This window comes from Rhinolophus sinicus, linkage group LG15, assembly GCF_036562045.2.
Source record: "Rhinolophus sinicus isolate RSC01 linkage group LG15, ASM3656204v1, whole genome shotgun sequence".
Taxonomy (NCBI): Eukaryota; Metazoa; Chordata; class Mammalia; order Chiroptera; family Rhinolophidae; genus Rhinolophus; species Rhinolophus sinicus.
Genome location: NC_133764.1, coordinates 1,874,872 through 2,163,229, shown reverse-complemented (window position 1 = coordinate 2,163,229; position 288,358 = coordinate 1,874,872). Strand labels below are relative to the sequence as shown.

The 288,358-nt window shown below is 44.1% G+C and overlaps 4 protein-coding genes across 20 annotated transcripts; 2 read left to right on the top strand and 2 right to left on the bottom strand.

Annotated features, from left to right (window-relative positions):
• Positions 1-9,928: 9,928 nt before the first annotated feature.
• Positions 9,929-22,215, top strand: TMEM11 (transmembrane protein 11). Of its 2 annotated transcripts, XM_019715971.2 has the most exons (3): positions 9,941-10,085; positions 12,948-13,237; positions 21,321-22,215. In XM_019715971.2, coding segments are annotated over exons 2-3 (519 nt in total). In that variant the 5' UTR covers positions 9,941-10,085; positions 12,948-13,235; the 3' UTR covers positions 21,838-22,215. The 2 variants fall into 2 exon arrangements, with proteins under 2 accessions (XP_019571529.1, XP_019571530.1); XM_019715970.2 differs by lacking the exon at positions 12,948-13,237 and having other exon boundaries at positions 9,929-10,085.
• A 3,661-nt stretch (positions 22,216-25,876) lies between these two features.
• Positions 25,877-77,222, bottom strand: DHRS7B (dehydrogenase/reductase 7B). Of its 7 annotated transcripts, none has more exons than XM_019715964.2 (9): positions 77,095-77,128; positions 75,777-75,884; positions 52,474-52,669; positions 49,321-49,499; positions 44,119-44,228; positions 32,394-32,610; positions 31,693-31,785; positions 27,726-27,878; positions 25,877-26,351 (listed from the first exon to the last, which is right to left on the bottom strand). In XM_019715964.2, the coding sequence occupies exons 3-9, from the start codon at positions 52,593-52,595 to the stop codon at positions 26,146-26,148; spliced, it is 1,080 nt and encodes a 359-aa protein (XP_019571523.2). In that variant the 5' UTR covers positions 52,596-52,669; positions 75,777-75,884; positions 77,095-77,128; the 3' UTR covers positions 25,877-26,145. The 7 variants fall into 7 exon arrangements, 6 of the variants coding, with proteins under 6 accessions (XP_019571523.2, XP_019571525.2, XP_074176535.1 ...); XR_012492305.1 differs by lacking the exons at positions 25,877-26,351; positions 77,095-77,128 and adding exons at positions 54,472-54,602; positions 76,684-77,024 and having other exon boundaries at positions 27,833-27,878; positions 32,394-32,567; positions 52,474-52,617; XM_019715966.2 differs by lacking the exon at positions 52,474-52,669 and having other exon boundaries at positions 77,095-77,147.
• Positions 77,223-133,704: 56,482 nt separating this feature from the next.
• USP22 (ubiquitin specific peptidase 22) lies at positions 133,705-183,468 on the top strand. Of its 2 annotated transcripts, XM_074320615.1 has the most exons (13): positions 133,705-134,264; positions 156,105-156,237; positions 162,223-162,336; positions 164,526-164,627; positions 165,341-165,510; positions 166,882-167,029; positions 170,691-170,796; positions 172,269-172,427; positions 176,731-176,857; positions 177,711-177,802; positions 178,604-178,666; positions 179,258-179,407; positions 180,178-183,468. In XM_074320615.1, exons 1-13 carry the CDS (start codon positions 134,094-134,096, stop codon positions 180,218-180,220), a joined length of 1,578 nt encoding a protein of 525 aa, XP_074176716.1. In that variant the 5' UTR covers positions 133,705-134,093; the 3' UTR covers positions 180,221-183,468. The 2 variants fall into 2 exon arrangements, with proteins under 2 accessions (XP_074176716.1, XP_074176717.1); XM_074320616.1 differs by lacking the exon at positions 156,105-156,237 and having other exon boundaries at positions 134,130-134,264.
• Positions 183,469-191,903: 8,435 nt separating this feature from the next.
• Positions 191,904-255,081, bottom strand: TNFRSF13B (TNF receptor superfamily member 13B). Of its 9 annotated transcripts, none has more exons than XM_074319812.1 (6): positions 254,803-255,081; positions 238,519-238,616; positions 213,495-213,599; positions 210,490-210,726; positions 192,670-192,855; positions 191,904-192,169 (listed from the first exon to the last, which is right to left on the bottom strand). In XM_074319812.1, exons 3-6 carry the CDS (start codon positions 213,568-213,570, stop codon positions 191,910-191,912), a joined length of 759 nt encoding a protein of 252 aa, XP_074175913.1. In that variant the 5' UTR covers positions 213,571-213,599; positions 238,519-238,616; positions 254,803-255,081; the 3' UTR covers positions 191,904-191,909. The 9 variants fall into 9 exon arrangements, with proteins under 9 accessions (XP_074175913.1, XP_074175907.1, XP_074175910.1 ...); XM_074319806.1 differs by having other exon boundaries at positions 213,462-213,599; positions 254,803-255,072; XM_074319809.1 differs by having other exon boundaries at positions 213,462-213,599; positions 254,949-255,049.
• Positions 255,082-288,358: the final 33,277 nt, after the last annotated feature.

The following is a 288,358-nucleotide window of genomic DNA, read 5'->3' as shown; positions in this document are numbered from 1 at the left end:
GCCCCTCGATGTCTGGAGCATCAGCTGGGACGTCGTGAAGACTGTGCTAGTGAAGCTGTGGGGAAACAGGCACTGTCCTATGTTGCTGGTGGGAGTGGAGGGCGGTTCGGCAATATTTATCGAAATGACAAATGCCCATGCTCTTTGACCCAGCAAGTTGTCTTCTGGAAATTATCCCACAGTAATACGTGCACATGGGCCCCAGGAAGCTGAGCAAGCATATTTATTGCAGCACTCTTTGAAACAGTAAAAGCTACTGGGAGACTGGCTAATAAACACGGCATATCTAATCATGGGATGCCATGTTCTGTTAAAACAAATCTGATGTGTGCTGACAGTGATCTCCAAGATACAGTAAAGTGGAAAACACCGGACACAGAGCAGTGTGTACAGTGTGTTCCTTTTGGGTAAAAGAAAAGTTGTTTTTTAATATATGTATACACTTGCCTATGTATGGATTGTTTGTAGAGGATACATAGAGAAGTGTAGTGCTAGCTCTGGAAGGCACTGAGGGCTACGTAATGGGAAGACAGGGTAAGAGAAACATATGTTCACCACATATTGTTTTGTAATTTGAATTTCCCAATGTGAATATATTACCCATTCAGAATTAAAATTCTTTTAAAAATGTTTTTTTATTAGTTTCAGCATAGGGGTGCATATATTTTTTCGAACTAGTGTTTTGGATTTCTTTGGATACATACCCAAAAGTGGAATTAATGGGTCATAAAGTAGTTCTATTTTTAATTTTTTAAAAGGAAACTCCATACTATTTTCCACAGTGGCTGCACCAACTTGCAATCCCACCAACAGTGCACAAGGGATCCCCTTTCTTCACATCCTCACCAACACTTATTGTTTGTTGATTTATTGATGATAGCCATTCTAATAGGAGTGAGGGTATCTCATTGTGGTTTTTATTTGCATTTCTCTGATGATTAGTGACATTGAGCATCTTTTCACATGTCTGTTGGCCATCTGTATGTCCTCTTTGGAGAAATGTCTATTCAGGTCCTCTGCCCATTGTTTAATTGCATTGTTTTGTGGTGTGTGTGTGTGTGTGTGTGTGTGTGTGTGTGTTGAGTTGTATGTATATTTTCTTCTCCGAGTTTTATAGTATTGGGTCTTCCATTTAAGAGTTTATTCTTGTATATGGCATAAGTTTTTAGTTTATTCTTGTAAATGGCATAAGAATGTGCCAGTTTTAAATATGGAATTTTTATTCTGAATGGGTAATGTATTCACATTGTGAAATTCAAATTACAAAACAATATGCAGTGAACATAAGCTTCTTATCCAGTCAGCTACCGCATGTCTTTCGATTGGAGTATTTAATCCATTTACATTTAAAGTAATTATTGATAGGTACATAGTCATTACCATTTTATTATTCATATTTTTGATCTTTGTTTGTTTGGATGCCTTTTATGTCTTTTTCTTGTCTGAATACTATGGCTAGGACTTCTAGTACTGTGTTGAATAAAAGTGGGCATCCTTGTCTTGTTCCTGATCTTAATGGGAATGCTTTTAATTTTTCCTCATTAGAGTATGATATTAGCTGTGTGTTTGTCATATATGGCCTTTATTATGTTGAGATGTTTCCTCTATTCCCACTTTGCTGAGAGTTTTTATCATAAATCAATGTTAGATTTTGTCAAATGTTTTTTCTGCATCTATTGATATGATCTTTTTTTTCTATTTTTTCATTTTTTTATGTTGTGTATCACATTAATTATTTGCAGATATTGAACCAACCTTACATACCAGGAATGAATCCCACCTGATAGTATAGTGTATGATCTTTTTAATATATTGCTGAATTCGGTTTGCTAATATTTTGTTGAAGATTTTTGCATCTATGTTTATTAAGGATATTGGCCTATAGTTTTCTTTTTTGTAATGTGTTTGTCTTGTTTGGGGATCAGGGTAATGGTGGCCTCACATAACGAATGTGGGAGTCTTCTCTCCTCCTGGATTTTTTGGAATTGTTTGAGGAGAATAGGTGTTAATTCTTTTTTGAATGTTTGGTAAAAATCACCTATGAACCCAAAAGTCCAGGACTTTTGTTTGTTGGGAGCTTGTTGATTACTGATTCAATTTTGTTGTTAGTAATCAGTTTGTTAAGATTTTTCTGTTTCTTCTTGATTCAGCTTTGGAAGATGGTATGCTTCTAGATTTTTTTCCATTTCTTCCAGATTGTATAATTTGTTGGCGTATAGCTGCTCATAGTATTTTCTTAAATTTTTCTGTATTTCTGTGGTGTCTATTGTCACTTCTCCTCTTGCATTTCTTTTCCTTTCTTTTTTTAAGGAGGGCACAGCTCGCAGATCTCCATGCAGGGATCGAACCGGCAACCTTGGTGTTATTAGCATCATGCTCTAACCACCTGAGCTATCGGCCACCCCTCCTCTTGCATTTCTGATTTTATTTATTTGAGTCCTCTCTCTTTTTTTCTTGATGAGTCTGGGTAAGTATTTGTCAATTTTATTTATCTTTTAAAAAAACCAGCTCATGGTTTCATTGATCTTTTGTATTGTGGGTTTTTTGTTTTTGTCTACTTCATTGATTTCTGCTCTAATCTTTATTATTTCCTTCTTTGTACACACTTTGGCTTATTTTGCTGTTCTTTTTTCAGTTCCCTTAGGTGTAAAGATAGACTGTTGATTTGAGATTTTTCTTATTTCTTTAGGTAGACCTGCATTACTATGAATTTCCCTCTTTGGACTGCTTTCTTTTAGGAGTCCCATAGATTTTGGGTCTTTCATTTTTGTTTGTCTCAAGGTATCTTTTGATTTCTTCCATGAACTCATTGTTGACCCATTCATTATTTAGTAGCATGTTATTTTGTATCCATGTATTTGTGTGTTTTTCAGATTTTTTCTTGTTATTGATTTCTAGTTTCATCGCACTGTGGTCAGAGAAGACGCTTGATATGATTTCAATCTTCTTAAATTTATTGAGACTTGTTTTGGCCTAATATGTGGTCTATCTTGGACAATGTCCCATGTGTACTTGAAAAGAATGTATATTCTGCTGCTTTGGGGTGAAATGCTCTAAAAATATAAATTAAATCCATCTGGTATAGTGCGTCATTTAAGGTTGCGGTTTCTGTGTTGATTGTCTGTCTGCAGGATCTATCCATTGGTGTCAGTGGGGTGTTAAAGTCACCTACTAAGATTGTGTTACTGTTGATATTTGCCTTTATGTTGTTTTATATATTTAGGTGCTCCTATGTTGGTTGTATAAATGTTTACTAGGGTTATGTCCTCTTTTTGGATTGATCCCTTAATTATTATGTAATGTCCTTCTTGGTCTTCTATTATAGTCTTCATTTTAAAGTCTATTTTGTCAGCTATATGTCTTGCAACATCCAGTTTTTTTCTTGTTTTCATTTGCATGAAACATCTTTTTTTTTTATCCCTTTACTTTCACTCTATGTCTGTATTTTGATCTAAGGTGAGTCTCTTGCAGACAGCATATGCATGGCTCTTGTTTTCTTATCCAGTCAGCTACCCTATGTCTTTTGATTGGAGTATTTAATCCATTTACATTTAAAGTAATTATTGATAGGTACATAGTCATTGCCATTTTATTATTCATACTTTTGATCTTCGTTTGTTTGTTTTCTCCTTTCTTCTGCTTAAAGAAGCCCTTCTAACATTTCTTGTAATACTGGCTTGGTGGCCAGTATTGAATTCCTTTAGCTTTTTCTTATCTGGGAAGCTCTTTAGCTCTCCTTCAATTTTAAATGATAGCCTTGCTGGGTATAGTGGTCTTGGTTGTAGGCCCTTGTTTTTCACCACTTTGAATATTTCCTGCCACTCTCTTCTGGCCTACAAAGTTTCTGTTGAGAAATCAGCTGACAATCTTATGGGTGATACTTTGTAAGTAACTAGTTGTCTTTCTCTTGATGATTTTAGGATTCTCTCTTTGTCTTTAACTTTTGTCATGTAAATTATCATGTGTCTTGGTTTGGGCCTGTTTGGAACACTCTGCACTTCCTAGGCTTGTATGTCTGTTTCCCTTGCCAGGTTAGGGAAGTTTTCAGTCATTATTTCTTCAAATAGGTTCTCGTTCCCTTTCTCCCTCTCTTTTCCTTCTGGTACTCCTATGATGCGAATGTTGTTACTTTTTTATGTTGTCCTAAATGTCCCTTAAACTATCTTAATTTTTTTTCATTCTCTTTTCTTTTTGCTGTTCTGATTGGGTTTTCTCAGCTACTTTGTTTTTTAAATCGCTGGCCCGATCCTCTGCTTCATCTAATCTGCTGTTGATTCTTTCTACTGTACTTTTCATTTCTGTTGTTGTATCCTTTATTTCAGACTGGTTCGTTTTATGGTTTCTATGTCCTTTTTATGTTTACTATCTCTTTGTTGAAATTCTCACTAAGTTTCTTAAGCTTCCTTACAACCAGTGTTTTAAACTCTGTATCTGGTAAGTTGGTTGCCTCCATTTTGTTTAGTTCTATTTCTGGAGGTTTCTCTTTTTCTTTTATTTTAGACATGCTACTTTGTTTCTTCATTTTGGCTGCCTCTCTCTGTATTAGGCAGATCTCCTATGTCTCTCAGTCTTTGCTGAGTGGCCTTATGTAGTGTGTGTCCTGTGTGGTCCGTCTTCCTGATCTCCTGTGTGTGTGTTCCAGGAGTGTTGCTTGTGTGTGTTGTAATTCTCCTGTTATAGTTGAGTCTAGATTCCTTTTGGCACGTCAGTGGGTGGGACTGACTCCTAGGCTGACTGACTCTGAGGATTGGCTATGCCCACAGTGTATGACCTTTCAGAGTGCAGTTCACCCCTATGGGATCTTGTGCCTGCTGAGACCACCCTTTGGGTGTGCAGCTTGTGGGGCTAATCAGATAGTGTGCTGGCATCTGAAGCTGGCCTCTGGGTGTATTGTTTGTGGTGTTTCTTAGGAAGGGCTCCTGTTCAGGCCTATTTTAGCCTTTCCTATAACTGGCCTGAGGCTACTCGGTAGGAGCTACAAAGCTATATGTGGTTGGTTGCTGCCACACCTGGAGGACCTGGAGGCCTGTGGAGGTGGCCTTGCTGTGAACTGAGGCCGGTTGCCATCACTATTGGGCCTGGGGCAGCTTAGCAAAAGGCCCAGGGGCCTCTATGGCTGTTGCCACCTGCCAGCTGCCTGTAAATCTCAGCTATTGAAAGAGCCTTTTTAGGTGCATGGGCCGGGCTGGTTGGCCTGGTGTTGAGAGTGACTCTGGCAATGCAAGTGGGCCGGGTGGGGTTCCAGGGAGTTACGGAGTGGGCGGTGGGTTTTACAAAGTAAATGCAGTTTTGGTTCTTGCAGCAATGCTGGGCCCATGATCACTTCCCAAAAACGCCCTGAGTACACCACAGCCAGCCTGCTCATCTCACCTGCAGGTCACCCAAGGGCCACCCAAGAGAGGCTGCGGTGCAGGTTGTGGCTTGCTGCTCACCACCAAAAGTTCCTCTGGCCGCCACAGGCCACTGCTGGTGTAAAAGCCTTCCACAGCCTGTGGGAAGAGGGGCTGGCTGCTCAGTAGGTGAGAGTGCCCCTAATGATGTATCTTTGCAGGGCAGGAACCCAGGGCGTCACCAAAGTGGTGCGCATGTGTGGATTTTACCAGACCAATGTGGTCTCAGATTTAGCTCTTTGGGGGATGGTTCAACATGGAAAAGATGCACCTTCTTGCAGGCTACACGTGAGACAGACTCCACACAGGGACAATGTTTGGTCCCTCCAGCCCTTGCTTCGAAGCCATACAACTCAATCTTCCCTGTATGTCTGTGGCACCTCTTGAGTTGTTGCCCCTCTACTGGAGACCAGGTAAATGTCTGCAAGTAAGTGCTTTTGTGTGCAGTCCCTTTAAGAGGGCATCTGTGTTTCCAGCCCTCTTCTGTCTCACCAGGATGGACAGAGAGAGCCCTCGCTGATTTTCACAGCCAGATGTTGTGGGAACTCCTTTTCCCAGCACAGGACCCCGGGCTGGGAAGCCCAGTGTAGGGTTGGGACCCCTCCCTCTTCCAGGGTTACCTTCACCACGGAGGGTCCCTCCCAGTGTTCAACCACTACCTGTGGGCTTGGGGTCAGCCTGTTTTGCGTCTTCACCCCTCCTACAAGTCTCAATGTGGCCTCTTCCTTAGATGCTTAGTTATAGGGTTCTGTTCCATTCTTTTCAGATGACTTTTGAGGTAGATTGTTCTATAATTTATTTGTAATTTTGGTGTGATCCTGGGAGGGAGTAGGCATAGCATTTATCTAATCCACCATCTTGGACCTTCTGCTTAAATTTCTATTTTTAAAATGCTCGTTTTGATGCTTTTAATCATAAGTTCAAAACTTTATGTAGAAATATTATACCAAAGACATGTTTTTGGAAGACAAGCCTTTTTCTGAGTCCTATTATATGCTGTGAAGCACAAGAATAGGCATAGTTTTTTGAGCACATACTCATTTGTGCTCTTCAAAAGAGCCTTGCAAGGTAGCTGATATGTGAATGGTGTCTGCTGCTTTCATCCCACACTTACCTTTCTAGATTCTTTTCTATAGCAAGTGCTGGAAGCCTGCAAATTTCCCAGACCCACTTGCCAGCTGACTCTGCCAGTGGGAGGCATTGGCAGGGATATGGAAGATGGGAAGGAGAGAAAAGCCATCCCAGTGCTGAGCTTCTGGTGGCATCTCAGGTTGCAATGATGGCAGCAGCTGCCTATCAGTAGTGCCCCAGCAAGTGTGGCTCCTGCTCCTGCTCATGCAGCAGGAATCACAGTTTCTGGGAAATACTATTTTTCTTTTTGTTCCTCTAACTTTAGGGGCCAGAGCTGCTCTCTCCATTTACTGATCTGCGGGTGTCCTTACTGACTCCTTGCTTCTCCTGCCTCCCAACATCTCTACATTAAATTCCTTCTGTTTGAAATACCTAGGGTGGCCTTTTTTTCCCCTAAATCGAAACTGACTAATATAAGTAAAGTTACCCCCATTTTACAGTTGAGGAAATTGAGCAGAGAGAGGAAATGACTTAACCAAAGGCAAACCCATACCTCTCTTCCCTCACTGTGCTCCAGCCACCCTGCTCCCATTCCTGAAACACATCAAACTCACTCACCCTCCAGCGCCTTCACACCTATTCTCTCTGTGCAGAACATTCTGTCTTCAGCTCTTCATGTCCACACTCGTTCTTTTCATTCAGGTTCCATGAAAATGTTACCCCTTGAAAGAGACCTTCTGTAGCCACCCGTAATCTCCAGGTCATTCTGTTACATAATCCTGCTTAATTTCTTCTTAATTGTCATTCTCTGAAAATATTTATGTACTTAGCTTTTTATCCCACTGGGCTAGAAAGTCCATGAAACCAGGAACAGTGTTTGTCTTACTAACTGCTGTGTCTCTTGTGCCTAAGAGGGCCTGGCACTGAGTGTGCACTCAATAATTATTTGCTAGAAGAATGAATGAATGAAAAGGGTAATAAGAAAAAGGGCAGATTGTTTTTGAGGATCAGCCAGGACCTGTCTTCCCACAGGCTGCCTCTTTGCTAGCAGTTTAGGGGTCTTGTCAGGAGTGTCCACTGCATGGTAGCACATGGGAGTCCCAATTTCCACCATTTAGGCTTTGCTCTCCATGGGTGCTCAGTTATTACATGCTGAGTGAATCACCCTGCCTATGAATCTTCCAGAAGATGTCTGTGCAGTAATAGTGATCAAGAGGCAACTTTCTGGAAAGCTCAGCTCAAGTCAGCAGACCGGAAGCAGATGACATGTTAGAAGTTAGCAGATGGGAAGATTATCCTAGGTCCACATTTGACTTGAGCACTTACATTTCCTCTGTGCGCTAGATGTTGGCATGAGATGGACTGTCCTCATTAATGGCGACAATGGCATTTCCGAGCTCTTCCTGAGAGGCACCATAGCATATCATAGTCTCTACTACCAGACAGTTTGGGTTCAAATGCTGGTGCCATTCGTGACTGGCAGTGTGACCTTGGCAAGTCACTCAGGTTCTCTGGAACTTGGTTTCTTCATTTGCAAAATAAGAATGTTGATATTAACAATATCACTGTCACAGGGTTGTTTTGAAGATCAAAAGAGTTAAATTACTTAAAATATTTAGAAAAGGGCTTGGCACAATATGCCCATCAGTTCTCACTGTTACAGTGTGTGCTGTTCTAAGTTCCATGTATGTGTCATTTCAGGCAATACTCACAGCAGTCCTCTAAAAAGAGGTACTGGTATCACCCCCATGTTACAAACAAGGAAGCTGAGAAACAGAGGTTACATATAAGCAGCCCCAGATCAGAGTATGGAGCCAGGCTTCAAACTCAGCTGTTCTAGAATCCCTAGGAACCCTCTTAATCACGACATTGGTCCAGAGAAAACAGACCTATCTATATGCAGTGACAAGGCAACATGGTAATTGTTCAGAGGTCTCTAGCACATGCTACATATTGGCACTTCTGTTACCCAACAGGAAGAGCAAGTACGTACTTCTGAGGGGTCAGACAGGCCCAAGGTCTAAAAGCATAGTTGACTGGGAGAAAAAGGCATTTTAGGCAAAGCATGGAACATCTAGGGACTTACAAACCCCCCACATTGTCTAGCCTGGCAATTTTCAGGCAGGAAAGAGAGGCAGTTGAAGCTGGAGAGGTAAGCAACCTCCAGACTACAGAGGGGCTTCCAGATTGTGCTAAGGAGCTTAAATTTCGTCTTGTAGGTAATGAGGGGCTGAGAATTTCAAACATGTGAAACTATTGTAGAATGTGAGCTGAGGAATCCTCAGTGACGAATCACACCTGCACCTGACAGCCCTCCTGCCCTAGCTTGCCAAATTCCCCCAGATTTGGGTGTTGAGAAGAGTTGCTGTGCTCCTTCTGAATGTGGAACAGATTTTGGCATGAGTTGCTCACATATGTATGGGACCAACTAATGTCTAGCAACATTGCCTGTAGAGAACAGAGAAGAGGTACTGCACTAGAAGTTCAAAAGGTGCAAATGATCCTCCCAAGTGATCCTCAGGTCTGAGGGAGCGGCATCTCGGAATCACGGGGTTCGCTTAGTCCATGCTGACTGATCTACAGCAGCGTCCAGGAAGGAAAACTGCAGATCCTGGACAGGGCTCTCGTCAGGTGGGACGATTCGCCCAACACATGCCTTCAAAGACACCGAAATATAAGATTATGTTCACGTCACTGCGGCCAGGACCTGAGTGTGGTGTGCGGCAGGCACGGAAGGGGTCTCAGCGACCATATCGAAAATGGGCTTTTCTCTCACGCAGAACCCTATTTCTTTCAGGGCAATGATCACGTTATATTTCTTTCTTCGCTTTCAGACTCTCTTCCAACAGCTTGCAAGCAAGGACCTCTCTATGCAGCAGGGACCCCATCTGTCTTGTCTCCAAAGTATCCCTGGAGTCCAGAGACTTTGGGGGAATGGAGTCGGAGCAGCAACTGTCTCCTAGAGGACCCGGGGGCGACTCCCGCCCTTCGGTGACCTTAACGGTCAGAGGCAGCTGTCAAGGGCAGGTCCGGCCGCCTTCGCGGAGGGCGATGCCGAGGGGCAGGGCTGGACGCTCCAGCAACCCGCCGGGCTGGAAAGCGGTGGGATTGCCTCACAGAAAGACCGGCGCCCCCTCGGCGATGGCAGCAGGCGACACCGGAACGCCTCCCGCGCGGCGCTCTGGGAGTTGTAGGCACCTTCCTTTCCACTCTTCTTCAACTCCTTGCTCTCGAAACCCCAGGACGTACAAACAGGTATGCGCCTGTGATTCTCACGCTGTGAACTTTGGGGATTTTAACTTCTAAAACTGAGCCCTCAATAGGACCCTGCCCAGGACTGCCCCTTGCACTCCGCCCGGGGTGAAGACTACATTTTCCAGACAACCTCGAGGAGGCGGGGCTTTCCCGCGCGCGGTGCATTGTGGGCATTGCAGTCCGGGTGGGCTCACGTCCCACCTTCCCCGCTGGCCCTGGATGCGGCCCGAACTACACTTCCCTTCCGCCCGCCTGCTATCCCGAGGCCGCCTTGGCGCGAGACATTTGCGAGCAGAGTGTCTCCAAGATGGCCGCGTGGGGAAGGAGGCGCCTTGGCCCGGGCAGCAGTGGCGGTAGCGCCCGAGAGAGGTGAGATACGGGACCTTGTTGCTTCCCCAGAGCATGTGGCCTAGGAGCCGGTGAGCCAGTGAGGCCTCCCAGGGCTGCAGCGCTCTCCCTGCCTTAGTTCCCGGGCCACCCCTTCTCGCCCACCCTCCCGTCCCCGCGCTGGGCACGCGGGGTTCCAGTCCTGGCCCATCCGGGATCCGGGTGGGAACCGGCGCCCCCTCGAGCCGGGCCGAAGCGGCCTCCGCGGACGGCTCAGGGAAGGAGGCGATGGCGGGGCCGGGCGAGGTGGGCCGCGGCCGTGCACGGTCTGGGCCGAGGCCGGGCCGCGTGGACAGGACTCGGGCCCCGCGCAGGCCCGAGGGACCCGCCGCGCTGCCCGCGGGCCGAGCGGCGTCCGAGGCTCCCTCCCTGCCAAGCCGCACGCGGGCCGTTTCGGCCGCGGCCCCTGACGTGGCGAGGATCGGCCCCGGGAGCGAGAAGGAAGGGGAGCCCTCGCGGAGCGGGCGCTGCGGGAAGGGCAGTGTGGGCTGCACGTTGGTCGGGGGAGGGGCTGTAACCTTCCCCGCTCGTATCGCGGGCCGAGAGGCGTCGCTTCCTCGAGGGGGGATTCTTACGACTTTTCGAGGGTTTTCTGCCAGCGCCCCTGCCCTGGAAGTCCTTTAAAGTGACCTTTCCTAATGAATGGTGTGTGACTAGGGAGCAGGAAGCTTGTGTCTTCCAAGTGGATCTCGATTTGGAGAAATGATTTCTAGAAAATGAGATTGGAGTAGTTTTTCGTGTCGAATTTAGTTTTTGCTTCTGGAAAGCAGTTTCAGCTAGTAGAAGCCACTAGAAGTTTGGGAAAGGATGTGTGTTGGTGGAGTCCCCTGCATTGTTGTCCTGTGGATTCTGTTATGGTATGAGTGGCATAGCAGAGGTCAGCAAGAAAGGAAAGTTTGTTGTTTCCTTTTTTTGTCTTTTTGGTGAAGACTGTTAAACAGAAAAGTTCTCTTTCTCTCTTCATCCCCTTTCTCTCAACTGCTCTACTCTGCATTGTTGCTTTCTTTGACTGATTCTGTCACATATTTATTGCTGTTGCCTGTAGATGGTTTTCCCAGCCCAGAAGATTCTTCGTGTTTGGTAGTTGTTACAGACAGACCCCTTGAACTTGTATTTTATTCTTGAGCTCTGAGTTATCCATCATTGTCCTTTCCGCATTTCCTCTTCCTTGGAAAAGCATTGAATAGCCAGCAGATGTTTTTGTTTTCCAACCACCACCTTGTATTTCTTAGATCAGACCATAGAAATAAAGAAGTGATCTCAATGATTTCCAGATGGCATTAAAAACTAGCAAACATTTTCAAGATCTTTATTGCAAATATTAATCCTTTAGAAATAGGAAATAACCTGTTAGAAAACTTAAAGAGTATCAGAGACAACGGCAATCCTCCTTACTGGATAAAAACAACTCAAAGGGCCAAATGGGGATGCCCCAGACATCATAAAGGGGTCGTTCAGCTTTTACCGATCTAAGAAATTAGATACTGGGGATTTTTTCCTCCTTGGTTTGAGACAATCGTTAATTCAAAACTGAGTTTGTAAACCAGCCCATAGGCTGAGTCCAGTCCTTGACTGTTGACCTAAGTTTTTAAGAGTTTATAAGCGTACTTGCAAATGCATATAATTTGAAAGATTTCACAGAAAACTCCGAAAAGCTGAGTAGTGACCAACTTTTTTGGTCAGAACAAGTGCTTTCTAGTTCATCATTCCTCACATGACAGCTTGACTCACTGCAGTTTCCTGCCTGGTCTTAGGTGTTCAGGTTGCAGCCTTTAGCCTATAACTGAAGGCTCTGCTCACACATGCAGATGTTGTGTGTTAGCCAGGAGCGGGCCATCTGGTTTTGTGGTTTGGGCGACCCCACCTCTCCTCCCAGATAATGCACCATGGAGAGGGGTACCTCTCTGTTTGCACCATCTGTCTCCCCTCAAGGTAACGCTTGGGGATTCCGGATTCCTTTTGCCGTTGCTGTGAGGCCCTAGCTTGGCTCTGTTGGAGAAGCCTGGTTTCCCTAAGAGCTTCCCATGCTGGGCAGGCGATGGAAACATAACCCCGCCAGTCCCCCATCTCCCACAGCTAGCTCACTTCTTCAGTCCTGCTCAGGGGGCGGGAAGACTGGGTGGGGCAGGTTGGATTAATTGATTGGCAGGCACCACAGATTATGAGGCCTGAGCATATTATTGGCTCTTATGACTGAAGTAGGTTGTTTATGGCTCTCTTAAATGACTTTGTTCCATGTCACATTTGTGCTGACTCAGATCTCAGCCCCACATTGTAAAACCACTTTCCTGAGTTGCTGTACACACCTGGTTGGAATCAGCTTTATGCTGAAACTGAAGGAAACATTTTCTGATTTTTGGGCAAGGGCTGGAGCAGAGCAGTGCTTTGGGCAAACTTTCCAGATTTGCCAGTGGCTGTGAACTCCAAAGCATGTCTTGTATTTAAAGGCCCTTCCTGGTGCCAGCCTGTCCACAAGAATTACTGTCGTCAGCTGTGTGGTAATGAGGGTCGAGTTTAGAATACAGTGTGTGGATTCTTTCTTTACTTGGTGCTTGAGTTTAGAGCTGAGTTAATTCAGTAGCCTCTAGTCACGTGTGGCAATTAAATGTAAATTAATTAAAATGAAATAAAATGAAAAATTAAGCTCCTCAGTTACACTAGCCACATTTCAAGCGCTTGGTAACCGCACGTGACTGTGAGTGTTGGAGAGCACAGATACAGAGCATATCCACTGTACAGTAGGGATAGGACTATGCTGCTCTAGACCAGAATAGGAAAGGGGTGGAAATAGCAAAATGAAAGCTGCTTGCATGTTGATTTTTCTCTCCACTCCATTAAATCCAGGGACTCAACAGTGTTTGTAATGAAGAACATCAGACTCTGAGCTGTAACCTGAATTCTTGTCCAAAATTCAGCACACTGGCGTCAAGCACACGAAACAGATTGCCACTTATCCTGTCGGCGTCTTTGAGACACACTTGCCCATCTAGGAAGGCCCAGTGCAGGTATCTGTGTGTTCTGCCACTTGGGTGGCAACCGGACCAGCTCACAGACAGTCCACCTGCCCCTTGGGGTGCTTGTCTGCACTTCCTCAGGGCCCCTGAGCATCCCTGAGTTCTCCGTGTTGTTGGAATGTGAGTATAGCCATGTGCTCTCAGTCCGTTTTTATCATGTGAAGGTGTGTTTGATCTGATTCTGGAAAGGCCTGGGGTGGTCAGAGGGCTTGGCTGCTGAACTGAATGTTCAGGTTTTAGGGTGAAATGATTTTGCTGTGGCCTGACCCTCCCCTGATGTGCGCAGCCATCTGCTCCAGCATTTTCAGGTAGCCAGTTCTGGGGGGTTCTTCCACATCTTTCTGCAGCATGCTTTATTCCTCGGGACTTGATCCTTGACAGCTTTGCTTTAATCTGTGACAGATGTGGTCCTGGGTGGCCGGTGGAGGGTTTCGTTCTCAGTCCAGCTGAACAGATGGTCCATGAGCCATGTGGGCAGGTGGCACACATTCCCCTTGTTCTGATCTAGTCCTTTTATTTGTGAGGACCCCTAAGAGTTTGGGGTATTTTATTTCTTTTGAAAGACTCCCATTCTGCTGTAGTGTGTAGTGGAAATGTTTGTTTCCTCCTGGTCTGGCTGAGCCATGAAGGCACAGCCTCTGCAGCCAAGTCTGTAGGTGTGCAGCCCCAAGGCTTGTGTGTCTGCTTAGCTGGCTGCCAGAAGGTGGAGTTGTGCACGCTTATGATCCCAGACCTTGGATATTGTAGGTTAGGATCCGCTAAGGTTCATCCTTTCTGTGGTGAATTTGTTTTCCTGGATTCACTCAGGCAATCTGGATTTCAGCTTGTGCCTCTGTGGTTTAGTCCTTGAGGCCTCATTCCAGTGCAGGCTCAACTTTGTGATGAAGAGAGGGATGGTCTTATGTCCAGGGAGGTGAGGCGGTGGCAGAGACCAAGCCTGAGTTGGGCTTCCCTGCCTGGGCGTGTGCACGCGTGCGTGTGCGGACGTGCCCCTCAGTGAGGGCCGTGGGAGGAGTGGCCAGTACCATGGAGTGAGTGCGCACAGGAACCCCCAGCTGCCACTGCGTCTGTCTCTGGCACCAGCAGCAAGTTCCTGGGCCAGCGAGGTCTTAGGAAAGCCAATAATCACTTACTAGTCATAACAGTTCTGTCACAGGGCTGTCCACTGGAGTAGCCGTTAGCCACGTGTGGTGAGCACGCATTTGAAATGTGGCTCCTGTGTCTGAGGAACTGCATGTTTAGGTTTTACTTCACTTTAATTAATTTCAACAGCTGCATAGGCCTTACACTGGGTGGTGCTTTGCAGCTGTCACATTGCTTTGCACACCCAGCCCCCATCCTGTCTTCACTGCCGCCCTCCGGGACAGCTAGCGCTTCTGCTCCATTTGACACCAGGGAGGCTGGCTGAGAGCAGCAAGGCGTTTTGCCCTCGGATACAAAGCCAGTGAGTGACTGAGAGGGAACTTGAATCCAGGCCACTTGACTGTTGTTCCCACAGCAGGGGAGGAAAGGGTTCTCTTGCATGTGGTTGTCTCTGAAACATGAAAATGCCAGGCGCCCTGTGCAAGTTCCTTGGCCTGTTTGGAACTGTCCTCAATATTTGGGGCTACATGCTGTGCCTTTTTGTCCTAACTGGCCTTTACATCTGCAGCATAGTATTGTACTGCTCTCTCTGGCTCCCGAGGAAGCAGTTTTTGGTTAGCGCAGACTGGGTTTTCCTGCACCTGGGGTACAGGTAGACTCCAGCACCTCACAGATCACAGGTGATCAAGGGACCACATGCTCACTACCGTTGTTTCCCCAAAATCAGACCTAACCGGAAAATGAGCCCTAGCATGATTTTTCAGGAGGACAGCCCCTGAACATAAGGCCTAATTCAGGGAAACATGGTGAGTGGAATGCAACGTGCATATGGACCCAGTTTAATTTTTCAGCCACTGGTTCTTTTAATTACTGTAATTGTTTTTCTTCTCCTGTCACTCATTTCAAATGTACTTCCACTGATGCGTGTTGGGAACCTGTCACATTCGGGCTGGGTGCTGGGGATACTGTGATGAAAACACATTCTCGCTTTCGAGGAGCTCGGAATCGACATCCTTGTGTAGTTCACACCTCTGTCCGGACTGGGAGCCCCTGGGCCACTCCAGGAAGTGGGCCTGAAGCAAGTGCTTCCACTGAGGGGGGTTTGGTTCTCGTTCCAGTGTGACCAGATAAGGCTGGTGGCTTACAGGGCAGCCTGGCCAGTGCTTGCTGGTGTGCAAGGTGGAGAGGGAATCGTCCTCCTCATCCTCACCGGGAGGACTGCAGGGCTGGGAGGCCAGATGACACTTCACCCATGACAAGCTGCCTGGCTGTGATTGGGGGCTTGCTCCCCGCAAGTGCAGGCGTTTCTGCAGGTGCCCAGAAGCTGCTGGAGTGGAAGTGGGCGCCTCCTGCTCTCCTCGGCTGTGCAGGGCCCATGGCTCTCTGGTCTCTTCACCCCCAGGGATACAGGGCTGTTGAACATGCTAAATGAAAGAAGCCAGTCACAAAAGCCACCGTACTTTGTGGGTACATGTACGTGAAATGTCCAGAATAGGCAAACCCACAGAGCAGGAAGTAGATTGGTGGCTGCCAGCAGCCGGAAGAGCTGGAGAAAATGGGAATTGATAGGGTTTCTTTTGGGGATAAAATGTTCCAAAATTGTGGTGTTTGTTGTATAACTTGATGAAAGTGCTGAGCCATTGAATCATACATTTTAAATGTGTGAATTGTATGGTATGTGAATACTAACTGAATAAAGCTGTTATTAGAAAAAGTACAAATCACAGTGAGACCACCTCACACCTATCAGGATGGCTACTATTAAAAACAACAGTGTTGCTGAGGGTGTGGAGAAATTAGACTGTTGGTAGGAATGTAAAACGGTGCAGCTGCTGTGGAAAACAGTACGGTGGTTCCTCAAAAAAAGGAAAAATAGAACTACCATGTGATCCAACGTTTCCATTTCTAGGTCTATATCCAAAGGAATTGAAGGCAGAGACTTGAACAGATACTTTTACACCTGTGTTGATAGTATTATTCACAATAGCTAGAAGGTAGAAATAACTCAAAAGTGTCTATCAATGGATGAAGGGGTAAAGAAAATGTGGCTTATACATACACTGGAATATTATTCATCTTTAAAAAGGAGGGAAATTCTGACACATGCCTTGTAACATGGATGAACCTTGAAAACATTATGCCAAGTGAAATAAGCCAGTCACAAAAGGACAAGTACTGCACGATTCCTCTTACATGAGGCACCTAAAACAGTCACATGCAGAGATAGAAAGTAGATGATGAGGGTGGAAGTTGTTTGATGGGTGGAGTTCTAGTTTGGCAAGACGAGAACGTTCTGGAGATGGGCTGCTCAACAGGGTAAGTTACTTAGCATTATCGACCTGGACACTTAAAAACGGTTACGACAGTAAACTTTGTTGTATTTTGCCATAATTTAAAAAATTAATAAACTTGTGTCATCGCCACTGAGCTTAAGAAGTAGAAAACTAGCGTTATCTTGGCCCACACAGCCTCCCGCCCCCCGCCAGGCAGACGCCGCCTTGCCCCTGAATTATCATTTCCTTGCTTTTCTTCCTAGTTACCGTACATGGAAACATTCCTAAATACACCCTTTAGTGCCGTGTGCTTTCGAATCGTGTATGTGAAATACCCGTGTGTTCTGCACCTGCGTTCCCCATTCACCTTCCGTGCAGGGATTCAGCTGTGAATTTTTCACTCTGTGGAGGACATCACAGTTTATCTCAGGTCACTCATCATTTTTTGCTCTCACCGGACAGTGCTGCTCTGAACATTTTCGTGCAGCTCTGACTTTTGGGGAGGTGTCTCCAGACTTTGGATCCCATGTTTGAAACTACTTCTGTAATCACAGATTCCTTTGAGACCTTCTTTGCAATGGTTCGGGGTACCAGAGGTGCCCAGATCCCAGGGGAAATGGAGTTTGCCCTGTGATTCCTCATGATGGCCACCTTTTCACTGGAAAGCCGGTGTTTCTAAGGGGAGTCCTTTAATGAGTATTCCCTGAGGCCCACCAGAGCAGATTCAAAGCAGAAGAGGGTTTCAGGCAGAAGAGGAGGCAGGATCAGAGCGCAGCAGCGTGTGCAGCAGTTAACTGGCGCTCAGATGGGTGGGTGCTGTGCTCCACATGCTAGTTACGGGCTCAACGTGCAGAGTGATCTCGGCGCTGGCAGAGGGTGTTCAGGAGAGTAACCTTGTTCCGTAAGTACTACAGGTTCCAAGCATTTGGTAAAAAGGGACCCCCTTTCCTTCCAGAGCCGCTTACTTCCCCAGGGACATCATTCTTAGGTCTTTGTATATATGTCCAGAAGTGTCCTGTACATATAAAAGCCCAAATCTGTGAGCACAAATTTGATTTACTGTCAGCAACAACAAAAACTATATATATAATATACACACACACACACACACACGTACACACTAAAGGTAGCATACCATACACACTGTTCTGAACTTGCCTTGACACTCAACTGTATTTCTTAGAGACTTCCATTATCAGTGCTCTCTTTTTTAAAAAAACACTTTTTATTTTACTGGTCATTTCACACCTGCTGTGAAAGCAAAAATATAGTCCCTTAGGAAGCCTAAAAATATAGTCCCTTAGGATTCCAATTAGCTTTTTTAAAAAATCTCTTGTACCAGGGTTCAAATTGGGGGTTGGCTGGGTTTCCTTAGTTGGGTTTCATTTGACCCAGAAACAAGCAAGCCATATGTGGGTGGGCGCTGGGTAGCAGGGCCGCTGTAGATATGGTGCTCTCCTGGGCAGCCTCGGCCCCCAGGTTCCTGAAGTAACAGCTTTTCTCACCCGTGCAGAACTGCACCTGCTGGTCTGGGCAGCCTGGAAACCTCCATGTGCAGGGGCAGGTGGCGCCCCGGCTGCCACAGCCCAGGTGGAAGGGTGGGTGCTGACAGGCAGGTGGCGCCCCGGCTGCCACAGCCCAGGTGGAAGGGTGGGTGCTGACGGGCAGGTGGCGCCCCGGCTGCCACAGCCCAGGTGGAAGGGGTGGGTGCTGACGGGGGCACGTGGCACCCCGGCTGCCACAGCCCAGGTGGAAGGGGTGGGTGCTGACGGGCAGGTGGCGCCCCGGCTGCCACAGCCCAAGTGGAAGGGGTGGGTGCTGACGGGGGCAGGTGGCGCCCCGGCTGCCACAGCCCAGGTGGAAGGGGTGGGTGCTGACGGGGGCAGGTGGCGCCCCGGCTGCCACAGCCTAGGTGGAAGGGGTGGGTGCTGACAGGGGCAGGTGGCGCCCCAGCTGCCACAGCCTAGGTGGAAGGGTGGGTGCTGATAAAGGGGGCTCCCTATTTGTGCGTCCATGTTCTCAATGTTGCTGTTCCCTTGGACAAGGGAATCCTAGAAATCTCTAGACTTAAGTTTTCAGCCTTTCCCAGTAGAAAGGAAGACTCCCATTCCTGCACTGGGTGTAGCGGGTTTGGCTTTATGTAAGGAGGTGCTTAGCGGACGGCACTGCTGGCTGGGCTGGCAGCTGGGCCTGCCTTGTCTGCAGGTGCCTGGGCAGTTACGTCCGGATGATGCTCTTGTCTTCACACGATGGAGAGTTGGTTTCCAGAGATGGATAGGAGAGGGGTGAGCTGCCCACAGAAGACATGGCGCTCCAGGAAGCATGATGTGCCTGGGGCAGGCGGCCTGTTACCAGTGACTTTCATGTCTTGTGACTTCCTCTTAGGTTTGCTAAAGTGGTTTCTAAAGTGCTGAATTCTGCCTGGGCCTAGTCGCTGAAATGATTGCCCTCTTACCTCTGAATTAAAACCAAATAGAAAACTCCACAAAGGTCTTCCAAGGGGAAACCCGGCGTTTCCCATTTCATAAACTTCAGGTGGGTTCTTACAGAAATGGCTCATGAACTCACCCCGGAAAGGCAGCCTGGTCACTGGCAGCAGAGCAGGTGCGTGGGCAGCGCCCATGTTTAGGCTTCTTGTCCGACCCCTGGGGAATGACTCCCAAGTGCAGTCTCATTAGGGCCTGGGATCTAATTAGGAGGCTTCCCTGAGCAGCCGAATCAGTGCTCTTCTCAGGATAGAATTCCTGCCGCCTGAGCCCAGCCAGTGCCTTTTGTTAAAGTGGCCCCACTTGTGAGTGGAGGCCCTTTCTGGAGGACACTCCTTCCTCTGCACTTGGTGACACTACCAGTCCATTACCAACAACTTCTAATTTGTTTCTAATGTGACCACAGGAGAGCATTAGTCATTTATCCAACAGGAGTGAGAGTGAAACCTTGTGAAACCTTGCTTCCTAGATTTGCTTACTTATTTGCTAAAAGTAGCTTTTACTGTGCTGAATCCTGCCTGGGAATGAATAGTAAGGAGCAGCTCCTGATGGTCTGTCTTTATGGTCTCGCTCTCTGATCCCGTCTTTTCCTTGAAGTTTGCCCCTGACAATCCAGTTTCCACCACCCTTAACATGGAATTGTTTTCATCTTTGACGGAGGGCTGGCACTACCTTAATGCTGAACTCCGAGGTCCTAGGGGGCGACCTTGTTTAAAAGCCTTCACTGGCCTAATGCGTGTACTCACTGACCAGGACGCTCTGAGCCCAGCTCCCCTGGCGTGACTCCGAACAGCACGCCCTGTGGTGTGCACGTGCCGGACCCGCTGAGCACTGAGGGCTGTGCTTCTCCTCGGACGATCGGAGCTCGGGTGGGTGGGCCACGTTCACCCTGGTGGGGCCCAGCACACTGATCCAGGGCCCAAGCTGCAGGCGTATGGACTTGGGGGGGGGGGCAGTGATCACGAGGAGCCAGATGAGGGTCCCTGGGCCTCATCCTTTCTGACGGGGGACCAGGGCTTGCAGAAGGGGAAGGGGCTGCTTTTCACTGAGGCATGAGACAGAAAGAAGATGGTTCTGCACAGTCTGGTAATAATAGGGGTTAAGTTAAGCCACTTGCTGCAGCCTCAAGAGCTGTGTCTATCAGCGTCCCTCAGGGGGTGGGCTACAGGATTATCAGATGAACAGATAACAGAAAACTAGGAGAAACTGTGTGCTGGACGGTAGTATGGAGCTTTAGAAAGACCTGGACAGGCTGAAACAAGCCAAATGAAAATGACAAGGTGTGCACAGGCCCATCGGGGGTGTGGGAAGATTCTGCTCTGGATAAGAAGTTTGCACTGCAGAGGCCTCAGACAGAATCCTGAAACTACCTAGAAGGCCCCTCGGGGCTCCTTGGTCTTGGTCTTGATGCGGAGCTGAGCCTTCCTTAAGGTTCTGCGGTGAGGGTCCTATTAGCCATCCCTAGTCCCGGGGGGAAAGTCAGATCGGCTCAGCCCGTGAAGTGGGCGTTTGTGAATGGTGTTTCTTATGTGAGTGAGAAGCATTTACTGGCAAAACAGAGAGTCCTGGGCCTACAGGATCAGAAAGGGTGGGCACATCTGGGGGCCCTCAAGGGATCCTTATGTCCACTAAATTTCAGAGTCTTTACTGTCTTTAGATGTTGTCTTTTCCTAATTGAAGGGCTTCTTTTTTCTAAGCAGTGGGCTGGGGTTCCTGGGCTTGCTGGCCTTGGGAGGAGCTTTATGCAGCTTGTTCTGCAAGGGTCAGAGGAGTTTGGTTCTCAGTCACTCAAGGCAAAGGTGACCCTATTTACCATGTGTGCTGCAGGCCTAGGATGACTGCTTTCGAAGCATGCAAAGGGCAGGGTGTTTGGCATTACGTCTCCGGGGTCTGCTGGTTTTCATCGAACAATCCTGCTGCAATTGTTCTGACTAACCAAGAGCAGATTTCATCTTGCTGACCTTGGGCTTCTGTTGTGTCCTCATGTGATTCAAGGCTGAACTCGTTTCCTGGGGGCTCGTCTGCTAACTAACTCACAGACCTGTCAGTGCACTCACTGCATTAGGCCCAGTACATGTTGTAGGTTGTCATCTCAGAGATCAGGGTAGTCCTTTACCTGCATCTTTTGTGTTTCATTATTTGATTCTTTCAGAGAAACAATTCTTTACTGATTATCTTGACTGTTGGGTTCTAAGTGAGATAAAACATACGTGGGGTGTGGTACCTTCAAGAGCTCAGGGTCTGCTGAGCCTGAGGCCCAGACTTCCCCTCCCTGGCCTTCCCCCCAGCGTCTCAGCAAAGAAACGTAGTAAGTGCTTCCAACCTGACTATCTCCTCTTTCTCCCGCCCCTTCATCATAAGGGTGAGCTTGTCGGCCACAGACTGTTACATCGTGCACGAGATCTACAATGGGGAGAACGCGCAAGACCAGTTTGAGTACGAGCTGGAGCAGGCCCTGGAAGCCCAGTACAAGTACATCGTGATCGAGCCCACCCGCATTGGTGACGAGACTGCCCGCTGGATCACCGTGGGCAACTGTCTGCACAAGACCACCGTGCTGGCGGGCACCGCCTGCCTCTTCACCCCGTTGGCACTGCCCTTAGAGTACTCCCACTACATCTCCCTGCCTGCTGGTGTGCTGAGCCTGGCCTGCTGCAGCCTGTACGGGATCTCCTGGCAGTTTGACCCTTGCTGCAAGTACCAAGTGGAGTACGACGCCTATAAACTGTCCCGCCTGCCCCTGCACACACTCACTTCCTCCACCCCCGTGGTGCTGGTCCGAAAGGACGACTTGCACAGAAAGAGACTGCACAACACGATAGCACTTGCTGCCCTGGTGTACTGTGTAAAGAAGATTTACGAACTCTACGCTGTATGATTGCAATAGAACGGGGAGAAGCAAACAGCCCAGCCCACAAGAGACAACAGAGTATTCAGATTGCACAGTAACATGTTTGCTCTGTGAGGCAGCGGAGCCCAGGAACCTGTTTGGTTTAATATGTTATTTTTAAAAAAAGTAACACAGATTACAAATGTACCAAGGGTTGTTTCAGCTCATCACACTAAGATGTGGATTTCCGTAACCCACAGGGGCCTGAGCTGTGGAAGTCTGACTGGGCAGTGGAATGTTGGAGGCATTGCTACTGAGGGGTGTGAACAAGCTTGGGGGCGGGGGGGTGTCTTTAAGTATATTGTTTAACTGTACCATCCAGAGCCAACCAGAAGCTATTGACCATTAAAATTATGAGAATTTCAACTCCAGGTGTCTTCTCTTTCCGTGACTGTGTGCAGCTGCTGCTGTACAGTCTGCTCTGGGTGGCCGCTTCACGTGGAAGGAGTGGGCAACGTGGAAGCCAGCCTGCTCCAGCCTGGTGCCACCTCTTGAAGCAAGAACAGGCCTTTGAACAAGGCAGGCTTAGACTCTGGTCCTGGGGCCAGACCCCTCCCAGAGCAGTCTCACCTCCCATAGCCCTGTTTCCAAGGCTGGCTGCAAAATGCTGTTCAGGAACATGGTAGGACAGGGTGACGGGCCTAGAGGTCACTGGGTCTCCATTTGGATTCACGTGGGGAACGGGGGCCAGGAACTTCTTGTCCAGATTCTGATTTAGGAGGACACAGAAACTAACATCTGCATTTTTTTAAAGCACTGAAGCTGTTCCACCCATGGCCCTAGGATGAGGGAAGAGCCCTGAGCGCAGCCTCTGCAGCACCCCCACCCGCCAGCCTGGTGCCCTCATTCCATAGGATCCGGTCCCATGCTCCTCCCTCATGACAAGGAGCGTATTATGCACCGTCTTCCACATTCCCTCTCAGGCTTTGGAGAAATGGAAAATTATCCCTCCACAAAGAAGTTGGGCCCCTGCCTTGGGTGCAGTGTTCCTAAGCCCTCTGTTCTTGGCTGACCTTGAAGAGTCACATAGCATTTCCTTCTGAAGGGCCCATCTTTAAGAGGCCAACAGGTTGATTTTTCACCTTTGAAAGGATCCATCAGGAAGATCTGATACCAGACAATAATGAAGGGGAGCACAGGAAGGCATTCGGGGTGACTGGGCCATTTTTTGTTGGGGGAGATTCAGAACTTTAAAAAGATTTCAAAAGGAAAGAATACTTTCCTTATTGAATTGTCCTGGTATTCCTTGTTGGAAATAGTGGCCATATATATAAGGTCTTATTTACACATATGTAAATAAAATAGAAAAAAAAAAATCAAAGGGTACCCATGGCCCACAGAGTTTGAGAAACTGATTTAATTCCAAGGGCCCTAGAGACACTAGTGACTCAGCTGAGTGCTGGGTGGCCCCAATGGTGTTGGGTAAAAACTCCTGTTGACATGGCAGTCTAGCCATCTGGAACAACAGTAAATTGGTAGTGATCCCAAACAGACATCTCGAACGTGCCTATGACCCCTTCGGATGTCTGACTGCTGGCTCCTGAGCCTGCTAGGCAGGAATGGTAGGTATTTTTGTAATAGCCCAGATTTGGAAAGGGAGCCCTGTGCTCTGCCTGCAGATTTCGTGGGGAGGTGCCTAGAATTAGACACACAGTGGCCATCTCAGGACAGCTGAGCAGAAGCCATCACCAGAAATAGAAGCCAGTTGCATGCAGTGAACAAAGTGGTTCTTGTTTGGTGGACTAGCCCAGACTCTGAAATGCCACGTTAGTACGTTACGTGTCCCATGGCAAGGCGGGGAGGACGTCGTGCTGCTGTAGGCTGCAGGGCAGGGGTGTTGTATCCCAGGGTACTGCTCCACTTGAGCAGTTCCCCCGTCGGCTGGGAAGAATAGCAGCAGAACCAGCCCTGCATCTGGACGGCCTGCCCTCCCATTGGCATTGACTTTCCTATTTCTGTCACCTCTACATAGACGTCACTGACAAGTGGGCAGTGCTTGTCTGGAACCTGCCACAACGCTCTTGAAACAGCATGAAATAACTGCCAACTGAGAGAAAGCAGAGGCCAGGTTAGCTGGGTCCTCTGCAAAGTCCACACACGTGAGTCCTGTGGAGACCGTCAGTGACGGACCATGCAGTTAACCTAGTACCTGGGTCTCAACTGCCAGGCTCACTCCAGCTTCAGAGCAGAGCCGAGCCTTGGTAAAGGCCAAGGTCAGGAAACGTGCAGGAGCCGGTCCTGGCAGACGTGCTATGTCTCTCCTTGTTACAGTCTATCAGTTCCCTCCAAAGTAGTCTTCACATCTGCTGCTGCAGTGGTCGGTCCCTGATGGGAGGCAGGAGGCTCCTTCCTGGGCGCCTGCTGGGAACCAGGCCCCGTGCCCGGGGAGCTGTGCACTCGGTACATCTGACCCTGCATGAGCTGCGGTCACTCAGTGCACAGACGTGCAGTGTTTCTTGAAACCCATGTTTTTCAGACTGATTTTGGCATGAAGCTCAGGACAGCCTGCTTCTGCCCTCAGACCAGTGAAACACAGTCTTGAAGAGTAAAGCGGAAAGTGCCTTTGAACTTTATCTGAAGGCAGAACTAATTCAGAATCATGCTTTTTCAAACCTACCCAGTAGAATTCAAGGATGAAAGAGACAGGAAAACCACCTGAGGGCAGAAGAGAGAAACTGGAACAAAAACTGTAGCAGCAACAACCAGTACCCCTGGTGGCAGACGTTCACATTCAAAGGGGCTTTGAGGCCCCGAAAGTGAAAGGCCTAGGCCAGGCCTGGCCCAGCTCCGCTCTCCAGGGCGCTCTTGTGCAGGGCACTGGCCCTCAGGAAAGAGCTGCTGTCTAAGTCACGACAACTCCAGCAGGCTCTACAAGCCAACTTTACCCAGACATGTTCTCCAGGGAGGGGCGAGTAACTGTAGGGGCACCAAAATGGCTTGAGGCGCACTGTGGACATTGGAGAACCCTGAATCGCGTGTGGGCCCTTTGTGGTTCTCTTCCTGGTCTGAGGCCGTGAGAGCACATGTGCGAGCCCATCTGTAATACCCCGGATGTGGCCATCTCCTCAGGAGCAGCTGGGCCTCAGACGCAGCCTTTGGCAGAGTGGATCCAGCTCGATTTTAATGGTTCTGTTTGTATTATATTAGTTCCTATTTATACAGTAGAATATAGTTTCTAAAGTAGTTTAGAAAGTGAGCTGAGTTTTTAAAAATGTTGGGTAAATATTCAGTGGCATTTGGCTATGGCCTAGTGTCACACCTAGGCTAAAAGATCCTTTGTGTCTGCTCCAAGCGCCACGTCGCAACCCACAGCGGAGTCAGGGCTCGGGAGGCTTCCAGCCACCATCACAGTGGCCCCCAAACTAGCCACCTCAGCAACAGCGTACGCGCTTACTAAACTCGCATTCCTCACAGGGCAGTATATCGCATCAGTCTCGGTTGCTGACCATTTTATTTAATGGAGAGGAAAAGGACAGCACTTGGACATGGGCACCTTTTCTGGCTACACTCCAACTGTCACGTCTAACAAACGGGCTGCTTCTGCCAGGGGCCGGATGCTGCTTTATAAGCCCTGTCCACCTGACTGTTTCTGAGTTGTACTTTCTGGAGGATAAATGGGATCATGCCGGATTTTCCTCTCCCTTTTGGCTGTCTCTTTAGTACATTCATCTGCTTGGAATGGTGCCTGGTCCTACAGGGCTTTGAGTGGGAGTCAGCAGGGAAACTGGGCAATTCTTGTAGGTACTAAAGCCGGGAGGCGTCAAATGATTGATCACATATTAGCCCATCTGCTGTGTTGAATGAGATAGTGTAGGAACCAGGAAAGACAGCCTTCTCTCTTTAGTGCTAGAAGTGGACTCTGCCAAAACAATTAGGTGAGTGGTCTTGGATAAGTCAAATATGAAAACAACTGGGTCAAGGTGATGTCAGGATGTCTTCTGATTTCAAGACTGAAACACTTTCTAGGAGCTGGTGCAGGCTGGCACTCAAAGGAGGCATGGTTCTTCTAGTCCTTGAGGACTACCACTCTTATTATTCCATTCATTTATTTCATATTCTTAGCATTAAAATCCAGCTCCACATTTATTCTTAAGGGTTACCCCTCACCCCCGAGAAGCCTGCTGCCTTTTTCATTTCCCATTCTCTAGCAGGGGTCTAGTCAGGGGTCTGCAGTAGTGTGTCTCTGTCTTTCCTTCCTGTGAGACAAACATCCAATAAAGTCTCCACAAATGCAGCTCTCCCTTGTAGGGCAGCCATTCCCAGGCGGGGGCTGCTTCCTGCCCAGCTGTTGTGGCACTAGGAGTTCTTGGATTTCTGCTCCTTTCTGGCTCGGGAGGCCATGAGGCTGAAGAAGAGCCCAGGAGCCAGAGTTCGCAGATAAATGGCCAAGGAAGGCAGCAGGTCTGCCAGGATCACATCTTTCTTTTTCTTCCCCACAGCAGCCAGAACATCTCGGGCCACCTCCACAGGCCTTCGGCCCTGGGCCGTGGTCTTGTCCATAACTGAAACAAAGGAAACACATGAGCTGGGAAGCCCCTCTCTTGAGGAGCTGAGCTGATGAGGACTGTCGTCAGGTCAGCTGCTGGATTTCCCATCATGAAGCTCCTCCCACAGTCTGTCGGGAGGCAGGTGGGACGCCACCACCCGGCTCCCTTGTGCTTTCAGGAAATGAGCACCCATCAGTGTGTGTGAGTTGAGGTAAGAGACACATGGGTGGCACATGGGACTAAGGTGGATGGCGCCCCAGTCAGTGCTCAGAGCTGGTGGTCTGTGACCAAGGATAAGACCAGACCAGAAGGGGTCTCAAGAGGTAGCCCCTCACACCACAGCTGAGCAGCTTCCTGGCTTGGGGAATTTTTGTCTTTTCAAACAACTACTGACTAAGGATGTTGTATCATCAAATGAATCTTGGGTAACCTGGCTTGAGGTCTGCCAGAGAGGAGGTGGGAGAAGACTACAGCCTCGTATGCACTATGAGCTCACTGGCGTGAAAGTGAAGAAGGGAGTCAGCAGAGCTGTCACAGTTCCCCACGTCACGTGTTAACTGGATAGGGAGCAGGAAGAAACCTTGGTTTGTTTGAGGCATTAGGGATAGCTGCGGGGAGGTTGGGAGGTGTTAGGCTGGTTAACATCCACTGATGTTCCTTCTTCCCCAGTAATCTGACCCTTTTGCCAACAAAGTAGGACCAGTGGCAGGCAGAGGACAGACCATTTGAAACCATTTGTAAGTTGTCCAAACTGCTAAGCATCCTCACCGGTATCTGTTCTCGCTGTGGTTTTGTTAACACAGAAGAATAGGGGGTTTCTTACTGTTGCTGATTTTTAAATGCCACAGAGGAAATTTTTAAAATAAGATTTTTCTAAGTGTAAAGAAGGTAAATATGAATCTCTTTGAGTCTATGCCTCTGTCCGGTTTCTATTGGTTTTCTGAGCTGCCACCCAGGGCACAGGTAGTCTTGGTTCAGACCTGGCTGGGGTGGGGTGTAAGACCAGGTGAACGCCATGGCACAGGCCCAAGAGATCACATCCAGGGAGGTGGTGCATGGAGGCCAGGACTTGGGGCGGGCAGGCCCCTCTCAAACTCAGGAAGGCAGAGCTAGCTCCCACAGCAATAGCACACGTGGGTCAACTAACCTGGGAGGCAAAAGCCAATTAATTGGTTTCTGCTTGGCCTGAGCCTGCGTGCTGGGCCTGAGCCTGCGTGCTGGGCCAGTCTCCTGGGCTCACCAGCGCTGACTGCAGGTCAGCTCAGCACTGTCTTTGGCTAAAGCAAGATGGAGATTCTGAGACTGGTACACCCAGCCTCACCCCAGAAGACTGGCTTCTTTGCTTTGAGTACCCTGAAATCAGTTATTTCTCAAGCACAGAGGCCTCACCTCCATATTTAGAGCCATCAGCAGTGAGGGCATTTAGAGAGAGGTTGGTGTGGATGTAGCCGGGGCTGATAACGGTCACCTCAATCTCATACTGCTCCATCTCGGCGCGCAGACAGTCAAAGAATGCCTGGGTTGCGTGTTTGGAGGCCGCATCTGCAAAGGCGGGTGAGCAAAGGCCGGTGAGTGAGCTGGTGTGGGACATGCCTGGGACAAGCCCACATATTCGCTCCCATTCTTTCTCTTATTTAAAAAACTTGTTTTATAACTCAAGGTTACTACAGCATCACAGCAGTGTTCACCTCCTGATTTAGAGAAGTACATCATATCCTTGTTCTTGGCAAACACCTAATAGGAAAGGAGCACTGTATCTCCAATGTTCTTCAAATGGTTCAGGAAAGGAAAATTATACATTTTATGTACACATGTATGTGCATATATACACTGTCATGCAGGGACTCATGCGGGGTCTCTGGTCGTGCTCCCCAAATAAGAACGCAAGACATGGTGAGGCCAAAAAGGAACACCCACGGAGCCATAGATAGGGGAGTCATACCACTATATTCCCTCTGGCAGCCGGGCAAGACACACACAGTAGGATCCACAGGATCCGCAGTCCGCCATTCACTTCTCTGCCTGCCAACCAACCAACCAACCAATCAACACAGTCCCGGCAGTTACATCAGTAGCCAATTGGATAACCGGTTACAGCTGACGGCCAACCAATCACAGTCGATGGTCATTCACCACCCGCGCCTGCACCTCCCCACGCCAGGCGGAGCCTGGAAACTGCTCTCTGGGACGCTTTCCTCCCCCCACCCCCGCACACACAATATGATAAAGCAAATACAGTAAAATGTTAACAACTGGGGACTCTGCATGAAGAAGTTCTTTGTACCATTCCTGCGACTTTTCTTTAAGTCAGAAATCATTCTACTTTAAAAGTTAAGAAAATAAAGAACAACTTAAAGCCTAATGGGTAAAACATATAATTCAAATAGTACAGAAGGCTATAAAGTAAAAAAGGGAAAATCCTTCTGCCAATTTCCTTCTCCAGAGGTAACCAATGTTAACAGTCTGTCAGGATTTATTTTTTATATACCCTATGTACATATATGTGATTTTACATGTAAGTTATATGTATACAGTAGTACCTCGGTTTTCGAACGTCTCCATTGACGAACATTTCGGTTTACGAAGGCCGTAAACCCAGAAGGAAATGCTTCAGTTTTCGAACACGCCTCGGAAGTCATACATGTCACGTGGCTTCGGCTGAGTACAAGATCCTGAGGCCGAGCTGTCGGCTATTTTCGAACGTTTCAGAACTTGACCGGGCTTCCGGAACGGATTACGTTAGGAAACCGAGGTACCACTGTATGTATTTACAGAAATGAGCTCATACTGTTCATATTATTCCTACAAGTAGTTTTCTTCACCTGGTGACAGACAGGACAGCATCTGCACCAGCCACGCAGACCCACGATGCTCCTCCATGGGTCACCAGATGACAGAACAGGCCCCTTCAGTGAAACTTCAAGGGTTGTTTCCAGGTTTCGTCATTGAAATGGTGCTACTAGTGAGCATCCTTGCATGCATGGGATATAAAATCTGAGACTGGTTCTCCTACATATTTCATTTGGCAAACTTCCATGAAGCCGCTTTTCATCTGGAAGCTACTGAGCTGCGCCACCTCCAAGAAACAGAGCCATCTCTGTTCTTCAGCAACGGTGCCTTAACATGATGAAAGGTACTCTAAGGGGGACGCAGCGACCCTACCATGGCATTCTTAAGAAACACACAGAATCTCCACTGGAAAATCAGTTTCCTCCCATTCAGGATTTTAAATGTTTTGGCCTTAGCAAAGGGGAATCCGTCAGCCAATAAAACAGGAAGGGAAAAACGCAGAAAGTGGTGCAGCAAGTCACCTGAGCAATTCAAGTGTCTGAACTTGCTGCAGTGCCTTCTGGGGCCAGCTCCTTTGGTTCAGGCCAAGTTGCTAGGGGCTGGATGAGTAGTTTGTGGGTATCTGCTGTCAGCTGTGATTCCAGGACTGCTGCCCAGGACCAAGGACTGAGATGAGGGAGTCATACTGGGGGTCCCCAGAATAGAAGGCTCACCCTGACAATCAGTCTCCCAGAGCTCTCAGGCTGGCAGTTCTCAGCCAGGCTGTGTGGTACTCAGTGCCTCTTGTCTGCAAGGCACAGCGTTAAACACACCACCTGGTCCTCAGGACAGCGTGGGAGAAAGATAAAGCTGCGCTCTCATTTTACACACGAGGAGATCTCTGTCAGGATTTACCAGTGTGCCCAGGAGGCATCGCCACACTCAGTCCCGTTACTGTAAAGAGCCCAGATCAACCATGTGTGACCTACTTTAGTCACAGGTCAAGTGGAGAATAAAACTTAGGTTAAATCACAGTAAAGCTTGGAAGTAATTTAGTACAAAGAACATGATATAGCCTTTATCCTGACTTACTTATTATTAACAGTTTACCTCATTTGTTTTATCATTTGTGACCACACACACACACTCATTTATTTGAGCAGCCTTAGATGGCTGTCCTATGCTGTTGGAGTTGAAACAGAAATAATCATAGAAACAAACATAGATACCGCGCTTCTCAATTTACGAAGGACTTTTCATCTCCATTTGTCTCATTTCAACTTAAAACAGCTTTGTGAAGCATGTAAGATGATTGTAAGTCCCATTTTATAAGAAAGGAAAAGGAAGGTCAGACAAGTTAAACAACTGGCCTGAGGACACACAACTAAACCCAAAAGGTAGAGCTGGGTTCAGCGAGGAGTAAGTTTCTGTTATGTTTCCAGTTCAGACAGTTGGCTACCCGTATCATCCAGCTGGATGTCTGTTCCTGTCCTTTCAAAGTGCTGAAGCAGCTCTGCTCTCCCCTCCTGCCAAGTCAGCAGGGCGTGGCTGAGTCCAGCATTTGGAGGTGCTGAGAGCAGATGCCAACGTGCTGATTAAAGGCAGTGTGTGCTTCCAGAGGGTGGAGCAAAGAAAGGAGTTACTAGGACAGTTTGTGAAATTACCTTTAAAATCTTTTAACTAAAGAAAACTAGATTCTGTTTGCTCGCTGGTGCAACATGACAGCAGACAGGTGAAATTATATCTCAAAATTCTGGCATAGTCAATTGCATACATGGAGGTAAGACTGTGAACTGGAAGTCAATTTGGCGCGTTTAATTATACCGCCAATTATTTTCCTTAATTATAGGAAAATACCTAATATTTTCACTTTGAGGAATGTACCTTACTGAAACCCTCCCATGAGTGCCTGGAGATGTAAATATGTAAGGATGTTCTATGTAGCACATCATTGTTAACGGTCAGAGACTGAAGGGAAAAAAAATCTTCAAATGTCCAGGAAAATATCTAAATAAATTATGTTATATATCCATTCAATGAACTACTACATATCCACTTAAAAGCATTAGGTAAATCCATTGTATACTGATGTAGAAAGAAATAGTGTCAAGTGGAATACGCGAGCCACAACTATGCATAATGTAACCCTATTTTTGTATGTTTGATCATATGGAGAAAAAATTTGGAGGCCTATATCCAAAGTGATGAAGTGATGGGACAAGGGTAATTGATAATCGTGACTAACACGTGCATGGCACTTACGCTTGGCACTGCCAGGCACTTCCCTCACAGAGCTAACAGATTTCTCACCTTTCTAGTGGCTTTCCAAGAGTAGGACTGCCTCTGTCTCCATTTTGCAGATGAGGATTGGGGTACAGAGTTGTGGGGACACCTGCACAAGGTCACATATAGGGGCTAAGGAGTAGAGCTGGCATTCTGCTCAGGAAACACATTCTGCTAAAGTTCCTTCACATTCTGCAATGAGTATTTCTCTGATGTCTGAATTCTGGGTAGTAAATGTGGTATTTTTATAATCAGGAAAAAACAAAAAGAAAAGCATCTGAGGGAGGGAGAAGCAGGTACTCACAGGCTGATCGAAAAGGAATGCTGACCTTGCCCTGGATGCTGCTGATGGCAACAACGTGGCCCCGCTGCCGTTTGATCATGGAGGGCAGGAGTGCTAAGGAAAGAGGTCAGAGACTTTAGAAGAGGACTTTTCTTCTCGTTACCGAACCTAACGCTCAGAGGAGGTGGCCTCACATATTGTTGGAACAAGGGAGGTGAACAGTGAAAGCCCTGAAATGGGGAAGATCACGTTTTATTTGAACTCTTAGGCCTCCTGCGTCCAGCAGACTTCCAGCAGGCCGGGGGGGTGGGGTGGGGAGTGGGGGGGGGGTGGACAGAGGGGCAGACAGAAGCCTAATCACAGGTCACAACCAGCTCAGCTCCCTTTCCGAGGGAGAGCCCCTCCCCTGGAGTGAAATCTGAGCCTCGACATGAGAGTATCTCCACTTTGTAGGGGTTTGCAAAGACCACTAAGAGGAAATGGGGGCATGCTGTATAAATGAAGCTGTCAGTGAGGAGAACATCTTGATTTAAAGCTATAAAGCAGATTAAAAAAATGCAAATAAGTCTGGGAAAAGCAAACACCCAAGCTGTAATGACAGCGCCTTTCCAGGGCAAAATAGAGGATGGCGACAGGCAACATTTAGCCAACAAGGAACCAAGTGAAGTAAAAACAACGCCAACATATCAGTGCTCTTTTTTCTTTCAATCCAAGACTGCTACCTTTCGTTAGAGCAACTGGGCCAAAGTAGTTTATCTCCATGACTGTCTTGTCCACGTCCATGGTGGTGTCCATGATGGTGCCGCGGTAGCTGACCCCAGCGTTGTTGATGAGCACATCCACAAAGCCAAAGCACCGCAGGATCTCGGAGGCGGCTGCAGCGATGGCCCCAGGGTCTGCAAGGTCGAAGGTCACCACGTAAGGCTTGTGCATCTGCACCTGGTCAGGTATGACAGAAACCAAATGCACCTTCAGAGTGACAGTCCATGTGAACCAATGGGTTGCTACCATTCAGAGTCCTGGGAGTGGCCATGAGGCATGAGATGACACAGGCTGCAGCACCTACCCTCTGAGGAGGTGCGGCCTGGGGGATGCTCACAGAGCTCACACCTGACCTGGGCAACTCTTCTCTCGAACTGAACATTATTATTCGAGCTAGACAGTCAATTCCACAGGGTCCGTAAGGTATAGGTTATAGATGACCACAGGGGCTAGTCATCACAGCTCCCTTTCCTGCCTGTGCCTGCACCGTGCTATACATGTAACTAATTAAACGGTGGTCTTGTTGAGAGGTGCTGTCCTTCTCAGGTTTAGTCACTTGAATTTTATTTGATCATGAAACATTTTCTATATACCCGCTATGTACCAGACAGTGGGGACAGAGCAGAAAGCAAGACAGACATGGTTCCTGTCCTCCTGAAGTATACAGTCTAGTGGAGAAGACAGATGAACTATAAAGAATGCCATAAAGAAGTATAAGAAGCTACAGAAATGAATAACTGAGCCATCTAATTTAGAGTTTAACAAGAGATCAAAAAGATAAAGGGGTGGGGGTGGGGGGTTGAAATCAGAGAAGATGCCAGAGTAGGAAGTGCCAGGAATCTATCTCCACCTGGACAACTGTACTGGCAGCAACTCTTTGAAATGACTATTTTGGAACTCTGGAATCTATTTGAATGCTTGATGCTTTCAGGATAGTGCTTAGCTGGTAAATCATAGATAATTTTGGTCAATTTCAGCCATCAGCTCAATGGTAGCTAGCTATCCCCAACCCACCCAGCCCTGTGGCAGGCAGCCCACATTTCTGGTGCAGCTTGAGGGAGCTCAGGGAGGCAACGAGACCTTGTCTTTCAAAAATCTGGGTTTTGTTCTGATGGTGGATTGCTGCTCTGATCACCGAGGTGTAGCACTGAGGCAGGCTGGATTTTTTTAACCACCACTGGCTGAAGTGGCTTTCAGTTGATTCAAAGAAGTCACAGAAAACATACCTGAGGAAGCCCAGATGATGGGTTTCTTACTAGACAAAGACTTTAAGACAACTGTCTTAAAGATGCTGAAAGTGCTAAAAGAAAACATGTATTGATGTATAAACAAAATGAAAATATTAATAAATAGAAATTATATTTAAAATTCTGGAACTCAAAAGTATAACAACTGAAATGAAAAATACACTAGAGGGGTTCAAAATAAGATTTGAGCAAGTATTAGGTTGGTATAAAAGTAATTGCGGTTTTTGCAATTGTTAACCTTTTAAACTGCAGTTACATTTGCACCAGCCTAATAGAAGAATCAGTGAACTTGAAGGGAGAACAATTGAAATTATCAAGTCTGAGAACAGAAAGAAAATAAGAATGAAGAAAACTGAACAGAGCCTAAGGGATCTGTGGGACACCATCAAGTGGACCAACATAGGCACTGTGGGAATCTGAGAAGGAGGAGACAGAGGGAAAGGGGTAGAAGGAATATTTGAAGAAATAATTGCTGAAAAATTCAATGAAAAACATGAATCTGCACATCCAAGAAGCTCAATACCAAGTAGGATAAACTCCAGGACCCACACTAAGACACTTTATAATAACACTGTTAAAAGACAAAGAGAATCCTGAAAACAGCAAGAGAAAACCTACTCCTCACATAAAAGAGATCTTCAATAAGATTCATCAGTTGACTTCTCATCAGAAACCCTGAAGGCCAGAAGTGCTGAAAGAAAAAAAGACTGACAACCAAGAATTCTATACCTGCCACAATTCTATACCTTCCACAAAAATGAGAGAGAAATTTAAGATTTGCAGACAAACAAAAGCTGAGAGGGTTTGTTACCACTAGGTCTGCCCTGCAAGACATGCTAAAAGGAGTCTTTTAGGTTTGAAATGAAAGGAAGCTAGGCAGTATAATTTAAAGATACATGAAGAACTAAAGATCTCCAGTAAAGTAAATACATGGGCAATTTTATTTTATTTTTTAAAGATTTTTATTAAAAATATGGCTAACTTACAATATTGTATTAGTTTCAGGGGTACACCATAATTATTCAATATTTATATACCTACAGAAGTATATTATTGACTATATTCCTTATGCTGTATGAGGTGTGAAAATTAAGTTCACGAACTCATCCTAGAAAAAGTGCTACATCCCTCGTTGCTGAATATCCCTACTGTCACCACCCTTGGGAATCTATGCTCTGATGCCAGCGCCTAGTCCACTCTTCAAAGCAATTTTGGAACTTTTTCTGGAATGGCCATCAGAGCTGTCATTGTATTACCCTAGATGTCCTGAATGTCATCAAAATGTCCTTTCAATATTTCCTTTATCTTCAGGTAAAGAAAGAAGTCATTGGGAGCCAGATCAGGTAAGTAGAGCGGGTGTTCCAATGCAGTTATCTGTTTACTGGCTAAAAACTCACAGACAGTGCCGTGTGAGCTGGTGCACTGTTGTGATGCAAGAGAGATGAATTGGAGAAAAGTTCAGGTCGTCTAACTTTTTCACGCAGCCTTTTCAGCACTTCCAAATAGTAAACTTGGTTAACTGTTTGTTCAGTTGGTACAAATTCATAATGAATAATCCCTTTGAGATAAAAAAAGTTAGCAACATCATCGTAACAAGTTCACGGACTTAATTGTCCAAACTTATACATATATTACATCCCCATGATTTATTTGTTTTATACCTGGACATTTGGATCTCTTATTCCTTCACCTTGCCCGATTTTTAATTTTTCAATTACAATTAATATTCAATATTAGTTTATATTAATTTAAGGTGTAAAGCATATGGTTAAATATTTATATGATTTAAGAAGTGATTCCCCCCGACTAGTCTAGTACCCACCTGGCACTATACATAGTTAGGACCACATTATTGACTATATTCCCTGTGCTTTACTTTACATCCTCATGACTATTTTGTAACTACCAACTTGTACTTCTTAATCCCTTCACCTTTTTCACCTGCCCTCCAACCCCTTCCCATCAAATCTAGTGCCCATATGATACCATACACAGTTATTACAGTATTATTGACTGTATTTTTTATGCTGTACCCTACATCCCATAACTACTTTGTGAAAACCAATTTGTACTTCTTAATTCCTTCGCCTTCTTTCACCCACACCGCCAACCCCCCTCCCATCTGGAAACCATCAAAATGTTTTCTGTATCTATCAGTTTTTGTTTATTTTGTTCTTTAAATTCCATAGATATGCAAAATCACATTGTGTCTATCTTTCTCTGTCTGACACTCCACTCAGCACAATACCTTCCAGGTCCATCCGTGCTGCCACAGATGGCAAGAACCCATTCCCTTCCATGGCTGAGCAATATCCCTTTGTATATATCATGTTTCCCTGAAAATAAGACTGGGTCTTATATTAATTTTTGCTCCAAGACGCATTAGGGCATATTTTCAGGGGATGTCTTATTTTTTCATGTACAACAATCTACATTTATTCAAACAAAGTTATGTCAACTTCTGGAACATCGTCATAACGTACTAATTGCATCCGTCTGGATGACGATCTTAACTGGGGCTTATTTTGGGGATAGATCTTATTTTCAGGGAAACACGGTATGTACCACTACTTCTTTATCCATTCATCCATCAAGACACCCAGGCTGCCTCCAAATCTTGGCCATTGTAAACAACGCTGTAATGAACATATAAATACACATGCCCCCCTCAAAGGAGCATTTTGGGTTTCTTCAGATAATTACCCAGAAGTGGGATTACTGGGTCCTTCTTTGTCTCTTGTTATAATCTTTATTTTAAAGTCTACTTTGTCTGGTATTAGTATTCCTACCCCAGCTCTTTTGTTTTGTTTTGTTTCCATTTTCATGAAATATCTTTTTCCATCCCTTTACTTTCTCTGTGTGTCTTTCAATATGAAGTGTCTCTTGTAGGCAGCATAAGTAAGGGTTTTGTTTTCTTATCCATTCAACCCTCCTATATCTTTTGATTGGAACATTTAGTCCATTTACATTGAAAGTAATTGTTGATAGCTATGTAGCTATGGCCATTTTATTATTCATAATTCTGATTTTTTATTTTTTTTTTATCTATTAGAAGTCCCTCTAAGATTCCTTGTAATACTGGTTTGGTGGTGATGAATTCCTTTAGCTTTTTCTTGTCTGGTAAGCTGTTTATCTGTCTTTTGATTTTAAATGATAGCCTTGCTGGGTTGAGTAACCTTGGTTGTAAGTCTTTGCTTTTCACCATGTTGAATATTTCTCACCAATCCTTTCTGGCCTGCAAAGTTTCTGTTGAGAAATCAGCTGACAATATAAGACCGGGTCTTGTATTAAATTTTGCTCTAAAAGACGCATTAGGGCTTATGTTTAAGGGATGTCATCCTGAAAAATCATGCTAGGGCTTATTTTCCGATTAGGTCTTATTTTCAGGGCAACACGGTAATTGCCTTTTTCTCGCTGCTTTCAGGATTCTCTCTTTATCTTGAACCATTGCCATTTTACTTACAATGTGTCTTGGTATCGACCTGTTTGGTTTCATCTTGTTTGGACTCTGTGCTTCCTATACTTGTATGTCTATTTCCTTTGCCAGGTTAGGGAAGTTTTCTGTCATTACTTCTTCAAATAGGTTCTCAATCCTTTGCTTTCTCTCTTATCCTTCTGGTACCCCTATGATGTGAATGTTATGCATGATGTTGTCCCAGAGGTCTCTTAAACTATCCTCATTTTTATTTCTATTCTTTCTGCTGTTGTGATTGGGTGTTTTCTGCTGCCGTGTCTTCCCAATTACTGATTTGATCCTGTTTCATCTAGTTTGCTGGTGATTCCTTCTATGCAGTCTCCATTTCAGTTATTATATTCTTCCCTTCTGACTGGTTCGTTTTTGTGGTTTCCATGTCATTTTTTATGCTTGCTATCTCTTTGTTGAGGTTCTCACCAAGTTCCTTGAGCATCCTTATAACCATTATTTTGAACTCTGTATCTAGTAGATTGCTTGCCTCCATTTTGTTTAGTTCTTTTACAGTATTTTTTTCTTGTTGTCTCATTTGGTACATATATTGTTTTTTTCTTCATTTTGGCTACCTCTGTTTGTTTTTATGTATTAGGTACATCTGCTATGTCTCCTAGTCTTGGCCAGGTGGCCTCATGTAGTAGGTGCCCTTAGGGCCTTGGCACAGTCTCCTTGGTCACCTTATGTGGATGATCCAGGAGTGTCCCTTGTGTGGGTTGTGTGTGCCCTTCTGTTATAACTGAGTCTTGATTGCTATTGGCACATCAGTGGGTAAGACTGACCCTCAGGTTGATTGGCTGTGAGGTTTGGCCACATCCACAGCTTACAGGCTGTTGTGCAGGGTGCTTGCCCCACTGAGTGGGATTTGCCCCATTGGGCTCAACTGCTTGTTGAGACTGCCCTTTGTGTGTACCACTTTTGGGGCTAACTGGGTAGTGCTCTGCTGTAGTCTGAAGCCAACCTCCAAGTATGCTGGTTCTGGGACCTCTAGCGACAGGTTCCAGTGCAGGCGCAGATTACCCACTGCCTGTGACTGGTGGGAAGTATCTGATAGGAGCTACAAAGCGATCTGCAGTTGTTCACTGCCTATGGTAAACTTGGAGGCACATGGGAGAAGCCACACTGTGAAACGAGGACATCTGCCACTAGTACCAGGCCTAGGGTAGCTCCACAAAAAGCCAGGACACCCTGAGGCCTGCTGCCATCTGCCAGCTCCCTTAAGGTTCAGCCACTGATAAAGCCTCATGTGGTATGCAAGTTAGGTGAGGCAGGGTCTCAGGGACTCCCTAGAGTAGGAAGAGTTGTGGTTACCAGGTTAATGTAGATTTTGGCTTGGTGTCAGTGCTGAGCCTGGAGCTACTTAGCAAAAATCTCTGAGCACACAGAGGCCAGTTGCTGCCCACCTGGGGCCTGTGGATTCCGATAGATTTCAAGAAACCAGTGTTGGGGAAATTGGGTGGGGTGGGGGTCCCAGTGGATCTCACCAGGCTAATTCAGATTCAGATTTGACCTTGTGGGGGAGGGCTCAACACAGGAAAGATGGTGCCCGCCTGCCAGCTGCATGGGAGAAGGAGCCCATATAGGGAAAATGGTGACTGTCTTCCAGCCCTCATCTTGCATCCACACACCTCAGTCAGACCGTATGCCTCCGGCACCCCGAGTCATCATCCCCCTGCCAGAACCCAGGGTGAGTACCTGCGAGTGAGTGAGTCTGTGCATGGGCCCTTTAAGAAGATGTCTGGGTTTCCCGCCGCCTTCCATCCCACCTGGATGGTTGGAATCCCCACTGTTTTTCACAGCCAGATGTGGGGGCTCCCTCATTCTTCTGGGGGGAACCTCTGCAGCCAAGGTATGCCTCCTGATTCTCAACCGGCTGATTCTCAGCCGTTCCACATCTCTGCCACCTCTACCAGTCTCTACGTGGCTTCTTTATATCCTTAGTTCTAAAACTTCTATTCATCTAGACTTCAGCTGGTTCTCCAGGTTGACTGTTCTGTAATTTAGTTTTAATTTTAATGTGTTCATGGAAGGAAGCAGGCACAGTGTTTATCTACTCTGCCATCTTGGATCTCAATACATGGGCAATTTTAAAAGCTAATATTATTGTAATTTTGGTTTGTAACTACCTTTTATTTTCTACACAATTTAAAAAACAATTTAAAAAATATTATTAATCTATGTTATTGGATAAGCAATGTATAATGATGAAATCTGTAACATGACTAGCTGATGGGGGGAAGACAGAGCTGTGCAGTAGAGTTTTTGTATGTTATTGAAGTTAAGTTGGAATAAATTCAAATTAGATTGTTATAAATTTAGGATAGTCAATGTAATCCCCATAGCAACCACAAAGAACATAGCTGTAGAACACACACATGAGAAAATGAGAAGGGAATCAAAGCATTTCACTACAGAAAAATCAACTAAACACAAAAGACAACAATGCAGGAAATGAAGGACAAAAAAAGCTATAAAGCAGATAGAAAACAAATAACAAAATGGCAGAAATAAGTCCCTCTTTAACAATAATTACTTTAAATACAAATATTTCAAAACCTCTAATCAAAAGATAGATTGCAGAATGGATAAAAAAAAAAATCCAGCTATATAGAGTCTCTTTAAGAGACTCATTTTAGATCCAAAGACACAAATATGTTGAAAGTGAAAGGACGAAAAAATATAAATAATAACCGAGAGAGCTACAGTGGCAACATTAATATCAGACAAAATAGACTTTAAATCAAAAAAGATTTCAAGAGACAAAGAAGGACATTATATAAGGCATAGTACAGAAAGAAGATATAACAATTATAAACATTTATATACCTAATAACAGACTCTCAAAATATATGAAGCAAAAATCAACAGAATTGAAGGGAGAAATAGAAAGTGCTACAGTAATATTTTTATTTCAACACTCTCTCGATAATGGATGGAACCAGACAAAAGAGCAATAAGGCAACAGATGATCTGATCAACACTATAAATCAATTACAACTAAGAGACATATATAGAATATTCCACCCAACAACAGCACAATACATACTATTCTCAAGCATGCATGAAACATTCTCCACGTAGGCCACAAAACAAGTCTTAATAGATTTTAAAAAACAGATATCATATAAAGAATCATCTCCAACCACAATGTGATGAAGCTAGAAATCAGTAACAAGGCAAATAGGAAATTTAGTGGAAATTAAACAACACACTTTTAAACAACATTGACTCAAAAAAAAAAAAAAGAAAAGAAATCACAAGGAAAATTAGAAATCTCTGCACACAAATGAAAATGAAAACATACCAAAATTTATGAACAGTAGTGAAAGCAATGCTAAGAGGGAAATTTGTAACTGTAAATGCCTACATTAAAAAAGAAAGATTTCAAATCAGTAATGTAACTTTACACCATAGGAAACTAGAAAGGAGCAAACTAAACCCAAAGCTAGCAGAGGAAGGAAATAACAGAGATTAGAGAGGAGATGATCAAAACAGAGAATAGAAAAGCAATAAAGAAAACCAATTAACCAATTAAACCAAAAGTTGTTTTTTGAAAGGATCAATAAAATTGAGAACCCAGTAGCTAGCTTGACAAAGGGGAGAGGGAGGGAGGGAAGGAGAGAGAGAGAGACAGAGAGAGAGAGAGAGAGAATGCAAACAACTAAATATTAGAAATGGAAGTGGGTCCTCACAGAGATAAAAGATTCTAAGAGAATGCCACCAAATTAGATAACCTAGAAGAAATCAACAAATTCCTAAAAACACACAAACTACCTAAACTGATTCAAGAAGAAGCAGAAAATCTCAGCAAGCACATAACAGGTCAAGAGATTGAATCAGTAACCTAAAACCTCCTGGCAAAGAAATATCCTGGACCAGGTGGCTCTGGTCCTGGACCAGCACTACTCTGATACCAAGGCCAGATAAAGACATCACAAGAAAATTACAGACCACTATTCTTTATGAATATAGATGCTAATTAAAATCCTCAACAAAATACTAGCAAATTAAATTCAATGGCATATTAAAAGGTTTAGGGGCGGCCTGTTAGCTCAGTTGGTTAGAATGTGGTGCTCTTAATAACAAGGTTACAGTTCGATCCCCACATGGACCACTGTGAGCTGCGCCCTCCACAACTAGACTGAAACAACTACTTGACGTGGAGCTGGTGGGTCCTGGAAAAACACACTTAAAATAAATAAAAGTTACAAAACAAAAGTAAATCAATAAATAAACAAGGTTTTATCATCATAACCAAGTGGGATTCATCCTAGGAATGCAAGTGTGGTTCAACATAAGAAAATCAATCAATATACTTGTAATACATCATGTTATTAGAACAAAGGATAAAAACCCCATGATCATCTCAATTGATACAGAACAGAGATTTGATAAAATCTAACACCCTTTCATGATAAAAATCTCTCAGAAAAGTAGGAATGGAGGGGGAATTCCTCAATGTGGTAAAGGGTGTTTACGAAAAACCTATAGCTATCATCACGTTCAATGCTGCAAGATTCAAAGTGTTCCCACTATGATCAAGAAAAAAACAAGGATGCCTGCTTTCACTGCAGCTATTCAACATAGTACCAGAAATTCTAATTAGAGCAGTTAGACAAGAAAAATATATAAAAGGCACCCAAATTGGAAAGGAAGAAGTAAAACTACCTCTATTCACAGATGACATGATTCCATTTATAGAAATTTCATCCCAAGGAATCCACAGAAAGTGATCAGAGCTAATAAAGCAGAGTTGCAGAGTTGCAGGATACAAGAGTAACATACAAAATCTGCTGTGTTTCTATACACCAGCAATGAATAATCTGAAAAGAAATTAGGAAAGCAAATCCATTTACAATAGCAGCTAAAAGAATTAAATATTTAGGAATAAATCTAACCAAGGAAGTGAAAGATATGTATGCTGAAGACTACAAAACATTGCTGATAGAAATTAAAAGCCTAAATCCATGGAAAGACACCCCATGCTCATGGATTAAAAGACTTAATATTGTTAAGATGTCAATACTACCCAAAGTGATCTACAGATACTATGCAATCCCTATCAAAATCCGAAGGCATTTTTTGCAGAAACAGAAAAAAAAGTCCTAGAATTCATATGGAATTGCAATGGCTATTCAGGAATAACCAACCATGAAAACTACAAAGTAGAGGACCCACACTTCCTGACTTGGACACTTACTCCAAAGATAGAGTAATTAAAACCATATGTTAGGACATAAGGACAGACATATAAACCAATGCAACAGAATAGAGAGCCCAGAAACATACCCACAAAATATATGATAAATTGACTTTTGACAAGTGTGCCAAGACCATTCAAGGGGGAAAGGACAATCTTTTCAACAACCGGTCCTGGGAAAACTGGATATTCATATGCAAAAGAATGAAGTTGGACCCTTACCTAACACCATATATGAAAATTAAAAATGTATCAAAAGCTTAAATGTAAGAGCTAAAACTATAGAACTCTTAGAATAAAACATTGGAGAAAATCTTCATAACATTGGATTTGGTAACAACCTCATGGATATGATACCAAAAGCCCACGCAACAAAAGAAAAACCAGATAAACTGGGCTTTATCAAAATTAAAAACTTATGCATATGTGCATCAAAGGACACTATCAAGAAAGTGAAAAGACAATCTACTGAATAGGAGAAAATATTTCCCAATCATATATCTGATAAGGCATTAATATTCAGAATATATTGAGAACTCCTAAACTAAACAACAACAAAAACAAACAACCTGATTAACAAATGGGCAAAGGACTTGAACAGACATTCTCCAAAGAAGGTATATGAACAGTTAATAAGCACATGAAAATATGATCAACATCTCTTGTAATTAGGGAAATGCAAATAAAACCACAATGCGATGCTACATCATATCTCTTAGGATGAGTGTAATTTAAAAAACAAACAAAACAGAAAGTAACAAGTATAGGCAAGAATGGGAGAAACTGGAACACTTGTGCACTGATGGTGGGAATATAAAATGGTACAGTTGCTGTGGAAGACAGTTTGGTAGCTCCTCAAAAGATAAACATAAAATGACCATGTGACTCAGCAATTCCACTCCTAGGTGTGTATAACCACAAAAATCAGAAGCAGAGACTCAGATACACGTACATCAATCTTCAGAGCAGCATAATTTACAAAAGCCAAAAGGTGGAAACAACCATGGTCTCCACCAGCAAATGGAGAAACAAAATGGGGCATATACATACAATGGGATATTGTCATAAAAAGGAATGAAATTTTGATACAGGCTACAGTAGAGATGACCCCTGAAGATATTATGCTGAGTGAAGTAGCCAGACACAGAAGGACAGAGATTGGATTTTTTCACTTATATGAGGTATCTAAAATAGGCAGATTCATAGACACAGAAAGTAGAAGAGAGGTTTCAGGGGCTGGGGAGAGGGGGGCAAGAAATAATTATTATTTAATGGGTACAAAATTTTTGTTGGGGATGATGACAAACTTTTGGGTATAGATAGTGGTGGTAATTACACACATTGTGAGTGTACTTAATGCCACTGAGTTGTACACTTATAAATGGTTGAAATGATAAATATTGTGTTATGTCTATCTTTCCACAACTAAAATTTTAAAAGGCATTGCCAACCCGCCCTTTCCCGCTCCCCCCCCCCCCCCCCGACAAAAAAGAGATGAGTAGGTATTAGCCAGGTAAAAAGGGAGAGGGGAGCAGTCACAGAGGGAGCTTACTAAACCTGCAGCGCTATAATAAGTGGTGGAGTCGGAATTTGAACCATATGACAGTGCTTCTTCCGCAGGCCAGCGGCCAGTTGGCTGTGGAGACCTGCTGCCTTCCCGACGGTGTGCCCATGCAGAGGCCCTGCGTGGCCAGCAGCCCAGGAGTGGGCCATTAGCTGAGCAGAGGATGGACTGTACCCCTTCCCCACGGAAAACATGCCCCTGGGCTCACCTTGGTAACCTGAGAAGCAGTGAGTTCTTTGGTGAGCTCCTCTAGGGCCTCCCTGTTCCGGCCACACAGCACCAGCTTAGCCCCTGCAGCATGGAAGACTTTGGCGCATTCTGAAGGAAGAAGAGAGAACTGTGACAGCTGAGGAAATTCACGCTGTTCTTCCCCAAAACAGTTCAAACGTACCCAGTGTTTCAGACTACGTATTGGTTTCTCCATGCACTCAACATATACGCATGAGCCCTGGCTGTGGACCAGTCCAGCGATCAGTGAGCTCTGTTGTGGCCGTACGAGAGCTCACGTGCAGCGGTGCGACTGACATCCACAGGGCAAGCAGGCGGGGACTGTGGACAGCTCGGTTAGGCACTCTGCTCAGAACTCCCCAGTCATCTCTAGCTCTGAACACTCTTGGGAGCAAGGTCCTCATTTTCACAAGGGAGGAAGCTCAGCAAGGTCAAGTGATGTGCGCGTGACTGGGCAGTGTCAGCCACTGTGGGGCTGCATCTGCTGAGGCCCGCGTTCCGGCATAAGCCAGGCTGTCTCCCCAGCCACTTGGATGTGATAGGCACCTACCTACTGGGGTACTAAACACAGTTTTGGGGACCCAGGACTCTGTTGAGAAGGCGTGCGGAGGCCTGGGGGGCTGGCGCAGAAGTGCGGAGTCTACCCGCCTTGCTGGCTGGGCAGCGATACACCTGGAGAACGAGGAGTTGAAGCATGCCGAGTGCCGACAACAGCAAAGGGTGGTGAAGGGCTCCCAGCTCCTGCGTCGGGTGCAAGGGGACTGGGGAAGACCAGGCTGCACTGAGCCCACTGCGCACTCCAGGGGGCAAGGATGAGGACGTCAAGTAAGACCACGGCGAGGGAGAGACCAGAACTAGCTGGGCCCCATTAGTCGCTATCCTGTTGGTGGCAGGAAAAGAGACTCAACTCACATCACAGCAAAGCGAAAAGATTTATCAGGAGGACTTTGGGCTAGTTCAAGAACGAAGAGAAAAAGCTGAATGGCCAAGACTTGGGAAGGACAGGGGTGGGGCGTCCAGAGCCTCTGGTAGCAGGAGCCAGGCTCTACTTCATTCCCCCAGCCTGGCTTCTCCACGCGATGGAACGAGGCTGCAGGCAGCTTTGGGCTCACATCAACACTTCCTGTGTTCGACTCCAACTTTGAACAGTTACTGGTTTGGGGTATGTTATAACCTCTTTGTTTCTCTTTCAGTACCGGAACTGAATGCATTATAGTAGATACAGTAGTTGATACAAAGCATTATAAAGAAAAGTACTACAGTGTAATTTTATATTTCTAAGTTGCCTTTCTAAAATGTTCTAAAAACTGACTGTTGGTGAAGATTGAAATACAATGGTTTAAAGAAGCATTGCCTGTCCTCACCCAATGTCTGGTCCCTCAAATGCCCACGAGCCAGTCTGCACAGACCCCTCAGCCCCAGCTGACTACTGACTGGGTCCCAGGCTGATTCTCAGAGGCTAAGGCCGTCAAGTGGTGTCTCAGTTTCTCCTGGCTCATAGAAAGGACAGACGTGTCCCGGCAGCAGCTCAGGGAGATGAGAGATCGAGGCTGTCACTTCCTCTCCGGGAAGGGAGGTAGTAGGGTCCCAGCAGGGTGTACTGGTCTGACAGCCTTCGTCCCACAGAAGTGTCAAAATTCCTTAAAGCGAGGAAGGGTTCAAAACACGAGAAGAAATTCCACGATCCTCCAGGAAAGCTGTTTGGACACGTTATGCAGCAAAGCCCTCCCTTTTCACTCTGCAGCGCCTCCCCGAGCTTCTCTTACAGCTTTTACTTTGCCATCCCCAGGCCAGCACAGCCCCTGATGGAGTTTTCTAGAAGGAGGTGCTAAGTGTACTAAATCAATACACTTTCAGGCATTGATTTAGTATAGTTAGCACCTCCTTCTAGAAAATCATCTTCCTTGAAGGTCTGGTTGGTTTGTTCACTGACTCATCGGACAAAGGGCACAAACCCAGACAGAGCTGCAGCCCCTCATCCGCCTGTCCCTCGGCGGGGGCTGGAGGAGAGCGGACAGGGCAGTGTCACAGCCGCTGCCCTGCCCACGTCCTGCTGTCCTGAAATGAGCAGCAAAGGCCTCCTGCGGGTGGCGGGGGTGGGGTGGTTGCTCTTAAACCAAGAAGCCAGTACTCCTGAGGCTAGGACGCTCATCCGGTTTACGGAATCATCCCCGAAGATTAGGAATTTCTGGTCCCGTCGGCTTCTCATCCCATTCATCCTGTCCTGACCAGCACGATGGACATTCTGAGGGGCCACCAAATGGTGCAGACACGTAGAACCAAAGGTGAGGCGGCGGCAGGCTGGTGTATAAACAGCTTCTGGAAAATGGTCACCAACATTCTGCTTAAGCTCTGCTTCGTAGCAGAGCCAAAAAGGGAGGAAATGAAAGTTTGTGTAGGAGTGACACAAAAGAAAACAGCAGATTAGAAGGACTGCATTTTCATTTCTTGAAAAAGCTGATACAGGGAGGCAGGAGGACCCAGGGAAAAAGGAAGAGTCCTCAGGTACCACTCAGCGAGGGCGCCAGGTGACTCCTGTGCCGCCGCACTCCTGGCTTCTAAACCAAGATCGCTGTTCATGGGCTTAGGCTGGCTACAGTAGCATCCAGAACAGTCTATTCCTTTGGTCAATGGTCCGACTGTTTTACCAGGACAAGTTCATGTAACTTACATATACAAAGCAGGAGACAAGATAGGAGAAATACAGAAAGCTATCTGAAAACTCGTCACATAACTCAAACTTCGCGAGTGGCAAACACAATGGGCAGAGCCACCAAAGGCGACACAAGGTCTTCCTCCTCTCGGAAGCTAAGGAGCAGCGACTCCCTAGCAGTCACCAACAGCGGGTGTTGGTACCTGAGACAGAGTGGTAACGATCTGTTCCTATTTTATCTGGCTGGACGGGAAAGAGAAATATGGAGTCCTGTCCCTAAGATGTTAAAGGGGGCACAACATGAGCAGAGTGGTGTGGAAATCAGGAAATGGCTGACATAATATATATAAGCAGGTTTTATCTTTTTCCAATTACATTTTCTATTCTTTTCAGTCTTGGTGTCCGGAAGAGGAAATGTAGAATGAGGAAGAGAACAGTGTCCTTCTCAAATGTCCCCAAACCGGAGCACCTGTGACTCCACACCTTTCCATTTCAGCCAACTCTCAACGACTTAAAAAAGTGTTTCTCTCTGAGATTCAGAGAAGCAGCTGCTGACTACCCTATATATAGTATCTGAGTAAGGTCAGAGGACCAACTGTGGCAAAGGGCCTGGAGGCAGCTGTCCCCATGCAGGTCTGGCTATCTACTAACAGACCCAGGGTTCACCTCTGGTGACCTCACCTAAGCATCATGGGGGCATACAGATGAATCCACGCTTCCCGAAGCCTTCCCAGGCCGACTGCAAGCCATGTAGCCTGCAGACAGGGCCCCATCTGCTCCTTTGTGTTCCTGCAACACCCAAGCGCTTACAGGCCCCTGCACATCTGTGCTGCTCCCAGCTGTGGGCCTGTCCGCAATGCCAAGCCGTGCTTTCCCCTGGCCCTTTCCTCCTCAGGTGAGACAAGACTGACTTCTGGTGTCAGAGAGATGTAGGGTTGAAACTTGGCTTTGTACTTTCTGGCTAGAAGTCCTAGGTCAATTCATACCTTCTCTGAATCTTAGCTGTAAGAGTTGAAGGATAGAAAGCGCGAGGCAGCGCATATGAATGTGCCTTCCCTCTACGAGGCCCGGCTGGGAACAACCATGACGGAAATGGCAATGTACTGAGCTGAGTCCTTGTCCCTCTCCATCAGACCGGGAATTCCTGGAGGGACAGGACCCTGTCTTCCATCTGTTTGTCCCAATACATGGGAGATGCTGCAGCAGCACTGCCTGTACTATCACCAACCAAAAGATGCAACAATGGTGGGTTTGCCACGACTCAGGGCCCCTCTCAGCCTCCTTCCATGGACCTGAGCCCGAGCGTGGCTCCCCCTGGTGTGGTGTGGTGTGTGTGCAGGAGCTGAGAGAGAAGGCAGGAGGCTCCATGCCACATCCCTCTGTCCACTCTGCTGGAGGAGAGGAAAACTTCCCTTCTTCCCTTCTAGGCTCTATGGTTGGTCTAATAATTAAATTAATGTAAGACAGGTTAACAGGTGAACAAAAATTAATTTTGTGTGCATGGGAGCCCCCCAAAATAGGAGGCTCTAAGTGACCAAAGGAGGCAGCTTTTACACCTTTTAGAAGAAACAATGAATTTGTGAAGATTTGACAAGACGAAGAGGTTTGGGCTTTGGGTAATAAATTGGTGAAGAAGTAACAGGCTTGTTTATACAGCCTCCCTGACCTTGAATTCCCCATCTCTGATAAGGATGCTTTCTACCTCCTGGTACAAGGAGGGTACCTTTCACAGGGGAGATTTACTTCCTGTTTTCAGGGAGACAAGGAGGGTCAGAATGTCTTCTTACACGGGTTGTTTCTTAAGTAACCTTAATTCAAAATAATTAATATGCCAAAAGGGCATATTTTGGGGTGACATATATTGTTCCCCTTCATTATCAAAGTTAATATACTTGTTTGGAAGGGAAATGATGGCAGTGCTACAAACTCATTTGTAGAAGGCAGTGGGGGAGGGGAGAGAGGGACTGACTGCAGAGCTGTGTGCAGCATACAATTCCTGGGACCTGGAAGCTCAGCATGGTCATTGGATTAGAGTGGAACTACACCGGACACCTGGTTAGCCGAGGCCTCACTTACTCTGTTTCCAGCCCTGCCACAGCTGTGCCCCAGGTACAGGTGGAGGCATGGCCCGGTGAGGGGAAGGCATGGAGAAGGTGACACCAAGGCCATAAACCAAAGATGATGGCTGAATCCAGGAAAAGGCATGCTTTGCTCGGCCCTCACAGAGGTAATCAGTTGTCCATATTTGAAAACTGGGAGCCTTCACATAAAAATCCCCATTTGAACAACCAGCTGGAGCTGAGTAAAGCTGCCCCTCAGATGGAACATGCAGTATCCAGTTTGCCGTGGTCTTCCTCCCTGGCTTTTGCTTCCCAACACTGCATTAAGCTCTTGCTTTTCCCAACTGGGCCAACGACAGCGATGTATCTTGTTCCTAAGTCACCCAGCCTGGTAGCCCCTGTGCGGCTGAACGGCTCCTCCAGCCTGGCCCACATCCCCAGCCCCAACAGCACTGCCGCAAGGACCCACCTCGCCCCAGGCCTGAGGTGGCGCCCGTGATGACCACCACGGCGTTCTGTAGGTAGGCCCTCATGCGCATGCGCTGCAGCAGCTTGAGGAGGCTGAAGATTCCCACGCAGCCGAACAGCAGGGGCAGGGTGGCCGGGGAGGTGAGGAAGTCCATGATCCTCAGCTTCAGCAGACTCTTCCTGGAAGAACCCAAACCAAGTTAGTGACAGAACAGGAGCACTCCAGAAGCTTGCCAACCCTCTGGCCCCCAGATGTCTCTCGTGCAGCCTCCAGCTCTGAGCCCATCAAGTCTCTGCAGGCTCGGTACATCATGCGGAATATTGAGCACTGCGGAACTCACTGCCTCTCACTCTGCACTGACACGCACGGGCAGCAAAGCCACAGGCCTCACGGTGCCTCTCCGAGGGGTCCAGTGACGCAGGGCAAGCTGAGATAGTCGTGTAGCTTAGGACCCAGCTAGCTGGTGAGTGTTACCAGTTAGTTACCTGGCAAGGCACTAGCATAACAGTACTCACCTGATTCTCCTTCAGGGCTCTGTTTTGAGGAACTTAAGTAATACCCATTATCATGTTCAATTCCTGGGTATTTGTGAAACTAGAAAATTTTTTTAAAAAAGGAAAAAAGAAAACCATATCAATCCTTATACTCCTCCCTGAGCAGATGGATGTTTCTGGGTGAGGCAGCCCCTGGATGGTATCCACCACAGCACACAAAGGTACTCCCGGCCACAGGCCTCGCGGACGCCCAAAGGGAATTCAGCACAATGCAGTGCCCTTTGCCAAGCCCGGGGACCAACACCGGCTGTTAAGCGGGTTGCCCTGCAGGGCACTGAAGCATGTTGTCACTCAACAGTCACTGGTGAGCTGCCATCAGCAGGTGAAACCAAGAGGCCCCGTGAGTGTTTATGCAACAGGGTGCAGTCAATTCTTAGGAAACATACCCATTTCTCCCACAACTGCCTCTCACTTCCTTACTCCTCCAAGACTCCCCGTTCCTCATCACTCACCCATGCTCCTATGCCCAGAGCCAACAGCTAGGAGGGGAGGGAGACACAGGGTTAAATAAAGGTCAAGGGCGAGCCAGTGAGGAGCAATGCCATGTCTGTCACTTTGAAAGAAATGCCCTATAAGGCCACTTGACAGTGGGCCGGAGTCTATTACACAAAGGCTCACGTACTGTCCACCTCCAGGACTCAACTAGTTTGGCATTTAGTTTAATGTTTTACGTGCTTTTCCAAATACACCTAAATTCGCATTCACTATAAAAAAAAAATCAACAACATTCTCGGAACAAACATCTGTAAAATTTACTATTTCCCAGCAAGCTCCAACCTCCGGCTGCTCACTGCAGCCCAGCTCCAGGGAGAGCTGTTGTTCACAACCTTAGCTGTAGAGGGTGCAGCTCACGGGCCCATGTGGGAATCGAACCAGCGAATGCCGTGTTAGGAGTGCTGCGCTCCAACCACCTGAGCCACTGGGCTGGCCTTAACTGACTTCTGAAAAAACCCCAGCTACTGTCTGCTAAGTGGATACATTTCCCTCTCTCCCTACATTGTGCAAAGACTACATGTAGTTGAACTGTAATTAAAGTGGTTTCTAAAGTGTCAGGCTCTTCACGCAGGTCCTAATCCTCTCAGGCCAGGTGTTGGCCTACCAGCCAGGCTGAGTCCCAGGGGACACAGCAAGACCCAAGGATCCTTTGTCTGGCACCTAGGAAGTCCTCACAAATTTGGCTTCCAGCAGGTACCAGCACCTGTACCATTGCGTGGGTCTGTGGGTGCTGCCTGGGGGTCTTCACAGGGCCCCCAGCCCCTGAAGAACAGCAGGGTATGCAGGTATTTCCTGGGGCAGGAGGAGTCGCTACTAGAGGAGCAGAAATGATTACCAGTTTGTTGGGGTAACTACACCAGAAAATTATAACAATTACAGAAAACACAGGCAGGCCCCAAGGTAATTCTGGCTCAAACTGTTATGTAACAACTGGGGTTGGGACTGGGCGGGGAGGGGTAAACTCAGCAGGATGGATGCTTACGAAGAGCTTCCCCCCACTGCAACCCAAGATCCTTATACCAGGCAGGTCCCAAAGTGGACCACCCTGCCCAGGCCAGAATCACCTGGGGACCAGCTACTTTCTAGGATGACCACAGTGGCAGGGATACGCTTCACAAAAAGGACAGCAGGGCTCAGCCTTCAGGTGGGGGTTCAGAACTCCATCAGCTCAGCTGGGTGGAAACTCTGCACGTTCCTCCAGACCACAGGCCCGTGGAGTCTGCTGGTTTCAGACCTATCACCTGGGGCTGAGCCAGAACCCCCCGAAGGCAGGGAGACAGGGGAGTCTGGCACCAATACTCAGCCTATTGACTCCTAAAATTCAGAGCTTTCAGAGATGACCTGAAAAATACAAACTAAGTGCAGCAAGGTGACAACATGCAGGGCTTATGAGGACGGACCCTCAGGCCAGTCTCTGTGGGTTCCCACCCAGGTTGAGCCACTTAGCAGCCTGGGTTAAGGGATCTCACCGCTTTGGGCTTCAGTATCCTTATCTGTACAAAGGGCATGTGAATACCCACCTCGCAGGTTTGTTATGAGGTCAGATGAACTAGTACAAGGAATGTGTGCACGGTCCCTGGTGCAGGGCAAGTGCTCAGTGAATGTAGCTGCCATCAGCATCATCACAACCCAACGAACTGAGGCCCAGGACTTGGTTTCATAGTGATTAGATTTCCAAGGCTGTCTGAAAGAGTCCAAGTGTATGAAAACTTGTTTCTTCCAAATAGAGGAAACTCATTCAACACAGTTCACCGTAGTTTTAAATTTGTATACATCCATACTTTTAGTTTAATTAAATTAACAAATGGGGGGGAAACCCCCAACTTTTTCAGAAGAAGTCAGGATCCTATAGCCCAAAGTTGGTATCAGAAAACGTGGCTACCGTAACAGTCACTGAGGCCAACACAGCAAGAAGAGAGCAGACAAATGCCGAAATGTCCCTTCAACCATTTTTCATGCCCAGGGAGGAGTAAGATGAAAATACACCCAGGCAGCAAGGCTCCCCACTGGAAGACAATTAAAGCTCCTAACAAACTGCATTGTCATGCATCTATTTAAAACTCAAGCCACCAATTTATGACATGAAGGCAAGAAAGAAAACTACCGTCTTGTACACTTCTGGGATTCCTTGTGCACCTGACACAACACTGCACGCCAGTCTTGGTCTCCTGGCCCTGGGGACCACGTTGCCCGAGGCAAATATGGCACCAAGTTAATGAGATCCATCCTCCGACCAAGGGCCAGCTTTCTGTGGGGAGAGTGCACATCTGTACTCAGTCCGGAAGTTGTTACAGAAGAATCTGAATGCAAAGGAAATTAGAAATCAGCACCAACTTTCCCTAACTCAGGATGACAATGGTGGGAAAAGACACTCCAGAGCAAACCATGTATTTGAGAATCAGGTTCAATTTCAGGGTAACTTTCTTGACCAAGTGAAGCTGGTCATATTGGCAATCCCAACTCTTCCTGGGAATTTTTTAAATTCTTAAAGACCTCCCAACTTTTATTCCACTCTGAAGTGCTTGTGGCCACACTGATGGGCCTGCTGGCTGCTGGGCCTCCCTGGGCTCTGAGACAGCAGTGTCAACTCCTTCCTGTGTCCCCCTCGGCAGTCAGGATGGCCAGGAGAGCTGGACACAGAGATGACTCAGCCCCATTGCCTTGCTGTGGTGACTGGGGGCCTTCAATCAAAATGGACAGTTCCAAAATAGAAGAAAGGAACTGTGCCCTGGCTGGCCAGTTCAGATTAGGAAATAAATCTCCTACATAAAGCAAGTACAAAGGAGGCCTGTTTTCTCTGAAAATGGCATATAAGAAGGACTTTAATATGTTTGTAAATTTTGTATTTTGTACCAAACCATTAGTTTCCAATATAACTGGGAAGCTAAGATAGATGGTATAAAAATGGAGTAGGGGAATCTTGCTTGTGATTTCCAGCATTTGGAGATCAGCTCGTAATAAGAAGGGACAGAGTCGGCCCAGCACCACTTGGGAGCCACAGTGGGAAGCAGGACAGGTACATGAGGGAGGGAGGGAGGTCAGAAAGGCAGAAGGTGAGATGCTCCCCTAGCATAGGAACCACAGGTTACATATGGCCTAACAGACACACTCACATTCACGGCCACTCTCTCAACTGACAAGGATGTGACCTGACGCGTGACACTATGAGCCACATCAACTGTGAGGAACTTAGAGAGCTCAGGCATTCACAGACTACGCCATCTGCTATGGCGTCATATAGCAAGACTACGGGGCTATAGATCTAAGTTAAAAGAGTATAAAGGAAAAAAGTCCCTTCACAGGTGAATGTTACTGGAGCCTGGGGTAGCCAGAAACTGCATGTTCTTACTGTGACTTGAGAATTCAGCTGCTCCCTTGTTTTTCATGGAGAAGTTCTTTAAAAGGGCTTTCAGAACCTCAAACTAAAAACAAGACTATCACCAAGAAATTAACTGAGCAGAAATATCACCTTTTATGTCATTTTTTCCATTCCTTAGCCGTTAGCCAAATTCTACATTACATTTCACGGATAGAATCTGTTCCTAAGATTCCTTTCTTCTCTCAAGCAATTATAAAAAATTTAAAAATGAACCATCAATAAAAACAGATTGTTGGAATCTACTTAGGAACCACACAGAGATCAAACCACTGACAGCCACAACGGAAAATCAAAGGAGGGGATCTGAAAACCCTCAAAAGTTAAAAACTAATGCTGATTTCAGGTCTGTAAGAAGGATTAGTCATGAAATAATTTGCCATATTACACACAAGAAAATCAGGCTAAAGGGCAGAGAGGGTGTCCAATTGGAAGGCAGGGCACTGAAATCAGACGGCTGGGAGTGGCTCAATTATCACCAAGAACAGATAGGATCCCACCCACACACCTACACCCACTCTTAGATTTCATAACCGGCAGCCAGCTTGAAACAGCTGATCTATTAATGGAGAAATAAGCTATGGGTCAAACTTATGACCCATTTCTGAAAATAAGTATCTATTTTCAGAAAGTAAAAGCAGAGTAAAACTGGTTTTTTTTGGTATGACGCACAAAAGAAGCAGTTGCTAAGGCTGTCTCTGATGGAAAAAAAGAACAATCTCCTACCTCAGGTGGCAGCTACTGTGCCAGTGGCGGGTCCTGGTGCCAGTGTCTTTCTTCTCTGGTCTTTCCCCCTGGGGAGAGTGACTTAGACGAGAGACCAGAGGACTTCCTGTCAGCAGGCCCTCCCTGGAACGCTGGAACAAGCCACAGATGAGTGGCCTATAGGTTGTATTCTGGGATGCCAGCTGTAGGTCCCCCAGTTTAAAGGGATACAGGTTGGCATTAGCAAAACTAAAACCAAAAGGAAGGCTGGAGAATATTTCACGCCAGGCTCCTGAACGTCCAGTCCTGGGAAGAGCAACTGCACTGAAGCAAGTACTGCTCTCTAGTAAGACACTGAGCACACGCTGCACAGCAGCCCCAGCCAAGGAGGGTGGGAAGAGAGCGGCCAAGCACCGCTCTGGATGCTGCCATGCCGGCCACCCACACAGGACAGGGCGCTGGAGGCTAGCCTTCATTATGGGTCAAAGTCTTGGTTCAGTTTTTAAAAACAGCACTTATAATTGGAAACCAGAAGTCTCCTCAAAACCAAACCAAACTAAAACCCAGCACTTATGGTAGCTACCTAGATGCCTTGATTTAAATTCTGAGTTTCTAACGTGCTTTATTAAATGGTTTGGCATTACTGGTGTTACTAGAAGATGCCAGTGTTAATGCCCTCTCCGCTAGATAACACACAGGAGGCCCAGGCCCCTGCGCAGAAACCAGACAAGGTGCTCATTGTGGGGTGAAGCAGGAAAGGCACCACGCTGGCACTGGGGAGCTGTGTTCAAGGCCACCTGCAGTGCACTTGCTGGGTGACGTGGGCAAATTGACTCTCTGTAACTAAGTGGTCTAAATTTCAAAATGGGGATGACTATTCCAACGAGAAACCATACAGGAAAGCCCTTTGTAAACACTAGCATCCTAACAAATGTGCGGCTGACTCAGAAACTGACTGAAAAAACGCAATTTCCAGAAAGGATTTCAGAAATGAACTGAGCAATGGGTGCCAATATAGCATAGACTTTAAGTGAAAGAGGCTCATTTGCTTATTTTAAAGTACCATCCTGAGGGGCAGGGCATCTAACTTAACACACACCTCTAGGAGCCTGCTGGAATACTCTCTGGAGATGGAGACAGGTAGGCACCATTTTTGCATTTTCCCTCTGCCTTGCTCTAGCTGGTGGGGGGCCAAATTTCCCTCTTTATTCAGCAGGCACCATTATTATACTCCCCCTCTTGCCTTGTTACCGTCAGCTGGTGTCACCTTCACACTCACCCTCTGATGGCTTTACAGCACCAGTATGTCCTGGCAAGTAGCCTTTTTACACATCTGGTGCCCCAATTTTTTGCCACTGCTACCTAGGGGACAATGCTTGATTGCCTGGCTCTGGAGACCTGGGGAGTCTGTGTTCCTGGGCCCTGTGCAACAGCAGCAATAGGAGAGACACTCCCCAAGCATTGTACAGAGAGGAGACTGAAACACACCCCCAGTCTTTCTGTGAAAGAGGCCTGTTTGTTGGTCTGGGAGCTTTGCAGTGAAGGGCAGTCTTCTGGTTTGATACAATTTAGTGGCCTATGGAAGTACTCGCAGACAACAGAGGCTGGTGGATGCAGTCTGTGCACTCTCCCTCTGCCTAACTCCAGCTTGCCAATATCGCCCACAAAAGAGCTTATACACTGTCTAGCACCTCGATTTGTGTGGCTGCCATGAGGGGACACCTTTACAAGGCCTGGCTGTGGTGGCCAGCAGGTATAAGTTGTTATATGCAAACTTAATGGAATAACAAAGCAAAATCCTGTAGTAGATACACAGAAGAAACGGAGAAAGGAATCTAAGCAAACCAAACCACTAAAGAAAGTCATCCAACTGCAAGAGAAGAAAAAACAAAGAATTACAAAAATAGCCAGAAATCAATTAAAACATGGCAATAACTATACACCTATCAATAATTACTTTAAATGTAACTGGACTAAATTCTCCAATCAAAAGACAGAATGGCTAAATAGATAAAAAATGAGACCCATCTATATGCTAACCTACAAGACATCCACGTCAGATGTAAGGGCACACACAGACTGAAAGTGAAAGGACAGGAAAAGATATTCCATGTAAATAGAAACAAAACAAAACAAACCTGGGGTAGCTATACTTATATCACACAAACACACTTTAAAATAAAGACTATAAAAAGAGACAGAGGAAGGCATTACATAACGATAAAGGATCCAACAAGCGGATATAACATTTGTAATTATTTATACACCCAACATAAGGCCACCTAAATAAATAAAGCAAATATTAACAAACTAAAGGGAGAAATCGACAGCACTACAATAATAATAATACGGGACCTTAACACCATGCGTACATCAGTAGATAGGTCATGTAGGCAGAAAATCAATAAGGAAACCCTGGCCTTAAATGATACATTAGACTAAATAGACTTAGCAGATGTGTGCAGAACATTCCATCCAAAAGTAAGAGAATATACATTCTTCTCGAGTGCACATGGAACATTCTCCAAGATATATTTGTTAGGCTAAAAAACAAGTGTTAGTAATATTTAAGAAGATGGAAATCAAATCAAGCAAATTTACCTACCACAATGGTAAAAAACTAGAAATCAATTGTAAGAAGAAAACTGGAAAATACACAAATATGTGGAAATTAAACAACATGCCACTGAACAATCAATGGCTCAAAGAAGAAATCAAAAGAGAAATAAAAAAATACCTCGAAATAAAAAAGAATGGAAAAACAACATACCAAAATGTGGAGTACACAGCAAAATCAGTTCTAAGAAGGAAGTTCATAGCGGTAAATGCCTACCTTAAGAAACAAGAAAAGTCTCAAATAAACAAACTAACTTTACTCTGCAAGGGTCTAAAAAAAGAAAGACAGATAAAGCCTAAAGTTAGTAGAAGGAAGAAAATAAAGATCAGAGGAGGCATAAATCTAATATAGACAAAAAGACAACAGAAAAGATCGATGTAACTAAAAGCTGGTTCTTTGATAAGATAAACAAAATTGTTTACATAGACTTGCCAAAGAATAAGAGAGGACTCAGATAAATAATATCAGAAATGAAAGAGGAGACATTACAACTGATATCACAGAAACACAAAGGACAACTATTAACAATTCTATACCAACAAATTTGATAACCTAGAACAAATGGATAAATTCCCAGAAACACAATCTACCAGGATGTGGGGAGCCATGGTTTTTTGTAGCCCTGAACCTTGTAGACTGGCTCGGTTTTTGTCCCCATAACATTGTCTCTGTCTTATCTGAGAAGCGCCTAACGGCTGTTGAGGAATGTGGTGAAAACGGCCAGTTTCCAGACACAGAAAACTAAGGGCTTTTTAGACAATTAGTAGATTTTGTCTCCTTGAGATATTTACTTTTGTGAGTTTTAGTGACCTTGTATCTTTTATGTCAAAGTAAGGTTAAAGCTGGAAAGATTTACTTTCACTGAGATAATGCATATCTTCTTTGTTTAACTGCACGTACTCAAACTGTATATATTGGTTAGAGATAATAAACTCAGGGCTTCAGCATGACTGAAGACCGGCCGCATTAGCATTTGTGTGTGTCTTTTATTTCATTCCCACTCCCCCATTCAGGTACTGATCGACTCGTGGCGGCTGGCCCGTCACACTTGGCGCCCGAACAGGGACCTGAATACGGGGGTAACAGTGAGGAACACCACGTGGCAAGGGCCCAGCTCGTAGAGAGCTTATCAGTGGATGCGTGGTGAGTAAGGCACAATACCCCTCGGTCGAATGAATGTGTGAGTGAGTGATAGTTCCACGACTTCTTGTCACGGAGCTTGATTGGGCCCTAATCTGCGGTTCCGGTTCTGTCATACGGCATAACGGCGACTGGACTTCTGTCTACCTGTCCGGGGAATTATACCGGCGCGCCTCTAGCTAAGACAGATTTGGCTCCGCGAGGGGCACGGCCAGACGGGCATCAGAGTGTTTTCTTTGTTTGAAAGAAGGGCCGAGTTAGGGTGAAGGATGGGTCACGCTAGCAGCAAGGACCTGTATGTTAGAGGACTTAAGAAATTGCTTGCCGCCCGTGGCAGTCGGGTGAGCAGAGAACAGTTAGATAAGTTTTTAGAATTTGTAAAAGAAGTTTGTCCATGGTTTCCAGAAGAAGGCACTGTCAGTCTGGAAACTTGGGAGAAAATGGGAGAGCAGTTACAAGATTATTATGCTGCCCACGGACCTCAGCAGATCCCTGTAGAAACATTCGGGTTGTGGACCTTGATTAGAGATTGTTTAGATCTCAGGCGTAAGAGCTGTAAGCTAGAGAAAGTAAAACAAGCTGGCAATGAAGAAATTCTTTCATCTGCCGCTTCTCTGGCAGAGAGAGAAAAGGGGGAGGAAGCCAAACCCACAGAAGAATTTTTTAAAGATACAGAGCCTATTTATTATGAACCTCCGGTCGAGGACTGGGAAGATTTAGACTCTCAGGATCAGAAAGACTCAGAGGATAAAGCAGCCAAACATAATAGGAACAAATACCCTCCTTTGGTGGCTATGGCTCAAGAAGGCAGACAACCTGCAGGCACTACACTTTCTTTTGCAGATCAGCTAAAAAAGATTCAGGGACAGCTGATTGAACTTAAAGTTGCTGTGGATGAAGAAAATTGTCCTCGGAGTCCCCAGATTCCTTTTAAAAATCAATGGAATCCTCGGGGTAAAGATCCCCCTTGGAAGCAGAGGTGCAAAGATTACAAGCTGCACTCACTTCCCTCTCTGTTCAAATGCAATTAGTCCAGGCTCAACAGACTGGGCCTTTATTAAAATCTCAATCAAAATAGAAGCCTAGGTTACAATTAAGCTCTCCTCCAAGTGTAGTTACAGGGCTGGATCCACAGCCTGAGGCCCCTGTTGTAGCCCCTGTGACAATGAGACAACTACCAGGCGTAAAAGATCAAAGGTCCCCCCTACAAAAGAGTTTAGAAGCTGCTAGTACAGGACCAACTTTAAAAGGGACACATTGCTTCCTCCAATTCTCCCTGAAATTCTCCCATTTTTGTTATTAAAAAAAATCTGGTAGATAAAGATTATGACAAGATTTAAAAAAAAGTTAATAAAACCATAAAATTAATGGGAGCCTTACAGCCAGGCTTGCCCTGTCCTGCAGCCATACCAAAAAAACACATATAAAATTGTTTTGGACTTAAAAGATTGTTTTTATACTATACCTTTAAATCCTGATGACTGCCCTAGATTTGCTTTCAGTGTTCCTTCTGTTAATTTACAAAAACCTTTTAAGAGATATCATTGGCTAGTGCTACCTCAAAAAATGGCTAGTAGCCCTACATTATGTCAAAAATTTGTATCAGCTGCTATAAAACCTACCTAAAGGACATTTTCAGATATTTACATCATCCACTACATGGATGACATACTTCTTGCCCACTCTTGTGAACCAAAGTTGCTTGCTGCTTTTGCTCATTTACAAAAAAAGCTCCACAATTATGGGCTAGTTATAGCCCCAAAAAAAAATTCAGCAAGTGCCTCCTTACTCTTATCTGGGATATTGTTTAATGCCTCAGGCCATTGTGCCTCAAAAAATACAAATCCGGCGAGATTGTTTAAAAACATTAAATGATTTCCAAAAGCTACTGGGAGACATTAATTGGATTAGACCTCAGTTGCGGTTGACAACCGGTGAATTACAACCTTTGTTTAAAATATTACGTGGGAAAGCTGATCCTACTTCTCCCCGCGAGATAACACGGAAAAGAGGCTTTGCTTGTATTTCTCCAGGTCCAAAAGAAAAACCTTTGTAAATTCCTGGTCGCTGTTAAACCATACCATGAACAACAGCCCACAAAAAAAGAGACATCTATAGATACCCATCCACGCCCCTAGGGTGTGGAAAAGCTCTCACTTTCCACAGCTACAAAAAAACTTTCCACTTCAGACCCTGTTAAATGGATAAAGACTTTGGGTAGAGGGTTTGCTGGAGATATTGCTATTCTGTTTATTGTTCTGTTTATTTTACATAGTCCTCAGATGTGGACAAATAGCCCTCCGACAGGCTGTAAATGAAATAACTACACGTTCTGTGTTTCTCATACTTCAAAAACAAAAAAGGGGGAGATGTAGTCACACAACAGCCTAGCCGACTGTCCCCCCCATGTCTTTCCTTAAGGAAAGAAGAGCCTGTAAGACTGTGCCTTTTTAGGAACTTTGCTTATCTCTATATTTTACACCTTATGTCTCTCTGTCTGGTCCCCAAAAGATGGTTTGCAGCCAAAGACGGGTAAGATATCTCACGGGAGATACAACCTAAGCCAGGCAAAACCGAGTGGGGACCCCCAATGAGCTGCCTTAAAAGATCCAAAAAGGAGCCTTGCCTCCCCTTCCCCCTGCCTGGGAAAAGCCACTGCTGTCTCTGGCTTTCCTCAAAGGAGATCGGTAGCCAATGACGGGTAATGATCAGTAAGCGTTTTTACAACCTAAGACAGGAGTCGATCGCTTTGATGATTGATATCCAATGACGGGTAAGTAAAAATGTCTGTACTGACCACCTAAGCCAGACACGATCTCAAAAATAAAAAATAAAAAAGGGGATATGTAGGGAATTGGAGCATTAAGGGTTAAGAAAATGTAACTTCAAGCAGAGTTTGGGAGGATCGCTAAGGGAAACTCCGATAAGCATAAAAAACAGACACCTGCTGCCCTGGGAATGGGACAATATCAAAAGGTCTAAAGACAGTCAGGGTCAAACTTTGAGAAAACGTAACTAATCTGTACTTGCTGCCTCAGCCGCTTTATGTAACCTTCTTGTTTCTGTGTGTATAAAAGAAAGCTGGCTTCATGATGAAATTCAAAGTATGAGAGAAGCTAAACCCTTAAAATTTGATGCAGCTCAGGCTGCCTCTGAGTTTGTTGATGTTCTTAGGAGTGTTTTGCCCTCTATGCCTTATATTACCCATTCTGTTATAATATTTCTTACATTGGGCATCTGTGTCTGCTTGGTTCTGTGCCTACTCCCTATCCTCATCAGATGTTTCATCAGCAGGATGTTAGACTTACGAGCTGACATCCATCAGCTTGAGCTCAAGGCAAAGCCTTAAGTCTTTCTCCCCCATGCATTTAAAGGGGCGGATTAGCCAAAGACGGGTAAGTACTTGGGAGCCGCTTCAACACCTAAGACAGGGCTTGTATTAATAAAATATGAGTACCAATGACGGGTAAGTTGAGGCAGGCGTCCTGGGATGCCTAAGTCAGGCACCGTCACCTCGCCATCCTGGCTGGATGGACTTTGCTTTTATAAAATAAAAAAGGGGGAGATGTGGGGAGCCATGGTTTCTTGCAACCCTGAACCTTGCAGACTGGCTCGGTTTCTGCCCCCATAACATTGTCTCTGCCTTATCTGAGAAGCGCCTAACGGCTGCTGAGGAATGTGGTGAAAACGGCCAGTTCCCAGACACAGAAAACTAAGGGCTTTCTAGACAATTAGTAGATTCTGTCTCCTTGAGATATTTACTTTTGTGAGTTTCAGTGACCTTGTATCTTCTATGTCAAAGTAAGGTTGAAGCTGGAAAGATTTACTTTCACTGAGATAATGCATATCTTCTTCGTTTAACTGCACGTACTCAAACTGTATATATTGGTTAGAGATAATAAACTCAGGGCTTCAGCATGACTGAAGACCGGCCGCATTAGCATTTGTGTGTGTCTTTTATTTCATTCCCACTCCCCCATTCAGGTACTGATCGACTCGTGGCGGCTGGCCCGTCACACCAGGACTGAAACTTGAATAGAAAATCTGAACAGACCAAATGCTACTAAAAAGATTGAGTCTAATCAAAAATCTCCCAACAAACAAAAGTCCAGGACTGGACAGCTTCACTGGTGAATTCTACCAAGATAGTCAAAGAAGATTTAAGACCAAACTTTCTCAAACTCTTCCAAAAAATAGAAAAGGAGGGAATGCTTCCAAACTCATTTTACAAGGGCAGCATTACCCTAACACCAAAACCAGGCAAGATTGCCACAAGAAAAGAAAATCACAGGCCAATATCCCTGATGAACACAGATGCAAAAATCCTGAACAAATATTAGCAAACCAAATTCATTAACATGTTATAAGAATCATACACCATGATCAGGTGACATTTATCCTAGGGATGCAAGGATGATTCAACATCTGCAAATCAATTTGATATACTATGCTAAGAAAATTAAGGATAAAAATCACATCATCATCTTAATAGATGCAGAGACAGCATTTGACAAAATTTAACAACCATTTATGATAAAAACTCTTAACATATTGGATATGGAGGGAACATACATCAACATAATAAAGGTCATACATGACAAGCCCACAGCTAACATCATACTTAATGGTGAACAGCTGAAACCTTTTCTCCTACGATCAGGAACAAGGCAAGGTTGCCCACTCTCACCGCTTTCATTCAATATAGTGTTGGAAGTCTTAGCCAGAGCAATTAGGCAAGAAAAAGAAATAAAAGGCCCCAAATTGGAAAGGAAGAAGTAAAACTGTCACTATTTGCAGATGACATATTATATATAGAAAACCCTAAAGATTCCACCAAAAAACTGTTAAAATAAGTGAATTCAGTAAAGTTGCAGGACAGAAAAACAGTAAATCTGTTGCCTTTCCATATACTAATAACGAATTATCAGAAAGAGAAATAAAACAATCCCATTTACAATTGCATCAAAAAAGAATAAAATACTTAAGAATAAATTTAACCAAGGTGAAAGATCTGAACACAAATTGGAAGAATAAATATTGATAAGATGTTCATGCTACCCAAAGCAATCTACAGATTCAATGCCAACCCTATCAAAATGTCAATGGCATTTTTTCACTGAACTACAACAAACAATCCTAAAATATGTATGGAACCAAAAAAGACCCTGAGCAGCCAAAGCAATCTTGGGAGAGAAGAACAAAGCTGGAGGCATCACACTCCCTGATTTCAAACTGTATTACAAAGCTATAGTTATCAAAACAGTATGGCATTGGCATAAAACAAACATAGACCAATGGAACAGAATAGAGAGCCCAAAAATAAGTCCATGGTCAATTAATGTACAACAAAGGAGGTAAGAATATTTAATCAGGAAACGACAGTCTCTTCAATGGCTTTGGGAAAACTGCAAAAAAATGAAACTGGATCACTACCTTACACCATATACAAAAAGGCAGTAAGCTACTTGACATAGGTCAAGGTGATGATTTTTTTGGATTTGACACCAAAAGCAAAAGCAATAAAAACAAAAATAAGTTAAGTGGGACTACATCAAACTAAAAGCTTCTGCACAGCAAAGGAAATCACCAACAAAATGAAAGATAACCTACTGAATGGGAGAAAATATTTGCAAATCATGTATCTGATAAAGGATTAGTATCCAAAAAATATAAGGAACTTACACAATTCATTAACAAAATACCTCAAACAACCAGATTTAAAAATGGGGAGGGGAACGAAATAGACTTTTTTCCAAGGAAGACACAGAGATGGCTAACAGGTACATGAAAAGATTCTCAACATCACTCATTATCAGGGATATGCACATTAAAACGACAATGAGATATCATACCTGTTAAATGGCTGTTAGAATAGCTGTTACCTGTTAGAACTGCCATTATCAAAAAGACAAAAAATAACAAGTGTTGGACAGGATGTGGAGAAAAAAGAACATTTGTGCACTCTTGGTGGGAATATAAATTGGTGCAGCCAGTACGGAAATCAGTATGAAGGTTTCTCAAAAAATTAAAAATAGAACCAGCATATGATCCAGCAATTCCACTTCTGGGTAGTTATCCAAAGAAAACAAAAACACTAACTCAAAAAGCTATTTGCACCCCCATGTTCACTGCTGCATTATTTACAACAGCCAAGACATGGCAGCAGCCTAGGTTTAATTGATAGGTGAAGAAAGAAAATGTGGCGTGTATATATACAATGGAGTATTACTCAGCAATAAAAAAAGAATAAAATTTGCCATTTGTGACAACATGGATGGACCTCAAGAGCATTATGTAAGCGAAATAAGTTAGAGAAAGACAAATAGTGTATGACGTCATTTAAACAGAGGGTGCCAAAAAAATGGATACACATTTTAAGAAAAGAAAATTGTATTAAAATTGTAATACTCAATATGTACCGATAACAAAAGATGAATACAAGTCACGTCTGACTTCTGCAATTACAAGAGGTGCTCAAAGTGGTTACCATCAGCGTCCAGACACTTCTGATCATGGCAACTACTGCTTGAGCAAAGTGTCCACTTGTATACATTTTTTTGGTACCCCCAATATGTGGAATCTAAAAACAAACAAAACAAAAGCAAGGTTGCCAGAGGTAGGCAGTGAGTGGTGGGCAAAATGGGTGAAGGCAGTCAAAAGGTACCAACTTCCAGTTATAAAATAAGTAAGTTCTGAGGATGTAATGTACAACATGGTGACTACAGTTAATACTGTATTGCATAATTAAAATTTGCTAGGAGAGTAAGTCTTAAAAGTTTTCTTTTCGAGAAAAAATATTTCATAACTACATATGATGACAGATGTTAACTAGACTTATTGTGGTATCATTTTGCAGTGTATACAAATATCAAATCATTATGTTGTATACCTGAAATTAATATATTATGTCAGCTATACCTCAATAAAAGAGGTGGGAGAGAAATGAAGACATTCCCAGATAAACAAGAGCTGTGAGGCTGTATTATCACTAGACCTACCCTGCAAAAAATGCTCATGGGAGTCCTTAAGGGTGAAATGAAATGACATTAAACAGTTTCCTCTTAAAAAGGAAGGAAATTCTGCAACATGCTACAATGTGGATGAAACCTGAAGACATGCTATGGGAAATAAGTCACAAAAGTACCAATGCTGTAGGAAGCCACTTATATGAGGTATGTAGAGTAGCAAATCCAAACAGAGATAGAAAGCAGAATGGGGTTGCCAGGCATTGGGGCAGGGGTCGAGGGGAACGGGGACTTATTTCTTAATGGGTATAGAGTTCACATTCTGAAAGATGAAGAGTTCTGGAGCCAGACAGTGATGGTGGCACAGCATTATGAATGTATTTAACACCACTAAACTGTACACTTAAAAATGGTTAAGATGATAGTTTTTGTTATGTGTATTTTATCACAATGAAAAAAATGTATGTCATTCACACAAAGAATTAAATACTGTCTAATTAAATACTGTCTAATTAAAATACTGTCTAATTTTAAGTAGGGTCATGGTTGAAATCAGATAATTTTGAATTCTAACAAATTGCTATTTGGTTGCCTCATGAATTTGGATAAATCACCTGCCTCTATCCACTGTCTCTCTCTTACAGTGGATATTGTCTAAATTACAGCCTTACTATAATTTATTTGGGATGATGGGTCAGCCTGAATTCCAAGTTATTTTTAGACCTGAAAAACATTATTGTGAAATTTAACTAGGAAATGGCACGTACTGTGAAACAGTTTTTTAAACGCTCCTACTTAAAACTTGTAGCGCACTGACTTTAATGCCAGAAAACACGCAGGAAGGAATTTCAGGCTGGAAGGACTAAAGGAGAAAGAAAGCATAATAACCTGAGAGGGTTTTTCCATTGCCAACTTCTAAGCTTTCATTTAAAAATAGCACAGTAAGTGCCCAATCAGTTTATTTTCCCAGTGTCCTAGCAAGTATCTCCCTGAGGACACAGCGATGTCTTGTGAGGACAGGCCCACAGCAGCAGCCGATCCATCTATCTCACCCAGCGTTAGCAGATTTCCCACTTTTCTCCATACATCATTTCCCCCCATTTCTCTCTGAGCCTTTTCAGTTTTATTTTTGAAAAAGATTTACCAAATTCCAGAGTCTATATAAAAAGAAAAAAATACAATAAATTGAAAATGTCTTTTATACATTCACTATATTCATTGTCAGAGTGTAATAGCCTAAGAGCTATCTTTTAAAACTGCATTTAAACTAGAAAGGCAACACACACTGTTACATAACAAAGCTTTGTTGCCAGTCATACAAGCATTAATAAGCTTAGCCACAGAAGGAGGTGAAAGGATACCAATTTTAAAATCAAATATATAAGTCATAAATTTATAAATGAAAGCTTTAAGTTCCTTTTCTCCAGTATGGCAAAATGCTAATGACTGTTGACACCGGGTAATGGGCATATGGGGGCTCGCTGTACTATTCTACTTTGTGCATCTTTAAGAATTTGTATAATTTCACCTTCATGCTCAACTTTGCTAAAATTAGGTTGGGAAAGTAAATAATTCGCTATACTAGAAGTATCAACATTGTAAAAGAAAATTAGCTCACAAATGCCCTAACTAGAACACCTAGAGAAACAAACTGACCAATGCCAAGTTATAGTGGCATCTACATGGGGCAGCACGGTGGGTTTGATCTGCACCCTTCATGGGACCTGAGGCCAGGTGACCGCACAGTAAGTCACCGGCCTTTCCAGGCCTGGCTTCCTGATATATTTTATACACAGGCTGACTCAGAGCCATGTTACTCTTTGTAGTCCAGTCACCACCTGCATTAGAAAAAGCACCTGTTAAACCTTAGATCAAGGGCCTCAAGTGCAGGCCTTTGAAATTGACAATACCACAAAGGGTGAGACTTCAGAATATGGACTCTTAATACCCTTCTCTGCTGATTTTAATGGGTGCTAAAGTTTGAAGACCCCGAAGATCTCTACAGTCTACCCAGAGAGAATGAGCCACCCTGGGGGTGACAAGGCCACCTGCCAACCTGCATCCACAGTCAGAAGTAACCACCTTTCCTCCAGCCTCTGTCAGCGGGAGTCCAGTGGAAGCTCCCAGCAAGGCCCTCCATCCCCACCCCTACCCCAGTGCCCAACCTCCCACCCCATCAGCCTGGTCCCAATCTCATCACGCACTTGATCTCTGTCAGTCACCACAGGAAGTCCAGCTCTCCTGAGACCTCCCCTGGCTCCCAAACCTCAAACCACCCCGTACACTCCCTTTTCAGACCCCGTCTCCCACCCCCCCTTTATTCTGAAACCCTGTAATCCTCTTGGTCTGTCATCAGCAAAATCCCCTTCCTCTTCACCGTCTGCTCTGAATGGCTCCTTGCCTCCCTGCTCCAACAATGTCCGGCTCCTCCTGAAGCCCCGGATTTGACTCTCCTGTCAGACGTCGCCCATGGCGCCTCCTTATAACCATCTGCTTTCCTCTTTGCCCTTTTTGATTTTCTTTCTGCCTGCTAGACCTGTCCATTTGTGACAGAGAAGTGTTGAAGTCTCCAATTATATGGATTCATCTATTTCTCTCTGCAGTTCTATTAGTTTTTGCCTCATGTATCTCGACACTGTTATTATGTCTTCTTGGTGTATTGACCCCTTTATCATTATGTAATAACGCCCCTCTTTATTCCTGATCACTCTCCTTACTCTGAAGTCTGCTCTGTCTAAAATGAATATAGCTCCTACTGCTTTCCTTTGATCAGTGTTAACATGATGTATCTTTCTCCATCCCTTTCATCTACATGTCTTTACATTTAAAGGGGATTTGTTATAGACAAACATATAGTTGGATCTTTTTGTGTGTGTGTCAAAAATATTTTTCAACTGTTTAAAAAATTACAATAGTCATTTTGGGTCTCTGCAACCACAGCCAGACGTGGGTTGCATCTACCCAATCAATTGTTATAGTTCATATATATCTGTGTTGACTTAAATTAAAAATGTTGAGAGAAAAAAAGCAATTATCCTTTATTTCAAGTTGGGAGGGGGGAGATTGTAATCATTGCAAAACTTTCTTCTTCTTGGAAGAATCACATATTCTAACTTTATCCAGTACCCTTGGCCTGGGAGCAGTTGCTACAGTTGTCTAACCACATCTTCCGTCTGACACAATACAGAACCACCAAATTTTGTTTCTTACAATTCAGTGTTTTTTCCACTAAGTAATATCTCTTTAAATTTAAGTGTCTTGCTTTTTGACTAAGATCAAGTTGCCAGCTACCATTTTTTCTATTGAGATATAAATGACAGGTGTGAATGATAATTTCAACTGTTTATTGATACAGCAAACTGCAGAGCCAGGCAGACCTTGGTTCAAATACCAATAACCACACTGTCGACTGGCAAAAATAGCTCTCCTGAAAATTCACCAAAAGAACGGTTTATTCCGGAAAAGGAAACGAACGCACAGCTCCAACCCGAGGATCCAGCCGGCTGCCCACATGAAGAATAATAACCTCGATTCCAAGACGGCTACTCTATTTATTAGCATCCCTCCCCCGGAAGTTACCACAAAGTTTCACAAGAAGTCAGGACTAGAGAGTCAACAAGGGGACCCAGCTCCACCCATAGTCCTCCCAACTCCATGGTCAAGCATCCTAAGATGCCAGTTTACTTTTATCAACACTAGGTGAGTGTTTTTGGACAAGTTGCTTAATATTTCAACCAGTTTCCTCATCTGTAAAATATGTCTAATATCTGCCTTACACAGTTGCAGGAAGAATCAGATGACTTATGTACGTTGAGAAGCCTTGTATATGGCCCAGATAAATGACAGCAATCATCACTACAACTGCTGGGTTATCTATCTAAAAACACGGTAGGTAATGTCAGAAAGAGTAAAGGGAAGAAATAAAGAAAACGAATACATCACTCTTCTTCCTCAATGTGCCCAGCACTAATGGATGGACAAATTAACTAGTTTAACTTTCTTTCTCTCCTTATCCACCAATGAATAAAGTGACCTTCTCTCTTTTTTTCCTTTTTCATTCATTGAGATGCTTCAACACAGTACAATATTCTACCACAAGATCAAGGAGAAAGCCCAACATTGTCTAGTGCCTCCTGCCAGAGCTCCCAGAATACTTTGTTGCCCTTGATCTGTTACAAGTTGTCTCTCTCTGGTGGCCTAAGAAAAGCTGCTTGATTCATCTCTACATTTGCTGTGCAGGGCACAAAGTGATGTTCAATACATGTTGAATGAATGATGAACAAAGAGCATGAGAAATGAACAAACTGAACACCTTTAACACCTTTGGGTCCCTCACAGTCCATCTATCTCCTAGTTTTCAGGAACTGGGACTTCAGGGCCTCAACTGCTACGCCAAAGTGTCAGCAGCCAGCAAAAACTGCAAATCTTTTGTGGCAGTGTGGATCGGGCCCTTGGGAGGTGCACACACAGGTCTGTAAGAACGACTATTTGTCAGCATTTGTAAATCTCCAGGTTGAGATGGGACAAAAACCTCATTCTCTGTAAAGACCTGACAACTGATAGGAAAAGAGGGAATGTGCTGCTTTCAGGTGCTTTTTATATATTACAGAATGCTATGAGATCTAATGTCACAATCCTTCATTCCTTTGAATGTAGCAAAAAGTACTATTTATATGCCAACTCCTCAAAACAGAAGTACATTTTTATGTCTACTATTAATATTAAAAACTAATCTTTTGCCTGTATTGTAACTTTTTCTCACATACATGACAATTGAGTGAAACATCATTACACAGATTTGAAAGCATACTAAAAAAAGTAATATTTAGCCTGTTACCATATATGGCTAGTATGGAAAGAAAAATATTAGTAACAATTACTACCTTTTTTAGTGTTTGCGACGTGCCAAGACACTGGGCTACGTACTGCATACCCATGATCGCATGTCACCCTCATAGCAATGCTGTGAGGCAGCTATGATAGTCATCTCCACTTGCTCGCTGAGAAAAGCGCCTGGCCACATAGCTAACAAATGGCAAAACAGAGATATGAACCAGGTATTCATCAGACTCTGAAGCCCACGTTCTTAACTCTTTAGTGCATCAAATAGGGGGTAATGTAAAAAAGAAATTAGTTGGAGCCTTAAACAGGAATGGTTCTAATTCCAATCACCCAAACAGAAATAACTGAATGTAAACAAGCTAACTGCTTAACAGGAACTCAGTATAATTTCCTTGACTTAGTTTAGCTAATATCTTAAGCCAATCTGGAGAATAATACCATACTAAAAGAGAATCGTGAAATAACAGTTTACTAATATAATTTCTAATTTAATGACTGCTAAGTACTATGCACATAAACCTGCAAAAATTTACATTTCCCTTCAAAACTTAGTGTTCCTAGTACAAACATGTCCTTACTTAATAAACTAAGAGCTAACTGCAGCAAGTAAGCTCAAACTACTGGTAAGCAGTGTTCAGTTAATCAGCTGCCATCAGCAGACCGCTCCCTCCACGGAGCAGTTTAGTGCCCACGTCTCAGGTTCCTGTGAACTTAAGCAGGTGGGTGGGAAGGAGAGACCAGATAGAATCCAAAGGAATTTGTTGAACTTCTTACCTTGGGGTGTGGCAAGAAGCTTCCAACCTAAATTTACATGCCATTCAATCTCAGTTTTCACCCCCATGCACACGGCCTTCCAGAATAGATTAATGGAGAGTTCATTTCTCCATTCAAGTCAGAAAATCAGCGACCAAAGAAAGGTCTCATATGCGTGTAACTGGGTGAGTGTGGGAAATGACATCACTGACATTCAGGAGGACAAGACAAGTCCCGAACAGGTTAACTATCCCAGACAAGAGTTTTGGGTGGAAACCAACAGGATCTACAACTACTGGTAACATTTTTCTTTAAATCAATGTACAAGAAATTATGGGCTAGATCTGACCACTTGAGGGCATCCGAAACATGCACAACTATGGGGAACTGACTTAAAAATCACCTCCAGAATAATCCCCATGTTTTGCACGCTCCAGTCCAACACTTTATTGCACTATAAGTAAATTTTAAAAATTGAATTTTCCCTGTTGCCAATGGAAAAAAGATCTTTTTTTCCTCCCTCCTTTTTCTTAGAGCACTTCTTTGAAAAACCTAGTATTTGTCATTCCTTCCTCTGTCCCTTTGGTACATATGCAAATCTTTTTAAAGGCTAAATAAACTAGCTCTAGCCATTGATAAAACCCAGGAATTTTTTTTTTCCGGAAGGGCCTCGAGCCATCTCTTTTAAACGTAAACAGCAAGGAAGACAGCACCCTAAGTCCCTCTCACCCTGGGAGGTTAGCCTAGCACCCCAACTACCAACTACCTGCTCATAGAGATGAGATATATTCTATTTTTATTTCAGATAAAGGCAATTAACTAGCACAGATGGCCACCCCAATTACCAGGTCAATTTAGGGTGAACTATGAAAGCACATATAGCAGATGGTGCTGTCAAGTGTTCTTACAAAGAGCACAAATTACCATTAATCTGGAGACTATGTATGTAATAGATTGCAAATGGTGGGATTTCTTTTTTGGTTTTGTAACCTCATTAGCAGACTGCCTGTAATGCATCCCAGATTGGGTTAATGTTTATTCAATAATAGGACTATTTTCTGTCTTTCCACATTTGTAGAAACCATTTTCTAGATTGGCAGATTTTTTAAAACTTTCCCCCCACATAAATGTGGAGAACATTCTACACTTTCTACTAGGCCATCATCTCCTGCCACTTTTTTGCCATGATGGCTCCCTCAATAACAGGAAAAATATTCCTCCCTGACAAGAGATTTTTAGAGACTTAGCCCATTCTTGCCTGAGTGTCAGATCCTTCTACACAAGGTGTGATAAAAAACAAACAAACAAAAAAACAGTGAATGTTTAAATTTTAAAAATTTATTACAGTAAAAGACACATTGCCATTACTCCCCTTCAAAATACTCCCCCTTTGCTTAGCACACACTTATTCCATCGTTCTTTCCACTTTCTGAAGCAGTTCTGGACGTCCTCTTTCATGAGTGTCTTTAGTTGTGCTGTCAGGGCTGCTTCCATGTCCTGAATCAATTCAAAACGTTTACCTTTCATGGTCATTTGACTTTGGGGAAGAGCCAGAAGTCACACAGTGCCGCATCCGGTGAAGAAGGCAGATGAGGACACATGGTAATGTTTCTATTTAACAGAAATTGCTGTACCAGAAGCAATGTGTGACATAGATCCTTTCCATGGTGATCACAAAATACAGTGAATGCTGCTGCTGAGTGCCATCCGATGGAAAGGCAGGGATCTTCAATACGGGAAGCAGCGCGTCGAACCTTCGTAACAGTATGTGACAAGTTTCAACTTGCTTGGTCCAGTCAGGTGTGAGCTATGGTTGAGAGAAGGTGTGCTGTAAATCATCCTCCATCATGACAACGCTCAGTGTCACACATCGCTTCTGGTATGGCAATTTCTGTCAAATAAAAACATTACAGTGTGTCCTCATCCACATTATTCATCAGACCTGGCACCATGCGACTTCTGGCTCTTCCCCAAAGTCAAAATGGTTCAGGATATTGAGGCAGCCACGACAGCACAACTAAAGACACTCACGAAAGAGGACTTCCAGAACTGCTTCGGAAAGTGGCAAGAACGATGGGATAAGTGTGTTAGAAGCGAAGGGGAGTATTTTGAGGGGGATTAATGGCAATGTGTCTTTTACTGTAATAATTTTTTTAAAAACATTAACTGTATATTTTGATCACACCTCGTATCACTGTCTTTGTGACATCTCTACTTGGATTATTTCAAGGACATTTTATTCAAAACTGAACTCATGCTCTTCCTCCCGAGTTTCCAGAAAAGAAAGAAATAGCCCTGACACCTCCCTCTCCCTTTTCACTCTCTAGTGAACCTATTACCAACCCCCATGGCCCCCGATCCTGACTCCTAAATAGTCCTCAAATTTATCAACTTCGGTTCCACTGAGGAGTCAGCATGAATTGTTATACACTCAAACCTGTTGGTACTATTCCCGACTGAAAATCAATGATTTTCCACCATTCTTAGGATTAAGTCCCAAATCCTTGGCATGACCTATGAGGCCTGCATGATCTGCCTCCTGCCTACCTCTCCAACTTCATCTGCCTGACTTTCTCCCTCCCTCTCTGTCCTCTAGCCCCAAATGGAGCTTAAGCTCCATAAGGACAGAGACCATGTCTATCTGCTGATGTTATATTCCCGGAACAGTGTGTAGCACCTAGTAGGTGCTGAATAAATATATGTTGAAGAATAATATTGATTAAAAAAATTGTAGCATCTTAAGTGGAAGGTCAACTAAAACATTAACTATAACAAATTACGCACGGTGCAAGGAAAGTGTCTTTATACAAGTTTCTGTCCTAGGTGGCTAACAGGGGCTTGGACCATAAAGGGGCTAAAAAATGTTTGTTAAATCATTTTTCAAACCAGACACAAATATGAAATGCAATATGGGCACTCCGTGTCTATTAACTTTGCAACGCAAATTACCAATGCTGATTAAGTCTCATATTCAGGTATTTATCCCTCCTCTAATCCCCAATCCCCGTCCTGTGAGCAACCAGAGTTCTAACCACATGTTTGAAGGAAGAGGCTGGACTCCAATACAGAGCTGGAAAACAGATATGGTTTGTGGAGTTGATTATATGCTTTGAGAAGCAAATAAACCAAGATGGGGGAGCAGTATTGCTCTCCGGATAAGATCCCTACCTATACTTTGTGTGTGACTTTGCGACATTCTCCATCCTTTAGACAGACCTATGTAACAAAGACAGAAGCTCTTCCTATTCTCGAAGTTTCACACTCGTCCTTCCTTCTCCCTTGTAGCTCTTCACCCTTTGCCCAATTTAACTCCAACTCTGTTCTTATGGTCTCAGTTAAATACGTTTTCCTCAGGAAAGCCTTTCCTGTCTCTCCCCACTTCCTCCCCCTGCCAATGACCCCATTATATATTCTCATAGCATTCTCTACCATCCTTTATAGCATGTACCACAATAGTAATTAATACTTAGTTTGAGATTTTCTATTTACTGTCTATCTATCTTGCTATACTTATATGCAACTTGAGGTCAGGAGCTGTGTCTGTTTTGGCCATCACTGTATCCCCAACACCTAGCACATTGCTAGTACAGAGCAGGTGTTCAATAAATATCTTAAGTGAAGGAATTAATGAAATAAACAGATAAACACTAGTTTTTGGAGTGACATGAAATTGGCTCTGCCCTTACTAGCTCTATGTCTTTGGAAAAATTTCTTACCATCTCTGAGCCCATTTCTTCCTCTATAAATGAAGGTAATTGTTCCTATTTTACAGGACTATTATGAGGACTGAATAATCCAATAAAATACTTAGAGTAGTGAGTAGCACATAACAAATCTGTGAATATTAGCTATTATTATTGTTCTTAAAGAATGGACAAAAAGAGGAGTGTATAAGGTAGGGAAGGTACTTTTCATGCTCTTGACAAAGGCCCAAACAGAGCTCTTTTATGCAAACAGTTACAAACCTGAATAAAACAAACATTTTAAGTGTACTATAGGAGTGCATTATGTAAAAGAACCCTGAAACACATCTGTCTATAAAACAAAGAATCTTTTTGGATGTGAAGTGACCATGCATGTATATGGTTTGCAAGCTCTTGTGTACAGTGTCAGGTTCTTTTAAAGCAAAGCACGTCAGGAATCCATTATTTCAGGGCAGCAGGGTTCCAAATCTGGCTTCAAAACCTATAGAACCTCAGTTCAGCTGTGCTGACTTTAGCCCAGGACATGTAGATAAAACACGCTTTTGCCTTTAAGACAACTGCCCTTCCCTCCCAGTAGGAAAATCCATGCCTTAATGAGAAAATAACTCTTCACTCAGCATCCCAGGGTCACCTCCCTCCCCCTTCCTGGTGCATTCCACATACCCCAATACACCCCTTTAACTTTGTTTTTGATCCTCTTAGATTTTCCAACTTTGGACACATCATTTAACTTCTCCAAGCCTCAATTTTTTCACCTGTAAAAATGGAACTAAAACAGTGCTTCCTTCTTGTCTAAGTGATACAGTATATGCTATACATTAGCACATGGTTCTTCTTGTTCTAGTGTTTCTACCAGATCCCTAATCAATCTGTAATACAACCCAGAAAAAGATTACAACAAAGACCCTACCAAAAACACAAATGTTTTTTTCTCAGAGTCTGTGTTTTCTACAATAAAAGATCCCCTCACTACTCCATTAGCCAAGGTACTGGGATAAAATATATGATCCCAACGAGGTCCCAAATGTTGCAAAGGAAAATAATTTAATGAATTAGTTGCTCCTCTGTTTCCTAAAAAAGATTAATTCAACAAAACACATTTTTATAATGCCTCCTTTAAAGTAAGCCCTGTTAGGACTACAGAAACGTCAGTCAACTGGAAACCCCACCACGTTGCTTTGGGAATCCCAGCAGGGAGGAGCACTCAGTCTTGGCAGTCACCCCTGACCAAGGCCCAGTCATGACCCTACCCTTCAATATCCACTCCCTCCCATCATAAGCTTCAGGAGAAATAAAAAGCATTACCTTGGGAAAAAGTTGGAGGACTTCTATATGTTGATAAGCTACGTTATGGCAAGGCTCCGGATTACCTTTTAAATATAACTTCAACAAGAACCTCTTCAAAGGCAACCCCTGTAACAGAGTAAGGCAGTTTTACACAGAGGCCTACTTCTAAAAGCCTGCCTCCCCCACTTCTTTGCTGTGGGTAATCTCAGCTTCCATAACTCTGCTGAAAACATATGGTGCTATCACCCACTTCACTGTGTTGTGTTGAGGAGTAAGAGAGACATCTCAAACAGCCATTCTGGTGGGTACTCAAAAAAGCTAGTTCCTCTCCCTGCCCTTCTGAAGAATTACGTCAGTTTTGCTAATTCTATCTCTGTATCACCAAGCTAAGAATCCCTTTTTCCATCTGCCAGTTTTCTAGAAACTGACTTCCTCTTTTTTTCACCCCATACAGGTTCGGAAAATGTGAAAAGCACTTCCTGGCAATTCCACTAAGAGAAGCAAGTATTATGCTCACTAACTATATACGTTATGAAGCCCAGAAGTACTTCAAAAGTAACTTCTCAACAGTGAGAATTCTACGGGTACCATTTGTTGAGTAACTACTACTACGTACCAGACACTGAGTACCCCCCACGTGCAATCTCATTCACGCTTCACAACCACCTTACGAGCAGGCGTACTATCGCCAAAGTTACAGCTGAGGACACAGGCGATAGGAGTGGAAGACATGTACCCACAGTCGCACAGCCAGAAAGCGGCAGAACGAGGAGGCGGAGTAAGGCATCTAAAACAGCCATTCCCGTGGGTGCTCGAGTCAGCACTCCCCGCCTCTGAAAAACGGGCTCACCCTGGCTAGTCCTAACTCTCCAAAACCAAGCTGAAGTGCAACCAGCCTCCAGTGCTTGGACTTTGGTCACGCCACCTGCATACGCTTTGGGGGTCCCGCCCGTTGGTCCAGAATGGACAGGCTCGCGCCGGGAGCACACATCTCGCCCCCTTCGATGCGTGGGCGGCCCGCTGCCTCACCACGCCCACTACGCGCCGCGCAAATCGAGGCTCCGAAGGTTAACGACGGCGCAGGCTCCCCAAAGACAAAACGCCAGAGCCAGACTCGAGTGTTAAGTGCCTGAGCCGAGTCCTCCTGCAGTTGGGGGCCCGGCCCCGGGACGCAGCGCGCCACCCAGGGCCCGCAGTCCCGCTCCGCCGCTACACCCGCTTCTCTCCCTTCGCGCCGGCCGAGAACGCACGGAGTCGGAATACGCCCACGCGCCTCGAGCTCTGGGCGGGACCCCGTGCCCCCAGCCACCCAGGTTCCTTCCTCCCCTGCCCCTACCTGGTTGACGCCGACATCGTGGTCAATCAACTTCATCCTCCCGCCTCGGAAGTGACGTAAACCCCTTCGCCCGGCTCCGTCCAATCCCAGCCTTTAGGTCGCGCGTGCGCATTGGATGTGCTGCCGTCAAGGTGTGGGTAGGCTAAGCAGGACGGTGAGGTCTGAAGGGCGTCCTCCTGCCTGAGTGTCTTCCCTCTATCTTCCGGAGGGAAATCGGGAAGATCACGGTTTGCGTTCCGCGCACTTGGCGCTAGGCAGGGGTAGGGGGAACAAAGTTGGAGAATGTGTGCTGAAGACTTACTAACTAGAAAGCCATAGTTATTAAAACAGTATGATACTGGCGCACAGATAAATAAAAAGAACAATGGTATCAGAATACAAAATTAAATGAGTAAATTTGAAGATCTGATTAGATTTATTGATTATTAAGTGATTCATAAATGGGGGAAGAATCCCACCTAGCAAGTAGAGAGGAGCTCCAAAAGGCTACAGAAAGGGAAAGGTTTTTAAAGGCAAGACAAGGAAGTCATAAAAAAGATTCTTTCAGCCTTAGGTAACCTATCAGTTGGGGAACGAAAAGGGATTACCTCATCTTTCTTTGGGGGATGGAAAGGATTACCTAACTGGTGATGACCAGAAAATTCCAACTGAATGGTTAAGATTACGTTCCTGGGGGAAGTGGTAACTGCAGTAAGGTTAAGTATTAAGTCTTGGTTTGCATAGTACAAGTGACTCCATTTGGAACTTGTTTTTTAAACAATGGAAGAAAGAGGCCAAAAACACCAACAGGTATATGATCACATTTCCCCCCCACGAAGGAGCCCCTGTAATTTAATAGGAAAGTTCTTTTCAATAAATAGTGCTAGATCAATAGGATGTTGTGGGGGCAGAGCCCCAGAAAGTAGTTTACAGGCTCTCGGCCTCACGTGGAGGGGTGCTGGCTCGGGTAGTAGATGGCCATCAGCTGGGGCTGGTTGGCCGTCAGCTGTAGCCATTGAGCCATTGGCCACTAATATAACTGCTGCGGCTACGAAGGAGAGCCGAGGAGAGTGGAGGAGAGTAAAAGAGAGTCGTCGGTGGGTTGCAGACAAAACGAACAGCAGGTCACACGTCCAGTGAACCCAGCCTCCAGTGAGACCGCAGTGGTATGACTCCCCTACCTATGGCTCCGTGGGTGTTCCTTTTTGGCCTCACCATATCCTGCGTTCTTATGGGGGGAGCAGGAGCAGAGACCCCGCAGGCCGCTCCGCACGACAGATGTCAATTGGGGTGGGTGGGGTGATGAAACTTCACTCCTACCTCAGACCAGAAAAAAACAAAAAAATCAATTCAAGATGTACCTAAATATGAAAGGTACAACTCTAGAAAATAACAGCAGGGTATTGTGACCATGGAATAGGAAAATATTCTTATCAGGACACAAAAAGTACCAAAGGGAAAGGCTGATAGATTGGGTGTCATTAAATTTAAGACGTGGAAAGACATCATTAAGAGCGTAAAAGGCAAGCAACAGAGTGGAAAACATTATATATATATATATATATATATATATATATATATATATATATATATATGTGTGTGTGTGTATCACATATATATATATATATGTGGCTTTTATTTTAAAATGAAATAACTTTTATTCAGAATATATAAGTAATTCTTGGAAACAATTTTTTAAAAACCTGCAGTGGTAGAAGAGGAAGCATGGGACAGGATGTTGAGAGAGAAACTGAGGGGGATTCTCATAGTTCGAAATTCAAGAGATGGCAAAAGTGTGTAAGTTGAAAAATCTCCCTTCCTGTTCTCCAGACACCCAATTCTCCTCCCCATAGGTAACAACACTATTAGCTATGTGTGTCTTTTCGAAACTATCTTATGCATAAACAAGCAGTTACTCAGCATTATCCCCACCATCCATTGTTATACAAACAGCATACTGCAACACTGCTCTATATTTTGCTTTTATTCACTTTAGTCACTTAATATATCATGGAAATCCTCACAGGTATCCACAAAATCTAGTAACACCGGAAATTTTATTTTTAATTGTTGGCCACCTTTTAAAATAATGTGTTCAACATGTTTTTTCTGAATTTTTCAGAGGAGTTTGTATACCCTCCTGGCTTCTTTCCATTACTCTGGAAACTCCAAACAGGAGTTCACTGTGCTTGCCAGTTCACAAAGTGTGAATATCTCAGTAACAAACCCAATATGATCCTAAGCCAATTTCCTAGGGTTTATTTTCCAGGCATACCATCCCTCCCATTAGCCACCCCACACTTCAGTCTTTCTTGGAGTCATTCTAGAAGCAATACAATAAATTCCAATGTGTTTGTAGCCAATTTGAGTTGGATCTTCTGTCAAATCCAAGTGTAAGAAGTCTAACTTCCCAGCCAGGATATTATACAAATAGACCTCACTGGTTAGCACGGTACCATGGACTTCAATAAAAATGGAACAGGGAACTTCTGTTCCCAGGAAGATGGAATAGACATACTGTGGGGGCAGAGCCCCAGAAAGTAGTTTCCAGGCTCTCGGCCTCACATAGACAGGTGCTGGCTCAGGTAGTAAATGGCCATCAATGTGATTGGATGGCCATCAGCTGTGGCTAGTTGGCCGTCAGCTGTAACCAGTGAGCCATTGGCCACTAATATAATTGCTATGGCTATGCTAGCAAAAAGAAAAAAATGGGGGCTAGCAAGAAGATGGTGGCTGAGCTAGCAAGCGGCAGAGTGAGGCTTGTGGATCGTGTGGCTCCTGTTTCCTGTTTCTCCAACCCAGCCGCCAGCTAGAATATAGTAGTATGACTCCCCTACCTATGGCCCTGTGGGTGTTCCTTTTTGGCCACACCATGTCCTGCGTTCTTGTGTGGGGAGCGGGAGCAGAGACCCCGCAGGCCTCCCCGCATGACACATACTTTCCCCTATTCCTCTTGCTAAGTACAAAGAAAAACCCTGGACAGACATGATATTTAAAACAAGCATAAGAAGACTCTGAAACATGGAGAGAAGGTAGATTAGCTAATAATCTCGGGACCCAAGGACAAATATGGTGGGAGTTCCCTGGGTTTTCTTTTTACCTCATGATCCCAGATAATACTGGAGGAGCAGGCAATCTGGGAATGCCAACAGGAACAAAACCCCAAGAAAATCCTGCTCTCTAGCTAGAGGACAAGGAAAAGGGCAACCTTGGAAAACAGAAAACTTAGGCAATAACAGCTCTACTCCATCCCAAACCACAGAGAAACTTCAGCCCCACACCCACCCCTGCCAGCTAAGGCAAAGTGGAAAACCTAGACTTCCTCCAAGTTAGGCTATAAAGAGACACCAGTAACCCTTTTCCTTCTCCACTGGTATGGTGTCAGAGAAGGCCAAGTGAGGAACTGGGACTTTCATTCCCATTGGGCAGTAAGGAGGCTCTTGCCCAACATGGTGTTAGTAGAAACTATGAGAGGTATCTGTACTTCCAACCCCACTTGATGGTAAGAAGGCACCCCATTCTCCTCCTCTCTGGGGTGGTGTCAGAAGAAGCCAAGTGGAGAGTCAGGACCTTCACCACCTCTAAGGGGCAACAAGGCCACCTCCAATCCTACATGTCAATGGAAACCATGTAGGAAGCAATAACTAGGCACTCCACCCCTTCCCAGCCAGGTGGTCTCGGTGGAAGCCTATTGGCGAGCTTGAACTCCCACTTGCACCCAAAAGTAAAAAGGACTCCCTCCAAGTGTCAATGAAGGCCAAGCGGAAAACCTGGACTTCCACTCCCACCTGGCAATAATGAAGAGAAACCTTTCACATAACAAAGTGGCGTGAGAGGAAAGCTGCTAAACCACAAGATTTAAGTAAGATCCAGAGTTTTGTGATACCCAAAAATCCAGGTTTCCATCAAAAACATTTATTATACACAGAACAAATTGATAGTTGCCAGATTCGGGGGGAACTAGGGGGTGGGTAGAAAAAGTGAAGGGATTAAGATGCGCAAATTGTCAGTCATAAAAATAGTTACGAGATGTAAAGTACAGCATAGAGAATATACTCAATAATATAATAACTATGTATGGTGTCAGATGGGTACTAGACTTATTGGGGTGATCACTTCGCAAGTTATATAAATGTCTAATCACTATGTTGTACACCTGTAACTCATATAATATTGTAAGTCAACTGTAATTGAAAAATTTAAAAAAAAATTTTTTTAAGCCAAAATGTTCATGCCAACATTATTCACAATAGCCAAAAGGTGGAAACAACCGAAGTGTCCACCATAACAGATGAATGGATAAACAAAATGTGGTATATCCATATAATGAAATATTATTGAGCCATTAAAAGGATTGAAGTTCTGATACATGCTATAACATGGATGAACTTCAAAAACATTATGCTAAATGAAGAAAGCCAGACACAAAAGGCCACGTATATGATTTCATTGATGTTAAATGTCCAGAATAGATAAACCTATAGAGGCAGAAACTGCATTAGTGGTTGTTTAGAGCTAGGATGGGGAGGGGTAATGAGAATATGTGGTGGCAATAGCTAAAGGGTATGGGTTTCTTTATGAGTTGATTAAAATGTTCTAAAATCGACTAATTCTAATATGTGATGATTGCACATATCTGTGAATATGCTAAACGCCATTGAATTGTAAACTTTAAATGGGGTGAACAGTATGACATCAATTATAGCTCAATAAAGCTGTTCTAAAAAGCATTCACTATACCAAGAAATAGGAAGATCTAAGCTTGAATGAGAAAACACAATCAACAAATGGCAACACAAAGATAACACAGATGTTAGAATTAACTGATAAGGATTTTAAAGCAGTCATCATAAAAAATGTTTCAGTAAGAAATTACAAACATGTTTGAAACAGATGAAAAAAAATAGAAAGTCTTATCAAAGAAATTGAAGGACAAGGAAGAACCAAATGAAAATTTTAGAACTAAAAAATACAATAGCTGCGCCGGCCCGGTGGCTCAGGCCGTTGGAGCTCCATGCTCCTAACTCCAAAGGCTGCCGGTTCGGTTCCCACATGGGCCGGTGGGCTCTCAACCACAAGGTTGCCGGTTCGATTCCTGCAAGGGATGGTGGGCTGCGCCCCCTGCAACTAGCAGCGGCAGCTGGACCTGGAGCTGAGCTGCGCCCTCCACAACTAAGATCGAAAGGACAACAACTTGACTCGGGAAATAAAAGTCCTGGAAGTGCACACTGTTCCCCAATAAAGTCCTGTTCCCCTTCCCCAATAAAATCTTTAAAAAAAAAAAAAATACAATAGCCAAAAGAAAAACCTTAATGAAGGATTCAACAGCAGAATGAAGAAGACAGAGGAAAGAGTGAGAACTTGAGGATAGAATAATAGAAACTACACAATCTGAACAGAGATGAAATAGATTAAATAAAATGACTAGACAGTCAGGCATATCTGGGACTATAACAAAATATCTAACATTTGTGTCTTTAGAGTGCCAGAAGGATAGGAGACAGAGAGTGGGGCTGAAAATGTATGGAAAGAAATAATGTCTAAAAATTCCCCAAATTTGGCAATATACATAATCCTAGAGATTTAAGAAGCTGAGCAAATCCAAAAGAGATAAACCAAAGAAAGCCATGCCAAGACACATCATAGTCAACTTATGAAAACTAAAGACAAAGAAAAAAATCTTGAAAGCATCCAAAGAGAAACTATTTCTTATGGGAGAAAAACAATTCCAATAACAGCAGAATTCTCATCAGAAGTTCAGAAGAAAGGTTCACAACATTTCTCAAGTGCTGAAAAATACTGTTAACCCAGAGACCTATATCTAGCAAAAATGTCCTTCAGGAATGAAAGGGATATAAAGACATTCTCATATGAATGAAAACTAAGATAATTTGTTGCCAATAGACCTACTCTGCAAAAATGGCTAAAGGAAGTGCTATAAACAGAAAGGAAATGATAAAAGAAGGAATCTTAGAACATCACATTTTAAGATGCAGAAGGAACACTGTAAGAGTAAATTAAACAGACTTTATTTCCCTTAAATTTTCTAGATTATGTTGACTTGTTGAGGCAAAAAGTATAACACTTTCTAATATGGTTCTCAATGAATGCAAAGGAAATATTTATGACATTTATAAATGGGAGAGGATAGAGAGACATAAAGGGAGCTTTCTACACTTCACCCAAACTGGTAGACACCAGTAGGCTGTGATAAGTTATGTATGTATAGTGAAGTCCCTAGAGCAACCACACTAAAAATTACACAAAGATGTATACTCAAAAATACTATTGATAAGTGAAATGAAATTTTAAAAATGTTCAAATAACCCACAGGAAGACAGGAATAGGAAAACATATAAAAAATACAGAACAAACAGAAAACAAAATTAAAATGATAGACTTAAATCTTAACATTTCAATAATTACATTAAATGAAAGAGGTCTAAATAAAAAAAGACAGATTGGTAGAGTGGATAAATAACATAATACAACACTGTGCTATCTACAAGAAACTCACTTGTAAAGGTGGGTTGAAAGTAAAAGGATGGAAAGAGATAAACCATGCAAACAATAATCAAAAGAAAGCAGGAGGTACTATATTAATATCTGGTAAAATAGACTTCAGAGCAAAGAAAATTATCTGGGATAGAGGGGTATATGACATAATGTTTGAAGAATCAACCCACCAAGAAAACATAGCAATCCTAAATCTGTATGACCCAAACAACAGAAGTGCAAAATATGCAAAGCAAAAACTAATAGAACTGAAAGAGAAATATTCCTTCCTCAACACTCGATAGAACAAATAAAAAGTCAGCAAAGATATGGAAGAGGTCAACAATAACCATCAGCCAACAGGATCTAACTGATATTTGTAGAACATCCCAGAAAATCTCCAAATACTTGTAAGCTAGATAACACTTTTAAATAATCAAAAAGTTAGTCTAAAGGTAAATTTTAAAAAAGTACACTGAACTGGATGAAAACAAAAGTACAATATATCAAAACTTGTGGGACACAACTATAGTGTTTACTGAGAGGGAACTTTATAGCATTATGCTTACATTATAAAAGAGAATAGTCTCAGAACAAATGAGCTAAAAATAAATTATTTTAAAAAGAGCAAAATAAACCCAAAGCATGTAGAAGGAAGGAAAACATAAAGATAATAGAAATCAGTGAAGTTTAAAACAAAATAGAGAAAATTAATAAAACAAAAAGATAAATAAAATTGATAAACCTCTAAAAAGACTGACAAAAAAGAAGACACAAATTGTTACTATCAGTAGTGAAAGAGGGGCTATCACTACAGACCCACAGACATCAGAAGGATAATAATGGGATACTACAAACAACTTATACATAAGATTTGATGACTTAGATGAAATGGACCAATTCCTCAAAAAGTACAAACTACCGCAACTCATCCAATATGAGAGAAACTGAATAGGCTTAAGGCTATTACAGAAATAATTAAAAGCCTCCCCACAATAAAGATAGTTTCATTGAAAGTTCTACCAAACTTTAGAAAAGAATTAACACCAATTTTTCAAAATTCTTCCAGAAAAATAGAAGAGGGAGCACTTCCCAACTTATTCTATGAAGTCAGTATTACCCTGACAACAAGACTAGACAAAGACACTGCCCCAAAAAAGAAATTAAAAAAAATAAAAACTATAGACCAGCATCCTTACAAATATAGAGGCAAACATTCTTAAAACATTAGCAATTAGAATTCAGTAATATATAAAAAGAATTATACACCATGACTAAGTAAAGTGTATCCTAGGGAGGAAGAAAGGCTGATTCAATATTTGAAAATCAATCAGTGTAATCTATGATATTAAGAGGCTAATGAAGGAAAATCACATGATCGTATGAATTGGTGCAGAAATACATTTTGACAAAATCCAACACTGATTCATAATAAAAGCACTCAACAACCTAGCAATATAAAGGAACTTCCTCAACCTGATAAACAGCATCTACATAAACCAAACAGCTATCCTTGTACCTAATGGTGAAAAATCAAAAGTTTTCCCCCTTAGACTAGACAAGGCAAGGATATCCACTTTCACTGATGCTATTCAGTATAGTCCTAGATGTTCTAGTCAGTGCAATAAGGCAAGGCAAGGAAATAGAGGGCATACAGATTAGAAATAAATAAATTAAACTCTCCCTATTTCAGGTGACATGACTGTCTGCATAGGAAACTCTAAGGAATCAACAACACCCAAAAAAATCCTCCTAGATTTTTTCTTTAATGTCCCAGATATCATCAACATACAAAAATCAATTATTTTCCACATACATTCAACAAACATGTGAAAACCAAAATTAAAAATACAATACCATCTACAATTACTTAAAAAAAGGAAATACTTAGGTGTAAATATAACAAAACATGTACAGGACTTCTGTGTTGAATACTACAAAACATTGATGAAAGAAATCAAAGCTCTAACTAAATGGGGAGATATACCAAGTTCATAGATTGGAAGAATCAACATAGCAAACACAATTGCTTATAGAACCTGTATTTGTAATAGACAAAAACTGGAACCAATGAAAATGTCCTTCATGGTTAAACAAACTGTGGTTCATCCATACCATAGAATACTACTCAGCAAGGAAAGAGAATGTATTATACTATTGATACATGCAATAATTTGAATGAATCTCAGGGGCATTATGCTGAATGAAAAAAAGCCAATCTCTAAAGGTCTCATGCTTATGATTCCATTTATGTAACATTGTTGAAGTGACAGGTTAATGGTTGTCAGGGGTTAAGAATAGGGGGAGGGGAGTGAGTGCAATTAAAAAGGGTTGGCAGGAGGGAGATCTCTGTGGTAATAGAATAGTTCTGGGGCCGGCCCGGTGGCTCAGGCTGTTGGAGCTCCATCCTCCTAATTCCAAAGGCTCCCGGTTTGTTTCCCACATGGGCCAGTCCAGTGGGCTCTCCTCAACCACAAGGTTGCCAGTTCAATTCCTCTACTCCCGCAAAGGATGGTGGGCAGCGCCCCCTGCAACTAAAATTGAACACGGCACCTTGAGCTGAGCTGCCGCTGAGCTCCTGGATGGCTCAGTTGGTTGGAGTGCGTCCTCTCAACCACAAGGTTGCCGGTTCGACTCCTGCAAGGGATGGTGGGCAATGCCCCCTGCAACTAGCAACAGCAACTGGACCTGGAGCTGAGCTGTGCCCTCCACAACTAAGATTGAAAGGACAACAACTTGACTTGGAAAAAAAGTCCTGGAAGTACACACTGTTCCCCAATAAAGTCCTGTTCCCCTTCCCCAATAAAATAATAAAAAAAAAGAATAGTTCTGTACCTTGATTGCGCTGGTGGTTACAGGAATCTACATGGATCTACATGTGCACGCTGATGTGTGTGTGTGCACACCCCCCACCCCCCACCGGGGCGCACGCGCACACGCATACACACACACACACACACACACACACACACACACAGGCAAATTCCTGGTTTTGATACTGTCTATAATTATGCTCTACAGTGCTCTATACTACCTTTGAACTTCCTACAAATCTATAATTCATATAAAATGGAGTTCAAATTTTTTAAAAAACACAGGTGTTTTGAATTTCATAACTCCTCCAAACCTCAGCCTTCTCATCCTTAAAACGAAGATAATAAAATGTGAGCTCAAAGGCAATAACGCTTGTAAAGTGCCACATAAATTAGTGCTCAATAAATTATAGCTGTTTTTTTTACTGCAGTTGGTGGTGGAATTGTTGCAAGAATACTAGAATACATAACCATACTTTCCTCTGATGAGGGCAGAAAAGGAAATAAATGTTTCATGGTAACTATAATATGAAGTTTTTTTATAGCTCTAAAAAGAAGTTTTCTATTAGTGACAGAAGCTCTAACATGCTCCCATCCCCACCCCAGGGATCTTTAAATAAAATCTGTTTCCTTCTAATGTGTGCTTTGTATGATGCTGCTTGGAGGCTGGGGGATGATACAAAGGACCCCTCAACACCTCCTCCACTGAATTGGTTTTACTGAGATGCCTGATATCACTGAGCTGCAAGGAAAGACTGCCACCTTCCTCAGGTGCCTGTATTTTTGCATATCATCTCTTCCTCTCAGAGATGTATTGGTGAGTATAAGTGCTATGCAGAAGCTACTAAATGATCAAAAGTACAACTGGGAAGTGACAACAGAAGAAAATTAATGCCATTTTTAGTACATTACAAGTGTAAAACCAGAGAACACAAAGCTGACACACAGACATGTTCTGTTATATGTGGTTCCTGGAAAAGGTTCAGCTTTCTGGTAGGAAGAGAAGTTTTATTTATACTCACTGAAACTTAAAAGCAAGTGCTGGTGGTTGCTGGACAGAATTTGTGACTCTCAGAAATAAGAAAGGCTATACTTCTTCCCTTGGAATAAGGATTGATAAAAAATTTTATAAAATTTTTCTTTAGGGTCCTATTGCCAATTCTAACAAGCAGTATCTAAACTATAGTTGTTTCAATCCTTAATCAGATATTATTTTCAAGAGGACTATCCATAAAGGTTAACAGTGACAGCCCTGCTTACACTCTATTTTCACCAATATTACTACCTCTGTGGAAGGCCTCAGTTTGTCAGACACAGCTGATGTCAAATAGGAAAAAATCAGCTCTCAAACACTGAGATTCGAACCTGGGGGATCTGGCTCCGGAGCGCACCCTTGGAAACAGTTTCACACCCAGCCTTTCCAGCAAGCAGGGTGACTCAGTGGCTCTCAGCGGCAGGATGTGCTGGTCTCCACGCCCACTCCAGCCAGAAGTTCTGTGACTCGGGGTCCAGTGGACACAAAAGCGCCCCTGAACACACACACACCGTGCCTCAAATATGTGCAAAAAGTGTAGGAGACCTCCTAAGAAACCAATTCCATTATATGTTCACCAAGAACTGTTGAGTTTTGTTTGAATCAGAATATGTCGATTTAATGGTTGCTACATCTTAATCCTATATTCAGTATCAGTGCTTCCACTTTCTGAGGCGCCTGGTGTATTTAATAAACTTTAAAAATGTCCCAAATGGGATTACAATAACTATGGAATCTTTTAAAGCTTCCATGTAACAAGTCAATAATTTTAACACGCAAATACAATATGACGTATTTGTGTCGTTTACAAGACAATCCAGGATTCATGGGAAAATCTACTGACAGCTGCCCCAGAGGTGGTGCCAGGACAGGAGTGTAGCTATTAATAGTATAAGGAACAACATTGTTTTCTTTCCCGTCAAGGCAATAAAGCAGAAGTCTAAACGTGAGGACCTGTTTGAATAGGAAGCCAGGACAAGCGCCTGGCCTACAGGCCGCGGTTCCCCGCCTTCCACGTGGAGAAAGCGGCGCTCGCAGAAGGGTGTGTTCCACGCTCTCCCAGCAGGTGGCGCCAGGCCGGCGCGCTGGCTCCGAGGAGACATCTTGAGCTGCCCGCCCAGCTTCCATTTTCTCCGGTTTAGCAGGAGGCGTCTGTGCTGGTACTAACGAGAAGAGGGACTTAACCGCGGTCCCTTGCTTCCCTGCTTGCCAGCCAGCCTACCTATTAAGTTACTCTTTTTAGAAATGTGTATAAATAATTGTGGCTAAGTGGAATAAATTTCTCCCATTCTTTATATTCCTTTAAAGAAACAGCTTCATAAAGCAATTTCATTTTCCTTTCACTGTTAATAACAGGACATTCAAGGGAGGCTAAAGAAAAAGAGAGCTGGTCAGTTCCTTATTTATTTATTTATTTATTTATTTATTTATTTATTTTTTAGCACAGATGTATCTGAAAAAGAGAGTGTGGATTTCTGAGTATGTTTGTGTTCCAGAGGTGGTCACATCCCTCCTCTTCGAGGCAGGGAGGTTCTACCTCTGAGACAAGCTTTGATCGCAAGGTTTCTCCCAGGAAATTGTTGCGTTGTCAGGCCTCAAAAGCTACAGCATCTGCCATTTAGCTGCTTAGAGACTTTTCTGTAATCAAGAACACATTTTGAATTTTTGAAAATATATGTTGTGGGGACAGAGCCAGGAGTGCAGTTTCCAGGCTCTCGGCCTCATGTGGAAAGGTGGTGGCTTAGGTAGTAAATGGCCATCAACTGTGATTGGATGGCCATCAGCTGTGGCTAGTTGGCCGTCAGCTGTAATCAGTGAGCCATTGGCCACTAATATAATTGCCGTGACTACGCTAGCAGAAAAATGGGGGCTAGCAAGAAGATGGTGGCTGAGCAAGCAAGAGCGGCTTGCGGTTAGCACGGATTGCAGCTAGCAGGGGTTGGTTGGTTGGCAGAAAGAGACATGGATGGCAGGTTGCAGATAGTGTGGCTCCTGCTTCTTGTGTCTCCAATCCAGTTGCCAGCGAGACTGTAGTGGTATGACTCCCCTGTCTATGGCTCCGTGGGTGTTCCTTTTTGGCCTCACCATGTCTTGCGTTCTTGTGTGGGGAGTGGGAGCAAAGATCCCTGCATGACACCCTGCATGACAATGTGCTTCTCAAACATTCTGTTTAAGGATCTATAAAAATCTATTTGTACCTCTACTGCTCACATACAGCCATGACTCAGCAGGGTCTGTGATATTTCTGTGTTAACGTAACCTTTCTGATCTATAAGATGACATGAGAAGTGAGGGATCCCACGATTGCCATGATTGCCAGGAGGGTGCTTGAAAATCATACAATGAGAGCCCAGGAGCCTGCGGGTTAAGTACTTGGGGCCCAGAACTTCAGGCTTGGGCTTAGTACTATATTGTAAGTGCTCAGGAAAGTACTGATAAGGCATTCTCCTGGATCCCAGTGTCATTTGTGGAAAAATGCACATCATTTTTTTCACCTCCCGTTTCCTTTGTATTCATTCAACAGATGCTTATGGAATATTCATTATGTGCAGGGTACTGTGGAAGTACAAGGATAAAGCAGGAACAGCCCCAGCCCACAGAAACTCACCATCTGGGAGAGAGAGAGAAGACATGTATACACTTAGCTGTAACAGGAGACATGGCATGCAGTATAGAAAAATTTCATCACACTGCTGTGGAAATTTAGGAGGAGATGGAATAAGGATGGGCATCCAGCAAAGCTTCATGAAAGAGTAGATATTTGCATGGGACTTTGAAGGCTGGGGAATATTTGGGCCTGTCCATTTCACCCTTAGTGACAATAGCAAAGGCACAGAGGAACACACAGAGAATGGTTAGTCATTTGATTTGGCTGCTGTGCAGGAGAGGTGAGGATGAGAATTGGGAAAACAGATAGGGTTAAGTAGGACTCTGTTCGGTGGGCGGTGGGGAGCCATGATTGGCTTTGTAGCAAGGACCTGGCCGAAGGATCAATGTAATTATTCTTGGTATAATTCCTAAGTAGGGCAATTGAGCAATGTCTTTTCATATTACACGTTTCATATTCCCTCCATCCCAACAATTCAATGATTCTGTAGATATATTTCCACATATGTACAAGGCTATTCATTGCGTCTTTATTTGTGATAGCAAAATTTGGACCAACACAAGCATCCATTAATGGAAGGTTGGTTAAATACATTGGCACACCGCCATACCCTGGAATATCATAAAACTCAAAGAAATTCTATGTATCAATATTGGAAGTCATTATATATCTCAGTGACAAAAAAAGTAAAGTGAGACTAGATTTTTGTGACCATAATACTCACTAACAAATATCCCCACCATCTCCGAAAATCTAACAACACTACACTTTTATTTATTTATTTATTTTTGCTGCTCATGGATCTGTAGGTCAGACTGCTTCAGGCTGCCAGTCAGGTTCAGGTGTATTTCTTGTGTTTTTTATTCTGTCACCCAATCTGAAGGTATAGATGTTCCCTGGGGCAAGCAGATGGCAGGAACGCAAGAGTCCCGGGGTAACTTGCCACACATTCCTAAAGCCTCCACTTATAATAGTGCACTTTCATTTCTGCCCAACTCCCATTAGCCAAAGGAAGTCTATGACCAAGTCCAAAGTCATTGGAAAGGAAGTAAACCCTACCATAACGGGGCGAGATGAGGATAGTGAACATTTGCTGGGAAACAGCCCAATCAAAGCACAGACGCACATGAAGCTAAGCTCAGAGGGGAATAAAAGGACAGGAGTGCAGAAACCGGAGCAGGTGGGGACAAGGGTGAGAGAAAACACTCTCACTGAGTGACTTTCTGTACTTTGTTTGTTGAGCCCTGTGGGGGCAGAGCCCCAGAAAGTAGTTTACAGGCTCTCGGCCTCACGTGGAGGAGTGCTGGCTCGGGTAGTAGATGGCCGTCAGCTGTGGCTAGTTGGCCGTCAGCTGTAACCAGTGAGCCATTGGCCACTAATATAACTGCTGTGGCTACGCTAGGAGGAGAGAGAGAAAAAATGGGGGCTAGCAAGAAGATGGCGGCTGGGCTGGCAAGCATGGATGGCGGTTTGCGGACAGTGTGGATCCAGCCTCCAGTGAGAGTATAGTGCCGCCAGAGAGAATATAGTGGTATGACTCCCCTACCTATGGCTCCGTGGGTGTTCCTTTTTGGCCTCACCATATCCTGCGTTCTTGTGTGGCGAGCGGGAGCAGAGACCCTGCAGGCCTCCCCACACGACAAGCCCTTTTAAGTATGAAGTTAATGTTTTGAATACAATTTAAATAACAAAAAAATCCACGTTGTGCCAAAAAAATGTATATACATTTCAAGAAAGGAAAAACCTGTATTAAAATTATAATACTCAATATACGAGTATACCGATAACAAAATATGAATACAAGTCATATATATACATTTTTGGGCACCCCCGGTACTTTGATTGTGAACTTCTAGAAGGCGAGAGCTGTGTTGTTCCGCAAAGCTATGTGCTATTCATACTGGAATTTAACATATGCAATATATGAATGCCGACTATATCATGATGTTTCCTCATATGCCACTTCTCCCATGAAGCCTTCCCCAACCTTACCCCCGTCTGAGAACTTTTTGCTGTTCTCATAGCTCTAATCACATGGAGCCTTGGGGAAAGAATGAGCCACATATTTGTCTTAATTACCCAAATCACCCTTGGTCCTCCCCCTACTTCAACTGGTAGGTTCTTGAGGACAGGAATTGTATTTCTCTATCTCACCCTTTTGGCACAGATTAAGTGTTAATAGCCTTTTTAAAGACTATTTTTAAAAGAGTTTAGGTTTACAACAAAATTAAGAGGAAGGTAAAGAGATTTCCCACATGCCTTCTGCTTTCCGCATGCGTAGCCTCCCCCATTGCCAACATCACTCACCAGAATGGTACCTTTTTTTTAAACTAAGGATGAACCTACAATGACACATCATAATCATCCAAATTCTGCAGTTGACCCCACGGTTCACTTTTGGTGTTGCACATTCTATTGGTTTAGACAAAAGTATAATGACACATATCCATCATTATACAAAGTATTTGCACTGCTCTAAAACTCCTCTGTGCTCTGCTTATTTATCCCTTTTGCTCTCCACCCTTATTAATAACCTTTTGTAGAGGAAAAGTTAACATGAAACTGTAAAGCATCTTACTTCCATTTTGTGTTTATACGTAGTTAATCTACCCCTTGTAATTGAGATGTGATGTATGAAGTTTTAGGTTATGCTAGAAAGAAACAACAGGCCTAAAGTAGGACTCACTCGTGCTAAACACCACCATGACTTAATACCTAGCAGGACTGCAGTTTCACCTCTACCAGGAGTGGAATTTTAAACCAATCACTCTGGAATGTCCTGATCAGTACTAGTGAGGTAATGGCCTTGATGAGACCCATGACTTCCCCAAGGAAAAATAGCTTTGTCTGAAATAATCCTGTGGGGACAGAGCCAGGAGTGCAGTTTCCAGGCTCTCGGCCTCACGTGGAAAGGTGCTGGCTCAGGTGGTAAATGGCCATCAACTGTGATTGGATGGCCATCAGCTGTGGCTAGTTGGCCGTCAGCTGTAACCAGTGAGCCATTGGCTGTAGATATAACTGCCGTGGCTATGCTAGCAGAGAATGGGGGCTAGCAAGAAAATGGTGCTGGCAAGCACAGATTGCAGTTAGCAGAGAGAAGTGGACAGCAGGTTGCGGATCGTGTGGCTCCTGCTTCCTGTGTCTCCAACCCAGCCGCTAGCGAGAATGTATGACTCCCCTATCTATGGCTCCGTAGGTGTTCTTTTTTGGCCTCACCATGTCCTGTGTTCTTATGTTGGGAGCGGGAGCTGAGACCCCACAGACTGCCCCGCACGGCAAATCCACACTTTTAACTTACCTTGTCCCACCCTTGTTCTGCCTACAAAAACCTTCCATTTGTACAACTCCTTGTAGCACCTTTATATTTACTAGGTGGGATGCTGCCTGATACATGACTTGTTCCACAACGTCAATTAGATCTTTAAATTTACTTGGTTGAATTTTTGTTCTTGAACAGGTTTGGTGGCAGCAGTGGGATCTGAAGTGGACTTCTGACAGCATTTGGGGACAAGAAGAAATACAGGCATGGTACCCACAACCCCCTGTTTGTGTTCATTGTCTTCCTCACCATCACCAAGGGTCACTGGTGAGTTCCTCTCCGTTCTGAGCTTCACTTTTCAGTGAGCTCCTACGCTGATTGTCTTCCAGACTGCAATTCCCCGTATGTTTAGAATCAGTCAGAGTTCCCATTCTTTGGGGTCTGCAGGTGTCCCAAATTCCACATTGGGAATTGTTGATGTTACCATCCAGGATAGGAGTGATTCCAACTTAAATACTGGACAGGGTCCAGGATTGGACTGAGTCTGATTTGATTGGACTGGGTCCTATGGGAGGCCTCACATGAATGAAATTTTGTTTTAAATAAAGGCTAGTTGCTAATGGGAATCTTGGAAGTTAAAAAAGCCACAAATATTGGTAGACATGGGTTGAGCATTTAAAGACTGTTCAAGCGCTTGTCACCTCAAGGAGACTCCCATGATAGGATAAGTTGGTACCTCAAGAAAACCTCTTAGGTATTAGTTTAGCTCTGAGAAACTTGAAGTCCTAGCTAATAGAAATAGGATCTTTAAAATCTAAAGAGTTACCATAAGTGTGCTGCCTTTTGGCCCACCTGCTTATTTCATGTCTAAGTGCCGTATTCCTGGAAGCTACAAACATCTAGCAAAATGGCAAAAATTTAAAAACAACTTAGAAGTTTAAGTTTAAAAACAACTTAGAATTACAATGGCCATTATGGAGAATCTACCAATTAGACAAGATTATTTGTTTAGGAAGTGTCCTTGAAAGCAACTGATCCTAAATTGAACAAACAGAACGGCATGACTGTTTTAATTAGTAAGCAGAAGCTTTCAAAACATTTCAAGATTCCAAAACACTTAGCTTCACTAAAAGACCTGTTACAAAAGGCTAATAAAAATTAAAGACACAAGAGGTACCTAAAACAAAAGACGACAAGACTAATGTAACTCCTACTGCTCCCCTTCATCCTTTATTTAAGTCCTCATTCTAGTAATCATCTGTCGGAAGTGCCTTTCCAATCTGAAGAGAGTATTGACCAGTTATCTTTGAAAATGAGAACACGTAACGCTACAGGTGAACCTTCAGGTATCTTTCACTCCCTTGGCAAAGGCCAAACTAAGGGCCATATTTGGAGATTTTTTAAACCCAGGGAAGATTCTCAGAAGTTTTTGTAAATGGATTATTTCCTGAGCCCAGTTGACAGAGGGAAATACAATTTCACATTCTCCCTTTCTTTTAAATCCAGGCCAATTAATTATTAATCTTTTCTCTCCTAGGGATAGCTATTGCCTTCTTGCTTGTCTCCTTTTAAATTGGCTTTGCTTTCTGCCCGTTTGGGATTTGCAGGTTGTCAGGGTCTTTCTTTTGACTGTTTTTGGAAGTGACTCTAGAGCTTGTGAAGATAATATCTTTTGTACCCTCTTTGAGCAAGCCTCTTGAGTCCATGGAGTTGTTTAATACTGCCAGAAATATTTACTGTTTGTTTCAGCTGAAACCTGACAAGGATTTAATATTTGAAAGGATTTAATAAATTTATGATTAAAAATGGCCAAATTGGAATCTGATATTCAGGAATCCTTTTTAAGCCCTCTCTTCTAAGTCAAAAGTACCTACAGGGAAAGAAAAATATTCCAACATAAGCAGATGGGTGTGTCAATTCTTTGATATCATTTAGATGCCAATCTACTTTTTCAAGGAATTAAAAACAGCTGTCCTTGTTTTACAGAACTAGTCTTGACAGGACCAGAGGTCTGGATCAGAAACAATTCGAGAGCTACCAACCCTCTTTACCAATCATCATACCTCCACTATCCATCTCAAAAGGCTTATAAATATTGGCCTTCGGAAACCAAAGTCCCTCTTGGAGGAACTTGCATTCTTTCCCTGTGTCTTTGAGATGTAAATTTTTACTCTTATCTAGATCATCTCTTTAAAATACAAACTTCATGGAGGTAATTCTCATCAGAAGGAGAATAAAAGGGGGAAAGGTCATTTGAATAGATCCCACTTCTTTTATAAATTAGTGAGTTTTGAATGATTGTACCATCTCATGGTTACATCTTTAAAATGGAAGCTATGAGGTCTCTGCATTTGTCTGCATTTCTGCATATACATATACACATATATATGTATATATATGTGTATATGTGTATATATATATATATATATATATATATATATATATATATATATATTCTGACAATTAAGTTCGTGAACTTGTTGCTACCATGTTGCTAACCTTTTTATTTTATATTGGAGGGATTATTCAGTATGAATTTTTATCAACTGGACAAACAGCTAACAAAATTTACTATTTGGAAGTAGTTGAAAAGGATGTATGACAAAGTTAGACAAAAACGATCTGAGCTTTTTAGCCACAATTCATGGCTCTTGCATCACGATAATGCACCAGCTCACATGGTACTGTCTGTGAGGGACTTTTTAGCCAGTAAACAAATAACTGTATTGGAACACCCTCCCTACTCACCTGATCTGGCTCCCAATGACTTCTTTCTTTACCTGAAGATAAATTAAATGTTGAAAGGAAGACATTTTGATGACATTCAGGACATCAAGGATAATACGACAACAGCTCTGATGGCCATTCCAGAAAAACAATTCCAAAATTGCTTTGAAGGGTGGACTAGGCACTGCTATTGGTTCATAGTTTCCCAAGGGGAGGACTTCGAAGGTGACCATAGTGATATTCAGCAATGAGGTATGGAGCACTTTTTCTAGGATGAGTTCATGAATCTAATTGGCTGACCTTGTATATACTACAATATATAGTAGATGTGTCGTATCTTCTTCTAACTCCAGATAGTATTGTTGCAGAATCCAAGACCGGAAAGAACCCAAGTAGCACTCAGAGAGTTAGGAGAGTCAGCTTTATTATACCGGCGGGCTCAGCGGGATCCTTCCCAAAAGACTGAGCCCCTAGCAAGGTTTTGAGCAGGTTTTTATGGGTTGGGGACTTTCTTGAGTTGGGGAAGGGGTAGGTGTCGTCTGGTGAGTGGCTCAAGGTGTGGCGTGGAGGGGGTTATGTGGAAGTGAGCTGGGGCTTAGGCTGGGGACCTCTCTCTCCACTCGGGCCACCATTTTAGGTCGGTTCCACGTGGCAGGGAACCATTCTAAGGTCAGTTTCCCCATCACTATTGCCAAAATTAATTTGTGAAAGCTATATTTAACGTCACAGAAATGGCGGCATGAGGAGTGCTTTTTGAAATCTCCCCTGGAAGATACAACAAATTGAACAGCTATAATTCAACAAAGGATTCTCTGCGCGGCACACAGGAACAGCTAAGAGACCCACAAATCGAGTCACCTGAAGGTGGACAAATTGGGCGAGTGGGGGAGCAGGGAGGAGGGAAGTGCAGAGACACAGGCTGCAGGCCGTAGGACACAGACCAGAGCTGTTGCAGTCTGGACTAGTTGCAGGAGGGGGGGTGCAGGTGAGTGCACTCCCTATGCCCACAGGCCTGCCTGAGGAATCAGCATACAATACTGCTGAACCCAGCACTGATGGCAGAGACTTCGGAGCAAAGACTGAATACAGGAGGGTGAGAACAGTGGTTTAAGCCCTCACTACCAGGCAGAAAACAGGCAGAAACTGAGCCTAGTTGTGTCCCCCACACCCTCCCAGAGTTTGCCCCACCGTGACCCTTCCAGGGTTAGAAGCTGGCTACAGAAGAAAGAGTAGCAGTGTCAGATTAAAGAACAGAATATCTACAATGCTGGGAACTGCAGGCCTGCAGCCACAGACTCACAGCACAATTAATTCCAGTGAAAGGGAAGGAATTGTGGGGCAAGACAGCTATGAACTGGTAGTCACCATTGCTCAGAGACACTGCTCACAGGCCACCTTGCCCCGACCTTTCTGGGTGGATCCCTGCAAGAGCAACCAGAGCGCTGAGACACACAGGCTCTGCATTGGGCTGCAGGGGGAGAATTGGAACTTCAGAAGATCAGATGTCTATCACCTTCTGCACCACCCACACACACGAAGACAGTGCCTTGAGACCCAGGTGACCTGCTCACAGAGGAGAAGCCCACCTTCTAAGGAACCACCCCATCATGTGAGAAGCCAGAACAGTGAAAGAGAAAATACAATACTACAGTGTGAGAGAGAATAAAAGGCTGCAGCAAGAGAGAAACTAAAACATTTCATCAACACCTACTGGAAAGCAAAAGAAAGACGTCTTCATATCAACCTGCTGTAGAACCCATTCCTGTAGATGCCCAGGAAGAGTAATAATAATTCATTAATTTCCATGAATAACCAAGGTAACAAGGCAGCTCAGAAAGAAAATGAAAAGTCTCCAGAAAATGAACTTAAAGACATGGAAATATGTGAACTAAATGACAGAGAATTCAAGATTGCAGTTCTGAAAAAACTCAATGAGATGCGAAAAAAACACAGTTAGGCAGTTTAATGAACTCAGAAACACAATCAAAGAATAACATGAACATTTTACCAAAGAGATTGAAATTTAAGAAAGGAACCAAATAGAACTTCTGAACATAAAGAACTCAATAGAAGAAATGAAGAATGAAATAGCCAGCTTAGGTAGTAGAACTGACCAGATAGAGGAAGAAATCAGTGACATTGAAGATATAAATCTGGAAATGACACAGATGGAAGAAGAGAGAGACTTGAGAGTTAAAAGAAATGAAAGAACTCTGTAAAGACTTTCTGACTCAATCAGACAGAGCAACATAAGAATAATGGGCATACCAGAAGGAGAAGAAAGGGAGAAGGGAACAGAGAGTATATTCAAACAAATAGTCAATGAGAACTTCCCAAACTTGTGGAAAGAACTGGATACTCGAATCCAAGAAGCAAATAGAACACCTAATTACCTCAATCCCAACAGGCTTTCTCCAAGGCACATTTTCTGAATGCTGTCAAAAATTAATGACAAAGAATCCTCAAGGCAGCCAGGGAAAAGAAAATGGTAACCTACAAGGAGAGCCCATTAGATTATCATCAGATTTTCAGCATAAACTCTACAATCCAGGAGGGAGTGGAATCAAGTATTCAAACTTTTGAAATAGAGAAATTATGGGCCAAGAATAATATACCCAGCAAAGATATCCTTCAGATATGAAGGAGGAATAAAGACCTTTCCAGACATACAGAAGCTGAGGAAATTTTCTAACACATGACCTGCATTACAAGAAATACTGAAGGAAGCTATTCAACCTGAAACAAACAAACAAACAAAAAAATATAAAACCATAAGTAGTATTATGAACAGACAGGCAGAAGAAGAAAATGGAAACCCCTATAAAAAATATGGCACTGTGCACTTAAGCATAACATACAGGGTAAAGAAGAAAAAGCACATTTTTCTAAAAAGAGAAAAAGAAGAAAAGTACAACTTGCTACTGCAACTCAGAAATCAACTCACAGCATAAATAGCGATAACTTGTGACAACGAAAAAATAAGGGGAGAGAGTAAAGGTCTAAACCTGCAAAGGGGAATGGATATAAGAAGCATGATCAAGAAAAACTACCATTGTAAATATGATTTACATACACTTAATGATAGCCATTCAAAAAAAAATCCAGAACTGAAATATATAACATAAAAAAAGAAGAAACAGAGGGAAAAATCATAGAATACCAGCACACTGAAATAACAGACAGCAACAAAAAGGCTAAGAATGGAGACACTGAGCCACCAGAAAACAAGATGGAATGACAGGAAATCCTCATTTATCAATAACCACCCTAAATGTAAATGGACTGAACTCACCAATAAAAAGGCACAGAGTAGCAGACTGGATCAAAAAACAAAACCCAACCATATGCTGCCTCCAACAGACACATCTCAGCTACAAGGACAAATACAGACTCAAAGGGAAATTGACACTCCAAGCAAATGGTATTCAGAGACATACAGGTGTAGCCATAGTTAGATGAAACAGATTTCAGGATAACAAAAGGTAACAAGAGACAAAGATGGACATTTCATAATGGTAAAGGGGACTACAAAACAAGAAGACAAAACAGTCATCAATATTTATGCCCCCAATCAGGGAGGACCGAAACATAAAAAGCAACTACTAACAGATCTAAAGGAAGAAATTGACCAAAACCAATTCTTTTTGCCATTGCCACAAGAATAATAAAATACTTAGGAATAAACTTAACCAAGGATGTGAAGGACCTATACACTGAAAACCTTTAAGACATTTTAAAAAGAAATTGAAGAAGACACAAAGAAATGGAAAGACATTCCCTGTTCATGGATTGGAAGAATCAACATAGTTAAAATGGCCATATTACCTAAAGCAATATACAGATTTAATGCAATCCCCATCGAAATCCCAATGGCGGGGGGCGGCTGGATGGCTGAGTTGGTTAGAGCGTGAGCTCTCAACAACAAGGTTGCTGGTTAAATTCCCACATGGGATGGTGGGCTGTACACCCTGCAACTAAAGATTGAAAACAGCAACTGGACATGGAGCTGAGCTGCGCCCTCCACAACTAGATTGAAGGACAACTACTTGGAACCGATGGGCCCTGGAGAAACACATTGTTCCCCAATGTTCCCCAATAAAATAAAATAAATCTCAACGGCATGTTTTAAAGAAATAGAACAAAAAATCATCAGATTTGTATGGAACAACAAAAGACCCCGTGTGGGGGCGGAGCCCCAGAGAGTAGTTTCCAGGCTCTCGGCCTCACATAGACAGGTGCTGGCTCAGGTAGTAAATGGCCAACTGTGATTGCATGGCCATCAGCTGTGGCTAGTTGGCCGTCAGCTGTAACCAGTGAGCCATTGGCCACAATATAACTGCTGTGGCTACGAGGAGGAGAAGAGAAGAGAGAAAGAATGGGGGCTAGCAAGAAGATGGCGGCTGGGCTGGCAAGTGTGGATGGCGGTTTGCGGACAGTGTGGATCCAGCCTCCAGTGAGAGTATAGTGCTGCCAGAGAGAATATAGTGGTGTGACTCCCCTACCTATGGCTCTGTGGGTGTTCCTTTTTGGCCTCACCATATCCTGCGTTCTTGTATGGGGAGCGGGAGTGGAGACCCCGCAGGCCGTCCCGCACGACAAATGGCGCAGCGAGCAGGGTCTCCCGAACGACAAATGGCGCAGCGAGCAGGGTATGGTGCCGGCCAAAGCTCTCCAAAGGACGGTGGAGCAGTTTGTGCATGTGAACACCCAGTCTGAGGAAGACCAGAAGGAGCAGTTGCCGGAGAGCTGGACCGCCGTGGAGGGGTGGGAGGATGTGGACGGTTCTCCCACCAGCACAGGAAAAGCCATGCAGCTGCTGCAGAGATGGAGCCCCGTGGAGAGGTGGAAAGATGTGGACGGTTCCCCAACCAGCACAGGCCGGAGAAAGCGAAGGTCGTTGCAGCCCTGTGGGCCGGGAAGTTCCTGCTCAGGCAGCCTGGATGCAGGACTTATAGTCCTAGGAAGTAACGCTTGCTGAGTCCTCCGTGGGAGATGAGGGTGAGGTCAAGGTCGTCCCTCACCCCCAGGACAGCCCTGGTGAATGACTATGGACTATGGGGAATTGCCTTCCATCCCTAATTTAATGGACTGCTTGACTGTTTGTTTGGGAACTGTTGTTAGTGGAACTGGGGGATATTTGCTTTTGTCTCTTGACTGGCCGCCATTGAGAATATGTAAGCACCTTGATTGTGAGTCGCTGTTGTTCCAGCAGGGTACCCTGAGAGGCACAGAGAGAGTGGCAGTGCGCTGAGAGGTCTGGCTGAGCCCTGAAGATACCCTGGCTGTGCCCAGGAAGTCGGGCTGTTCCCAGAGAGAGTGGCAGTGCCCTGAGAGCCCTGGCTGTGTCCAGGAAGTTTGGCTGAGCCCTGAAGATACCCTGGCTGTGCCCAGGAAGTCGGGCTGTTCCCAGAGAGAGTGGAAGTGCCCTGAGAGCCCTGGCTGAGTCCAGCAAGTCTGGCTGAGCCCTGAGATGCCCTGGCTGTACCCATGAAGTCGGGCTGTTCCCAGAAAGAGAGGCAGTGCCCTGAGAGCCCTGGCTGAGTCCAGCAAGTCTGGCTGTGCCCAGAGAGCCTGGCTGTGTCCAGGAAGTCTGGCTGTGCACAGAGAGAGAGTGGCAGTGCCCTGAGAAACCCTGGCTGTCCAGGAAGTTTGGCTGAGCCCTGAAGATACCCTGGCTGTGCCCAGGAAGTCGGGCTGTTCCCAGAGAGAGTGGCAGTGCCCTGAGAGCCCTGGCTGAGTCCAGGAAGTCTGGCTGAGCCCTGAAGGTACCCTGGCTGTGCCCAGGAAGTCGGGCTGTTCCCAGAGAGAGTGGCAGTGCCCTGAGAGCCCTGGCTGTGTCCAGGAAGTGTGGCTGTGCCCACAGAGAGTGGCAGTGCCCTGAAAGCCCTGGCTGTGTCCAGGAAGTGTGGCTGTTCCCAGAGAAAGTGGCAGTGCCCTGAGAAATCCTAGCTGTGCCCAGGGAAACTAGTGGTACCCTAAGAAGTCCAGGAAGTCTGGCTGTGCCCAGGAGTACTGGTGGTGCCCTGAGAAACCCTGGCTGTGTCCGGGAAGACAGGTGGCACCCTAAGAAGTCCAGGAAGTCTGGCAGTGCCCAGGAGTACTGGTGGTGCCCTGAGAAACCCTGGCTGTGTCCGGGAAGACAGGTGGTACCCTAAGAAGTCCAGGAAGTCTGGCAGTGCCCAGAAGCACTGGTGGTGCCCTGAGAAACCCTGGCTGTGCCCAGAGAGCCTGGCTGTGTCCAGGATATTGCATTCACCCCCAGGCTCCTCGCACAGGTCCCCTCGCGGAAGACGCTTGTCGTGTAGATTGTGAGGCGAGAGCCTGTAGGGGTGGAGTGTGGGGGCGGAGCCCCAGAGAGTAGTTTCCAGGCTCTCGGCCTCACATAGACAGGTGCTGGCTCAGGTAGTAAATGGCCAACTGTGATTGCATGGCCATCAGCTGTGGCTAGTTGGCTGTCAGCTGTAACCAGTGAGCCATTGGCCACAATATAACTGCTGTGGCTACGAGGAGGAGAAGAGAAGAGAGAAAGAATGGGGGCTAGCAAGAAGATGGTGGCTGGGCTGGCAAGCGTGGATGGCGGTTTGTGGACAGTGTGGATCCAGCCTCCAGTGAGAGTATAGTGCTGCCAGAGAGAATATAGTGGTATGACTCCCCTACCTATGGCTCCGTGGGTGTTCCTTTTTGGCCTCACCATGTCCTGCGTTCTTGTATGGGGAGCGGGAGCAGAGACCGAGCAGGGTCTCCCGCATGACAAATGGCGCAGCGAGCAGGGTCCCCCGCACGACACCCCGAATAGCCAAAGCAATCCTAAGAACAAAGAATAATGCTGAAAGTGTTACACTCCCTGACATCAGCTTGTACTGCTGGGCAACAATAATCAAAACAGTATGGTATTGGCAGAAAAACAGACACACAGTCCATTGGAATAGAATTGAGAACTGGAAAGCCATGTGCAAAAGAATGAAACTGGACTGCTATCTGTCACCCTGTACCAAAATTAACTCAAAATGGATCAAAGACCTAAACATAAGACCTGAAACAATAAACTGCATAGAAGAAAACATAGGTACTAAACTTATGGACCTTGGGTTCAAAGAGGATTTTACGAATTTGACCTCAAAGGCAAGGGGAATAAAAGCTAAAATAAACGAATGGGACTATATCAAACTAAAAAGCTTCTGCACAGCAAAAGAAACCATCGACAAAATAAAGAGGCAACCAACCGAATGGGAGAAGATTTTACCAAACGATGCCTCCGATAAGGGGCTAATATCCAAAATATATAAGGAACTCATACAACTCAACAACAAAAAAACAAACAATGCAATTAAAAAATGGGCAGAGGACCTGAAGAGACATTTCTCCAAAGAGGACATACAAATGGCAAATAAACATATGGAAAGATGCTCAATATCACTAATCATCAGAGAAATGCAAATCAAAACCACAATGAGATATCACCTCACCCCAGTCAGAATGGCTATCATCAACAAGACAAATAGTAACAAGTGTTGGAGAGGCTGTGGCGAAAAAGGAACCCTCATACACTGTTGGTGGGAATGCAGACTGGTGTAGCCGTTATGGAAGGCAGTGTGGAGGTTCCTCAAAAAATTATGAATAGAATTATCATATGACCCAGCAATCCCTCTCCTGGGTATCTACCCAAAAAATCTGAAAACATTTATCCATAAGGATGAGTGTGGCCAAATGTGCATTGCAGCTTTATTGACAGTAGCCAAGACATGGAAACATAGACGAATGGATAAAGAAGTTGTGGTATATATACAGGATGGAATACTATTCAGCAGTAAGAAAAGATGAAATAGGACCATTTGTGACATCATGGATGGATCTTGAGATTATAATGCTAAGCGTAATACGTCAGACAGAAAAAGTAGAGAACCATATGATTTCACTGATATGTGGTGTATAAACCAAAAACAACAAAAGAACAAGACAAACAAATGAGAAACAAAAACTCATAGGCACGGACAATAAGTTAGTGGTTACCAGAAGGTAAGGAGAGGGATGGTAGGTGAGGGTAAAGGGGATCAAATATATGGTGATAGAAGGACAACTGACTCTGGGTGGTGGACACACAATGGGATTTATAGATGATGTAATACAGAATTGTACACCTGAAATCTATGTAACTTTACTAACAATTGTCACCCCAATAAACTTTAATTAAAAAAAGCACACAAAAAACACACATAAGTGTTCCAGGAATTATATGAAATTCCTAGAAATCTGATCTGTAATGGTTTGTTATCCTTTGTAATTCTAGTATCTTGAAGTGTTGTGTGTCACAGAAGTAACATTTCCTTGTTAATTGCATTATTGTGAACTCTATTCAGATCTTTAACCATGTTCATTTTTTAAAGTTTTTGGTCATTTACAGACAATTATTGTTTTACTCAGATGCTTTTACAAGATTGTTCCTGCAAAAGTGCTCCATCTTCAAGGACGTTCATGAACATGACTGTCAAACATGGGTTTCTGATAGCTTTAAGACCATAAAATAAACTGGAACAAAAACTGCCCTTGAATCTCCTTTGAAGGGACTATATCTGGTCCTCTTCACTGCCTCACTCCCTCCTGACCACTGACACTGCTGTGAAACAGGTGGACATTAAGCCTTGGGTACACATCTCACGGCTGAAGAAAGATTCACCTCACATCTGATCCTACAAACCAGCTGGAGACCTTCAAATGCAATTGACTAGGAAGAGAAGTAGCTGACATCAATTTGGACTGCGTCCACGCGTGGCGTTAGATCAAGATTTCCTACGTTAGCTAAATATGAAACCTTTCTGTTTTCCTTCCTTCCTTCCTTCCTTCCTTCCTTCCTTCCTTCCTTCCTTCCTTCCTTCCTTCCTTCCTCTCTGACATTGGCCTGGAAAGTTTACACCATCACTTGTATCTCCTAGGCCATTGCTAAAGGAGGGGTAGCTTCTGGGATTTAGAACAACTTTTATTTCAGGCTAGGAGAACACTTAACTGACCCCTGGCTTGAATGATAAATGCAAAATTCCCTGCAAATGAACCCATTCACAGGGCCACCTTAGTAGAAGTGGTTTGTACCCAACAGAACTTATCTTTGTCTATGGTGATTATCATTCTCCTTGGGCCTATGAATACCTAGATGGCTAGTGCATAACCAGACAATACCTTTAGGTTATCTAACTATGTCCCAAATTGTTCTAGGAAGGACCTGTCAGGTGGTATTCCCTATTTTCCTAGTCAGGAATGAGTACAAATGAGGCTTTAATCAGGAACCTGTCCTTAGTTCTTGAAAAAAATCACAATAATCTGCTGTTAAAGCAATGGCTGCCCAACAAAAATCCATCGACTCTGGCCAAAGTAGTTCTTGAGAATACGATAACCATAGATCATCCTTTAGCTGAGCAAGGAGGTGTCTGTGCTGTGGTCAGCACCACCTGCTGCACCTGGTTTATCACTTTTGGGGAAGCTGAACTCAGTTACAGGAGTTCACTGAGAAAGCCAATTGGCTTAAAAGGGTGGCTCCTTCAACAGGGTCTTTCTTTGATTAGTTTGGGCCTCAGGAACTATAGCTCCAAATTTCACTCCAAACATTGGGAAATTTTCCACTTATAGTTAACGTCATATCTCCCTGGTATGTTGAATTCTCTCAACAGTTTTAAATGCATGTTCACAGCTGATAACCACCAAGTAAATGATCTCCGTAAGACTGGAACATCAGAAAAGGAATAAAGAGAATGACTGACTTAAAGATTATGATCCTGAAGCTATGACCTGTGAGTATCACAGTAATTAAACAAAAACATCATGCCCTTTGAATATTACGCAGAGAACCAATGAAAGCTGCAGAAACTGCAGAGCAGTAGCTGAGAGTGGCACTAATGCCTTAAATTTTGATCATATCTCACAGTAAGGCTGAGGGCTTGACCAAAAGGAGGGAATAATTATTAAAAAGAAACAAATGGAGTCACTTGTGCTAAGCCTCACCAAGACTTACTACCTAACTTGACTGGGGTTTCAGCCTCATGCACGAGTGGAATTTTAAAGCCAATCAGTCTGGAATTTCCCGAGTCAGTACTTAGCGATGTAATCTGCTTCATAAACCCATCTGCTTCTCCGAAAGAAGGCAGCCTTGCCAAATACAATCCATTCTTTTAAGTTCCTTGCCCCACCCTCTCTCTGCCTATAAAAACCTTCCATTTTGTACAACTCCTCAGAGCAACATTCTATGTACTAGATGGCATGTTGCCTAATTCATGAATCGTTTAATAAAGGCAATTAGATCTTTAAACTTACTTGGTTGAATGTTTGTTCTTTAACAGGTACTTATCTATAAAGTGAATCTGGATGATACTTCAGGGTTATTTTGAGGTTGTTAGGTGCTATGGGGCCCAAATGTCAACTAGTGCATGATTGAATGCAGGCAGATTGTGGCAGCCTCTTAACCGGGGACAGGATAATTCTTGCTGCTTGAAATTCATTAACATTTTTATTTTCTTTCCTCTCTCTAGGTTTCTGGCTCTGTGTGAAATGGAACAGGAGAATCTGATGTCAAATTTCGATCCTGATAAGTTACTCACTTTCTCCTCTCCACCTAAAATTGAAAGAGGAGCGATGCCAATTCTGCTTCCATTATGGGTGGCAACTCCTCCTGCCAGCCAGCTGGTCCCGAATCAGTGACTCTAAAATTGCCTCAGGGAGCTTTAGGAAGTGCATTGCAGGAGACACATGGGTGGTTTTGATTTGGGTCTGGGTGGTGTTTTCCCATCCACTCCCTAGGAATTGCTGTCTCCTTCCCTTCCCCATCATGTGTGCATGCAGGCATCAGTCCACCCTTTAGTTGGCGAGTCCTTCAGTCCAGACATTGGTAAGGCTGTCAATCAAGGGGTGGGCATAGGTGTTGCATCTGGGTCAGTTAGTCTCCGTCACTAGGTCTTTCGCCAGAAGACAAAAGGAAAAACAGAAAGAAAGTGGGGGTGGGGGGGAGTGGTGGCTCACTTTTGCAATCCAGCTGCGGCATATGAAGAGGCAACATGAGGAGTTCCAACAGCCCCAACTGAGGCTCCAGCCAGCAGCCAGCATCAACTGTCAGACATTTCAATGAGCGAGCCCTCACGACGAATGTAGTGCAGTCATCCCTATAACCACATGAGAGATTCTGAGAGAGAACCAACTCCCATAACCATGAGAGAATGTAAGGAAATGATTCTTTTTTTTTTTTAAAGATTTTATTGGGGAAGGGGAGCAGGACTTTATTGGGGAACAGTGTGCACTTCCAGGACTTTTTTCCAAGTCAAGTTGTTGTCCTTTCAATGTTAGTTGTGGAGGGTGCCGTTCAGCTTCAAGTTGTTGTCCTTCCAGTCTTAGTTGTGGAGGGTGCAGCTCGGCTCCAGGTCCAGTTGCCGTTTTCTAGTTGCCGTTTTCTAGTTGTTTTCTAGCTGCAGGGGGCACAGCCCACCATCCCTTGTGGGACTCGAGGAATTGAACTGGCAACCTTGTGGTTGAGAGGACGCGCTCCAACCAACTGAGCCATCCGGGAGGCAGCTCAGCTCAAGGTGCCGTGATTCTTGTTGTTTGAAGCCACAAAGTTTTGGAGTGATTCATTATACTCGTACAGCAGTGTATAACTGGGACAGTTTAGCAGGTCAATCCTTCCTCCTTCCCTTTCCCCATCTGGATAATTCTACTTCTTTTTCAAGACTTGGCTCCAGTATCCCACCTCTGGGAAGCCTTCTCTGACTTCTAAGGCCAGGTGAGGTGCCGTCACCTGGACTTCCACAGTCTACTGTGCACCCCTCTATTATGTGCCTACCCTATCACTAGCTAATTGTCCAATTCTCCCACTTAGAACTTCAAACTCGCATGGGCAGTGCTGCATTTTTCATCTTCTGTATTGTTCCTAGCTAGGACAGAGCTAGAAAAAAGTATGGTCTAGTAAATTATGTGGAACCAACAATTTCTTCTGCCAAGCGAGGGCTCAAAAGTCATGTGCTGACTGGGATATAGCAGGGATTAGGGGACAGACTGTCTGGCTCCCTGTCCCAGATGGGTTACCTCAGGCAAGTCCAAATTTCCGGAATATGGCGATGGTGATTATACTATCAAAGAGAAAGTCTCACGGACAAGCTTTGAGCACTGAGTGAAAGTTGTTACTTTCTGTGTAAAACATAGAGAAGCCTGGCTTTCAGGACAACTGCCTAGCATATGAAAAGAAAGGGTCCTTTTTGTTCAGATTATTATATGCAAGTTATCAATTCTGACTGGAGAATGTATTCTTTTTGATGAAAAACAGAAATTTCTGTCTTTTACTAATGAAAAAAAATGACATGGTTTATCTAATGATAACAAGTTTTAGTATTTGTACTTCAGGTCTTCCTGGAAGCTTCTATACCTGTGGCCTGTCTCAGAATGTAAGGTTTTTAGAAACATAAACCTTTTTACTTTTTGAAGTGTAAACACTTTCTGGGCTGAAAGGTCTGATGCATCAGTGTGAGGTAGAGCTAGACTCAGTAAGTACATCATTGGACTGTTAGGAGGATTAAACTATACTGATCACAGACAAGTGCTTGGTACATAGTAAGTGCTCAATAAATACTAGTGGCTGTTATTGCTACTGATATCACCACCATCATCTAAGCCTTAGAAAGCCAGGCTTCCGATCCTCACTCTGTCACTGAAACTGTGTGAGTTTGGGCTTCTGAGCCTCAGGTCCTTGATGTGCAAAACAGAAATTAATGCCTGCTTTACAGGGCTGTTGTGACAATTACACAAAAGTATAGATGGGAAAGTGGTTGTTTTAAGAAGTATAAGAGGCTATTAATATCTTGAATGTTTTCCCAAAGAAAGCTAATTACAGGATAGCCTAATTAGTTTCTGAGAAGAAAAATTTCATACCTTTTTCATTTTAATTTCTTTGTTATTATGTAAAATTTGTATTCAGTCTGTGCTCTATTTCTGCAAGCAAAAAGGCACTCTGTGGGTCTGTTCTCTGCATAGGATGCTGCGTAGTGGTGTTTCAGAGCCAGGCCTTAAACACCAAAAGGCTTAAGAATTAACAAAGGGAGTCTCAGAAAACACTGAAGATGTAAAAGTTAGAGAGAATGTTCTGCATCATAAATTATTTAAAATAGCTTACTTTCAATAAACTAGTTAAATAATATATTATAATAAACAATTAAAAATAATCTGATTTGATAAGAAAGTAAGTTGAGAGTGGCCACAAGATCCCACCCTGTGCTGCAAACTTGAGAGGGCAGTGACTAGTTATAATACTCACCAACTTGTTATGTTTGTGAATAAAACAATATTTTCCTTGCAAGTGTTATTTGAACACAGAAGCTTTAGAAATTGCTGCCCTGTTCTGCAAAACAGCCGACAAAAAGGACATTATTTCTACATGGTTATCTTAGTTGATAGTTTGTTGCTCTGGAGGATAGTCTTGTAATTAATGTCTCCATGTTCTTAATAGATGCTTTTAAGATTTATATGCTAAATCTTATGGATGCTGAGAAAGATGATACCTCCCGAGAAGGACACTTGGTAGCTACCTGGGCTCAAATTTAAAAGCAGAGACTAACAGCCATTTCTACATAGGGGCCTCTCCCGCAAACCACATTTCAGGGAGAAGCATGCTCTGAGCACCTGCTTCTGGCACTGAACTGCCTGCCTGCACTGTGTTCCTACCATATGAGCCAGCCCTCATAAAGGAGCTCCTGGGATTGCATTCCAACTGATAGAACTGAGATTTTCCCCATCCAAGAGAGCTGCACAGTTATATCCCCATTAGCATCTTTACCAACCAATCAGAGCAGCTCCATTCTGATCAATCAGGACAGTGCTTTTTGGACCAATCAAACTGCAATGATTTGGAGCCCTCATTTGCATGAGGATGGACCAATCAGGGACCAGGGGCAGGGACTTCTGTCTATATAAGTAAGCTCCCCTCTGACTCCCAGAGTGCACTTTCCCTTTCCACTGAAAACTAAAGAATGCATTTCCCAGGCGGGAGCTGAAACATCAAAGATGTCTCACCAGGAGCAAAGAGGAGCAGACTGGAGCAGGTGGAGCAGACTGGAGCAGAGTAGAGCTGTCCAACCAGAAAGGGGCCTCCTGCAGGGTTGCCTCCCCATCCAGGACATCCTCACAGCTATAATGTTTCATAGCTGTGCTGCTTCATAATTGATCAGTAACACTACTGAGTTGTTCCACAGCCGTGATGTATCACTATTGACATGTTTGCACTGAATGAAGATTCCTTCTTCACCATACCCCAAATTGGGGATTCCTGTTGGCATTGAATTGGCACCACTGACATTCCAAAGAGGATCATTGGCCCCTTTCTCTTTTCCTACGTGCACAATGAAAAATATCCCCTGCTCCTAGGTTTATTACTTAACAATGAGTTTGAGAGTTTAAGATTTCAAATTTTGCTGATTAAGCAATTGTGATTATTCAATCTGCTCAGGACAGAAGTTGACTCTTGTTCCATCTAAAACACTGTTTTTAAAGACATCAGATTTTTAGTGTTTGAATATGGTGGGCATTACTAATTTCAGACTGGTATCAAATATTACATTTGGAATTACTTTGATAGCAATTCTTGTTAGAAAGTCATAACATGATTTTGTGAAATTTTAACATTTTCATAAATTCAAACAAGCCTTTTCCCTACTTCAAAGGAATCAATGGATTCTGCTGTGGACTTTTCAGAGAAAGGCAGGAGAAAGGAAAGAGTAAGAATGAGAGGAAAGAAAGACGAGCTGTTTCAATAAGAAACATGAACACCTGAAGTCATCAAGAAAATAGCTTAGAGAACCAAGATGGCACAGTAGGTAAACGCTGTGTCTACCTTCTCTCACAACTACATTAAAATTACAACTAATCTACAAAACAACCATTATTGAGAATCGCCTAAAATCAAGCTGAACCGAAGCCTTTCAACTAAGGACATGCAGAAGAAGCCACCTCCAGACTGGTAGGTAGGTCAGAGATGCGGAATGAGCTGGTCCCACACTATGTGTGACCATTAAAGATTGGGAGGGCTATTTCCACTGTGGGGTCCCCCATCCCCTAAAAGAGGGAGCGATCCCAGCCCCAACCCAACCCAGGGTTCCAATGCTGGGGAGAGAAATCCCCATAATTTTTGGTTGTGAAAATTAGCGGAGATTGTGACTGAGTGAGACTGAGTGCTGCTGCACTCACAGGCACTCCTTTTAAAGGGACTTGCGCACAGACTTAGCCTCCAACGGAATCACTCACTCTGAGCTCCAGCGCTGGGGCAGCAACTGGAAAGGCAGCAGGGGCAAATGATGGGGAATTGAGTTGTCTGGCTTGGGATGGGGCTAGAGAGGTGGCTTTCTCCTGGACGGGGGAGCTAGCGAAGACCACTGTATTTTTGTTGAGCCCTCCCCTTTCCCATTGTATGAACACAGGCGGCTGCCATTTCTGAGTCTCTGCCATTAGTTCGCCCTGCCCTGGCAATTCGAGACCTAGCCCCACCCAACTTTCGGTCACATCCAGGTTGCTTTCAGTGCCTTTTCATGCAGATTGCTTGCCTTTCCTAGGGTTTCAAGCTGCACTTTCCTAGGGTCTCTCAAAGGTTCGAGGAACCCAGACAAGCAGTATCTGGCTTGAGCGTGTCCTGTACCTCAGGCTGAGCAGCCCTAAGCCATCACTGGTGGCAGCCAGCCTTGGTTCATGGCTTGACCTCTCAAGGTGCTTCCAAGCACAGCACAGGTGGCAGCCATCTGTGGATTTCTTTCTGGCTCCTGCTGGGTGGCCATGGGTGGGGCATGGTCTGTGGCTGAACTTGACCTACAGCAGAACCCCTCCAAGGTGGTCCTGGGGCTGGTACCCACAGTGGCCAGCTTCAAAACAAGCTGGAGCATCACCCAGCTTCCTTCAAGTACAACACACACAAGGGGAGGATTGAGCAGCCACCAGAGTCCTGCTGAGGCAGATCCTGCTCAGTAGGATCAGCCCCTCCACAATTCTTTCACTGTAGTCAAGGCCAGGCCTCACAACCAGTGAGCCCAAGGGTTAGTCTCTCGCATTGATGTGCAATTATCAACCAAGGCTCAACTACAAGAAGAGGGCACACACAACCCACACAAGGGACGCACCTGGAGCGTGTGGTTCAGGTGACCACTGTACCACTGAACCCCACAGCACACCTACTACATAAGGCCACTTTACTGAGACTGGAAGACATAGAAACAAATACATAGAAACAGACACAAGGAGGCAGTCAAAATGGGGAAACAAAGAAACATGTCCCAAATAAAAGAACAGAACAAAGCTCCAGAAAAAGAACTAACCAAAACAGAGATAAGCAATCTGTCAGACGCAGAGTTCCAAACACTGGTTATAAGAATCCTCAATGATCTTAGGGAGAACATCAACAGAGAGGTAGGAAGCATACAAATGGAGATGGAAACCATAAAAAAGAACGAGTCAGAAATAAAGGATACAATAATGGAAATGAAGACTATATTACAGGGAATCAACAGAAGATTAGATGAAGCAAAGGATCCAACCTGTGATCAGAAGATAAGGTAGCAAAAAACACCCAACCAGAACAGCAAAAAGAAAAAAGAATCCAAAAAATTGAGGAGAGTTTAAGGAGCTTCTGGGACAATATGAAGCGCACCAACATTCGCATTACAGGGATACCAGAAAGAGAAGAGCAAGAGCAAGGAATTGAAAACCTATTTGAAGAAACAATGACAGAAAAATTCCCTAACCTGGTGAAGGAAATGGACATACAAGTCCAGGGAGCACAGAGAGTCCCAAACAAGATAAACCCAAAGAGGCCAACACCAAGACACATCATAATTAAAATGCCAAAGGTTAAATATAAGGGGAGAATCCTAAAAACAGCAAGAGAAAAGCAGTTAGTTACTTACAAGGGAGCCCCCATAAGACTGTCAGCTGATTTCTCAACAGAAACTTTGCAAGCAAGAAGGAAGTAGCAGGAAATATTTCAAGTGATGAAAAGCAACTACATACAGCCAAGATTGCTCTACCTAGCAAGGCTGTCATTTAGAATTAAAGGACAGATAAAAAGCTTACCAGACAAGAAAAAGCTGAAGGAGTTCATCACCACCAAACCAGTATTACAAGGAATCTTAGAAGGACTTCTTTAAGATGGGAAGTGGGTTAAGGATTGGTGAAAGGGGAAGGGATTACAAATTGGTTGTTATACAATAGTCAAGGGGATGTTGGGTGTACCATAAGGAATATAGTCAACAATATTGTAATAACTAGGCATGGTGCCAGATAGGTACTAGATCTATCAGGGCGATAGATGGGAGTGGGGCTGGGGGCAGGGTGAAAAAGGTGAAGGCATTAAGAAATACAAATTGACAGTTAATACAGTATGGGGAATATAATCAACAATGTTGTAAAGATCATGTAAGGTGCCACATGGGCACTGGACTTATCAGGGGGATCATGTCATAGACTGTGTAGATGCCTGACCAATGCACTATACACCTAAAGAACTGAAGTAGAATAATACTATAACTATAACTAAATATACAGGTATATATAGTCACGGGATGTGGAGTGCAACATAGGGAAGACAGTCGATGGTACTGTAACAGCTATATACGATGTCAGAGGGGTAGTAGCTTGGGGGGTGGGTTATCACTTTACGAGGGGTTTAAATGTCTAACTATTATGTTGCTTTGTACACCTGAGACTAATAAAAAATAAATTAAAAAAAGAAAATCGCTTAGCAGTTTTTAGTGGACACCTTTATTTAACTTTCTAAATGACAATAACAACATTATGCTTCTGTCCAACACATGTAACTCTGCTTCATACAAGTTTTCATCCTGTTCCCTATAAGGGCAGACAAAAAAATCCCAATCAATCACTGTATATAATTCTGCATGATGTTAATTCCTCTTATCTTTCAGTCACAGTTCTGGATAGTCTAGTCTGTACCTAAAGGCGATGAGGTTAATCACCGTACTTTCCTTATCTAATGTATCTAGGGGAAAGAGTGACTAAGAAAACAAAAATTTATTAATATACAAAAAGACAAGCAAAAACAAAAGATTGTATATTTACTACATAGTTTACTATCACTGGTCAGAAGCCATAATCGATACTTGTAACTACTTCTTTCACTACCAATTCTACATTATTTCTATCCTCTGCCATCATCTCAGCTGATTAGGGCTCTGTATCCTCAGAAGGATCTAAGCCCTTAGCCCTTAGTACTCATTTTTATTGGGTTGTAATCTTCCATTGACTTTTACTACTGGACATAGAAGCACCAAGAGCCCCACTTCCATCCCCAATCTCCTAGGATGCAGACTTGGTCTTCCCGGCCCACCTGATCCAATAGCAACATTATTTCCTTTGGTAATCAGGATTCCCCCCCACCGCCCCCCGCCCAAGCCAGTATACTAACTCCCTTAATTTCCTGTTGGTTCATTGGAAGAGCTGAAAATAGCTAGGAGACATCTCAACTTCCAGTTAAATGCAATAATTGTGTCTCCTGTGGAAGCATTCCTCCATTAGAAGTAAGACCTCTAACCTAACTGAGCCCAATGTTATGTGGATGAGAAGCAAAATTTTTGTACATTGAGACTTTTGGTCAAAATTGTGGGATAGGTAAAGTGTGTGCTCATCACCTCCCATGACAACATCAAAATTACAACTAAATTATCGAACAATCATCACTGAGAATTGTCTGAAGACTAGATGAACAGAATTCCTATAACTAAGGCTACGAAGAAGATGCCAAGTTGAGACTGGTAGGAGAGGCACTAACATGGAGGACAGGTCCCATAGTGTGGCAATTAAGAATCAGGTGGGATATTTCAGATGCAGAGGTCTTCCCTGAGGAGAGAGGGGTCCCAGCCCCACACCAGGCTCCAGCCCAAGGCATCGGTGCCGGGGAGATAACATCTGGCTGTAAAAACAGCAAGGACTGTGTCTGAGTGAGACAGAGGACTGCTGCAGTCCCAGGCATTCTTCTTCAGGGGTTCGTGCCTTCACAAACTTACTTTGGACCCCAGCTCAAAAACACCAGGGGCAAATAGGGAGGAACTGAATTGACTGCCTTCATGGAGAGTGCTGAATGGGCAGGGATTAGGGAAGCTCTCTCTGGGGATGGAAGCACTAACAGGAGCCATTGTTCCTTTGTTGTGCACTCCCCTAACCCATTTGGTGCAGGCAGCATGAAATCTGTGTTCTCCATTAACCTGTCTAACACTGTTAGCCCCACCCTGATGATTCCCCGAGACTCCACCCCTAGTCAACTTTGGTGCCCGGCCGCAGCTTTTTCACACAAGCAGGCTGCCTTGACTTGTTATGCTATGAACTTTCGTAAAATCTCTCAAAGGTCCCCAAACCGCAAACAAGAGGTGGCTGGACTCAGCGTGCTCTGTACCTCTTGCTAAGTGACACCAAACCCAGACTAAGCGGTGACCAGACTCAATTTACATTGTAAATCCCATCACGTGGCCCAAAACCTGGGGTACACTGGGGCAACTATTGGCTTGGAACACAGATTCAAGCACGCAGCCACAAGCTTGGCACAGCAGGTGCTTGGCCTCAGCTCACCTCATTATGCCCAACAAAGTGTCCCAAGCCTAGCACTAGTGGCAACCATCCTCAGTTCCCAGATTAGCCTCTCCAAATACCTCCGAGCCTAGAACAAGTGGCAGCCAACTGCAGATCACCTTGTAGCTCTCACCAGGTGGTCCCAAGCTAGGCACAAACACTGGCCAATCTTGGCCTGCACTGGAACCGCTCCCGAGTCTCCAGAACCAATATACCCAGTGCCCATCTTCAGATGACACCAGAGCACCACCCAACCAGGCCCATAAATCGCACACCCGAAGGACACACTTGATAAGCAACTCTCCCTCTGTGGGGTCAGCATCTGCACAACATCTTGTCCACTATAGTAACATCCAGCTTTACAGCCAGTGAACATGAGGGACAATCCCACCCACTCACATGCCAACAGCAATCCAGACTAAACTACAACAGGAGGAAAAATATAACCCACACAAGGCACACCCATTAAGGACCCAGCACAGGGTGAACAGAGAGACTATGCCATTGGACCTTACGGGACACCTACTACATAAGGCCACTCTGCCAAGATTGGGATACATAGCAGATTTATCTAATACATAGAAACAAACACAGGGTGTCAGCCAAAATGAGAAGTCAAAGAAACATGTCTGAAATGAAAGAACAGCACAAATCTCCAGAAAAAGAACTAAATGAAACGGAGACAAGCAATCTACCAGATGTAGAATTCAAAACACAGGTTGTAAGAATGATCAATGAGCTTAGGGGAAGAATAGATGAGCTCAGGGAGAACCTCAAAAGAGAGATAAAACCATAAAACAGAACCAGTCAGAAATGAAGAATACAATAACTGAAATAAAGAAAAATTAGAGGAAATCGACAGCAGATTAGATCAAGCAGAGGACTGAATCAGTGATTTAGATGATAAGCTCGCAGGAAACGTCGAAAGAGAACAGCAAAAAGAAAAAGAATCCAAAAATTGAGGGTAGGGACAACATTAAGCATTCCCATCATAGGGGTACCAGAAGGAGAAGAGAGAGAGAGCAGGGGTTTGAAAACCTATTTGAGGAAATAATGATAGAAAACATTCCTAACCTGTCAAAGGAAATAGACATACAAGTCCAGAAAGCGCAGAGTCCCAAACAAGATGAACCCAAAGAGGCCCACACCAAGACACATCATAATTAAAATGCCAAAGGTTAAAGACAAAGAAAAAATTTTAAAAGCTGCAAGAGAAAACCTGTTAGTTACTTATAAGAGAGCTCCCATTATATTATCAGCTGATTTCTCAAAAGAAACTTTGCAGGCCAGAAGGGATGGGCACAAAGTATTTAAGGAGATGAAAAGCAAATACCTACAATCAAGATTATTCTAACCAGCAAGGCTCATTTAGAATCAAGGGAGAGATAAAGAATTTCCCAGAAAAAAAAAAAGGCTACACAAATTCATCACCACGAAAATAGTATTACATGAAGTATTAAAGGGTCTTCTTTAAATAGAAAGAAACGATAAAAAATATGAATGAGAAAATATATGAAAGGAATAAAATACTCACTGACGAAGGCAAACAATAAAAGCAGTGGATCAACTAACTATAAAGGCAGTAAAAAGATTAAAAGACAAAAGTAGGAAGATCATGTATAATTACAGTAAATTAAGGGATAAACACAAACACACATATGAGGTCTGACTATGAAGTTCGCGAACTCATCCTAGCAAAAGTGCTACATGCCTCGTTGCTGAATATCACTATGGTCACCTTTGAAGTACTCCCCTTGGGAAGCTATGCACTGATGCCAGCACCTAGTCCACCCTGCAAAGCAGTTTTGGAACTCTTTTTGTGGAATGGCCATCAGAGCTGTCATCATATGCTGTTTACAAGAGATCCACTTCAGATCAAAAGACACATACAGGCTGAAAGTAAAGGGATGAAAAAAGACATTTCATGCAAATGGAGGGGAAAAAAATTGGGGTATCAATACTTATATCAGATAAAATACTCTTTAAAACAAGGGCTGAAAGAAGAGACCAAGAGGACATTTAATAATAATAAAGGGATCATTCTAACAAGAGAATATAACTCTTGTAAACATCTATACACCCAATGTAAGAGGGCCCAAATCTATAAAGCAAATATTGAGGGACATAAAGGGAGAGATACTAGTAATACAGTAATGGTAGGGGACTTTAACACTCCATTGACATCCATGGATACATCCTCTAGACAGAAAATCAACAAGAAAGCAGTGGCCTTAAATGACACATTAGACTATATGGATTTAATTGATATTTTTAGAACATTTTAGCCAAAGCAGCATAATATACACTTTATTCAAGTGCACATGGAATATTTTGCAGAATAGACCACATGTTAGGCCACAAAACAAGTCTCAATAAATTTAAGAAGATGCAAATCATATCAAGCATCTTTTCTGATCACAATGGCAATGAAGTCAATTACTAGAAGGAAACTGAAAGAAACACAAGCACGTGGAGGCTAAATAACATGTTGCTAAATCATGAATGGGTTAAGAAAGAGATCGAGGAAGAAATAAAAATGTAGGGGACACAGCCAAAGTATTTCTAAAAGGGCAATTTTTGATTGAATGCCAAACATTGTGAATTTTACCTTGTTTGTTACTTTTTCCCTTCTTTTCTTCCCTTTTTTTCTTTCTTATTTTTGTATTCCTTAAATATTTTTTGCCTTTGGATCATGGCGAAGTTACTGGAAGCAGTTTGATCCTCTCAAGTTTTTATATTCTATAAGGAATGACCAGACAGGCTTACTCTAGGGCTCCCCCCCTGCCCCATGGTAGAGGTGACACCTTTCTGAGGACTCTCCCTGATGCCCCATGTATTATAAGATGTCTCTGCTCTGGCTGTTGGGAATGTGAATTATTTTTAGCCATAGGTGAACTCTAGGAATGATTTTACCTGCTGCTTTCTGGCGGTTATTTTCCCTGCCTCAGGTTTACTGACATGGTAAACCTACACTGGCCGGTAAGTTGAAAACTCAAGGGGACCATCTGCAAATTTCTGGAATGCTCTCTCGGCAGCTCTCCCTTTCACTGGTGGTCTGTCCTGTGAAGCCTAGCCACCTTTACTCCCTACCTCCCTAACTCACAGAGGTTACTGCTCTCTGATTGGTAGAGTGGCCAACCTTCCCAGTGTACTCAGGGCTGAGGGGATTTCTAGGACCCTGACTTTCAGTGCTAACACCGGGAAGATCCCAGGTTCCCTACTCTGGGTTCCCTTTCCTTGTGCTGGAGCCTCAGATGCTTTCCAGGCGGGAAGGTTTGGCAGTCAGAGCTCATCGCGTTTGTTTCCTTTCTGTCAGAGATCACCATTCTATGCTTCCTGTTTTCCATGGTTTGAAAACCATCGTTTCTTATATTTTGCCTGGTTTTTGTTGTTTACAAGAGGAGGCAAAGCTGTTCCTGGATCACCATCATGGGTGGAATGTGAGAAATGTATTTCTCATAGTTCTAGAGGCTGGGCAGTCCAAGATCAAGGCAGCAGCAGATTCAGTGCCTGGTGAAAGCCCACTTTCTGATTCAGACGCAGACTTCTCACTGGGTCCTCAGATGGCAGAAAGTGGGAGGGGGCTTTCTGGGATCTTTTTAGAAGGACACTAATTTCATTTATGAGGGCTTTGCTCCAATGTCCTAAAAGCCCCACTTCCAAATTCCATCACATTGGGGATTAGGTTTCAACATATGAATTTGGAGTGGGGGACACAAACATTCAGTCAATGTTATAATTTTTGGTTTAAATAGCCATATGTATTTTTAAATAAATTAAGAGAAGAAAATCTTTTATCTTTAAGCAGAAAATTGCCATTTCTCATGCTCATCACTTCTTTCTGAATATCCAAGTTTCCATTTGGTACATTTTACCTTTGACCCACAGAGCTTCTTTATCATTTTTTTAAAGTGTAGTTGGTATACAATATTATATTAGTGTCAGGAATACAACGTACTGAGTCAACATTTTTATACCTTACAATGTGATCACCACACTAAGTCTAGTAATCGTCTGTCATCATGCAACTTATCACAATCTTATTGGCTATATTTCCCTCACTTTTTCCACCCATTTCTCCCCACCCCCACCCCTCTGGCAACCATCAGTTTGATCTCTATTTCTATGAGTCTGGTTTTGTTTTGTCTGTTTTTTTTAGATTCCACATATAAGTGAAATCATATGGTATTTGTCTTTCTCTGTCTGACTTATTTCACTTGGTATAATACCCTCTAGGTCTGTCCATGTCACAAATGGCAAGGTTTCATTATTTTTTTTATTGCTGAGTAATATACTATTGAATATATACACACCATCTTCTTTATCCATTCATCTATTGATGAACATTTCGGCTGTTTCCATATCTTGGCTATTGTAAATAATTCTGCAATGAACACAGAGGTGCATATATCTTTTATTTTTCTGGCAAAATATTTATTTTTTCCTGCATAATACAATTATAAAAGTAAACTTTGTTTCACGCATGCCTGCTGCCTAATATCGATTTTGGTTTCCATGCTCAAAATCAGAATTCACTCTTTCTTTAAGCCATTAGTTTCAAAGTCAAGTAACCGTTTTTATAGTCTGAGTGTCATTTGACATTTAAAATACAATGATTTGCCTTTCTAGGAAGAAGCCGCGACATGGTGGTAAAATTATTCCAGCATTGAAACATGCTAAAAAAGCCAACATACCAGACTTATTCCAGCAATACCTTTCTCAATAATATAAGTGGAGAGATACATTAATTCTTTTTCACAAGCACATCTGGTTACCTTGAGGGAATCTGGAAATTATACCACTACTTTACGCAACATTTGAGATTATTCCTATGTCGCATCAATGGGGCAATGCTAATTTATAGGCATCTTCTTTGCAATAAATAAAAGTCTGACAATTAGCAAAAGATTTTCAAAGGAAAATTTGTAATTGATAATCCTAAAGTTATTTATTTGTAAAAAATGATATAATGGTGAAGCAGCAACTGAATATAAGTTAGCCTTAAAAGAAGACTGAGCTATTCAGTTTCTGTGACCCATGAATAATATTTAAATTACAACTTCTTATAAAGTGTAAATACGATAAAATGCATTGAAGTTAAACTCTGAGACTACACCTAAGTAGCATTAGCCTACAAAAACTTTACAGGTTACAGTACAATATCTAAAACCAGAAAATAATTTGGTTATATTTTGATGAAAAAGAATGATTCTTCTCCTTTCTTTTTGTTTTCCTTCCCCCATGACAGGTATTATTATTATTATTATTATTATTATTATTATTATTTTAGTTTCAAGTGTACAAAATAATGTAATAGACATTTATACCCCTCACAAAATGATAACCCCCTCCCCCAATCTACTACCCCTCTGACATCGTATACAGCTGTTACAGTTCCACTGACTCTATTCTTTCCGCTGTGCTCCACATCCTGGGACTATATAGCATACATCTTTTTGAATTAGTGTTTTTTGTTATATTTGGATAAATGAAAGTGGGATTGCTGGATTATATGGTAGTTCTATTTTTAGTTATTTGAGGAATCTCCGAACTGTTTTCCACAGTGACTGCACCAATTTGCAGAACCACCAACAGTACACAAGGGTTCTGTTTTCTCCACATCCTCACCAGCACGTTATTTGCTGAATTTTTGATAATAGCTATTCTGACAGATGTAAGGTGATATCTCATTGTGGTTTTGATTTGCATTTCCTTGATGATTAGTGATGTTGAGCATCTTTTCATATGTCTGTTGGCCATCTGTATGTCTTCTTTGGAGAAATGTCTCTTCAGGTCCTCTACCCATTTGTTCTTTATCATATTGATTACTCTTTTGTTACTAAGTTGTATAAGTTCCTTATATATTTTGGATAACAACACTTATTGGATATATCATATGTGAATATATTCTCCCATTCAGTAGGTTGCCTTTTTTTTGTTTATGGTTTCTTTCATTGTGCAGAAGCTTTTTAGTTTGATGAAGTCCCACCTATATATTTTTGCTTTTGTTTCCCTTGCTTGAGGCGACATACCCATAAAATACTAAGACTGATGTCAAATTATTTACTACCTATGTTTATTTCTAGGAGTTTTATGGTTTCAAGTCTTATGTTTAAGTCTTGAATCCATTTTGAGTTTATTTTTGTATATGGCACGAGGGAGTGGTCCAGTTTCTTTCTTTTTCTTTTTTTTTTTTTGGCATATAGCTGTCCAGTTTTCACAACACCACTTGTTGAAGAGTGTCATTTTTCCATTGTATATCCTTGCTTCCTTTGTTTTACTTAATTGAGCATATAAATGAGGGTTTATTTCTGGGCTCTGTGTTCTATTCCACTGATTTATGTGTCTGTTTTTGTGCCAGTACCATGCTATTTTGATTACTATAGCTTTGTAATACAGTTTGAAACCAAGGCGTGTGATACCTCCAACTTTGTTCTTCTTTCTCAAGATTGTTGGTTATACATGGTCTTTTGTGAACCCATATACATTTTAGGATTATTTGTTCTAGTTATGAGAAGACTGCTATCGATATTTTGATAGGGATTCCATTGAATCTGTATACTGCCTTGGGTAGTATGGTCTTTTTAATAATATTAAATCCTTTCAATCCATGAGCAGAGTACATTCTTCTGTGTCTTATAGTTTTCTTTCTTCCATGTCTTGTAGTTTTCAGAGTACAGGTCTTTCACCTCCTTGGCTAAATGTATTCCTATGTATTTTATTCTTTTGGATGCAGTTGTAAATGGGATTGTTTTCTTAATTACTCCTATTCATTTATTATCAGTGCATAGAAACATGATTTCTATATATTAATTTTGTATCTTGTTACTGTACTGAATTCATTTATTAATTATATTAATTTTTGGTGGATTCTCTAGGGTTTTCTATATATAGTATCAAGTCATCTGCGAATAGTGACAGTTTTACTTCTTCTTTTACATTTCGGCTGCCTTTCTGTGGGGAGCCATGGTTACAGGAAACTCTGAGCTTTACAGAATGGCTCGGTTTATGCTACCTGTTTCCTCCCCCTGAGGCAATTGTCTCTGCCTGCACCTGGGGGGAGCTTGAGCTTGTAAGCTGCTGAGGAATTTGGTGGGAGCAGCCAGTTCCCGGACACAGAAGGCTGATGCCTATCAGGGCAATTGATAAGATAATTACTTGTGAGAGTTTCGGTGAATGTTGTATCCTCTATGTGAAAGTTAAAGAATTTACATTTGTTATGTTAATACATACTTGCACGTGCTCAAACTGCTTATATGGGAGCAGTAAAATAAACTTAGGGTCTTCAGGATCACTGAAGTCCGCGATCGCCATCATATGTGAGAGTGTCTTTTATTCATTCCCACTCCCCCATTCGGGAACCCATCGACTCGTGGCGGCTGGCCCGTCACACCTTTCATTTATTTTTTTCTTGTCTGATTGCTGTGGTTAGGACCTCCAATATTACACTGAATACTAGTGGCGAGAGCTGTCATTATTATCTTGTTCCTGATCTTAGAGGAAAAGCTTTCAGCTTTTCACCACTGAGTATGATGTTAGCTGTGGGCCATTATCATATTGAGGTACGTTTCTTACATCCCCACTTTGTTGAGAGTTTTTATCATAAATGGATGTTGAATTCTGTCAATTGCTTTTGCTACATCTGTTGACATGATCATATGATTTTTATGCTTGATTTGGTTTATGTGATGATTCACATTGATTGTTTTGTGGATGTTGAACCACCCTTGCATCCCTGATGTAAAACCTGCTTCACCATGGTGTATAATCTTTTTAATGTATTGTTGAATTCGTTTTGCTAGTATTTTGTTAAGAACGTCTGCATCTATGTTAAGAACCTTTGCATCTATGTTTATGAGGGATATTGGCCTGTAATTCTCTCTCTCTCTCTCTCTCTCTCTCTCTCTCTCTCTCTCGTTTTGCTAGTATTTTGTTAAGAACTTTTGCATCTATGTTTATGAGGGATATTGGCCCATAATTCTCTCTCTCTCTCTCTCTCTCTCTCTCTCTCTCTCTCTCTCTGTGTGTGTGTGTGTGTGTGTGTGTGTGTGTGTGTGTGTCTTTGTCTGGTTTTGGTATCAGGGTAATACTGTCCTTGTAGAATGAGTTTGGAAGAATCCCTTCCTCTTCAATTTTTTGGAATAGTTTGAGATGTATAGGTATTATTTCTTCTGTAAATGTCTGGTAGAATTCAGCTGTGAAACCACCTGGTCCTGGGCTTTTGCTTGTTGGGTGATTTTTGATTACTAGTTTGATTTTACTGCTATTAATCAGTCTGTTCAGATTTTTTCCCCCTGGTTTAGTCTCAGAAGGTTGTTTCTAGAAATTTATCCATTTCTTTTAGATTGTAGAATTTGTTGGCATATAACTGTTCATAGCATTCTTTAATGATCCTATGTATTTCTGTGGTATCAGTTGTAATCTCTCCTTTTTTCATTTCTGATTTTATTTATTTGACTCTCTCTCTCTTTTCTTGGTGAGTCTTGCTAGAAGTTTGTCAATTTTATTTATTCTTTCAAAGAACTAGCTCTTGGTTTCACTGGTATTTTATGTTATTTTTCTAGTCTCTATTTCATTTGTTTCTGCTCTGATCTTTATTATTTCCTTCCTTCTACTTACTTTGGGTTTTGTTTGTTCTTCCTTTTCTAATTTGCTTATGTGTAAAGTTAGATTGCTTATTTGGGATTTTTCCTGCTTCTTGAGGTAGGCCTGTATATGTATAAACTTTCCTCTTATTACTGCATTTGCTGCATCTCATAAATTTTGTGAAGTTGTGTTTTCAGTTTCATTTGTCTCAAAGTAGTTTTTGAATTCCTGTTTGATTTTTTTCTTTGATCTTTGATCCATTGGTTGTTTAGTATCATGTTCTTTACTCTCAATGTATTTGTATTTTTTCCAGTTTTCTTCTTGTAATTGATTTCTGGTTTCATGCCATTATAGTCAGAAAATATGCTTGATATAATTTCAATCATCTTTAATTTATTGAGGCTTCTTTTGTGACCTAATATGTGGTCTATCCTGAAAAATGTCCCGTGCGCTCTTGAGAAAAATGTGTAATCTGCAGTTTTGGGATGATGTGTTCTAAAAATATCTATTAAGTTGATCTGGTCTAATGTAACATTTTAGGTTATCAATTCCTTATTAATTTTCTGTCTGGATGATCTATCCATTGTGGTAAGAGGAGCATTAAAGTCCCCAACTATTATTGTATTACTGTTAATTTCTGCCTTTATATCCATTAATATTTACTGTATATACTTGGGGGATCCTATATTGGGTGTGCAGATCCTTACAATTGTTATATCCTCTTCTTGAATCAACCGTTTTATCATTATGTGATGTACTTCTTTGTTTTTTCTTACACACTTTGTTTTAAAGACAAATTTTGTCTGATATGAGTATTGGTATATCAACTTTCTCATTTATATTTGCACGGAATATCTTTTTCTATCCCTTCACTTTGAGTCTGTATCTTTCGATGTAAAATTAGTGTCTTGTATGCAGCATATAGATGGGTCTTGTTTTTTTATCCATTGTGCCCCCCTACCTCTTTTGATTAGAGCATTTAGTCCACTTACATTTAAAGTAATTATTGATAAGTATGTGTTTATTGCTATTTTGCTGATTGTTTTTGTTGTTCTTCTCTCTTTCTTTCTTCTTCTCTTGATCTCTCTCCTTTTGATTTGTTCTTTTTCTTTAGTGTTTTTTATTGGGTTCCTTTCTTTTTGTTTTTTGAATATTTTTGTAGATTTTTGATTTGTGGTTACCATGAGGTTCACATATATCCATCTATATCTATAGCAGTCTATTGTAAGCTGATGCACATTTAAGTTCAAATATATTTTAAAAGCACAACATTTTTACTACACCCTCAACTCTTTGTGTTTTTGACACCTTATTTTACACCTTTTGGTTTTGTGTGTCTCCTGTCTGTTGTAGTTATAGTTAATTTTCTGCTTTTGTCTTTTAACCTTAATATTAGTTTTTTAAGTGGTTGATTCACTGTGTTTATTATATATTTGCCTTTACCAGTAAGCTTTCTTCTTTCCTGTAGTTTCTTATTCCTAGTTATGACCTTTTCTTTTCTGCATAAGGAAGTCCCTTTAATACTTCTCATAAAGGCAGTTTAGTGGTGCTGAACTCCTTTACTTTTTGCTTGCCTGGGAAAGTCCTTATCTCTCTTTGAATTCTGAATGATAGCGTTGTGGATTATAGTGTTCTAAGCTTTAGGTTCCTTTCTTTCAGCACTTTAAATATATCCTGCCATTCCCTTCTGGCCTCTAAATTTGCTTCTGAAAAATCAGCTGATAGCCTTATGGTGTTGCCATGTATGTGACTTGTTGCTTTTTTTTTTTTTTTTTTTTGGCTGCCTTTAATATTGTCTCTTTACCCTTAACTTTTGCCATTTTAACTACAATATGTCTTGGTGTGGGCCTCTTTGGGTTCTTCTTGTTTGGAACTCTCTGTCCTTCCAGGACCTGGATGTCTGTTTCCTTCCTCAGATTAAGAACGTTTTTAGTATTATTTCTTCAAATATACTTTCTGTCTCTTTCTTTCTTTCATCTTCTCCTGGAATCCCTATAAAGCAAATGTTAGAGTGCCTGATGTTATCCCAAAGGTCTCCTATTCTATCCTCATTAAAAAAAAATTTTTTTTCATTTTGCTGTGCTGATTGGGTGTTTTCCACTATTCTGTCTTCCAGATTACTCATCTGTTCTTCTGTCTTAATTACTGTGCTGTAGATTCCTTCTAGTGTATTTTCATTTCAGTTATTATATTCTTCACCTCTAATTGGTTCTTTTTTTACATTTTCTAAATCTTTGTTGAAGTGCTTTCTGAGCTCCTATATTCTATTCTCAAGTTTGTTGAGCACCCTTATGAACATTACTTTCAATTTTTTTACCAGACAAATTACTTAGCTCCATTTCATTAGTTTTTCTGTTTTTTTTTCTTTGTTTCTGCATTTGGGATAATTCTTCTGTCTCCCCATTTTGTTTGACTTTCTGTGTGTGCTCCTATGAGTTAGATGAAATATCTATCTATACCAATCTTGAAAAAAATGGCATCTGTGTACCAGATAGTTTTGGCACATCAGTTGTCATCAGGGCAGATGCATGCATTGCCTGGTGCACTGCATGGCCAGAAGGAGTGGATTCTGGTGAGTCAGCCTAGTGTGTCCTTGCCATTCTGATCCAGGTGAGGCTGCCTGGTGTGGGTAGGGCTGCCCCGTGTGTGTGCATGCTCTGCTTGCCCTGTTACTTTAATTGCATATTGCCCAAACTGGTCTGGGAAGGGCTGTTTTATGTGCTTGTGTGGCAAGACCCTAATAGCTCCACCCTTTCTTCAGTTGGGACAGCCCTGTGTGCACATAACCCCGCACTTTGCTAGTTCCACAGCCTTTCCAGGTGAGGCAGCCCCATATAAGCACGAAATAACACCCTACTCATTCCACAGTGGGCAGCCTTGCCTGTGGGTACCTCAATTCTTTGCTAGCTCTGTGCTTTCTCCAGCTGGGGGAGGCCCCACATGCATGAATATCACCCTTCCATACCCGCTGGATCAATCTCCGGGTGGAAGGGCCCCTTGTAAGTGTGCTATGGTGCCCTCCTGCTCCTGCTGGATCTAGTTTAGGAAGGGATGGCTGGAAACATACTATAGAAGCCCCGAAGATTGGCCAGAGAACCTGGATAGAGCTCCTGCCTGCTGTCCAAGTGCATTGGAGATGTAAACAAGGTACTCACCAGTTTCTTCGTTCCTGTATAATTCCTACAGCTCCCAGAGAGCTCTCGTCTTCCCCGACCTTCTCTATGCAGTCTCTCTCTTGTTTGTTGGGCAGAAGCTGTTCAACTGTCTTTCAGTTGTCTCTCAGGAGGAATTGCTCTGAATATCGCTGTACATTCAATGTGTTCTGGGGAGGGGCCAACCTCAGTGTCCCCCTATGCTGCCATCTTGGACCTACCTCTCCTTATCATTTCTCATAGTACAGATTTGCTGGAGAAAAATCTTTTAGATTTCTTTTATATGAGATTTATTTATTTAGCTTGTATTACTGATAGACATTTTCACTGTATATAGAAATCGGGATTAGCAACTTCTGTCTTTCAGCATTTTCAAGATATTGTTCCACTGTTTTTTGGTTTCCATGGTTTGTGATATAAATTTATATATATAATTTCCAGTATATGATGTCTTGTTTTTCTCTAGCTGCTATCAAGATTTGCTCAGTCCAATGGTGGGGCAAAGGTGTAATGGCTGCCATAACGAGAAGATATCTTCAGACCGAAAGACATAGCAGACAACTCAATAAAATAGAACAGAATTTATTATAGGGTAAGTTACTTAGTTGAAGATTGGGCCAGAGTGAACAGACAGCCCAGCAGTTTTGCACGAATTATTCTCTGCTACCAGACCTCTGTTACAGTACTGTTTTAGTAGTATAATTTGGGACTAATAATTTCAAAACAATAGGAAAAAGAATTCAGTAGTGCCAGGGCCCTTCTGGTGGCCTTCTGATAACTGATTGCTTATAATCAATATTATCACCAGTTTGATATTTATCTTGGTTGTTATGCCATTCTGGCTGTTGCTAATGAAAATATTTATGGCTACATTTTAAGGAACACAGGTAATGATAAATTAGAAAGCTTTGATATGCTTGCTAAGAACAGTGAAGTTGGTCAAAAATCACAGTATGAAACTTACGAATGAAATGAACTCTGGGACACAGAGATGGAGTTGGTCTTGTTCACACCTTCATCTATATATGCCCTTTATTATTTGTCTTTAGTAGTTAAACTATGCTGTGTTTAGGCATGTTTGCTTCATAGTTATCCTACTTGAGATTTACCATTATTTCTTCAAATATATTTTTCTCTCTCATATTCTGTCACCTCTTCTTCTGGGACTTTGATTACACATATATTAGGACTTTTGATGTTGTCACACAGGTCTCTGAACCTCTGTTCACTTTTTTCCAAAATATTTTCTCTATTTTGCTGATTTGATAATTTCAACTGATCTACAAATTTACTGACTCTTTCCTGTGTCATTTCTATTCTACTCTTAAGCTCACTTGGTGATCTTTTTATAGCAGATATTGCATAATTCAATTCCAGGACTTCTATTTGTTTCTTTTATATGTTTCTATTTCACTTCTATTTCCTATCTTTTCATTCATTTCAAGTATATTTTCCGTTACATTACTGAGCACAGTGGTCTTAATTGCTTTGAAGTCTTCCTATGCTACTTCCAAATATTTTAGGGTTTCATCTAAAACTGTTTTATCTCTTGAAAATGGACTATGTTTTCCTGTTTATTCTTCATATATCATAATGTTGGATTTGATAACCTAAAAATAAAAGGCTTTTCAAAGTAAGAGGCAACAAGCAATTATTTGAGATTAGAAAAAAGAACACTTATTCATGAAGCACTGATTCAGGCAGAAACCCAAGCAGTGTTTCAACTAGGAGATAGAGGCAAAGGGTATTTATGAGAACGGGAAGGGGAACAATTGTATTAATAGAAGGAAGGCACTTCTATTGGCGTAGATAAGCTAACACAGAGATGCTAATACTCAACAGTGTTTTTAATTTTTCAGTCCAGTAGTCAGCAGTGTGGTAGTCATAACATCTGCTTTCTTGTTATTTTTGCAAACAGTTCTCTAGGACATAATGATGCTTTAGACCCAGTCCAAAGGTTATTTTGTTGTGTGTTAACATTCCAAAGGTTTGAGGCATAAGAGGTGCAAGACAGTTCTGGCATGGCAGCTGCAACTCCATTTATATTATTTTATTTTACTTTTTACAGATTGCACCCTGAATGTTATATTGTTGAAAATAGGGGTTTTGTTATGTATCTCCAAAGAGAGTCGATATTTTTCTTTTAGCAAGCAGTTGACTTCAAATGTAACTATTTCTTGGGTAGAAGCTTAAGTCTCTGCTCACTTCTTTCTTCTAATTGGACTACTTGAAATTTCCCCTACAGTGGTTCAGTGGTCAACTAGATACTTGGACACAGTTTATACACTGCCCCTGGGATTCCCCTTCTCTGACTCTCCTCACTTCTCAGTGGCTTTAATTGTTCTGTTTTCTGTTCTTTGCTTTTTCAGTTCAGAAAGACAGTTGATTTTTTGTTTTATTTATTTATTTATTTATTTATTTATTTATTTTTTATCAGCATTTCAGCCTACCACCTGATCTCCTCCTTGTAGCCTATCTTACAAGCCATAAAAAAACCCCAGAAAGATTACTTGTTCTGGGCAGATCCCATCTTCCAAGTGTCTACTCCCTCCCAGGTCTGCCTGCTTTGTTTCAATCTCCAGTGCATTCTGGGATTTGTTGTTTGTATTCTGTTCAGAGTTGTTGTCTGAAGGAGGATTGGTCTAGAATATTACAGCGCTATCTTGGAAGCATAGTTTTATCAGTGTTTAAAAATTTTTTATTTGAAAACAAAAAAATTAACAGATAAATATAGAGAATACATTTTAGACCATGTTAGTGCCATGGATGGTTTCAAATGCCTTTTGAGGCAAATCCCTCCTCATGTCACTCATTTTTAAAAATTGGCAAACTCCTACCCATCCTTCTACACTTAGGCAAGACATAGAAACATTTCTGGATTTCCTCCACTGTTACTACCTCGTGAGGTTAGGGTTAGAAGTGTCATGGAGTGTTTTGAAATTACCTGGACTTTCCTTTATCACTGCAATTTCATATAACTATAACTGACTGTTAACATTGCTGTTTATTCCACTACAGGGACATAGGATTCTTAAAGTGGGATGTTGTCTTAATCATCTCAATGCTCTGCAAGTTACCAGATCAATAATTGCTGATGTTTCATGAGTCTTTAATAAATGACAGGCATGTGCTACACGCTTTACTCTTACCTCATTTCTTTCTTTCTACAACCCTTTAATATGAGCACTGAGCTGATATTGCCCCAATTTTAACAGATAAGTAAACAGGCTTAGAAAATTAAGGAATCTGCCCTAGGTTACACAGACAGTAAGTGGTGGAGCCAGGACTCTAATTTAGCAGTCTAACTTGTTTCCTGGATAGATGAATAAATAAAATTTTTGGACCCCTGACTGTTTTCTACATGTTGTAGAATAGTATGAATGTATGCATTTGAGCAAGTTCCCTTTTATCTGGGCCTGAGCTTCTTTATGCTCCCCTTGTATCTTGACATTTTGTAATTTCTTTTTAAGTTTTCAAGTAAGAAAATGTTTTTTCTAGTCAAAGATAATATGATTTGTAATGTAAAAAATTCAAACGTTATAGACTACGTTATCCCTTACCAAAAGTTAACTATGAGTGATGGATTTGTTTGTTTCTTCCAGCCCTTTAATATACACCTACATATAGTATTATTTTCCTGTAAATGTTAGCATATTGTCTGTATATATATGCAATCTGTTTTATTCACTTATGTCTTACAGACTTTCCATATTAGTATTTATATATCTGTTTCATTTTTTAAAACAGCTGCATAATATTCCCTAGAATGGCTATCCCATAGTTTATTCAAGCATTCTCCTTATTCATGGCCATTTAAGGTGTTTTCAGCGCAGTCCCCTCCCACCCCCAGTGCTATACTAAATAGCTTTGTCCACACCTCTTTTGGAAATTGCTTCTGAAGGATATATTCTGTGTGTTGTTTTTTTTTTTTAAATAAAGACTTTATTGGGGAGGGGGAACAGGACTTTATTGGGGAACAGTGTGTACTTCCAGGACTTTTTTCCAAGTCAAGTTGTTGTCCCTTCAATCTTAGTTGTGGAGGGTGCCATTCAGCTTCAAGTTATTGTCCTTTCAGTCTTAGTTGTGGCGGGCGCAGCTCAGCTCCAGGTCCAGTTGCCATTTCTAGTTGCAGGGGGCGCAGCCCACCATCCCTTGCGGGAGTCAAACCAGCAACCTTGTGGTTGAGAGCCCACTGGTCCACGTGGGAATCGAACTGGCAGCCTTTGGAGTTAGGAGCATGGAGCTCCAACCACCTGAGCCACCGGGCCAGCCCCCAATATATTCTGTTTTAATTTATTTATGTGTAAGGCTATCTGATTACAGAACATTTCAAATAATAATTTATAATTCAAGTAGAGAGCATAGGAACTCTTCCATGGTCATATGACGTACTGTAAAAACGTTATTATAGATATTAGGGGCCTGAACTAAGCACAAATTCTTTTTTTTTAAATTACAGTTGACATTCAATATTATTTTATATTAGTTTCAAGTGTGCAGCATAGTGCTTAGACATTTATATAATTTATGAAGTGATTCCCCTGATAAGTCTAGTACACATCTGGTATTACATATAGTTATTCCTATATTATTGACTATATTCCCTATGCTGTACTTTACATCCCCATGGCTATTTTGTAACTACCAATTTCTAAGCAAACAATTCTTGAAATCAAATCATATGTGTAAGCCCAGTAATATTGGAATACTCCTTACATATATTTATAGAGGTGAATCACATAATTTGTAATTCCTAACTTATTGACTATTTATGATTTTACTGTTTAATAAAGTGATATTCCTTTCTCTAATATATCCATAGGGTGCCTTACTTAACCGGTGCTTTATTCTGAGAATGATCTTGTTAGATTCTCCTATAAAAGTTTATGTTAATTAATTAAATTCAACAGGTAATTTTGAGAACCTGCATGCAACCAATACTGTTCTGGGCACTGGCGGGTATATAAGTAAATAAAACACACAAAATCGTTACCCTCATGGGTGTTTATACTACTGAGGGAATACATAACAAACAAGTAAAAAAGTTTTTTGGGGAAAAACAAAGCAGGGTAAGGGGATGGAGAATTTTGGGGGGGTTATAATTTTTAGTAGGGTGGTAGTGGAAGGCCTCACTGAGAAGGCAGTGCCTGACAAAGCCCAGCAGGAGGTTAGGGCGCATAAGCCATGGAATATGCGGGTGGGACACATTGTAGGTAGAGGGGACCAAGGACCAAGGTAAAAGTGTGCTTGGCAATTTGTTCTAACCACAAATGCTTTATTCCTGTCCCCAGTCCATTTAACCCTGCAGTCTTAATTGCTACGCCATTATTATCTTTACTCACTTATTTATTTTTTGAAATCTTGTGATTGCTTTGGACTGACCTGGACAGCAATTGCTGCTTTCTTAACCTGTCCAAGAATGTAGCAAAGCAGTTAGCAGTGGGGTTAGTATAAGTTAGTAGCACCACACGGCCTCCAAGTTTTCCCAGATCCTTTGGACCTTTACTCCCGGAAGACACTGTTTGCATTTGTCTTTAAAGATCTTTTCACAGTCTGCCCTGGTTCAGTCATTTGTGCGCTGATCAGACCTGTGCCGTCCAATACGGTAACCGTGAGCACTTGAAATATGGCTAGTATAAATTGGATATACTGTAAGTATAAAATACCAGATCTTGAAGAATTCATCCCAAAACTAAAATATTTAATAATTTTGCAATATTGTTTACATGTTGAGATGACATATTGGCTATATTGGATTAAAGTTTATTACATAATTTCACTTATCATTTTTTTAAAATGTGGCTATTAGAAAATTTAAAATTAGATATGCAGCTCGCATCCTATTTCTTTGGATAGTGCTGGATTCCTGGTGGGAAGGGACCCCAGTCTGCTTCAAGGAAGCAGAACCAAGCAGGTAGTGGCAGTTCCAATCCACGGTGACAGCACTGTAATGTCTGGGCTAGCTTCGAAGATGGAGAACCCTGCAGAACGTCCAGATGAAGGACTTCTGTTGTCAACGGAACAGACAGTGAAACACGGAAGTACTGCCTTAGCTGGCAAAGTGCGGTTGGAGATCAAGGCCCAGCGACACTGCAAGGATTTGGACAGCTCAGCTCGTCGCTCCGCCCCTCTGCAGCAGAGCTCAGGCCGGTGCAAACCGGTCCAGTGCCCTGACGGACACCCCCCGTCACCCAATCATCTGCATGGCCCCACCTCCCCACTTCTCGGTGGGAAACCGGGAATGTCAATTAGCCCCAGTCCCGGGAGGTGGTTCTGAACCAGATGGACTACACTGACAGCTAACGAAAAGGCTGCTGGTGCCACTGGACATTCGGCGACCAATCGCATAAGTGCGGGGGCGGGCCCTCGTTAACTCCAACCTCCTGCGGCCCTCTGCGGTGCGGTTTGTCCAGGAGCCTGCGGGCACCGGAGGAGGAGGGAGAAGGGGGTGGGGCGGGGCCTGAGGGGGCTGGAGCATGCGCAGTGTGGCGCCCGCGACCGGCCCGGGATGACGTAGTCCCAGCCCGCGGCGTCCGCGCCCCGCCCCGCCCTCCGCGAACCCGGGGAGCGCTGCGCGGGCGGCGTCTGGCAAGCCGTCACCTCCCCCTCCGCGGCCGTGCAGCACCATCTTTGTCCGCCGCCCGTGCTTTGTGCGCGCGCCAGACCCTTGGCCTGCCGGGGTCCGCCGCCGAGCAGCCCCCGCGCCGCGCTGGCGTCGTCCTCGTCCCCCTCGCCGCCCCCCGCGCGCGGCCGGGCCTTGCCCCCCATGGTTTCCCGGCCCGAGCCGGAGAGCGAGGCCATGGACGCGGAGCTGGTGGTGACGCCGCCGGGCTGTTCGCACCTGAGCAGCTTCAAGGTGGACAACTGGAAGCAGAACCTGCGGGCCATCTACCAGTGCTTCGTGTGGAGCGGCACGGCGGAGGCCCGCAAGCGCAAGGTGAGCCCCTCCCCGCCTCCCCACGTCCCGACCTGCGGGCTGGGCCGGGGGCCGGAGGAGACCCCTCGCTGCAGCGCTGCCTGGCACGCGCGGGAGGGGGTGGGGGGCGAGGGAGAGGTAGGGATGGCTCGTTAGCCTGCCGCGTACCCACCCCGGGCCGCGCACGCCGGGAGTGGGGTGGGCTCGAGCGTATTCTTCTCTTTTTTCATTCCCCTCCCCCACCCTCGCCCCCACCCCCTCCCCTCCTTCCCCCGCCGCCTCTCCCTTCCCCCGAGTTCCTCCGCTTCTGGCCGCGGGGCTGGGAACTGAGCAGGGGCGGGGTCTCGGGAGCGTGTCCAATTTCGGGGATGGGCGCGTGCAGGTCTGGAAGGGGCGGCTTTCTCTCCCCAGGGTTGCGTTGGAATCGTGGTACCGAGGAGTCAGGGGCCCGACGTTCCAGCGCGAGGCCCCTCGGAGGAATCCTCTAGGCTGGGAGGGTTCGGGGTCGGGATGCGTGCACTGAGAAAAAATAAGACGAAAACCTAGTAGGGGACGAAGGTTATCTGGGGCCAGTGTGGTGGTCTGTGACGGGTCAGTTCCCTGCCACCATCTTGAGTTTGCGTTACATACCGGAGTGTCCCCTTGGATTACCTGCGCCGAGGGAACGGAACCGTGTGTCAGGGCTGGGGCTGTTAGGGTGTGGTTACCACTGTGCTTGACTGAAACGCCCCACCGGGTCCAGGGTCTACAAGAATATAGGGAGATGGCTTTTTTGTGTGTGTGCCATTTCAGGTTTGGGCGTGGCAGTTAGAAATGTAGCGAGTCAGGGCCCTTGAGAGCCGTATCTAGGAAAGCCGCATCCTTCTGAGCACAACCGTATAGTTGGTGGAAGCGCTTGTACCCGGCGATGAAGGAGTGGGTTTAAAAGAAAAGGTTGGTCTGAGGGGAGGGTGGGACTTGGCGTGCTTTCTACCGCGTGAGAGTCTTAGCAAGAACCTGATCGCTTCCGTGAGACACCGAAGAAATAATGTTTAGTGTTAAGTTATTTTTCAGGTATACATCCCATCCAAGCGATTAGATTTATCAGTCATTTGGAAATAAGGAAATAATGGTATTCTTTCCCCTTAATCTGAATAAACCTTGGTTTTACAACTAAACGCGGTTTTGCAATTTACCATCTGAGTTTGGGAGTCCTTAGGCAATTTCCACTCGAGTAGCATGTTTTTTAATGGGAAAAGTAACATTTGCTGATTTGGAGGTAATGTTAAACTTAACTTTTTTTTTATCAGTCGTGGTGTTGGGAAGCAGTCAATACCTCTTAGAATGAACTAAAATCAGAGATGAAACAGATTTACATTAGGATCGAAGTGGAATTCTTGCGAATGAAATTGTGTGTCCTTAAAGAGAAAATCTATCCCACTGAAACCGGTGCTCTCCAGGTGATGATCTTGTTACTGTGCTGCAGCTTGGTCAACATTTATGTGATACAAGATTCAGCTCTACTGTTTTAAGTAGGGAATCCCCTGCTCTCTTCCTTCTTCACTCCCCCGCCCCTTCCCCTGTAATTTTTAACAAAGTTGGGAGTCAGGTTTAACCCATCCTTTGTCTAATTTTCTAAAGAAAGGAACAACTTTTTTTTGATGTCTATGGCTTGGATTAGTCTTTTAATGTCAGTTGCTTAGTTTGAAAGCTGTTGAAGAAACAACTTGAGCTATAGACAGACAAGAGGTGGTGATAAATATCTCTTTGAAAATTCAGGTCAGTATTGCAGTACCTTTTTGGTAGTATACCAACCGTGAACCAAAACATCCTTCATCTGTTCTCGGAATTTTAGGGGGATCTTTTTCCTGTATCATTGTGGGTCTGGTGTAACTGCATTTCTAGCACTCTAGTGGAAGAGTTGGTTTGAAAAATAGTTTAACCCTGATGATTAATAGTGAATAATCTGTTTTATTTAAAGTTTGCACAGGATTCTCAGCAGATCTATAAGCTTAATACATTTTTGTTTTTAACCATAAGTTTCCTACAAAGATATGTCAACTTAAGTTACAATCTTTGTAAACAAATGCTCTGTGTGAGATTGACACTGCTACAGTGTAACTACAGAAATGAATTCCTGGGTGAACGGGAAAATTTTTTTAAGTTTTCTTATCTAAGTACAGGTGGTTATAGTTTTTGTATCCAAACTTTGATTCTTCTTTTCACAGGCAGAGAGTGAGAAGAACAGGGTCAGATTTTATAACTTTCTGCCTGCTTTAGGCTTGAATTGCACTACTGACTGTAAAAATGTTTCTATGATTCAGGACTGAGTGCTACCACCGTGGCCTGTCCTGTGCATTTCTGACATGTGGTAAATATAACAAGTGTCTTGCCACATAAGGGTTTGTATGTGAAGGTAGAAATTAGCAATAAAAATATCAATGATTTTCAGTTCTGTTGGCTGTTATGACTTAACATAGTCTGCTATATTTTGAACATACACTTCGGAGTACAGGTAATGTTTTTTACATAATTTCTTTCTTTGAACCATTTCTGTGATTAAAATTTTACAGCAACTTAATTCTCAAAACACAGAGCCTTATTTGTAGCTATAGCTATACTTTTACCAAGTACCTGTATGTTTTACCACAAGTGAAGAAGAGCTGTCAAACATACTGCTAGTAATTTTGGACCATTGAGTCTGGTTTAATTTGGGCAGTAATCTGGAGGACAGAAAACTGCTTTTGAGTTTTTTAAAGCACAGTTTAGGGCTTAAAGCAACTCTTTGGGTAGAAATTCTTAGGAAAATTTTTTTTGTTTGGGAAAGGGGCTAGAAAGAAGGATATCTATCAGGGAAGTGATAGGTAAGAGGCCAGAGGGCTCTAAGATCCAGAAGTAATACCTTACTCTAGCATGCTTTTTCTTTCTTTGCTTTTTTTTTAATTTTAAGGCATAACACCAAAAAATGATTGAATTATTTTGCCCTTTTTTGACATTCAATATTTTATATTAATTTCAGGTGTACAGCATTAGTGGTTAGACATTTATACAATTTAAGAAGTGATCTCCCTGACTAGTCTAGTACCAACCTGGCACTATACATAGTTACCACCATATTATTGACTATATTCCCTATGCTTTACTTTACACCCCCAGGGCTGTGTTGTAACCACCAGTTTGTACTTCTTAATTCTTTTATGTTTTTAATGCTGCGCCCCAAACCCTCTCCCATCGATCACCCAGATAAATATAGTACCCATCTGACACTGTATATAGTTATTACAATACTGAGCATTTTCCTTATGCTGTACCCTACATCCCCATGACTACTGTGTAACAACCTATTTGTACTTCTTAATCCCTTCCCTATTTTCACTTACCCCCCCAGTCCCCCCTCCCATCTGGCAACCATCAAAATGTTCTCTGTATCTATGAGTTTGTTTCTGTTTTGTTTATTTTGTTACTTAGATTCCACATATAAGCCAAATCACATTGCATCTGTCTCTCTCTGTCTGGCATACTCCACTGAGCACAGTACCTTTCAGGTCCATTCATGCTGCTGCAGATGGCAAGGACCCATTCCCTTCCCTGGCAGAACAATATTCCACTGTATACAGAGGGTGCCAAAAAATGTATACACATTTTAAGAAAGGGAAAAACTATTAAAATTGTAATATTCAATATATACCGATAACAAAAGATGAATACGAGTCATGAGTATACAATTTTTTGGCATCCCCAGTACATGTACCATCTCCTCTTTATCCTTCTTCTATTAATGGACACCCAGGCTGCCCCCACATCGTGGCCATTGTAAACAATGCTGCAATGAACATATGGGTGCGCATGTCCCCTCAAAGTAGTGTGTTGGGTTTCTTTGGATAAATACCCAGAAGTGGGATTACTGATTACTGGGTCCTTCTTGGTTTCTTGTTATAGGCCTTGTTTTAATGTCTATTTTGCTACCCGAGATTTTTGGCTGTTTCCATTTTCATGAAATATCTCTTTTCCATCTCTTTCAGTCTGTGTGTGTCTTTTGATCTGAAATGAGTCTCTTGTAGGAAGCATATGTGAGGGTCTCGTTTTCTTATCCATTTAGCCACCTTATTTTGATTGGAGCATTTAATCCATTTACATTTAAAGTAATTGTTGATAGATATATAGTTATTGCCATCTTATTCATATTTTTGATCTATTTTCTTTTTGTCGTCTTAAAGAAGTCCCTCTAACATTCCTTGTAAAACTGGTTTGGTGTTGATGAACTCCTTTAGGTTTTTCTTGTCTGGGAAGCTCTTTGTCTTTTGATTCTAAATGATAGCTTTGCTGGGTAGAGTAGTCTTGATTGTAGATCCTTGCTTTTCATCACTTTCAATATTTTGTGCCAATCCCTCTGGCCTGCAAAGCTTCCGTTGAGAAATCAGCTGATAGTCTCATGGGAGCTCCCTTGTATGTAACTAACCACTTTTCTCTTGCTGCTTTTAAGATTCCTTCTTTGTCTTTAACCCGTGGCACTTTAATTATGTTGTACCTTGGTATGGGCCTCTTTGGGTTCATCTTGTTGGGGACTCTGAACTTCCTGGGCTTCTGTGTTTATTTCCTTTGCCAGGTTAGGAAAGTTTTCGGTCATTATTTCTTCAAATAGGTTTTTAATTCCTTGTGCTCTCTCTCGTTCTCCTTCTGGTACCCCTATAATGCGTATGTTCATATGCTTGATGTTGTCCCAGAGGACCCTTAAACTGTCCTCATTTTTTTGAATTTTTTTTTTGCTGTTCTGATTTGGGTGTTTTATGCGACCTTATCTTCTAAATTGATGATTTGATCCTCTGTTTCCTCTATTGATTTCCTCTAATGTATTCTTCATTTCAGTTGTTGTATTCTTTATTTCTGACTGGTTCTGTTTTGTTTTCCATCTCCATTTTTAGGTTTCCTATCTCTTTGTTGAAGATCTCCCTGAGATCACTGAGCATCCTTATAACCAGTGTTTGGAACTCTGCGTCTGGTAGAGTTCTTGTCTCCATTTTGTTCAGTTCTTTGGACCTTTGTTTTGTTTTATCATTTGGGACGTGTTTCTTTGTCTCCCCATTTTGGCTGCCTCCCTATGTTTATTTCTATGCATTAGGTAGAGCCTTTATGTCTTCTGGCCTTAGTAGAGTGGCCTTATGTAGCAGGTGTCCTCTGGGACCCAGTGGCACAGTCTCCCTGGTCACCTGAGCTGGGTGCTCCAGGTGTGTCCCTTGTGTGGGTTGTGTGTTCCCTTCTGTTGTAGTTGAGCCTTGGTTGGTGTTTGCACATCAATGGGAGGGATTGACCCTCAGACTGATTGGTTGTGAAGACTGGCTGTGACCACAGTGGAGGAGCTGTAGTGCAGGGGCTGACCCTAAAGCGCAGGATTTGCTTTAGCGGGGTTCTGGTTCCTGCCCAGTCTGCCGTTTGGGTGTGTTGTCCTTGGAGGCAGCCAGTTGATGCTATGGCTCGGTCTGAAGCTGACCATTGGGAGTGCCATCCCCTGGGCCTCCTGAAAGGGGCCCACCCACAGGCCAAGTTCAGCTGCAGCCTGTGCCCTGTCCAGGGCCATCTGGCATGAACTAGAAAGCAGTCCACAGATGGCTGCCCACCTGCGCTGGGTTTGGAGGTGCTTGGAGAAGCCAAGCAGGGATCTGAGCTGGCTGCTGCTAGTGCCAGGCTTGGGGCTGCTCAGCAAGAGGTATGGAACTCACTGAAGCCAGAGGCAGCTTGTTTGGGTTTTGTGAGCCTTTGAGAGATTTTAGGAAAGTCCATACAGCACGAGTCAAGATTGGCTGTTTGTATGGAAAAGCCACTGGAACCGGCGTGGTTGAGTCTGCAAGTTGGGTGTGGCGGGGTCTTGGAATCACCAGGGCGGAGTCTCGGAATCACTGGGGCAGGGTGCATGAATGGTGTTAGCTAGGTTGATGGAGATTCAGATATGGCAGCTGCCTGGGTATGCACACTGTTAGTAGGGAGGGCTCAACAAAGAAACAATGCATTCTACCAGCACTTCTGCTGGGAGAAAGCTCTTGCCCTGAAGCCAAACAACTCAGTTACCCACCACATGTCCTTGGTGCCTTTCAAGCTGCTGCCCTAGCCCTGGAGCTCAGAGTGAGTGAGTCCATCAGTGAGTAAGACTGTGTGTGGGACCTTTAAGAGGAGCTCCTGGGACTCTAGCTGTCCTCTGCCTCACTCAACCATAATCTCTGCTGGTTTTCACAGCCAGAAATTGTGCGAACTTCTCTTCCCAGCATTGGAAGCTGGGGAGCTTGGTGTGGGGTTTGGGACCCCTCACTCGTCAGGGGAGACCTTCACAGCCGAAATAGCCTTCCAGGTTTTTAATGGTCATACATGGGTGTGGGACCAGCTCATTCTGCGTCTCTGCCCATCCTGCCAGTCTGAAGGTGGCTTCTTCTGTATGTTCTTAGTTGTAGGGCTTTGGTTCAATTAGGCTTCAGGTGCTCCTCAACGATGGTTGTTCTGTACTTTGTGATTTCCATGTGGTCATGAGAGGAGGCAAACAGGATTTACCTACTCTGCCATCTTGACTGAAACTATTTTCTTTTTCTACGTTTGTGGTTTTTAACACCACTATTTGAAGAAATGTGGCATGGGCACCCTTTGAAAGACAGTGGGATGATTCCTTTTATTTTTTAACTTCCCATTCTCTCTGTAGACCAGAGTCAACACTTGCCCTTGGGTTTCTGTTTTGAGGAATTGAAATCATAATTGTTAAAAGGCCATTTAAGCAGGAGGTGTCACATAGAAAGATAATATCTGCCTTAAATTTAGAGTATTTGTAGCTGTCCAATGAAAATTCCTAAACATAGGACAATTTTAGCCTATACATAGATAATGCCAGATGCTCAGATGCGGGTAAGTTTTACTGAGGAAGCTTAAAATTTATGAATCCATGTCTTTTTAAAAAAATAATTATCAGAAATGATAATATGAATGTACTCTCAATGTGTAAAAAGAAACTACCTTAGAGACTTATAGAATATACAAGGTGAGTGTTCCCTGGCCCCAGATAACCATTATTAAGATCTGTTTGCTGGCTGCATCTTCAAGACTTATTAAAAAATTGCCTATATGTGTGTACATATATAGCAAAGTTACATGTTTTTGTTTTTATTTAAACGTACATGCTGGGTATATTGTTTCCTTTTTTCACTTGTTGCCTATGTATATAGATCTCACTCTTTTTAGCTGTGAAATCAGTAGTCCATTGAATGATAACAGCATTGGATATTTTCCTTTTTTTAAAAAAATGCAAGCTTTCAATTTGAGGAATTTAAGAATTTGTAAAACGTAATCTTGGTAATCAGTTTAGGGAAGGAATTGTCTTAGGCAAGACGTTTTGAACTATATATGTTTTGGTTTGCCGAGGGATTCAAATGTGATTGTCTACTTGACGTCAGACCTGAGATGAATTTAAAAGTGCAGTTTTATATAGGAAAAAGCGGGGAGCAAGGGAGGTAGCTAAAAGGGGAGAAATAAAAAACTAAATGTAAAACACGAAAAGACAGTATAGGTTCATCGAGTATAAGTAATGTCCTAACTTCCGTTTTGTACCTTTACAAAGTGACTATAGGTTACGGACACTTACCTAAGAAGAGAGTAGCTAGAGAGGTGGTGTCAGGATTGTGCTGGGAAAGGGAGATCATTTCAGTTGAAACTTGCTCTTGTATTATTTATCTCGAGTCAGTGGTACTTTGCCCTGTGTTTTAGAAAAGGATTTACTCTAGGGCTCTGTACTGGTCATCTTTTTATCAGCGCTGTCTCAGGTCTGGAGTCTGAGATGCGTCTATTGAGACATGAATGAATCTCGGTTGATCTTTTGAGTAGAAATCGCCGTTGGGAACAGTTTTGCAATTACTGGCTTAGACACAATACCTGGTCGGTAGTAGACCAAGAGCCGGGAATGGACCTGTCACTGGCTCCACGAATGACTAAATGAGTCTTTGTTGGAAACGAGTCAGGTACTTAGAGACGATGGTGAGAATGCTGCTGGGAGCTCTCTCCTGGCTTTTTTTTTCTTTTTCTTTTTCTATTCATTTTTTTGAACATACCTTTTTTTTTTTTTTTTTAAGCAAACTTTTTTCTTTTCTAACTGTTTTGCTTTGAGGAGTTAACTTTTTGCTTTATTAATTTACTGGATCTTTCAAATCATTACAACAAAACATTAAACCATTCATACTGAGTGGGGGACACGCCATTCCAACTAAAAAAGTCTAAATGGGAAAAAGGTTTTATTTTTTTAATTAAAGTTTTTATTTTGGGATGATTGTAGATTAACATGCTGTTGTAAAAAAATAATACAGAGAGGTCCCATGTACTTTTTACTTAGTTTCCCCCAGTGGTAAGATCTTGCAAACCTGTGGTACAGTGTTACAACCAGGAAGTCTCCATCTTTAATACAGTCTGCCCATCTCGCTCGGATTTCTCCAGTTTCCATTTGTGTGTGTATTTGGTTGTATGCAAATTAATAACAGTTATAGATTTACAGAAAAGTTACAAATATAATACAGAGCGTTCCCGTATCTGACACACACTCCTGGTTTTCCTGGTTATCATCTTACTTTACCATGGTCCGTCTCTCACAGCCAGTGACTGAGCTTGATACATTATTATTAAACTTCACATTCTATTCAGATTTTATTTTCTCCTAAATTCTAGATGCTCAGATGTTGATAAGTTTTACGGAGGAAGATTAAAATTCATGCATCTATATATTTAAAAAAAAAATTACAGAAATTTTATCCCCGGGACCCCATGCAGGGTCCCACATCACGTTTAGTCGGCATGTCTCAGGCTTCTCTAGATGGTGACAATTTCGCAAACCTTCCTTATGTTTGATGACCTTAACAGTTTGGAGGAGTATTGATCATTTGTTTTGTAGGATGTCCCTCGATTTGGGTTTGTCTGTTTTTCTCATGGTTACAGATTAGGGGAGGAAGACCACAGAGCCGAAGCGCCCTTCTCAGGTTCCGTCAAGGGTGACGCAGTCCACACGACTTAATCACCGTTGATGGGAAGCTTGACCACGTGGCTGTTAGATCGCTCCACTGTTGGGAAGTGATTTTTTCCCTTCCTTTCCATACTGTCCTCTTGGGAGGGAAGTCACCTCTACACAGGTACTTAGGGAGTGGGCAGTTACCCTCCGTCTCCCTGAGGGCAAAGTGTCTATACATAAATTATTTGGAATTTTTCTCTATGGAAGAGCTGTCCTTTCTCTCCCGTTCATGCATGTATTCAGTCATTTATGTCAGTGTGGACTTGTGGATATTTATTTTATACTATAGGTTAGAATACAGTACTGTGTTATTTAGTTTTTTGCTCAAATTGTTCCAGCTTTAGCCACTGGGAGCTCTTCCATTTGGCTTCTGTGTCCCTTTGGCATACCTTCGTCATTTGTTTTTGGTGTTGAGCACTTCTTTACTTTCTGGTATTGTGAGATGTTCTAGGCTCCCATTGTATATGTTCTCCCCCGACTTTATAATCTGCCATTTCTCCAAGGAGTCCTGGTTCTTTTTATTGGAGAAGGAATGAGAAAATATGGTCTGGGCCCAGGCTCTGCTGCTTGTTAATCCTGAAGTTCAGGGACAGAGCTAGGAAACAGGTGTGTGTACATACACGTCTGTACAGCATTCCTCACTGACTCACTGTTGTCGGTAGGTTCTTGGAAACTACGACTTCAAGTGAAACGCTTATTGAAATCAATTTTACCATAGGTCGATTGATCTAAATGAGTTGAGTTCCTGTGCCATATTTCTGGTCACAAAAACATCACCAAACTTCCAAATAAAGATCCAAAACACTTCTAATACTAGACAATGTAATAAATGTGAGCTATACGTACGTACACGTGAGAAAGGTTAATAAAAACAAGTGAGAATTATTTGCTAGGCCACCAGTCCAGTGCTGGCAGGGAGTCAGAGCTTATCATAGTCAGCAGCTCGGTGCAGGGCAGAACCCACCCAGACAGGAGGCCCTTCGTTGCAGTGCACTCACACCCACCATCACTCTTCCTGGGACGACTTAGACACGCCAGTTCACCTCACATGCACCGCTTTGGGATGTGGGACGAATCCAGAGTCCCCGGAGAAAACGCACACAGACACGAGAGAACGTGCAAACTCTGTACAGGCAGTAGTCCTGGCTGGGAATCAGGGTTTTTCCCTCAAACGTAATGAAATGACCATTGAACGAAACGATATTATTCAAGGACCTACTGTAATTCAATATAGTTATATATATACACATATACATACATACATATATATATATCCATCGCCACCCATCTTAAACTGTACCTGAGCTCATGCTGAAGTCTCCAGCTCTTAACTCAGTACTATGTGGGTCATTCCGGCCTCCCCCTCTTGCTTATCTATAGTAACTGTGTCCACCAGGGAAATCTGGCTCTCATCTGTCATCCATGCACTTACCTGTTTAATCTCAATGTGTACATGTAGCAGTCTCCGAATTGTTAACCCCTTGGGAAACAACTGTCACCTAGAGCATGTATGATTCCTTTTGTGTTTGGTTTTACACTCCACCCGTTTCCAAGTTACTTAGGTAACTTTCTCTCCACCCTTTTCAGTAAGGTTTTGTCATATATTTATAATACAGTCAGGTTCTATATTCTTAGCACACATTCCATCCGGGCATCTGACTGCTGAACCAGTTATTTAAGAAATTGCATATTGCATATTAAGGTTTGCTCTTACGCTGTCAAGTTCAGTGGGTTTTGACAGACGTGCTGTGTGGGGTCATGCATGTACCACTACAGTGCCATACAAAACACTTCTGTTGACCTAAAATCCCCGTGCTTTACCTACTCGTCCCTCTAAATCCCCTGGAACCCCTGTGCTCTGTGGTTTTGCCATTTCCAGAATGTCAGATAGATGGGGTCACACAGCATGTAGCCTTTTCAGACTGACATCTTTCCTTTAGCGGTGTGCATGTAACGTGTGGATGCTGGCTCATTCCTCCTGATCATTCGGTAGAGTTTCATTGTATGACCGTAGTCATGTCTTTTAAATCAATGTACACGTTCTTCTTTCATACCTTTCTTTCCCTTACAGTTTATCTGTTGAAGAACTTGGGCCTTAGCTTGTTGACTTTCTTACAGTCCAGTTTTGCTGACTGCATGCTCATGGTGCAAGTTCAACTTGTTCTTCTGTTCTCTGTAGTTCCTGCAAATTAGTAGCGGATGCAGAGGCTACCTCAGACCTGAGCTGAGTATTCTTTTGTGAAGACTCTGCTGTCTTAGCGCACAGACCCTCTGAGACAGCTGGAGAGTAGACATTTAGAAGATTAGGTAGAAAGTAAGTAAACTTAGTTTTCAGGAACTGGAATGACCGATATTTGAGGTCTTTCATGCCTCTTACGTTGGCCAGCACTTGCGGCAGAGAGGACGAACATAAAACAGAATCAAGTCAGTAACTTTTATTATTGCTTCTTAGCAGCTCTGGTAAAACATTTGGGGGAGTAAAGTGGGAACAACAGGTTAAAATGATGTTTTAGGAAATTTGATTGCTCTCTCTATACATGTATAACTGCCATTTGGGAGGTGATAACAAAATTTAAATTATTAATAAATAGCCCAGGGTGGTCAGTACCATGGGGATTTTGCCTGAGGTGTGACCTTGGGCAGATCCCCAAATCCCACAGGAGCTTCACTCATTTCTCGTTTATGGTAACAGTACTTTATATAGCATTTTACATTTTATAAAGCATTTTTCATATGTAATTTCATTTTGGTACTCCTGATACACTTTTTAGGTAGCGTTGGCAGGTAAGTCTTCTAACCTGTTTAGGGGACACTGATTGTAAATGGCATGTGTGGGCCTTGAAATTAGATTAATCTGACTCTGCAGTTCATTCTCCCATTACATTATTCTGGAATGTTTTTCCAACACCACCAAGTAACATTGTTGACCCCGAAGTAGAGTCTTTTTGTCCGGCATCTAGACAGCCAAATAAACTGACACTGGGTTGTAGTGAAAGGAAAGAACATATATCTCAAAGGTACCAGTGAAAGGAAAACAGGCAGCTGATGCTCAAAGACCTGAACTCCCTGATGGTTTTCAAATGGCCTCTTTTTAAGGACAAAAATCATGAGTAAGGGGTTTAGGGTTGTGGGCTGTGTTGATTGGTCGGTTTTGATTTTAGCTTGCATGATCTTCTTAATGATTTATTTTTCCCTTGGCGTCATCCTGTCCTTTGTTACTGGGGTTGAGAGGTCTTCTTCTTTCCAAACAAACCAGAATTCTGGAACACACCGTGGGATTGTGAGTCAGTGATGTGACCTTAAGAGCTGAAAGACAAGATAATTCACCTTGGGCTTAACAGGCTACATTTTTTTGTCTCAAGCAGTATAGTTCCTGAAACCTGTTTTGGGTCTCCAGGCTCCCGGACGTGCCTAGCCTCGTTTTTAAATCTGAAGCTATAGTTTGCTTTGTGACAGGCCACGGCTTTTAAAATAGCTAACTTAATAATTTTAAGTAAAAGCTAAATTTTCGTTTTCTGTGATGTGCTGTCACTTTTAGTAATTCTCCAATCTTGGCGGACACTGATGGGGTGTCCTACTAATTTGACTCAATTCTGAACTACCTGGAGAGAGAAGGAGATCGCACAGATGCAGGGCTCAGCCCCACAGACTGCACGCAGTTCAGACTCCAGTCGCAAGTCTAGGTTGTCAGCTGTGCTTCCAACTGACCGTGAGTGATCCCCTCCTCGGGTTTGGTAACTTGCTAGAATGACTCATCTCTCGGGGAAACATTTCCTTACATTTACCAGTTTATTTTAAAGGCTATTATAAAGGATACAGATGAAGAGCCAGATGAAGAGGTAGGTACAGTGAATGTGAGGTCTGGGGGCGGGGGTCCAGAGCAGAGGAGCTTTGTCCCTGTGGAGTTGGGGTGTGTGTGTCCCTCTCCTGGCACGTGGATGCAACCCAGAAGTGAGTAAAACCAAAATACCTAGTTCTTACACAATTATGTTGCCACTTTTGTAAATTGAAGGTGATGGTCTAGATAGGTCCTAAGATCTATTTTAGCTCTGAGATGCAAAGGTCCGAGTCTGGGGAATTTATTTATGGAGATTGTCCAGTTTTGGCCAAGTCTTTTGCTTCTTAGTGTCACAGTTTATGTAGATGATGGAATGTTTATACTTGTCTCTTTGCTTGTATCAAAATTCATGATGGTAGAAAAGTATTTTGAGCCCTTGAAAAATTCATGGAAGAGAATGCACAAGAATTGCACTTCCCTTTACAGTGGTCAGGCTTCCCCAGATCAGTCGTCGTGGGAAGCTCTGGGTAATGTGTGACATGTGCATCAGCTCTCCCGTGCTGTCTCAGGTTTGCACTTCCCTTTGCGCTGAGCTCAGAATTCACTACAACTGAGTCGAGACCCTTGTGTGAGCCGCAAAGTGTTTATTTCAAGGGCCTATGCCATATAAATTATACTTCTGTTTCGGGTTTTCCTTGCAAGTTACTGAATCTTCTTGAATTAATGTATAGGAAAAAGGGATTTAATACAGACATCATTTCAAGGGCTTTAGGAGCAATAGGTTCTAGGTTTAGTTTCCAAGAATTTCCTCTAGCCTTCAGATTTCTCCTGCATCGTAGAACCAGGAAGGTTGCGCGCTGCCTCCCCTGCAGGAAGCTGTGCCGCCCCCCAGCGGGGAAGCTGCAGCAGCCACCTGCTCCAGAAAGCAGCACACACCCCACCTCCCCCGTTCCCGGACCAACTCTGAGCTGCAGCGTCAGGCTGTCTGGGGAATTCGCTTTCTAACCTTTTCAGTGTCATTAGGAAGGAGTTAGAATACTAATAGCTAAAGCTAACCTGAACCTTGTATTAGTTTCCTGTGGGCTGTAACGAAGGACTACAAACCGGGTGGTTTAGAACAAGTTCTGGAGGCCAGAGCCCCAGGTAAGGTGTTGGCAGGGCCGCGCCCCTCTCCAGGGGCCCCGCGGGAGGACCGGTTCCCGGCCTCTTCCTGCCCCTGGAGGACTTGTGGCCCGTCCGTCACTCCATTCATTCTCTGCCTCCGTCTCACGTGGCCTTCACTCAGCTGTCTCGCCTGCCCCTCTCTGAGGACAGTTGTGATGGCATTTCGGGCCCACCCAGATAATCGAGTATAATCTCATCTCAAGACCCTTAACTTAATAACATATGCAAAAATAGTTTTTCAAATAATGTTTACAGGTCCTGAAGATCAGGACGAGGACATACTGGGGGGGGGGACACTATCAGCCCACCATAGATCCTGATGTGTGCAGGCAACGTCCCAGTACCTGAAAAGTGGCAATTCATTTCATCTTCGCTGTAGCTCTGGGAGGCAGAAACATACCTATTTTAAAAGTGAGGAAACCAAGGCAAAGAGAAATTATGTAACTTACTCAGTGTTGCACAGCCAGAAAGTGGCAGGAGCAGAAAGTGAACTGTCTTAGGTGTCCTGTAACTGATGTTGAGTGATTCCCAGTAGCTGCTGCTCTGCGGCATGACTGAATGCAGGGTTTCTAAACAGTTAAACTAGAAGCCAACGGTCATTCACATCAGTACCTATTTTCATTAGTATTTGGTACTTATCACTTGCCTTGGTATGAATATCTTGAGTTTTGTTTTCAAACCTACAAATGTTAATCCTGTATTACTTATGGTATCCAAGGTTTAATTCCAGCTGCTCTAGTTTCTGTGCTTTAGAAAATTCTGTGGTAAATGAACTCAGGAGATAATTATCAAACGAATTCTCTCTAGTTCAGTAATTGCTTATTTTAGGATTTTGAACTGTGCTGTAAGTGCTGTTTAAATTTTAATTAAAATGAAATAAAATTTAAAATCCAGTTTCTTGGTGGCACTACCCACATTTCAAGTTCGATAGCCACCTGTAGCCAGTGGCTGCTGTTACTGTAACGGACAGCACAGATGCGGAACGTTTCCACCATGATGGAGCATTCTGCTGATGCAGAGAAATAATTTTTAGTGCTTATTGCCTATTGGTGGGTACCTGATTATTAGAGAAGCACTGTCACACATTCAGCTGCTCAGTCCGTCAGCTCAGTAAACTCGCTTCACTGCTGAGTGCTAATCCACTATCTCTGCGCGTCCTAAGTTTGTACACATGTCACCCAGAGGAAGAAATTACACGCTGAATGAGCACTTTTTTCCTCCTCGATAGCAGGGCTTTCTGCTTTGCTTTAATTCTCTTTACTCCCTATGAATTGAGATCATACCCCTTATAAGAAGCATTCCATAGAATTCCATAGAATTTTGAGCTCTCTGCTCAAATTCCACCTCTTGTTTACAAACTTTCCTGATTTCCCCCAATACTCTCTAGATATGATTGTTCTTTTAATTTTGATAGTATTTCCGTTTATCTCCCGTAGCGTGCCCATGTGTAGTACCTCTGTATGTTTATTATTTTGCATTATGGCTTCTTATCCCTCCTAAAGAAAGCGTACACCTTGGTGAATTTTCAAAAAGGAACAGGCTTGTGTGTCTGGCGTGCAGAGGTGAGTGGGCAGCACCCAGCACGCCAGAAGTCCCCTCGCGCCATTCCCTGGGCCCCACCCTCCGCCCTCAGGATTGTCCGCTGTCTGGCCTTATGTGCCCGCCAGTCACCCTTTCCTGCTTTCATACTTTCCATGCCTGGGGTGTGCAGGATGTGTCTGTGGCCAGCTTCCCCCCCCCCGCTGCTTGTTCATGGTGAGGTGCACTGTGGTCCTGCGTGTGCCGTGAGCGCTCTTCATCGCTGTGCTGTTTCATTGAATGACTATGCGACAGTTTATTCTTTTTATTACTAATGAACATTTTTGTTTTTAGGTTTGAGGTATTACAAAGAATATTACTATGTCATTCTTCTACGTGTCTTTTGGTGTCCTGAATATATGCATTTCTGTTGCATATGCGGTACCTGTGTCTGTTAATGTATAAAGCGAGGAGTGGGATTACTGAGTTGTAGGGCATGTACTTTAATCATTGTTTTCCCTTAGTTTATTTTTGAAAACATGGAACCTACAAAAATAGCAAGAATACTAAAATGAATTCACATCTCTCTCTACCTCTTTTTGTGAATCATCTGAGAGTTGGTTGTAGATATCATGACAATTTACCCCTAAGACCTAGACCATTCTCCTGCATAACCACAACACAGTCACCACGTTCAGAAAGTTTAATGTTGGTGAAATAGTATTATCTAATAATGTATGGTTCATATTTAAAAACCCCACTTACTCCAGTAATGTCCTTTATGCCTTAAGAAAAATATATGGATTGGGACTCAATCCAGGATCATGCATTGCATTTATTTTCATGTTTGTTTAGATTCTGTTCATCTAGAAGAGTTCCCAACCTGTTCTCTTTCATTGCATAGATATTTTTAAAGAGCTCAGGTCAGTTGCTTTGTGCACAGTCCCTCAGTTTGGACTGGTCTCCGTGTTCTTCACGATTAGACTCAGGGTAAGCCTTGTTGGTAGGAGGAAGACAGTTCCTTTCGGTTAACAAAAGTAGTCTCTGGGTCAGCACTTTGTAACTGGAAATATCCAGGCCCCTAATACACATATGTGTGTGTATATAAATAACAATGTATTTTTGTATTGAGGTGAAATTACTTTAAAGTGAACAATTCACTGTATTCACAAATGTACAATCACCACCCCATCTCTATCAAGTTTCAAAACATTTCATCCGCTCCCCATTTTCTCTGTGGCTCCTGGCAACCTCCAATGTCCATTCTGTCTCTATGGATTTACCTCTTCTGAATATTTCATATAAATGGAATTATACAGTCTGTGACCTTTTGTGTCCAGCGTCTCACATGGCATAATGCTTTCAAGGTTCACCCATGTTGTAGCATGTAGCAGAACTTCATCTCTTTTTTCCTTTTTCCTTTTTTATTGTTAGTTTCAGGTGTACAAAACAACATAGTGATTAGACATTTACACCCCTCACAAAATGATAACCCCAGAAATCTGCCACCCATCTGACACCATACATAGCTATTAAAGTACCATTGACTGTATTCCCTGTGCTGTACTTGACATTCCATGACTATGTAATTTTTAAAATAATAGTTGACATTCAATATTATTTTATATTAATGTCAAGTAGTGGTTAGACATTTGCATAATTTATGAAGTGATCCCCCTGATAAGTCTTGTACTCACCCAGCACTATACATAGTTTGTACAGTATTATTGACTGTACACCCCATCCTGTATTTCACATCCCTGTGACGATTTTGTAACTACCAATTTGTACTTCCTGACCCCTTCACCCTTCTTATCCATCCCCCAACCCCTTCTCATCCAGCAACCATCAGTCTGTTCTCTGTATCTATGAGTCTATTTCTGTTTTGTTCATCTATTCTGTTCTTTAGATTTCACATATAAGTGAGATCATATGGTCTTTGTCTTTCTCAGTCTGATTTATTTCACTTAGGATAATATTCTCTAGAACCATCCATGTCATTGCGAATGGTAAGATTTTATTCTTTTTTATGGCAGAGTAATGAATACTCCAGTTTCTTTATCCAATCGTCTGTTGATGGGCATTTCAGTTGTTACCATATCTTGGCTATAATAAATATGCTGCAGTGAACACGGGAGCATATATTTTTTTCAAGTTAGTGTTTTGGATTTCTTTGGATAAATACTCAGGAGTGGAGTTGCTGGGTCATAAGGTAGTTCTATTTTTAATTTTTTGAGGACCTTCCATACTGTTTTCCACAGTGGCTGCATCAATCTGCAATCCCACCAACAGTGCACGAGGGTTCCCTTTTCTCCACATCCTCGCCAGCACTTGTTTGTTGATTTATTGATGATAGCCATTCTGACACCTGTAAGGTAATATTTCACTGTGGTTTTTATTTGCATTTCTCTGATGATTAGTGACTGCAGAGCATTTTTTCATGTGTCTGTTGGCCATCTGTATGTCCTCATTGGAGAAATGTCTATTCAGGTCCTCTGTCCATTGTTTTAGTTGGATTGTTTGTTTTTTTGGTGTTGAGTTGTATGAGTTTTTTTACAAATTTTGATATTAATCCCTTATCAGATGTGTCATTGGCTAATATTGTCTCCCATTCAGTAGGATGTCTTTTCATTTTGGTGGTGGTTCCCTTTGCTGTGCAAAAACTTTTTAGTTTGATGCATTTTGTGAGGGGTGTAAATGTTTAATCCCATTTGTTTATATTTTTTCTGTTGTTGTTTCCCTTGCCTAAGAAGATATGAGTGTAGCAGTGAAAATATTACTAAGGGTGATGTCTGAGAGTCTGCTTCCTGTATTTTCTTCTAGGCGTTTTGTGGTTTTGGGATTTACATTTAAGTCTTTAATCCATTTTGAGTTTATTTAATACGGTGTACAAAGGTGGGCCAGTTTCATTTTTTTGCATGTATCAATCCAGTTTTCCCAACACCATTTATTGCATAGACTGTCTTTACCCCATCTATATTCTTCCTTTTTTTGTCATAGTTTAAATGACCATATAGGCATGGGTTTACTTCTGGGCTCTCTATTCCAGAATTTTATCTCTTTTTGTGGCTGAATAATATTCCATTGTATGAATATAACACGTTTTGTGTATCCATTCATCCACTGATAGATGTTTAGGCAGTTTCCACCTTTCATCTATTGTAAGTGACCTGATGTTTTTTTGCTGCTTGGTTTTAGCAATCATTGATGATTCTTGCCTGAATTAGTTACTATACTGTGATGATTATGAGATGAAGAGTTGTAATTTTGTCTTTCATACTGTATTAGGTAGAATTCTCTTGTGAAGAAGACTGGTAACATAAGTGTGTGTGTGAGTGTGTGTGTGTGTGTGTGTGTGTGTGTGTGTGTTAGTATAGTATTAATTTCAGCATGGACTTAACACGGATTTTCATTTGGTGTATAGTAATCTATTCTTGTTATTATTCATTTTTATACTCAAGTTGTGCTAGAATTACCGGACGGACGCCCATTTCTTATACTCCCCCATCAGTGTTGGAGTCAGTGGCTTATAGGAAGTGTCCATTTATGTTTATTCTTATTTAGGAAGCACCAAATAATTCAGGAATTGTTTATGTGTGGCATATGAGGCAAATAATTGGTGTTTATGATAATAGATTTGTGACACGTCACTGGTGTGCTTGGGACCTCATAGCATGGAGCCCCAGTTATGAAATCTGATTCCCTGGCCTTCAAATGAGTATGGAACATGGGCTTTATTTTAAAGAAAAAAAGAAATCTAGTTGAATGGTGACTGTGTGGGCATTTATTTATATTTGAGGCTTTCTTTCTCTGACCTGATAGTATCGGGACATGATCAATTTCTGTGTTTCTAGTTGTACCTGACCTGCCTTTGTTTAATTACTACAGTTCCTTTTTGTGCAGCTAAAATTCTTGAAGCACTTTTTTTTTTAAGGCAGATTTTTCTTTCATGAAGTTCTGCAAAAGAATAGGTGAAAAAGCTTAAAATTCAGGGCTTAATTTGTGTCTATATTTAAAACATTTTGTGTTTTAAGGGAAAATAATGGTGGTAAGTATTAAAATTATATACTTTGCTAAGAATCATGAGTTTGTTTATATTTTCAAGGTAATGCTAGCCTTTAATTTCTTTTTTTCATATATCTATATACGGGGGGTGGTTTTATTTGTTTATTAAGCTCAGAGAGGAATTTTTTTGAAAGTCATGGTCATGCCTTTAAAATAGTGATTAAAATGGAAAAGAAAGAGTTTTTAACAATAAAGTGATACAAATAAAAAACACCACTTAATCTTTCTGTTTCTTTACAGCTGCAGTTTTTGAATAGTAAATAAATTCTAGTTGGTGGTTATAACTAAGAATCTCCAGGGTTCTGTTCCCAACAGTTTTTATAACTAAAGGAATGAAATTTCCCATGGTTCTTGGAAACATCATTTGTTGTACACCTAGTATAACAGTATTTGTAATTCTAAAATTTCCCGTGTTACTGAAAACAATTATAGTTAGTTAATTCCTTTGGTCTATCACTGGAAGAGTAAATAGATGATACAATTACTATTTCCACTTCTACTGCATTTTAGAAGTTCTTTAAAATAAGTCTCAGCCTCCTGTGGCCTTGCGTTAGAGCATTGGTGCTCACCTGGCACGAGGGCACCTCTGTGATCTAGTGGGTAGAGGCGAGGGATGCTCCCAAACACCCTCCAGTGCACGGTGCGCCCCCTTCACCCTCCCCCTCTACACACACAGAATTGCCGGGCCCCCAATATCCATTGTACTGCTGTTGAGAAGCCCTGCATTGGGGCTAAACCTTATGGTGTTTGCAGAGATAACCTCTTCAGATTGTTTGAAAAAAATAAGTATTTGAATTTGTGTTTCGAGATAGAAAATTGTACATGCAGTTGAAAGATGAGGACCCGGGCATGCCGGCATTCTTGCAAGGCTGTGGTTCTAGAATGAGCATCAGAATCGTGTGTGGGGCTTGTTAGACTCTCGGTGGCCAGGGGGACTGGCGCGTCTTATGAGCTCCAGGTTGGCCGTGTGTTCTGCGGAGCCGATGCAAAGGTGCCTCTGGGATTGGATGCAGCGTGTGCGCGGTTCTACTTTGTCTAGTTTGTCTCCTGACCTAGTGCTGCAGCTCTGGGCTCTCGCCCCTTCTGGAGTGGACCTCCACACGCCCTCCCCGCACATCTCCTCCCGTCCGGTTCTGCTGCTTCTGGAGGCCTCAGAAGTTACTGGTGTCCCTGTGCGTTCTGTGAATACAGGTTTGAGACTGCGCCCAGGCCCTGCCCTGCATGACAGGCGCATGCTCCGCCTGTCACCGCCACACTTGGCACTTGCCTTGGTCTTGTGTGCGCAGAGTGAAGCTCAGGGGCAGCCTCTGACTGAGTGGGAGAGGGGGCTCTTGGAGTCAGGCGGGTTCTAGCTGTGTCACAAGCATGTACTCTGTGAGTTTCTTCGTGTGTCAGAAGGGCTTAAAACCTTCGTGGGGCGTTTGTAAGGACTGAGGGGGATACATTGAAAGACCCCGGCACCAGTGTTGAGCAAGTGTTCAGCAGGTAGTATGTAATGTTTGTGTTGCCAGCGGTTGTTTCCAGAGGCCCTTTCAGTTTAACCTTCCCTTCCCCACACCCTGTTTTATACCTTCCTTCATCTCTGCCCCTCACCCCCCGTTAAGACAGAAGTGAATTACATACTGTGGGTGGTATCATCTCGGGTTAGAAATTCAATCCAATAGCCTGCAGGGGATTTACAGTTAAAATAAGTGTGATTGTCACACTGTGCTAGAAAACGGGCATTTTTGTGGTGCGGGTACAAGACTTGTTTACTACTGTGCTCAAAATTTCGGTTTCTGTGATCTAGTTCTTGGCTGTATAAACTGTGCCTTTTACTTGTTCCTGTATTTTGTTCTAATTCATGTCCTTATCTGTCCATTTGTTCATTTATTGCTTCTAAATTTGCTGTGGTTAGGGAACCTGGTTATCAAATTTAAAATTATGTCCAGGTTCAGGGCGAGTAGGTTGTGAGTTGCTGGCCTGGAATGGGGCTGGGGGCTGGGGTTGGGGCGCTTGTCAGGATGGGGGGAAAACAGAATGCAGACTTCGCTTCTAAAGCTGCATGTGGTGACCATCCAGGTAGCTCACGGGTTTTGGTAATTGTGATTGTGGGCCGATTTGTCTTACATGGAGCTAGTGTTGAGCTAAATGAACTCAGTACCTTTTGGGCCAATTGAAAGGATTAAATTGAAAGAAAGATCATTTGGCGTAGTAAGACTGAGAGGAAGTTCCCTGCTTTCCTTCCCTCCCATAGCTGTGCCCCTTGTGGATGGATCACCTTGCTCGAATGTTTCTCTCTGGGAACTTCTGTCATACCACGTGCTGGTTTTTAATGCTCTTCTCTGAATTTCAGGCCAAGTCGTGCGTCTGTCACGTTTGTGGTATCCACCTGAACAGGCTTCACTCTTGCCTCCACTGTGTCTTCTTCGGCTGTTTCACAAAGAAACATATTCACGAACATGCGAAGTCGAAACGGCACAACCTGGGTAAGGCTCGCTCTCTTGAGAGGTCCCGCTGGGCGTCGGGAGTGGTCAGAGCCCCTGACTCAGCGTCCTTTGAATGTAGCTGTGCAGTTCCACTCTTCCAAAAGGCCACTTCTTTGACCTAAAATAATTTGTGGCCTCCTTGTGAAACTGTGCAGGGGAAATGAAAGCGATAAAGTGAACTCAGATGGATTATTGTACCCCCCTTGCCTTACGGCATTTAAGTTGGTGTCAATATTTTGTGCAGTCTTAAATGATAAATTCTGGTGGCTTACTCCTTATATTCAGCTAACTTTCTTTGAAAAGTGCCTTTTCTTTAGTGGAATATCAGAGCCTCAATTTCCCTGTGGAAAAAAATAGTTAGAAATAGATTAGGCAAAAATTTGCAAAGGAATCTCTTAAATGCAGTATTAGGTTATGGATGTCAAAATGGGGTTGCGTGTGCGGAGGTGATCGTTATTGCTTTCAGTAATGGAGTTCGTTATTTTCAATAATGCAGGTTCATGAAAAAGCTAACAACACTGTGTGGCATCAAGATAAATTTGCCTTTCATATACTTACAAATTTAAACTCATACATTCTGGAAGTTACCATAAAGCAAAGTTCTGCTCTTGGTTTTATTTTCTGAGTGTTAAGTGTTTGTCTCCTTTAGAATAGTGTTTGCTGTTAAATGATTGTGAGGTTGTTACGATATCCTTAAGAAAATCACTTTCAAAAGGTAGTAAGCCAGAGAACCTATTCTAGAAAACACTTCACGTGGTCCTATCAATTCCAGTTAAAGATATTTTTAGGCCTTTTAAAAAAAAAGTTCTGTAATCTGGTGCTTTCTTGAAAACATTAGCCTAAAAAGCCCTAATTGAAAATGGTATTCCACAAGGTTACATAATAAAATCAGTGCGTTAATCCATGTCCCTTAAAGCTCCGTGTAAGCCATGCACATAGTGAAAGATAAAGCTGAGATTGACAGTAAGTCTATTTTTTTCTTAATCTTTTTTTTATTTAAGGCAAAACAAATCTCTGTCTTATATGATGTGTTGATGCGCCAGTTATTTTATTATAGACGCAGGCAGTCGGTCAGCTCAGTATTGTGCTGTTTGCAATAGCTACAATTACAATGGGAACAGGAATGTCTAGGTGACTTGTGCTAGTTCATAGTAAAGAAAGCATGAAAATTTATACAACAAATTCTGTTCCTCACTTCGTTACCTCAAATTTTAGGGTTTTTTGTTTGTTTGTTTGTTTGTTTGTTTGTTTTTAAGGTAGTAGAGATGGACTGTGTCCAGTTGAACACAACTTATTTGGAACTGATGACTTATAGCATTTGCACAATGGCTGCTTGGGATTTGGGGCTCAGACTGTGACAGTGAGCTAACTGGCCTTTTTGGAGGGAGAGCTAATGGCCCCGATAGGGCTCACAGCTGTGGATGAGCAGACAGCCGGTCCTGGGGGGGGCGGGGGGGGGGAGACAGAGCAGCAAATGACTGCTTCTTACACTGAGGAACCAGAGGGAAAAGACGCTGAAGGGGACAGTGTGGATGCGACAGAATTCTGACGTAGCTACTTAACGTAGATCTGTGCTTTTAATAATATAAACGAAGGGTACTTCTGCCACATCTGATTCTCAGAACTGACCTGTTTAGGCCGCTATTGCAGCTGGGCTGTGATTCAGGGTGGTTAAAGGGTTATGGGAAACTGGGAAAACTGGAAATAGATTTCCATCTAAGAAAGTTGTCTGAAGAATCTTGTTACCCTGCGTCATCTATAAAAAAACTCACTTCAGAAATTTGTGGTGTTAATTCATTTTGTCAACCTGATTTACACACTCTGCCTCTACTTTTGCTAGAAAGAGTGTTTATAAAGTTTGCTTTAAGAAACAACACCATGAGCTGGGAGGGAGATCTACTAGCTCTTTGCTGAGTCCAACATACTGAAGGTTTCATACGTTTGTGTTAACAAAGCTAGAAATTAGTTTTATGTGTCCAGGTGGGACAGAGGAGAGGGAGCAGGAGAGAGCAGCCGAAGTATAAACTTGTGACTGCTAGAGAAGAAAAAGGGGGGTCGACAGCCCTGACCCCGACCTCGGGTGCATCTTGGTCTTTCCTGACTGGCCAGGGGCAGATCCATGCCCCCACCTGGGCATCTCACTCTGCTGCTGCGACCCATTGCACACCCACCTCATAGGCTGTTATATTTGGGTGGTCATTTTATGAAGGGTGCTTTGCAGAATGTTCAGTGGCCATTTAATGGAGCAGTTGAATGGAGGAGATGCAAGGAGCCTTGATTTCCTGGTGGTCAAGTTCTTGTACCACCCCCCCCACCCCCCGGGAATATCCACTAATACAGTATAATGGGACCTGAAGTGGATTGTTAGGAAATTTCTCATTGGGCGTCTGGTTTTTAACTAGAGTAGTTGAGAGGCCTAAGGTGAGTCTTTGTCATGCGGGGAGTCATCAGGTGGGGTCTGTGCTCCCACTCCCCACATAAGAACGCAGGATATGGCGAGGCCAAAAGGGAACACCCACGGAGCCATAGGTAGGGGAGTCATACTAGTATATTCTAGCTGGCGGCACTATAGTCTCACTGGAGGCTGGATCCACACTGTCCGCAACCCGCCATCCTAACTGCAATCCGTGCTTGCTAGCTCAGCCACCATCTTCTTGCCAGCCCCCATTTGCTGCTAGCGTAGCCACAGCAGCTATATTAGTGCCCAATGGCTCACTGGTTACAGCTGACGGCCAACTAGCCACAGCTGATGGCCATCCAACCACAGTTGATGGCCATTTACTACCTGAGCCAGCACCTTTCCACGTGAAGCCAAGAGCCTGGAAACTGCTTTCTGGGGCTCTGTCCCCACAGTCTTGCCTGAATGTTGGGGATGATGCACTTACAAATAGAAGGTAAGAAGCAGTAGGGTCCTGTGGAAGGACAGAGGAACAAGTATGGCATGAAACAAGGAGGGTCTGCATTCTGATGAAAGATTCTACTTCCTTTGTCCATCCTGCCCTATAAAATTGCCTTCATGCGATAAAGTACACACGTCTGAAAAAAGAACTTACTCTAATTTGGTGTAGTCGGTCACATTTGCTGATCAGCTTCATCTGTACCTGTAGGTGCGCTAAACTGAATGCTGGAATCCCAGGTAACTGAGGTTTTTGCTCTAGAGAAAGAAATTTGGAGCTGTTTGATTTCCTACTTTTTAGTTTCGTATAAGTTTTTGTTTTATGTTGAGTCACAAAGGTGCTTGGATTTTGCCTGTATGAGCTACAAACAGTGTAAAAGGAATGCTTCTAGCTTTGTTCCATGCATCTTAGAAGAATGATTTCAGTTGCACAAAAGAGTGTGAGTGGGGGGGTGGTGCAGGATATCAGTTAACTCACCTCTGAGTTGGTGGGGTTCTCCTTCCATTCTCAAGGCCATCCTGTGACCAAAGGGAGAAAGATGTGCTCATGCATGTGTGGTGCCTGTGTCAGCTGATGGCTTGGGAATTGCCAGTATAAAAACAAAACCAATAGGAGAGCCCGTCTCCACATTGATTTCGCTCTTATCCAGACAGCTGGCTTATTGTACTTCACCACTTGGTCTTGGTGCAGTCAGGCTTTGTCCTTGGACTAGTGATTTTGACTATGAAATCATTTTCCAAATGAACTACCTTGATGGTAGGTGTTGCTTTGCGTTTTTAAACTGTATATTGAGGTGAAACTTGCAGAACATACAGTTAACCATTTTAAAGTGTACACGTCCGTGACATTCAGTCATTGACGATGTTGTGCAACCACCTTCTCTACCTTCAAAACGTCATCACTTCAGAGAACCCCATATCCGTTAACGCCCCGTTCTTCCCGCACCCAGTCCCGCAACCATTAATCTGCTTTTTGTCTCTATGAACATATTCTGAATATTTCATGTAAAAGGAATCACACAGTCTGTGACCTTTGTGTGGCTTCTTCCTCTTAGCATGTCGTCAACATTCATCCCTGCCGTTGCGTGTCAGTATTTCATTCCTTCATACGGCTGAATAATACTGTTTGGAGATTGACCACATTTTATTTATTCATCCGGTGATAGACATTGGGTTGTTTCTACTTTTGGGTTCTTATAAATAATGCTGTTATAAACGTTCGTGTATAAGTTTCTGTGTGGACATGTTTTTTTGTATTTTGGATATATACCTGGCAATTAAATGGCGTATTCTAGATAGTAAATCCTTATCAGATACATGATTTGCAGATATTTTATCCCATTCTGTAGGTTGTGTTTTCACTTTCTTAATAATATCTTTTGTTTTTAAATTTTGGTGAAGTCCAGTTTACCTTTTTTTCCTTTTGATGCTTGTGCTTTTCGTGTTAAATATAAGAATCCATTGTCAAATCCACGGTTGTGAACATTTACTCATATTTTCTTCTAAGAGTTTTATACCTTTAGCTCTTCGATTTAGGTCGCTGATCCATTTTGAGTTAATTTTTGTAGATAGTGTAAGGTAAGGGTCCAGCTTCATTCTTTCGTGTCTGGTTATCCACTTGTCCGAGTACCACTGGTTGAAAAGACTGTCCTTTCCCCACTTTTGACACCCCTTTGTGATGAAGTGTTGCTGTGGAAAGTGCCCCGAAGAAGGATTCACCTTGAACACGCACTGAACAAGCGCACACCTTTCCCAGGCTGGTAGTTTTGCTATTGGCTGTATGCCTGGCGCCGTTTCCATGAACGCCTGCGCTTCTCAGAAATTGTCTTCATCCTCATTACGGGCTTGTCTCTGACTGGATTTCTCTTTGATGTCCCCGTGCCATGGCTGTGCCGTTAAGGAGTATGTGCTGCCAAAGGGCAGCTGGCAGAGCTCGTGGGGACACTGACGGGGGCTTGCACAGAGCATTTGGGAGTCTTGTCAGTTTTTTGAGAGGGGAAGGGGTAGACATGGGATCCTTAAATCACTATTTGAGTCTTAATAGACTTGTTTTAGAGGACTTGACAGACCCACCACAGTATTACTGATCTGTGTCGTCATGGTAACAAGACATGCAATATGATAAAAGCTGTGATTTATTAAGACATTACTGTTTACCACGTTGTGTACTGTAGTTATATATATTCATATAATCATCCCACAAAACTGTGAGGTATTAGGGCTGTTATTGTCACTGTTATACCAAAAGGGAAACTGAGGCTCAGAGGAAGTAATTTATCAAAGGTACATAACTACCAAGTGGCAGAGCTAGGATTAATATCACTTATTCTAAGTTCGTGCTGTTTCCTTTGTGCTGCGTTGCCTCTCAAACATCTGATAATGCTTGGTGATTTCTGAGCGCAAAAAATTACTTTTAATTATTGGATTGAGATAGTGCCTTTCTTCCATTGCTCAAAGGACTTTATCTTATTTATCTTTATAATGAAGTAATTAGGAGCCAGCTGTCAGCCCTATTTTATAGATGATGCAGCTGAGAAAGTAGGTAAGACCCACTCACAGGTGGACAGCAGGCAGTCTGGATCAAGAAGTCAAGGGTATCTGGTGAGACGATAATTTCCTGCTGTTCTTACAGGAAGAGTAGGCAAGTAACTACTGCATTCCTTTCTGGTAACAGTCCCAGGAATTGTAGACGTGGTAAACATAGTTAACTGTACGTCAGGGCACGATGGACGGATCTGACTCAATGAAAGTTTCCGCTTGTTTTAAGTGTCGCTCTTTCAAAGGCCGAGCATCCCTGGTACTTGTTTGGTCTTTTGTAAAATAGGGGTGCGGCACCTCGTTCTCACTCAGATTCCTCAGCCTTTGGTGTGAGCTTCCAGAGAAAAGATACATACCTCTTCTGTTTAGGATACACTGTCTGAAGAGGGAGGAAAGTCTTTTGTAGTAACAGGGTTCTATAATTTGAGAGTAGAGAAATGGTACAAACAGTCCAACGTCTTAAAAACTTACGTGTCTAATTTGTGTTCTTTAGCATTAACCTTTTCGATTTTAATTACATTTTGTCTCTCTTCCCTCCTTTGTCTCTTTAGCCATAGAGCTTATGTATGGAGGTATCTACTGCTTTTTGTGTCAGGACTACATATACGACAGAGACATGGAAATCATTGCCAAAGAGGAACAACGGAAAGCTTGGAAAATGCAAGGTTTGGTTTTGCCTAGATTGACGCGCCTGATTTGTTTCTTAGTCCTGCGTTTCCTCATGTTTGTCAAGCGCAAAACTCACCGAAAGAAAGATCAATATTAAGGGAGAGAGTCAGTGTAGGGAGGTAGGGGAAGGTAGGAAGAGCCCCCCACAGTCCTGCTGGCTCCCTCCTGTAGGCTCCCAGTGGAGCCAGCCTAGGCTCCAGGACAGGCAGGTTAGAGGACTAGCCGGGCAGGTGCAAAGGCCCGTTGCTTCCCGCAGCTTCCCGGAGCTGCCTCTGCTGCACGTCTCCCACAGGCCATGGCTGCTGTGGGGGGCTCTGCTGGGGTAGAGACGATGCACCAGCACTTAATGTCCTCCCGTTTAATGGCTTATTCGTAGGTACCGCAGCAGCAAGGCCACGTCCCCATCTAGTCCCTGAAGAATAGTTTGCCCTGAGCTCTCCAGCGTTCCAGAAAACTGTCTCTCCTCAGTAATATTAAAAATGTTAAATATTTAAAAATTAAATATAAAAAAAATATTTAAAATGCACCTGGTTCCTTCCAGGAAGGCAGACTTTTCTGATTACATTATTGTAGAATCTCTTATAAAGCTCTTAACTGCTTGGGTTGTGTTTGATCTGTGTCAACAGAACGAAGTACCCCTTCAGCACCCTAGTTCAGCACTTTCCCTGTGACGTTCGTGTGTAGTCGAATGAGATTCCCATGCCGCTGACTGCGGCGTTCACCTTGACCCCACGAGCTCAGTGGTCCACAAAGGAAGTTTCGGAAAGCAGTGTACATTTTTCTATATGTTTGTGTTTTTCAAGAATGAAGAACAATAGGAAATTTTTATACTTTAATCATTTATTTTAATAAAATGTAGCACCTTAACTGTATTTACTGAAAAATAGAGAAACTGTAATTATTTTTGACACATTTTGGAGAACTAATTTGAAATCAGTTAATGCAGTGAAGAGGTTAGGCTTTCCCTCTCCTGTGTGTGTAGCGCCCCGTGGCCGTGGGACCATTGTGGCTCCTTATTTGTTGTCATCTCCACACACATGCTGCCACCATCGGCACATGGTCAGGGGTGTACACAGACATTGTGCAACCCCTTTCCTGAGCGTTCACGTAGTTCTGTTTGGCTTCCCTGATTTGTTTTCCTTTTTTTTTTAGTTCATTTCCACATGTGCTCATGCTGTTACGACAGTGATAGGTGTAGTTTCTCCCATGTGACCGCTGAGCATTTCTCAACTAGCAGAACCGGCGCTGTTTACAAAGAGAACATATAACCAAGCATCTGTTTTACACATTTTTGCCTTAATTGTTCTGCTTTAAAAACAATGCCTTTTTTTTTTTTTTTTTGAGAAAGGAAGAATAGAAACAGTTACTCTCGGTGATGAGAACTGTTTGTGTTTAACAAATCTTTTCTGGAAAACAACCACTTGGACTTCAGCTTCATATTCTTTTTCCCTCAAAAATTTAGTAACATTGATCTGAGTGTACTGTTTCTTTGTGCAGAACACTACGCCACAAGGCTAAGATACGTGTGTGCCAGAGTCAAGTAGAATTCTTCTAAAATCCTTCCGCAGTTCCACCTGTCAGTGAGATGCTAGTCTATTAAAGTTGATTGAAAGGTGCAGAAATGTTAGGTAACATGGAACGAGCACTTCAGAGTGAATAGAGTGTGTATTAGGATGAAATGTGGTACTAATTAGCATTTATAGCCTTATTGTCTCTGGTTTACATCTCTTATGGGGACAACTGCTCAACAAGATACATTTTTCAAAATATATTTCAAAAACAATGCGTTTTCTATCTGTCAGCTTGACTCATTCACCAGAGAATGCGTCGTCTAAGTCGCCAAGTACTTCCCATTGGTGCTGATGCCACAGTCTCTCTCTCCTCAAGGATCAAAGGCTGTGAGAAAACAGCCATCTTGGCGTTAATGTCAGGGTAGCTTTAATTGGAGGTACTGCTTTCCTTATTGCAGGAAACAGCTTATTCACAGCACATTCTCTAAAGGAAATTCCTGTAAGTGTTCTGTTAGCCTGTCATAGCATAGTAGGGTTTTAGAAAGACCTTGTGTTACAGATGTCCCTCTTTGAAATACAACCTGATAAATAGTGTATCACCACCATTTTCATTTATAAACTCACTTGTTGAAAATTTAGCTAACAGCACCTGGAATTGTCTTTCATCTTCTTAGGTGTTGGAGAGAAGTTTTCAACTTGGGAACCAACCAAACGGGAGCTTGAACTGCTGAAACACAACCCCAAAAGACGAAAGATCACCTCGAACTGCACCATAGGTAGGTGGGTGGCAGTGCTCGGAGTTGTGGGCTGGTTCCTGGTCGGTTTATTTCTCAGGATTTAAAATGAGTAGATGTCAAAATGTAGGTTTCCTAACATAGTCCTCTAAGCCCCTGAATAGCTCATTCATCCGTTTGCTTACCAGCCACTTCTCGAGCTCCTGTTCTCTGTGGGGACCTGCGATAGGCTTGGGGTGCAGTGATGGGTGGAAATAGTCCCTGTCCCTTAGAGTCCAGTTGTGTAAAAAGGCTCAAGTTTATTCTCACCAGGTTGAGGCAGCGTACAGTAATTTTTAGGGAGCGAAATATATGTGTGAGCCTGTTCTCTGGGTTTCCCAAGACTTGAAGAAAGACATTTTAAAAACTTTTTTAAAGATATTTTTGTTTGTTAGAGATGCTGCATTCTGACCTGTCCTGTTGCCTGTTGTTAAAGAATATCTTTGGGTCATTTTATCAAAACTTAACAATGGCTGAAGTTTTGAATGGTGGGACCAGGGGGGAGGGGTGGTGATGAACATTCCTCAGTGCAGTTTATGGAAAAGTGGCGTAAAAATCAGGACGGCATTATATTTCTTCTTTTTTCTTCTTGAATGAATGAATAAAAACAAAATGGACTCATAAATGTAGAGGAACCACTGTGATTCCATTGGGGTTCAGTGGTACCCCCGCTCGGGGTCGGGTCACCCCCGCTCTCCTGTCTGCCTCCTTCCCAGGTCTGCGAGGGCTCATCAACCTTGGAAACACGTGCTTCATGAACTGCATCGTCCAGGCGCTCACCCACACGCCGCTCCTGCGAGACTTCTTCCTCTCTGATAGGCACAGGTGTGAAATGCAGAGCCCCAGCTCCTGTCTGGTCTGTGAGATGTCATCCCTTTTTCAGGAGGTGAGCACTGTTGCCTTCTGCAGTGTAACATTTCTGGAACTATGTTTGCTTCTCCCCCCTTCGTAAAAAAATAAGTTGACTACAACATAATAAAGGGGCAAATTTCTAAAATCTTACATAGTGAGTAAATATGTATTATGTACATTTATTATGGAAGAAACACATTTTTTCCAAAAGGAACCGTTAGAAGACTATTGGCATTACTTTTCGAGGCACACAAGTGACTTGGAGGATGAGACAGCGCCCTTAGAGAGTGGCATAGCTGGTGGGCAGTGTTCGTGAATACTGTGGGGTTCGGCCTTGCCTGTTGTCCGCTGTCTGCAGTCACTGGGTGTGTGGATGCGCATGGGCCACTTCCCTGTGTGTCCCAAGGAGCGTGGATCTTCCTTTCTGTTGCTGGACCGCTGAGTGCTGCACACATGTGTCTCTGTTACCATCTGTCCTGAGCATCAGGTTCTGCTCCCCTGGATGGGCTGTAGGCTACACTCGTGTCTGTCCTGTCCGTGGCTGTCCTAACCAGCGCTGACAGCTCAGGCAGCCTTGGGCTGGACTCTCTGCACTCAGCTCGGTGACCTCAGAAAAGCCTCTCAGAGCTGAAGCAGCTCAGCCATCCCTACCACAAAATGGGGCTGCTACCTGCCCTACCTGCCCCGTAGGTTGCTGAGAGGTCCTGGGCATATGTGAGGTGTCAGTACAGGAGCCTGCAGACTCGGCCTGGTCTGTCCTAGTGATAACCTTTGCTGGCAGTCTACGCACGCCCATTGGCCCACACGTTGGGCACAGGCTGTTTTCGCATTGATGTGGAGGAGGTGAGGCCTGGTTGAGCAACTGCGACAGAGCCCACCTGGCCTGCAGAGCCAGAATCGCTGACTACCTGGTCCTTTTCAGAAAAAGTATGCCGACCTCTAGTCTAGCCTGACCCATTTCCTTCATACCCACAGCATGCCAGGAACTACTGGGGTTGCAGCAGTGAGCAAGCTCAATAAAATCATTGGGCCTAAAGGAGAAAGGCAGGTGCAATTGAAAAACCAATGGGTGGATGTGTCACTTCCATGCATGGATTTCAGCCATTTTCACTGGGCACTATTGGGTGATAAATTCAAATAGGTTTGGGTCTATTAACGTATAGCTTACAAAGAGTAGACTTCACCTTGTAGCGTAGAGATCCATTTCTCTTGACAGACGCATGTCATGATTCATGCTGTAAGCCTAGCGTAGAAAACTAGACAGTGGGAAGGGAGAGAGGACCTGCAGACTCAGCCCAGTGAGTCCAAATTCGAGGCAGCTGGTAAACTTCCTCGTGTGTCTTTGTGTTCAGTGGGTAGCATTTCGTCTTGACAAGTGATTTTTGTTTGCCTTCCCTCTGAGCAGTTTTACTCTGGGCACCGGTCCCCCCACATCCCGTACAAGTTGCTGCACCTGGTGTGGACTCACGCCCGGCACCTCGCAGGCTATGAGCAGCAGGATGCCCACGAGTTCCTCATTGCAGCCCTGGACGTCCTGCACCGGCACTGCAAAGGTGTGCGCCTGCACCCCCAGCGTGCATGTCGGGACGGCGGTGGGGGGGGGGGAGGGAGGGGGACAAGGGGGGGCCAGGTGTGCGCACGCCTGACAGCTACACTGGGGCTGTGTTATAATCGTAGGTTTTCCCTGGTAAGATAAACACTGCAATTATCTCGGGTTCTTCGTGGTTTGTTCTTACGAGTGGGAAACAGTTTCTAGTGTTGTTCTCTGACCATTCCCGGAATGGAGCAGGGTAGCAGTTGGTGTTGTACAGCGTAATAGTGAACAGTGAGCTCTCTGTCCTTGATGGGCCTCTGCCTTGAGTCCTCTGCTGCCAGCTTCCTCTTGGCCTGAGATGTGAGGGCCTCACATGCAGCTCCTCCTGGTTGTCACGGCTGTGTCAGGCCAGAAGCTTCTGAATGTGCTCTGCACACAGCCTAACCATCTCCCTTCCCTGGGGAATCTCCAAAAGACCATCGTTGCTCTAGAGCAGCCAGAGCGACTAGGATCGCAGAGCTGAGCCTGCATTTTTGCCAGTACTTCCCTGGCCCTAAGGCAGGTTCACTGTCCAACCAAGGGCCTTTTATTTTCAAGTCTCTCTCACGATCTCCCTGGAACTCGACTCCTCCCGTTGCATAGGCTTCTCTGACGTGTGTGGGTTTCGATGGTCTAGCGGAGGGGCCGCGGGCAGCAGCTCCTAGGACTTGGAGGCAGGAGCTGAGGACTGAGCAACAGGCACGGTGGGCTCCTCCCCCGCCCTGCCCCTTGTGGGGCTCGCAGTCTGAAGGCCCTGTGCTGAAGTATAACTGACAGGTATCAGCTGAGGGCTGAGTGTGGCTCAGAATCACCTGGACGGCTCCTTAAAGCACTCAGTTGGCCTTTCTGTTGGGTGGCTCTGAAGTGAGTTCAGAATTTGTCGTTCCTAATGAGTTCCTAGGCGATGCCGCTGGTTCGGCAAGCACACTCTTCAAGTGTAGGTGAAGCATGCTCAGGTAACAAGTTACCTGCTTACCTGTGGCCTCTAGGCTGGTGCAGCTAGTCAAGGGTGATTTCCTCCTGGCCGCTTTCCCCTTACATGGGGGTCCTTCAAGAACAAAGTCCTGTTTTTCCAGGTCACTTTGTTGAACGGCCTTCATGCTGCTGCCTTTCAGTGTCCCGGGTCATTGAGCTGCTCTCACAAATGCCCTGTGGAATCTGAGATTACAGCTCAGAGACAAGCCAAACGTGAGATAAATCAGCTTGTTCTGATCAACTGTCATGGCTTTGGGGTCTAGCTTTTTTTGTACCTAAATTTCTTTCTCATGAAAACGTACACATGATCCTTTCAATATTTGCCCTGGGAATCAAATAAAAGTTGCCTAACACCTTAGGTAAGGTTTAATTTCCTAGTATAAAGTATAACATACAAACAGAAAAGAGCCATGTTAGAGATTATTAAGTTATTACTCCAAGCACTTGAGAATAATTAAGAGACCTCTGTTTGAAAATGCATTGCTGTTAAAATGTTCATATGACAGAAAAAATGAAGAAACCGTTGTGATCTATTCTCTGACATAATTCCTTTTGAAATGTCTGGGAAGAAATGTAAGGCTCTTCTTAAAAACACAGTCAGTCACCAGCATTTTTCTGAATCCTGAGTTCATCAGGGTCGCTAGTTCACAGCATATGGGGGAGGCCATTCAGCCAAGCCCACTGTGCACGTGCATACGTGTTCTTGTATGTGAACGTCAAAGATACGTACCCTCAGGTATCTCGCGGCTTATTTTTCTTTGTGTCTTCCTGTATGTATTTTCCTGTATCCTAACATTCTTGTCCCATAAATGAATTTGAGATCCTTCTGGGTGGCATTTTCTCCCTAATCTCTCTAAGCAACTGCTGTCAGAAGACTGTAGCCACCCTTTATTCCTGTGTCATAATTTAACTTTTTTGATATATAATTTATATACAGGTGGGCACACACATTCTATTCCCATGTCTACTTGAATGACAGTTTTATGGAATGTATATAGGATACATGCGAATATATTATATTAATTTCACCATATAAGTTTTATATTCACGTATGTACACCCAAATTATTTATACAGTTGACCCTGGAATAACTTGGGGGCACCGACCACCTTCACAGTCAAAATTCTGGGTATGACTCAAGTCGGCCCTCCATATACTGGGGTTCCTAACCGTCAGTTACAGTTGACCCTTGAACAGTGTGGGTTTGAACTGCGAGGTCAATTGAAAAAAATCTGCGTATAAGTGGATCTGCACAGTTCTAACCCACCTTGTTCAAGGGTCAACTGTAAACCATACGTGTGTTGAACTACGAAGGATGGGAACTATACTTATCTAGATACAACTGACTGGAAAACAGCAGTTCCTGAAGTTCCAGAATGTGGGAACTGATGAGAAAAACAGACAAGCGGGAGTCCTGCAGGGATGCTCTCTGCAGTAAGGACACATTTAGTCCAGGGAGTGCGAGTAGAGGCTTCCCTGGAAGTATTCCACCCATAGTATGAGGTGTGGTCAAACATTGATGAATGTTTAAGTAAAACAAAATTTATTACAGTAAAAGGCACATTGCATTAATTCCCTCAAAATACTCCCTGTCACTTCTAACACACTTTGACTTTGGGGAAGAGCCAGAAGTCGCACGGGCCAGATCTGTGAATAAGGTGGATGAGGACACACCATCATGTTTTTATTTGACCGAAATTGCCGCACCAGAAGCGATGTGTGACACGGAGCATTGTCATGATGGAAGATGATTTACGACACACTTTAAAACACACCTTCTGTCAACCGTAGTTCACACCCAAACGACTGCACTGAACAAGCTAAAACTTGTCACACACTGTTACTAATGTTCAATGCACCACTTCCTGTATTGAAGATCCCTGCCTTTCCGTTGGATGACACTCAGCAGCATTCACTGTATTTTGTGATCACAATGGAACGGCTCTGTGTCACACATCGCTTCTGGTACGGCAATTTCTGTCAAATAAAAACATTACAGTGTTTCCTCACCCACCTTATCCCCCAGATCTGGCACCGTGTGACTTCTGGTTCTCTCCCAAAGTCAAAATGGCCTTGAAAGGTAAACGTTTTGAATTGATTCAGGACATCGAGGCAGCCACGACAGCGCAACTAAACACACGAAAGAGGACGTCCAGAACTGCTTCAGAAAGTGGCAAGAATGATGGGATAAGTGTGTTCAAAGCGAGGGGGAGTGTTTTGAGGAGAATTGATGGCAATGTATCTTTTACTGTAATGATTTTTTTATTTATTTAAACATTCACCATATCGTTTGATCACACCTCATATGTCGGGCCACCTCACTAGAAAATAGTTATTCTGTAAATGCAAAAGGAATCAGTAACTTTTCCCATTTACTGAGCATTTGATACCTTTTGGTGCCAAGATAGAAGCTAAGGATTTCTTAGGGCGTGGAGAAGAAGAAAATAGAAAATAAGGCAAATTGGCTGGGTCATCCTCACTTTCCCCGCCAAGTGTGTTGTTTGAATGATTAGTGTTGTCTTAGTGCGAGTGTCGACATCTCAGCTTCCATGATGCCTCTGTGGGTGAATGGCCTCAGGCCTTGGGTCTGTGGCTCTTGGAAACTTGCTGACATTGGAGGGTGAGGGTGGGTGCAGTTGGGCATCATAGAGCTCTGGTCTCCCCAGGTGATGATAACGGGAAGAAGGCCAACAACCCCAACCACTGCAACTGCATCATCGACCAGATCTTCACAGGCGGGCTGCAGTCGGACGTCACCTGCCAGGTCTGCCAGTAAGTAGGGGCTTCCGGTGGACACTGAGTGCCTTCTGGGCCACGCTAGCTAGACCATAATGAGGGACCCCGGGTTCTGTCAGAGAGATGGACTCCCTGGGTGCGGCCTGTCAGCAGACTGCTGTGTTCTGAGAAGATTTTAGAATTTTTAGATGCTGGCAACATGACATTTAGTCACGCCTTTTTCCTGACGTGTCAGTAGAGTGAGTCTTACAGTGGGGCATCGGCAGCACAGCCAGATGGGAAGCAGTTCTGTTTAAACAGCTGCTGGCATGCGTTGGGATAAAATAGCTCCAATGGAAAAAACAAGAAAAAAGAACAGGTCACCCTGATGTGAAGGTCACTGGGGCAGTGTCCCCACGGGTTGTGAGGCATCTGTCACTGCCCACACCCAGCAGTGTTTTGAAGCCCCTGCCATGTGCTTGCTTTCCTGAGAGCCCCGGCCACCAGGCGCCAAAGAATGAGCCCCCTTCAGATACTGGACAGACGTACCCCAAAGTGTGTCAGTTTGAGTTATTTCACAGATTCCTTTCCATTTTCTTCAAAGTAGTGTCCCTGAATTCTTCACAGGTTTGTTCTCTGCGTAGAGCCCAAAGCTTTCATTACCAGGAAGAGAGTATATTGGTGGTGAGGTTAGAGGAACCATTTCATTCACCCTCAGTGCACTCCCTTGGTTTTTATTTCACTACAACTTTTTAAAAAAACCCTGGTCACTGTCCACTGACATTTCAGAACCTATAATAGATTACCATTTGTCATTTTTGTAGAATAAACCAGATATTGGAAAAGAGTCAGTTTGCCTGTGTCGTAAATGAGTTTTCTGTTAAGTAGCACGTATCGTCATGGGCCATCACTCTAAGCGGTTTAGACCACGGCTTTAAATAACTGCCTTGTTGGCCCTGGACTGCTGAACTCCCTCAGCGGGAGATTGTCTCAGGTTTACATCCTGTGGAAATTTCTGTAGTAAATGTCCCAATCTGGGAATTTCCTGTTTGTATATTTTAGAATAAATCTCCCAGACAGAACTGGCTTCGTTAGCTGCAGAATGCTGCTGTTCAGCGCGGGCTCTGCCCCGATGGGGTGCAGTCAGTATGTGAAATATGCTTAGAGGTCTAGGTGATCACCTAGGCTCAGCAGTTCCCGGTTCCCAGGTGCTGCTGAGGTAAATCCATTGATTCAGAACCTCTGGACATGGGGCCCCGAAAAAAGGCCCGAAATGATGGTGCTGACCTTCCGGGTGTGTAATCCATTGCTTTAGGAGCAGCCTTTGCCTGAGGTGGTTTACACGGCCCCTCTGTGGGGCCTTGAGAGCCCAGGATGTGTTGGGTGTGAGCGTATATTTTTCTGAGCTGGGATGTCATTTGGATAAAAGGGCAGAGCTGTGAAAGAAGGTTGAGATACACTCACAAGGTGGTACCTCAGAAGCTGTGTGTGGTTGTCAATTCTCCTGTGTTTCTGTCTTTTGCTTCTAGTGGAGTCTCCACCACAATAGACCCCTTCTGGGACATCAGTTTAGATCTGCCTGGCTCTTCCACCCCGTTCTGGCCCCTGAGCCCAGGGAGTGAGGGCAGCGTGGTGAACGGGGAAAGCCACGTATCAGGAACCACTACGCTTACGGACTGCTTGAGAAGGTGAGAAACCTGCCAGCACTTTTGTAGTAAAGTAAACGTCTTTTCTTGTCAGCGACCGTGGCCTCTCCTTGCCTTAGGCTGTTCAGAGCAGTGATTGATCAGAGTGAAGCCCTAATAAATTCAGGACCACCCAGGGTCCCAGTAGGTCCAGTGTAGGACATGAGAAAAGATACGACAGTCTACTGATAGCTACAGTGGTGGCCAGTGGCTCATGCTAGTTTGTCACATTTTTGCAAGGTGACTAGCTATTCTGTTCCCCAGCTCTGCGCTGAAGGATGTCTGTATCACAGCTACTGTTCCACCCCACCCCCCATGTAAATTAACAGAGAGCAAAACTTGGAAGCTCCCTCACCTTTTGTGGCGAATAACATATGCCAGAGACGGCACTAAAACAGCTGGCCTCTCCTGCTGCAGGTGATGAAAACATCTCTGTGATGTGCTGGGTGCACTTACACTTGTGTTTACATTCGTGCATTTGCTACAACATTGATTTGGAGAAGTGATTAGGTTTAGGATGCAGTTGTTATAAAGTGTATTTACATAGCTGTTACATACAGTTGTGGTGGGGGCCGGAAACCCTTCCTAAACTGTATTTTGAGTGTAGTGTTTTACGACCTTTATTTTCTTTTACTTTCATGAATTCAAGGCCGCTGCAGACAAGTCCTTGTTTGGTGGAAATATTCCTTATGGAGATGGATACGCTTCTTGATTTTTACCTTGTTGCATAGTCAGCAGGCCCAGAAGTACATGTTTAAGGTTTTAAAAAGAATTTACTTTGTTACACTGATAGATCCAGTTGTAAATGAGGTATCAGATTTTTAATTTGGAAGACAAGCATATAAATAATCAAAACCAAAAAAAAAAGAGTTTTTTCAAGAGAATATTGACAACAAAATTAAATTTCATGTTTGCCCACAAAGCAGGTAACGAGGGACATTAAAATGCTTGGGAAGCTGTCTGTGTCAGGGTGGAACTGGCTGAGAAAAGGTGGGGTTTGTTTGTGTCTAGTTTTTATCAACAGCAAAGGGTCCCTTTCAAGTTATATTGAGGGTAGATCCCAGAGCTGGTGGAGGGAGCATACGGTACGTGTGATCTGTAGCTCTGGAACCTCCAGGTGTTGGGGTATCTCAGGGTGAGGACGGCAGGGCTGGTGGGCGCTGTCACTGTTGGCAGCGCCTGGAGCGCTTTGTGGAGGAGACGGACTCGGCAGCACTGAGAACGCTGCCCTAGTAACAGGGCAAAGCTCCTCGAGGCGTTGCCTCCCTCAGGGTTCCGTGCTCCCACCTCTTTGTATGGGCCCCGTGGTGTACCCTTCGAGCTTTGTTGCCTCATTGCTGTTTCAACTCTTTTATTTTTGTGTGTTGTATTTTCTCAATCGGGACTGAAATACAACGCATTCAGAGGAGGAGACTGCCTCAAACTGTCCCCACGGCACTAACCGGCTATCGGGACCTGCCTTTACCTTGTCAGAATTGTTGCAAGGTTGCAAATGGCAGGCGCTGCCCTGGTGAACTCAAGCAGGTGGGGACATCGGGTAGCTCAGAGAATCCGCGGGGAAGCTACCACAACCCAGCTCAGCGAGTTGGTGGTGACCATGGGCGGCCTGGGACCCACACCCAGCAACACGCAGCCCCCGCTACCTGGCTGCCCCAGTGCAGTCAGCGTGCCACTCCTGAAAAATCTTCCCACATCTGCTTCTTCAGAAAAGTTATTCCAGGGACAAAGTCCCCATAAGGAGTGTGCAGCTGGCCGAGCCTGGGTCGGTGCCTGCATGGCTGGGGTGGGAGGAGCAAATACTGGCTCTTGTGGTCACCTTCCCGGATGGAAGGTGGGCCCTGCTCCCGCTGGCTTGGAAACCCCGCACGGGGCCAGGGAGGCGTGGCTAGGTACCCGAGAAGGTATGTGAGTTGGGCTCCATTTTCCTCCCCTAGTTCCTGTATATATAACTACATGAATTTGAAGTCAAATTCTCTTCATGTCTGACGTTGTAGGACTTGTTCGGCATGTTTTTGGGGTACTGAAGCAGCTTTCGTGGCAGGAAGTTAGTTTGGCTGAGATGACAGTGATTTGGGGGCGGGCACTGCACATGGAAAGAAAAATGACAAATTATCAGGAACTTTGGGATGAATAAAAGGTTAGAAAACATCCAGAGATGACTTGACTGCTGAGCACTTTGCACTGCATTGGTGTACATTTTTTTAAATGTGTATCATCATGAGAAGTAGTCTGCTTATTGACCAGATGCTTCATTGATAATAGTCAGCAATGCAGATATAATTGGCTGAAGCGTGTGAATCACAATTCGAGGGTAAGTAGAATATCGGCAGCCCCAGTCTGACTTGTCAAGCCCCAGAACGGACTTCAGGAAGCTCAAACCTGTTGGGAAGGCGGTCCTGAAGCAGGTCTCAGGGCCCTGCCGTCTGCTCACTGGAGGAAGGCCCTTGGGCTCCTTGAGGGAAGTGTTCCTTTTAGCTTGGAAGTTCGTTGCCTCAGGCACCTGCATTCTACCCTCTGTCCCCTGCTCAGAACTCGGAATGCTTGAGGGACGTAGGAGTTCTAGGCCCCATTTTAGCTGCGGTTGGCTTGGACTTCAGTTAAAATGAAGTGTTTTTCCTCTGTGCACAGTCCTCTGCCTGCTAGGGACACCGAGCTGAGGGCTTGTTCCTGCTGCTGCTGTTGCCACAGACCGGAAGGAAGCTTGCTGAGACCTTAGGGAAGCCATCGCGGCCGCTGGCCCCTGAGCAGTACGCTTGGGGTGGAACAGAACTGTGTTTTGAATTGGAGAGTTGGGTGATGGAGTAATGTGGCAGCGCCGGTGTGTACCCCAGTCTTCACTGGTACCTGGGTACATTCTTCCCAGTGCTGTCGAGGATCCAGCCCTTGCCAAACTGCCCTGATGGTTTTTTCTTTTAATGTTTTTTACAGTTTATTCAAATCAGGATCCAGAGTAGGTGTACACATGACATTTGGTTGAATGACCTCCTAAGTCTCTATAAATCCAGGCTTCAGCTCCCCCCCTTTCTTCCCTTGGTCATTTGTGCACAGAATTTCCCGCACTCTGGACCTTGCCGATCGCGTGTGGGCTGGTTCTTGCAGGTTGCCGTGAATATGCTAGGAGGCCTGCTGCACCCTCCCTCCTGCATGAGATGTAACTGTTCTCACAGTTCATTCCTGGCTGCCTTGTGAGCAAGTACACGGCCAGCTCTGCACAGGGGGCCTCGTGTTTCCCGGGGCGAGATGGCAGAAATTCCAAGGGATAAACAAGGATTTCCAGACCCGGTTGTGAAAAGGTCGAATTTTCTGGTTGTTTTTCAGCTTTAAACTTTAAAAGTTGGGCATAAACTATATTGAAACGTGTGTTTCATGGATTTTTATCTTTGGTAGCTACCACCTGTGCCAGAAATGCTTGCCGACCTCTCTGGTGCAGCCTTTCTCTCTCATGACCTATTTTCATCGTTAGAAAGTTACCATTTCCCCAAATGTCTCATTTTTTTAATTAAACTTTTTAACTTTGAGATGATTGTAGCTTCCCACGCAGTGTAAGAAGTGATCCATGGCGAGCCCGTGTATCGTCACCCAGGTTCCCTCAGTGGTAACTTCTTGTAAAATGACACCCAGTGTCACAGCCAGGACAGTGACATCGGTGCAGACAAGCTGCGGACCCCTCCATCATGGCAGGAGCCCTCCCTCCGCTCCTGCCGCCTCACCCCTGGCAGCCCCCCATCTGTTCCCCATTTCTATGGATTCCACCTCTCAGGAATGAATCGTACGACGTGTAACCTTTGGGGACTGGCTTCCTGCCCTCATCACAGCCCGTTGGTGGTTCATCCAGGTTGGGTTATCAATGGTCTGTTCCTTTTGATTGAGGACAAGTATCCCGTGGTGTCACGTACCAGTTGGTGTCACCACTCACCCCTTGAAGGACAGCTGCGTTGCTTCCAGGTTTGGGCTCTTACAATAAAGCTGCTGTAACCATTTGTGTACAGTTTTGTGTGAATGTAAACTTTCATTTTTCTGGGACAAATTTGTTTGTTGGGTCTTAATAGTACTTAGAAAATTATTAGCATTTCATCAGACGTCGCATTTAAAAAAATTTAAGATAAATATTTTTTTAAGTGATTAGGAGAGAACGTAGAGGAAGTAGTTTTAGGTTTTCTTCCTTTGTGAAATTACAAAGACCCCTAACTGTATGTATATTTTCAGTAAGGAAATTAATCTATTGAAAGTGATGAAGTAACTCTTTTCCCTCTCTTAGCCTCTCCCATCTTTTTTTCTTAAAAAAATATATTTTAAATGCCTGTAGATTTACCAGACCAGAGCACCTGGGAAGCAGTGCCAAGATCAAATGCAGTGGTTGCCATAGCTACCAGGAGTCTACTAAACAGCTCACCATGAAGAAACTGCCCATTGTAGCCTGTTTTCATCTCAAAGTAAGTCTCCCAGGAAACAAAACTCTGCGGCAGGCTCAATTTTTAGTTCCTAGTACAGCTGTACAGCCTGTGGGTTTGGTGTACAGAGTACATTTTATAATTGCAGTGATTCTGTAAGGAACGCTAAAGAAACAAGGGGGAAATAGGCTGTAACTCCCTGTCTTCTGTTGCTGAGAAGTCTGCTGTGGTGATCAAGTAGTGATGACTGCATAATGAAAACAGGATGGGACTTGCTCTTCTGGGGGTGGAGGTAGTTACGGTTCCACTACTCCTGCCTAAATTCTTCCGTCCTCCCTCAAAATTTCAGTTTTTCTTTTATTTAACAGCAAACAGAGATGCCTAGTATTGTGATCTAGTCCAGGGGTCAGCAAGCTCTTTCTTGTAAAAGAGTCAGGTAGTAAATATTGGAGGGTTAGCAGCGATATGATCTGTTTCATATTCTTGTTTGTTTTATTTTATGACCCTTTAAAAATGTTAAAAGAAAAAAAAAGAAAACATTTCTAACTGCTTACTGGATTTGGTGGCCCCTGATCTAGTCAGAGGAATGTCTCGTACCTAATGAAAGAGACAGTATGTTTTTTTGCTTTCAGAGGTTATGGGTGTTTGTCTCTACTTTTATATCTTGTACTTTGCTGGGTTTGTTTTCTTTTTTGTACACTTATGACATCATTTCAAGACTTGACTTGAACCCCATAAATTAGGTTCCTAGGGATTGTTACTGTGTTATTGAATCTGTAAGCTCCAGACATGGCCAGGAGGTGATCAGAACAGGAATGAAAAACCCACTTTGGGGTGTGCACAGAGAAGCCCGTGGCAGCTTCATTCCTCTGCCTTCTCTCCCCCGTTTGTGCAGCGATTTGAACACTCAGCCAAGCTGCGGCGGAAGATTACCACGTATGTGTCCTTCCCCCTGGAGCTGGACATGACCCCCTTCATGGCGTCCAGGTGCGGAAGGGTTTGTCCCCGTGTCTGTTGTCTGGAGGGTGTGGCTTTGTGAGGTCTATGATTGGCACCAGCTCCCCGATGAGCAGTTGACAGAACATGGATGTAACTGCACCTGCTTAAACTGAATTATTACCTGACCTTAACCCAAGACACATTTTAGTTTAATGAGTTGTTTTTCCTCAGATGTCCTGTTTCAGCTTTGGCTTTTCCCAAGCAATCCTTTATCACCACCTTTCAGACCTGGATATTCATCAAGATAGGATCACAGCGAGAAGACAGCATTTTAGCTGATCAAACTGATTTTGGGATACAGATAAACATAGTTGATTTTGCAGTTGTACAGTCCATAAAATTTATCCTCCCCTCCAAAAACATGACACTTGCTAATATATTGGACACATGTTAGTTTCCGGGGGGCACTGTAACAAATTACCACAAACTTGGTGGCTTCAAGCCACCAAAGAAGGTGTTGGCAGGTCTGTTTCCTTGGAAGGACCCAGGGTGGTTCCATTCCCTGCTGGAAGGTGTGCCAGGCAGGTCTGGGCTGGCTCCACGCTGTGCAGCACTTGTGCTCTGAGCAGCTCGTTCCAGCAGCCTGGGCCTCAGTTTCCTCACCTTGGGGTGGGGCTGGGGAGTCTCTGCCTGACAAGGATGGTTGGAGGAACTGGGAAGCGTCTGCAGCACAGGTCCAGACTGTGTCTGGCGTACAGGCCCCAGCAGTGTCCGTGTTGTCATCCGAGCCGTGCGTCTGTTTGGTTCTTTATTTTAAATGATGCTGAGCTTTGCCTTTGTTTGTCACAGCAAGGAAAGCAGGATGAATGGGCAGTACCAGCAGCCAGCGGATAGTCTCAATAATGATAACAAGTAAGTGGTGCCCTGGGGGTGCCCCGGGCACCTCAGGCTGGTCAGGAGCCTGGGGCTCTTGGTGGCACTTGCAGGGAGGGCCCCGCCTGCATTCCTGGGGAGACGACTGCATTTATGAGGGGCAGGGCCTGCTTTCTGCCCACTAATCTCTGTTGAGAATACGTAGGCCTTCTGTTAGGAAAGGATTTTTCACACCTTTATTATAAATACTCCCTCCTGTTGTAGGAGACTGACCCTTCTCTCCTGGCGTCTGTGTAACTGAGGGTCCGGCAGCCCGGCATCTGCCTTCACTGGCATTGGAAAGGCCTGTGCTCTTTTTTTTGCCGTCCTTCTTACCATTGATGTGGCAGAGAGAATGGTTACGATGTCTCCCAACACCAGTTGCTCTCACCGCTTCCACTAAATGTGGTTCCAGCGAAGGAGCTTGAGAGCTGAGAGGAGACCTCACGGGCGCTTTCCTCGCTGCCTTCTATGCACCAGCTTTGGTTCCTGGGCTCAGTGAGCTACGCCTCACTACGCAGGCTTCTGACTGCTAGTGGCAAAGTGGAGTCACCAGCTGTGTTTCTCCCCACTCCTTTCCTCCCACACCAGGTACTCCTTGTTTGCAGTTGTTAACCACCAAGGGACCCTGGAGAGCGGCCACTACACCAGCTTCATCCGGCAGCACAAGGACCAGTGGTTCAAGTGTGATGACGCCATCATCACCAAGGCCAGCATTGAGGACGTGCTAGACAGCGAAGGGTATGTCGGGGTGCAGGTTGTTTCCCCGATTCGATTACATGGAATCCAAAGCCGCGTCTGCGCTTGGTTCCGTTCAAGGAGGTTCACTTGCGGTGGCGGGAGTAAGGCGGCTTATTCTGGACGGGATGCCAGCGCCGAGATAGCACCTGGCAGGACAGTCCTGATGCCAGGGAATGTGGTGTGGTGTGGTGTGGTGTGGTGTGTTTCAGTTGCGTCGTGAGCTGACACATACGTTCTTTGGTGGCTCCTCTTTTCTTTCCCATTTTTTTCTTTTGTGGCACATTATCATCCACCTTTAATTCTGCCAAATCCTTAGTCTTCAGACTGAGTCAGTAGGTTCCTAGCCCCAGGGACGAGCTACCCGCCATGAGTCTGTGAGGCGCGTCTGGACGGTGCATTCTGAGCTGTGGGGGAGCCCCCTTGGGAGAGTGTGGAGAGGAGTTTGTGTTGGGGAGGACGGCCTTGTGGCTGAGGAGGCCAGAGCAGAGGGGTTCGCCGGGATCTGTTACCAGCGAACCTCGCTGTCTTACCAGCGGGCCCCGGCACAGGCAGTGGCAGTCGCAGGAGACGCCGGACTGGCAGGATTCACGCTGTCCTGGCGGATGGGCTCGGCCTTGGGCGTTTGGTAGGGCACTGCCACTACCTCACTAAGCACCCATCCAACCAAGAAAGCAGACGGCTATGGTGCCAGGGTTCTGGCGAGGGAGCGGCAGTTTTGCCTGACCTCTTGTGACATCAAACGCAACCATGCTTCTTCTTTGCCCACTCAGATACCTGCTGTTCTACCACAAACAGTTCCTGGAATATGAGTAGCCTTACCCTCAGCTGGTCTGGAAAATGAAGGCCATGAGTTGGCAGCCCCACAGAATGAACCCCGACCTCCCCGACATCGTGAGCCCACCACCCACACAGAAGTGCCCCGAAAGCATCAGATTCTTCTGCGGCCTGGGCCCAGGACCGGGCTCTGAACGGACACGCGCTGCGGTGGGAGGTGGCTCCAGGAACTGCACAATCAAAATATCACATGAGGGGTGTATTCTGCATGGAAGGGGCCAAGTAGATATTTCATGAGTGTATCTCCTTTGCTCCTCAAGCAGATATGTGGGCAGTTGGGGTGGGGGTACCCCCCACAGCATGGAGCAGCCTTGCCCTGGTGCTTCAGTTCCGTTGCATGACAGTTAAAAGGCGCCAGCCTGTTTTACAATTATGGGTCCATTAAAGCAGTAGAGAGGTCAAAGATTCTGTGCAAGGAGGACTTTGCGAGTATCTTTGTGAGGTAAAGTATTGAGTATGTGTAGTGTGGGACTCTTAGCTTCTCTTTTGTCTGCAGATATCAAGACCCCCCACCCCCACCCCCAACCCCCACCCCCAGAGCCTGTGGAACTGAAGACACTAACTGGGGTTTCCAAGCACGTCTGTTCTGCAGATAACGTAGCATCAAACTGCATGTGGAAATATCAGCCTGGGTGTTCTCCCTCAGTTTTCTAGGAATAGGCATTTTCTCATCCCCCTCCCTTTTCCTCTCTGTCCACAATGGTGAATTTCATAAATGTAATGATAGTAACGTGAATGAATTATTGAGTTCGTACTGAAATCTAGGTAGTTTTTCCTTTATTCTTGAGAGTGACTCTTGCTTTTGGTGCTGTTTGGTTGCGTGCGCACCGCTGCAGCCCCACCCCACCCCAGCCCACCCCCGGAAGCGTGCGTGTCCTGGTGAAAGCTGCCAGACCAGCAAAGGAGAATCAGGCTGCAGCTCACTGTCTCTGTGACGTTAATCGTTTGAGTACGTGAAGCATTTCTCGGTGGTTTCATTGCTTCCCTTCCTGTTTTCTTCTTGGCCTCCTGTCCCACCTGCCGTCCCTGTCGCTGGGCTTGAAGCTGAAGTAGCTTCCAGTGGAGACTGTGTTACGTTGCTGAGTGCTCTGCTTTGCATTCAGTGTGGTTGAAATTGTAGCAGGAAAAAGTGCCTGTGAGGAGCTTGTAGGAAGAGCTGACTGAGGAGCTAGAACAGTATGCATTGTTGTTTGTAAGATATCTTGCATGTATCTAGCTATCGAAACCCAAACTTACATGGTTTGTCCATTTCTGAGAAATTGCAACCCGGAGACACAGGGGAGAGAAAGTTGCTTTAGTATAGTTGTGAAACAAGCTGTGCTCGTCCTGGGTGCCCAGTCTGCCTGAACTGATGAATATTCATTCCTGGAGAAGAGTAGAATCATCTATTTCAGGGTTAGCAGACTTTTTTCATCAAGAGCCAGATGGTAAATATTTTAGGCTTTGTAGGCCAGATGGTCTTGCCAGCGCTAATACGTAACCAAAGGAGCCTGGCCGTGTTCCGATACAACTTGATTAATGGACACTGAAATTTGAATTTCATATCATTTTCACATATCATGAAAGAAAATTTTTTTCACTATTTAAAAATGTGTAAACTATTCCTGGCTGACAGGCCATACAAAATCAGGCAGTGGACCAGATCTAGCTCATTAGCTAAGTTAGGAGGTAGGGTAGTCACAGCAGGTAGTTGAGTAGTTACTACTCAGTATGGAAAATGCTAGATTATGCAAAGAAACAGTCATACTGTAGAATCATCATATATGGAAAAATCCCAGTGATAGGGGTTCTGATTTTTTTTTCCAACTTCAGTTGACATTCAGTATTATTTTATATTAATTTCAAGTGTGCAGCAGTGATGGTGTTTTAGGCACTTGCTCATTTGCTCAGTTCATTCTTATGTTTCTGCATTTAAGGAGCATAGGTTTTAAAACAGCAGGCGTTACCAGAGAAATATAGATGGGCTCAGATTTTCAGAAATGGCCCCATGTGTCCCAGGGTGTGTGTGTGTGTGTGTGTGTGTGTCTTTCTGCTATGAAGATTTCTTCTAGAAAGAGGTGTTGACTTTCATAAGGAAAGACTAATGGAAAGGAGAGTGACTGAAGTTGGCCTGCAGAGTTCTTAGCCACGGAGTGTCTTCCTGTGCTTTGCCACCTGTGACCCCCTGGCTTTCCTGGAGTGTCCTAAATGCAGTGTGGGGACAAAGCAGCTGTAATGGCCTTGGAGTTTCTGGCAGATTACCTGTGGTATGGCCAGCCTGCTTCTCAAAGAAGTCTGCCAGGAGGACCGGGAAACACAGTGGGGCCATGTGTATCTTTTGTAGATGTTATTTTAAACTTTTGTATCCAAAGTAGTTCTCTTTATTCCCTTTGGCATTGGCGTTCTAAGCACGTACCTCTCTCTGTCTGCTGCTGAGAAACTCCCCTCCGACTGAAAGAACTAGTGTGGAGGGGGTTTCTGCCACCGTGGTGTTTGCCCAGTCCCTGCGCTGCCAGCTCAGCCATAGGCCCTGCTGTTGCTGTGCTCATTTGAATTTGTCTCATTAGGAACAAATTGGTACATAATAGGTTTGGGAATTTCTTTTTTTTTTAAGCTCCTGATCCAGGAAAATGGTTTTCTTGTTTGCTGACAAACACCCTAGGTAGGTGTTCAGATCATTACCTAGTGTGTCTGACCACCAAGGAGTCACTGAGTGAGCCCACCCCCACCAGTGTGCGGAACATTACCTGTATTTCTCAGATGCTGACCGTCGCTTGAGCGCTTCACAGTGAAACGGTGGCCCTCCGCTCTTCAGATATCAGAAGTGGGTTCCGAGCAGTGTAGTGAGCGGTGGCTCAGGGCCCGAGCCCGGTAAGCAGCCTGAGGGCTGCATGCCGTGCCCTCCTCGGGCCCACGCGGCCCCTCTCTGGTCGGGTGCTAGAACGTGCCAGGACTCACCTTCTGCAGCGGCCCCTGTACCATATAAACTCGAGCATTTGTGGTTCGGCTTGGTGTGTATGCTTCCCTTGTGTAACTGCCCCCTTTTTGACCTTTGAAGTGACTGTTTCATTTGCTGTAACTGAAAACAAAAATTGTAAGAAGATTCCAGTGATCGTGCTGTGGATTAATTATCGAGATGTTTACACCTCTTTTACCTGTCATTTTGAGGAACTGTTTGACTCTTCGCCCTCCCTTAATGGCTTGTAGTCTTTCCTATGTCATAATAAAGCTACATTTTATTCTGAAAACTGGCCGTCTCTGCCCTTCCTATACCAGCAGCCAGAGGGGCGGCAGGGGCGAGAGGCGGCAGGCTGCGGCATCTAAGATAAAGGAGCGAGAAGATAGGCAGTTGATTCTGTAACTGGCCACAGGGCTGCAGCTGACATCTGTGACAGCCTTCTCCTCCCACTTGCACACTTCCCTTGCTCCCAAAACCTTAGCTGCTCTTCACCTGGTTGAGCCAAACCTTCATTTCTGAAGTGGCCTTTTCTGGATGCCACTGGTGCAAGTTCGTTTGCTTCTCTTACATAGCAACACCAAGGGACGCCAGAGCATTTCTTGGGGGTTCCGGCCTTCGTCCTCCTGGCCCCTTTGTGCAGCAGTCTTTTCAAATTAAATGGAACCAGGGTTGTCTTCCCCAGGGGAAGCACCCCCTTTGGTGTCTAAGACCTTCACGTCAGCAAAGCCCAAGTTTTCCAGAACAGGAATAAGAAAAATGTGTAATGGGGTTATTAAGTGTAATAATGCTGCAAAGTGCCATCTCACTCCCACCCCTTGATCTTCGGACCAGTATGTCCTGGCTGTGGGGGAGTGCGCACCATTAACGGTCTCTGGTTAAAAACATAAGTCATCCCAGGAGAGAAGAGCCCCAGCCCTTCACCAGAACAGTCTTCAGGAAGCGCAGCTGCTTCCGGGTGGTGGGTGGTAACAGGAAGAACAGTTCCATAGACACAAGCCCCGTGCTGCATGGCCTTTGCTGCGAGTTGGGTTCCCTGATCAGAAGCGATACTACATGGAATGTTGAACTAGTGGATGGTGGCGCTGACACGGTCGGCAAATCCATAGCCAGAATATTGGTTTATCCCAGTGAAGACAGATTGACCCCTCCATGATGGAAGAGGCCCAGAAGCAGGTGGCTTCCTGGGCCCCCTAGGAAATGCCATTCCAGGGAGTCAGTGCTACTGGTCTCTTGTTAGCCGGTTAGGCACGCTGCCCGTCGTCAGCCTGGCGATTCTTGGGCAGGGCACGTCTGTGACGTTGAGCCTGTCTTGACTCCACTGAGCAAGCCTGGTGGCTGGGGCAGGAAGCTGAGGCCATCCACTTGGCATGCCTTTTGTCTCCCAGTCATTAAGAGCACCCTCGGGGGGGATTCTCATGGGCATACAGCCTGTGCCCATTTTGAGAGATCTGTACCCATCCAGATATTGTCACTGAATCTTCCAGCCGTATTCCAAGTCTGACCATCCAGCCAAGCTGTTAGCAACTCCCCATAAATGGATGTAGCTCAGCATGTTTGCTCCCATCTCGCTCCAGACAAGGTGGGTAAGCAGATGTCTGCCTCCAAGTTCCACTCAGGATTTCCTCACCACGGTCTTGTAGGACCATCCTCAGTCATCTGGCCACAAGGAACGCTTGGTGCCATGCAACCAGTGTCTGGGGAAAGCGCGAGCCACCGCTCATGTCATTTCCTGTTCCTTGGACATGTCCAAACTGAGTCTCTTCGTACATGCCATCTGCACTATGGCTGCTGCACACACCCACCCTTAAGGCTAAGCAGGTCAGACAATACTCATTTATTCTGTTAGATGGGACGAGAGAGAGGTTAACATGGGTGGTCTGGAAAGTCTCTTTCCAACCCCGCCATGGATGAATGTAAAGCTATTTCCTCTGTGCTGCTTCTGCTGGTCATGCCAGTGAGCCATGAATGGATTCAAGTGTTAGTAGCCAGGAGAGGAGGACTAAATGTAAGTAAGTTTCTGCACAATGTTAAAACTAGAAGAGACTGAGAATGATCAGCCAGGCTCCTGAGTCGTTCCTTCAGCAATATTGGCAGCCCCATAGCGTGCAGGTGCGGCGCTGGACCCCGGGAGGTGAGAGACCCACGTCCTGTTCTCATAGGGTAGAGCCTGGTGGGGGACAAGTATGCATCAGATTGTGGTAAGTCTGTGTCGAAGGGACAAGGGAGCCCCAGCGCACAGCCACGGTGCCAGGCTTCGCACGCAGGGCGGTCAGAGGAGGCTGTCCAGTCGGACACCTTCGACCTGAATGAGGACAGACCCAGCGTGAGCTATCAGAGCTGGAGCGTTCCAGGTGTAAGGGACAGCGAGCGTGTCTGCCCTTGAAACTTGAGGCTGAGAGGGCGCCAGAGCGTGCTCACGCCAACCTACTGTGGAGTCTAGCCCACACTGGTCGTTTCCCTTGTAAGATGTTGGATTATTTTGTATCAAGAACACACCAGAAGGTTTTAAGCAGTGAAAAGACATGATGTGATCAATGTTTTGAAAAGATCACTCTGGCTTCCAACTGCCAGCTAGGAGTAGAAAGCTTGACAGGCCACTGCTCCCCTAGAAATAAAAAGCTGGGTAGTCTACGGAATCATGTCTTCTGCTGAATACATCCGCGTGGTGAAGGTGCAGGGCAGCCAGTGAGCCTGAAGTCTCAGGAAGGCACGTGCCTCCGAGGAGAGGTGATGTGCACCCGGCCCTGTGGCTGAGCGGCCATGCGAGGGGATGAGAGCAGTTCCGCAGATGCTTCCCAGAATTGCTAACGGCCGGGTGTCGGTTAGCATGAGAGCGTAGAGCTGGAAACTGCAGACAGGGGGGGTTGACACCATAGCAGGTTCTTCACAGACTTCCCTTGGACCCTCATAAAAACAACAAATATCAGGCAAAGAGTGGGAGACCAAAGGGTGCCTCCCCCAGGGATGCAGGCCTGGGGCAGGGGAGCAGCCATGGTGGCAGAGGAACACACAACCCCACTCAGACTGTTTCCCTAACGAAAGCCACAAGCTACTGGGGAAAGGGCAGCAAAAACCTGTAGGCCTCAGAATACAGGTGGAAACGCAGTGAAGGTGGGAGGAAGGAAAACCCTTCCGTGCAGTGGAAGGCAGGAAGCTGTCCTGGGCCTGAGCCATGAGCCAGCTCCAACTCCCGGGAAAGGACCACTGCAAAAGCCGCCTGCAGCCCAGGAGCACAGAGCCTGTCCGAGGCTGAGATGGAGGCTGCCAGCCTCCCCACCTAGGTCAGCAAGCTGAAGGTGTAGCAGGAATATTGGGAACCCAGCCCCCACCTAAGAACATGGCCACACTCCAGGAATTTGAACCCTGAGGTGATCACAGCAACAAAATCCAAACCAAGCACTGCTCACCACCCAGTTGACTCCACCCCTCACACAGCCTGGCAGGAAAAAGGTGTGCCCACTTCCAGGCATAAATACTTCCTACTTCAATCTCTACTCAGATCTGGCATTCAATAAAAAATGTCAAGACACTCAAAAGAGCAAGTAAAACAACCCGCTGCCAAGAGACCTATTAACAGAGCCAGCTTCAGAGATGACTCGCATGGTGAAACTATTAGGCAGGAAATTTTAAATACTTCAGGTTAATATGTTGAAGGCTGTCATGAAAAATGTGGACCACTGCATGGATAGATGGGGGACTTCAGCAGAGAGAGGGAAGTTGTAAGGAAGAGTCAAACCATGAGGCTAGAGGAAACACCCACGATAACAGATGAAGAATGCCTTTTCACAGGCCCATCAGTGAACTAACACAACTGAGGAAAGAAGCAGTGAACTTGAAGGTCAATGGAACTTACCCAAACTGAAACACAAAGAAAAGAAAGAATGGGGAAAATCCCCAAAATAACAGGGCATCAGAGCTGCGGGACAATATCAAACAGTTTGAAGAGATGGCCTGTGTGTGTGTGTGTGTGTGTGTGTGTGTGTGTGTGTGTGTGTGTGTGTATTAAGTTTATTGGGGTGACAATGGTTAGTAAAGTTACATAGATTTCAGGTGTACAATTCTGTAATACATCATCTATATATATCACATTGTGTGTTCACCACCCAGAGTCAGTTCTCCTTCCATCACCCTATATTTGCAATATATTCTTTTAATAATGAAAAACATCAAGCTACAGATCCAGAAATCTCAAAGAATGCCAAGCAAGATAAATCACAAAACACATGTTGGTGGGATTGCAGATTGGTGCAGCCACTGTGGAAAACAGTATGGAGGTATCTCAAAAATCTGAAAATGGAACTACCTTATGACCCAGGAATTCCACTCCTAGGTATCTATCTGGAGAAATCCAAAACACTAATTCAAAAAAATTTATGCACCCCAATGTTTATTGCAGCACTATACACAATAGCCCAGACATGGAAACAACCAAAATGCCCATCGGTAGACGACTGGATTAAGAAACTGGGTACATTTATACAATGGAGTATTACGCAGCCATAAAGAAGAAGGAAATCTTAACCATTTGCAATGATATGGATGGACTAGAGAACATTATGCCAAGTGAAATAAGTCAGACAGAGAAAGACAAATACCATATGATCTCACTTATATATGGAACCTAAAGAAAAGAATGAATGAAATAATCAGAAGCAGTCTCAGAGACATAGAGGAAAAACTGAGGGTTGCTAGATGGGAGGAGGGTGGGGATGAGGGAAAAGGTGAGGGAATTAGAAAGCACAGTCGGTAACCACAAGATGGCCACGGGGATATGAAAGCCAATTTGGGGAGTGTAATCAATAATGTAAAGATTTTGTAGGGTATCCGATGGACACTTGTCTCATTAGGGAGACCACCTCAGGGATGATGTAGATGTCTGATCACTGCACTGTACACCTGAAACTGAAGCTGAACAATAATGAATGTCAACTACAATTTTTATATATATATAATAGTTACAAGAAGTGGAGTGCAGCAATAGGAATAGAGACAGTGGAAATGTAATGGCTGTGTGCAATGTCAGAGGGGTAGTAGATTGGGGGGAGGGGGGTTATCACTGTGTGAGGGATATAAATGATAAATGTCTATTACATTGTTTTGTGCACCTGAAACTAATAAAATATTAAAAACAAACAGATAAATCACAAACCTAACCAAAATAAAAACTCCTAGACACAACATATTCAAACTGCTAAAAAGATAAAGAGAAAATTTTGAAGGCACAGGTTATAGAGGAACAAAGATAGGAATTATAGCAGATGTGTTGTCAGAAATTACACAAGCCATTTAAAATGCTGAAAGGGAAAAAACTGGCAACCCCAAAGTCTATACCCAGAAAAAAATCTTTCAAAAATGAAAGACTTTTCAAATACAAACTGGGAATTCAGATCCTGCAGACTTGCACTATAAGAGATGTTAAAAACAAACAAACAAAAAAACCCCACAAAAACAGGTGGAAGCAATATTATACCAGACAGAGACTTGGATCTACACAAAAAAAATGAGGATTTCCAGAAATGAAGATAAATATAAAAGACGTTATTTTTTCTTACTTTAAATCACTCTAAAAGGTATTGAATTTCTGAAGCAAAAATAGTAGCAATATATTGTGAGTTTATAGAATGTGAAAAGTGAAATGTATAACAGTGGCACAAAAGATGGGGGGAATTGGGAATATATTGTAAGTTTATTATACTCTGTGAAATGTTATGTTATTTGAGGGTTGACTGCGATTAAAGATGTATATTATAAATAACCATTAAAAACTTGAAAGAGGCATAAATAAAAGGTAAGTTTTAGGAGAAACAAGAGTACAGTGGTGGTTCCAGGGACTGGGGGTGGGGGTGGGGGAAATGGGGAGCTGTTGGTCAAAGAGTAGAAACTCCGTTAGAAGATTAACAAATTCTGGGGATGTAACGTACAGCATGGTGATGATAGCTGTTTATACTGTAGTATATACTTGAAAGTTGCTAAGTGAAAAGATCTTGAATGTTCTCACCACAAAAGACGGTAATCATGTGAGAGGACGGAGGTGGTAGTTACTGGCCTGGCGCTGATCATGTCCCTCAGAAATGTATCCAATCAGCAGCGTAACCTTCCACAATGTTGTATGTGAATTTTGTCTCAACGAAGCTCAGAAAAACAAGATCAGTGTTGCCATGAAGCAGGGTGGGTTGGCAAGCTACGGCCCATGGTCCACATTCGGCCTGCCACCGGTTTTCCTAAGCCGTTTGGCCCAGAGCACGGTTGTCCTGCTTGTGTACTTGTCATCAAAGGCTGGTGTGCCACAGCCGACTCGAGGTGTGTGGCCATCGCCACAGGCACTGTGTGGTCACCAGAGACCAAGACACTTCCTATCTGGTTCTTTTCAGAACAGCCTGCTGAGCCCTGGGCTAGGGGACAGGGTGGCAACAGGAAGGCTGCCGGGGGCTGGTGCAGTCACCCAAGTGAGACGTGACTGGAGCTCAGCCTCAAGAGGCTGTGAGTGGCAGAAATCAGAATATATTTAGGAGAGAGAACCAACAGACAGCATAGATGAAGTGGACAGTATTTAGAGTCTCAGATGGTCTTTCTAGCAAGGGATCCCTGTTTTAAACAGAAAAACATAAACAAAAGAGCAATTGAAAGACTGACAAAAACCCAGATTACTTTTATCTGACGGAAGCTGGAGTTGGGGAGTCGGCCCCTGACCCCTCCCACACTGCCAGAAACACCCAGCTCAGCCCCTGGCGTCCAGTGAGCAGAATTTGAGCTCTAGAGAGGAATGGAAGACTGCACGCCTTTGAGACAAGCCTTAGCATTCAAGGGGCACTGTGGCAGTACCTAAATGTGCTATTATGTTGTCAGCGCCTAGCTGCTGTCTGTGGTTACGGGGTTTTAGTGCCAGTCCTGCAGTAAGACCAGAAGCTTCTTGCACTAGGCATGGCGGTGGGAAACTACAGCCAACACGTCCCCATTGGCCTGTTAGGCTGACGGTGAGCGGCTCAGACACACGTCTTGCTTGGGCTTGCTTGGGATCCAGCTTACCCGCAGACAGATGAAGCAGGGGTGGGTTCGGGACAGCCTGTGTTAGGGGCTGAACTGTGTCCCCCAACATTCACATGAAGTCCGAACCCCAGCACCTCAGAATGTGACCTTATTTAGAAAGTCTTTACAGAGGTGATCAGGTTAAAATGAGGTCATTAGGCTGGGGCCTCATCCAGTATGACTGGTGTCCTTATAGAAAATCAGCTGGGCGCAGAGGCACTGGGAGCAGACAGGCCGAGGACACGGTCAGAACGGGTCCTTCCCTCAGTCCCTCAGGGAACTAGTCCTGCCCTCACCTTGGTTTCAGATAGCTCACCTCCAGAACTGTGAGACGCGAAGATTCTGTTGTTTAAACCACACAGGTCGTGGTACTTTCTTACAGCAGCCCCAGGAAGCAGGTACAGCCTGGCAGCCGTGGATTGTGGTCAGAGCATCCTCAGGCTTCCTGTCTGTACCGCCCAGTGTGTACCGTGTTTCCCCGAAAATAAGCCCCAGTTAAGATTGTCAGCCAGATGGATGCATTTAGTACGTTATGACGATGTTCCAGAAGAAGATGACATGACTGTATTTGAATAAATGTAGATTGTTTTACATGAAAAAATAAGACATCCCCTGAAAAGAAGCCCTAATGCGTCTTTTGGAGCAAAAATTAATATACAACCCGGTCTTATTTTCAGGGAAATATGGTATAAGACTCAGTCTTATTTTCGGGGAAACACGTAAAAGACTTGGTCTCATTTTCAGGGAAATACGGTATGTGAACCTCTGTGCCTGTAGGTGTGCGCTAGGTAATTGGATAGCATGGGAAGAATCATTTTAATTTACATAACCATGTGTTTACCTTACTGCAACAACGCTTCTAAGAACCATGCATTTTAAGGTTTAAATGCTATTTAAAAATAAATCTCAATGCTAATAAAAATGTACAGTATAGGTAACATCTAAAACTGAATTGCTTAGTGTTGTCACTCAGAGTCCATAAAATTCAGCATGAGGTTAAAATAGGAATAGAAGAAAAGGAGAATTAAGGGAAAGAAAAATACTGTGCAACTGCTAGTGCAGGTTGGTGGCTAGATGGGACCAAAGGGGTGCAAATAAGAACATCCCTGGGCTCAGCCTGCCTGCCCCCTCCTGCCCACTCCACATGCACACGCACACACACACACAATGTGCTTTGTGCCCTCCCTGAGGAGGCATGGTGAGGAATTACTTCCTAGATGAAATGTAAGGAAGCCCAGCTCTAGTTCAGGTGTGGCCACACGCACGCACTTCTACGGGCCATGCTTTAGCTTTCCCTCTTGGCAGTCCCAGTGGGGACCCCTGCTTCTGACACCACAGGTCAACAAGCTCTCTCCCAAGCCTGCTGGACAGTCAGCATGTAAGTCCTGGGAAACCAGGGGGCTGCGGCTGCTGTGTTGGAGCCTTCAGCCGAGGGAGGCAGCGTGACAGTGGAACTATCCAGAATCATCACGTGATCCAAACCAGTGACAGAAAGGAGCAGACAACCACGGAAGGTTTTATTTCCATAGAAGGGCTCTTGGGGACTGAGTCCCGCAAATGCAGACGACTTTATTCTGATGTTTAGGTGATGATGACCCAGACCTGGGATAAGGGCAGTGCTGGCCTGCTGCCCTGGCACCTCTCCCCTCCCAGGTTTCTCCCCCCCCATTCCCTGCCCCCGCACCCCCCACCCCCACCCCCGTTTCATGTGGCCGGGCCCCCCTCCTGGGCAGATGCGCACACGATCTCAAGGCTGCTGTCTGGGTGGACCGCGCAGAGCTGTCCGGCTACTGTCGGGTCGGGGCACCCCCACCTCCCAGCGCACGCAGGGCCGGGGGTCCCCGGCGCGCCCGTGCTCTCCTGGGTGGGCACCCTGCACTCGGGGAAGCAGAAGCTGCAGGTCTCCACTGGCTCCGGCGGCCCGTCTGCCACGTCCGCCGCGCTCCCAGCTTCCATCCAGTGATCTGCACGGAAAGGGGAGAGGGCGCTGGCCTTGGTCCCGACCCTCCTCCGCCCTGCACCCAGGAACCGCCGGCTGGGTTGTGGACTGTAGGGAGAATGAGGTGCTTCTCGCAGACGTAAACCTCTGCACCCTGCCGTGCCCTCCTCCACCCAGCCTGCTGCCCATGCCAGCTCCCCTTCCGCCTGGGGGAACCTGTGCAGGAGCAGGCTGTCACACCTTGGCTGACACTCGTCCTGTGCCCCCCCAAACCCGGAGAGACCGCCTCCGATTTTAGCCCGGCACACTCCAGTTACCCTACACCTGCCCTTACTCAGGTGCCCCATCTCTTCTTATGTTTGAACCTCGTCTCACCAACATGGAAAAAGACTGCAGGGATTTGCCTCCAGCCTCTCCCAGGAAGCAGCTCTTCATTTAGAAGCAGCAGCAGTGCGGCGACAGAGGGAAGGCTGGCGGCTTGTCCCACAAGCAGTGGGAGGGTGAGGACCCCCGTTTCATGCTCACCCTTGGAGGACTTGGCCCGGGTCTGACATGGCCCTGGGGGGAGCTGGCAGGAGAACTGGTCCCCTCTCCTCTTGAGGAAGCAGGCCACGGCCAGGAGAAAGCAGCAGATGACGGTGCCAAGACACAGCCCCAGCGTACTGTAGACCAGGGCCAGCTGATCAGCGCTCAGCTTCAGCCCTGGAGGGGCTATAAGACAGCAGTGAGGCCCTGAGTTCAGGAGGGGCCCATCGCTGCCCAGGACCCTTCTCTGAAGTGCTCCCACCCCTTAGTCCAGCAGCCCGCTGCCCTATAGCCTTTGTGTCCCCTCCTTAGGCCCCAGCAAGCTGCATGGCCGTCCCCACACCCTCCCAGAGGGCCGAGCCCCAGCTGCCACGTGCTGTGGGCCTGACTCCAGGAGAGGCTGGTCCCTTCCTCATCCTGAGGCCTGGCTGGCATGCTCTCTGCACCCTGGAGGAAACCAGGTCCCGCTATCTGAGGCTGGTAGCAAGTTTTTCCAGGACCTCAGAGTGGGACACTTCTCAAGCTGGTCCTCTTTGCTGTCTCTGCTTGCTCTGGGGATGTAGAAGGGGACAGTGCCAAAGGTGGGTGGACAAATGAATGGACAATAGTCCAGGGTGGGTGTGTCCGTCTGTCCTGACCTGGGCCTTCCCCCAGGGAGAAGCCTTCCTGAGGAAGCACACACTTTGACAGTGAGTCAGGTGTGGCCACTAATGAGTCTGGGACAGCAGGTGTAAACCGGGAGGGCCTTGGGAAATGGGGCCCCAGTCACTGTACATCTCGGGGCCTCGAGCCTCTGGGTTGGGTGCCAGAGGAAGACTCAGCCCAGGGCCAAAGCCCTCCCCTGGAAACTTCTCCCCATTCCAAGCTTTTCCTGGGTCCTGGAGTTTTCCCTTAGGCCCCGGGGTAGAAGAACAGAGGAACCCACTTGCATGTGTATGTAATATACTCGTGCCGTGGACCACCTACTGAGCCCTTTCTGTGTGCAGGCGCTTCCTATAGCGTGTCCTTTAATTCTCCTGCTCCTAGGAAGGACTGATCACCTCCTTTAAAAAATGGACATAATCCATATGCCATCAATTCACCATTTTAAAGTATACAACTCAGTGGCTTTTAGTACTTTCATGAGGTTGTGTGGCCACCACCACTACCTGATTTGAGACATTTCCATCCCCTGGATACCCACTAGCAGTCACTCGCCACCCCCCGCCCCAGGTCTTGGCAATGACTACTCTCTGTCTCTGTGGATTTGCCTATTCTGGACATTTCATATGACTGGAATCAGATTACAGGTGACCTTGGGAGTCTGGCTTCTTTTACTTAGCATGTCTTCAAGGCTCATCCATGCAGCATGGGTCAGGACTTCACTCCTTTTTACGGTCAGATAATACTTCATTGTAAATATACTTCATTTGTTTATCCATTTGTTTGTCCATCTATCGATGGACATTTGGGTTGTTTCCACCTTTTGCTATTATGAACAATGCTGCTATGGACATTTGTGTACAAGTTCTTGTGTGATGTATATATACCTAGGAGTAGAATTACTGAGTCATAAGTTAACCCTATGTTTAACTTTCTGAGGAACTGCCAGACTGTTTTCCACAGGGGCTACACCATTTTACACTGCATTTTACAGATGACAAAGCCAAGTGTCAAAGTCCCACGTTCCCAGTCACAGAGCTGCACCTGGGAACTGGTCTGACGTACTCCCGGCCAGTGCTCTGGGCCTGCCACACAGAGGCAGCGAGGGTGGGCACTGCCCTTCTTCCTTACACAAGCTTCCTAGGGTCAGGAGTTTCATAAAGTGACAGAATTGGCAGGTGTCACCCTGAGGTTTCATGGGGAGGACAGGAGCTCTGGGTGGGCTGATATCACCACCCCCAGGCCTGCAGAGCTGACCTTCATGCCCCACGCCCAGAGCTCCGAGGGCCATGGGGAGGGGGAAGCACCCCCCCCCCCCCCCAGGGAGCACATGGAATGCTGGTGCTACAGATCTGGAGACTGAGACCCTAAGAGGTGAGAGGATCCCCATAGTGCAGAGCAAAGTGACATCCACGTTTCCCTACTCCCAGGTTTCTCCATCTCTTCACCTCGTACTTGCCTCTGGAATAAAATGAAAACATCGCCTTGGCTAGATCAACAGGGAGAGGCCAGCAGTCTTCACACCAGAGACGGGATGCCTAGCTACCAGCTTGTTGCGAAGTACAAATGAACTGTCATGTCTATTCAAGGAGACAGACTAAAGTAAACATTTGGATATTTCAAATGTTTTCAGCATGATTTCTAGCATCCAGACCAGCTCTTAGACTGTGGCAGTGAGTGTTCAGAGATGGCCCCAAAGAACCACTTCCCCATTTCCTGCCCTTCAAATCCAGGCTGGGTTGGGCCTCACCACAACCAGTAGAATGAGGTGGAGGTGACACTGTGCCAGTCCTGGCCCATGTCCTCAGAAGGCCTGGCAGCCTCTGCTTTTGCTCCCCTGAGAGCCCTGAGCCACCAAATGAGAAGTTCAGCTGGAGAGTTCACATGGAGAGGCCACGTGGAGAGGCCCATGGAGCGGGGTCAGCCCTGAGACTAGAGGGGAAAACAGTGAGGCTTGCCATCTCACCATCCAAGCCAAGCCACCAGGCGATGTGTCCCCAGCACTGTCTGCCTTCAACTACACGGAGGCTGCAAGCAACACCAGCAGGAGACCTACCCAGCTGAGCCCAGTCACCCACAGAACCGTGCGAGACAATAAAATGGTTGTTATTCTTTCACAGGCCACTAAGTTTGGGCGGCTTTCAGGTGCCCTGGTAGACAAGCAGAGCAGAGACTCTCTGTTCCTGAAGGCGTGAAGGGCTTGTCCCAGCTTCTCTCCATCCCTCTGCCCAGACTAGTGATTTGAGATTTCCTGTGGGAAATGAAACTAGTTTCTGCCTGGTGACCAGCCCCTAAACATGCATTTCAAAACCTTTGGAATAAGAGAAAAGCAAATTAAAATTACAAGATGTCACTTTCCACGTATCTCACAAAGGCATGGGAAAACAGGGGCCTCACTCCTTGGTGGGGGGTGAGGGATTGCCTCCTTCGAGGGCCATTTGGACCCATCTACCAACACTGAAAATGCACCTTCCTGACTCCTGTGGACTCACTAACTTCAATTCCAGGGACATGACCCCCTCACAGACACAGGCTTTCGTTGGAGCTCTGCTTGCAACAGCAAAAGCCAGGGATGGCCTAGCCACCCATCGTTAGTGGAATGTGCACAGCATGGTCACTAGAATGAGTGCGGCACGTCCGTGCACCTAAGATGGACCCATCCCCTAGAGATACGGAGTAACAACGGAGAGGTGGGCATTTCAATGCTGCCATTGGTATAAAACACATACGAATGCAAATATGCCTTAGATAAGAACATGTGTGAAAGGACAAAAAACTGCTAGTAGTCATGCTTCTGGGGAGAGAAACTGGGTGGCTGGAGGTGGGATGGAGACTCTTTTCCAAAACCTTCTTAAAAATACCTTCTTTTAGAAATGGTCTCTGTGTATCACATATTCAAAACAGAAAAACACCTCAAAGCTGCTGTGGTAGTTCACACTTGCAAAGGCTCGGGTTGCGGCTGATCAGAGGATGAGGAAGTCAAAGGCCCAGTGGTCGTGGGAACACTAACAGGAAAGCTGACCCCATGTTTCTTTCTACACGCCCTGGAGGGGCCCATTCGCTAGCTCTGGCAGCAATGAGTGCCAAGACTCTCCTAGGGGAGGGGGGTCAACTCTGTGACCAGGCCCCCACGGGACAGAGGTCTTGTCACTTGCTTCACAGTCTGCTGACCCCAAGAGCAAAGGAGCACAGTCACAAGTTTTGTCAGAAAAGGAAGGAGGCATTCTCTGCCCTTGTCTGAAAATTAAGTCCTGGGGAGACAGCACCTGGACTGCGGGTGCAATTCCCGATCACCACCACCAGGGGGCATCACGCACAGCTTCTCACTGCTTGGGAGCCAGCCGGCAGTTTATTTCCCAGCTATTTTTTTGTTTTTGTTTTGTTTTGTTTCTTTACTGTTTTCAAAGCCCTCTCTCACCTAAAAATAGAGCCAGCCCCAGCCGACAGTTTATTTCCAAGCTGTTTTTTTATTTTGTTTTGTTTCTGTACTGTTTTCGAAGCCCTGTCTCACCTAAAAATAGAATTGCCCTGGACTACTGCTGCCCCAGCTCAGGCTTGGGCTGGCCAGCTGGGCAGCATTATAACTTGCATTTAGGGGCAGAGTAAAGCGGACTTTGTGGTCTTGGACAGGGCTGGGCCAAGAATCAGAGGCATCCCAGCCTCAGCTGTGTGTAACCCAGGGCAGGGAGGCAGAATTTTAATCCTGGGCCCTGCAGCCACACTGCTTGGGTTGAATGTGGCTTTGGACATTTTACTCAACTTCTTCAGGCCTCAGTTTCTTCTCTATAAAATGGCACAGGATATTCCTACCTCTCAGCAGGTGCTTGACATCTGGGAGGAATACTGTGAATTGCATGAGGCAGCTAGGCCCAGGTGGAACCTTCTGGCCAATGGCCAGGCATCCCCAGGCCCCCACAGCTCAGCTAGCTGTCCATGGGGGCGTGGTGAGGCCGCAGGGGTGGCTCCCAGCACGCAAGGCTTTCTTCTTCTCCTCCCACACAGATTTCCACATATGGCTTGTGGGCCACCTCCACACGGAGGTGGACTTGAGTTCCACACACGACAGTGCTGTTCAGTCAAATGTTCACACTTGAGAGGGGTGTTCCTGCAGTGAGTGCAAACCTCACTATCAGGTCATCAGGGGGCCTCCAAATGTCGGTATCTGTGGGCCTTTCCCCATAGAGGACCCCTCCCCAATCTCCTGTGTGTGTGTGAGAGAGAGAGAGAGAGAGAGAGAGAGAAACTTGCCTGCATAGTTCTTAGAGGTAAGTTCAGGAAAGGAGGAGAAGGCTGTTTCCAGAATGCCCCACCCCCCACTCTACTCACCACCCAATCGAGGCCAAGTTCCCATTCTTTCTGGTGCCACCTCTCCTGGGAGCTGCACTCAGGGCTGCAGCAGGACAGGGAAGGAGGAGACATGGCCCCTACACAGCTGTGGCTGCTTCAGCCCTCTCCCTGGCCTTGGCTCAGTCCCATGGGAACTTGGCTCGGTCCCATGAGCCTTTGCACGTGCTTGTCTCTCCAGTTAACAAAGGAAGTGCCCTCAGCCCCAAGTCTTCCAGCTCCGGCCGGTGCCTCTCCTCCCCTCAAAGCCTTCTTTCCCCAGAGAGTTGCCTCCTTTACTTCACCTCCACTCATGCACTTTCTCCTCTGTCTTCTGCCCCCAATATGTTATCAGGCGGTCTCACTGGGGGCCTGGGCCCAGAGACTTTGGCTTCAGCCCTGGGAGGCAGAGGGGCATGGGGCTGCCTCCACTGTGACATCGCACACTGAAGTCACGTGGGGGTCTAAGAGGATAGGGGGCAAGAGAGACAACACTGCACACCCAGCGATAAATAAGCAAAAATCCAACAATTACGGCCAACAGCAGGGATGCCTGCTCAGCTCCAGCTCCCAGAAGAAAGGAAACCACAAGCACTTCAGGGACAAAAGCAGCGTTATCCCAACCTGCAGTGCTGATCCCTGACTTTTATGGACACGACCTTGGCAAGAAAGCAGCTGTTTCCCACCCTGCACAGACGACTTGCAAACCGATTAACCTTGGACATTGTGTTTCTTTTCCTCAAAGGCCCGTTGTGCTTCCTGTCTGGAGAGCTGGTCCTCCAGCTCTGACCGCCTTGCACCCTCTCTGCTCGGTGTGGGCACTCTGCCTCAGTGCTCTCCTGCCGCACGGGACACTGCCAGCTCCCGGCTCCTCCACGTGCCCTCCTCTGGCCTCAGTCGCACCATCTGAGATCTTCCCATGGGGCTCTGGGCCCAGGCTGGGCACCCTGAGCTGTTTGGGGGACAAGTGGGGCCTGACGGGCCTTGCCCTGCACATTCCTGTCTGGTGGAAATCAGTTAAAATGGACCTGAGTCTGTTATGGGACTGATGACAGGTGACGAGGCTAAATGGGGAAGTGAGAGAAAGAGGCCTGGCTTGCTGGCCTCAAGGACGGTAAGAGACGGGTGGGAGAGCCTGCAGCCCCTGCCCATTTCCTCTGGTCAAGGGCCACCTCTACCTGGGGATGCCTGAAAGTGGCCCTTCATAGGGTCCCCGGCCTCCTTATGGCCAGAGCTAGTGGACATTTGCACCCTTCTCTGTCGTGTGACCACCTCCTTCTAGAACTTTCCTCCTTGTTTGTCTTCATGAACACACAGCCCTTCAAGCTCTGCTCCTTCCCAGCATCGCTGTGGACACTCTACTGACCCCTTGGATGCAGATTCCCCCAAGTAGTGTTTCCACCTCAGTCCTTTCTCCCCTCATACCTGCTGGGTGCCTGGGTAACCTTTCCCGTTCCTGTGATCACAACTGCCATCTTCTAGGCCAATGAAACCCAGGTTCTCTGGGTGAGATGCTCCCCTGAGCTCCCATCCATGTGGTGGTCCCACGTGTCCCCAAGGTTGGCATCACCATAGAGGGACCCAACTCAGAGCTCTTGGGTTCCCTCCTCCTTACCCCGTGTAAAGGGCTGAATGGTGCCCCCCTGCCCCAAAGATATGTCCCCTCGTAACCTGCAAATACAGCCTTTTTTGAAAAAAAGAGCCTTTGTGGGTGTAATTAAGTTAATGGTGTGGAGATGAACTCATCCTGGATTAGGGTGGGCCCTAATTTCAATGACAACTGTCCTTAGAAGAGAGGGAAAGAAGACAGATGCAGACACAGGAGAAGCCCTGTGAAGAGCAGCAGAGACTGGAGGGGTGCGACCACAGGCCAAGGAACTCCGGGAGCCCCCAGGAGCTGGAAGAGGCAGGAAGAACCCTCCCCTGGAGCTTCAGTGGGAGCACAGCTCTGCTGATACCCTGAGAGCAGACTTCCGGCCTCTAAAACCGCGAGATATGTTAGTGCTGTTTCAAGTCCCCCAGTTTGTGGCGTATTACAGCAGTGGCGGGAAGCTGACAGTCTCGTTCCGCTCTTCCCAGCCACAGAAGCCACCGTCCCATAAATGCCAGGTGCAGTCCTATGTCTCAGAACCCAGCGTGATTGGGGCCCCGTGAGAGCCCTGTGGGGATGGTTAGGCACGAGTGGGCCGGAAACTTCCAGGTCCCCCGGGGAGGAGGCGCTGGAGTCCAGGTGCAGGCAGGCTGGCGAGGATGGCTTGCAACACCCCCAGAGCTCATAAACTGGGACTCCAGGGCGCCATGGACAGAGTGTGGGGGCTCCGTGGACTTGGGTAAGAAAAGCAAATCTTTATTTTCACTGAAATTTAGCCTTCGCTTCCACTGTACGCAGAGGCCACCATCCCCAGTATATGAGCAGCGACGGTGGCTTTGTCGAGAGCAGAATCACAGGCATTTCCATACCTAAGTGCAGTGATGTCACACAGCCCCAAGTGTCGTCTGTGCTCACGGGAGTCACTGCCGCCACCCAGCCCACCATCCACCTTGCTATTTAATGCACTGATAGAGAGGCATGCAGAATCATTCTGGCGTCACCATTTGTGCAATGTTTGGGTAACATTTATTTAATATTTAATTTGGTTTAATATTTTGAGATCCTATTTTGACAATCTCTCCACATCATTGGTTTCTTTGTAACCATGTGCTGTGTTTAATGCACTTTAAAACACTCTTCCAAGAAGGGGTTCATGGGCTCCTGGGGCCAAGGCGTAATGGGGCTGGGTGACCCTGCTGTGTGTGATGCCTCCATAGCTGACCCAACATGAGGGCCTTTCCACCCCATCAATTTTGTGCCAATGTACCACCCCTCTGCCTCCATCCCAGGTGCTTGTCATTGGTGGCTTCCGTTATTGCCAGAAACAGCCTCTGGCAGGGTCCCTGCTGCCATAGCCACTATCTGTGCCCCGGGGGCCGTGGAGAACCTCCCTACAGCTCAGGCTGGCCCTGCCTGCAGAAGCCGTCACTCTCCCCAGTATGGCAGACAGGTCCCTCTGTCACCTGCTGTCTGATCCCTCCCAGGGCCCTCTCCAACCGCTCCTGTGAGCTTGCTGTCCCATCTTAGGCCTTCGACCTTGCCCACAAGGATGCCTACCGGCCTGCCCACGGCACTCCTCCTGCTGTGGGGTGCGGCCATGCAGCCCCTCCCTGTGCAGTCTCCTTAGGGAGAGGCAGAGGCTTTCCCCACTGTGCCCCTGACCCTGGCAGGGAGCTCATCTCGTGGGCCTGGAGTCTTCTACCTGTTTGCCTCCCTGGAGTAAACAGTCAGACTCCATATTCTGATGTTTGAGGCTTCCCTCCTTCCCACATCGGGGCAAGCTGGCAAGAAAGCCTAAGTGTTCCCTCCTTTGGTGCCAGTGGGAGAGCCCGACTATGCAAATCCCTCCCACATGTGAGAACACTCACCCACCCAACTCCCAACCACAATAACACCCAGACTGGGTTCCTTCCTCGCTCTCGCAGCCATTTTCAGACAAGCTTGGGAGACTGCCCTGCTCTCACTCCTGAAAGCCTCATCATGTGGGTCCCAAGCCTTTCCACAGCCTCTTGGCCAGTGTGTGGCATCATCAGTCTCAACATCCAAAACCTCCAACAGTTTAGGTGGGGGTCCCCCTGACTCTGCAGAGTGGCCACCACACTGGCCCAGCCTGGAGCTCCCTGGTGTCCAGCCTAGGGGGTTTCCTCAGGTCACCTGTCGCTAGCACAAAGCTCCTCCCAGCCCCTCCACAGTTCCCTTACACTTCACAGCATTTGCACGTACTATTCCCTCTGCCTGGAACAGCCTTCCTCCACCTTGTCTCTTAAACATGTATTTTCTTTATAAATGAGCAGTTACTATATGCGTATGTTGAGTGGGTTCTCATTGATCCTCACTGACTGATCTCTTATAATCTTCACAAGTCCATGAAGTCATATGATTTCAGTCTTACAGAACCAAGGCTCAGAGAGGTTAAGTAACTTGCTCAAGATCACACAGCTAGTGAGGGATGGAACCTGGGTCTGAGTCCAAAGTCTACACCGTCACCCTAGTTGCCTTAAAGGCCTCTCCTCAGATAAGCCTTCCTTGCTCCCCATAGCACCCCTAGCTGGGTTATGTTGCCACCATGCACTGGGATTCATTTGTCATTTGCATGAGTCTCTTCCCTCCCATCAGACTGTGACTTCCATGGGGTCAAGATAGGATCTGCCTTGCTCATGCTGCCTCCCCCATGCACAGCTATGCATCAAATAGAGAAATGACAGTCCGAGAGGGATGAATGAGAGACCTGAAGTGGGGTTAAGCTGGGGCCTGGACAGAATGGGGAGTTAGTGGGGGGATGGCAGGATCTGGCGAGCCCACATTGGGGACAGGGGATAGATAAGCTCCACCACTATGTGCAGCTGGATGCGGCCTGGTCACATGGTGTCCTCCAGCCCCTGCCTTCAAACAGGTCCACACCTGGCCCCTGCCCTAGGCATGTGACCCCTGTACTTCCTGTTTACGATTCACACCAAGCCCAGCGCCTGCCCTGCCAGCACACACAGGTGTCAGAGAAGACAGCAGAACTGACCTAAACCCCAGACCACTGGGGACACACAGGGCAGGGGTAGGGCACAGTGAGCCACTGAGGCCCTGAGAAGGCCTGTGGTGGCCCTTAGCCGTGCCACGGTACGAATGCAACAGCTAATGCAGAACCAGGCGTGCTCATGCTGACCTGGCTGGCTCCCTGACATGTCCTTGCACACCCTCATCCACTCATCCTGAGGGATCCATCCCTGAAGCCATGGTGAGGCTCCCAGCTTCTCCCCAAAGCACTCCAAGGATGGGGCTTGGCTGGTGGTCACAAACAGGAAAGGCTGAGTGTGTCCCACAGGCAGCAGGTTACCCTCAGGGAGTGACAATCCCATGGGCGCCGCTCGAGGACTTTTGCTCTTGCGGCGTAAAGAAATTTGAGAACCCACAGACTGAGCCTGAATCTGAGCTCAGCCATGCACTCGCTGTGCAACTCTCAGCGAGTCACTCCAAATTTTGAGACTTAGGTTCTTGATCTGGGTAGGATTGATCTGAAGGGGAATCTATTGCAACAGAAGTGGGAAAGGATCCGGGTTGGCTGGAAGAATCACATATGTCACCAACGGCAGGGCAGACGTACAAGCCACCAGACACTGGAGGAGCAGGTGTGGCCCCCATCTTTACGGTTCGGTTCGTCCTCCCCTCTGTAGCCATGCCCTCTGCATGTGAGTCTGCAGTTCTCCTCACGAGAGAGAGGCAGCCACAAACTCACCATGGCCACAAATTATTTGCCTCTCCTCCCACCAAGAGGTGGCATCTGTTTGCCCTTCCTTGAATATGGCTGGCTTTGCAACTTGAGTAATAGAATGCAGAAGCAATGATGTAATAATGCGAGTTCCCAACGTAGGCATCAAGAGGCCTTGTATTTTCTGGCTCTTATACTCCTGCCATCATCATTAGAAGGATAAGCCTTGCCAGTCTGCTGGTCCCAGGAGGAGGAGGAGAAACATGGAGCAGAGCCACCTCCAGCTGAGAGAGCCGGACACAGCTACCCCCAGCCAAATCCTAGACTCATGAGGAATAGTAAGCCACTGAGTTTTGGTGCTGTTTGTTACATGGCAACAGCTCACTAAAAGAGAGCATAAGAGTAAGAGACAACAGTCTAACCGCATAGAACTTGGAACTGGGCAACTTCCATTATCAGAGCACATAAGGCCTGCCCTCCGGAATCTTGGTACTAGGGCCTGGCCTCACAGAATTGATGTTATCACGAGGAAAGTCACAGTAAAGGAAAGAAACCAATCAGCACCCTGGGAGCTTCAGGCCTATTGTCTCTCCACTGACCAACCAAGAGCAGAGTAAACACCAAGTGCTTATGGATCCATAAGACATACCCCTCCCATCCTTTCTGACACCACAGAGTATGGTAGGTGAGCCAAGAGGTGTTTTCTGGGCGGATAACTAAATCCTTTCAATGTATGGCACTTGGTAGATGCCCTTCCCAAAGGACTATCCTCACCATGTCCAAAGTGGCTAAACCCAACAATAAGCTTTTTTGCAATACTTTTCCCTTCTCATTCTTAGGAAGTCCCCATTGCCTCTGAATGGAATTAGAGATCTTGCTCACAAAGTCAGCTCTGCTGGTAACTTGCTGCCTGTGTTTTAAGAACTCAGTCAACCTCCATTACAAGGCTCTCAATGAATTATGGTCAAGATGGTGGAGTAGGTAAACACTATCCTTACCTCCTCCCACAATCGCATCAAAATTATTATAGAACAAACATCATTGACAAGCACCTGGAGACTAGATGAACAGAAGTCCTACAACTAAGGATATAAAGAAGAAGCCACAACGAGACTGGTAGGAGGGGCAGAGACATGGAATGTGCAGGTCCCATACCACAGAGTGTAAATTAAGATTTAGAAGGGCTATCTTGGCTGTGGAGGTCCCCCCTGAGGAGTCACAGTCCCAGACTAGGCTCCCCAGCCTGGGCCACCAGTGCCAAGAAGAGGAGTCCCCATCACATCTGGCTGTGAAAACCAGTGAGATTGCATCTGAGTGAGACAGAGGGCTGCTAGAGTCCCAGGTATTCCTCTAGAGGGGTCCTTACAAAGACTCGCTTGCTCACAAACTCACTTGCTCTGGGCTCCAGCAGGGGCAGCAGCTCAAAAAGACTGAGGGACATACAGGTCACCATGTAGCTCCCACCAGGTAGGCCCAAGCCTGGCACAAAAGGAAGCTGAACGTGGCCTGAACCAAAGCCCCTTTCAAGAGGCTCCAGAACGAACACAGCTGGTGGCCAGCTTCAGACCACACCAGAAGACCATCTAACCAGCTCCACAAATGGCACACCAGAAGGGTGAACTCAACTAGCCCCAGAACCCTGCTAAAGTCACTCCTGCTCTGTGGGATCAGTCCCTGGACAACAGCTTGTCTGCTGTAGTCACAGCCAGCTCTCACAGCCACTCAGCCTGAGGGTCACTCCCACACACTGACATGCCAACAGCAATCAAGGCCCAGCTACAACAGGAGGGCACACACAACCCACACAGGGGACACCCCTGGAGTTCCTGGCTCAGGTGACAAGGGAGACTGTGACACAGACCTCACAGGACACCTACTACATAAGGCCACTCAGTCAAGACCAAGAGATGTAGCAGATCTACCTAATACATAGAAATAAACAGGGAGACAGTCAAAATGAGGAGACAAAGAAACATTTCCCAAATGACAGAACATGAGAAAACTCCAGAAAAAGAACTAAATGAATGGTGACAATTAATATATGGGATACAGAGTTCAAAACACTGGTTATAAGGATGCTCAAAGAACTTAAAGGAAGAATAGACAGACTCAGTGAGAACTTCAACAAAGTGACAGGAAACATAAAAAAGAATCAGAACTGAAAAATACCAATAACTGAAATGAAGAAGACAGTAGAAAGAATCAACATCAGATTAGATAAAGCAGAGAATCAAAGCAGTGATTGGGAAGACAAGGTAGCAGAAAGCATCCAATCAGGACAGAAAAAAGAAAACAAAACTCAATGAGGACAGTTTAAGGGACCTCTGGGACAACTTTAAGCATACCAACATTCACATCATAGGGTTACCAGAAGGAGAAGAGAGAGATCAAGAAATTGAAAACCTAGTTGAAGCTATAATGACTGGAAATTTCCTTAACCTGGCAAAGGAAATAGACATACAAGTCCAGAAAGTGCAGGGAGTCCCAAACAACATGAATTCAAAGAGGCCCACACTAGAACACATCATAATTAAAATCCCAACGGTTAAAGAAAAAGAAAGAATCTAAAAAGCAGTTATGTACAAGGGAGCTCCCATAAGATTATATCAGCTGATTTCTCAACAGAAACTTTGCAGGCCAGAGGGGATTGTCAGGAAACATTCAAAATGACAAAAGACAAAGACAGACAACCAAGATTACTGTACCCAGCAAGACTATCATTTGGAATCAAAAGAGAGATAAAGAGTTTCCCAGACAAGAAAAAACTACAGGAGTTCATTACCATTTAACCAGTATTATAAGAAATGATAAAGGGACTTCTTTAGGGAAAAAAAAACACATCAAAAATATGAATAAGAAAACAGGAAAGAAAAAATTCTCATTGACAAAGAGAAACACTTAGTAAAAGCAGTGGATCAACCAACTATAAAGCTAGTACAAATATTAAAAGGCAAAAGTAGGAAGAGCATGTGTAATTACAACAATAAATTAAGGGATACACCCATGAACAAAAATTTAAAAATAACGATCAAAATGTATACATGGAGGCAGGGAGTAAAAATTGTAATGATTTTAGAATGTGTTTGAACTTAAGTGATGATCACCTTAAAATAAACCTACCATGAAACACATGGTAACCACAAAACAAAAATCTACAAGAAAAAAAAAAAGAAAGACGTCCCAACATAACACTATAGAAAGTCATCAACATACAAGAGAAGAGAGAAAAGAATAAGAAAGGAATAAATAAGAACTACAAGAACAATCAGAAAACAACAAAATGGCAATAACTACATACCTATCAATAATTTATTTAACTGTAAATGGACTGAATGCTCCAATCAAAAGACACAGAGTGGCTGATTTGATTTTTAAGAAATGCAAGACCTGTACATATTTTAAGAAATGCAAGACCCACTTCAGATCGAAAGATACACACAGGTTGAAAGTAAAGGGATAGAAAAATATTTTTCATGAAAATAAAAGTGAAAAGAAAGCTGGGGTAACAATAATTTTATCAGACAAAATAGGCTTTAAAACAAAGGCTGTAAGAAGGGCATTTCATAATGATAAAGGGTTCAATCCAAAGAGACAATATAACTCTTGCAGACATCTATGCACCCAACTTAGGAACACCTAAATATATAAAGCAAATATTGATGGACATAAAGGGAGAGATTAACAGTAATGAAGCAATAGTAGAGGACTTTAAAATCCTATTGACATCGATGGATAGATCATTCAGACAGAAAATCAGCAAGGAAACAGGGGCCTTAAATGACACATTAGAGCAGATGGACTTAATTGATATTTTTAGAACATTTCACCTCAAAGCAGCGAATGTACATTCTTTTCAAGTGCATATGGAACATTTTCCAGGATAGTCAACACATTAGGCCAAAAAGCAAGTCTTAATAAATTTAAGAAGACTGAAATCATATCAAGCATCTTCTCTGACCACAATGGTATGAAACTAAAAATCAATTACAAGAAAAAAATGAAGAACACCCAAACACATGGAGGCTAAATAACATGCCACTATACAATGAATGGCTTAACAATGAGATCAAGGAATAAATCAAAAGATACCTTGAGACAAATGTAAGTGAAAAACACAACATCTCAAAAATCCACAGGACACAGTCAAAGCAGTTCTAAGGGGGAAATTCACAGCAATACAGGCCTACCTCAAGAAACAAGAAAAACCTCAAATAAACAATCTAACCTCACACCTAAAGGGACTAGAAGAGAAGAACAAACAAGACCGAAAGTGAATAATAATAAGAAGGAAATAATACAGATCAGAGAGGAAATAAATGAAATAGAGTCTAAGACAACAATAGAAAAGATCGGTGAAACCAAGAGATGGTTCTTTGAAAAGATAAAATTTATAAACCATTAGCCAGACCCATAAAAAAAAAAAAGAGGGACCAAATAAATAAAATCAGAAATGAAAGAGAAGTGACAACCGGCACCACAGAAATACAATGGATTACTATGATCAATAATATGCCAACAAATTGGACACCATGGAAGAAGTGGATAAATTCCTAGGAACATACAATTTTCCAACGCTGACTCAGACCAATAAGTACTAACAAAATTGAATCAGTAATCAAAAAACTCCCAACAAACAGAAGCCCTGGACCAGACAGCTTCACAGATGAATTTTACCAATTCAAAGAATTAATACCTATCCTTCTCAAACTATTCCAAACAGTTGAAGAAGAGAGATGGCTCCTAAATTCATTTTACAAGGCTAGCCTTACCCTGATTCCAAAACCAGACAAAGAAACCACCACCAAAAAAAAATAAATAAATAAAAAATTCTTGACCAATTTCCCTGATGAACATAGATGCCAAAACCCTCAACAAAATATTAGCAAACCAAATTCAGCAATACATTAAAAGGTCATACATCATGATCAAATGGGATTTATTTCTGAGATGCAATGTTGGTTCAATATCCATAAATCAATGAATGTGATACAACAAAGTGAAGGATAAAAATCATATGATCATATCAATAGATGCAGGAAAAGCATTTGACAAAATACAACATCCATTTATAATAAAAAACTCTCAGCAAAGTGGAGATACAGAAAATATACCTAAACATAATAAAGACCACATATGAGCTAAGATCTTACTCAAAGCTGAAAGGGATTTCCTTAAGATCAGGAACAAGAAAAGGATGTCTACTTTCACACTCTTATTCAACATAGTATTGCAAGTACTAGCCACAGCAATCAGACAAGAAAAAGAAATAAAAGGAATCCAAATTGGAAAGGAAGATGTAAAACTGTCATTATTTGTAGACCACATTATACTATATATAGAGAGAACCATAAAGATTTCACCAGAAAACTATTAGAACTAATAAATGAATTCAGTAAAGTATCAGGATATAAAATCAATAGTCAGAAATTGGTTGCATTTTTATACACTAATAACAAACTATCAGAAAGAGAAATTAGGAAAACAATTTATAATTGCATTAAAAAGAATAAAATATACCTAGGAATAAATTTAACCAAGTTGGTAAAAGACGTGTACTTGGAAAACTATAAGAAATTGAAAAAAGAAATTGAAGAAGATACAAATAAATGGAAGGCTATAGCATATTCATGAATAGGAAGAATTAATATAGTTAAAATGTCCATACCACCCAAAGCAATCTACATATTCAATGCAATCCTTATCAAAAAAACCAATGGCATTTTTCACAGAACTAGAACAAATAATCTTAATATTTATATGGAATCACAAAAGACCCCAAATAGCCAAAGCAATCTTGAGAAACAACAAAGTTGGAGGTATCATGCTATTTGATATCAAAGTATACCAGGTCTATAGTAATGAAAACAACATGGTGCTGGCATAAAAACACACACTGATCAATGGAACAGAATAGAGTACCCCAAAATAAACCTATGGCTATACGGTCAATTAATCTATGACAAAGGAGGCAAGAACATATAATGGGATAAAGACAGTCTCTTCAATAAATGGTGTTGGGAAAACTGGACAGATATACACAAAAGAATTAAAATGGATCACTTTCTTACACCATACACATGAATAAACTCAAAATGGGTTAAAGACTTAGATGTAAGACCCAAAATCATAAAACTCCTAGAAGAAACCACAGGCAGTATACTCTTTGACACTGCTCTTAGTAATACTTTTTTGGATATGTCTCATTGAGCAAGGGAAACAGAAGCAAAAATAAACATATGGGACTACATCAAAACAAAAAGTATTTTGCACAGCAAAGGAAACCATCAACAAACTGAAAAAATCAACCTACTGAATGGGAGAAGATATTCACAATGATACACTCGATAAGGAGTTAATATTCAAAATATATAAGAAACATACACAACTTAACACCAAAGAAAACAATCAAATTAAAAAATGGGCGGAGGATCTGAGTACACATTTCTCCAAAGAGGACATACAGAAGGCCAGTATTTGTACACATATGAAAAGATGCTCAATATCACTAATCATCAGGGAAATACAGATCAAAATCACAATGAGGTATCACCTCACACCTGTCAGAATGGCCATCATCAATAAATCAACAGGTAAGTGTTGGCGAGGATGTGGAGAAAGGGAACCCTGTGAGCTGTTCATGGGATTGTTCATTGGTGCAGCCACTATGGAAAACAGCATGGATATTCCTCAAAAAATTAAAAATAGAGCTATCATATGACTCAGCAATTCCACTTCTGGATATTTATCCAAAGACACCCAAAGCACTAATTTGCAATTATATATGCACCCTGTGTTTATTGCAAGCATTATTTACACTAGCCAAGATATGGAAGCAACCTAAGTGTCCATTGATGGATGAATGGATAAAGCAAATATGGTATATATATATACAATGGAATATTACTTAGCCATAAAAATGAATGAAATCTTGCCATTTGAGACAATATAGATGGACCTATAGGGTATTATGCTAAGTGAAATAAGTCACACAGAGAAAAACATGTGATTTTACTTCTCTGTGGAATCTAAAAAACAAAATAAATGAACAAAACAGAAACAAACTCATAGATATAGAAAACATTTTTATGGTTGCCAGATGGGAGAGTGTTTGGGGGATGGATGAAAAGGGGGCAGGTATTAAGATGTGCAAATTGCCAGTTATAAAAACAGTCATGGGGATGTAAAGTACAGAACAAAGAACATCAATAATATTGTAATAACTGCGTGTTGTGTCAGACTTATTGGAGAGAGCACGTCATAAGTTATATAAATGTCTAATCACTATGTTGCATATAGGAAACTAATATAATATTGTATGTCACTGTAATTGAAAAAAGATTTTAATTTAGAAAAAGCCTCTCAACAATCAAGTCTTTTCTTTTCCTGCTTTCTTTCTGCCCACAGGTTTCTGGATATTTTGCCCGGATCTTTTCCTATCCTGTGATGAACTCCCTGACTCTTCTGGCTATTTGCCTGGACCCTGGACTTTCCTCTTTGCAGACCCTCCTTATTTAGCTCTGGTGCTTGGCCTTCCACTCACTCAGAAACCACACAGGTGGCTTACCTGGACCTGCCTCCGAGCCTCTCTGCTCTGATCCTTGGTACCTTCCAAAGATGTCTGACCTGGTTTCTATCTGTTGTCTTCTAAGCTCTGGCTGGAGGTTCACTTGGCTCCTGAACTTGTTCTCACAGAAGTATGTGCATTGCTTGGGGTGACGTCCACAGATGGAGGCGCAGCTGATGCAGTCCCTCAGGAGCAAGTCATAGTACCTGCCTTGCTCCTTGCGGCAACTGAGTGACTCTGGGAGACAGAAATGATTGATGCTACTGGGTGAAAGAGACCTGTAGGAGTGGTGTGTCTAACCTCAAAGAGCATCAAAGTTTTTAAAAAAATCAATCTACTTCCCCCAAATCAATTCCAGGGTAATCCAAGTCCTTTTCCAATATGCGATGGTAAGGCTATACATTGTCCTCTAAGTATTGGTTTAGCCACATCACACACACTTTGATATGTAGTCTTTTTTCTATATCTAGTTTAAAACGTTTTTACTTTTCATTATTTCTTCCTCACAGATTATTTAAAAGTACATTCTTTAGTTTCTACACATATAAGCATTTTTCTTGTTATCTTTTAAAATTGATATCTAGGTGATTACATTGTCACTAAATTTCTTTACTTGCATTTTTCAAGCCTCAGAAAGAAGAAACATATTTCATGTCAACATAAGGATTGGAGGGGAAAGCCAAAATCTTCCTTGGAAAGTTGGGAGAGGAGGCTGTAAAAAAGGTGGCAAAGTTCAAATTATTTTCTTCTGTCTTAATAATAAATGAGAATTACCAGAGGTTAAACAGGTATCAGTGCCAAAGAGCAGAAGCAAGCAAAATAAAGTCTAACCACACTTGCCTTAAGAGAGCAACTTTGAGCACATAACAGAAATCTATACTTTTACAGGGCAGCTTCTCTTGTCTTTAAAATAAGATTCGATTTACATGAAAATGTGACTCACATAGGGTATTCTAAGAGCACATTTCAGAGGCGGTGCCAAGACACAGGTTAACACCACAGACTTCAAAGCCAAATGGGGTTGGGGTACCCCTAGCTCTACTACTTGCAGGTTGTGGGGTCTTAACCTCTCTGTGTCTCGGTTTCCTCATTTCAAAGAGAGGAGCAATAATATTTACTTCTTAAGGTTGTTTTGAGGATTTGAAGTACCCAGCACAGTGCCTGGCACATAATAAATAAATGATCAGTTAATGGAAGGTTTAAGTACTGTGTTTCCCCGAAAATAAGACCTCACCGGAAAATAAGCCCTAGCATGATTTTTCAGGATGACACCCCCTGAACATAAGCCCTAATGCGTGTTTTGGAGCAAACCTTAATATAAGATCCAGTCTTATTTTGGGGGAAACACAGTAGGATATTCACTTGTGCCTCTTTGCAACAGCAGCACACCAATCCTTATGTCCTCGACAGAATAAAGAAAAAGGCCAGAAAGATGGTGGAACTGAAGCCTTAGGGAAGACTCAGATGGCCCTTATAAAACCAACTACCGCCCGCTGTCCTGGCCCTGCCCTGGCCCCAGGGCTCCGCTGAGTTGCTCAGGACCACTGGACTGCCACTCACGAGGCAGAGGTAACCTAATGGCAGTGGTGCTCCTGGGGCTTTGTGTGATCTCCTCCCCTCCTCAGGGACCACAGTGTGGCTGTCGCAGCTGGTTCCTGACCGCCCCTGGCCACCGGCCCTTACTGCCTGACCTCACAAACCTTCCTCTGGGCCTTGCTTTTGATCACACTGGTCCCGTTCCTAGGAGTGCCGTCCTCCTCAGCTGACTTCCTCACCTACCAACTCTTAACACTTCATCTCAGGGGGCACTTCCTCCAAGAACACTTCCCTGTTCCCCAACCCAAGAGCTGGATGTAGTCTTTCCCAACTGTGGCATTTTATGGTACTTTACCTTTCTACTTTGAAATGTAGAGAAATCTCCCATTAGATGATAATTTCCTTAAGGGTCATGTGAGATTCTTATTTCCAAAGGGCTAGAGAGTTCCATGAATACTTGCAGAATGACACAATAAATGCCATGGTTTTGGAATCAAAGAGTTCTGGTTCCTAAGCTTTCCACTATTATGCTGTGTGATCTTGGGCAAGTCACTCAGTCTCTCTGAGCTCCACTTGACCAGTATTTATGAAGCACTTACTATGTGACAGGCACTGTGCTAAACTCAGGTAAGGAAAGGAGCTCACAATCTGGTGGTTGAGACACACATGAAACAACAAAAAACCCCCACAAAAGAACATAATACAAATTGGGATAAGTTCCATTAAGGACAAGAACAAGTTATGAAAAAGAATAGCAAGCAAAATGTATTTTTCAGGACAATCAGAGAAAATTGGGGGCCTGAGTAGAGATGATGTTAAGGGATTATTGCTGGGGGTGATAAGATATTGAGGTTACATATTAAAGGTCCTTGTGTGTTAGGGATTCATGATCTAGTATTTACAGGTAAAGTGATACGAGTTCTTGAATTTGCTTTAAAATACACAAGAAAAAAATTGGTGGGGGAATAAAACGGCAGAAATTTAAAGCCAATGATGAGTCGGCAGGGGTTTATTATACTATCCTGTCTATGTTTAATAACTTATATGATAAAAAGTTTTAATAGAAAGTAAGAACAGAGGATAAAAGAAGGCCTAATTTTGATTGGGCAGTCAGAGAAGACATCTGACATTTGGGCTAAGACCTTAAGGTTGGGTAGGAGGGAGTCAAGGGAAGAAGAATGAGGAAGTGTTTTCCATCCAGAGGGTACAACAAGTGCAAAGGCCCTGAGGCAGGAAAGAATACAACATATTCAAGAAACTTCAAGGAGGCCAGTGTGGCTAGAGCAGAAGATCGAGGGGTGAAGGGGTATCACATTGTAACTCTCCTTCTACCACCCCCTCCTCAGGCACCCAAGTGCGGTGGGGCCAGAGGGACCTCTGGGAGGAAAGGAGGGAGGTGACCCAGTCATCCCCTGGGCTCAGGTCCCAGAACTCACTGCAGAAGTCTGCACAGGTTTGTGGAATCTTACGGCTGCAGATGGATTTGCAGGATAGGCAGTCGTTCAGGAGATGATCCCAGTATTGCTCTTCCGGGCATGGCTTCATGGTCACCCTCGTGTGCAGGCCCTGCGGAGCTGAGAGGCAGGGAGTGTGAGGGCAGCTGGCACCCGCTGGAGGTTGGAACCCAGGCAGCTCTCCTGCTCATATTCCCACTCTGTCTCGGTGAGCAGAGGGGGAACCAGACAAAAGTGGCTTTCAACCGCAGCTGTAGCCGCTGAGTGACCTGGGGCAGCCACCTCACCTCCCTGAGCCCGAGTTTCCCCATCTGTGAAAACGCCTATCTGAGGCCCCTCCCTCACATCAGCCACTCCCTGCTTGGCACTTTCCCTGCCACGCCTCTTCTCACCACAGGATCTTTGCACATCCTTTCCCTTTGCAGAAAATGCCCTCTTCCCACCTTCTCAGCTGGTTATTTCCTCCTCATCCTTTAGATCTCTGTTTCAACTTCATTTCCTTGGGGAAGCCTTTCTGACTCTCCCCACAGACAAGGAGACACCCTGTTTTCTGCACGCTTATATGCCCTTTAGTTGTCACTTTACTCTCATGAGTGTGATTATTTGATGTTGTCTCCCCCATTAACTATAAACATCATGTGGGCAGGGCTCTGTCTAATTTGGTTTGTTTGCTGCTGTGTCCTGAGAACCTAGAGAGTGCCTAGGACACAGTAGTTGCTCTTTAAATGAATAAAAAGAAAAGCAGATCTAGCCAGTGCCTAGCATATTGCAAGCACTCAATAATTGGCAATTTCCTTCTGTTTTTCCTTGTTTACTGAGGTATGAGACACATGCAATGTCATGTGTAGTGTACACAGATGCTAAGTGTATAGCTTGATGAATTTTTCCATATGTATACAGTGGTCCCCCTTTATCCACAGGGAATATGTTCAAGACCCCCAGTGGATGCCTGAAACTGCGGAGAGCACCGAACCCTGTATATACTATTTTTTCTTATACACACATAGCTATGATAAACTCTAATTTATAAATTAGGCACAGTAAGAGATTAACAGCAGCTAATAATAAAATAGAACAATTATAACAATATGCCGTAATAAAAGTTATGTGAATGTTTCTCTGTCTCGCAAAACGTCTTATGCACAGTACCCACCTTTTCACCTAACGCGAGCACTTCTTGGCTTCTCTTTGGCATGTCCAAATTGGCAGGATCGCTACCCTTGTGCTTTGCAGCCATTATTAAGTGAAATAAAGGTGACTTGAGCACAAGCACTGAGATGCCAAAACAGTTGCTCTGATAACTGAGACGCTACTAAGATGGGCGAGGAGTGTGCACAGCGTGGAGTCACTGAACAAAGGGACTCACGTCTGGGCAGGATGGAGAGGGACAGTGTGAGATTGCATCACGCCACTCAGAATGGTGCACAATTTAAAACTTAGGAATTGTTTCTGGAATTTTTCATTTAATATTCTCGGACCTTGGTTGATGGGGGGCTAGCTGAAACCACAAGAAGTGAAGCCATGTAAGGGGCACTGCTGTGCTATGCGTCACTACCACCCACATCAGGATACAGAACATTTCTTGCACCCCAAAGACTCTCTCGGGGCCCCTCCCACCCAACGCCCACTCGCACAGGTAACTTCTATTCTGACTTTTATCACTGTAGGTTGTTCATATTGCCCATTCTTGAACTTTTGCATCTGGTTTCATTGGCTCCCCGAGACGCTTCCCTGCTAAGGTCTGTCAGCAGTTTGTTTTTTATTGGTGAGTTTTCCACTGTATGAATGCATCTCATCGCCCATATTTTTCTGTCTGATCTCATGACATTTGCTTCCTCCGACAACTTCTCCCTTAAAACGTCCTGCAAGGCATTCATTTATTCTTTAATGAAAGCAAGCTTAGAAAAGAACAGTGGCTCCCAGTTTAACATCACAGCTTAAATACATGGATTTATCTTCCTTCCTTCTTGAAACCCTACTAAGAGAACAGGAAAAGATATTTGTCCTCAAAGATAAGAGAATGGAAGAAGTTACTGTAACAGGGGACAGACGTCAGCAACATTTTGGAAGATGAAAGGCAGGTGGACCAGAGTGAGTGACTTCAGTTTAAGACCTCTCTACTTTGAAACCCATTGGGGTAAGGAAACTGATTTGAGCCACAGAATCCCAGTAAGTTTCCAGGACTGGAGACACCAGGTATCTCTAACAGTTGTGGATGGGAGGGTAAAGCAATGAAAAAAAGAACTTGTTGGAACTTATACAAAGAGGGCTTAACTCCAGCCAGAATTTCATACTCTGACAGGTGACAATCCCTTGTCCACCCAGGCAGAAAACTAGGAGTCTCCTCAGACACAGCTGAGGGTAGCATTAAAATCCACTCTCCTCCAGCCACTACCTAAAAAGTGTGGTGGCCAGGTTTTAAAAAATGTCTCCTTTCTCTTCCTGCAACTGGCAGGAAATTAGAAGACTCTGCTCTAGGAAAATTGACCCAAAGGAAAAGACCTGGAGGCACTGACTGGGAGATTCTCTCAAGAAAATGACCACGTTGCTGCCTGACCATCCCAGAGCAAAGCTTCTACATTAGCAACCCCATTCATTTACCCAGAACTTCCAATAAGCTGTTAGAGTCTCAGTCTGAATTGTGAACCAACAGCCAAGGATCATTTAATATTGAAGCACCACCTCTACATGCCAGAGAGTCCAACACGGCAAGCAGAAGAAACACGATGGGAGTCAATATAAACAGTGCAGGGAACAGAAGAAAATAAAAAGACAAAAACAGTGACAACTGATATCCTCAGGAACATATGAGAATTCCTACATTCAGGAAAAAGAATGGTGTACTATTTTTAAGAAAATAATAGGCATAAAATAAAAATTACTAGAAATTAAAAATATAATACTCAAAGTAAGAACATCAGTAGGAGGATTGTAAGATGTAACTGAAGAAATTTCCCAGAAAATAGGGAGAAAAAAGATATGAAAATTATGGAATCATTTTAGGAAGTCCAAAAGTTGACTAAGAGGAATTCTGAGAAAACAGATTTGAAAAACATTAGCTTCTGGATTCAAAGAGCCAATCTGGTGTCTGGCACAAACCAACACCCTCATCATGAAATGATGTGGAGCACTAGAGAGTACGAGCAAATTCTAAAATCTTCTTGAGAACAAGCAGGTTACCCACAGAGCTTTGTTAGTTAGGAAGTCAGCGTAAATATCACATCAAAACCAGGATATGAGAACGACATCAGGGAAGACGGCTTCCGCTCCAGTAATCTGCCCGTTCACTTTCTGAACTGGTAGCCACTCTCTGAAGTAATTATTTTTGGAACTCTGGAGCTGTACAGGGGAGGGCTGGTTGAAGAGGTTGATAAATTTTGGTGCATTTCAGCCTATTGAACATAGTTGCTACCACTCCCCAGTCCCCAGCCCCCTGTAGACAGCAGTGTGGACAGTGGCTCATGTTGCTGGTGCAATTTGCTGGAACTTGGATGGGCAATGAGGACCTTGCCCACCATCTATTGGGATTGTGGGTTCTGATTGCCAATTGCTGCTTTTGATCACTAAGGGGCCAGCATAAAAGTTGGTGGCCATTGTTGGTGGTCCAAGGGCTGATGTCGTGTCCAAGGGATTTAAAGCAATAGTACTCTCTGCCCACACATACCTTTTGGGAACCAGACATTTAAGGAAATTTTTGTCAGGTCACTGGCTGACTGCAAAGATAAAGGAACAGAAACTTCAGTGGCCACACAAAAGGAATACATACTTTGTAAAATTAGTTTGGAAAAGTCACAAATGGACTTCAGCCCTCAAAAGCAACATTCGGCAACCCCTGAGGAGTGGGAGAACCAGATTTCCCAAGTTTCTACAACATAATACTCAAAATGCCCAGTTCCCAAAAAACCTACAAAACATACAAAAAACTGAAAAACATGCCACATTCACAGAAAAGCTATCTCCAAGGAAACCTATACACTGGAAATATTAGTCAAAGAGGTTGTATCGACTGTCTTAAATATGTTTGATGAGCTAAAGGAAACCATGGACAAAGAACTAAAAGAAATCAGGAAAATAATGAACAAAATGAGAATATGAATAGAGAGATACAAGTTGTATGAAAGGAACCAAAGCTTGGAAGTAACCAAGGTTTCCTTCAGTAGGTGAATGGATAAGCAAACTGTGGTAAATCCAAACAATGGAATTTATTCTGACTAAAAAGAAATGAGTTATTAAGCTATAAAAAGAAATGGAAGAGCCTTAAATGCATATAATTAACTGAAAGAAGCCAAGCTGAAAAGGCTACTGTATGATTCCAGACATATAACATTCTGGAAAAGGCAAAACTAGGGAAACAGTAGAAAGATCAGTGGTTGTCAGGGTTTGAGGGGAGGAGACATAAAGGCAGAGCACAAGGGATTTCATAGGGCAGTAAAACTGTTCTATATGATACTACCATGGTAGATACATGTCATTACACACTTGTCAAATCCCATAGAAGGTACAGCACCGACTGAACTTTAATGTAAGCTATGGACTATGGGCGATATGAAGTATTAATGTAGGTTCATTGATTGTAACAAATGTACCAGAAGGTGCAGCACATTGATCGTGAAGGAGGCTGTGCACGTGAGGGTGTAGGGGAGTATATGGGAATCTCTGTACTTTCCACTCAACTTTTCTGTGAACCCCAAACTGCTCTAAAAATAGTCTATTAAAAATGAAAACAAACATAAATTCTGGAATTTAAAAGTCCAATAACTGAAATGAAAAACTCATTGAAGGGGTTGAACAGTAGATTTGAGCAGGCAGAGGAAAGGATTATTGAACCTAAAGATAAGACTATTGAAATTATTTAGTCTGAGAATCAGAAATAAAAAAGAACAAGGAAAATGAACAGAACTTTAGGGACTTGTGGGACCCCAGTAATCATATCACTATATGCTTAGAGGAGTTCCAGAAGGAAAAGAGAGAGAGAAAGGGGCAAAAATTAATAATAAGAAGAAATAATGGATGAAATCTTAGGAAAGTCAGGAATATACAATTTCAAGTATCTCAACAAACTCCAAATAGGATAAGCTCAAAGAGACCCACACTGAGATACATTGTAATAAAATTGTCAAAACCCAAAGACAAAGAGAGAATTATGAAAGCAGCAACTTGCCATATACAAGGGATCCTCAATAAAATTAACAGCTGATTTCTCATCATAAACCATGGAGGCCAGAAAGCGATAGGATGATATATTTAAAGTCCTAAAAGAAAAAAGAAAAAACCTGTCAACCAAGAACTGTATATCCATTATTGAAAGCGTTGATTGATAAGGGGAACTCACACAATACAACAACAAAAAAACAAACAACTGAATTGAAAAATGGGCAGAAGACCTGAAGAGACATTTCTCCAAGGAGGACATACAAATGGCCAGTAGACACATGAAAAAATGCTCAACATCACTAATCATCAGAGAAATGCAAATAAAAACCACAATGAGATATCACCTCACCCCAGTCAGAATGGCTATCATCAACAAGACAAATAATAGCACGTGTTAGAGAGGCTGTGGAGAAAAAGTAACCCTCATATAATGTTAGTGGGAATGCAGATTGGTGCAGCAGCTATGGAAGGCAGTTTGGAGGTTCCTCAAAAAGTTAAGAATAGAATTACCATATGACCCAACAATCCCTCTCTATCCAAAAAATCTGAAAACATTTATCTGTAAACATATATGTGCTTCTATGTTCATTGCAGCGTTATTTACAGTAGCCAAGACATGGAAATAATCAAAGTGCCCTTTGATAGATGATTGGATAAAGAAGATGTGGTATATATATCTACAATGGAGTACTATTCTGCCATAAGAAAAGATGAAATAATGCCATTTGCAACAACATTGATGGATCTTGAGCTTATTATGCTAAGTGAAATAAGTCAAACAGAAAAAGCCAAGAACCATATGGTTTCACTGATATGAGGGATATAAAATTGAAAACAACAAAGGAACAAGACAAACAAATGAAGAAACAAAAACTCATAGACACAGACAATAGTTTAGTGGTTACCAGAGGGTAAGTGGGGAGGGGGTTGGTAGATGAGGGTAAAAGTGATCAAATATATGATGGAAGGAGAACTGACTTTGGGTGGTGAACACACAATGTGATATATAGATGATGTATTACAGAATTGTACACCTGAAACTGATGTAACTTTACTAACAATTGTCACCCCAATAAACTTTAATAAAAAAAATTGTATATCCAGCAAAACTAGTTTTCAAAAATTGAGAAATTAAGACATTTCTAGATAACCAAAAGCTAAGAGAGTTCATTACCAGTAGACCTACCCTACAAGAAATGCTAAAGGGAGTCCTTCATGCTTAAATGAAAGTACAGTAGACAATAACTTGAAGCCATAAGAAAAAATAAGGAACACTGGTAAAGGTAACTACATAGGTAAATATAAAAGCTAGTATTATTGTACTTTTTAGGTGGTTTGTAACTCTTCTTTTTTCCTATATGACTTAATGGGCCTGTACATAAAACAATGATTATAAACCTATGCAACCGGGCATAAAATGTATAAAGAGGCAATCTGTGACAACAATATAAATGGGAAGGGACAGAGATATAAGAGGAGAGTGTTTGTATACTACTCAAACTAAGTTAGTATTATTCAAAATTTTTAAATGTTAATTGTAATCCCCAAGGTAACCACTAAGAAAATAACAACAAACAAACAAACAAACAAACAAAAACAGAAAACAGAAAAGGAAAGAAAAAGGGAATCAAAATGGTGCACTAAAAGTAATCAACTAAATAGAAGAAAGGGTAGTAATGGAGAAATTGAGGAATAAAAAAAAATATAAGATATACAGAAAACAAATAGATAAATGACAGAAGTAAATCCTTCTTTATCAGTAATCACATTATTGTAAATGAACTAAGCTCCCCTTTTAAAAAGCAGAAATTGTCAGATTGGATTTAAAAAGAAAACAGTACCCCTCTAATATGCTGTCTACAAGAGTCTTACTTTAGATAAAAGGACATGAAGAGGTTGAAAATAAAACAGTGAACAAATATATTCCATGCAAATAATAACCAAAAGAGCTGAAGTGGCTATATTATTGTCAACAAAATAGACTTTAAATCAAAAGGTGTTACAAGAGTCAAAGAAGAACAATATATATTGATAAAAGGTTTGATACAGTAAGAAGATATAACAATTATAAACATATATGCACACAACAACACAGCCCCAAAACATGAAAGTAAAATGACAGAATTGAAGGGAAAAATACAATAATATCTACAATCATATTGGGATATTTCAATACACCACTTTCAGTAATAGATAGCAGAACCAGACAAAAAATCAATAAGAAAAGAGGGGACTTGAACAACACTATAACCCAATTACATATAACAACACTATAAGCCAATTACATATAACAGACATATGGACAACACTACACTCAACAGCAGAATACAAATTCTTCTCAAGTGTACACAGAACATTCTCCAGGATAGATAACATACCAGGTCACAAAACAAGTCTTAATAGTTTTGAAAAGATTGAAACCATTCAAAGTATCTTTTCTGATCAAAATGGAATGGAACTGAAAGTCAGTAACAGAAGAAAAACTGGAAAATTCACAAATATGTTGAAATTAAACACCACACTGTTAAATAACCAATGGGTCAAAGAACAAATCACAAAGAAAATTAGAAAATACCTTGAGATAAATGAAAACAAAAACACAACATACCAGAAGTAATGGGATACAGTGAAAGTAATGCTAAGAGGCACATTTGTAGCTGTGAATGCATACACTAAGAAAGAAGAAATTTTCAAATCATAACCTAACTGTATACCATGAGGAACTAGAAAAAGAAGAGAGCAAATTAAACCCAAAGTAGCATAGGAAAGAACTAATAAATATTAGAGAAGAGATAAATGAAATCGATAATATAAAAACTAAAAGAGAAAATCAATAAAACCAAAAGTTGGTTCTTTAAATAGTTTAATAAAATTAACAAACCTTTTTCTAGACTGACTAAGTAAAAGAGAGGAGCATAAAATTACTAAAATCAGAATTGAAAGTGAGGGTATAGATTATGAGAAAGTACTATGAACAATTATACACCAACAAGTTGAATAATGCAAATAAATGGACAAATTCCCAGAAACATACAATCTACAAAAACTGACACATGAAGAAAGAATATCTGAATACACCTATAACAAGTAAGGAGATTGAATCAGTAATCAGAAACCTCCTAACAAAAAGCCCAGGAACAGATGGCTTCACTGGTGAATTCTGCCAAACATATAAGGAAGAGTTAGCATTAATCCTTCTCAGACTCTTCAAAAAAAAAGTTGAAGAGAAGAAAGATACTTCCTACCTCATTCTATGAGGTCAGCTAATTACACTAATACCAAAGCCTAACAATGACATCAAAAGAAAAAAAATCACAGACCAATATGCCTTATGAATATATATGTATGAATCCTCAACAAAATATTAGCAAATTAAATCCAACAGCATATTAAAAGGGTTATACACCATAACCAAGTGGGATTTATTCCCATAATTGTATGATGGTTCAAAATATGAAAATTAATCAGTGTAATACACCATATTAAAGAATGAATTAAAAACTAAGTAATTATCTCAATTGATTCAGAAAAAGCATTTCACAAAATTTAACACCTTTTCATGATAAAAACACTCAGTAAAATAGAAATAGAAGAGAACTTCCTCAACATGAAAAAAGCCATATACGTATGAAAAACCCACAGTTGACATTATACTTAATGGTGAAAGACTGAAAGCTTCTCCCGTAAGATGAGCAACAAGACAAGAGTGCCTGCTTTTACTACTTTAATTCAACATAGCATTGGAAATTCTAGCCAAAGTAATTAGACAAGAAATAAAGGTATCCAAATTGGAAAGAAAAAAATAAAATGATCTCTGTTCACAGATAACATGATCGTATATGTAAACTCTCTAAAACCTACACACACAAAAAAACCTGTTAGAACTAATAAAAGAATTCAGCAATGCTGCAGGATACAAAATCAACACACAAAGATCAGTTGCATTTATGTAAGCATTTGCAATGAACAATACTAAAAGGAAATTAAGAAACAATTCCATTTACAAAAGCATAAAAAAGAATAAAGTACTTAGGTGTGAATTTAAGCAAAGTGATGAAAGAAGTATACCCTGAAAACTACAAAACATTGCTGAAATTAAAGAAAACTTAAATAAAAGACATCCCATGTGCATGGATCGGAAGATGATAATAACAATATTGTGATGATGTTAATACTACCCAAAGTGATCCATAGGATAAATGTAATCCCTAACAAAATCCCAATGATTTTTTTACACAGAAAAACCAATTCTCAATATTCATATGGAATTGTGAGAGACCCCAAACATGCCAAAAAGTATTGACGAATAACAAGAACAAAGTTGGTGGACTTACGCTTCTTGATTTCAAAACTTACTATAAAGTTAAAGTAAACAGTGTGATACTGGACTAAAGACAGACACACAGACCAGTGAAATAGAATAAAAACCAAGAATAAATTCTCACATATACAGTCAAGTGATTTTCAGCAGGGGTGCCAAAACTAAATGGTGCTGAGAAAACAGTATATCCACATGCAAAAGAATGAAGTTGGACTCTTAGCTGAAAACATATACAAAAATTATCTTAAAATGTATGGAAGATCTAAACGTGGGGGTTAAAACAATAAAACTTTTGGGAGAAGGCAAGGGGAAATCTTCATGCATTGAATTTGGCAATAACATTTTGGATATGACACCTAGACTTCATCAAAGTAAAAAACCTTTGTGCATCAAAGGATACTATCAAGAAAGTGAAAAGTCAACTCACAGAATGGGAGCAAATATTTACAAATCGTATCTTTGATAAGGGATTAATATCCACCGTATATGAAGAACTCAAAACTCAATGATAAAAAACAACTAAAATCAAAACTGCACAAAAGATTTGAATCAACATTACTCAATAGAAGATATACAAATGGCCAATAAGCATACAAAAAAAGTGCTCAAGCAAAACCATAATGAGATACCACATCCATTAGGATGACTATTATTTATAAAGGGAGGGGAATAACAAGGGTTGGAGAGGATGTGGGGAAATTCAAATCCTCATGTATTGATCATGGGAATGTAAAATGGTGCAGCCGCTACAGAAAACAATTTGGCAGTTCCTTAAAACTTTAAACATAGAACTACCATATGACTCAGCAATTCCAAATCCAAAAGAACTGAAAGCAGTGATTCAAACAGATACTTGTACACCAATATTCATAGTAGTTATTATTCACAATAGCCAAATGGTGGGAAACCCAGGTGTTCATCAACAGATGAAAGGATAAATAAAATGTGATATATATGAATATTATTCAGTTATTAAGATGAGTTAAGTACTGATACATGCTATAACATGGGTGAAATTTAAATACATTATGCTAAGTGAAATAAGCCAGACAGAAAGGGCCAAATATTGTATAATTCCACTCAGATGAGGTAACTAGAATAGTCAAAATAATGAAGTTAGAAAGTAGATTAGAAGTTACCAGGAGCTACGGGTTGGGGGATTTTGGGAGGTATTGCTTAATGGTTACAGAATTTCTGTTTGGGATAATGAAAAAGTTTTGGGTATAGACAGTGGTGATGGTAGCACAAGATAGGGCATGTACACTTAAAAATGACTAAAATGGTAAATTTTGTGGAAGTCCCTCCTGAGGAATACGGGGTCACAGCCCCACGCCAGGCTCTCCAGCCCAGGGTTCCAATACCAGGGAGAGAAGTCCCCATAATTTCTGGCTGTGAAAACCAGTGGAGATTGTGGCTGAGTGAGACAAGCCTGCTGGAGTCCCAAACATTCCTCTTAAAGGGCTCTGCACAGACTTATATGCTGATGGACTCACTTGCTCTGAGCTCCAAGGTGGGGCAGCAGCTTGAAACGTGTCAGGGACATATGAGGAGGAACTGAATTATCTGACATCAGGGAGAGGGCTAGAGGGGCAGTTTTCTCCCAGACAAAAGTCCTAACAGAAGCCATTGTTCCTTTTTAGAACCCTCCCCTCCAACCAGTGTGCAGATGCAGGCAGGTGCCATATCTGAGTCTCCATCAACCTGACTAATCACCATTAGCCCCACCCTGGTGATTCCCTAAGACCCCAGACCCGCCCAACTTGCAGGCCCACCCAAGCTGCTTCCAGTGGCTTTTATGTTCAAACAGCCTGTCTTGGCTTGCACTGGGGACTTTCCCAAAAATGTCTCAAAGGTTCACAAACCCCAAACAGATAGCATCCGTCCTTGGCATACCCTGTACCTCTTGCTAAGTGGCCCCAAACCCAGCACTAGTGACAGCCAGCCTCAGTTCACAGCTTAGCCCCTCTCAGGCACTTCGAAGCCCAGCACAAGTGGCAACCATCTATAGATTACTTTGTAGCTCATACCAGAGGACCAGATAATCACCTCCATAAATGACACACCAAAAGGGTGGACTCGACAGGCACCAGAGCCCCACTAAAATGAATCCTGTTCCGTGGGGTCAGCCCCAGCACATAGCTCCTCTGTTGTAGTCACAGCCAGTCCTCACAGCCAGTCAGCCTGAGGGTCAATCCCTCCCATTGACATGCCAATAACAATCAAGACTCAACTACAACAGGAGGGCACACACAACCAACACAAGGGACACACCTGGAGCACCTGGTTCAGGTGACCAGAGATACTGCACTACAGGGCCCCACAGGACACCTGCTACATAAGGCCACTCTACCAAGACCAGGAGATACAGCAGCTTTACCTAATACATAGAAACAAACAGGGAGGCAGCCAAAGTGAGAAGACAAAGAAATATGTCTCAAATGAATGAACAGAACAAGACTCCAGAAGAACTAAACAAAATGGAGACAAGCAATCTACCTGATGCAGAGTTCAGAACACTGGTTATAAGGATGCTCAATGAACTTAGAAGAAGAGTAGATGAACTCAGGGAGAACTTTAACAAAGAGATAGGAAACATAAAAATAGAGACAGGAAACATTTTTTTAAAAGACGGAAATTAAGAATACAATAACCAAAATGAAGAATAGATTAGAGGGAATCAATAGTAGATTAAATAAAGCAGAGGATCGAATCAGCAATTTGGAGGATAAGGTGGCAGAAAAAGCCCAACCAGAATATAAAAGAGAATAAAAAAAATTAGGACAAAATTCAAAAACTGAGGGGCCTCTGGGACAACATCAAGCATACCAAGATTCACATCATATAGGCATCCAAAGGAATATACAGAGAGCAAGGAATTGAAAAGCTATTTGAAGAAATAATGACAGAAAACTTTCCTAACCTGGCAAAGGAAATAGACATACAAGTCCAGGAAGTGCAGAGAGTCCCAAACAAGGTGAACCCGAAGAGGCCCACACCAAGACACATCAAAATTAAAATGCCAAAGCTTAAAGACAAAGAAAGAACCTTAAAAACAGCAAGAGAAAAGCAGTTAGTTACCTATAAGGAAGCGCCCATTAGATTATCAGCTGGTTTCTCAAAAGAAACTTCGCAGGCCAGAAGGGATTAGCAGGAAATATTCAAATTGATGAAAAGTCAGGACCTACAACCAAGATTATTCTACCCAGCAAAGCTATCATTTATAATGGAAGGACAGATAAAGAGCTTCCCAGACAAGAAACAGTTAAAGGAGTTCATCACTATTAAACCAGTATTACAAGAAATATTAAAGGGACTTCTTTAAGAAGAAGAAAAAAGATAGAAAATATGAATAATAAAATAACAATGACTACTTACCTATCAATAATTACTTTAAAGGTAAATGGATTAAAAGCTGCAATCAAAAGCCATAGAGTGTCTTAATGCATAAGAAAACCCATATGTATGCTGCCTACAAAAGACCCACTTCAGATTGGAAGACACACAGACTGAAAGTAAAGAGATGGAAAATGATACTTCATGAAAATGGAACTGGAAAAAAAAACCTGGAGTAGCAAGAGTTCTATCAGATAAAATAGACTTTAAAACAAAGGCTATAACAAGAGGCAAAGAAGGACTCAGTAATTCCACTTCTGGGTGTTTAGCTGAAGAAACCCAAAACACTAATTTGAAAAGACATCCGAGGTGTGATAAAAAAAATACGGTGAATGTTTAAGTTTTAGAAATTTATTACAGTAAAAGACACGTTACCATTAATTTCCCTCAAAATACTCCCCCTTGCTTCAAACACACTATCCCATTGTTCTTGCCACTTTCTGAAGCAGCTCTGGAAGTCCTCTTTCATGAGTGTCTTTAGTTGTGCTGTCATGGCTGCCTTGATGTCCTGAATCATTTTGACTATGGGGAAGAGCCAGAAGTCGCATGGTGCCAGATTCGGTGAATAAGGTGAATGAGGACATTCCGTAACGCTTTTATTTGACAGAAATTGCCATATACCAGAAGCGATGTGTGACATGGAGCATTGTCATGATGGAGGATGATTTACAGCACATTTTAAAACATTCTTCTCTCAACTGTAGCTCACACCGAACTGACTGCACCGAACAAGTTGAAACTTGTCACACATTGTTACTAAGGTTCTACGTGTCGCTTCCCATATTGAAGATCCTTGCCTTTCCATTGGATGGCAGCAGTATTCACTATATTTTGTGATCATACCTCATATGCATCTCTATGTTCACTGCAGCATTACTTACACTAGCCAAGATATGGATATAAACGAAATGTCCATCAATACACGACTGGATAAAGAAGAAGTGGTACATGTATATAATGGAATATTAGCCATAACAACAAAAGAATATGAAATCTTGCCATCTGCAACAACATGGATGAAACTAGAGGGTATTATGCTAAACTAAAGTGAAATAAGTCAGACAGAAAAAGACAAATACTATATGATTTCACGTCTATGTGGAATGTAAAAAGCAAATTAAATGACCAAACAAAATGGAAACAAACTCATAGATACAGAGAACATTTTGATGGTTGCCAGAAGGGAGGGGTGGGGATTGAAGGGGTGGGCAAAAAAGGGGAAGGGATTAAGATATGCAAATTGCCAGTTATAAAAACAGTCACAGGGAATGTAAAGTGCAGCATAGGGACTATAATCAATAATATTGGAAGAACTCTGTATGGTGTCAGATGGATGCTGAACTTATCAGGGTCACCACTTCATAAGGTATATAAATGTCTAATCACTATGTTGTACACCTGAAACTAATATAATATTATATGTCAACTATTATTTAAAAATAAAAACTTATTTTAGAAAGACAAAAAAAAAAAAAAATGGATTTGCCACAGTTCAGTGACATAATGTGAGAGCAAAGGTGCCTGTGGTGGGGAGAGCACACCTGAGCCACCACCGAATCGCCTTGGGAAAAGGCCTGTAAAATGGGGATTACAGGCTCTCCTTTGCAGAGAAAGTTTTTTCAAGGACATGACAAGTACATAACTGGCCCAAGACATGATCGCCAAATGGTAGTTATTGTACTGATATAAGTGGTATAAAATATAATGGATTATTTATAATCATTTATATTACATCAAATTAGTAGTACTCCAGGCCTGAGAACTGCTTCCAGAACCTCACCTTGTAGCTCAAGCATCATAATTTTCCAAAGACATTTGTCCCCATAGCTGCCTTGTCACCTTGCCTCTCCTCTGAGCCTTCCAGTATGATTATGTGGCCTGAGCACCCCTACCTGCTGATGTTCCTTGTTTTAAAATTTGACATTGGAGGGTGTAGCCATTCTGCCTCCTTATACGGTCTCATTCATCTCTGAATCCACTGACTTCCATAATACCAGGCACATGGTAGGTCCTTGACAAATGCTCAAAACTGACCAAATATCTTATACATAGTTGCCCTCAGTAAAGACTTGTAGAATGAAAAGCAGTCTTAGTTCTTGCACTGTGTTACACACAGTTAGGCTGAGATAATATCTGAGTTTTATTCTGCTCCCTCCACTGCTTGCATTTCCTCTATTCAAGTAGGACTCCGGGGAGAGGTGCCCCGGTTGGGGGGTGGGGAGAGAGGAAAGTAGAAATCCTGGCTTTTGCTTTCATAACTTAGGGGAAAGGATTCTTGGTACAAAGTGACTGGGCCAGAAACGAGCACAGAAAAGAATTTCTCCTAGATTGAAAAACATAGCCTAAAGATTTAAATGTGAAAAATGAATAAAATTATTAAAAGCTCTAAAGAAGAAACCATCTGATAATTTCTTTATAACTTTGGAGTATGAAAGACCTTTCTAACTATGACCCCAAAACCAAAATCTATAAAAGATTGATAAATAGACTACACAAAACACCCAAACAAAAAACTTCCGCGTGATAAAATCACCTTAAGGAAAGTCCAAAGACAAATGAAAAATGGGAACAAAACATTTGCAACTCATATCTAAAGAGTAAACAGAACGGAAAAGAGTAGATACCAACAGAGAACTGGGAAAAGGCAACAAACAGACAATTCACAGACAGTATAAAGATGCCTGGTCCTTTTCCTAAGAGACATGCAAATTCAAACCACGCTGATGTCATCTCCCACCTAATAAATTGTTAAAAATCCAGAGCTTAATAACACCTACCGTGTTTCCCCGAAAATAAGACCTAGCAAGACCATCAGCTCTAATGCGTCTTGTGGAGCAAATATTAATATAAGACCCAGTATTATATTATATTATACCATACTATATTATATAAGACCTAGTATTATATCACATTACATTACATTACATTGTATTATATTATATTACATTACATTACATTATATTATACTATACTATATTATATAAGACCCGGTCTTATATTATATTAAAATAAGACCAGGTCTTATATTAATTTTTGCTCCAAAAGATGCATTAGAGCTAATGGTATGGCTAGGTCTTATTTCCGGGGAAACACGGTATTGGCAGTCATGAGGAAAGTGGCATTCTCATTTATTATGGGAGGAAAGGAAGAGTAACCCTCATGGAAAGCAATTTGGCAACACTTGTCAATATTGCTGATGTATTTACCCATTAATACAGTGACTAAACTGGGATTTATCCCAGAGTGCCAAATAATAAATTCATTGCAGCAATGTTTGTAATAGCAGAAGACTGGAAATAACCCAAATATTCATCAATAGGGGACTGACTGACTAAATTATAGTATGCTTATGCACAGGACTATTACGCAGCTATTAAAAAAAGAAATGAGGAAGCTCTTTATATATTGCTATGGAAAGAACTCCAAGATATATTAAGTGGAAAAAGAAAAATACAAAACAAGGTATATAACAGCATGGCTCATAGGCTCCCTTCCTTCCTTTTTTTTTTTCTTTCTTCCTTCCTTCTTGCAAAAGGGAAAGTTCTAATCTGTGAATGCATAAGTGTTGGTGTTTACATAAAGAAACACTGTAAAGAAACAAAAACCAAAAAAAAACACCAGTGTTTTGAATAAATTACTTAGGAATAAATTTAACAAAAGAATTAAAAACTTGTACATTGGAAACTATAAAACATTGTTGAAAGACATAAAAGCAGACCTAATTTAAAGAATATGGCTAAGATGGTAATACTTCTCAAATTGTTCTACAGCTTTAATGCAATTCCAATAAAAATCCCAGCTGACTTTTCTGCAGAATTTGACAAGCTGATCCTAAAATTATATGGAAATGCAAGAGACCCAGAAGAGCCAAAACAATCTTGAAAAAGAAAAAATAAAGTTGGAGGACTCACACTTGCCAATTTCAAAACTAACTACAAAACAACAGTGAATAAGACAGTGTGGCACTGGCATAACGATAGACATAGAACAACAGAATAAAATTGAGAGTCCAAAAATAAAGCCTAACATTTATGGTCAATTGATTTTCAACAAAGGTACCAAGACAATTCAGTGGGAGATAGGATAGTCTTTACAACAAATAGTGCTGAGACAAGTGGATAGCCAAGCGCAAAAGAACGAATTTGGACCCGTCTCACACCATACACAAAAACTAACTCACAGTAGACCATAGACCTAAATGTAAGAGCTAAAACTAGACAACGCTTTTTAAAAAGGGGGGCAGAAATCTCATGGGTTAGGGAATGACATCAAATGCACAAATGATTAAAGAGAAGATTGAGCAATTGGACTTCATCAAAATTAAAATTTTTATGTTGTACAGAACACCAGCAAGAAAATAAAAGGACAATCCACAGACTTGGAGGAAATGTTTGCAAATCATGTATGTGATAAGGGATTTGTATCAGAACATGTAAAGAACTCGTATAACTGAATAATGAAAGGACAAGTAATCCAATTTAAAACAGGGTTAAGGAGTTAAATAGACATTTTCTCCAAAAAAATACATGAATGGCTAAGAAGCACAAGAAAAGATACTCAACATCATTTGTCATTAGAGAAATGCAAATCAAAACCGCACGGAGATACCTACTAGGATGGCTATAATGAAAAAGGCAGACAAAGACAAGTGTTGACGAGGATGTTGAGAAACTGGAACCCTCAGGCAGTAAGTAGATTATAAAACAGTGCAGCCACTTTGGAAAACAGGTTGGCAGTTCCTCAAAATGTTAAACACAGACTTACCACATGACCCAACAATTCCACTCCCAAGAGAATGAAAACATATCCACCCAAATACTTGTCCAGGAACGTTCATAGCAGCATTATTCATAATAACAAAAAAGTACAAACAACCCAAATGTCCTCAGCTGACGAGTGAATAAATAAAATGAGGCATATCCATTAAAATAGAATATTTGGCCATAAAAAGGAATGAAGTACTGCTACACACTACAACACGGATGAATCTCAAAAACATTATGCTAAGTAGAAGAAGCCGGTCACAAGACACCACATTCCATTTTTATAACTTGTCCAAAATACCTACATCTATGGAGACAGGAAGCAGATTAGTGGTAGCCTAGGGCTGGGGGTGGGGAGGCACGAGGAGTGACCAGGTTTCTTCTGGGGATGACTGAAATGTTCTAAAATTAGATTATAGTGATGGTTACACCACTCTGCCAATCTTCTTAAAGAAATGGAATTGTATACTTTAAACAGGTGAACTTTATGACATGTAAATTATATCTAAATAAAGCTGTGTATTCTACGGGAGGCAGGAACTGGGCAGACAGAAGACAAGGCGGGAAGGCTTTCTATTATATAACTTTTTATATTTTCTGGTCTTCCAACATGTAACGACTATATATTCAACAAGCAAATTTTAAAAATAAGAGGATCAAACAAAATTAAAAAGAAACCCGACCGCTCCCCTCATTTGGGGGGAGGAGAAGGAGAAAGCTGCCACCCACCCCAACCAACTGGGAAGCGATGGGTGGGTAGACAGTGGGTTAGCTCGGACAAGGGAAGCCTTAGAGAGCTTTCAAAACCTGTTCGTCATCGGGAAGCAACCAAGCCACTGGCCCTAAAGGGGACATCTGTACCAACTGGCCAGATCGCAGACACCTCGCTGACCAGTGGGTACTGTCCCTGCTCCCCCTTCTTCCACCACCACCTGGACCTACATAAAATCCCAGAACCATCATCCAGCCTCAACGAGGGGCAGGAACACCCCCAAATTGACACCTGCCAGGCAGAACAGAAGCTTAAGAAAGAAGCTCCATTAACATATGGGGAAGAACTGCTGTGTGGGCCCGGCTCACACCCTGGGCTCTCCTGCACGCTGAGGCCAGACAGCAGCCAGGAGAGACGGCTTGGAGCCTCCGGCCTGTATTTCCTCACGTATTTGGCCCCTTAATAGGTGCTATATCAAGAAAGACCTCTGTGGTCAAATCAATTTGAAAATCATTGGGTTAAAGGTCAAAGCACTATAACTGCAGCCCCTCTGAGACCCTTTGCTTGTGAATCTTTAAATGGGGCTCCGGTAGGTTCAAGACGCTTTTATGTTTTTGAGGAACATCTAGTGTGACAGAGGCCCTTCTTCATTTTACAGCTGAGGAAACAGAGCCCAGAGAGGTAAAGGGGATCACCCCAGGTCATGCAGCAAATCTGTGAACAGCGGGAGCTGGAACTCCTGACTCCCAGCCAGGGCTGATTCTACTGCACCAGGTCACAGCTTCCTGACTCACGGTCCCGGGCAATCTCTGTAAACTGCCTGGTCCAACTCTCAGATATTTTGTATATTTGAGCCCTTAGTTTGGGGACATGTCTGGGGTTCTGTGGTCGCTGGAAATACGAGGGAATCAGAGAAAAGATACCCTCCCTGCCTAAGGTGCAGGGGGCAAAGCAGCAGGGAGCAGCATACAGATCCAGGCCATGCCACTCATGGCCACGACACATCCTCAAATCCGGCCTTGGGTCCCCTCTGCAAGATGACGGACTTGAACCTGCTCATCTGCTTTAGCAACCTATGTGCTGAACAAACCTTTAAAACCTGCCCTGATCAAAATTCCTCAAGATAAATGATCCAGTTTCTTCAAGAAATAAGGAGCAAGGAAACGAACAGTGAGACAGAATGGTAATTGTTATAGATTAAAACATATAACAGAATGTATAGTGTGGGCTGTCTTTGGATCCTAATTTGAACAAATCACTTGGAAAGACATTGATAAGACAACTGAGACAGTCTGACCACTGGCTATTTGGTGACACTAAGGAATCATTCTTTTCAGAAGTGGTCATGGTATGATGGACGGTTAGTTTTTTTGGTTTTGTTTTTTTAAATAGTTTTTGTTTTTAAGAGATAAATCCTGAGGTATCTACAAATCAAACAACGTGGTGTTTGGAATTTGCTTTGAAATGATGCCCCCCCGCCCCCCAGTAGGGACGAAGGCGGTAAATGAGGGACATGGATATTATAAGGTTGACCATATATTGATAATTGTTGAAGCTGGTTGATGTATGCAAGAGGGTATGTTAGTCTCTCCTCTCTACTTTTGCTTAAGTGTCAACTTCAAAAGAAAATACTTTTAAAATGTCCTGATCAATTTGGCTCTGGGTTCTGGGACCAGCTTGGAGTGGGGTGGGGGTCACGGAGGGAATTCCTGTCTGCGTGGCTCACCCTCCTGCCTCACCACTCCTTTCCTGGAATACAAGGCGCAGACCCCCAAAGGCCCAGACTCGGGGTTCTGCACATGCGGGGGCGTGGGGAGGCCCGTGGACCGCCTGAGGTTGCTCACCTCCTGTGGGCGCCACGCCCACCAAACCCCACTGAACCCACACCCGGCCCCCAGGCCAAGCCCTCCTCGCGCCCACTCGCCTGCCTCCGCAGTTACTCACATGGCTCCTCCTGGCCTGCCCCGCTCCAGCCACCTCGCCTGCTCCGGCCCAGGCCACTCATTACTCAGGATGTTATTATTAGGCTTAGATTTGATTAGTGCCTAGCCTGCACTTCCTGGGTTTTCCCCACAACCTGTAAAATGTAAATCAGCAGAACCTACTCCCACCCCCACGCCTGCGCAGTCTGTCTCAGGGGCTGAGGTGGGTGGACTTGACGCTCCAGAACTTGGGTCTGGTGCTGTTTGCTGAAGCCGCACTGCACTCACGGTGCCCACAAGGACGCAAAGAGCCGGGGAAGAGCTGGCTTGGCCTTAGGATGGGGTCGAAACTCTAGTTTGGCCCAGATCTGGCCTTGGCCCATCATTTGGGCCGGGTCTCCTGCTCCAGTGTACGCACCCCACGCTGCAGCCAGGGTGAACCAGTTCTGCAGCCTCCAAGCGTTGCTCAGGCACCTTCCCGCTTCCTGGACAACCTTTTCATATTTTATTGCCTGATACTCTCCTGTTTCTTCTTCAGGTGCCAACTCCTCCAGGAAGACATCCCTGACTGCTCCAGGCCAGGTTAGGAGCCCATTCTGTGCTTCCTAAGGCCTGTTCTTACCCCTATCAAAGAACTCAAGAGGCTGACACTAGAGCCAGACAGCCTGGGTTTGAATCTTGGCTCTGCCACTTACCAGTCTCGGTGGCAATATACTTAACTTCTCTGTGCCTCCATTTTCTCTTCTGTAAAATGGGTATAATAACGGTACCTGTCTCACAGGTTGTTATGAGAATGAAATTAGCTAACAGTTAAATTCTTAGAGCAAGTTCTTGGCACATAGTAAGTTCTCAATAAACAACATTAGCACTGTAAGGCTTATTACACTGTTGTAACTTTATTTCTATTCTATTTTCCCCGACTCCTCTGAAACCTCTGCAGGGATAGGAAGCCCAGTAGCTTAACGCTGGAGTGAGATGAATTTAGAAGTCATAGACAGCATGTGGAGTTTAGGAAGTAAACTTTGAGGAATGGGAAGAAGGATTCAGGCAGGTGGAGAAAAAGAGGGAAGGTTTTGGGACAGGTGAGAGGGCAGGACGGAGGAAAGCTGAAGGCTGATTTGGATGACAATGAGCCCAGGAGGAAAGGAAACACAAATGGTTGATAAACCTGAAAATCACTCATCAATACTCAGAAAAATACAATTTAAACAACAATGAAAAACTAATTTTCATCCAGTAGGTTTGCAAAGTCTTACAATTTGATAATGTTAAGTGCCGGAGGTAATCTAGGGAAATGTGAACTCACACCCTGCTGGGGGGAGGAGTTGGTACCGCCATTTTGGAGGGCAATCTGCCAGGGTCACTTAAACTGTGAACATACCCCTAACCCATGACCCAGAAATTCTTCTCCATACGCCACAGATGCACACAAATGTTCACCGAAGCACAGTTAACAATACCGAGCAACCCGAACAATGTAAATGCCCATCCAGCGGAGGATGGCTGAATAAGCAAGGTACAGAGATCATACCCCGGAGTCCTATGCAACAGGTAAGAAGAATGAGATAGATCTATAAAATTGTTGAGATGGGAAAGATTGTCAAGACAGATTGTTGAGTTGAAAAAACTAGTTTCCAGCATGATACTTACAGTAAGATGCCTTTAAGTAAAACAAACACACACACAAAGGGATACACACAAAGCTGCTCTGGATAGTCTGTGATCGCTTACCATGTTCCCCCAAAAATAAAACCGGGTCTCATATTAATTTTTGCTCCATTAGGGCTTATTTTCAGGGATGTCTTATTTTTTCATGTACAACAATCTACGTTTATTCAAATACAGTCATGTCTTCTTCTTCTGGAACATTGTCACAACGTACTAAATGCGTCCGTCTGGCTGATGATCTTAACTGGGGCTTATTTTTGGAGACACACGGTACCTGTGCAGGTGGTGCAGAGGTCTGAAAGGATAGGTATGACGACACCGACTGCCTCCAGGTTGGGCAAAAGGGGCCCAGGCTTAGGGTTGACGGTAGAGGGGACCTTAGCCCTATTTGTAATGTTTTAATGTTTCACACGGAGAACATAATCAGGTATTACTTGTGTGAATGAAAAGTAATGAAACCACAGCTGGGCTGGTGAGGTAGATTTGGGAGCCAGAGGCAGGCAATCATAGATTCTGTTGCCTGTTGAAACAGGGCAAGCCCAGAGTCACTGTTGAATCCCTCCTTACCTTCTGCTTGCATACCCCTTTTAGGACCACCATACAAAGCAGCTGGCTTCCGGAGGTTTAGCTCTGACCGTTAGAAAGCTCATCTCCATCTTTTGAGCAGACTGTGCTGTCCTTAAACGGACCCACTAGGCTGAATGCTGCTCTGTGAAGCCACATGCATTATCTTGGCCAATGAGGTAGCCCTTTGGAGTCTGAAGCCAGCGTAGGTTGGGTGTGAAATGGAAAACAAACTGCAACCTGACTTTTGGGGTGGCTGAGAATTGAATGGTAGGATTCCCTAACATCTCATTGCTGACCATTGCTTGTTAATGCTTTTACTCAAACACCATTTACAGATAATAGATTTTACTTGCTTTCTGTTTTCTTTAATTAAAGGTGTCATTTACCTGCGGTGAAATGCACGTATTTTAAGTGAGCCGGTCACTGAATGTTTATATATGTGCATACCCAGGCCACACTATCCAGATCTAGGCTTAGAACATGTGCAGCCCCTCATCCTTTCCTCCAGGTGGGACATCCCTCCCCAGATTAGTCACTATTCTGACTTCTGTCGCCATAGATTCCTTTTGCCTGTTTCTGAACGTTGTATAAATGGGAACACACAAATGGGATCATCTACTTTCTTCTGGCTTCTTTTGATTGACATTAGGTTTTATTAAACCAGGCAGAACAAAACTGTGGAGCACTTCAGGGGAAAGCTGTGTAGTCTCGTGGGCCTCATTTTCTCCCCAAATGGATGGACAGGAAGATCAAACAAGACAGCACAGGTGAAAGCACTGTGACCCTGTTCCCGCGCTGCCCGGCTGCAAGCAGAACAGGCGATGGAGTTTCTGAACCTCATTGAAACAGCACTTTCTGAGCTGTCTCCAGGGGAACACAGGATTTTCATTTTAAGTTCCACAATCAAAGTGACAGAATTACTTTGGAACCCAGAATAGAGATACCTTGTATACCTCAAGGTTTTTGAACTGGTTCATTCACATATGTATGCTTAAACAGTTACAATGAGCACATGCTAAAGACAAATTCCAGCAGCGTGAAAGGGAATAGAGCAAAGTACTTTTCTCTCCCATCTGGATACCCTAGACCGCTGTCTCCATACTCAAAGACAGCTGATCCTGTCCACACAGCCCTCCAGCAAAGCCCAGCATGTGTGTGTCATTGAATGATAGATACTGCTTCATCCCCCTCCCCCGTTTTTCGTTTTTCTTTTTACACACTTGCTGGCTTATATAGATTAAACACACTGTTGCCATGCTGCTTTTTTCACTTAAAAAGCCTATCAATGAGTCCTTCTCTCTCTTTATTTTTTATTTTTATAAGAGTTTATTTGAATCAAATTGACAGCACATGCTGGGGAGCAAGATATCAAATGCTCCCTAGTCCTTCTCTTTGTAAATGAGCTCTTTAAATGCTCATTAGGAATAATAACAGCAGGCACTTACGAGTGTTCCAGGTACTGTTCTAAACACTCCACACACATCGTTTCACATATATTCTGTCTTCATGTCTCGTCAGATGGCTTACGTTCCTTAAGTGGAATTACTTGGTCAAAAGGAACAGTGTTATCTTGATCCATATTTTCCAATGAGACTATTCCAGTCTACACAAGAGCGTCTGTGACATTTTGGCCCCAAGGCTCCTGCCCACGCTAGGTGTTGTGGTCTCTCTGAGGCAGGGAGTGCTTGATTCCTTCACGGGCTGTCTGCCACCCTACTGTGGCCCACTTGAGGTCATGCCATTGAACCTTCTCTGAGAGCCTGTTGTGCGGGGCGGCCTGCGGGGTCTCTGCTCCCGCTCCCCAAATAAGAACGCAGGATATGGCTAGACACCCACGGAGCCATAGGTAGGGGAGTCATACCACTATGGTCTCACTGGAGGCTGGGTTCACACCACGTGTGACCTGCTGTCTGCTTTGCTGCCAACCAACCGACTCTCCTCGACTCTCCTCCGTAGCCGCGGCAGTTATATTAGTGGCCAATGGCTCAATGGTTACACCTGATGGCCAACTAGCCACAGCTGATGGCCATCTACTACCCTAGCCAGCACCTTTCCACGTGAGGCCGAGAGCCTGGAAACTGCTCTCTGGGGCTTTGTCCCCACAGACTCTAAGATGTAAAACAAAACCAATCACGTTCAAAAAGGACATTTCTTAGAACTGCAGTGAAAGCCCTGATTTTCATGATTGTAATTTACATATACCACTCAGATCTGCTGAATTTCCTACATTGCTCACACACCCGTTCCCTCAGCTTGTACTCATTTCTCATAAATGCTAGATAGCATTACTTTAGCAAAACCCACTTGAAAGATGCAAAGAGTAGTTTCTTTACAGTAAGAGCTCCCAACCTTTTGTAGGAAGACCTAGTTTCTTTTTCCATTTAAATTTTTTCCCTCAAAACTTATTATTGCGAAAATTTCAAAACACATAGAAAGGTTAAAAGTAAAGTAAAATGAATACCCACAGCCCCTCCACCAAGACTCAACAACTATCCACAAGGGCGTCAACAGCTCCCGATCCACCTTTCTGCTGAGATACCTGCAGGTGCTCACAGACATCAGGACTCTTCACTCCGAAAGGCGGCAGCGGACATCTTCTAAGATGCATATTCTCTCACATGGACTTCCAACTCACATCTATGAAAATCAATAACAATTCAGAAACATCACCTAATGTCTAGTCCATATTTCAATTTCCCCAGTTGTCCTAAGAAGTTTTTCATGGCTGCAGCTTTTGAATCAGAATCCAGCCACAGGTTACATATTACATTTGATATTATTATGTCTCTGTAGTCATTTTTCCTTTAGAATAGTCCCCTCCCTGCTCTGTTTTTCTTTTCTCTTCTTTTCCTTTCTTTTGTTTGACATGGACTCAGCCTCTGGCTTATAGAATATCCCACATATGCATCTCTGACCATTTCCTCCTTGTGTGGTTTATGACTTGTTCCTCTGGCCTCATGATTCCTAGAACCAAATGCTGGGTCTACACACAGACTCACGTTACACACTTTGGGGGGACCACCGAGGTGCTGGGGTGGACTTCCTATTGAACCTCATCAAGTGGTATCTGATGTCAGCTCATCCCAACACAGTGATGCCAAATCGGATCACCTGTGACGGTGGTCACACCCATGTCCCCATGAAAAGGCACCCTGCCCCTCTGCAGTTAGTGTCACCTGCAGGTGCTACGTGGCACCTTGCGTATCCTGGTCCCCAATCACCTTTGGGTAGATAGCTGTCACATTCACTGAGGGTTCTCAGCTGAAATAAGCATAACACTTGCAAGATGGTGACTTTCTAAATGTATCTTTCCTTCTACATTTCTTAGCCAGTGTTTTCTGTAAAGGAGAACTTTTTTATTTCCTTTTTTTGTAAAAATATACAGAAAATAACCACAAATAATATAACAAAACTCTTATTTTCATCACTGAGTTAAAAGGTTGGCATATTCACCTTCAAATTGTTCTTTTAAGAAAGAAAACATGACAGTGAAATCTCTGAAAACCCCCGCCCTTTCCTCTCCTTACTGTAAGGAACCACCATCATGAAATAGCTCTGTCTTCCAGGCTTATTTTTATACCTTTATAAGTATGTGTTTATCTATGAACAACACAGTAATTAGCACTAATTTGCATGAGTTATTTTAAACTCTGTGTATAAATAGTGTATTGTATGTTATCATTATGCGTCTTCCTGTTTTCACCAAGCATTGTTGAGATCAACGCAGATTAATTCCTTTATAGCTGGTCCACTCCTTTGACCTGCTGTGTGGTATTCCACAGCCCCTCTTCCTTCCCTCCTCGGCTGAGAAACATTGTTTCTGATTCCTTGCTGTCATGAGTGATGCTGCTCTGGGCAGAGCTGTGCCTCTTTGTGCAAACATTTGAGAGTCTCTCTTGGCTGGATGTCCTCACATGGGACTCTGAATTGTGGGGACTGCACTTCCCCAGTTTCAGTAGCTATTGCTAAACTGGCCAGACCAATATTCACTCCTACTAACAACGTGTGATTATCCCCATTCCCCCATATTTTTAGGACAGCATTAGACTCTTTCAGTTAGTATCAGGTTTGGGGCAATCTCATAGATGAGGAATGGTATCGTGTTGCTTTAATTTACATGTCACTAATGCTAGCGAAGCTGTGAACAGATGTTTATTGGCCACTGGGAAAAGGAGGTGCTTCTTGAAGGCTTACAGTCACTCACCAGGAAGGAATGTGTGTGACAACAAGAGACATGAGGGGTTGTACTGCTCTGAGAATCTTCTCTAGAGATGTCTGGTGTCCCTAACCTAAAGCCCACCCTACACCAGTAGAGGCGTTACATTAGCTGGCCTCAGGTGGATATCATGGAGGGAACGTAATTATTCCCAATTTATAATGTTCCTACTTTTCTATTAATAATAATATTTGCCACCTATTTGCTGGCTTACCATGTGCCAGGCACTGTACAGATCTTATGTAATCCTTCCAGGAATTCATGTATTATTGCTATTTTGCTGAAGAGGAGACTGAGGGTCAGAGAGGTACACTGACTTGCTTAAGGTCATAGAGTTGGTAAGTGATGTGCCTCCAGTGCCCAAACCCTTCCCTCTGTACAGCATTGCCTCTCCACACTCCTCCCACGTGCGCAGATAGTTCCCAGAGAGAATGAAAAATGGCTCCTACTGAAAGAAGAAGTCAGGTTCTGGTTTTTCTGCCCCACCCCTCTGGCTATGAGCACAGAAATTACTAATCAAAAGGGCAACCTTGCAAATAACTCCCAGCGCACTGGCCCAAATTTCTGCATCAGGAGACAGAGAAGGCCATTGAAAGTATTTCTCTCTTACTGCTTCTCAGGAAGGACAGATGGGTTAGTGATCTCTTAATATATTACAGTTTTTGGATTGGTTGTAGCCAGGGTGGGTAGGGAATAGAGCTATAAGACTTAACAACTAGTTATATCTTAAATTTGGGTTAAAAAGAATCTCTCTCTCTCTCCTTCTCTCTCTCTCCTTCTCTCTCTCTCCTTCTCTCTCTCTCCTTCTCTCTCTCTCCTTTCTCTGTCTCTTTCTCTCCCTCTCTCTCTTTCACCTCCAAGCCCTCTTTTGTACATGTAATGTTGAGCAGACATATTCACAGACTTCTCCATTGCCAAAAGACTCTAGAAGAGCAGTATCTTACAGACTTCAGGTCCAGCCTGCCCGTTTTACAGATGGGAAAGCTGAGGCATTGAAACCTCTAGGCTCTGGGAGGCTCGAGGGCATCAAAATGTCTGACTTCTCCTCAGAGCCCAGTGAAGTATTGAGTGGACAATATACATTTTAAAACACTTGTTGAATGAATAAATGAATGGATGAGAAAGTCAAAAATTAAAAATAAGCAAAACCCTTAAGCTTTTGGTTCCTTTGGATTCTACTGGGTTGAGGTGACCAATTGAGGAAGGAGAATCAATGAACCAGGTCCTTCATGAGAAGATGGGGCCAGCCCCGCAGTGAAGCGATCAGTGACTCAGCGAGCATTCACACCCACCGCCCACTGACTCACAGACCTCCTGTGCAGAAAGAAGTACCAAGCCAGCAACAAAATCTGGACAAGGCCCCGCGTGGCCTGGCTCCACTGCCTCCCGGCTCTCCTTTCCCACCTCTCTCCTGTTTACTCTGTGCCAGACATGGTCCCACCTCAGGGCCTCTCCCCCTGCTGTTGCCCTGGCCAGAAACACTCAGCCGGAGGCTCTTTGCATGACTGAGTCTCAGCTCTAGCAGCACCTTCTCAGAGAGGGCTTCCCATCCACCGCGGCCAGGTGCCCCCCTAACCGCTCCCTACCACTTTGATCTGGTTTCTTTCCTCTGAGCACTTGTGCTTAGAATGGGCGAGCTTCTCTGTGTGCTTACTGCTAGGTCAGCTGCTTCCTCACTCGAACATAAGCTCTAGGAGGCCAAGGGCTTCATCTTCATGTCACCATGTCCTTGGCCCCTGGAGCTGTGCCTGGCACGTGAAAGGCACCTCACAGATTGCCGCATGAATGAAAGAAAGAAGGGGGTTAGGGACTGGTTTCTGTGCTGAGGCCTCTGGCATTCGTATCTGCAAGCAATAGGAGCCCAAGCTGGAAAAGGGGCTGGGGCCTCACAGTGAAGGTCATGGTGTGTGTGTGTGTGTGTGGGGGGAGAGCCCCAGAAAGTAGTTTCCAGGCTCTCGGCCTCACATAGACAGGTGCTGGCTCAGGTAGTAAATGGCCATCAACTGTGATTGCATGGCCATCAGCTGTGGCTAGTTGGCCGTCAGCTGTAACCAGTGAGCCATTGGCCACTAATATAACTGCTGTGGCTACGCTAGGAGGAGAGTCAAAGAGAAAAAATGGGGGCTAGCAAGAAGATGGCGGCTGGGCTGGCAAGTGTGGATGGCGGTTTGTGGACAGTGTGGATCCAGCCTCCAGTGAGAGTATAGTGCCGCCAGAGAGAATATAGTGGTATGACTCCCCTACCTATGGCTCCGTGGGTGTTCCTTTTTGGCCTCACCATATCCTGCGTTATGTGGGGAGCGGGACCAGAGACCCTGCAGGCCTCCCCGCACGACAAATGGCGCAGCGAGCAGGGTCTCCCGCATGACTGTGTGTGTGTGTGTGTGTGTGTGTATGTCGTGCGGGGCGGCCTGCAGGATCTCTGCTCCTGCTCCCCACACAAGAACGCAGGATATGGTGAGGCCAAAAAGGCACACCCACGGAGCCATAGGTAAGGGAGTCATACCACTATAGTCTCGCTGGAGGCTGGGTTCACACAACGTGCGACCTGCTGTCTGCTTTGCTGCCAACCAACCGACTCTCCTCGACTCTCCTCGGCAGCCGCAGCAGTTATATTAGTGGCCAATGACTCAATGGTTACAGCTGACGGCCAACTAGCCACAGCTGATGGCCATCTACTACCGGAGCCAGCACCTTTCCACGTGAGGCCGAGAGCCTGGAAACTGCTCTCTGGGGCTCTGTCCCCACAGTGCACGTGTGTGTGTTGAGTGAGCATTAGGTGGTTAATAAGTGACCACAGTTAGTTGACTCTTTTAAAGCACTTCAACCTCAGAATAAGGTAGATGCTGTCACGACCCCCTCATTACAGATCAGATAGTACAGGAAGGAGCATGAGCACTAGTTTCACAGAAGGAACTAGGAGGGGATTCCAAGCCTGCTGCCTGCGAGCTGCCAGACACCAACTTGGGCAGACGTTAATCAATCACACAGAACAGATTAGCCGAAGCCTGTTGAGCAAAGAGATTCCATTATGGCCATTCCCATAACGAAAACTATTACAAACTAGCTGATACAGGAGAGCCCCCCACTATAGAAATTTTAAGTCTCCTTTCCCCTAGTTTCTTAGTTCCCTAATCTCTAGTTTTAATCACTTTCTTAATCTTAAATTAAATCAGTTTCTTAATCTTAAAGATTGCTCCCAGCCTGAATCGTAGAATGTCTCTCACCCCCTGCTTCAAATAACTACCCAGAAGGCTGTGATTTAAGCTTGTTGATTGTAATCACTGTAGCCCCGCATTCTCTCCAGGCCTTTCTGGACCCAACTCCTGGGTAAAGGACACCACCCGAGTAACTAGTTAAAGTCCCGTGCAGCTAAAATGGACTCCACCCTGCGTCAGGAGCTCTGAGTCCTGCTCCTCGGGCCAGCGCTTTTAATCTATTGACCAAACTTGATCTCTCCTCATTTAGGGGCCATCGGGATACAAGTGATGACCCAGCAAGGCTCCTAGTGCACCCCAACCAAGGAGGCCAAAGATGCCAAGACCCCTTCCTCTCATCTAAGATCAGATAGGGTGAGAGTCCCAGGGATCCCCAATAGGCAGGGACAATGGCCACATTCAGCAGGAAGCAGATACAGAAGAGATCTCCTGTCCCTCAATTTTGCATAGAGATTTAGGGGGTTAATGCCTCTCAGGGGACATGAGGCAGGAGTTGGAGATAGTAATGGGGTCTCCAGACATTCCTGCATGTTCAACATGGCCTATGGAGAGCGAACACCCAGAGACCTCCCCAAAACTCCCCTCTACACCCACATTTTTCTCTTATCTGCCATATTAGGGTTAGGGTTAGGGTTAGGGTTTAACCATTAACCACTGTGAAGACACTACCTAACTAGATTAGACTGGTCAGTCACACATGCGCAGTGAAGTTTACAACTACCCTCATTTCACCTTAGCCTCATTATACCATCATTATAATATCATGCATATGCCTGGAAGTTCATTAATATCATTATAACAGACTGAATTCTGGGAAGGAACATGCACAGTCTAAAAAGATGAGGTAATAGCCTCTTGTCAATCACAGGAGCCAATCAAGTGGCCCCATACCTGGAGAAGAGTAACCCATTCTTGAGAAAAGAAAAGAAAACCAAGTCCCCATTAGTCGGGGCCCTTGAGCCACTTCTTTGTGCTCAGTCCCAATCCCACCTCTTTGGAGTGTACGTTCGCTTCTAATAAGCTGCTCATTCACCACTATTTCTGTGTCTCATTCAGTTCTTTGCTGGAGGTGCCAAGAACCTGGACACCCTGTGGAGAAGGGCTGCTCTCAGGTAACACGGTCACAGGCTGTAGGGTTTCCAGGTGGGAATTCCCGCCTGTTCTCAGGAATGTTTTTTGCTTTTGCGTTCCCGAATCCCAAGAAAAGTTGGTCAGGAAATTGGGAAAATCTGCTCCTAAACCCAGTAATACCCACAATGGGAAATAAACGTACTACTCACAGTGTGTCTCTTAGACATTTTTCCTATTTATCTCTAGGGTTTCCGGGTGGGAATTCCCGCCTATTCACAGGAATTTTTTTCACTTTTCCATTCCCAAATCCCGAGAAAAGTTGGTCAGGAAATCGGGAAAATCAGCTCCTTGAACCCAGGTGGTTGGTAGTATCGGCCGTCACTTTGTGGAAACGATTCATTGTGGAGAACAGAAAACAGTTTGTATCTCGGGATTTGGGAACGAGAAAGCGAAAACAAGTCCTGAGAACGGGCGGGAATTCCCGCCTGGAAACCCTAGGCTATACCTTACAAAAGTTAAAGGTAAACCCGCCCCTATTCTTCTGTGCCTTGCAGAAGTTCCCCACTCCAAGAAGTCTTCCCTGGAAACAAGAAACACATATAAACCCTAGCCCAGCAGATGGACGGGGGTCTCTCTTCCACTAGCGATTAGAGACCGCCACTCTGTCTGTGAGGTAGCCTTTCCTTTCTTTCCTTACCTACTCTCTGCTAAATGAACTTACTTTCACTGTAAACTATGTACCAGCTCACACTCAAATTTCTTCTTACATGAAGCCAAGGGCCCTCTTTTCCTGTAACAAAGGGAGTCAAGGCTTAGAGAGACCGAGCATTTTGCCTGTAGTTTAGTATGTGACAGAGCCGAGATTTTCTCCCACAATGTCTGACCCCAGAACCATGTTCTTGCTAGTGGGTGCTGAAACAGCTGGGGCTGTTACAAATTTTCATCAAGTCCCAAATCTGAGCCCAAGCTCCTGTCTGACCCTGATATTCTCCTGCCCAGTGACCCCCAACCCTCTCAGAGAGGACGTGTGGGCCCAGAAGCAGAGTTATTCTCTCATTCAGTCCACAAGCATTAATTGAGCCCTTACTGTGTGTGTTGGTGGGGTGGGTGCTGGGGATACAGCAGTGCATAAGTCAAAGTTCCTGCACTCCTGGGGCTCACCGTCCAGGTTTAGGGGAGAGGAAGGACAACAACATACCCGTAAATTGATAACAGAAGATCAGACACTAGTCTGAGCTGGGGTAACATGGGGTGACAGGATCAGGAGTGTCTGGGAGTGGCAGTTTGGGGCAGCCTGGATGGGTCGACAGGCAGCTCGCACAGGCCTGGGTGAAGGGCAGTGCAGGCAGTTGGTGCACTTAGAAGTGAGCGAATTCATCATATCAACAAAATGGGAAAAAGGCCCATGGTGGTGGCCATGGGGGGCAAGGGAGAAATGTTTACTGAACCAATGAATGATTGACTTCTCATTTGGGGCTCCCTCAGTGCCAGGCACAGAGAAGACCCTCCAGGAATATCTGAATTGAATTGAATCGAATCGAACGGAATCTAATCGAATCAGATCAATGCTCTGTTTGGAAAAAACAAAAAACAGTTTCTGGTGCAACCTGTGTCACAGAAAAATTCCCTCCAGGAAGAATGAGAGTGAATGCTAATCTCTTAGTGCTTAGCAAACCAATACAATATTCACAGATGGAGTAAGGCAGATTAGCAAGTCTCAAATTGCAGAAGCAGAATTTAAAAGTTCTGGGTAAAGGAGAAAAAAGTGCTTAAGACCTTTCGTGTAGCAGGATTTGAGCTTAATCTCCTGCTACTATTGAAGGCTAATTCATTTCCCCGGTTTTTGCTGATAAGTGAGAAGTTGGCTCTGACACAGGAGGCTAAACCAGCTCTGGGGCCCCTAAGCCACACAGCAGGGCTGGCCTGGTTGTTTCGGCTCTGGATCCAAAGTGGCCAGGGACACCGAGGCTGCAGAGTAGAAATTGTACGATCCTGCTTCCAGCTGCTTGATCTGAACTGTTTACTTGACATTTCAACTTGAATGTCTATAATAATAATAATAATAGCCGATAAAGCTATGAGGTGGGTTCATTTTAGAGATGAGGAAAATGAGGCTCAGTGAAAATAAATCACCTAAACATAACATTCAAAACCACTTCCTCTCCCAGTCTTTCCCATTTCAGTAAATGACACCACCATTACCAAATTCCTCAAACCAGAAGCCTGGAGATAACTCTTGATTCTTTCCTCTACTCACTCTCACATCCTACCCTTTACCCAAAATATAGACCATCCTCAACATGACTGTTTCTTCCCCGTCCCCACTTGTTGTTGCTATTACCCTCCTTGTCCCCACCATCATCTCTCTGCTGAGCCACTCACCTGTACCACCCATCCTCCTCCAGCAGGTGCACATGATTTTTTCAAAACATAAATCATATATCCCAACAGTCCCTCATGGAAACTCTCTAATGGCTTCCCATTTACCTTATTTTCTTTCTGCCTACTTCTAAGATTTTTCTCTTTGATTTCCAGTAATATTATGTGCCTAGATGTGTTTTTCTTTATATTTATTCTGCTAAGGATTCATAGTCCTTCTCAAGTCCAGTGCTTGATGTCTTTTATTCATTTCAAAATATTCTTAGTCATTATCTCTGAAACTATTACCACTGCCTAATACTTTCTCCTCTTCTTCTGGGACTCCATTTATACGTATGTTGGACCTGTTGCACCATGATCCATACATTTCTTGTGCTCTTTTGTCTCTTCAGTCTGGACAGCTTCCTCTGACCTATCCTTTCATCCCTTACATCTCTCTTCACACATATCTAATCAGCTATTAAAGTTATATTTTGAGTTCTTAATTTCAGTTACTGAAATTTGCAGGTCCACAATCTCCATTTGACTCCCCCATTTCTTCTTTATTTCTTTATGGTTTATTTTCTTCCAATCTTCTTTTTTCAATAATAGATTTTATTTTTTAGAACAGGGCTAGGTTCAAAGCAAAACTGAGCAGAAAGTAGAGAGATTTCCCACATATCCCCTGTCCCCCCGACACACACATAGCCTATCCCCCTATCAACATCCCACATCAGGGGCCGGCCCGGTGGCTCAGGCTGTTGGAGCTCTGTGCTCCTAACTCCGAAGGCTGCCGGTTTGATTCCCACATGGGCCAGTGGGCTCTCAACCACAAGGTTGCCGGTTCAACAACTCGAGTCCTGCAAGGGATGGTGGGCTGTGCCCCTTGCAACTAGCAACGGCAACTGGACCTGGAGCTGAGCTGCGCCCTCCACAACTAAGACTGAAAGGACAACAACTTGACTTGGAAAAGTCCTGGAAGTACACACTGTTCCCCCTCCCCAATAAAATCTTAAAAAAAAAAAAAAAAATCCCACATCAAAGTAATACATTTGTTACAATTGATGGACCTACATTGACACATCATCATCACCTAAAATCCATTGTTTCCACTATGGCTCACTCCTGGTGTTGCATATTCTCTGGGATTTGATAAATGTCTAATGACATGTATCCCCCATGATGGTATCGTACAGAATAGTTTCACTGCCCTAAAAATCCTCTGGCTTTGCTTGTTCATCCCTCCCTGAACCCTAACTCCTGGCAACCACTGGCATTTTTACTGTTTTGATGACTTTGCCTTTTCCAGAGAATGTCGTATAGTTGGAATCATACAGTATGTAGGCTTTTCAGATTGTCTCTTTCACATAGTAATATGAATTTAAGGTTCCTCCATGTCTTTCCATTGCTTGATAACTCTTCTTAGCACTGAATAACATTCCATTGTCTGGATGTTCATTCATTTATCCATCACCTACCTAGGGACATCTTAGTTACTTCCAAGTTTTTGGTGATTATGAATAAGGCTGCTATGCACATCCACCTGCAGGTTTTGTGTGGACATAAGTTTTTGCCACATTTGGGTGAATACCAAGGAACACGATTGCTGGATCATATAGTAAGAATATGTTTAGTTTTATGATTCCCTTTTCTATAGTCCCATTCATTATCAAAATTCTCCATCTTGTCTTTTAATTCATTGAATATTTACTCACAGTTATTTTAAATTTCATGTTAGATAATTCCATTATCCGTATTCCGTTGAGTCTGTTTTTATTGTTTGTCTGTGTGTTTTTCATCTGATATTTGGCTGAGTCTTATTTTCTTGTAAACCTGGACACTGAGTATGAAAATGTGTAGAGATAATTTGATGTCATCTTCCTTCCGTCCCAAATCACCTTAATCCAGTGAGGAATTGAAATGGCTTGAATCTCAGAGTCAGTCCCTGTGAGGGCTGTTTTATTTCTTGTTCATCTTTATTCTTAATATCAGCCCTTAAGGGTCCCAAACCAAAGCCTTAGATATTTAATAAACCCTTCTTCCTTGGCAGGTTCTAAACTCCAAGCTCCATGAGTCTGATGAAAGCTCTACTCAGTTTCGGGCCTCTCAGATGTTGCTTTCAAGTCAGTCATCACCACGAGGGGAAAAGTGGTGTCCACCACCAGCTCCACCTCTCTGGACCCCCATTCTCTCCTAGATCTTGGCCCCATAATTCCCATAAATTCTCACTGCCCCGATGACATTTTCAAATAGATGTATTTCTCTTTATGATTTTGTCCAATTTTCTAGTGTTCTCAGCAGCAGAAACAATCTAGTCCACCATTGCTGGAGGCCCCTCCCTCCATTATCTTCAGAGAAAAGGAAACACTTCTTGTGCTGCCCGCCAGGCAATACGTGGCTTAGATGCTGCGTAGCCCTCCGACTTCCTGCCATACCATCCCCCTCGCTCACTGTACTGTAGGGAGGTGTTGGGCTTTCTCATGTAACTCGAATATGACAAGCTCCTTCATGCCCCAGGACCATTTTACGTGCTCTCCCCTCTGTCTAGAACGTTTCCTTTACCTCACTCTCCAGGTCCCTGTTTAAAAGTCAGTTCCAAACAAACAAACAAATAAATAAATGTCAGTTCCTCTGAGAGGCTTTTCCTGACTTTGCGTTCTATCGCATTCAAGCCATACACTCATATCTCTCTACCTGATGTACCGAGGGTGCCAAAAAATGTATACATTTTAAGAGAAGTTATCTATGTATTACTTTTTGAACTTGAATTATGGTAACAATGTGTAGTACGATGTTCACTCAAAAGATGGTGTTAGTCAAATGAATGCTAGCATCATTCATCATATTACAAATTTAATACAGTTTTTTCTTTTCTTAAAATGTGTGTACATTTTTTTGTATCTATCTATCTATCTATCTATCTATCTATCTATCTATCTATCTATCCATCCTGTTCTTTCCTTTACACCTCTTCCTGTAATTTTAAGTTATATATTGATTTGTGATTACTTGCTGACTCTCTGCCTTCCCACTGGGTGGAAGTCCTGCAAGGGCTTGAGCTTATCATAGTTTGGGCTCCTCCATAAGCAGACCCTGAAGATTACACGCTGGTTGTTTGTTTGGGAATTGCAGGTAATAGGAAAGGGAGGCAGCCAAGAAAGGGTATGTTATTATGCCGGCTACCACTGTGGACAATTGCAGCTTGGACCCATGGGGAAAATTCTGGAAAATGGTGTGAAAGATTTTCAAGGGGCCTGGGTCATTAACATACCAATTCCCAACAGTTGTATTGGCCGAGGGATTCTTCTAGTGATATTTATTCCCTGGCACGTCTGCTGTGCCCTGCAGCAGGCATAGCAGCCCCCACAACTAGAACTATGTACCCCCAGCAGTTGGAAGCTATCTGGGCCACAATAAAGCAGTAAGGCCTGAGAGGGATTTGCCAGGGACACTGACAGGATTGTGTTTGCTTTGGGGACATTTTATTCACAGCCCCAAGCACAGAGCCTGACATGGAGGAGGAAGTCAATAAATACTGTTGAATGAGAACTTTTAGAACTCTGGCCAGTGTGGGACTTAGATCTCCTAATGGGCTCACCGTGTTATTAAAGACAGTTGTTGCGAGACCGCACAGAGGGTGGAAAGGGGCTTTCCATAATGTGTGTAAGCAGAGAAGGGCACCCAACAGCCTGGAGCCTGTACTCGTGAAAAACCAGACTGTTATCCAATGGAGAACAGAAGGTGCAGTGACAGCCTTCACATACCCCAGGGCCACCCTGGGGGTCATCCTGCAGACTCCATGGGGCAAGAAGTCTTCAGCACAACTGGGAGGAGAGCTCCTTCAGTCAGCACCATTCAAAGGTTGCCCCAGCTAAGGAGTGAGCTCCCCGTCACTGCTCTTCACGAAGAAAACATGGGCCTTGCCCTCACAGCTTCCCCTGTCCATTTGAGAGGACAAGATATCATTCTGCATAGAGCTGGATAAAAAAAGAACAGGTCTAAGTAGAAATAGTCAGGACAAAAATACATAAATTCAACTCCTGGTTGCAAGAGCGCACAGTGGGCCATCAAGTTGGAGGAGGGTTTCAGGCAGAGAAGGTAATTCAGTTTGATTTTTCTGTACAGTCTTACAGTGTTGTATTTCAAAGGGCTCCACTTGATCCAGTGTTTGGGTCTTGTTGTATGAGAGGCCCTGGTCGGATTTCGAAGTGTCTAATACCTGTATTGAGATCCTGATAAGCCCAGGAAAGAACCAAAAGAAAAGTGGGCCTGTTCCTGGGACGCATCACCTGCCTCTCTGACACCTCTGTCCTGCCAATCTGCCCACTTTGGTGGGTCATTTTACACGTCAACTTGGCTGGACCACGGTACTCAGGTATTTGGTTAAACACTAGTCCCGGTGTTGCTGTGTGAAGGTATTTTTAGATGAGACTAACAATTAAATCAGCAGACTTTGAGTAAAGCAGATGACCCTCCACAATGTGGATGGGCCTCATCCAATCAGTGGAAGGCTTTGAGAGAAAAAGACACAGGTACCCTGACAGCCTTTGGACTCAAGCTGCAATACCAGCTCTGCCTTGGGTCTCCAGCCTGCTGGCTACCCTGCAGATTTGGGACTTCCAGCCTCACAATTGCATGAATCAATTCCTTAAAACAAATCTCTCACTGTCTCTATCTCCCTCTCCCCCACCCTTCACTCCCAAATATTGGTTCTATTTCTCTAGAGAACTCTGACTAATACACTTGGTTTGTATTCAATGCATGTAATAATAATGACAGCACCCAAATCCACATCTGCAGCCAGCCTCCCCTCTAGACCCAGACTTGGGTACCTGTTGGCCTCCTCTGTGCCTCTTCTTCGCTTCCTAACAGGCCTCTCAGACGTACCTCAGCCCTACCTCCTTGGCCTGCCCCAGCTGGCTGCCCCATCTCAGTAACCAGTAGTTCTGAACTTCTGGTTGCTCAGGCCCCAAACCCTTGCAGTCATCCTTGACTTCTCTTTCTCTGTTTCTCCATCCCTTCAACCAATCTAGGAAGAAACCCTATTGGCTTTGCTCTCAAAATATGCCCAGAATCACCTGACCTCTTCTCGCCACCTGCTCTGTGCTTGCTTCAAGCCACTCTCATCTCACCCCTGCATCATGTCAGTTGGATTCTCACTGGTCTTCCCAGCTCCCCACTTGCCCTTCACCCCTCCTGCCACAGCTGCTCTCAGCTCAGCACTTGGTAGGGCAGCATCTTGTAAAGATTGTCAGATCTTGCCCCTCTGGTGTTGAAACCCACCCCACGTTGCTCACCTTGCGTGGGGCAAAGCCTGGTGCTCGCAAAGCACACAGACCCTCCATAAGCTTGACTGCTCCACTCACTTCCCCTCACTCTCTCTTTTCCACCCAGACCGTCTTCTTTGCTGCTTCCGAACCAGGCCAGCCACTCTCCTGCCCGGGCCTTGATGTTGGCCTGTCCCTCTACCCAGAATGCCCTTCGTCCAACACCTGTCTCAGTTCCCTTTCTTGCCCTTTGCTCAAATGTTCCCTTCTCGGTGATTCTTCCTTGGCCTCCTATTTAAAACGGCACCCCCCACCCAAGCCCGTTCCACAGTTCCTGATGTCCCCACGGCCCTTGACTCTGGGCTAATGCTCTCCCTGTCGAGGCCCATGTTTTCAGAGCTGCTGTGGGCAGCCCCAGGCCAGGACTTATAGCTGCAAAAGTCTTGAGGCCCACAGTCAAAACAGACTCTTTCCAAGCAGGTTTTTCGTTAATTAAAATGGTGAAAGTTCATTAAGCTATGATTTAATACATTGTAAGTGTACAGCTCAGAGGACTCCCACAGACTCTCACAGAGTATGCCCAGCCCTCCCAGCCTCAGCCCTCCCCGAGGGCAGCCACTGTTCTGACTTCCAAACCATAGGCGGGCCTGGTGTGGCACGGCACATAAACACGATGGTAACCGCCTCTGCTTTTAAACAAAAGTTCCATTTTGGAATGATTTTAGATTTACAGAAAAGATACCACGGAGAGTTCTCACCCAGATCCATGCAACGTCCCCTAACACTGACATTTCACAGAACCATGGTACAATTGTCAGAACTAAGGTGTCAACATTGGTGTAGCGCCGCTGGTAAAATAATAAGTTAACTGTTAACTAGCGAAACTGTTATTAACGAAATAGTAAAGACTGCCATCTTTATGTGATTTCACCAGTTTATCCTTAAATGTCTATCTCTGGATCCTATCCAGAATTCCACACACTGAGTTTAATTGTCCTGTCTCCTCTGATCTGTGACAGTTCTCTGTCTTTCCTTGTTTCTCCTGTACAGTTTTGGGGAGCAGCACAGAGTCACCAACAGGAAAGATTTCAGAGGGGGGCTGTGAGCATATTGACAAAGGAAATGGCCGCACAGCCTCTCAGAGAGCCAAGGACCTACCGCCAGTGGGGGCTGAGAGAGGGCAGGTGAGAAAGGGCCCAGACAAGGTGGGAGGACACTTCTGCAGAAAGCTGTGCCATATAACCTGGCTTCTGCCTCCTCCCCACGCCAGCTGGAAGGTGCCTGGCCCCTCACCTGTTCCTCAAAAGGGGTTTCCTGGGAGCCTGGTCGGGGTTTTCTTTGAGTGTGTGGACACCATGTCCCGCCTATGGGGCTGATGAGCAGGCCAAGAGGAAAGTCAGGGAGAGGGTGGAGAGGTGAAGATCCCGGTGTCCCCCTGGAGGTATCCTGCAGAAAGAGGCCGTGATGGACCACCCAAGTCGAGTCAGGCCCTGAGCTGTGACCACTGCTTGGAGTTAAGCATGTTAATTACTGAGGCGGGACTTTTCCTAACTAAAGTATCCGGAGGACTTTCCATGATCAAAAAGTGACCAGAAAGCCATATGTGGCTCAAGTCTTCATCCAGGAACAGAAGAAGGGTTCGCTACTAAATACAGTCAAGTGACAGAGGGGAACACAATTGAAAGTTGCATCAGGCTGGTTCTGCACCCCTGAGGTGGGTTTTCTGGAAAGTTCCAGACACTCAGCTCTTCGAATTCCTTCCCCAAGCACCCCTCCTCTCCTGCAGCCGCATGTTAGCCCTGTGGTCCCTGGTTACCACCTCGGGTCTCCCCATTGGCACACTGGGTATGTGCTGGGAGGAGCTGGGGAGCGGTAGAGGATCTTTAGAGAGTCAGCAACTCACCTTGGGCCCGGGATTCATTTTCCTATGATGTGTGTGAGTCCCAGCCCAACTGGGACAATGGGAGAGAGTGGTCAGGAGTACAGATGTTTCCTTTTTTATTGAGGATGATTGAAATACAGTGGAGAGCACACATCATAAGTGTTCTGCTCGATGACATGTTACATATGAATATACCCATGTAACCAGCACCCACATGAACACGCATTCCAGCCCACAGAAAGCTCAATGCCCTGCCCTTCCTGCCATGTAACCTCTATCACTAAAGATTAGTTTTGCCCGATCTTCTACTTCATATAAATGGAATCACACGGTGTCTAATTTTGTGGGTCTAACTCCTTTCACTTAACATTATGTCTGAGATTCATTTGTGTTGTGATATGTAGCTGTAATTCATCCATTTTCATTGCCGCATAATATTGCATTCCATAAATATACCACAGTTCTCTTGTTGATGGATAGTTGGGAAGTTTCTAGTTTGGGGCTATTACAAATAGTGCTGCTGTGAACATTCTTTTACCTGAGAGAACTGACACATCTGTGTCGGGCATATACCCAGGAGTAAAGTTGCTAGCTCCTGGGAGTTCTATGTCTAGCTTTAGTGAATGCTGCCAAATCATTTAACTACTTCCCAAAGGCCTATGCCACTAACTGTGCATGCATGTTCCAACACATCTTGGGCTGTATCAGACAGGCCCCTGCCACTTAGTAACTATGACACTTTGAGCAAGCCATGTAATTTTTCCAACCCTCAGTTTTCTCATCTGCAAAATGGGATGACGATGGTCCTTACCTCATAAGGCTGTTGTAAGGACTGGATGAGACGAAGCACATCCGGCTCTTCAGCCAGTGCTGATCACCACAAGTGACAGACTCCGCCTTTCCTCAGAATCACCCAGAAAGGAGACCCTGGGAAGGACTCGGGGTGGCAGGTCTCACCTGTCTCAGGATGATAAACCTTGAATCTTTGTTCCAGAAACAACCACCTCTAGGATCAGGACAGTCCCGAGCTGCCCAGAGCTCATGTTCCCTCCCCACCCGTGGACTTCTCCAGATGCAGAGAAGGGGCTGTGTTTGCCAGACGTACACGTCTTCCCACGTGACTGGGAGCCCAGCTAGTCCCACATGAGAGTGGCACAGGGCCCTGCCCCACCCGGCCCTGAAGCGCAGCCACCTCCCCCCGGTGGCACCACCCATCTCCGGAAAGACCTGCTGCCCCAGGTGGGTGGCAGGGGACAGCTTGTAGCTATGCAGTATCCCTCCCACCTGCTCTCTGCCCTGCATTGACCTGTGTTTATGGGAACATGGAACCACCCTATTTTGAACCACTTTAGGGACAAGGGACACACATTGCCCACTTGTGTGTGACAACTACCACCCACCTCTGTGTCACAACCACTGGGCCCACCCAGACTGCACTTCTCTCCGCCTACAAACTCCTTTCTGTGCCTTCATCCAGCGCTTACAAAACACGCTTCTCAGTTCCTCACACACAGGGCCCTGACCCGGCTCAGAGCCCTTGTTGTTGCTTCTGCCTGCAACACTGTCCCTCCCATCCTCAGCCAGCCTGGCGCTTTCTCTTCCTTTGTGCCTCAGCTCAAATGTGCCCCCTTGGGGAGGCCTCTCCTGGCCACCTTCTCTAAGTGCACCCCACTCCCGCACCCCATTTCCCAGCCCCTGTATGCCCTCCTCACAGCTTACAACCCTTCCTGTTCCTGCCACTAAGCGGTCGTCATCTGTCTCCTAGGAGGGAATTTAGCCCGAGGGCAAGGACCTGCTCTAGCTCGCTGACGTTTCCCAGGAAGAGGAGACTAGAAGCTCTGGAAGTGCCCAGCGGCTGTGTGCATTTCACAAAGGAACAGACAGACTTGGAAATGAGAGGACTGACCAAGGTCACAGTGAATGCCAACTGCTAGTGTTGTGATCAGAGCTGGTGCCTGCCAAGCACTTGCCGCGTGCAGGTGCGCGCACCTCAGGGAAGGACATGTGCCACCTGGAGCCTGAGGGGTGCTCTGGTTCATTTACAGGTGGCGAACGGAACCTCAGGGAGGCTCGGCCAGGGTGGAGTCACAGCTAGCTGCGAGCAGGGCCGGCATCACAGCCCGGTCAGTGTGGCCCCTGCACACGGGTCGGTGAGCTTGGACTTTCCTCTTCCTTCCACAGGCCACTCTCATCCAACCCACCAGCAAATCGCTCATTCCAAGACTCCCACATCTCACGTCCTCCCCGCCCCACCTAGTCTGAGCCACCTCCCTCACTTAGCTGGCAGAGCCAGGTAGCCTCTCCTCCTTTGCCCATACCCCTCAGGAATGTGACCTCCTCCTAGGGCGCTGTGACCTGTTAACCTAAAAGTCACAGCTTTGCCTTCCTCTGCGCAGAGTCCTCTGCTGTCCCAGCTTACTCTGAGTGACAGCCCAAATCCTTACAGCAGTTGCAGGTCACTAAACTCAGCCCTTCTCTCTCTCAGCTGTCAGCTGCTCTCTGCCTGCTACACCAACCCAGACATGGGATTTCCCCTCTGAGCTCTAAGCATGTCAATCGTGCTCCTGCCTCAGGGCCTTTGCACTTGCTCTTCTCTCTGCCTGCAACGCTCTTTGCCCAGATACCTGCTTGGGTAACACATCAGCGCCTACAAATCTTTTTTCAAATATTGCTTTGTCAATGAGGACAACACTGATCGCATCTATAACGGTGTCTGGCTCATAATACATGATCAATAAGTATGGGGAAGGAAGGGAGGAAGGGAGGAGGGAAGAGAGGAGAGAAGGAAGGACACAGGGATGGAAGCGGAGAAGGAGGGAGCAAAGGAGGAAGGCCACACAGCCATTTTTATTCCAGTGAAATCAGGCTACAGTGAACATCAAAGAGCAACCCAGATGGTTCGAATAGAAAATCCCAAAAAGGCCAACGTGAGTGGGGGTGGGCAAGGGAGGGAGGACAGCTCTATTCCTCCGCCCTGATGAAGGTTCTGAGACCCCAGGGACAATGCAGGTGAGTCTCATGTGCAGGCAGCCCCTTCTCTGCCTCTCCCAACCATGTTTCCCTTCCCCCTCTTTGCTTGTCCACCAGGGGCTCTAGACAATCCCGGGAGACCCAGGACCCTTGGAATGGTTGGGGGGTGGGGAAGTGTGTGACCTTAGACCAGGCATTTGACCTCCTGGGCCTCAGTTTCCCCTTCTCTCAGAATCAGGGAGAGTGGACGTTGTCATCCAACAAGCAGCCCCATCCTATGTCTTGAGCATCTATAAAGAGAGCGCCACAGTGCTTATCTAATAGGAAACCTGCCTTGCCAGGACCACCCTGAACTTCCAGGGCGGGTTTCCTTGAGACTATAACTGCTGCACCTAGGCCTGTGGCACCCCAGACCAAAGGCAAGGTCACCTGGTGCCTCCCCTACCCCCCTTCCCACCATTCTTTCCTCTCGGGAGGGACTGGGGTTTCACACACAGCAGCTGAGGCTTGTAAATAGCAGCTGGCCACTCTTAGACCAACACTCCCAGGCTCCAAAAAGGAAGTGAGAGAAAGGCGGGCACTTTTGTTCTTTCTGCAGAAAAGAACTGTTTCTGAGGTGACCCGCCAGGCACTCCCCAGGGCCCAGCACAGCCCTGGCCCCCACCACCCACCACTGCTTCTCGCTGTGCGGTTGGCAAGGCAGGGCTCCAGCTGCTTTGCTGACAGATGAAGAGACAGAAGTACACAGTCACACCTAACAAGGAATGTGCTGAGGCTGGACCCAGGATTCTTAGTTCTGTGAATAATAATTTGTTCAATAAGGTCTTGCTGACAAAACTGTAGAAACGACTGTGGAACGAAGCCCCAGGGGGAGTCCTCCTTGGTGACTCTGAAGGAGGAGGTGAGTCAGGGTACATTCTTTGGCGAGGTGCATTCACTTGCAGATCAAAATAGTCATTCCCACGTACTTAGGTAAAACTCTATTTGGAGGAATATTGGGTCTGAGAAAAACCAGTCCCTCATGAGAGACTTTGGAGAAGCTTCTGTCCATTTGCCACAGCACTGTTTGAAGCAGCAGACAATGGGACAGATAAGTGTGTTGCTTTCGCTGACCCTGCCCACACCTTTCTAAAGAGTTCCTTCATTCAGTTCCTTTTTGTTTTGAGCTCCATCTGTTTCTTGCCCAGACTCTGCTTGACACATCAATGGGGAAATGGATGAATAAAATGTAATATGTTCTTACAGCGGAACGTTGTGCAGCAGGAAAAGGAAATAAGCCAGATCCATGAGTGTCTCTCCACCATGGTCTCTCAAAAACACGATGATGTGGTGGCCGGTAGCTCAGTTGGTTAGAGCGTGGTGCTGATAACACCAAGGTTGCCGGTTCGATCCCCGCATGGGCCACTGTGAGCTGTGCCCTCCTTAAAAAAACAAAACAAAACAACAACAGAAAAAACACGATGATGAGGGAAGGAAGGCAGTTTACAGTGTGGCTCCATTTGTGTGAATTGTCAATTCAGGCCTCTAACAGCACTAGGTATGATTCATGCACACTTATGTACATACGTAAAATATTAGAAAATGGACTGGAAACACACAACTACACTCCCAAGAATTGTTCCCCACAAGAAAGGCAATGATGCTTGTGGACTTGGTCCAAAGGGACTGTGACTTTAAGCGCAATGCTTTGTGTCAGAAAAACATGGAGCAAGCGCGACCAGTTGTAAATAAGGCCCATTGGGTGTTTAGTAAATTATTTCTTGCCCTGTTCTGAATATTAAAATAGTTTATGCATTTGTTCAACTATTGAATTCCATCACTTAGTTTGGAGAGCCTGATGCTATATCAGGATTTGGTGTATATAGCGTGATGAAACGGACCAGTATCCCTGCCCTCTGGGGGTTTGCAATCTACTCAGGAGAGACTTGCAATAAGCGAGATAAACAAATGAAATATATCGTGTGCCAGAGGCTGATTAGGGCCATGTGAGATAATAGGGAGATATATATATATATATATATATATATATATATATATATATATTTTTTTTTTTTTTTTTTTAATTTATTTTTGAAGTGTTTATTTCCAGGACCCATCAGCTCCAAGTCAAGTAGTTGTTTCAGTCTCATTGTGGAGGGCACAACTAGATTGAAAATATATATTTTGATTTCTGTCCCCAGTTCCTGGCACAGGGCTCCTGAAACCCTTGTAAGTTCCTAAGTGATAGGAGCACTAGGTGTTTCTCCTGTTCTAATGAGGTGACTCTGGGTGGCTCCTGGGTGGGGGCTGCTCACCAGGAGACCAAGCCAAGACTAGAAGCTGGAATTGTCAGCCCCACCCCCCATTTCTCCAGAGGAGCGGGGGGCTGGAAATGGAGTTAATGATCGATCGTGCCTACGTGAGGAAGCTCCGTAAAATCCCAACAGCACGGGGTTCGGAGAGCTTCCAGGTCGGTGAACACAACCACGAACCAGGGGGGTGACACACCCCAACTCCACAGGGACAGAAGCCCCTGAGCTCGGGATCCCCCACCCCAGATGTCACCCCATGTATCTCTTCATCTGGCTGTTCATCTGTGTCCTTTATCATAGTTTTTTAAAACCTGCCAAACGTAAGTGTTTCCCTGAGTTCTGAGAGCCGCTCTGGCAAATTAATTGAACCCAAGGAGCAGTCGTTGGAGCCTCCAATATACAGTTGATTGGTCAGAAACACAGGTGACAACCTGGACTTGTGACTGGTGTCCGAAGTGTGTCTTTATGTGTGTTTTTTTTGGGGGGGGGAGGCAGCAGCAATCTTATGGGACCCAGCCCTTAACCTGTGGGGTCTGACGTTGTCTCTGGGTAGTGTCAGAATCGAGTTAAATGTTAGGACACCCAGCTGGTGTCACAGAGAATTGTTTGGTGTGGGCAAACACCTCCAACACATTTGGTGACCAGAAGTGTCAGAATGAAGTGTTTTGCGTAAGTAGTAAATGAGACTCGCAGGAAAGAAAGAGTTAGTAGGGTTTTTCCCATACAGGCCACGAGGGAGAATGAGGCAGGGAAGGAAGACAGAAATTCCAAGTGTGGAAACTAGAAGTAAGGTAGTATGTTCATTTTCTATGGCTGCGATGGTAAAAAATAAACAGAGAAATAAAAAACTTGGTGATTTAAAACAACACACATTTATTCCTTCATGGTTTTAAAGTTCTGAAGTCCACAACCACTCTCACTGGGCTAAAGTCGGGGCGTCGCAGGGCTGGCCCTTCGGGAGCCTCCGGGGGAGGCCCATCGTGCCTCTCTCAGCTTCTACAACTGTGTTCCTTGCATCCCTTGGCTCGTGGCCCCTTCCTTCATCTTCAAAGCCAGCAGTGTAGCGTTGTGCTTCAGTCACATCACCTGCTTCTTCTGTGTCCACGCTTCCTCTTGTGAGGACACTTGAGATGACATTTAGGGCCCACCTGGATCATCCAGGATCATCTCCCCATCTCAAGACCCTGACCTTCATCACATCTGCGAAGTCCCTTTGTTATCTAAGGAAGCGTTCAGAGATTCCAAGGATTAGGACCCTGGATGTCTTTGGGTCCGTATTTAATCTACCATAGGTAGTAAAGGAGACCTCATGGCAAAATGTTTGAATAAAGACCTGAAGCAGAAAGAAGGGGAGCTGCGTGGTTCTCTGTGAAAGAACATCCCAGAACGGCAAGTGCAAAGGGCACAGGCCAGGCAAGTGTAAGGAACAGCAGACAGGCCGGCAAGTCTGGGAGGAGTGAAGGAGGGAAAGAGTGGAAGAAGGTGAGGTAGCTGAGGAAACAGTATCCAGTGCAGAGGGCTGTTTGGTAGTGGTGAGAAAGTCAGTTTTTCCTGAGTGAGATGCGAGCCATGGGAAACCTTGAGGGACGTGGCTATTCCATCTCTAAAATCCTGGCCACAAGGTTCTCGGGAATACAATTCCTTCAGGATAGTCTTGTTCCTTTTTAGTAGAGTAATACTCCATTGTACGGGTATATCAGTTTGCCTGTTGATGGAAACCTCAGTTATTTCCAGTTTGGGGCAATTCTCCATAAAGTTGTTATAGGCGTGCACGTACATGTTTGCATGGACATATTCTTTCATTTGTCTTGAGTAAATGTCTAGAAGTAGAACTGTAGGTGCATGTTTAAAATATCAAGAACCTGCCGTATTATTTTCCAGAATGGTCTCACGGTCTATGTTCTGACCATCAGGGAATGAGTGTCCCAGTGGCTCCACATCCTCATCTGTACTTGGGATGGCGAGTCTTTAATGTGAGCCATTCTAATAGCCGTGTAGCAGTATCTCGTTATAGTTTTAGCTCTCGTTTCCCTTATGACTAATAATGTTGGGCATATTCTCATGTGCTTACTCGTCGTCCATATATCTTCCTTGATGAAGTATCTGTTCAAATCTCTTGCCCATTTAAAAAATTAGGTTGTTTTCTTATTATTGGGTTTTGAGAGTTCTTTATATATTTTGAATACAAGTATTTTATTAGCTATATGACTTGAAAATATTTCCTCCCAGTCTGTGGCTTGTCTTTTCATTCTCTTAACAGCATCTACTAAAGAGCAGAAGTGTTTAATATGAATAAAGTCAATTTATTAATTTTTTCTTTTACGGATTGTGGTTTTGGTGTCATATCCAAGAAGGCTTCCTAACCAAGGTTTTCTCAAATATTTTTTCTAGAAATTTTATACTTTAGATTTTAACTTTAGGGCCACGATCCCTTTTGGGTTAAATTTTGTATATGACATGTTAACTATATTTTGTGTTATTTTTTGTATATGGATTCGAGTTAATTTTTTTGCATATGGGTTTCAAATTGTTCTAGTACCATTTGTTAAAAGACTATCCTCTCTTCACTGAATTGTCTGTGCACTTTTGTTGAAATTCACCCATCCAAATATGTGTTTCTATTTCTAGATTCTCTCTTCTGTTCCATTGATCTGTTTGTCTAGCTCTACACACTCTTGATTACTGCAGCTAGTGTTAGTTCTCTAATTTCATTCTTTTTCAAAGTTGTTTTGGATATTCTAGGTTCTCTGGAGAATTTTGACTTATACACCCAGTGTTTCAACAGTGCCTGACACATAATAGGCAATAAATATTTGTTGAATGAATTAATAAGCTTATCTGTGTATTCATCGCCACATCCCTAGTACCTGACACTTAGAATAATGAATGTATATGAAAGAGTGAAAGAAGAATGCTGGCACGAGTCTCTCACAGAATGTAATCTTCCTGCTTAAGGCCTACAAACTCTCAGGCAATGCTGTCTAATGAAATGCTCACTTGCTGAGGGTCCAGAGTCTGCACTTTTATCCCCAAGATGGGTGACTTCAGAGGTCTTAGCCTTCCCTCTTCTCTTCTCATCCAGGTTTTGTCTACACCAGTGGCGTTCTCAACCAAGGCAATTCTGCCCCCCAGCGAACACGTGGCAATGTCTGGAGGCCCTTCTGGTCATCTCAATGGTAGTGTAGGTGGTGGGGTAAGTAGGGGGCCATAGCTACTGGCATCTGGTGGTTTGAAGCTAGGAATGCTGTCAAACATCCTACAGTGCACAGGACAGCCACACAACAAAGAATTGTCTAGCCCCAAATGCCAATAGTGCTGATGTTGAGAAGCTCTGATCTACAACTAGTCCCTGATCTAAAATACTCCATATCCGACTCCTCTCACGTGTAGCTTTGTGTCTGCCTTCCTTCAAAACTGCCCAACTCCTACGTGAGATGATCATGAAACTTTGTACAACCACAAGCAAAGTGCATTTGTTTTACAAGGAACTTACTGGAGACCACAACCATTCTAAGAATTTTGCATACAGAAGGGTTTTGTTTTTGAAAACTGAAATGATAGAATATGTACTCAAAGCAGAGAGAGAGAGAACTTCACTATTTGGGTTCAAATTAGCAACCCAAGTATTCTTAGCTCCTGGTAGAAAAGGTAGATACTAATCTCAGACAGGCCCATCTGCGGCGGGCCGTGGGCTTTCGTTTTGACTTGCTCCTTCCGACCGTTCTCATGAGGAACAGATGTTTGTGAGACCAAATGGCTAACTGCATAGGCAAAGAACAAGATTTATGTGTAAACAGAAATAATTTTTCAAATAGAATGGAAAGATCTGCTGATTGCTAACACAGAATGAGATGTGGTGATGAGCTGACCTTGAGGGTTTCTGGGTGGCCCAGACCAAACAGCTAGTCAAAGGGGAGCCACCAGGTTGGACAGGTTTATGCAGCGCAGCCGGGAGGCTCTAGACTGCACTTTCCAATGTGGTATCTACTGCCCTCTTGCTGTGATTTAAATATAACTTTAAATAAAGTCAACTAGAATTCAGTGTCTTGGTCCCACTAGGCACACTTCAGGTGCTCAATAGCTTCAACCATGGCCAGTGGCTACCACACTGACAGCGCAGAAAGTTCTGTCAAATGGCACTGATCTCATTAACGCAAGCCTGCCAAGGTCAACACAGGGCTTCAGGAAACCTTTGTGCTCACAGAGGCCAAGAGAGGCAGTGACTTGGCCTCTCTGAATGCTGTCTTCCCTCCTCTTGGCCTATCAATACTTTTTCTCCAATCTCCTTCCTCCTCCTCTCATCAGCCCCTCCCCAAGCCAGAAGCGATCTTTCCTTCTTCTAAACTCCCATAACCTGTTACACATACTTGTGACGTATTATTTTGAAATGCATGTGTATTACTCAGAGTAAAAGCCGACATTCCCATGTTGTCATCAAGACCGTGCTTCATCTGTCCCTACTGTCTCTCTGAGCACATCTCCTACATCTGCCCTCTCTCTGGACCCCAACCCACAGCTACTTGCAGTTTCCTGAATGCTTCAGGCAGGTCTTGCTTCGGGGCCTTTGCAATTGTTGTTCCCTCTGCTCAGAATGCTCTTCCTCTCAATACCTACACGGGCATTTCCTCACTTCTTTCAGGTCTCTGCTCAAATTTCAAGTCATCAGAAAGATTCTTCCTTACCATGGTATCCAGTATGCAAACACAGCGCGAGTCCTCCTGTGGCTTATTAGGTAGTTGAGACATGGTACCCCACCCCCCGTGGCTGGCTTCCGCTGGTGAACCAGAGGGTGGATTTTCAGCAAGTCCTGCTGGCACGCCCCTCAGTGACTCCTCCGCCAAGCAGCTTGCCACAACCATGCCCTCTCCTGTGAGGTCTGGGCTGGGGCGGGGGTGGAGGGTGTCTCCCTTGGACGCTCCATCTCACCCTGGGAGTAGAGGCTGCTCCCTATTTTGCTATTCCTGTGTCTGTTTTTTCCTTTATGTCGCACATCCAGCGCAACACGGGCAGTGAGGGTGCGAGAAGGGGCGGCTTGGGTTAAGTTTTTAAGGAAGAGACAAACAGAGACTTAATGCAGTTAAATCTCTCAGAAGGCCAGGGGTCTCTCAGTCTCAGAGGACTGGAGCCCAGAATAAGGCCGACTGGAGGTTTTTATTGATAGGTATACAAATACAAGAAAGTAACATTGTTTCTTACACGGTCTGTGAGACTCATACATCATAGCAGAAAAACGTTTATTCCAATCACCCTTTGTCTGTAAACTGCCGAAGCATAAGGTCCCATGATGTCTTAAGGTATGTACCTTCTCAGGGTCAAGTCTCCTATATTGTAACAGTTCCGTTGAGACAAGTAGAGAGAACTGACCTTTATTGTCCTCGTGACTTCTCTCACAAACAGGTGCCAGGGAAAAGCCAGAGCCGGCAACAGCTTTTCCCAGGCAGGGGGACGGGGAGGCAAGGCCCCTTCCCATATTTTTCTAAGGCAGCTCATTGGGGGTCCCCACTCGGTTCCGCCTAACTTAGGTTGTATCTCACGTGAGATATCTTACCCGTCTTTGGCTGCAAACCATCTTTTGGGGACCAGACAGAGAGACATAAGGTGTAAACACAAGGATGGAACAGAGTCCCAGGAAGGCACAGTCTCACAGACTCTTCTTTCCTTAAGGAAAGACACGGGGGACAGTTGGCTAGGCTGTTATATGACTACACCTTTAATTCATTTTGCAATTATAGGGAACATGCAATATTATATTATTTTCAGGTGTACAAAATAATGATGAGACATTTATGTTCCTTAGGATGTGATAACCCCGATAAGTCCAATACCCATCTGACACCATACGTGGTTATTCCAATATTATTGACTATATGCTGTACTTTACATCCCGTGACTATTTTTATAACTGCCAATTTGTATTTCTTAATCCCTTTTATCTTTTTCACCCACCAAGCAACACCCCTCTCATCTGGCGACCATCAATTTGCTCTCTATAGCTATGAGTTTTTTTCTGTTTTTCAGTTCATTTATTTTGTTTTTTAGATTCCACATAGAAGTGAAATCATATGGCATTTGTTTTTCTCTGTGTGATTTATTTCAGTTAGCGTAATACCTGCTAAGTCCATCCACCTTGTTTCACATGGCAAGATTTCATTTATTTTTATGGCTAAGTAATATTCCATTGTATATATGTACCATATCTGCTTTATCCATTTATCCATCAATGGACTCTTAGGTTGCTTCCATATCTTGGCTAGTGTAAATAATGCCTGCAATGAACACAGCGTGCATATATAATTGCAAATTAGTGCTTTGGATGTCTTGGATAAATATCCAGAAGCGGAATTACTGAGTTATATGATAGTTCTATTTTTTTTATTTTTTTTTTGAGGAATATCCATGCTGTTTTCCTTAGTGGCTGCACCAGTTTATAATCCCATGAACAGCTCACAGGGTTCCCTTTCTCCACATCCTCACCAACACTTGTTTGTTCATTTATTGATGCTAGCCATTCTGACAGATGTGAGGTGGTATCTCCTTGTGATTTTGATTTGTATTTCTCTGATGATTAGTGATGTTGAGCATCTTTTCATATATATATTGGCCATCTGTATGTCCTCTTTGGAGAAACGTCTATTCAGATCCTCTTTTTTTATTTTTTATTTAAAAAAAAAAATTTTTTTTAGAGGAGCAAAGATTTTTATTAAAGCGAAAGTACAGCTATCTCACCTGAAACTGGGATGCCCTCTCTGCCCATTTTTTAATTTGATTGTTTTCTTTGGTATTGTATGAGTGTCTTATATATTTTTGATATTAACCCCTCCTCAGATGTATCATTGGTGAATAACTTCTTCCATTCAATAAGTTGATTTCTTCAGATTGTTGATGGTTTCCTTTGCTGTGCAAAATACTTTTTAGTTTGATGTAGTCCCATATGTTTATTTTTGCTTCTGCTTCTCTTGCTCAATGAGACATATCCAAAAATATATTACTAAGAGCAGTGTCAAAGAGTATACTGCCTGTGGTTTCTTCTAGGAGTTTTATGATTTTAGGTCTTACATTTAAATCTTTAACCCATTTTGAGTTTATTCATGTATATGGTGTAAGAAAGTGATCCATTTTCATTCTTTTGTGTATATCTGTCCAGTTTTCCCAACACCATTTATTGAAGAGACTATCTTTACCATATTGTATGTTCTTGTCTCCTTTGTCATAGATTAATTGACCATATAGGCATGAGTTTATTTCTGGGCTCTCTATTCTCTTCCATTGATCTATGTATCTGTTTTTATGCCAGTACCATGCTGTTTTGATTACTATGGCCTTGTAGTAATGTTTGATATCAGGTATTGTGATACATCCAACTTTGTTCTTGTTTCTGAAGATTGCTTTGGCTATTTGAGGCCTTTTGTGGTTCCAGATAAATTTTAGGATTATTTGTTTTAATTCTGGGGAAAATGCCCAGATAGGGATTGCGTTGAATATGTGGATTGCTTTGGGTAGCATGGACATTTTAATAATGCTATGGGAGCACGATATATCCTTCCATTTGTTTGTATCTTCAGTTTTTATCTTTAGTGTCTTATACTTTTCTGAGTACAGGTCTTTTACCAACTTGGTTAAATTTATTTCTAGGTAGTTTATTTTATTTTATTTTTTGATGCAAATGTAAATGGGGGATAGTTTTCTTAATTTCTCTTTCTGATAATTTTTGGTGTATAAAATGCAACCAATTTCTGGATATTAATTTTATATCCTGCTACTTTACTGAATTCATTTATCAGTTCTAATAGTTTTTGGTGGAATCTTTAGGCTCTGTCTATATAGCATCATGTGATCTGCAAAGAATGACAGTTTTATTTCTTCCTTTCCAATTTGGATGCCTTTTATTTATTTTTCTTGTCTGTTGGTGTGGTTAATACTTGCAATACTATGTTGAATAAGAGTGTGAAAGTGGGCATCCTTGTCTTGTTCCTGATCTTAAGGAAATACCTTTCAGCTTTTCACCTTTGAGTATAATCTTAGCTGTGTTTTTGTCATTCATGGCCTTTATTATGTTGAGGTATGTTCCCTGTATCCCCACTTTGCTGAGAGTTTTTATCATATATGAATGTTGGATTTTGTCAAATGCTTTTTCTGCATCACTTGATATCATATGATTTTTATCCTTCACATTGTTTGGTGTATTACATTAATTGATTTATGGATTTTGAACCAACATTAAATCTTAGAAATACATCCCACTTGATCATGGTGTATGACCTTTCAATGTATTGCTGAATTTGGTTTGCTAATATTTTGTTGAGGACTTTTGCATCTATATTTATCATGGATATTGGCTCTCTCTCTCTCTCTCTCTCTCTCTCTCTCTCTCTCTCTCTGTGTGTGTGTGTCTTTGTCTGGTTTTGGTATCAGGGTAAGGCTGGCCTCATAAAATGAATTCAGGAGATTTCTCTCCTCTTCAATTTTTTGGAATAGTTTGAGAGGAATAGGTGTAAATTCTTCTTCAACTGTTCAGTAAAATTTACCTGTAAAGCCATCTGGTTCAGGACTTCTGTTTGTTGGGAGTTTTTGATTACTAATTCAGTTTTATTGGTATTTATCAGTCTGTTCAGATTTTCTGTATCTTCTTGATTCGGGCTTAGAAGATGGTATGTTTCTAGGAATTTATTAGAATTTATTAGAAACAGGTTGTCTTCCAGGTTGTCCAATTTGTTGGCATATAATTGTTTTTGTGTTTTCTTATAACCTTTGTATTTCTGTGGTGTCTGTTGTCACTTTTTTTCACTTATTTAATTTAAATTATTTGTTCTCTCTCTCTCTCTCTCTCTCTCTCTCTCTCTCTCTCTCTCTCTCCTTAAACCATTAGTCTGGCTAAGGGTTTATCAATTTTGTTTCTCTTTTCAAGGAACTGGCACTTGGTTTCATTGATCTTTCCGATTTCTGTTTTTAGTCCCTATTTATTTATTTCTGCTCTGAACTTTATTATTTCCTTTCTTCTACTCACTTTAGGCTTTGTTTGTTCTCATTTTTCTAATTCCTTTAGGTGTATTGTTTGATTGTTTATTTGACATTTTTCTTTTTACTTGAGGTATGCCCGTATTGCTATGAATTTCCCTCTTAGAACTGCTTTGGCTTTGTCCCACAGATTTTTGACATTGTGTTTGCACTTTCATTTGTCTTAAGGTATTGTTTGATTTCTTCCTTGATCTCGTTGATAGCCCATTCATGGCATAGTAGCATATTATTTAGCCTCAATGTGTTTGGGTATTTTTCAGTTCTTGTAATTGATTTCTAGTTTCATACCATTATGGTCGGAGAAGACACTTGATATGATTTTAATCTTCTTAAATTTATTAAGACTATTTTGTGGCCTATTATGTGGTCTATCCTGGAAAATGTTCCATGTGCACTTGAAAAGAATGTATATTCTACTGCTTTGGGATGAAATGTTCTAAAAATATTTATTAAATCCATGTGGTCTAATGTGTCATTTAAGGCCACTGTTTCCTTGTTTGATTTTCTGTCTAGAGGATGTATCCTTTGATGTCAATGGGATGTTAAAGTCCTCTACTATTGCTGAATTACTGTCAATCTCTCCCTTTATTTCCATATTTGCTTTATATATTTAGGTGCTCCTACATTGGGTGCAAAGATGTTTACCAGAGTTATATCCTCTTGTTGAATTAAACACTTTATTATTATGAAATGTCCTTCTTTGTCCTTGTTGCAGCCTTTGTTTCAAAGCCTATTTTGTCTGATAAAATTATGGTTATCCCAGCTTTCTTTTCAGTTTTATTTGCATGAAATATCTTTTTCTATCCCTTTACTTTCAGCCTGTGTGTATCCTTCAATCTACAGGGGGTCTCTTGTTGGCAGCATATGTACGGGTCTTGTTTTTTATCCATTGAGCCATACTATGTCTTTTGATTGAAGTATTTAGTCCACTTGCTTTTAAAGTAATTATTGATAAGCATGTAGTTATTGTTATTTTATTAATTGTTTTCTGATTGTTTTTGTAGTTCTTCTCTGTTCCTTTTTATTATTTTCTTATATGTTGATGACTTTCTATAGGGTTGTGTTTGGATGACTTTCTTTTTATTTCTTGTATATATCTTGTAGATTTTTGGTTTGTGGGTACCATGTTCTTATACACCAAGCTAAGTTTATAGCAGTCTATTTTCAGTTGATGGTCACTTAAGTTCAAATGCATTCTAAAATCACTACAATTTTTACTCACTCCTCCACATTTATGTTTTGGTCATTATTTTTTACTTTGTGTGTGTGTGTGTGTGTGTGTGTGTGTGTGTCCCTTAACTTATTGTTGTAATTACACAGGAGCATCCTACTTTTTGTCTTTTAGCATTTTGACTAGCTTTAAAGTTGGTTGATCCAATGTTTTTATTAAGTGTTTACCTTTGTCAGTGAAAATTTTTTTCTTTCCTGTTCTCTTATTCATATTTTTTATTTTCTTCTTTTCTTCTTAAATAAGTTCCTTTAACATTTCTTGTAATGCTGGCTTAGTGATAATGAACTCCTTTAGCTTTTTCTTGTCTGGGAAACTCTCTTTCAATTCTAAATGATAGCCTTGCTGGGTAGAGCAATCTTGGTTGCAGGTGTCTGCCTTTTATCACTTTGAATATTTCATGTCAATCCTTTCTGACCTGCAAAGTTTCTGTTGAAAAATCAGCTGACAGTCTTATGGGAACTCCCTTGTATGTAGCTAACTGTCTTTTCTTGATACTTTTAAGATTCTCTCTTTGTGTTTAACTTTTGGCATTTTAATTGTGATGTGTCTTGGTGTGGGCCTCTTTGGGTTCATCTTGCTTGGGACTCTCTGTGCTTCCCAGACTTGTATGTCTATTTTCTTCTCCAGGTTAGGGAAGTTTTCAGTCATTATTTCTTCAAATAGATTTTCAATCCCTTTCTCAGTCTCTTCTCCTTCTGAGACCCCTATGATGAAAATGTTGGTATGCTTGATTTTGTCCCAGAGATCCCTTAAACTATCCTGATTTTTAAAATTATTTTTGCTTTGTGCTACTCCAAGTAGGTATTTTCTGCTACTTTGTCTTACAGATTGCTTGTTCAGTCCTTTGCTCCATCTAATGTGATGTTGATTCCCTTGAGTATATTCTTCATTTCAGTTACTAGATTCTTCATTTCTGATTTGTTCTTTCTTTATTTTTTCTATCTCCTTTTCTATGTTTTCTATCTCTTTGTTGAAGTTCTCACTGAGTTCATCTATTCTTCTCCCAAGTTCATTAAGTATCCTTATAACCAGTGTTTTGAACTTTGTATCTGGTAGATTGCTTGTCTCCATTTTGTTTTGTTTCGTTTTTCTGGAATTTTGTCTTATTGTTTTATTTGGGACATGTTTGTTTTTCTCCTAATTTGGCTGATTCCTTGTGTTTGTTTGTATGTATTATGTAGATCTGCTACATCTCCCAGTCTTGATAGATTGGCCTTATGTGGAAGGTGTCCTGTGGAGCTCAGTGGTGCAGTCTCCCTGGTCACTTGTTCCGGTGTTCCAGGGGTGTCCCCTGTATGTGTTGTGTGTGCCCTCCTGTTGTAGTTGGGCCTTGATTGCTGCCAGCATGTCCATTGGTAATGTTGGCCCTCAGGCTTACTGGCTGTGAGGAATGGCCAAGGCTACAGTGGATGAGCTGTTGTGTGTCTCCTGACTCCATGGAGCAGGAGTAATTTAAACAGCCAGCTGGGATGTCCTTTGGGTGTGTTGGTTGCAGATCTGGTTAGGTGTGATTCTGGTGTGGTATGAAGCCAGCCACCAGGTGTATTGGTTCTGGAGCCTCTAGGAAGTGGTTCCAGTGCAGGCCAAACTGAGCCACCACTGGTGCCAAGCTTGAGGCCAGTTGGTAGAAGGCACAAAGTGAACTAGAGTTGATTGCCCCTTGTGCTGGATTTAGAGGTGCTTGCGAGAGGCTACACTGTGACCTGAGGTTGGCTGCCACTTGTTCTTGGCTTGGGATCCTTTGGTGGGTACTATGGTGCAAGCTGAGGCCAGCTAACACTTGTGCTGGGCTTGTGGCCACTTAGTTGGCACTATATTACAGGCCAAAATTGGCTGCTGCTTATGCCAGGTTTGCAGCCACCTGATGGGAGTTAGAATGCAAGTGGAGACTTGTTGCCACTTGTGCTTGGCTTGGGGCTACTTGGCATGAGCTCCAAGGCACACTGAGGCCAGCAGCTGCTTGTGTGGGGTTTGTGGACATTTGAGAGAGTCTGTAGTGCAAGCTGAGAGCAGCCATTTCTCGTGTGGAGTTTGTGGTCCTTGGAGTGAGTCTGCAGCACAAGCCAAGGCAGGTGACTTATATGGAGGAGCCACTGGAAGAGGCTTGGGCCAGACGGGTGAGTTGGGTGGGGTAGGGTCTCAGTGAATCATCAGAATGGGACAAATGTTGTTAGCCAGGTTAATGGAGAGCACAAATTTGGCACCTGCGTGTACCAGGCCAGCTGGGTGTGGGGAGGACTCAACAAAGGAACAATGATTCTTGCCAGCATTTCCATCCCCAGAGAGAGTGGCTCTCTCTGAAGTTAGTCAATTTAGTTCCTCCCCATATGTCACAACACTTTTCGAGCTGCTGCTCCTGCACTGGAGCCTAGAGTTAGTGGGTTTGTGAGTGAGTGAGTCTGTGCACAGGCCCCCTCAAGAGGAGTGCCTCAGTCTTAAGCAGCCCTTTGTCTATCTCCAATGCCACCCCCACTGGTTTTCACTGCCAAATATTATGGGGACTCCTCTTCCTGTTACTGATGCCCTGTCACTGAATGGGTTGGGGAGCCCATTGTGGGGCTGGGACCCCTCCCTCTTGAGAGGGTAACTCTGTAGTCAAGCTATCCCTCCCAATTCTGAATCACCACATTGTGGGTATGGGACCTGTCTTTTCTGCATCTCCACCCCTCCTACCAGTTTTGATGCAGCTTCTTCATTATATTTTTAGTTGTAGGACTTCTGTTCAGCTAGACTTCAGGTGATTGTCATTTTATAACTTAGTTTTAATTTTGATGTGATTGTGGGAGGGGGCGAGCACAGCATTTAAAGCTACCCTGTCCATTATTCCTGTGTTCTTTAGAATTATCTTTACTTCTCTTTAGTGAACCCTTTGTTACACTAATCCTTTATATTAAACATTCCATATTGTAATGATGGTGTGGATTCTGTCTCCTAACTGGTTCCTGATGAATGCAGAGTGACATTGTTCCAGCTCCATATCTGCCCACAGAGCCTAGTATGTCCTGAATGTTTGGTAAATGTTGGGTGAATGAATGAATGAATTAATTACAGCTCTTTTTTTTTTTTTTGGCTTATCCCATATAGTGGCTTCTGGTTTTCATCCATCTACGGTAAGGAGCAACAAGAAGATCTAAATTGTGGAAATGAACAAACCTATGTTAGGCACCTATGGTATAAGGCATTTTCTAGGTCCTGTAGAAGATCCAAATATATTTATTTGCAAAGAGAATAGATAAGCTGCTTGCACATACAGTTTAAGAAAATGCTACTGGAAAACCTGCTGTGATTTTTCTAAGCAAAAGCCCCATGGTGGACCTTAGTTCATTGGGTATTAGAGAAAGATAGTCCTATTGCAAAAGTGACATCAGCTCGCAAACTCAGAGGCCTGAACTGTCCTGGTCTCTCACCTGGCTGGCAGTTCATCCCAGTTGAAAGCCTCCATTTCTGAGAGTTAAGAAGCCATCCAGTGGGGCTACCGACCTTATGCTTTGGCTTCCCAGGCTGTAGGAGAGCAATGAGGCATGAGAGATAGATCCCTGAGCTCAGCATTAGAACTGGGCTCTAGTCCAGCCTCTCTTGACTGACTGTGTGTCCCTGAATAAGTCACTTAACATCTCTGAACCTCCATTTTTCTTCTCATTGAAATGACAGAGTCAAAGTGCTAACCAGATTGGGTGGAAACATCTCTCTCCTAGATCCTGAGTGGTGGTATAAACTGATTAACCTTTCTCTGGAAGGCAATTTGGTCATGTGAATCAAAACTAGGGGTTTTACCCTGCAGAGTGCCAAGGAGTCCGGTAGATAATGTAATAGAGTGAGCTCCTTTAATACAAGGGTGACTCTGATTGTTTTTATTTTATTTTATTGAGGTAAAATTCACCATTTTAACCATTTTAAAGTGTGCAATTCAGTGGCATTTAGTACAGTCACAATGTTGTGCTACCATCACCACTATCTAGTCCCACAACATTTTCATCACCTCAAAAGAAGACCCTGTGCTCATTAACAGTCACTTGCTATTCTCTTCCCCTCAGCCCCTGGCAACCACTCATCTGCTCTCTGTCTCTATCACTCCCTGGCTCTGTTCTTTACGAAACATATTCATATTTCATAAAAATGGGGTCATACAAAACATGATCTTTTATGTTTGTTTTTTCCCCCTTACCATTATATTTTTAAGGTTTGTCCATGTTGTAGCATGTACCATACTGCATTCCTTTTTATAGCTGAATAATACTCCAGGGTATGAATACACATTTTTTTTTCTATTCATTAGTTGATGGACATTTAGGTTGTTTCCACTTTTGGGCCATTACAAATAATGCTGCTATGCACATTTATGTACAAGTATTTGTTTTCAATTCTTTTGGGTATATACCTAACAGTGGAAATGTGGGGTTATATAATAATTCTATGTTTAACTTTTTGGGGAACTGTCCAACTATTTTTCATAGCAGCTGCACCATTTTTCATTCCCACCAGTAATGTAAGAGTGTTCCAAATTTCCATACCTTTGCCAACACTTGCTATTTTCTTTTTGTTAAAAATTATAACCATCCTCGTGAGTGTGATATGGTATCTCATTGTGGGTTTGGTTTGCATTTCTCTAATGACATTACACTTTTTTTTTTTAATGTGCTTGTTGGCCACTTGTATGTCTTATTTGGAGAAATGTCTGTTCAAGTCCTTTGCCCACTTTAAAATTGGGTGGTTTGCCTTTTTTGTTGTTGAGTTATGAGTTCTTTATATATTCTGGACACTAGACCTTTATTAGCTACATGCTTTGCAAATACTTTATTCCCATTCTGTGGTTTCCTATTTCTTGATAGTGTTCTTCCCTGAAAAAAATGGTATTAATTTTGATTAAATCCAATTTATCCTTTTTTTTTGGGGGGGCTTGTGCTTTTGGTGTCATATCTAATGTATGACACTTTTCCTTTTGGTCTTCTTCTAAGAGTTTATTAGTTATTACTCTACATTTAGGTGTTTGATCCATTTCGAGTTAATTTTCATACATAGTGTAAGGTAAGAATCCAGCTTCATTCTTTTGTGTGGATATTTAGCTGTCCTAGTATCATCTGTTGAAGAGTCTATTCTTTCCACATTGAGTGCACTTGGCACCTCTGTCAAATATCAATTGACTATATATGTATGGATTTACTTGTGGACTGTCAATCTATTCCATTAATTTATATGTTTATCCACATGCCAGTACCACAATGTTTTGATTACTATAGCTTTATGGTAAGTTTAAAAATCAGGAAGTGTGAGTCCTCCAACTTTGTTCTTTTTAAAAATTATTTTGGTTATTCAGGGTCCCTTACAATTCCATATGAATTTTAGGATTAGCTTTTCCATTTCTACAAAAGAGGCCCCTGGGATTTTGATAGGGATTGCACTGAATCTGTATATTGCTTTGGGTAACAATATTAAGACTTCCAATCTATAATTTCTTTAGTTTCAAATGTTTTGTAGTTTTCAGTGTCCAAGTCTTTCACCTCCTTAGTTAAATTTATTCCCAGTTATTTTATTCTTTTGGATGCTATTGTAAGTGAAATTATTTTATTAATATCCTTTCTGGATTATTCCTTGCTAGTACATAGAAATACAAACGACATTCATGTGTTGATCTTATATCTGGCAACTTTGCTAAATTTGTTCATTAGCACTAATAGTTATTCAGTGGATTCTTTGAATTTTCTGTCTATAAGATCACGTCGTCTTGTGAATGGAGATAGTTTTATTTTCTCCTTTTCAATTTGGATGCCTTTTTTTTCTTGTCTAATTGTTCTGGCTAGTAGTCTAGCAATATGTTAAATAAAAGTGATGAAAATGGGCATCTTTGTCTTGTTTCTATCTTAGGGGTAAGCTTTCAGTCTTTTACCATTGAGTATGTCACTTGTAGGTTGCATAGACGTCCTTTAACATGTTGAGGAAGTTTTCTCTATTCCGTTTGGTGAGTGTTTTATCATAAAGGGTGTTGGCTTTTGTCAGGTGCCTTTTCTGCATAAATTGAAATGATCATGTAGTTTTTTTCTTTCATTTTATTAGTGTAGTATATTACTTTGATTGATGGGGCAGCTCTGATTTTCCAAGATAAGCTGGACATCTGAATTCTAATGAGAAATCTTCTTACTTTCAAATGTTGACATGCATAAAAACTAAAAATAAGAGCCAAATTGGCTTGAGGCCACCAGTTTGAAATCTCTGAACCAGAAACTTAAAAGTCATTCTTCCCATTGACTTAAGAACTCCACTTCTAGGGATCCATCCAAAAGAAATAATCCAAACTGTGGGCAAAGTTTTAAACCTATACTTGAGTATTTTTCTAAAGCCCAAATCTGGAAAGTCCCTGAATACCCAGCAGTAAAGGTCACTTAAGGGCTGTGTTCACCCCAGTGGAACAAATGTTTTGCAGCCACTTAGGACGGTTTTAATGAAAATTGTGAAATGTCATCAACAGATATAGGTGATATAACATTAACAATTGTAGTTCAATATAACCATAATTGTCATCTACTATGACTATATCTTTTTTTTTCTTACAATCAAAAGCAGAGGGATTCCTCAAGGCCCCCCCTCTTGGCTGGGTTAGGTTGGCTCAACAGTAGGTCATTTCCCCACCAAGCCCCCATCTTCCCTCTATTTTCCAAATTTGCCATAATTTGCTGATACAACTTTTTCCTTTTGGCACTTTCCACATGTGATACATATTTTAAGACATTTTCATCACAAAAGCACATATCGATATACCAATTTCCTTTTTGTGCTCACATTTTCAACACACATGTGTTCTGTCTGTCATATATAGGAACCGCTTTGGGCAGAACTCCATTTCCCATTAAACTGCCCCCATTCTTTATAAGCACGTGAATCAAAACAATCTTGACCGTCACTTTGGCACTGCTGGCTGGCAAGGACCCACACCTCTTCAAGAATGGACAACAGAATTCACTGTGTTGCTGCTTTACCCCATTTAAACTGTAGCCCTTTCACTAAGCAACTTGGATAAAAGCGGGCTTTCTTGAAGTTCATTTTATTAAACAGATGCTACACCACAGAAATCTGATCATTCTTTCCATGGATCCATCCGGTAAAACCTGAATTCCATTTTGAGTACTCCAAGTCTAGGTGTCAAGACAGTGCCTTGATAAGAGGGGGGAAAGTTCTGCTGCAGTTTGAACACTGACTTTGGGACTGTCCCCCTCGTGCCACCAAAGAGGGAGGAAGAACAGGGGCTGGGGCACAGGCTCAGCTTCCCAGAGGAGGTGCCACCATGGTTGGGTGCCAAGAGGCAGACGTAGGGGAGAAAACACTACACAGGCAATATGTCCAGTGCAATCATCAACGTGGCATGGACCCTTATCCAGTGGCCCACAGGACCAGCGGGGGCTCAGAGAACAGGCAATAGTCCCATGGGACGGGGAAGGCAGCATTTGAGCGGGGCCTCTGTGCTGAGCTTGATAGCATGCTCCCGAAATTCACATTCACCTGGATCTGTGAATGTGACCTTATTTGGAAATAGGGTCTTTGCTGATGTAATCGAGTAAAGATGAGGTCATACTAGATCAGGGTGGTTCCTGATCCAATGACTGAGGTCTTTACAGGAAAAGGGAAGCTTGGATTCACATACACAGAGAGGAAGTCCATGTGAAGACAGAGGAAGAGATTGGAGTGATGCGTCTGCAAGCTGAACAACAGCTAGGAACGCGGGCCTCCACAGGAAGCTGGGGCAGAAGCAAAAAAGGCTCCTCACCTCGAGCATCATTCAGGCATCCAGAATAAAGCTTTGTTGCTTAAAGCCTCCAGGTTGTGGTACTTTGGTACTGTAGCTCTAGCACATTACTGCAGCATTGAGGTAAACCTTGTCACGAAAGCACCTCCATCCCATCCAGGGTCCAGTGGGCCACTTTCCCTCACTTCCTCACTCGAGTCCCACCTCCAACAAGGGTTCCAGCTATCTCAATTGTGACCAGCAGGGGGCGCCTCTGGCTTACGCTTCAGCCCCGCTCTCCACTCCTGTCCTGGGGTCAGGCTGGGGTGGCGGTGGCCTGCCCTGGCAGAGAGGCTGCGGAGGCCGATGTTGGAGCACCTACGCGCCCGACTTCTTTGCTTCCCCCACGAGGCTGTGCTGTTCTCCCTCTGCGGGGTGCTCGTGCCCCCGGGGCAGAGAGGGTGGGACGAAAGAGTTCATGTCGTACGATGTATGAGGTGGTCACGGAGGACATTTCCCAGGGACGCAGGGCTCCGACCAAGGCAAGGGATCGCTGACACCTGAGCCCGGCACAAGAGGGCAATGGTCTCCCCACGCTCGCTCATCAGTAGCCCTGTTTACAAAAATCCCTGGTGTGTGTCCGAATGTATGACAGTATAGCAGACGTCGCAGGAGGTGCCGGGGTGTCCGGAACTATCAGGACGGCCGGGCTGGAGTTCCTTGCAGGCTCAGCTCGAGGGCGCCCGGATCAATCTCCTGATTATGAGGCCTGCGTCAGGTGCCCACCCCCGACCCCACCTGAGCCAGGTACATTGCCAATGTGTGCCCCCTAGGATGGCAGAGGCTAGGCAGGAAAAAGCAGCCCATCCTCCTCCTAAGGAATCAGCGGAGCGGTGTGTCTTCCTCTTCCCTCCGCGGGCCCCAGAGGGCTGGACGTGCAGGGGCTCTGGTTCCTTATGGGGTGGTAGGTGGGCTTAGAAGGCAGGAAAGGTAAATGTTTTACAGTACAAAGAGCAGAAACTGGAATCAGACTGGAAACCCAGTCCCAGCTTTGCCCCTCACCAGCAGTGGTGATCCTGCCTCTCCCCTGGTCTCAGTTTCTGGGCTGTGAAATGGGCCGGAATTAGTGCAATTGTCTTTCACAGAGGTTCTGCTAACTGACCAAGACCACATATGTAAAGGCTCTGTCCATGGGGCCAGGCTTAGTGCAGAGAAACCCCTCCAGGTGTTTGTGGTGTGTGTGTGTGTGTGTGTGTGTGTGCCCTAAAATACACATACAATAAAATTTACCGTTTTAATGAAAATAACTCTTCTCCTCTTGCAAAACTGAATTCTGTCCCCATTAAACACTACTCTACATTCCTCCTCCCGCTAGACATTAGCATCCACCACTCCACTCTGTCTATGAATCTGCCTATTCTAGGTTCCTCATGTAAGTGGAATCATATAGCATTTGTCCTTTTGTGACTGGATTATTTCACTCAGCATAATGTCCTCAGGGTTCATCCATGTTGTAGCACGTATCAGAGTTTTCTTCCGTTTTAAGGCTAAGTAGTATTCAATTGTATGCATATATATATTGCATTTTGTTTATCGATTCACCTGTCAATGGGCATTTGGGTTGCTTCCACCTCTTGGCTGCTGTGAATATTGGTGTACAAAATCTCTTTGACTCCCTGCTCTCAATTCTTTTGGACATATACCTAGAAGTAGAATTGCTGAATCATATGGTAATTCTATTTTTAATTTTTGAGGAACTGCCTACAGCTTTCCACAGTGGCTGCACCATTTTACATTCCCACCAGCAGTGGACAAAGTTTCCAATTTCTCCACATCCTCACCAACAATTATTTTTACACATATATATAGTAAACATCCTAATGAGTGTGAGGTTGTCCCTCCAGTTGTTTGAAGCACACAGGATTTGATACAGTGATGAGTACTTACAAAATTACTGGGAGGGCTGGAAGAGACCCTCGGCTGTGCCTCCTAGACACCTCCCAGAGCCCTGTGGGGTGGGAGGGCACTGCCCCCTACACCACAGCCAGGTGGGCAATGGGGACACTGCTGGGGGCAGGAAGCTGGGATCAGCAGCCCAAGATCAGACATTGAGACACTGCTACAGAAAAATCTCACATCCCCATGACCCTGTTGGACGGCAGACAGTGCCCCAAACAGCAAGAAGACGACCCCTCCTCCCTCTGCCTCCACATATCAAGTTAACTTCTACTCAGATAAAACATATCACTTTCTCATAGCAGCTTTATTCATAGTAGGTGAGAATTAGAACAACCCAAATATCCATCAACAGAACACAGCAACAAATTGTGGTGTACTCATGCCACAGAATATTATACAGCAATGGAAAAGAACAGCTTACTACCGCATGCAACAACATACATGAATCTCACAGACATAATTGTGGAGTGAAGAAACCGACAAGAGAGCACATTCCATATGCTTCCATTTATGTGAAGGTCAAAAAGAAGCACAACGAATCTATGGCAAAGGGCTGAGAGTGGCGGTGACTTTGGGGGATGCATTTGGCTGGAGGAGCCCAGGGAGCCTATATGATGGTGGGGAAGGTGGTTGCATGGTGTACACATGAGTAAAAGTACTCCAAGCTGTACACTTAAAATATGTGCACTTTGGACAATGAAAAGGTAAAAGTAAAACAAGTTACTTTCTCTGGGAAGCCTTCTCCCATACCAGACCAAATGTCCCCATTCTGATATGTCGGAGTTATGTGCCGCCCTCCCCAGGGCTTTGGCCACCACTGTGACGGCATGTTCCTGCAGATTGTCGAGCTGGCAGCCTGCTTCCCCTCTGGACCATAAGCTCATACAGGTGGTCTCTCTGTCTTTCCAGTGCCTGTTTCTTAAGGACCCCTGTAAGCGTGGGTACCCACCATCGTAGAACAAGCCCACTCTCTGGCGTCAGCAATGGGGGCTTTGTGCTTGCAAGTTGAGTTCTAAACCCAGATCCGGAAGAGAATAATCAGATTTGCAACTGATTAATCTTCTAGCTGTCCAGCTGAGCTGAAAAGCTGGGAAGGTGGTTTCTGAAACAGAACCACCTACGCCTGTCACTCTTCTTCCTAAAAATGTCCCATGTTCAAATATCCTTTCAAAAAAAAAAAAAAAGACAAAGAATCTTTTCACCTTGAAACCTCAGCACTTACCATTTTTAAAATCATGTGCACATAATATTTATGTAACTGTATTCGTGTGACTTGTAAATGTCTCAAAGCCACCTGGTGTGTTCGGGAGCAGAGAATGTGCTTGTGTTGTGGGGAGGAGGGAGAGGAAGTGAAGAGCTGCTATGCCTGGTCTGTGTGCAGCTCGGTAGCCCAGGGAGGGCTGAGGAACAGACAGTGAGAGCTCAGGAGTCTCCTTGCCTGGGCCTCTGCTCTCCCATGCCAACAGGATTTTCACTGCCTCCTAGATGGCAAAGCCAGGCCAGTAGAGAGGCAGATGTTGACTCAGTATAAAGACAAGCTTTCAAATGATTACCGAAGTGACCTTGAGCTGTGGTGAGCTCCCTGTCCCTGGAGGTATGCAAGCAGAGACTAAAAGACCATTGGTGAGGGCTTCTGTGAGACAAGTGCAGGTGGGGGACAAGACAGGCTGGAAGGAAGGCCACTTGGAGGGACTTAGAAGCCCGAGAGTCCCGTGACTCCGTCCTTTTGAAACTCTTCACCCTTATGGAGGGAATGATGCTCGCCAGGCTGCCTGAGATTACCGTCTTGGAAAGCGGGAGCTGGGCGGGCCCTTCAAAAGTGTGGTTTCCTACCCCAGACAACATGAGCTGCTGCCATTTATCGCTCTGTTCCTGGATACCAGGCATCATAAAGAGGGTTGCACACATCACGTGCTGTAAACAGGAGAGATCTGGAGAGTTGTGTTTAAGAACATGGATTCTGGAGCCCAACTGTCTGGATCCAACTCCTGACTTGGGGAGGAGGGGTAGGGAGGGTCTCAGAATCAGACCCTGGGACAAGGATTCAAGGGCGAGTACTGTCAGGGGAGAGGGTAAGTAGGGCAGGGAAGGGAAGGAACGGCTAAAAGATGTGTTATCGAGGGTGTTACCACTGGGCCCCTGGGGCTCAGTCCTGCTGTGGAGCCCGTGAGAGAGCATGCAGCATGTCCCAGAGTCCACCCGAGTGAGGGGGAACTGGGGTACTTGTGCACCAACCCCACACCCATGTGGGCTGAGAACTGCTTCTGCGGCAGTAACTCCCAGACCCCCGGCTGTTTTAGCCCACTTACTCTAACAACTAGAAAAAGCCTGAGGCCAGTCACAGGTGTCCCCAGACTTTGGCATGAAGTGTTGGGTCCTGGGGAGTGGTATGGGGGCAGGGCAGCAACAGTGTCCACTATGGCCACAGAGTAGCTGTGTGACCTCGTGTAGTTAGTCCTCTTCTCTGTCTGCATCGTCACCTGTTAGGGAGCCTGCCTGAGTTCTGTGAAGGTAGAGGCCTTAGAACTGCCTGACACATCGTCCAGCACGCCGGATCCAAGGAGCCCCGGAGAGAGTCAGGTGGGCATGTCTGAGCCGGAGCCATGCTCACAGGACTCCCTGTCCAGTCCACAGGGACCAAGGCCGCTGCTGGCCTCCAGGAGTGCCTCCCTCTCCCCTCAGCACTGAGCAGGTTCCCCCAGCACAGCCTGTCGTACTGACTGCCAACCACAGCAGGACCCCCGGGTCCCTCCAGAAGCCCTCTGAGCACCTTCTGTGGCACCAGCTGGGCTGCCCCCTCAAGGGTCCACAGGGTGCAGGCATTCAGCAGGCAAGAAGCCAGGAGCCCCCTCCAGGGGCCCCCACAAGCCTGAGGAACATCCCACCCACCCAGTCCCTCAGCTTCTGAGAGCTCAGGCTGCAGAACCCTTGGGCCCCATCCCCACCTTTGCAGTGCTGACCTGCTCTCTATCTCCTCTCTGGCTGGATGTGGCCCAGAACACTTGGAAGCGAACCCCACGAACAGCTTGTCACTTGGCACGAAGAAGGCTGAGGCCTCCTGGGAGCAGAATATTCACTCACACATTTGCTCATTCATTCTTTCCTTTGCTCGGCCTTCTTTTCTCAGCCCTTGCTATGTGCTGTGGGTCTGGCCCCTGGCTGCACCCTTTACGTGCCCCACACCAATGCCCAGTTCGGGTTGCATTGGCTGTACAGTCAGCAGGGTCTGTGGGTGACTGAGCAACGTGGTTCAGGTGCGGATGAAATGAGAAAGTTTGTGAAGTGCTTCTTCAGCACAGTGTGTAGTTCATCATACGTACTCGAGAAATGTTACCTAACAGTATTGTTATTCTCTTTATTAACATGCAGGGAGGCCAAAGTCCTCTGCCACGAACGCATCTGTGTGTAGGGATGTGGCAGCCATGTGCGGCAGGAGAGTTAAGCTCTGAGGCAACGGGACCCAGACGAGGAAGTTCTGCTCGCGGGAGGTGTGAGCCTTCCCAAAGCCAGGAAGGAAGGGCCTTCCAGGCAGTCCTGTCAGCCACGTGAACAATCACCATCATCAGCCCTGTGGAGTGTTAACTGTGTGCCAGGTGCCATTTCAGTAACTCCCTGAATCCTCCCAAGACCTCAAGGATGCCTCCTCTCATTTCAAAGGTAAGGAAATGGAGGCCCAGAGAGGTTCATTAACTTGCCCAAGGTCACACAGCCAGGAAGGTGGGAAACTCCTGGTAAAGCTGACGTTTGTGAGGGCTCTGAGCTCTGTGTGCCTGTGTACAAGCCAACTGCCCCCCTTGAACTCCCATCGCCGCTGTGACAGAACCCACAAGCTCTCCAAGTGCTCTCCCAGTGGCAACTTCTTGAATTGCAGACTTCGTCAGTCGATGAGTCACCTCCTTCACTCCAAGGAGAAGCTGGTCCCAAATAGTTAACACTGGGGTCAAACCACAGACCTCTCCAGCCCATCTTCTCCTGGACCTCCCTTGCTGGGCCTCATCCCCCGCCTTCCCATGAGTCCTCTCTTCAGGAGGCGCCGAGTTTACACACACAGCCACTTTGCATCTGAGATTGCCTGTTCCTGACGACATCAGGGAGGAAACTGAGTGTGAGGTCAGCCTGGGAGTTGATGACACCCGGAGCACCTGGGACAGGCAGCCTCCCATCTAAAGAGCCAGGACGCAGGCTCTGTATACAGTAGGCATTCCGCACATGCCTGCTGGTGTGTTGAACAAGCGAGGGAGAAATGTAAGCTTTGGCAGTGACCTGGGTCTTTGGTGACATTCAGGTCTGGGTTAGAGTCCCAGCTCTGAGACCTGAAAGGTCACTTTCCTTCCTTGAACCTGTTTCCTTACCTGACCTCTCGGGTGTCGTGGGTGTAAATGAGGCACGTAACGCAGCAGATGCTGTCACTGCTCAGCCCCCATCCACCTGGGCCCCTTTAGTTAGATCTGCGCACCCACCCCCAGCGCCCACGTGCTGGCTTCCTTGGAGAGCTTACCCGCACGACACCCTGGGGCTCCTGGAGCAGAGCCTGCAGTGCCTGCAAACATCGCTCCTCTACCCCTGCCCGTGTCCTCAACTAACAACTGGCAAGTGCTGTCATGCAGGGTGTCATGGTCCCTGCACAAGAACGCAGAACATGGTGAGGCCAAAAAGGCACACCCACGGAGCCATAGATAGGGGAGTCATACCACTATAGTCTTGCTGGCAGCTGGGTTGGAGACACAGAAAGCGGGAGCCACACTATCCACTACCTGCCGTCCACTTCTCTCTGCCAACCTCACTTGCTAGCTGCAATCCGCTGTGCTAACTGCAAATTGCACTTGCTAGCTCAGCCACCATCTTCTTGCCAGCCCCCATTTGCTGCTAGCATAGCCACAGCAGTTATATTAGTGGCCAATGGCTCACTGGTTACAGCTGACGGCCAACTAGCCACAGCTGATGGCCATCCAATCACAGTTGATGGCCATTTACTACCTGAGCCAGCATCTTTCCACGTGAGGCCGAGAGCCTGGAAACTGCACTCCTGGCTCTGTCCCCACAAGTGCAGAAGTCTGAAAGCCCAGCTCCCTTCTCAACTTTGCTCTGAGATGGAATGGACGCTCCAGAGCTCCCCACAGCGTCAGCCTGAGGCTGGGGCTTCTCCAGAATAAACCACCTGCACACAGGTACTTGTCTCAGGCCACCTTCCAGAATCAGCCTAAGACTCATGCATAAATCTCCCACCCCCAGAGCTTGAGCCCACCTAATATTGCCATGTGATATAACCTTCCTTTATCTCAAAAGGCACCTGCAGTTAATAAGCTCTAATGTTTACCTGTTGTTTTTAAAGAAAGGCCTGTGCTCCGCTCCCTTCCAGACACTGCATGTCTATAACGAAGGAAGAGAACCAGTAACATCAGCAAAGCCCCTGTTTAAAGCATTTTGTTTCAGACATCAAGCTTGCTTTCTTTTAGCAATTGCTGGCATTAGACGTCCTTGTCTCAATATCCCAAATCAGGTAGAAGAAACCTGGGATTGGATGTTGACCAAGAGCCTGTTCATTGCCTGTCCAATATCCTCTCACCCCTGCTTTCAAGGTGACCAGGAAAGCAGCTAAAGACCTGCATTTCCCACTCCCCCGGTAAATAAGAAGGCTAAACAGATATGAGCAGAAGTTGTCGGGCAGGACTTCCAGAAATACGTCAAAGAAGCCCAGTGTGCCCTTTTTATCTTCTGCCTTCTTTGTTTCCGCCCGGATGTTTTTTCAGGATGGCTGGCACTCCAGTGGCCATTTTGTGACTTTGAGGATGGAGCCAAATTCTAAATATGGCAGAGCAGAAAGACAGGATTGTAGGTTCTTGAAGGTGCTCTAGAGCTACTGCACCTGTCCTGGGAGTCCCTGATAGCTTTGACTTGAAAGAAAAAACTTCTACTTTAAGCCACTGTTTATTTTCTGGGTCTCTGCTACTTGCAGCTGAATGCAATTCTTAACTAATATGGATGTCACCACAGGTCTACAGTTTTGGTCTTAAATAAAACAACAAGATTTTCTCTTTCCAGCCCCTCCCTCGACAGAGCCACCTGGTCCTGCTCACAGAGACGTAACTACAAGGAGCAGGCGACCCCGTTACAGCGTTGAGAAAAGCCACAGCAGCTCTGGGGCCTGGGCCTGCTTAAGACAACTGGAGAATTCTTCCTTCTGTCATAGGGCCATAGCGGCAACAGGTAACACCTGGGTAGTTCCTGACACTGCACAGAACAGGGAGAAACGAGAGTGAAACACTTTGCCAGTCTCTCCCTCTGTGGGCCCTACAATCGCCAACTAATTACAATAACAAAGAATCAAAGTGCCAAAGCAGCGCTATTCATAGTAATGGGGAGGAGGGGGGAAAGGACTGGAAACAACCAAATGCCCAGGTACAGTGAAATGGACAAAGAAACTGTGCCGTGTCCACACAATGGAATACTCTGCAGCTACGTAAATGAACCATTTACTGCTCGCACAGAGATACAGATGGCTGTTGCAGACATAATAATGTCCAACAGAAGTCAGACACAAAGGATTATCTACTGTAAGATTTCATTTGGAGCATAAAGTTCAAAGCCAGGCAAAACTGTGGATGGGGAGTCAGGACAGCTGTTACTCTCGGGAAAGGAGCTGATGAGGTGTGGGGGCTCTAGGCTGCTGGTAATGCTCTGTTTCTTACCTGGGCTGTGGTCACACAAACGTGTTCACTTCTCAAGATTCATCATGCTGTATCATTAGTATTTGTGCACATTTCTATGTGTGTCTTGAGCTTAAGGAGAATCAATGGTGATGGCCCCCAGAAGAGGGACGTAGTCCTCATTTTGGCCGATCATGTGTGCAGCATGCGATGGGGTCTCAATGATCCATGTGGAGGGTTCAATGCGAGCGGCTGGGTGCTCCCTAGCATTTGGGTCAGCTTTGAAAGGGACTTAACTCAAAAGAATGACCACCACTATGGGCACTTGAGGGGCCATGGCCGGTGAATGGTGGCTGGGGTCATATATGGCATATGTCTAGCTAGGCAGCTTAAAAGCCCCCCCCCCCAATAATACACCCTTCCCAGCCATCCACTGGAGAGGCTCAGCTCGTCTCTGTGTCACAGGGTCGGGTCAGCAGCAGGGAGCCATGTCTATCATGCACAAGGCACAGGGTACATACTTCACACACCTGTTAGGGCATCTTTACAATAATCCTGCAAGCTAGTTGTTGTCATTGAAATCAGAGTGTTGATCAGGGTTCTTTTGGTTGCAAGCGAAGGAAATCAATTCAAACTGGCTGAGAGAAAGAGAGAGAGGAGAGAGAATAGAGGAAGGAAGGGACAGAAAGAGACGTTGATTTGTTGATTCAGCATCTTAGTTTAGGCTCTTCCCAAAGTCACATATTTGGGGGGTGGTCCCAGAAAGCACTGTGTGGGTGTTGGGAAGCAAGAAAGTGAAAGGAGGGGCCAATCAGGGTGTATTGATGAGCAGGGATCATTGGGGACACTCCAGGACCCCCTTAGAACACATCTCAGGATCATACGGGACGCCAAGGAAGTCGAGCAGTTATCTCTCAACAGCTCCAGTCCCTCATTGGTTGAGGGTAACTCTGGAACACTCGCTCTCTGGCCCTTCTGGCCTGCCTCACCCATGTGCAGTTCCCACCAGCAAGTTCTGAAGGTGACCTCCATGAAGGTCAAGGGAACACAGTCTGGGAGCAAGTCACAAGAAAGCAGGTGGCTAAACATGGGCCCTGGGTAATGTCACTGTCTGTCCCCCTCTCTATCCCCTTGCTCCCCGTCCTTGTGTGATCAGCATCCCCACACGGTGCGGTTATACCCTCCCAGCTCCCACAAACCATGGAAAGGGAGCTGCTCTTGCTGTTCCAGTGACAGTCACAGAAGTGGGCTTCTGGGTCCAAGTGTGGCCACGTGCCCGTTCTTGAACAAATCACTGAAGTCCTGGCGATGTTAACTTCTGATCTAGGCCCCCAGTCAGGATTCCAAGCTGAAGGGGGATGAATCCATCCTCCTCAAACAGTACAGACCAGTGGTGCAGGTGCAGTGGCTTTCCAGAGAAAACTCAGGCATTCTGTAAGCCAGGCGGGCAAAATGCAAATGCCTACTCTACCCCATACAACAGATGAGAAGACTGAGGCTCACAGAGGGAGTATGACTTGTTCCCAGTCACACAGCTGTAAACAATGAAGCTGGAGTTCAAATTCGGGGCTGACTCCAAAGTCCCCACTAAGAGTTTGGGAGAGAGAGGTCTAAGATAGTGGATTAGGTAAACGCCATGCCTACTGCATCCCAGGATCACACCAACATTGCAAATAAATTATAGAACAATCAACCTCAAGAATCATCTAAAGACTAGGTGAACAGAACCCCTATACCTAAGGATATAAAGAAGAGGCCACATTGAGACCAGTACGAGGGGCAGAGATGTGAAACGAGCTGATCCCAAACCCACAAATAGTGCTTGAACTCCGGGAAGAGCAACTTGGTGGTGGAGGTCTCCACTGAAGAGGGAGGGGTCCCAGCTTCCCACAGCATCTGGCAGTGAAAATCAGCGAGGACTACGTTTGCCAATCCTGGTAAGATGGAAGGCAGCTAGAAACCCAGGCACCCTCTTATAGAGCTGGCACACAGACTCACTCACGTGCAAACACTCACCTGGTCTCTGGTGGAGGGGTGGCGACTCATGGGATGCCAGAGATGTGTGGGGATGGACTGAGTTGTGTGGCTTCGAGGAGATGGCTGGAGGGACAGGGGCCATTGTTGTCCCTGTGTTCAGGAGGGCAGCATCTTTTCTGTGTTGAGTCCTCCCCCAAAGCACCAAGTCTGGAACCGCATTGGTCTGCTGGAATCTGCATGTGCACACCGCCTTGGTGATACCCTGGGTCCCTGCCCCACACAGCAGATGCTGCATTGCTCAGGGCACTCTTGACTGCTGAGCTGCTGGCCATGCCCTCCCAGAGGCTGCAGAAGCCTTTTACAGCAGGGAGAGGCCTGCAACAGCCCGGGGAGCTTTTAGTGGCAGACAGTGACCCAAAACCTGCACTGCAGCCACTCTTGGATTTGCAAGCCCAAAGCAAGCAGTGGCTGGTTGAGGTGATCAAAGGGCATTTCACTAAGAGATTATAAGCCCTGAGGTGAGCAGTGGCTGGTTGTGGTGTTCTCGGGGCACTGTGCAAAGT

Excerpts from the sequence above, each read along its gene's own strand:
- TMEM11 (XM_019715970.2), top strand. The coding sequence starts at position 10,024 with ATGGCCGCGTGGGGAAGGAGGCGCCTTGGCCCGGGCAGCAGTGGCGGT. Across the intron at positions 10,086-21,320 it reads GGCGGTAGCGCCCGAGAGAG|GGTGAGCTTGTCGGCCACAG; the intron begins GTGAGATACGGG and ends CTTCATCATAAG.
- DHRS7B (XM_074320434.1), bottom strand. The coding sequence starts at position 52,595 with ATGGATCTCATTAACTTGGTGCCATATTTGCCTCGGGCAACGTGGTCC. Across the intron at positions 32,611-44,118 it reads CTGCTTCTCAGGTTACCAAG|GTGCAGATGCACAAGCCTTA; the intron begins GTGAGCCCAGGG and ends ATACCTGACCAG. Across the intron at positions 31,786-32,393 it reads CCCAGTTGCTCTAACGAAAG|CACTCCTGCCCTCCATGATC; the intron begins GTAGCAGTCTTG and ends CTCTTTCCTTAG.
- USP22 (XM_074320615.1), top strand. The coding sequence starts at position 134,094 with ATGGTTTCCCGGCCCGAGCCGGAGAGCGAGGCCATGGACGCGGAGCTG. Across the intron at positions 165,511-166,881 it reads TGTCATCCCTTTTTCAGGAG|TTTTACTCTGGGCACCGGTC; the intron begins GTGAGCACTGTT and ends CCCTCTGAGCAG. Across the intron at positions 167,030-170,690 it reads CCTGCACCGGCACTGCAAAG|GTGATGATAACGGGAAGAAG; the intron begins GTGTGCGCCTGC and ends TGGTCTCCCCAG.
- TNFRSF13B (XM_074319804.1), bottom strand. The coding sequence starts at position 233,827 with ATGAGTGGCCTGGGCCGGAGCAGGCGAGGTGGCTGGAGCGGGGCAGGC. Across the intron at positions 213,600-233,766 it reads GGCAGGCCAGGAGGAGCCAT|CTCCGCAGGGCCTGCACACG; the intron begins GTGAGTAACTGC and ends CCTGCCTCTCAG. Across the intron at positions 192,856-210,489 it reads AGGCTCGGAGGCAGGTCCAG|CCCCTCCAGGGCTGAAGCTG; the intron begins GTAAGCCACCTG and ends GCTGTCTTATAG.